At 35.7% G+C, this 288,358-nt stretch overlaps 1 pseudogene; it reads right to left on the reverse strand.

Moving 5' to 3' along the window:
- Positions 1-59,251: 59,251 nt before the first annotated feature.
- Positions 59,252-164,694, reverse strand: LOC122739438 (annotated as a pseudogene).
- Between the last annotated feature and the right edge of the window lie 123,664 nt (positions 164,695-288,358).

Raw genomic sequence — 288,358 nt, forward strand, 5'->3', positions numbered from 1 at the left:
AGTAGAGTTTGAATAGTCAGCAATTTAGCTTGAGAGAGGACCTCAGGGTCTGGTAACTTATGTTGTCAGGTGATCTTCACAATCTTCCCAGGACAATTCAAAATGGAAGCAATTCAGTTTACTGGCATGGCACTGGTAGACTGTCCAGGTTTCACAGGCATACAACAATGAGGTCAGCACAGTGGTTCTGTATGATTATACATGCACACATGTGTCATAAACATGTGTCATGTGTATCCATATGTATGGAGTTTTATACTTTTATACATGGAATATATATATAATATCTTAATATATACACAAAACCACAAACATCTATTTATCACATGTGTGTATGTATGTAAGATACACATCTGTTCAACTATAACAGAATATACTGAATATAAAATAAACACACATACATACATATATAATTCATTGATCTACCTATTCATTCATTTGTTCATCTAACTACCCATCCACCCATCCATCCATCCATCCATCCATCCATCCATCCATCCATCCATCCATCCATCCATCCATCTATCTATCTATCCCATCATTTATCTATGGACCTTCCAGGGAAGAAGCTATCTTTAAAATGAAGATTAGTACCTACTATGTAACTCATTATCTTAGAGTTGCATGGGAGATTAAATGACTTGTTCATGGTCATTTAACCAATACGTTTTAGAAGAGTGACAAACACACACACACACACACAGCACAACAAATTTGTCCTGACTTCATTGAGTCGGTAATACATACACTCTTTATAATTATACTAATTTGCACGCACATACATATATACTCACATGTGTGAACACACATATGCATGTGCATTATTGCAGAGAACTTAAAAGAAAAAGAAGCAAAACAGATTCATTCTTGGCTAAGGAAGAATGAATTCCTGGGTTCTGGTTCGGTCTCTAACATATATTGGCTATGTGATCCTAAGAAGATCATGTAAACCCTCTGAAAGCTCAATAATTACCCAGGACATCTCATTCCCAGGACACACATAATAAATAATAAAATGTCATTATCTACTTTGGCAGTGGGAGTCCCCCACCCTAAGGAAATTATAACTTCTTCATATATATATACCTATACATTTACATAGAAACACACATATAAACATAACCATACATACATACATATATATATATATATATATATATATATTTATATATATGTGTGTGTGTATGCATGCATGCACACACTTATTTAAGTATGTATTTATGCATGCATGTATCTATATGTGATTATATGTGTGTATTATGTGTGTGAAAATTTTTGTTACTGTCTGGGGAATTATCAAATCTGAGTTGTGGAAGGTACCTCCGAGATCATCTCATTCATCCTGGACCCATTTATAAAAATCCATACTAAGCAGTGGATCATCAGAAATTCAACTGACATTCTCTATGAAAGGGAACCGACCCTTTCCAAGAAAGTTTGCCTCACTTTTGGCCAGCTTTAATTAATGTCAAATCCCCTTCTGCAATTCTTTGAGCCTGTCTTAAATTTGTCTCTGCAACTTTCATCCACTGTTCTCCCTGTTTTCCACTATGGACCAATAGGAAAAGTAAAATTTTTATATATTATATATATATATTTTTTTCCACATGACAATGATTTATACATTTGATCACGTTTCTCATGCTCCTGAAATTCCATCAAATCTCTTCCCAGAGCAAAATATCTGTAGGTGTTTCAATTTATTTGCCATTTATAATTTCAATAGTTTTCATCATTGTGTTCATCTTCTCTTGGTGACTTTCATCTCTATCAGAATTTTTAAATTTAAAAAAATGATGGCAAATACATCTAAATGCAGTGTGCTGGTGCGGCTGACCCATGGCAGAGGATAGTGATACTGGGAACTCCCTATTCATGGACAATTTGTCTCTTGATGCAGCCAAAATGTAAATTAACTCTGCCTCCCCACTGTATGTACAATACTGACATCTTTAGTAAAATTACCAGATAAATTTCATTTGAACTGCTATCTAGCTATGTGTCCTTTATCTTGTACTTACTTGAAGAGTTTGTTTCAGAATATAAACTCCTGATGAGTAGGTATGGTTTTATTCATTGTATTTCCACCAACTAGCATTGTACTTGGCACATAGCAGACAATCAATAAAAGCTTGTTAAATTATTGATTGAATACATTTTCATCTTATCACTTTCAATCATTCAAACTTGTTAATTTCTATTCTCTAACACTTTCATCCAATATGATTAGCTATGTTATCATCCTCAGCTTTGTGTCTTTGGTGAATTTATTTAAAATGTCATCTATGTTTTCTTCAATATCAGTGATAAAAATGTTGAGCAGAAGAAGGCAAACTTACAATTGAGCATACTAAAATAAAGACTTATTTCCATGTTGATCCATTTCTTACTACTTTTGAGGTCCAACATTAATCCAATTTTGAACCCACACTGTCATTACACATGTCTCTTGTCCACAAGAGATATGAGAGACTTGGTTAAATGGTTTCATTTTTAAAAAGTAATGAAGTAGGGGCAGCTAGATGGTACAGTGGATAGAGCACCAGCCCTGGAGTCAGGAGGACCTGAGTTCAAATCCATCCTCCGACACTTACTAGCTGTGTGACCCTGGGCAAGTCATTTAACCCCAATTGCCTCACCAAAAAAAACAAACAAACAAACAAACAAAAGTAATGAAGTAGACACATTATAAGGACAAATACAAAACCTTCAGATTATCAAAGAGACATGTTTCCTACTATGCTAAAAAATTACTTTTATTTAAACTCCTTCAAGGTCCTTACAGTTTAATAAAGGACATAATTTAGATATACAAATATTACTAACTAAAGAATATTAGAAGATGAATAAGAGGAATACAAAGTTCTAGTGATAGAAATGAGAAGAGAGAAAGCTCTCCCAACTGTAAGGGGAACAATCAAGGAATGATTTATGGTTGTGGCAAGATTATTGGAATTTAGGCTGACTCATTGGGAGGGGCCACACCTGGTTTCCCCTGAAGTGACATAGGCTACTGATGTCAGAAGGAGAAAACCTCTCTCGATAGGCAGTTTTTTGAAGGACTTCCCCTTTTGCAGGAGGAAGATAAAACGCTCGCTGAGGGGAGTCTGAGTCTCTTATGGAATTTCCCTCTTTCTGGTGGTGTGAGCAGCAGGAGTGAGTTGACATAAAAGCTCTGCTTTTTTTTTAATTAAAATCTAGAAGCTAGTTGGGGATTGTATAGCCTTAGGTTAGAGCTAGGAGGATTATCCACATTTCTTTTTCCCTATTCCCTTATCTTTGATTTTTATTAATTTCACCTGTGCTTTTTATTTTATTCCCAATTAAGAAAATCTGATCCATTTGTGGAAAAGAGGCTGCAAGTCTCCTTTCTTATTGTCCTTGGAGAAGTACCTAAAAAGACAGTTCAGAGGGGAGGGAGCTTTGGAACTTGAGGTCCCTCATTATTTCCGGGACTCCAGTATTAGGGTGAGCCACTCAATTAACTCTCCAGATATTAAATTTGGCCCTTACAGTGTCGATCTAAATTTGGAGATTGGTTCTGGAGGAAAGACGAGTTTCCCAAACAGACTCGTCTAACACTCTTGCTCAGGTTCTATCTTCTCGTCTCATGTATTATAAATCAATACACCATGGCATTTCTCTCATCATACTTTATTTTGAACACTTTTGTTTGTTTGTTTAAGGTTTCTTTAAGTTTTGTACAAGTTTTATAGTTGACCTCTCTTCCTCCTTGACAATAAAATGTAAATTTCTTAAATATAAGTACTCACTTTTCCTTCCTTCCTTCCTTCTTTTCTTGTCCTTCTTGTAACTTTAGCACCTAGTATAGAAGCGTGTATATAGTAGACATAGAGCTATCCATTCAATCATTCCACAAGCCTTAGAATTTCAAAGCAAGGCAAACAAAAAATAGTTCCCATTCTCAAAGGAACTTAATTCAAATGAGAAGACTGTATTAAATAATTAAGTATGTGGAAGATACATTTAGCATAGATGAGCAAAAAAGGGACATTTTCTTTCTTTTCTAATGTTACATTAGGAACGACTCTTATCTTTTCAAGTCTTGAATGTTCCACTTCCCTCATAATTAGTTTCCTCATTTCTTAGTTTATCTTTTCTGCTATCACTTTCCACCCAGCTAATTTCCTGGGCTTCATCCATTCTACAGACTTATTGTTCTTCAAGATGAAGTCAACTAGGAAACCCCTCACCTCCACAGTTCATTTACCACCCTGGCTTCATGACTTTGTCATGATGCTGAACTGAACTGCTTAGCTTCCTTTCTCTCTTTTCAGCTTCTTTTTATGGGTCCCCCATCAGATTATGACTTCCTTAATGTCAGGGACTGTCATCTTCCTTTCTCTTTAACCCTAGTGCTTAACACAGTACCTGATACATACTAGACTCCTAATAAATATTTATTGACTCCCACACTGCAAATTTTCCAAAACACAGGTACCAAAAAATTGATATTCTTGGAGCACAAGTCTGACTATTTTATTTCCTTTCTTAGGTACTGGCCCAACAAAAACATGTAGATGCATATTTTCCTATGATAGTTTAGTCCAATTAATTTCATTTTCCATCATTCTCTACTGTCTTTAAGACAAAATATAAACTTGTCAATTTGTCACTTAAAGTTCTTCAAATTTACTTACCAATGTTTGTTACCCATCACTTTTTCATCAACTCTATGATTCTACCAAATTTGCTTCTCATAGTCTCTCATCTTCCACCTATGTGACTCTACATATGCTTATACCTGGAGTATACTCTGATATAATTACTTTTCAAAATTCCTAGCTTCATTTAATATTCAGGCATGTACTACATCATTTGAGAAAACTTTCCCAATCTTAACTGTTGGGGCTCTTTCTTTCCTCAACTTACTGTGAGTTTTTGTTTGTTTGTTTGTTTTTTTTGATATGTTATATCCTCTTAGTAGAATCAAAGCACTTTGAGGTCAGGATCTTTTTTTTTTAAGTTTTGTCTTTGCACATAGTGAATGCTTAATGATAAAAGATTTTAGATTTGATTAGGAGCAACTATAACAATTCTAGTATGTGTCAACCAACAAGCATTTATTAATGCTATGTGGTAGATAATATCATCAAAGGCTTGTGTAAGTACCAAAGAAACTTCACTTATTATCATGAGTAAAGTAAGGAATAACCAAATGATATCTCCTTTCCTAGTTTGTATCCTCGTAATATCAACAGAAATCAAGACATGTTCCCAGAACAGTTAGTGAACAAGGGAACAGGCATTTATTAAGTACTTACTATATTCCAGACAATGTGTTATGTTTTTTGGCAAATATTATCCCGTTGGATTCTCACAACAGCCCTAGGAGGGAAGTGCTAGTATTATCCCCATTTTTGACAGATTTGCTCAGTGTCACAGAGCCAGTAAATCTGAAGCTCAATTTGAACTCAAGTCTTTCTGGCTCTAGGACCAGTGTTCCAATGTGACACTTAAATTCCAGGGATAAGCATTCCAGATCATGGAGAGGTGATACATGTTACTGGTAGACATGGGTGGGTAGATATGTAAAGCACTAGAAATAATAGTCACATGAATGAGATCACAAATCTATTTTAATATTCATATTGTATTTGGCGAGGGATTACAAAGTTCATTTCTCACATCATTAGGAAGAGAATGTATTAGTGTCCACATTTTGTATATGAGAGAGCAATTTGCCCCAGGTTACACAGATACTAAATGGCAAGACCAGAACCTTGACTCCCAAGCAGCCAAAGACTGTCATCTGTCCCATTCTCTACCTTTATGAAAAACAGCAGTATGATCAAATGAAAGATGATGGGATAACTCTATGAAGTAGTGTATATAAAATGTTTACAATAAGAGAGAAATGTATATTTCAAAGAAATTACTTTTATAGGAGGTTTCTAATGAGGTAAATATGAATTTTATCACTCAAAGTTGAAATGATTGAAAATAATAGAGACACAGGATTTGGGTAATTTAATCATTTTATTAACATGCCAGCAGCTTATTAATTAAATGAGATCTATGGCAGTCTTCTCAGACCAAAACCCCATAGTGTTGGGCCACAGAGCTTATATATCCTTGAAACAGCAAGTGGTTAATGGGGCTAAGAATTGATCCTTGCACAGAGAAATTGTGTCCAGCCTTGGGCTATCAATTCAATGAATGTCCTCCTCTTCAACATGGGGATCCAAGTGACCCCTACCTGGATGGAGAAACCTTCAGCTGTCTAGATAAATGGACCTGTCTCCACCCATGATTCCTTATGAGCTTGGGTTGGGCCTGACCAAGATGTAGAGATCCGATGAAATCTCTCAAGTCAACCTGGCCTTTGAGTGAAGGGAAAAGAGGACAAAGAAAGAAAGCAAGATCTTTGTGTCCCTAAGGTATTGACTTTTTTTGTCTTTTTGCAGGGCAATGAGGGTTAAGTGATTTGCCCAGGGTCACACAGCTAGTAAGTATTAAGTGTCTGAGGCTGGATTTGAACTCAGGTACTCCTGAATCCAGGGCCAGTGCTCTATCCACTGTGCCACCTAGATGCCCCAGGTATTGATTTTTAATAATTATTTCTCACAAGGTCAAGGTCTTCCTCCAGCTTGTCTTACACACTAGCTTTGTGATCATCTTTTTCTCGTTCTTCATTTTGCCATTTTAACTTATTATATATTCTGTTTCTAAAGCAGTTCAGTGTCATAACCATAAATAATTTGAATGCAGAAATAAGGTATCCTTGTCTTATGAATATCTCTGTTCTATTTGTAAATGCTTTCAAATCAAATCATCAAGTTTTTATTGATTGCTTCTCTTCTTTAAGTGGGAAGTGACAGCAATGTATAGCAAAGAGACCAGGGTTAGAAGACAGAAGAACTCATTTCCACTTTCAACTCTATTATTGATTTGCTTTGGGATATTGCACAGTTCCATTACCCTCTGCATCCATTTCCATTTTTGTCAAATGAGTGAGCTTGGGGGCAGATAATGTCTAAAGGACCTTCCAATTCTAACATTCAAGGATTCTAGGCAATGCTCTTCTTGTATATACACCAAGAAATGAAGGAAACAATGTAAATAATATGCTGTAAAAATATCTATAAAAGCTTTCAATTAAGGATTTATAGAAAGATGTGAATGAGAAGCCCCTTAGATGAGATTCAATGGAGAAGTGGCTAGCTATCTGTATGGAGGTCACCAAAGAAATCACTGATGCATCCAAATATCTAAATATCAAATAAATGTGATGCCCAAATGGATGAACTTTTTTTTCCAAGTTTTGTTTTGGAAAAATTAAATGTAGAGGCAAGGAAAACAAATCCTCCTTTAAATGGAATGGGGCAATTCTCACCCAGACCATCTTTTCTTTAAAGTGGGAACTTCAAAATTTCTAATAAATCCTAATTATAAGCTATGATTTCTTATGTTATGAAGGTCCCTTCAGTAATCTTATCCAATTTGTTGCTTATGTAGCTATAGAAAATGACTTTCAAAAAGATAATTAGTTGTCTAAGGTTACATCACCAATAAGTGGCAGAGGTATGATTCATATTCATATTTTCTGACTCTAAGTTCAATAAATGTTCCATTGTGTTCAACTGGTTGTAAGAAATGTTTCCCGGTCCAAAACAGAATCATAATGCTCATGTTCAGCAGTCAGATGCATAGAACCAAACCCCTGGCTATTCAGCAGATTGCCAACTGGGGACTAATAGCTGGGGCTTTTTCCTAGGGAGCTGAATTTACTTGAAAGCTCTTTTAGTCTTTCAGCAAATAAAACGATTATGATTAGCTCCTAGTTAGCAAGAAGAGTAAGTTATAGTAGAAAACTACCAGATATCTTGATTCTTCCCCAAGGCAGTCTCAATCTATTCCTAGTATCCTTTCTACTCCCTGAGAAATCCTCAACATTTCTTGGGCAAACTTTATGTTGTCTGGTGGGAATGTTTCATGACATTTTTCGAGCCCTATTTCTCCTTCCTCAGGTATAAGAAAATGCTAGCGTTCTGTTAGTTCTGTTATTTAAGGTGATACAACACCATGTGGGGCTACTTAAAGCAGCATTCCCCATTCCTCCCCCACCCCATTTCTCTGGCAACATTTGTATTCATTTGCAGCTCATTTGAGTCATGTAGGACATTATGCATAAACTTACCTAACTTCATATCTCTTTGTTCTTTTTTAGAGAGAAATAAAGAAGCTTGTCTTCCCTTATTAACAAACACCATAGTAATGTGAACTGAGGCCAGCTGTGAGCTTCAGATTTCTTGTTACAAAAACAGGACAAAACTGCAAGCCATGTGACAGCAATATCAATGTACAGGGGATATATCAACATGAGTATCTCATTAAAACTAACAAAAACCCATTTTAACCTAGGTGTTCTCCCATTGAATTTGAAATGCAATGGTTCCTCAAATGAGAATAATTCACAACTAGGATATAGGTATAAAAATCTGGATATAGAGGTAGAAATATATAAATGTAAATACATGCATCCATATATATATAAATACACAGAAATTGATTTTCTCTAGATAAATAATCTATTTGCAAAAATATATAATATAGATGCATATAATATATGTAAATAACATATATCAGATATATGTGTGTATATGTGTGTATATATATATATATATATATATACATGTATGTATTTATACACATATTCCTGCTAAAGTCAATATGGAAACAATATTCCTTTGTGAAGAAATTTTAAATAATAAAATGGGAAATAGCATTTCAAGAGATAGTGTTGTGTCAGATGGTAGAATCAAATTACAGTAAAGGTGCCTGTTTGGTAATAATTTCTTTATATTCCTTTTTAAAATATACTATGATCTTGAACTGATTAACATAGTCAAAAGAACATGGCATAAATTATCATGTGACTGCAATACTGTTTCCCTAATGTCCCTTCAGCCAATAGTTCTCATTGAAGAATTCCTCTGAAAGAAGTGAGGCATGTCAGATAAATGCAAGGAACAGAACAGATGTAGATTAAGAGTGATGTAAATTCCGAGCCTGATCTTTTAATTTCGCTAAATATTATTTTCCTTCGTCATGATCACATTACATTGAAATGTTCCGATTTCAATTTCCTTTACCATTTCATTTAATAAAACCTTTGTTTCATCTGAGTTCTCTAGGAGATGTTAGCTTTAAATCACACTGACTTCACCCTTTCCAATTTACATATGTTGAAGAAATAAAAGTCTTTTCCAGAGTTGCCATGGGACCTCCAGAGGCTCAAAAGAGTATTAAGACCTTGAGCTTAATGTGAACTGCCTCCAACACAAAACACAAATTCTCCCCACTGAATACTAATGGCTTTGGAGGACAGTTACATTTTCCTAGTAAGTAGTGAAAGCAGAGAAACAGCCCATACATAAAATCGGGTTGGGGGTGGGGGGTGGGAGGCAACAATCAACCTTTGTTTTGGCGATGAGGAAGTGAAGCTTAGCACAGGGGAAAAATAATGCCTTCCATAGGTCATCATTACATTGTCAATTTTAAACCAATATAATTAGGTGAGGTTTTTTAAAGGCTGGAGAACAGGACAGATTAAAAGTGCAACTCATGGATTCTATTATTATGGGCTAGGGGATAGAAAAGTCTGAAAGGCTTTATGAAGATTTATTTAAAAGGAATTTTAAATGCCTGAAAATATAGTCATTAGTTTGGTCTTTGATCTATAAGTGCACATATATTACAGGAACACCCCCCCATGCCTCTTCTTGCACAAACTCTTTCATTTTATTTATCAAATAATAGAATGTCAGACTTGGAAGAGACCTCAGAGGTCATCTAGAACAACCCCCTCATTTTACAGATGGGGAAAATGAATGCCTACTGTATTTTCAAAGATCAACAGACTTCATTACAAGTCCTCAAACAGGAGGGAAAATGTTTTCCCAAAATGACCTCTACACTGCCCTTATAATGGCTTCTTATTAGAATAATTACATCCCATTAAAATGTCAGGGCTGGTTTCAAAGATAACAAAAAGGACAGCTCTTTTGACAAACGGCAAGGCAAGATCCTTGGTACTAATTTTCTCTGTAGTACTTGAGGGACATGGAGACCAAAAGGACCTGATACAAAATGTTCAATGAAGGGGGCTCAGTTTGGAATGATTAACCTTGTATAAAAAAATGTCTTTCATTTATTTTTTGCGTGGGTATTTAGACTAATGGGCAGAGTTGGAAGGAATCTTACAGATTATAGAATTACAGAGCTGGAAAGAATTTTATAACAGAATATCAAATCAAAGAAAATAGAATCCAAGTACTGAAAAGCATTTAAGAACATAGCATGTTAGAGGTGGAAGGGAACTCAGATGTCAATGTTTCTGGCAATCTAATCTGACATGAGGAAACTGAGATGCAAAATGAGTTAGTCATTTACTCATGGTTACATCTCCAGAATGTGGCAGATCTCAGCTTTGAACATGATTGTTCTACTTCAAAAGCCTCTTCTCTTTCCACTACACAATGCTTCCTCATTTTATCAATCTCCACACTTAAAGAAATGTGGAGGGGGGGGCAGCTAGGTGGCGCAGTGGATAAAGCACTGGCCCTGGATTCAAGAGTACCTGAGTTCAAATCTAGCCTCAGACATTTGACACTTACTAGCTGTGTGACCCTGGGTAAGTCACTTAACCCCCATTGCCCTGAAAAAAAAAACCCACAAAGAAATGTGGGTGGCACAGTGGATAGAACACCAGCCCTGGAGCCAGGAGTACCTGAGTTCAAATCTGGCCTCAGACACTTAACACTTACTGGCTGTGTGACCCTGGGCAAGTCACTTAACCCCAATTGCCTCACTAAAAAATAAAAATAAAAAAAAAGAAATGTGGAAACCGAGGCACTGTTTTCATAGCATCACAGATTTGAGAGTTGGAAGGGACTTGAGTGACCATCTCTTTCCAATTGTATATAAAATGAATTCCAGCTCTTCATCCTCAGCAAATGATTGTTCATTCACCCTCTGCTTGAAGACCTCCAAAGGAAAGAGAACATGACACCTCGCCAATTATCTCATTTCAATTTATTATTATTAGGCAGTATTTTTATTAGATCTCTTATTAAACAGTTTTTCCTGAACATCAAACAAATTTTCCCATCTTTGAACCTAAAGATAACAAGTTTCATAATGACAGCTAGCATTTGTATAATGCTTTCAGGTTTATGTGACTAATTTCATCCTCACAATAACCCTTTGAGTTAAATCATTTTATAATCTCTAGTTTACACTTTAGAACACTGAATCTGAGAGAAGTTAAGGGACTTCTTCAGAGTCACAAAGCTATTAAATGTCTGGAGGTACAATTTGGTCCTAAGCCTTGCTAACTCAAAATCCCAAACTCTCCAGTGCCAATTAGATTCACTCTTTCAAATAGTTGAAGAAAACCATCTGATCCCCTCTCACTATTCCCCACGTTAAACATGCCCAATTCCTTTGACTAATCCTCATATGATAGGGATTCATGGACCTTTGGAAGAAGGTAAAATCATTTTTATTCATTCAACAAATGAAATGTTTGCCATAATAAAGAGTACTGTTCTTTATCTTGAAGGAGATAGAAAATTTAAATACCACCCAGACCAGCACTCATGGATCTCACAGCCCCACAGGAAAATATGACAAGATCAAAGCTAATAATAACAAACAGTTATGCTTGAATATTTGATGAAGTTTCAAAACAAGGTCAATCTGTGTTGAGAGGAAGGGGTCCTCAATGATAGGAATTTGAAAGAAGATTTAGGGTAAGTAGATGGTAAATGAGTTGGTTTTAAATGATGGGTAAGGATTTAAGGAAAAGAAAGGAAGGAAAGAATTTCCTGGTTTATGATTATTGTTGTGTGTTGTTTTTTTTGTTTTTTTTTGTCCTTCATTCTGAAAGAGGACCATGGTATCAGGGTGATGTCATTACTTACACTGAATTGGATTTAAGTGAGGGAAGGCTGTATAAGGTCACCAACATCACTCTCTCCTCCAGCACCATCTGATTCCAGTGGCAAGATATTCATGAGGATGACTGGAGATGGCCCTGGATGTTTAAGACAACTGGGGTTAAATGACTTGTCCAGCATCACACAGATAGTAAGTGTCTGAGGAGAGATTTGATTTCAGGTCTTCTTGACTCCAGGGCTCTATCCACTGTACTACATAGCTGCCCGGGGTTATAAAATAGCATGATCAAAATGATGGTGCTGAATGAGCTCAGGGTATACTCTTGGGATTGGAAATAGCCCAGTTTGGCAAAAAATTAAGGAAGAGATGTTATATGAGATACTGTTGGAGATATAACACCAGACTGTTATGGGTAATGAACACTAGGGAAAACTGTTTTATAGAATATTGCTAAAGAGTTTTGATAAAATAGACATAATGAGAACTAAGCATAAGATTTACCTATTTGTACAATATAAAATGCCTAAATATCTTATCTCTCCCTCTAATTGTTCTATTCCATTGTATACAGATTTCAAGAGGATGGGACCTTCTTTGCAGAGCCTTTGAGATAGGAATTATTTTTTCTCCCTCTGTCTGTCTCTCTGTCCATCTCCCTAAGTCTCTGTCTTTCTGTGTCTGTCTCTTCTCTCCCTTCCTCCACCCCCCTTTCTCTGTCTCTCTGTTACTGTCTCACTATCTCTCCATTGCCGTCTGTCTGTCTCTCTGTGTCTCTGTCTCTCTCTTTCCCTGTCTCTCTATCTATGTTTCTGTCTGTCTCTTCCTCTCTATGTCTCCCTGTTTCTGTCTCTCACACACAAATATGGGACAATATAATCTAAGCAGCTTCTGTGGGGTCTGGTGTATTAATGAACTTGAATGAATGCTCTGGCCTCTTCCACAATATTTGGACCACATATGCCCTTGGTCCAGGAAGAATCTAGGAGAATAGATGAACAAAATCTTTCTTTATCTCCTCAAGAAAGCATTCCCATTTTTCTTGAAGGTTTTTTTCTTTTCTTTTCTTTTTTTGTGAGGCAATTGGGGTTAAGTGACTTGCCCAGGGTCACACAGCTAGTAAGTGTTAAGTGTCTGAGGCCAGATTTGAACTCAGGTCCTCCTAACTCTAGGGCTGGTGCTCTATCCACTGCACCATCTAACTGCCCCAGCATTCCCATTTTTCAAGGCAGGTGGAGGTAAGTCTCTGAGCACACTGGTAAACACATAGCAACTTCTATGTCTGAAATGTTGTGACAGAATATTTTGTGAAAGAGGGCGATAGTTGTGCTTGATGATTTCAAAACTCCACTAGAAATAATCTGCCATTCCTTTGACCTCATTATCATTCACATTAAATGTAGTCTAATGTCTACAATACGTTGAATTGTAGAAGCATTTGACTTTGAAATCAAAAGACCAGAATGTGATTTCTAGTTTTATGTCTGCATAGCTGTGCAATACATGGGTAATCTCTCTGAGCCTCAGTTTCTCCATCTGGAATAGGCAATAATAATGCTTGCACTAACTTCATCCTTGATTTATTATATTATTATAATGAAAGTTATACCTCAATATATACGTACATACACATGCATGCATGCATATATGTTTATAAGCCATTAGCTATGCCATAAACTTTTTTTTTCTTTCCCTGCTACGTCCCCATAGTATGGAATGGACCTTAAGTTTTTCAGTGTTTTACCAACAAAGAATAATCCCAGAAATGTCCTAGGAACCTGAAAAGTCTTCAAGAAGGGACCCAATATTGGACAAGGTACCTATTATCCAAGAGTCAGTCCCTAGATAAATGTGGAGGATTGTCACTACATGTTTAGCCACAAGGAGGTGTGATTTATTTTGGTTATAGCCAACCATAAAATTCCAAGACAAGAATGAAATCTAAATCTATGGAGGAAAAGACTATGCTAATGAAACTATAGATCTTTTGAATTATGGAAGTAAATTATCTGTGTACTTTGCTGATGCTGCTTATTACATCAGAAGATGGTTGAGGTCAATGTTTTATTATGTCTTCTTCTAAATTCCTAAGTACCTTATGCAGTCTATGATACAAAATAGGAACTTAATAAAAGCATCCTGAATGAATGAATGAATGAATGAAATTAGGATATGCTTATGGAACTGAATTACTAAATAGCAATGAAGGAGGCAGTTAAGAAAGTAGAGGAATACATGAAAAACAAAATGCCAATAAAGACAAAAACTCAAAATAAGGTTAGATATAAGGGAGAGCTTCCTAAGAATGGGAACTCCACAAAAGGGTAAGAGGATTCCTTGGGAGATGGTAGGTTCCATTCACTAGACATCTTCAAAGCAAAAACTGGATATCTAGTTGCCAGATGTGAAAAACTGAAATAGAAATAGAGCCACTATGACTCACATTAGGATATCTGCTGGCAGCATATTGACTTAGAAAACCATATCTTAACATTATATGTGTTCTGTTGTATTTTATCTATTTATTTATTTATTTAAATTCCCCAGTTCCATTTTCAAATGGTTCTGCTGCACTCTTGGCTGATGAACCCAATGCTTCTGTTGTAGAGTATTGTTCTTATTTAGCATCTGTTTGGATGATATTTGAGGTCCCTCCTATCTCTGAAATATTATGATCCAATAGGTTATATACACAAAATAATAATAGCTAACACGAATAAACCAAAGATGTTGGATTTCATTAGTGTAAGACAAATACACAATTTATCTGTCTAATGACATAGTAGATAAGTCTAAAGAGCATTGCCTGAGGATCAAATTCCTTCCTGATTTGTTTATCAACATACATTTATTAAGTGTCAGAGTGTGGATATGAACTGAACAACAGAGATCATATGAAGTACTGCATGTAAAATGTGTTGCACATCTTAAAGTACAATATATATGAGAAAGATGATGATAATGAGAAAAGAATTCAAAGATGAGCTTCCAAGAGGGTTTTCTTGAGACCTGGCCTAACAGTTTATACCAGGTAGTAATAGTAGGAATAGTAGTAATATTAGTAGCAGTAGCAGCAGCAGCAGGAGTAGTAATGATGATAATGAAATGGCATTTATATAGCATTAAGGATTTTTTAAAATATATTTAAATAAATTTTATATAATTAAATGAAATAAATTTTAAGTAAATTGAATATTTTAAATATTTTATCTCATTTGACCCCATAATACATTTAGTAGATAGGTGGCATTAAAATATCCAGTTTACCTATAAGGAAACTGAGGTACAAATATATTAAGGGATTTAGCTAGGGCCACATAGCTAGTAAGTATCTGATGGAGGATAGGAACTTAGGTCTTCTTGACTCCAGAACTCTATATACTGTACAACCTAATATATCACATATATCAATATGGGAACTCCTGAATAAATACTACATAACTAAAAATTAAGGATATCATGGTTAAGGATCTTGAGTTTTAAAGAGAGTGATTGATTTTTACTTAGGAATACCTTTTTGGTGACCCATTTCTGTTGTCACTGCAAAGGAAATGCGAGAGATTGGCCAGCGAGACCTAGTTGAGTAAAATTTAGGGCTGTAAGCTTTAAGGGAATGATATCCCATTTATGAAAATTTTCAGAAAAAAGTATAACATGTATAACAATGGCAAGATAAGTCATGTTTATAACAGAAGCAAGCTATCTTCAATATTCCTTACATATATTTAAAATGATTATAAAACCAGAAGCTTTTTTGTTTGTTTGTTTCTAAGGATCATTATAATTTATTTTAGTTGTTTCTCACAATAACCCCGTAAGGCAAGTAGTACTAAAATATTATTTAATAAAGGGAAAACTAAGGCTCAGGAAGGTTGTGATTTGCTCATGGTCATACAGCCAGAGGGGAGATTTGAACTCATATATTCATGATTCAAAACCTGTCATTCTTTTCACTGTGTCATGCTTTTTCCTTGATATTGCATCCAATCAAAAATGAAATCTCCTTGAAAGAAGCAACACAGACAAGTGGACAGAAAGTTTGCCTCAGAGTTAGGAAGACCCAGAATCAAATTCCATCTCTGATATGTAGTGGCTATATGACCTACACCTTTAATTTCTCTGGATCCCAGGGGAATCTTAAAGACCATATATTGTGGAGATGTCAATTTCCATTGGTAGGAAGATTCCCCCTCACGAGGAACTCTCTATATGGATGAGTGACTAGTTTACCACTCACCTCGAATACAAACATATGGATGCACTTAAAACAAAACAAATAACAATTATATGCCATATTCCTTTCATGGAAAAAAGAAAACACTACCACCATTACCACTACCACCATTGCCAATACCATCACCACCACCAAAAACAAGAAAAAACTTGCTCTCATGCTTCAGTGTAGCAAGGAGGGAAACCTGAGTTAATATGTGCTAGGCCAGTAGATCTCATGATCTTACAAGTTTTCCATTCTGATATAACTTTAAATAAAGTCCAGAGGAAGACTGTGCCTTGTTTCCAAAAGGAAATATAAGTACAGACCAAAACATCACTAACATTATGGTGAATAAATAATTTATTAAAAGCCAGAAATGACATAATACAGTAATACATCATGGTCCTCAGTCCTGTGTGACCCCCTTCTGTTTATGCTGTTATGGTGGTAAAGTGTTTGAAAAGGCCAGAGGGTACACACATAACACTGTCATTAGATCATTTAAAACATCAAGTTAACGGTTGTTACTCTTAATAGGCAAACTTGGAATCAATTAACTACAGTAACAAATGAGGAAAGAGATGATTTTCTTTTCTTTTTTTTTTGGCAGGGCAATGAGGGTTAAGTAATTTTCCCAGGGTGACACAGCTAGTAAGTATTATGTGTCTGAGGCCGGATTTGAACTCAGATCTTCCTGAATCCAGAGCCAGTGCTTTATCAACTGCTCTACTTAGCTGCCCCCAAAATGATTTCAAAGAAACATGGAAAGATGTATATGAATGTATTCATAGTGAAGTAAGCAGAATCAGAAAAACAATACTAAAATATCACATCATAAAAGGTTTGGAAACAAAGTAAAAATTAAGAGATCCAAATGAGAATGCACTTTAAAATAACTATAATGAAAAAAATCATTTAAAGTTCTAAGTGCTGTGATCAAAACAATGACAATCCACAATTTCAGAAGACCCCTGAGGCACACTGCCCAGCTCCTGGTAGTTAATCAGTCATCAAATATTTATTAAACACCTACTATATCTCAAGCATGCTTCTAAGTAAACACTAAAGAGACAAAGAAAGGCAAAAGACAGTGTGATAGCAGTAAGGGAGACACAGTGAAAAAAAAACGGAATAAATTATATATAAAAATTTGACATAACCTATAGAGGGAAAGGATTAGTGTAAAGGGAGTTGAGAAAGCCTTTTTGTAGACAGTAGAACGTTAGCCAAGATTTGAGCAATGCCAAGGTATCTAGTAGGTAGAGATAAGAAGGGAGAGAATTCTAGGCATGAGGTATCCTAGTGAAAATGCTAAGGGAAGAGATGGAATGTCTTGTGCAAGGAACAGCATGAAGGGCAGTACCATTCTATCATAGAATATAAGGTATAAAAAGAGAAAAAAGTAGTTCAGGATATGAAGTGCTTTGAATGTGAAAATTCCCCTTTTGAACGTTAAGGTGATGGGAAGACAAATGGGGAGTGACATGGTCAGAACTGTGCTTTATCAATTTTAGAGAACATCAAGGATGGACTGGTGTGAGGGAGACCTAAAATACACTCAAAAATTTGAGGGAAGTGAAAAAGCTTTTATAAGTGTAAAACACTGTACTAAGTGATTTACCCATCTTATTTAATTCCCCATGAGGTAGGTAATATTATTATCCATATTTCACAGATGAGAAAACTATGGTAGACAGAGGCTAAGTGACTTTTATAGGGTCACGGAGCTATAGTTGTCAAATATAGGATAGAAATGTATGTTTTCCTGACTCCAAGTCCAGTATTCTATTTACTCAACTACCTTACTTTTCTCATAACCTTTGGTTCAGAACTGTGTCCCGTAAATATTCTATAATTACTATCTAAGTATGGAAAAGGATACATCGGGGAAAGTCAGCTGAGGATATGCCCTGGTTGAGTTCCACAATCTACGTAATGGAATTGAGAAATATCCACCTTTGATTATCTCCATTTGAAGGATGTAGAATGCTGATTACGAAGGTGATGAAGTATAAGGGCAAGCCTCATTCAAATTTTGATTGGTTTCATTTGTGGATTGCTGGTGGCAGGTGGGAGGGAAGTAATAATCTTTTTTAAGCATTATTAGTCAGGCATTATGCTAAGTCCAAGGATAAAAAGATAAATTATAAAAAGTCCTTAAGAAATTCTTAATAATTGAAGACACTACATAAAAGTTGGGGTGGAGGAGTCAGAAATACATATACAGGGGTATGGTGGTAAAATCTTTAGAATCATAAATACAACCATGACTGAAAGAAACCATGGTCAGTAACAGCACATTCCCAAAACACAGCCCACAAAAGGAACTCATCAATGGGAGATAGGAGCCTGCATAATAAAAGGATATTGCAGGGGCAGCTAGGTAGTGCAGTAGATAAAGCACCAGCCCTGGATTCAGGAGGATCTGAGTTCAAATCCATCTCAGACACTTGACACTTAGTAGCTCTGTGACCCTGGCCAAATCACTTGACCCACACTGGCCCCTAAAAAAAAAAGAATAAAAAGAATAAAAAAGAAAAAGAAAGAAAAAAGGGAAAAAAAAGAAAGAAAAAGGATCTTGCAAGGCCAGAGGATTACAGATGCTAACTAACTTCCAGGGGGAGAGAACAGCTGAATCATTGTCATAAAGTCCTTGTAGTCATAAGCACAGTGAAAATGGTAGCAGAGAATTAGCTCTTTCAAATGGTGAATGGTACTCAAAAGTGGAGAAATTATAGGTTCCAAAATAGATTTAATTATCTCTATACACACATGTATATTTTGGATATATATTTCACACACACATGTGCATTTATGTATGTCTATGTGTACATCACACACATATGAATACATGTATCTATACATACATACACATCTACACAGAGATACATGTACACACATATACACATACACACATATATACATAAAGCACAGTGGATCAGAAATAGGAAAAAAAACAGATTAGGGTAAAAATAAATAATAAACTTATGACAGTAACAAAAATGATAGAGACACTAGCTGCCCAATGGCAGCTATCAAGGAAATTATGTTGATGTCAGGCCTCCTGGTTCCTAATCAGGTTAATTTGTTCCCTCAATCACTCTGCCTCTCTACCTAGTGATACTACCATTCATTCCTTATGTTCTAAGTAAGGTTGATAAATGGAACCGAGCAGTTAATCAAGGATAATTATCCGAGTAACTAAGATTCAGATGTCAACAGGAAAAGTTAAAATATTGTTTTACTGGTGAGTTTCAGAAGAGGCACTCATTCAGCAAAAATAATTCCGTTCCAATAGAATCATCTTTGCTCAATTAAGAATCACCTACCAGCCAGAGAAATGCTGGTGTTTCACCTTGATACAGGCATTTCAGTTTCCTTGGGAGCTACTCCTCAATTAATGGTTTTAAATTGCAAGTTTCTGACTCATGGTGTTTCCTATTAACTCTTCCCTGTTGTGTTTGCTCATCTAATTATCTCATTCTGCCTCCTGTGTTCCAGTTTTTAATCGGTTTCCTTTTCAGAGCTAATGGGATAACCAATAGGTGTTGGCAGCAGAAGAGGTGCACTTTGAATCACATAAGAGTAGAACTGGAAGGGATTTTAAAACGTTAAAACATACTATCTTAGAGATGGAAAACACACCCATATACACTTACATCATTGTATGGAATAACAGAAATTAGATAAAAGTTATAATTCATAAGTGGTAACTGAGGTTTTGGGGCATGGGGGGGGCACAGACAGAGGAAAACAGAGAGAAAAAGACAGAGATACAAAGAGATAGAGACAGAGAGAGAAAGAGACACATGGAGACAGAAAGACAGAGAGACCACAAGTCCATGCATGTCCATTCTCAAGGAAGTAACAACCTGGTTAAATAGTCCTCTTGCTCTTTCTTGACCACACCCTGCAACTACCAACATTTTCTGGCATTCTGTGAAAGTAATATTCTTCTCACAAGCCCCACCTTCCCACCAGATAAATTGCTCTTAAAAGGCCACCTGGTTTAGGGATTCATCTGCAGAGTGCACAATATCTATGGCAAGGATAGCACTCCCAGCATGAAGATCCTCTCTACCTCATAACCAATATATTTAATGACACAATCTCTGTATCACTTTTCTTCCAGTCTCCCTAACATTGGGCATAATTCCCTGCACAGAGAAAGCAGTCTTATCAGTGTTTATTTATGATTCTGATAATTTAATGTTTCCTGTAAAACAAATTATCAACCCCCACCTCCACCTTCCCCATTATAAATAAGAGAGGGAGCTTCATGTCACAGCCAGCTTCTACAAAGGAACTTGCAGACCATACTAGTTAGACCTGGGGAGCCTATTTAGCTTCTCTGGGCTTGTAACTACATTAACAATGGCTAGCAAATCCCTACCTCCTGCTCCTCTAAACCCTTGGATTCAAAATGACTTTTACTTGGAGAAACTGCCACCACCAACAACCACTACCACCACATTTTTCCCCTTACCATATTCATATTTTTAAATAGATAGACAGATATAGATGTTGATATTTACACACACCCCAAAATGAAGATTCTGCCTCCATAAGAAATCATATATAACATCCTTGTTTTTCAGATGAGAATGAGTTCTATTATTTAGTCCCATTACTTATAAATGGGAAGCTAGGTGGTTCAGTGGATACAGTGCTGGGCCTGGAGTCAAGAAGACTCATTTTCCTGAGTTTAAATCTGGTCTCAGACATTTACTAGCTGTGTGACCCTGGGCAGATCACTTAACCCTGTTGCCTCAGTTTCTTCATCTATAAAATGAGCTGGAGAAAGAAATGGCAAACTGCTCCAGTATCTTTGCCAAGAAAACTACAAAGAAGTCACAGAAAGTCAGACATGACTGAAAAATAATTGAACAACAACAATTTATTAATACACCAAACCTAGCCCTGTCTCCTGTAGAAACCTTCATAAACCACTTCATAACATAGTGAACTTCAGAGTCACAGCTAGGCCTGGAAAAATGGAACTTTTTTGTAGGGTACTTATATTTAAAATGTTTCAATAGAATCACCCCATAAAACAATTCCTTTCCCACCTATGACATGCAGCAGCCCATGAAATGTGAATGCTCACAGCTCTACTATACCATGTCTAAGCCAGACAAATTCATTTATGACTGGTGATCTTTCTCCCCTTTGAACTCCAGCAGCAATTTCCTGCTTATAAGACTTATATAACAACTTTTTACTTATAATGTTCAGTTCCATTATTGCATTTTTTATTTTATATAGAAAATAAGATTCAAATTGTTTGCCCCAGTTCTATAAGCAAAGGCTAACAGTGAAATGGAAATGATTTACCCAAACTCACAGTGACTTGTTTAATCCAGACAAGATTGCTGTTCTCCTAACTCTCAACCATCTTTGTTTTTACAACTAGAGAATAAGTTATTTGAGGTTTGGTACCATATTTTTTTTATCTCCCATACTACCTAGCTATAAAATAATTAACAATACCAAAGTAATATGCTTTCAGCTTTACAAAGCACTTTCAAAATAAAATCTTGAAAGGTACGGTAGGTTAGTTAACTATTATAATATCTATTTTGCAAATCAAGGATGTTAGAATAGATGAGAAGACAGCTCAGAATGATTTGCCCATGGCATCAAAGCTAAAAGGGTCTGCACAATGCTTCTGACCTAAGTCTTTATAACCTAAAGGTTGTGTTATTTCCAGTATACCATACACTGGTTCCAAAATATTTATCAATTAAACATAATTTTCAAGATTTATATATTTATGTAGTGTTTATAAAGTACAACTCTTACAAAAATTCATGAGGCACCTGTAGTAAATGTTACTTTATCTATTTTATGCCTTGTGAAATAGAGCATTGGTGAGTTAAAGAATCACATAATCTCAAGAGTTAAGGGAATTCAAATAGTGTCTAAACTAATCAATAGTTTAAAAAAGAATTCTCTTTCTAATGCATCCCCCAATCAAAAAATGTTTATCCTCTGTTTCAAAGATCTCCATTGACTGAATACTTACTAAATCAGAGGTACCCCATTCCACTTTGGACATCTCTCAATTTTAGGAACTCTTTCCTTCTGTTGATACAAATTCTGTCTTTCTGCAGCTTCTTCAAACTGCTAGTAAGATGGTGGGTCTTTATGGGCTACTGAGCTGTCTCACTGGATAAAGACTGGACTTTAAGATAGGAAGATAGGAAGAACTAAGTTCAAATCAAGCCTCAGATATTTATGATATGTGTGTTCCTGGACAAGTCACTTTCTCTCTGTTTGCCTCAGTTTTATTATTTATAAAATTGGGATACAACTCTCACCTATTAACAACATTGGTGTTGTTTTGAGAATAAAATGAAATATTTATAAAGCTCATTGTAAACCTTAAAACACTATATAAATATTAGTTATTATTATATCACCCTCTTAAAATAATTACCTGTCAGTTAAGAAAACTTGATTTAGTAAATCCATCAGAGCAAAACGTGAATAGAGCTGTATGCCTCCTTAAATCAATCATATGCTTGTGTGAAAAATTGGATTACATTCTAAAGACACTATAGCAAAGGAAAGATCTATTTCTGAACCAGTTAAAAGTTCTGATGGTATAGAAGCAGAGATGATGGAAAACAACACAGAGGTAAGGCAAAAAACAAGCATGGGGCATCCAATGAAAGGAGAAAAAAAAAAGGAGTGAATTGTGGCCAAGAATACAGTTAATGAAGAGGGTCACAGGCATGACAGGAATATCAACCTTCAAATTCATGGCAGCACTCTGTCCTAAAGAGGCCAGAGGCGAACTAAAGATAGATATCAAGTCATATGTGACCAGAAAGTTCAACATCTGCTTAAATGCTAGAACTTTCTTAACTTTGAGTTTTAGAAAGATTGTGATAAATATCAAACTTTTATTTGTCTATAACGAAATATTTAAATCCATAAGGAGGTAACCATGTTGTCCTTAAAAAAGAAAAAAAATCCATCTAGACTTAAAATTTGCTGTGTAAAATTTTCCTTAAGAATTGCTTTGGCTGCATCCCTTAAGTTTTGGTCTATTTGTATCATTGTTGTCATTCTCTCAGATGAAGTTACTGTTTCTATGTTTTGTTGTTTGATCCACTCATTCAAAAAAAAACAAAAGCAAACAAAAACTCTGGCATCTTTTACCAAGGAAAGCCCAAATAGGCTCATCAAGAATCTGACACAACTGAGCAACAAAGGCAAAAGTTCTGAACTGAGAATAGTAATGGAATATTTTCTTAGAATCTCTGGCTTTCTTCAAATCTGTTCAAAACCAGAAGGTCAACAGTGACCTTCTGGAGGCTTTCTCAACACCTCTAAGGTACTAGGGCCTTTTCCTCTAAGATTATCTTCCATCTGCTCATGAATCCTTTTTTTTTTTTTAATTTTAATTTTTTATTTATTTAGTGGGGCAATGGGGGTTAAGTTACTTGCCCAGGGTCACACAGCTAGCAAGTGTCAAGTGTCTGAGCCCGGATTTGAACTCAGGTCCTCCTGAATCTGGGGCCTGTGCTTTATCCACTGCACCACCTAGCTTCCCCTGCTAATGTATCTTGAATGTATTTATCTTTTAATGTATTAAATTTTTCTTTGAATTCCAGGCACTTAGCAGGATGCTTGGCATATATGTTGTGGTTGAGTTGTTTCAGTTATTTCTGACTCTTTATGACCCTCTTTGGGGTTTTCTTGGCAAAGATACTGGAGTGGTTTATCATTTCCTTTTACAACTCATTTTACAGATGAGGCAAACAGGGTTGCGTTGCCCAGGGTCTCACAGCTAGTAAGTGTCTGAAGTCGGATTTGAACTCATGTATTTCTGACTCAGGACTGGTACCTTCTTTACTTCCCCACCTAAATGCCTTCAGCATGTAATAAATGCTTCATAAATATATCTTATTTGATAGATGGTTGATGTGGTTTGATCAGGGCAGAGGAAAATAATACTCTTGTCTCTTTTTTTTCTGATACAGTTCATCTCTTTATGCTCCTAAGACTGTTTACACACACACACACACACACACACACACACACACACACACACACACACACACATACACACACAGAGTTAGTTATTTTATTTCCATGTTAAATAGTGTTGACTGGTCTTGAACTTGAAATGTAGAAAATAAATTTCCATTAGCTGTGGCTTTATATAAATACATACATATGTACATGTATACATACATATACGCATGTGTGAATCTGAACACATATACATGTGTGTGGGGGTTGAGATTTTTAGCATATTATAAATATGAGTTTATTTTATAATCATTCCTTAAAATTAAAATCCTAACTATCAGCTTGGCTTATAACATTATAATTATACTGGATTTAATTATCAGTGTGCATATTGTATCCGCAACATAGATTATAAACTCCCTAAGAGAAAGCCTTTTTTTTAAAGTAGTTGTTAGTATTTTTTATTTATTTTTCATAGTCCTACCCTGTACCTAGCACATTGTCTTGGACAAAATAGAGGTTTTTTTAAAAGCTTGTTGAACTATATGGAATCCTATACCTTTTCCTTCTGCATTTTTAATCCTAAATTTTCCATTTAATACTCATTATTCCCTCATGGATTTTTGCATCTTAAAACTCCATTGCATGCCTTAGCTATCTCTCAAACCTGTGTGCCCTTTATTTATGGCATTGCTAAAATTTTATAAAAATAGTAAGGCTAAGCACAAGTCTCTTAGGTACCTACGAAGACCTCCTTTCACATTGCATCAGTTCCTCTAGCACCCCACTTTTAGTCCTGTTTTTGGGCCAAACTAATATGATGCAGCTTATACCTCTTCATTTTGAGAACAAGAACTCATTGCTGTTTCTCTATTTTCTTATCCCCTCTCATATTTCCTCAAAATGTGACTTCCCATTAATGTCAGAACTTATTTTCAGAGTTATGCTTTATGGTAGCAGAAACAAGTATCATTCCTTATTAAATAAACTATTTATTATTGTGTCTACAAAACCTCATTGTTACAACAGATCTGATTAAACAAGGTGATTTGTATGTTGAAACTTAAAAATGTCTCTGAGTCCTCCATTTTTCCCCATTTCCCATATTGAATCACTGTATCACTGCAATGTTACTTAAATTCAAAAGAGAAAAAAACAACATGGAAAAACATCCTGAAAATGAACCTGTCATGAACAAAGAAGTCAAGATTACCTGGTGGAAAAGTTTGGAGTAAGAAAAAAAAATAAAGTCTATTGCCACAGGCTATTTCTTTTATAGCTTCATTTTATTTTCTAATTTACACAAACTGTCCATTCACCACTAAATTCTGAAGTTATTTATAGTTTAAGGGTTAAAGCTCCTTTTTATTAACTGCATTTTATAGTTAAATCCATTTTCCAGATTTTAAAATACATTAGAGAAAATGTATTTATCTGTAGTATATACTTTAGGCACCAAATTCAGACCTGCCCACCTTCCTTTTTCATGAGTCCACATGATTTACTGGAGGCAGCACTGAAATAATTTATCTGAACTTAAATTAGAATCAAAGCTCCCTTATTGGGTATATAACTACTATTTGGGGTTCAATAAAAAAGGCATACCAAACAAACCATTTCTTTTTAACTGACATGCTTAGTTAACTAATCTTGATAAATCAAGAGAATAATATGTGCTCAACTATGCTGATTCCAGGAATACCTTGGCAGAGACTTTCAAAAAATATGTGCAAACAAAAGAGTAAGCATTATTTAGTTATTAGAGAGAGTATGAAGTAGTAGAAAGAGGGAGCCACTCTGGAATTTTGATAAAACCTGGGTTAAAGCATCACCTCTTTCAAATACTGACCATGTGACCTGGGACAAATCATTTGATCTCTCAGTGCTCTAGGCAAACGTATAAGACTGCAAGTTACAGAAACGGTGCTAATGTGCATTTGCAGGAGTTTATTCATGCCTTTTATGAACTAGAAACTATGCTAACCTCTTATAACAAACCTTTACTTGTTTCACCCTGACACTTTTCTTTAAAATTATTAATACTTAATTATCTATGTATATATTACATCAGAGGTCATTCTGATATAAGCTCTTTACAAATAAAATGAACCTCAAATTGGAGAGAGATGGAAAAAACAAATTCACATGGGTGAAACTGAAGAATTGAAAAAAAAAAGAAAAAGGATTCAGATATTTGAGTTCATCTTCAAACCCAAACTCTCATATAGTATCAATATTCTAATTCCATCTTCTTCCAAGGGACCTTTATTTTCTGACTTAGTTACTAGTGAATTGTGTAACTCTAGTCCTATGGGTCCTCATTTATTAAAAGAGGTGGCTGAACTAGATGAACTTAAGGTTTCTTCTGGATAAAATACTATGGTCCTATTTAATGAATATTCTCTTCATTAATTCTCCTTTAGTCCTTTTCGCTCTTGCTGAAACCTACTGGTTAGTTTCTTCTTTAGATTTATCTTTCCTTTTTTTAAAATTTTTATTCCACAGTTTTGTTCCAACTGTTAGAGATTATATAGGTCTTCTCTTTCTGCTGTTTCCTACATGTCCCAAGAGTATAACAAGCTCTGACTAAACTCCTTCTTGTCTACTTGTCAATTTGCTTATAAAATTTATTATAGTCTTCACTCCTCTAAGCAGGAGGGATCATGTTTCCTTCCCAGCTTACAGTATTTCAAGAGTCTTGATGACCAAGAAATCATGCTGTTCTTAGTTGTCAGCAGCATCATCATTGTCATCTTCCTCCTCCTCCTCCTCTTTATCATCAACTTGAGAACAACTGAGTCAGAGGTTGAGCTAGAAATTAATTCCAAATTTCTCAAATCTCAGAAATGGATATTTTCTTCTATCTATACTATGTAGCCTACATAGGAATTCCTATACCAAGTATAGGAATTAATAGATACAAAGCATGAGAATCACAGGGGCAGCTAGGTTGTACAGTGGATAGTGTCAAGCCTGGAATCAAGAAAACTTTTGTTCCTGAATGGAAATCAGCACCTATGATACTTACTAGTTGTGTGACCCTGGACAAGTCACTTAAATCACAGTTTGCCTCAGTTTCCCCATATTTCAAATGAGCTAGAGAAGGAAATGGCAAAACACATCAGTATCTTTAACAAGAAAACCCCAAATGGGGTCAGACACAACTGAAATGACTGAATAAGGAGAATCCCAAAATCACAAAGTCAGAATGGACTTCAGAGATCTTCAGAGGAAGGCAAGTGGTACAGTAGATGAAACACTGGACTTGGAGTAAGGAGGAAGAAGACCCGAGTTCACATATATCTTCACATACTTAATAGTTGTGACCCTAGGCAAGTCATTTATCCTCTACCTCAGTTTCTTCATCTGTAAAATGATGATGTTAATAGCACTTATCTCCGAGGGTTGTTGGAAGATCAAATGAGATAACTGTAAAGCATTTGGCACAGTTTCAGACACAGAGTGTTAGTTATCTGTAATTATTTGTACAACTATACTTGAATTAAAAACACTGCTGTAAATATCCTCAGCAGGTCATGATCTCGTTGTGTAGTCTTAATGAATCCAGCCCAAATTTTCTTTCTCTCTCTCTCTCTCTCTTTTTTTTTTTTTGGTGGGGAAATGAGGGTTAAATGACTTCCCCAGTATCACATAGCTAGTACCTGTCAAGTGTCTGATACCGGATTTGAACTCAGGTCCTCCTGAATCCAGGGCAGGTGCCTTATCCACTGTGCCACCTAGCTGCCCCCCAAATTTTCAATGTAAGCATTTATACATTAGAAATTGTCAGACAACTCAATCTTTCTAATAAGGTCAAAATAAAATGGAAACCATCTCCAGCATTAAAAAAAAAAAAATTGTCAAACACTATAAACTCAGACTTGTATTGTTTTGTCAATTGCCTAGGTTTAAGAAAGTGGTGGAGGGGGGCAGCTAGGTAGCACAGTAGATAAAGAACAGGCCCTGGATTCAGGAGGACCTGAGTTCAAATCCAGCTTCAGACACTTGACATTTACTAGCTGTGTGACATTTAACCTTTATTGCCTGGAAAAAAAAAAGAAGTAGTGGAGAAATTTTAATACTAAAAATAACATGCAAAAGTGTGTGATATATACTTTTTTCAGAGACCCAGGTATTAAATATTTACCAGCCTACTGCTATCACTTAAAAATCTAAATCAGAGAAACACAAGTTACAAATGATTAAAGCATCTATTAAGAACTTAGTATGTTCTAAGTTACTGGACTAAGTTATAGGGATACAAATACAAGCAAATAAGACAGTATCTGCCCTCAACGAGCTTACACTCTAATTTATTGTTATTGAGTCATTCATTCAGTCATGTCTGGCTCTTCGTGACATCGTGGACCATAACACACCAGGCTCTTCTATTCTCACTAATTCTCAAAGTCTGTCCAAGTTCATGTTCTTTGTTTCCATGGCACTATCTACCTACCACATTCTATGTCATCCCCTTTTCCTTTTGCCTTCACTCCCCCCACCACAACATCATGGATTTTTCCAATAAGTCCCATCTTCACATTATTTGGCATAAGTATTTAAACTTCAGATTCAATATTTGACCTGCTAGTGAATAACCTGAAATAATTTCTTTTAGTATTGACTAAGTTGACCTCCTTGCTTTCCTTGCTTTCCAAGGGACCGTCAAAAGTCCCTTAAACACCACAGTTTGAAACTATCAATTCCATTGCACTCAGCTTTTTTTATACTCCAACTATTTTTTTTCTGTTTGTTTTTTTTTTTTTTTAGTGAGGCAATTGGGGATAAGTGACTTGCCCAAGGTCACACAGCTCGTAAGTGTTAAGTGTCTGAGGCCGGATTTGAACTCAGGAACTCCTGACTCCAGGGCCGGTGCTCTATCCACTGCGCCATCTAGCTGCCCCTTATACTCCAACTCTTACAGCTATACATTGTTATTGGAAAAGAAATGTGTCTGTCTATCTATCTATCTATCTATCTATCTATCTATCTATCTATCTATCTATCTATCTATCTATCTATCTATCTTTGAGTATATGGACCTTTAATTGCAAGATGATGTCTTTGTCTTTTAGTAGGTTGTCCAGATTTGCCATAGGTTTCCTTCCATGGAGCTATTCTCTTTTAACTTCATGACTGTGATATACATATGCAATAACCTTTGAGCCCCAAAAATATCAAATCTGATACTGTTTCTATTTCATCTCCCTGTATTTGCTAGGAAGTTAAATGATAAGTTGCCAAGATCTTGGTTTTTTGGGTGTTAAGTTTCAAATCAGCTTTTACACCCTCCCATTTCACTCTTATCAAGACGCTTCTTAATTCCTCTTTACTTTCTGCCATCACAGAGGTATCATTTACATTTCTGAGATTGTTGATATTTCTCCAGGTAACCTTAATTATAACTTGTGAGTCATCCAGCCTGGAACTTTGCATGAACTACTCATCACATAAATTAAATAATTAAGATAACAATATATGTTCTTATTGTATTCTTTTCCCTATCTTAAACCAATCAGTTGTCTCATATTTGGTTCTAACTGTTGCTTCTTGGGTCACATGGAAGTTCCTCAGGAGACAAGTATAATGAGCTGGCTCTCTCATAACTTTCAGTACTTTCCACATTTTGTTATGATCCACACTGACAAAGTCTTTAGTGGGATCAATGAAGCAGAAGCAGACTTTTTTGTTTGTTTTTGTTTTGTTTTCTGGAAGTCCTTTGCTTTCTCCATAATCTAGTGGTAATTTGGTCTCTAGTTCCTCTGCCTCTTCAAAAGCTAGCTCTTTCTGGTAATTTTTGGTTCACATATTTCTGAAGCCTAGCTTGCAGAATCTTGCCAGTGTGTAAAATGAATACACTCGTTTGGTACTTTGAACATTCCTTGGCATTACCCTTCTTTAAGACTGGGACATAATCTGATCTTTTCTAATCCAGTGGCCACTGATGAGTTTTCCAAATTTGCTAGCATACTGAGTACTTTACTTTAATAGCATCATCTTTTGAAATTTGGAATAGCTCAGCTGGAATTCTATCACTTACACTAGTTTTACTGTTAGAAATGCCTCCTAAGGATTGTGAACAATTCACTTTGTTCTCTAGGATTTTTAGCTCTAGATCAGTAACCGTGGCATTGTGGTTATTGGTGATGTTAAGATCTTTCTTATATAGTTCTTTGATTTGTTCTTGCCATCTTTTCTTAATCTATTCCACTTCTGTTAAGTCCCTTCCATTTTTGCGTTTTATTATGTCTTTTATCATCTTTTTATTATTTTTTTGCAAAGTCCCATTGATATCTCTAATTTTCTTGAAGATATCTCCCATATTTCCAATTCTATTATTTATTTATATTTCTTTATTTTGTGCATTTCCAAAAAGATTCTTATCTCCCCTTGCTATTTTCTGGAATTCTGCATTCATTTGGGTATATATTCCCCTTTATCCTTCCTCTTTTCTGCTTCCCTTCATTGCTCAGCTCTCTGTAAAGCCTAATTAGACAGCCACTTTTTTTCTTTCTTCCTCTTCTTTTTCTTTGAGATGTTGTTATTGCTACTTTCTGCACAATAATGGAAGCTTTTTCCATATTTATTCTTTGTTTATTTTTTATTTAGAATTTTCCCCAAGTTACATGTAAAAATCAAAAGAAAAAGAAAAGAAAACAATTTTTTTTTTCACACTGATTTTCTTTTTTATTTTTGCAGGACAAAGGGGGTTAAGTGACTTGCCCAGGGTCACATAGCTAGTAAGTGTCACGTGTCTGAGGCCGGATTTGAACTCAGGTACTCCTGAATCCAGGGCCTGTGCTTTATCCACTGCGCCACCTAGCTGCCCCCCACACTGATTTTTTAAAACTTAGTGTTCTAAATTTTCTTCCTCCCTCCCTGCTTCACCCTCCCTATGGAATCAAGCAATTCAATATAAGTCATACATGTGCAGTTATGCCAAACATCTTCACAGTAGTCAAGTTGTGAAAGAAAATAGAATAACTTTAGAAAGAGGAACTAACACATAAAATTATACTTCAATCTGTATTCAAATGCCATCAATTCTTCCTCTGTTGATGGTTTGCATTTTCATGTCCTTCTGATAGCATCATACTCATTATTTCTTTCAGTTACTATTGCTAACTGTATTACTCTCCATCCTATTCCTTTCCCCTTGATATTTACTCTATTTTATATCTTCTTTCACCCTATCCCTCCTCAAAAGTGTTTTGCTTTTTACTGTCCCTCCCCCAACCTGTCCTCTCTTCCTTCACCTCCCCCCCCCTTTTCCCCTTCCCCTCCCACTTTCCCTCAGGGCAAAATATATTACTATACCCACTTGGGTGTTTGTGTCATTCCCTCTTTCAGGAAATTCTAATGAGACTAAGGCTCACTCACTCCCCCACTCCTTCCCCATTTTTCCCTCCACTCCTTAAGCTTTTTCTTGCTTCTTTTATGTGAGCTACTTTATACCCTTCCACCTCTTACATTCCCTTTCTTCCAGTGCATTCCTCTTACTCCTTAACTTTATTTTAAAGATGGCCTCATGGGTCAGTTACGTGACACAATGGAAAAAGCACCAGCCCTGGACCCAGGAGGCCCCAAGACCAAATCCAGCCCCAGACATATGCCACCCCACCCTACCTGCTCCACAAAAACAAGTATAAATGTTGGACAGATATCATCCCTTCATATTAAATTCACACGTGTGCCCTCTGTCTAAGTATATTTTTTTCAGCTGACCTAATACTGAGAAAGTTCTTAAGAGTTGGAAGTATTATCTTCCTATTTAAGAATGTAAACAATTTAACCTTTTAATGTCCCTCATGATTTCTTTTTCCTGTTTACATTTTTATGCTTCTCTAGAGTCTTGTATTTGAAAGTCAAATTTTCTATTCAGTTCAGGCCTTTTCACCAAAAAAGGCTTAAAATCCTCTTTTCCACTGTAGTCCCTTTTTTTCCCCTGAAATATTATACAAGTTTTGCTGGGTAGGAGGTTTTGGGTTGTAGTCCCCATTGTTTTGCCCTCTGGAATATCATATTCCATGTCCTGCAGTCCATTAATGTAGAAGGTGCTATATTTTTTTGTTATCATGAATGTGGCTCCACAGTATTTGAATTCCTTTTTTCTAGCTGCTTGCAATATTTTCTTCATGACCAGGGATCTCTGGAACTTGGCTATAAGAATCCTGGAAGTTTTCCTTTTGGGATCTCTTTTAAGGGGTGATTGGTAGATTCTTTCAATTTCTATTTTGCCTTCTGCATTTAGAATATCAGAACTCTTATTTTGGTCATGGTTTTCATGTAGTCCAATGATTTTCAAATTATATCTCCTGAATCTATTTTCCAGGTCAGTTCTTTTGTTCAAGGAGATATTTCATATTGCCCTCTACTTTTTTATTCATTTGGATTTACTCTATTGTGTCTTGGTTTTTCATAAAGTCACTAGCTTCCATTTGTTCAATTCTAATTCTTAGGCAATTGTTTTCTTCAGAGACCTTTTGTATATCCTTTTCCATTTGGCTTTTCAAGATGTTGACTTTTTTCTCATGACTTTCCAATATCACTCTCATTTCTCTTTCCATTTTTCCTCTACCTCTCTAAATTTTCCCTCTATCTCTCTTAATTTATCATCAAAGTTGTTTTTGAGTGCTTCCATGGCCTGAGACTAATTCATAATTTTTGGAAGCTTTGGATGTAGGAACTTTAACTTTGTTATTATCTTCTTCTGAGGGTGTATTCTGGTCTACCTTGCTCCCAAAGAAGCTTTTGACCCCCTATTTCTTGGCTTTTAATTCCTTCTTAAAGTGTAGCATTGCTTTCAGGACATACTGTTCTGAACGACAGCATGGCCCAGGGGGTGATTGGGCTTATTCTCAGCCTGCTTGGCCTGTGAGTAACCATGGCCTGCTTTCTCTTTGACACAAATACAGACGTCTAATTGAAATCTGATTCTCTATGGTCAGAAGCTTGCTGTGCCTGTGCCTCTCCCCCACTGGGTGGCTATCACTGAAGTTTGCTTGCTGCTTCAGAATGTGAGCACCCTGCCCTAGTTCCAGCAGAGACCACAGCTATTCCCCCCAACTGTGGGATCCCCTCACAAGTCTGTGAGCCGAGCTTCAGAAGAAGCAGCTGAAGATTCCGAGGCTCTGGAGGCACTCACTGCCTGCCCAAGCCTGGTCCTGCTTCATGCAGAGAGAGGAACTGGGGCTCCTCTCCCAGTCTGAACAGCAGGTGATCCCAATCACCTCTCTTTCCATAGTTATTCAAGCACTTCATCTACCAGATACAGTCTCTTAAATCTATTCATCACCTCCACTTTTTATTCACAAGGCATGTTATTTAGGTTGTATCTATATGGTGTGAGGGCCAAAATTTGATATACAGAGTGTTATTTGGGTGACTCACCTTAATATTGGGGTCCTGGAAATATGAGGGACCTTTTAGGTTTAACCCTCCCCTCTGAACTGCCCTTTTTAGATATTTCTCCCAGGCCAATAAGAAAGGAGCACCTAAGCTTTAGTTCACAAAAGGATCAGATTTTATTACTTGGGAATTAATTAAACAACAAAAGTAAAACTAATACAAATCAAAGATAAGGAAATAGGAAAATAGAAATACAGATAGATAATCTTAATTCTAAATTTAGCCAATGCAATCCCCAAACCATTTTCTATTAAGCTAATTCACAGTAATTTAGGGTTTTCTGTAACTCACCCAACACCTGAAGAGCCCACTAGTCTAAGTTTGCTCACGTGACACCAGGACTGCAGTCTCCACACCAAAAGTGCGACCTAGCTTTCCGTAAGTGACTCGAGAGCTAGAGTTCCAGAAGTGCCCTTTAACCTCCTTTCTGGGAGTGTTCAATCTTTTCTCCCCCAAAAGGGGAGGTCCTTCAAAAGCTGCCTATACCACAAATAATTCCACAATGGTCTGAAGATTTCCCCTAATTTCTTCAATTTAACATTCTAATGGGGGAGGACAGTGTGAAAAGGGGAGGAGGTTGGGTGATAAGTGTAACAAGATGATTCATAAGTGGCCTAGAAGTGACATGGAAGGATGGTTCCATGCAAGATAGCACCAGTGCTCTCTAATTAGATGCCAGTATCCCAGGAGCAGAATATAGGGCTTACTTAGAGGGAACTGAGCACAATTAAAAGGAAAACTATCATGGTCATCAATACACTTGAGTGTTCTCTTTGGGAAAAACAGATATTTACCCTGTGCCTCTGTATACTTGTTTGGATCATGAGAATTCCTGAAGCATTATGTAGCACAAAGGAGCCCTGTACGATCAGGTACAGAAAAACTGAGTCTATATTCTAACTCTGATGTTTACAATATGTGTGACCAGGAATGATGCATTATATTTCTTTGATCTTTCTCTTTCTCATATATAAAATGAAGATCCTGAGTTAATTGAAATCTAAAATCCTTTCCAGCCCTAACATTCTGTGGTCTTAAATTGTATGTTCTAAGGTCTCTTCTACCCTTAACATTCCATGATTCCAAAATTCTCTGACTGTATTATCTGTGAAGCTCATTCGTGTCTTCACCTTTATTACCTGTATAATTTTAGGGTATACTATTAAGTAAGAACAAAGGATTTTAGATTTAGAGCTCTGAAGGACCTTATAAATAACCTGATACAACTCCCATTTTTAGATGAGGAAACCAAGACCTAGAGATAATAAATATCTTACTAAAATCAAAGATTGCTGGCTCTGAGATTTGACCCTCAGTCCTCCAACTCCAAACCAAGTTCTCATTCCCCATTACCACAAATATTTAACTATAGTCATTGCTCTTTGTGTGTGTGTGTATTCCCCTTAGCATGAGAGGTTATGCCTCCATTTTCAAAGCATACATAATTTGTAAACATCTCTTCAATTAAAAACTACAGAGATTGATGTTGTAGCGTGGGTTCCTGGCAGTTGCCCTATTCCTAACATATTCAAGAGCAATATTCTTTCTGGCTTGTGGAATGTTAATACATCATTGCAGCAATAATTCTGTTAGCCATTACTATGTTAATGCTTCACTTAGTGTCCCTTACTTGATTCATTAAAATAGCAACAGCTACCAGGAATCTATTATGGAATGTCAATGTGCCTGGTTTTGTTCCATGGGATGTGACTTTCTTTTTTAAAGAATTATTTGTAGGTAAAGCAGAGGAGAAATCCAAATCATGGATGAATTAAAGGACATTTAAAAATACATAGTTCTAGTGGGATTGCCACTAAAAAAATCATACACATATGCTAGAAGCCCTAGCTACCTGTCATGATGTCCATGCCAGACAGACAATGATAACATTTTTTTTAATGGTATAGGTTAAAAGAATGCATTTTCATGGTATTTATATAGACATAGATGAAATCATGGGTACACATAGAAACATAGACATGGCTACTTTTATTCAGACAACAATGATTTGTGATTTTTTGTATCCTTCCATTGACAAAATTCATATCCCCTTCAATTAATTTACTAAGTATTTCTTTCTTTCTTTTTTATTTTGCAGGGCAATGGGGGTTAAGTGAATTGCCCAGGGTCACACAGCTAGTAAGTGTCAAGTGTCTGAGGCTAGATTTGCATTCAGGTCCTCCTGAATCCAGGGCCAGTGCTTTATCCACTGCACCACCTATCCGCCCCATAAGTAAGTATTTCTTAAGCAATCATTATGTGCTAGAATTTCTTTTTTTTCTGTGCATTGGGATCATTTAGCTAAATGTGAAACTGTCCCTGCCATGGCTGAGGCATTTTTATCTGACTCTTAGTTGAAAGTTTTTCTATCAGTATGAGCTTCTAGAAGAGGAGATTGTCTAGGTTTGGGTATTTCTTTCTTTTACATACATTTCTATCTTCTTTGCTTAACATGGTATTTTATTTTGTTCTTTACTATAACAAGAACATAATTAATCCTCATCCATTCCATTCAATGTCCATATAAGAATATGGATATATACAATGGATATATATATATGGATATATATATGGATATATATAAGTGTATGTAATATATACAAATATATTTCCATATATATCACATACTATAATACATAATAATATATATTATATCATATAATATAATATCCATGTACACAAAAAGGAACTCCAAGGCAGGTTTGGGAGAGAGAAAGTTTCTGTGGCCAAAACAATACACACAAACACACATATACACTCTAGTGTACAACCTTTTATGATGAGCCTGTCCAGATTTGGCTAGGTTAGTGTTTATGTCACAGAAGCATCTACAAATGGGGCCTGCCTTGCACCATCTCCAACTTGGTAGAAATTCCAAATATTACTGGTCAATACAAGGAGGACCCATGACTCCAGAGGACTGAAGATAGGGCATCTTATCTATTATCTCAGATAAAGGTGATGAAATCAGGGTACAGAATAAAACATATTTTTGACATGATAAATGAGGAAAATTGTTTTGCTTAACGATGCATTATTTTTCCCTTTTAAATGGTGAATGGGTAGAGGAGATGGAGTAAGCAAAAATCAATACTTGGTTTGAAAAAAAAGAATTTAAAAAATTTCCAGAATTGGAACTCTGCTAGCATAGCCTTTGATACTTCAATGACACTACCATAACATAAGTCCATAAAGGAGAGTAAACCAGGAAACAAACAAGGAAGGTTTATTAACAGGAAACTGAGGAGGGTCACACAACTGATAAGTGTCTGTGGCAGGATTTGAATTCTGAACTTCCTAACTTCAGACTGAAGAAGCTATCCATTGAATCACTTATGGTATAGTAAATAGAGAATTGTCATCAAAGTCAAGAAGAGTTATTTTCACCTTTCACCTCCAATATATATTGGTTGTGTGACTCTGAACAAGCAATTTAACATTACAATGCTCCAGACAATCATTTAAAACAGAAAATGGGAAGGGCTTGAATTTCTGCCTAATCACCCATGCTTTCTTATTCATGCCTCATAGAATTTCTAACTTCCTCCCAAACTCAATCCAAGTGGAACTTTCTGATAGGAAATGTGTCTTGATCATTTCCTTTGTTGATGTGCTTGCCATCATAATGATTTTATGGTTATGGTGTGTTTTCATTTCCTATGTGCATTGTGTCTTCCTGACATTACTACTACTACTACTACTATTACAGTTGCTACTGCTGCTGCTGTTGTAGCTGCTGCTACTGTCATTTTTAGTACTACTATTGGTGGTGGTGTTATTTTCATTATTATTTTATCTTTAAATTATATTATTGAGGGCAAGGATTTTTTTTCCTCTTTTTGTCTTGATTTTCTTGGTGTCTAAAATAATGCTAGCCACATAGTTTATTGTAATTTTTAAACATATTTGACTTTTCATGACCCGTTTTTTGGTTTTCTTGGCAAAGACAGAGTGGTTTGCTATTTTTTCCCCCAGCTCATTCGATAGATCAGAAAACTGAAACAAATGAAATTAAGTGACTTGCCCAGAATTACTCAGGTAGCAAGTGTGTGATGCTACATTTGAACTCAGGTCTTCCTGATTCCAGGGTGGACACTCTATTCACTGTGCCACCCAAATGTCCCTTGGAACATAACAGGGATATAATAAATGTTTATTTAATTGAATACACTTCAGGAACATCATCAATAGAGGGGTCTTCTCAATTGGCATTCTAGGCAAAAATGAATGTACAGCTTATTCTTGCACCAAAAAGAAAGGAAAAAAAAAGAAACAAAGAAAAAGAAAGAAACAAAGAAAGAATTGTCTCCATTTAAATAGGGAGACAAAGACATATGTATCAGTCATCATTTGTCCAAAACAGTACACATATATACAGGAAGATAACTATGTATTAATATAAATTTAGCTGTGTATATAGAAATTGCTAATATTCATGTTTTTCCTCTAAAACATTTTTGTGTTCTAATTCTAATATATGGGGTGAGGGGACTGTTAGACACCTTATAAAATTTTGAAATTATTTATCTTAATTTGCTTTACAAGTTGTGACATGCAATTAAAATATACTATTATGTGAGTCATGATGGTTACAATAATTATATAGCATTAAGAAAATTCAAAACAACTCTTACTCAAATATTTGGCACTTTACCATCCTTCAGGATTGTTTCCTCGGAATTATCCTTGCTCTTCTAAATTCTTTACATTCTATATTCAAATCATGTGAAAAATCTTGTCACTTCTGCCACAGCTCTCATATTCTCCCTCTTCTTCTCCAGGAACCCAGACACCCAGATCCTTATTAGTTCTAATCTACCTTCAAACCCTAATCCATTTAGCTATCAAAATAATCTGCCCTTGTCATTTCCATGCTCCAAAAAATATTCTTCTTCCTGTGCCAAGATGGTTGAGTGAGGAAGCAACCTACTGTAGCTCTCCCAGATTTCCCTTCCAAACCAACATGAAACCGCCTATGAAAAATCCTAGGAGCAGGGAAACAGCCTACCAGTAATATGGGAAAATACGGCGGATGAAACTGAGGCCCAAGCTGAGACCCCAAAGTGAAAATAGAACATACTGTTTGTTCCTCTGAAGTCTGTGGTTTAGTACCAACTTCCTGACATATGCCTCTGTTTACTGAAATATGCCTTCCTGTCTGCCAAGTAGCTCACCACAATGTACCTGTGAAAATTTTCATGTATTTCACACCTAAGAGATATAAAAACTGCAGCTTGGGTACTTGTTTGGGGCCCAAAGAACCAGAGGCTACTTTGCTTTGGGCCGGTGAGTCAATAAACTTCTCTTCCTTGTTCCTGAGTGCCATTTGGGTTTCTCCATCAGAATTTCCCACAACACCAGCCCAGTAGGAAAGTTCTGTCTTACCTGGTTGGGAGGGAAGTGAGGTCCAGGAGGAGCAGCAGAAGCAGCAGTAAGTAGCAGCTTCTGGCCTCATAGCATAAGATCTGAAGGAGGGCTCTGAGCCTGTGAAGCTCCACCGGCCTGCAAACCAGCAGATCTCTGGGAAGGAGAGGAATCTGGGCAGCATAGCAGGGACCCTTACCAGGTACCACAAAGCTAGCACACAACACCAGGAAGCATTCGACACCACTGCTGACCAGAAGTGAAGCCCTGCCCCAGACTGGTCAACAAGAAATTCCCACCCCTTCAACCTTCTAGCAGAGAAACTATTTCCAGGGCAAAACAACAACAGGGACTCAGCCAATTGCAACAAAATTACCCTTCCAAGGTCTGCTAGTAGAGTGACTGGTTACCATAGCAACCCAGCAGCAGAACCTTCCCCCAATACACATGCAGTCAAATGAGTGCGTGTGCACACGCGCGCACACACACACACACACACACACACACACAAACACACACTTGAGCAGATTGGAAACAGAATTACTCCCCCAGGGCCTGCTAACAGAGAGGCTCTGCTAACAGAGTAACCTAGCGGCAAGGCACCACCTCCCTGGGGTCAGACCAACAAGATAACTCCTCAGGGCCAGCCATCAGCCACCATTGAAAGACTTTGTTAACTTTAGCACCCCAGCAAAAGCAAAGCAGCTAAGCCCTGAAGCCGAGTGAAAACAACTAATAAGACCCAGAACCTCAGCACAAACCCTGGGACAGTTTAAGAAGAGACCTCAAATCCATAAAAATTTCAAAGCACAAAAATGAGAAAAAAAATAACAACAAAAAGCTTGACTATTGACAATTACTATAGTGATAGGGAAAAATCAAGGCATAAACATAGAGGAGGATAATAGTAACAAAATGGCTACAGGAGAAGCTTCAAAGAAAAATGCAAATTGGTCTCACACCTAAAAAGAATTAATGGAAGACCTTAAAAAGGACTTTAAAAATGAAATTAGATAAATAGAAGAAAAATTGGGTAAGGAAACAAAACTAATGCAAGAGAACCATGAAAAAGAAATCCAAAAATTTACTGAGGAAAACAACTCCCTAAAAAATAGATTTAGCCAAATGGAAAAAGAAGTACAAAAGGTCACTGAAGAGAATAATTCTTTATAAATTAATATTGAAGAAATGGAAATAAATGATGCTATGAGACACCAAGATACAATAAAACAAAATCAAAAAAGTAAAAAAAAAATAGAAAAAAATGTGAAATTTTTCACTGGAAAAACAACTGACCTAGAAAATAGATCCAGGAAAGATAATACAAGAATTACCAGACTACCTGAAAGTCATGACCAAAAAAAAAGAAAAAAAAAGCATGGACAATATTGTTCAAGAAATATTAAAGAAAACTTCCCTGAAATATTAGAACCAGAGGGCAAAGTAGAAATTGAAAGAATCCACCAATCACCACCTGAAAGAAGTCCCAAAATTGAAAATCCCTAGAACACCACAGTCAAACTTCAAAGATCACATATCAAAGAAAAATTATTGAAAGAAGCCAAAAAGAATCAATTAAAATACTATGGAGCTACAGTCAAAATAACACAGGATTTGGCACCTTCCCCATTAAAGAATTACAAGACTTAGAATATAATATACAGGAAGGAAAAGGAGTTAGGTTTAAAACCAAGAATCACCTACCAAACAAAATTGAATATATTCTTTCAGTGGGAAAATGGACATTTAATGAAATAGAGGACTTTCAAGCATTTCTGATTAAATATAATTTCTGATTGAATAAAAAATTTGACCTCCAAATACAAAACTCAAGAGAAACATAAAAAGATAAAAATGGGGCAGCTAGGTGGCTCAGTGGATAAAGCACCGGCCCTGGATTCAGGAGTACCTGAGTTCAAATCCGGCCTCAGACACTTATTAGCTGTGTGACCCTGGGCAAGTCACTTAACCCCCATTGCCCTGCTAAAATTAAAAAAAAAAAAAGATAAAAATGAAAGAAGAAAGAAAAACTGTAAGAAATTTAATAAGGTTAAATTGTTTCTAGTTCTATATGAAAAGATAATATTTGTAAGTCTTAATAACTTTATCATGACTAATTGTTAGAAGAATTAAGAGGATATGGAAAGAGGAAGTTTTTGTAAGATAATATTGAAGGGATGATAATATTTGTAAGTATTAACAATTTTACTATAAGAATAATTAGAAGGTGTATATGTAGACAGAGGGTGTGGTCATAAGGTGACTGATAAAATGGCACCACAGAAAACAAAATAAAGGGGAAAAAAGAAATTGCATGGAAGAAAGAGGGGGAAATTGAATGAGGTGAATTGTCACACACACACGCACGCAAAAAAAAAGAGGCATAAAAGAATTATCATAATGGAGGGGAGGATGGGTAGCATGGACAAAGATTAAAACTTACTCTCATTAAAATTGCCTCAAAGAGGGAATAACAAACACACTCAGTTGGATATAGATATCTATCTTACCTTATAAGGAAGTTTAAAAAGAGACAGTCATAATAGAAGGAAAAAGGGTACTGATACAAGGGAGGGGCTATTGGGAAAGGCAATGATCATAAGTAAAACACTTGTGAGAAGGAAGAGGGTGGGAGGTCAGAATAGGAGCGATAAACAAGTGAAAAAAAGCATGGAGAGAAATAAGCACTTAATCGTCATAACTATAAATGTGAATGGGATGAACTCACCCATTAAACAGAAGTAGATAGCAGAATGGATTAAAAACCCAAATCCTGCAATATTTTATATACAATAAACATATTTAAAGAAGAGAAATATACACAGTATATATTTAAGGGACTGGAACAGAATCTACTACACTTCAGCTAAAAGCAGGCGTAGCAATTATGATTTCAGATCTAATTAAAGAGATAAAGAAGGAAACTATAGCTTGCTGAAAGATACCATAGACAATGAAGTCATATCAATACTTAACATGTATGCACCAAATGCATCTAAATTTTTTCTAGCTAAATGCATCTAATTTTTTTTATTTTTTTATTTTTTTTTTTTTGCGGGGCAATGGGGGTTAAGTGACCTGCCCAGGGTCACACAGCTAGTAAATGTCAAGTGTCTGAGGCCGGATTTGAACCCAGGTACTCCTGAATCCAAGGCCAGTGCTTTATCCACTGCACCACCTAGCTGCCCCCAGCATCTAAATTTTTGAAGGAGACATTGAATTAGTTACAGGAGGAAATAGAAGAAAAACAAAACAAAACTATCCTAGTAGTGGACCTTAACATGCTCCTCTCGGGACTGGATAAATCTAACAAAAACATAAACAAGAAAGAAATTCAAGAAATTAAGAAAATTCTTGAAAAGTTAGATATAATAGATATTTGGAGAAAATTTAATGGGAATAGAAAGGAATATGCCTACTTCCAAACAATACATGTGACCTACATAAAAACTGTGTATATATATATATATATATTTATATTTATATTTATATTTATATTTATATTTATATATATATAAGGGCATAAAAACTTTACAAACTGATGGGGAAAAGCAGAAATAGTAAACACATCCATTAAAGATCACACTGAGGGGCAGCTGGGTGGCACAGCAGATAAAGCACTGGTCCTGGATTCAGGAGGACGTGAGTTCAAATCCAGCCTCAGACACTTGACCTTTACAAGCTGTGTAACCCTGGGCAAGTTACTTAGCACCCATTGCCCCACAAACAAACAAAAAAAAAACTAACCCAGCAACAACAACAACAACAAAAACAAAAGTTAGATATAAACAACTGGAAAAATATTAATTGCTTATGGGTAAGCAGAGTCAAAATAAAAATGACAATCCTACCTAAGTTAATTTATTTATGCTATATCAATCAAACTGCCAAAAACTTTTTGTAGAGCTAGAAAAAAATAACAAAATTCATCTGGATAAACAAAAGTTGAAAAATATCATGGCAATCAATGAAGAAAATATGAATAAAGGCAGTCTAGCAGTACCAGATCTCAAACTGAATTATAAAGCAGTAATTATCAAAACCATCTGGTACTGGCTAAGAAATAGAGAGGTAGATCAATGGAACAGACTAGATAGAATTTACACTATAGTAAATAATTATAGTAATCTAGTATATGATAAACCCAAATATACAAACTTTCAGAACAAATACTCATTATTTGACAAAAACTGCTCAGAAAATTGGAAAACAGTATGGCAGAAACTAAGTATAGACCAACATCTCACACCCTATACTAAAATAAGGTTAAAATGGCTACATGATTTAAACATAAATAATGATATCATAAACATATTAAGGGAATATGGAATCATTTATCTTTCTGATTTATGGGCAGGGGAAAAATTATGACCAAAGATGATATAGAGAAAAAAATCAAATGTAAAATAGATCAATTGGATTATAGAAAATTAAAAAGCTTTTGCACAAACAAAACTAATGTAAACAAGATTACAAGGAAAGTAGAAAACTGGGAAAGAATTTCTGAAACAAATATCTTTGATAAAGGCCTCATAGACAGCTGAGTCAAATTTATAAAAATATGAGTCATTGCCCAATTGATAAATAGGCAAAGGATATGAACAGGCAGTTTTCAGACAAAGAAGTCAAAACTATTTATAATCATATGAAAAATGCTCTAGATCTCTTGATCAGAGAAATGCAAATTTAAACAACCCTGAGGTATCACCTCACACCTATCTGAATGGCAAATATAACAAAAATAAAAAAGATTGGGTGTTGGAGGGGATGTGGGAAAGCTGGTATGCTAATTGACTGTTGGTAGAGTTGTGAAAAGATCCAAACATTCAGGAGAGCAATTTGGAACTATGCCCAAAGGGCTATAGAAGTATGCATACCCTTTGATCCAATAATACCACTGCTAGGTTTATATCCCAAAGATGCCCCCCAAAAGAGAAAAAGACATATTTGTTCAAAAATATTTATAGCAGCTCTTTTTTGGTGACTAAGGATTGGAAATCAAAGAAATGCCCATCGATTGGGGAATGGCTAAACAAACTGTGGCATAAGATAGTGATGCAATATTATTGTGCTATAAGAAATGACAAGCAGGATGACTTCAGAAAGGCCGGGAAATACATCTATGAAATGGTGTGTTCTGAAGTAAGCAGAACCAAAAGAACATTGTGCACAGAGACAAGGATAGTTTGTTGAAGAACTATGAATGACGACTATTCTCAACAATGTAATGATCCAAGATGATCCCAAAGGACTATTGATGAAACATACTATTCCCTTCCAAAGAAAGAACTGATATTGATAGAACAGACTGAAGCATGCTATTTTTCACTTTCACTTTTTTTCTTTTATTCAAGTTTTCTTATACAAAATTACCTATATGGTAATGTTTTACATAATCATATATGGATGAATGTTTGCCACCTCAGGGAGAGGGGAGAGGAGGGAGGGAAAGAGGGATAAAAATTGGAATACCAAACAATAAATTAAAAAGTTATTAAAAGTATTCAGTGGTTCCCCAATGGTTAAAAGATAAAATGTTAATGTCTTATTCTGTCCTTCAGACTCTCTTCAATGTGGCTATACCCTACCATTCCAGCTTTACTTCATACAATCTTATATTGTGGATTCTTTGTGAGCTGTTCTTTAAATTTGACATTCCATAACCTACCTATGTGCATTTGCATACACCATGACTCATGTCTTGAATGCCTTCACTCTTCATCTCTACCTCTCAGCACCATTGGTATCCATTAAATCTCTTTTCAGTTGCAACATCTTCAAAAATAATTCCCTGTTTTCCAATTTTTTAGTGATCTCTCCTTATACGATTTTCTTTGTCTTATACATATTTGTGGACATGCTGTATTCCTCCAAGCGGGATGTGAACTCTTCGAGGAGCTAAGCCCTTTTGTTTGTATCTTTGAGACTAAAGATAATTCCTAGTAAACATTAGTCACTTAATAAATTTTTGTTGAATTGAAATGGAATTAATTGCCTGCTATGTACTGAGTTCTCTCTGATAAAAACTGATTAGTGAGAGGATTGTGGGAAGATGGCATAGTAGGTCAGAAAATTCCATGCTTTATAGATTTCTGCCACAAACAAGATAGATCATAGCCTCTGGGCAAACTTAGAGTGGCAAAAAAAGAGAAAGGGAAAGGAAAGAAAGGAAAGGAATAGGGAAAGACAAATAAGAGTTAGGATACAGCAATTGTCCTCCTGGGACAACTTAATAAGACCTCAGGAAAGACTCTAAAAGAAGAGATTTGACCAGAACAAATCACCCCTAGGCTGACTCTGCAGAATGAACAAACAATTCCTGGGACCAGCAGCTTAGGCCTCAGGAACTTTCATCTCAAGCACAGTGTGGGGGGTTGGTCTGCTGAGTATGGTGGGTTTAAAGGAGCCTCCTTTGCTTCACTGCTTCACGGTGCCAGGTCCAGTTATGTTTACCAGACTTGGTCCAGGCTATGGCTGTAGGTAAGAAGAAACTAGCACATGCCTGGTGAGTTCAGTGACCCTGCTGGCTGTGGGCAATTACAGGAGAGTGAAGTCTCTGGTTTCAGTTCCAGAGCAAAGGGGAGTGCTGACATTTGTAGCCACCAAAGGGACCACAGGGAGCAATAGCATTTGTGGGATAGTGAGCCTTGGGGTCCTAGTTATGGCTTAGGGAAATTGAAGAGTAGGCCAGGTTGGGCCTCAAGAAAGAATTCAGAAAATAAATAATGAGAAAGACTTTAGGCCTGAGGCACCATTCCCCTAACTTTGGACTAGAATTTCATTATAATAAAAAGCTGTTAAAAATAAAATTAAACAAAATAAAAGTAATAATATTCAGAGAAAGATAGTGAAGTACAAACAGCCACTCCTACTACCTCAAAAAGCAATGTCAAATACTCATGGTCCCAAAAACAGTTTTTTGTAAGAACTTATAAAGGTCTTCAAAAAATCAAGTAAGGGGGATCAAGGAAAAACTAGTGGAAAACAATAAGAAATTTCTAAGAAAATCAAGAATATTATGGAAAGAAATTTGTATGGTGCTAAAATTCTAGCTAGTCTGCCTACAATATCTGAGTGGTCGCAATAAATTATAAGCTTTAGCAAGAGTTAGACTTTTAAATATCTATTAAGGAGATTAAGTATTTGTTGAAAAGAGAAAGGCCTAGATTGAGCTATCTATCTCAGGGAGCCAATGTCTCCAGCTCCTCTCCCCCCTGAGGTCCTCCAGAAAGAGCCCAAGAGAGCAAGCCTCACCTCTTTTATAGATAGTACCCAGAAGCAAACCTCACTTCCTGATGCCAAGGAAAACCACATAGCTTGCCCTCATACACCTTCTCCTCATGGTGGAGCTTTCCTACAGTAGCTCTCCAGCAGGTAGCATCATTCCAGTCATTACAAAGTCAACCAGTTGGACAAAGAGATCTAAAATCTTAAAAAAAAAAAAAAAGAAAGAAAAGAAAAGAAAAAAGACAAACTCCTTGAAAACTAGAAATGGAGAAGTAGAAGCTAATGACATTATAAGACACAAAGAAATAGAACAAAATTTTTAAAAAATGAAGAAAATATGAAACACCTCAGAAAAATAACTAATCTGGAGAACAGATCAAGGAAAGAAAATAGAAGAATTGTTGGACTACCTGAATGTTATTTAAAAAAAAAACACTTGATACAATAGTATAAGAAATTATTAAGGACAATTGTCTTGAACTTCTAGAACAAGAGAGTAAAGTAGAAATAGGGGGAAAATCATCACCTGGAAAAGATCCCAGGAGGAAAACTTACAGAAATAGCAGAGTTAAGTTTCAAAGCTCCTTGGTTAAGGAGAAAAATATTGTAAGCAATAAGAATTAAAAAAAAAAACATGAAAACTACAGAACTACAAATAGGTTCACACAAGACCTAGCAACTATTATGTTGAAGGACCATCGGTCTCTTAACAATATATTTCAAAGAGCAAAAGAGCTGGCATTGGAACCAAGGAAAACTTACCCCCAAAATAACAAATAAATAAATATTATCTTGAATGGAAACAAAAGGACATTTAATGAACCAAAAGCCTTTTAGGGATCTGTTATAAAAAAGACCCACAAATTAATGAAAATTCAGTGGTGGCAGCTAGGTGATGCATTGGATAGAGCACTGGCCCTAGATTCAGGAGGACCTGAGTTTAAATTCGGACTCAGACACTTGACACTTACTAGCTGTGTGTCCCTGGGCAAGTCACTTAACCCTCATTGCCACCCCCCCCCGAAAAAAAAGAAAGAAAGAAAGAAAATTCAACTCATATTCAACTCATAAGAATCAGGAGTAACGACCAATTATAAGGTTCTCTATAAGGTCAAACTATTTCCTTTTTTTGGGCGGGGGGAAGGGCAATGAGGGTTAAGTGACTTGTCCCGGGTCACACAGCTAGTGTCAAGTGTCTGAGGCTGGATTTGAACTCAGGCCCTCCTGAATCCAAGGCCAGTGCTTTATCCACTGCGTCACCTAGCTGCTTCCTATTTATTTTTTTATATGTGAAAGTATTACCAGTACTCTTATTACTGTCATCATTACTTGGGTAGTTTGAAAGAAAGGCTTAAACTGATCTGAGTTTGATGAGGTGATTCTAAAAAAGAAAACTGGGCAAATGTCTCATATAAATGAGATATAAAAGGAAGAACTGGCAGAGAAGAAATAAGTAGAGATAGAGAGTTGGTAGTGCTGAAACCCCGGTCTTAGTGAAGTGTGTTAAAAACAAAAAAGAACAACTTATATATCTAGAAAAAAAAGGGCAAGGGAAGAGCATAAAGGTGGGTGTGTAGATTAAAACCTGGGGAGGGGGGCAGCTAGGTGGCACAGTGGATAAAGCACCAGCCCTGGATTCAGGAGGACCCAAGTTCGAATCCAGCCTCAGACACTTGACACTTATTACCTGTGTGGCCCTGGGCAAGTCACTTAACCCTCACTGCCCCACAAAATAAATAAATAAATAAATAAATAATTTTTTTTTAATTAGGAGGTGGGGTATCAGTGTGAGTATAAGTGATTTGGAAATCATTTAAGATTTTTCCTTTATACATTGGCCCACAGGACACAACCCTGATATTTGAGATTTGATTGCAAAAAAAAAAAAAGACAAGACATCAAATGATAAAAGAAAAAAAAATTGTGGTTCACTTATCCCTAAAAACACAAATATAGGAAACAAGAATTCAGTAGAACTGAGGTTATATAGTGTGGCTCTCCAAATATATTGAAAAAATTCTAGTCATCAAGGCTGGGAGTAGTGGCTTACATAATCTTCAGGAAGCTGTCAATTTGGAGAAGCTCTGTTGCAACATCACTGGGTGTTTGTTTTGTTTTGTTTTGTTTGTTTGTTTTGTTTTTTCATCTTATTTGACCAGGAAGTTTAGTTAGTCCAGGGAGGCAGAGATAAATTAGGCTCCAGGGAAAACTTTTTCACCTTTTAGGGAAAAAATAACCCCTTTATTGGGGGGTTTAGAGAAATCTTGTGGTTATTGGTCTTGTCACAAGGTTTGATCCAGTATAAACATTTAAGCCATTGGCACTATCCACTGGGCAGGTAATTTTAAATGTGCATGGATTTGGGAGAAAACTTTCAAAAAGGTATAAATTATTGTTGCCCAAGAGGCATTTTACCCATCGTATTCATCTTTCAGTATTATTAGAAGTGGCCAACTCTCCCTGAGGCCTACCCATGAATGTCCACACTTTTCAAATTTTCGACTTCAAAGATTTTAGCTTTCATAAAATAAAGATATAGAAATGTAAACCATCAGAAATGGAAGGATCCTTTGAGCATACAATGTTAGTCCATAATCCATAAACTGTTTGAACTGGAAGACACATTACAATTTCCAGTGTTAGAGCTGGAATAACACTCACCCAACACCACCAGCCCCATGTAAAGTTTAAAAAAAAGAGTTAGAACCTAGATCTGGAAAGAATCTCATAAACCAGATTATTATTGGATACAACATAAAAATTACAAGAGGAAATATTTTTATAACCCAGCATATTAAAGTATATAATCTAGAATGTTAGAGCCAGAAAAGACATCAGAGACTATTATTCAACTTATTCATTTTACAGAAGGCAGAGTGGATATTTTTATGGGCTTAGACTTACATAATAAATAAACCTACCTTCCCTCTACCTGAGGAGGGAATATTTTCCCACTGTTATTTACTTGAATAACTTTATATTCCTTTCAACTTCCAAGTGCTTTAAATATCAAAATAAAGTTACAGTAAGAAAATAAAAGCCCCAAATGACTCCAGATTATCTACATTTAGACTTCCATGATACTTAATTCTGCAACAACTGAGACTCATAAGTGATTAAATGACTGACAAGAGTCTCCTGTTGGGCTATTTGTTTTGTCTTTGTCATTGAGTAGAAGAGAAAAAAGTAGGCTCTCTCCTTCCTATGAAACATTCCATATTCTAGGTAATGTCTCAAGTAATTCTAACCATGTATGCAGCTTGATATAGGGCTTGTAATCTGGATTTGAATTTTGATTCTTTATTAAGTCTTGGCCAACCACTTCAGTTCAATCCAGCAAATATTAAACACCTACTCTATGAAATAACTATAGATTAGTTCTGGGGATAAAATAATTATAAACATCCTGTACTTATCTTCAAACACCTTATAAACTAACCTTCCCTTTCTGTGTCTCAATTTCATCAACTCCCATTTAATCTGTTCTTACCTGTTAATTTGGGGTAATAGTCCTTGTCTAGCTGATTGTATAAAGTTATGATGAGACATACAAAAGAGATAGATTTTATATTTTTTTATAATTTGTTAATCTTCTGTGATAATCTGAGTGTGTGCCATAATTGGTATCCTATTCAAGTACACATGAATATTATATTTTTCTTTAAATGCAATGGACATAAAATGTATAATGTGAGAGGCAGTGGATTAAATTCTTTTCTAGATATAACACCTATGATCCTATAATCTTATTTTGTGGGATAACAGGGACATGAGCAGGAGTTTTCATACCTTCATCAGATAATAAGAAAAAAGATCAGGGGGTGCAGTGTATAAAGCACTTGACACTTACTAACTGTGTGACCCTGTGCAAGTCACTTAACCCTCATTGCCCCACCAAAAAAATAAAATAAAATAAGAAAAAAGAAAGATCTGGTGGCAGGGGCTAGGAGGGAGTGGGTTGAGGTGGGCTTATGCAGCACACAGCGGTTTATTGGTTCACATGAGTGGTACCTATTAAGATAGCATGAGTCAACTGTTAGGCAGCTAACACACAAGGAGAGGGAGTGAGGCAAATGATAGTTCACTACAAGAAATAAGTGTTATATGGGACCTATAAACTTTAATTACAGGGGCAAATTTCCTACTTATAATAAAGGTCCCGTCATAGCTCAAGTTTGTAAGCATTTAGACAAATGTGGAGACCCATTATGGTATTGTAACATCTGGAGTTTGAAGATTGTTGGTGTTTGTTTCCCTCTGAAAAGGAATTTATAGTGAATTCTTCAGAACATAATTTTAATGCCAAATATCTCCAAGGCATAACAAAATAAAGCTAAAAATCATGGGCTACCCAAATTTCAATTTAAAATAAAATGTGGTGGACCCGAAGAGTGATAGAGAAACATCTGAGGTCTTAAATAGTCTCAAGGATAGATAGATAGATAGATAGATAGATAGATAGATAGATAGATAGATAGATAGATAGATAGATAGATAGAAGGGTTATGTAGGAAACACTTTTCAAGGCTTATAGAGCTCTAGGGATAAATGGCATTTTATGATTTTTATTATTGTTATCATCTTCCTAATGTCTTATTGTGGGGCTTCATCGGGACATGAAGGTGACTCTCACCAACAGAACATGACATCTGGAAAGTACTATTAAGTTGAAAAGACTTTTGAGTCTTTTGGCCCTGCTAACAAACTGCCTTAATATCCATTATTTGAGGACTAGCTTGGCAAAGTTCAAAGAGATCCTCTCTAGATTGGCTGCAGAGTTATGATTTTGTTTCTTCCAGCATTTCTAAAAAATCATCTACTAAGATGTCAAGAGGTTGCATTTTATGTCAGTTCCAGAGGAAGGTCGAAATGGATTTATTTGCATATTCTTGAACCTCATTGGTATTTTCCTTATGCCCATGAAAAGCCCATTCTACTGTTGGAAAGCTTTAATGGTTAGAATCTGCATTCTCTTTGTATTTTCCTCCCCAACCCCTGCTGCCACGCCTTTGGCAGCTATATGGTACGATGGAAAGAATGCTGTGCCGGAGTTAAGAAGACCTGAGTTCACATCTCTTCTCAGAAATTCAATAGTGGTGTGACCCTGGATAACTCTCTTAGCCTCTGACTACCTCACTTTCCTTATCAGCAGAAGAGGGGTAATGATAGCATCTATCTCCTAGGATTGTTGTGAGGATCAAATGAGTTAATTTATGTACATGATTACTACAGTGCATAGCACATAGAGGGTGCTTAATAAGTGCTAACTCCTTTTCCCCAATGAGTTGAAATTTACCTCCCCTTTATTCTTTATCCTTCTTTTAAATTCATTTTCAGGCTCAAAAGCTTTCTAGCAAAGGATATTTATGTCATGGAAATGAACCCAAATTTGAGGTTGGGTAAGCCAAAGTGATGGAAAATCAGTCTTTAGTTCTTGGAGAAAACAATATTTAGGAGAGAGGGAGGCAAACTAGCAGGATGTAAAAGAATAAAAGCATATTGGGATAAACATGGGGGGTAGTGAGACTTGATCAAAGACTGAAATACAGAAGTGTGATCAAAGAAAACCTCATAAAGGACCAACTACTTGCTATTCTGCCAACAGACTTCGAAGGAGATTATATTCACAAATGTAGTCATGTTACTGTACCACATCTATATTTTATGAATATGCTATTCTTACTATAAATATTCCTTTTTATTTCTTACAAAATTGAAAGTGGAGTGGTCGATAAATAACTTTGTTTTGCCTACTTATGGAAAGCAAAGACAAAAAAATGCTGCTTGGTTTTTACTTAAGCTTATAAATAATACAACTCAAAACTAGTTGGAGGTTAACACAGGAGAAAGAGAACTGGAAGCCATAATTGGGAGTCAGGCTGTACGCATTAGGCCTAAGTAGTTTTAACGGTTTTCAAACTTTCAAATTATCTGCAAATTATTCCACTTGAGAATTATCCTAAAAAATCAGTATTTCTCTTAAATGTGCTTTGCAGCAAGGAACATTAGCCTGTTTTTTCCTTTCCTTTTATTATCTTTCCTTTTTTCTTTTCTTTTTCTATTTTTAGACATATTGCCAATATATCATGAATGTATCTACCTCATAGGGTCCTTGTGAGAAAAGTGCTTTGCAAATTGTAAAGCATTATTGAAATGGGAGTTATTTTATCTTATTCTTATTGTGTAAGCCTAATGTATGGGTTAATATATTTGGGTATGTCAGCTTTTTCAAATCTATTGCATTCCTGTGGGTACCTATTTCTGCACCCAGACATTAGGTTTGGAAACTATGTTATGCATTTCTATTACCTTTCCTCCAAAGGGGCTTATTGTACATTTAATTCTCTTGATAATGATAATATTGTGAATTTATACAATGCTTTCCTTTAAGGGAGCTAAAGCACTATGTGTATAATCTCATTTATCCTCTAAAATCGTCCATTAAAAAGGAAAATGGTATGTCATATGAAATGTAAAAGACCATGAAAGTCGTTTCCTTCTACAATTGCTGTCACCATCACTTTCCATTTTCTTGATTCATAAGGCATCTTTCCACCCAATCTCTGCATTAATCCAAATTGTACAAAGACAACAATTAGAACACAAATAGAAATTAAGAAGTAATTAAGCTTCTTAACTATGCATGCCTGCTTTTCCCATTCTGGGTTCAGATTTTCATCCTGCAACATTGAGTTCCCAAATCCCACTTAAGAAATGTTTTAACTGGTTCACTTTTTACTAAACTAAATCATGCAAACTAATCATGCACTCCAAGAACTGAGAATGTGGAATCAATTCAATTCAATTCAGAGATATTCATTAATTACATAGCATATGACCACTTGTGTTTCTCAATAGAGTTATAAAGAGGACAATGGTTGAAGCCTTGAATATTCAGTGTTTGAAAAGTGTACTTGTCCTCTATTAGGAGAGGGAAATTTGAATCCCTGGAGGCAACCAGGATCTGCTGGATTGGGAGAGCATGCATGCAGGGTGTTGATTTTATGTTAAATTTGGGAGGAAAAAAGCAAAAGAGCTTCTAGATTAGTAATGAACTCCACAATCAGAGATATGACAGAAGGAACCAGCCATCATGGGTCAATGTCCTCTCTGACACATTAATTAGCATTGTTCTGGGAGGGAGACACAATGGGAAAAGGGAAATCTGTGTGGCAAGTACTACAAAGCAGTGGTAAAAATCCACTCCAGGGGAGAGAATAAAAGGGATATCTTGGAAGCTTTGATTTTTCATGAGGAACACACAAAAAAAGGAGGAATAAGAAAATGAATGCCTAGCTTAGACAGATAGATAATGGATAATGAAGAGAATAAGAGAAATTATTTTTCAAATGGGGTCCAAAAATGAAATTAAAAAAATAATGAATAGGAGACTAGTTGAAGGGGAGGATAGGAAAAGGCAATTGTCTTGATTACCTGAAATGAAAAAGGATGAGGATTATATAACCAGATAAAACAAGTAGAAAGAAAGGAAGAATGAGAAGAGATAATTGGAAGCGAGGAGAAAAGAGCCAGTGGGAAAAGGGCTGCATTAAAATCATCATCAGGGGCAGCTAGATGGCACAGTGGATAGAGCACCCACCCTGGTTTCAGGAAGACCTGAGTTCAAATCCGGCCTCAGACACTTGACACTTACTAGCTATATGACCTTAGGCAAGTCATTAACCCCAATTGTCTGACCCAAATGAAAAAACAAAAAATCATCATCAACCACAATAACAACAATAATGTAACTGAAATAACAATATGGTGTTTACAGCAGAAGACTAAAAAAGTTATAACAAAAAATTTTGAATATTAGACACAGATGGAGAATATAAAACTAAATCTTTATCTTTACATGTGAAGGGATTTAATAATCTAATAAAACAAACAAAAAAAGTGACAGATTGGATAAGAAAAGAGAACCCCACATTCTGTTGCTTACAAGAAACACATTTTACAAAAGACATATACAAAACAAAACTGAGGGGATGAAAAAATGAACTATACCTCAAGTGAATCCAAAATAAGTAGAAGTTGCAACCTTGCTATCTGACAAATCACAACCAAATATTAAGAAAATAGGGGAGATTAAATCCAAATTTTCACCTCACAGAAACTTTTTTATCGGTTATCTATTAGCTATTCCTCTTAGCTCTGTGCCATAAACAAATCTGATCAGTATACTATCAGAGGGGCCTCTATTCCTGCCCTTCAGTCCAGTCTGGAGATGTGGGGCCCTCATCTTCACCTAAGAAAATGACTATATCATGTATTCTTGTTTCTCTCTCCCTATTTTTTTTTTCAGCTGATTAATCAGGAAACTCATCATCTTGAAGATTGCATTACATTTGGTACCTAGACTTCACATCACATCTGTACCCTCAATAGACTGTACTCTCTGATTGGTGTGGAGCAGAGAGCAAAAATCTGTTCCTAAAGCCTCCATTTAAAGAAGCCTCACAGCCTAGCCATTCCCCACCAGGCTCACTCCTTGGACTTGATTCTACCATCATCATACCCTTTCCCAAACCTCCTTTTAAGCTTCTTTTTTTGTGTTGTTTCTCTCACTACATTGTAGGTTCTTTTAGGGTAGGAACTGTCATTATTTTTCTTATTTGTATTCCCAGAACTTAGAACAGCGTCTATCACAAAGTTGGTGTTTAAGAAATGTTTGTTGAATTGCAATTCCCATAATTATTTCCTGTCTTTCTATGTCTCATTCTGTCTCCATCTCTTTCTCTATCTCCATTTCCATCTCTGTGTCTCTTTGTGTGTTTTTTGATTCTGCCTTTCTTTCTTATCTTCAGTCTCTATCAATAACTTCCCAGATGCCTACAAACATATTCAAGTCTTTCCAATCCTAAAACAAACACATTTTAATAGACTCTATATCATTCTTTCTAATTAACATCATATTTTTTCCTTTCTCTGTTAACCTTCCAGGAAAAACTGTATATAAACATATACATAAATGCATCTTTACACACACACACACACACACACACATATGTACACGTGCTGATGCATATTTTTATGTACATATACTTTGCTATGTATACTTTCTTCTCACTAATATCTCCTCTTGTTTGGCATCTGATCTCATCACTAAACAGAAACTGCTCTTCTTCAGCTACCAACAGTTTCCTAATCACCAAATTTGTTGCCCTTTCATTATCCTCCTTCCCTGTTTTACACATTTGCAAAATTTTAGCATTTGTTAAAATGAGGTAATTATGTAAAAACTTTTTTTTTTATCAACCTTTAAGTCCTATACAAACCTTAATAACCCTCTCTCCATAGATTCATCTCAGTGGGATTTTATGATGCCGATTTTTCTTGTTCTGTTCCTATCCAGCTGACCATTTCTCTATATTCTTTGCTCTATCATTATCTATATCAAGCCTGCCAACTGTGGATACATACTACAACTCTGTCCTGCATCCTATTGTCTATATTCTCACTTTCTGCTCTCATCAGTACTCAGATTCAATCTCTCTATGGTTAAGTCCTAGATCTTTACATCCAGACCAAATCTCTTTCAATAGTTTAATTCTATGTTACCAACTGCCTAGTGGACTTGTCAAACTGGATATCCTGCAGGCAGATTGAAATCAAAAGAACAAAACATGTTTCATTTCCCCCCCTTTCACATCATGACTATACCCACCTATTTTTTTTTTCCTAGGGAAACATTATTTCTTCAACACACCACCTGAACTCTCTATTCTCCCTCAAGAACCAGGTCAAGGGGGCAGCTAGGTGATGCAGTGGATAGAACACTGGTCCTGGAGTCAGGAGTACCTGAGTTCAAATCTGGCCTCAGACACTTAACACTTATTAGCTGTGTGACCTTGGGCAAGTCACTTAACCCTAATTGCCTCACTAAAAAAACAAACAAACAAAAAAGAACCAGCTCAAGCACTATGAGTCCTTCCCTGATTCACCCAGAAGATAGAGCCCTCTTCTCCCAGTAAATCTGTTTTATGTATATATGTATGTATTCCTATGCACATGTGTACATATGCACACACATATGTACATATACACATACACATGTGTGTATACATATACGTGAATACATATATATACATGAATACATATATATACATATATACATATACATATATATATATATATATATATATATATATATATATATATATATATATATATATATATATATATATATATATATATATATATATATATGCATATGAACATATTCTCATGTGTCTGGAGCAGTCAGTTGCCCCAGTAGATAGAGCTCTCTGGGTCTGCTGTAAGGAAAACATTTACTAGCTGCTTAACCTTGATTAAGCACTTTAACCTTGGTTGCCTCAGTTCCTTCATTTGAAAATTAGCTGAAGGAAATAGAATACCATTCTGTTGACCTTGCCAAGAAAACTCCAAAATGGGTCATGAAGAGTCTGACACAACACAAACAATTGAACAACAGCAATGTGTGTGCATTTTATGTACACATTGTTGTTGTTGTTGTCGTTGTTGTTATTTGTCCTTCATTCTTGAAGAGTACCACGACATTGGGGTGATATCATGACTTGCACGGAATTGGATTTAAGTGAGGGAGGGCTGTGTAAGGTCACCAACCTCCTTTTCTCCTCCAAAGGACATCTGGGTCCAGTGGCAAGATATATATCAGGATGACTGTTGATAGCACCAGATGTTTTAAGGCAATTGGGGTTAAGTGACTTGCTCAGGGTCACATATCTAGTAAGTGTCTGAGATTAGATTTGAACTCAGGTCCCCTTGAATCCAGGGCCAGTACTCTATCCACTGTACCACCTAACTGCCCCTATGTACCACTTATATCTTCCACTAAATGTTAAGCTTTTAAGGGTACAGGGAGTTTCAGTTCTATCTTTGTGTAGCCAGAACTTTCTTTGTGTATGCCCAGATCACATAAAATGGAGGCCATCACTTAGGAAATGTCAAGGATCTGCTTACTGGGAGAAGACATACTGTTCTCTTAAATAAGAGTGGGAGAAGCTTCCACTGACTGGCTACATAGACAGGACAGGCTGTGTTTTTTAAACTAGCAGACTGGGAAAGCCTCACGCTCTTCCCTGCCAGGCTTTCTGGCTGAAATGAATTCTGGCTCCAAGGACCACCGTGGCTTTAGTCCAGATCCAGTGGGGTTTCTACCTCCATCTCAAACTGAGACAAATAAACAAAGCAGAACAAGATAAACATTCTAGGCCCACTTATGGCCATCAAGCCTAAAAGGCTAGATTAGGAAGAAGCCCTTTTCCCTCACTGATTCAGTTCACCTTGTCTGCACTGAGGGTTCAAGTTTACTCATTCTGAGCATGAAGGAGAGCTAGGCTATAGCAGTCTGCCAGGTTTAAAGACACAACCTGACCTAGCTATGCAGCCAGTGAAAGGATGCTACTCTCATATAAATTATAGGGGAGCCATGAATGTCTTTTCTCAACAGAAAATCCCTAGCATTTCCAAGGCGGCTGCCTCATTTTTAGGTGACATGGGCATGTGTAAAGCAAGCCTCAATTACACTCAGTACCCTCAGTACCTATCACCATGTCTAACATATAATCGGTGCTTAAAAGTGTTTATTGATTAATTGATTTATACTGACCTGCACATTTTCTGTCCAAATCAAACTTTTATCTTTTGCTATTTCTGTCGATGGCATGACTATCCTTCTTGTCTCCCAAATTTGCTACCTCACTGTTAATCTTCAATTCCTCACTCAGTCCATATTTTTAATCATTTCCAGAACTTATCATTTCTATCTCCACAATGTCTTACAATCTGACCCTTATTTGTACTTACATATAGCACCGAACTTACTTTATACTCACCTCCATTAAACCATGAGATCCTTGAAAGTAGGAATTATTTTGTTCTTTTTATTAATTTTTCTAATCATTATTTGTTTTCTTTTCTCTTTCTTTGCATCCCAAGTGCTTAGGACAGTCCCTTTGCCCATGCATAGTAGGGGCATGATAAATGTTTGTTTCTTATTGATCTGACCTATATATGATTTTCCCTAGTTTGAAAACACTTTTATTCGTGTCAAAATATCAGGAAATGGGGCGGCTAGGTGGTGCAGTGGATAAAGCACCAGAGCTGGATTCAGGAAGACCTGAGTTCAAATCTAGCCTCAGACACTTGATACTTAGTAGCTGTGTGACCCTGGACAAATCACTTAACCCTCATTGCCCCACCAAAAATAAATAAATAAATATATAAATATATAAATCAGGAAACAAAAAAGTATCCACTGCAGAGACATTAAAGAAATAGAATCTTGATCCCTTCCTTTGCCTTTAGTATTATGAACATTTAAGAACAATTTTTCACATTGTGATACATAACATTTAAAAAGGCACTTATAATTATGGTCCCCCGCAAAATTCTATACATCACTAGCGGACATTGTGCCGCTTCTCTACAGTCAGTCCCAACCACATACTGTAACATCATTAGAAATCTATTTTCCCAATTTAACAAAATAGTTTAAGACTGTATTCTGCTTCTCTGTTATCTTCTGGAAAGATAAAAATTTCCAAGGTCACCCTCCCCCCATGGTTAGAACACTCAACATTTGAAGGGAAAAAAATAGTATCTGAAACACCTAAATTATTACAATTTTCTCGTTATAAACTTAGTGAGGTAAAGCTCAAAACTAGACATGTTAAATTATCACAGCCCTCAAGTGAATAATTACAAAAAGAGAGCCTTTGTCTATTAAGCTGGTTAACGAAGCGCTACTTCTGCAATGCTCTTAAGTAGTAGCTTTCCCAAATTCCAATGGTACTAGTTAGATGGCTACTGAGATTGCAACAGATCTCACGAGAATTTAAGGCTCGAACAATGCCCTCCCAGAGATAGCAGAATTTCAAGGGGATTCACTGACCTAAATGAAATGATGGTAAAGGTGCAAAGAGAGGAATCATAGGTGACTTGTAATATCATTTTAATTTAACAAGCCATTAGTAGAGCCACACAAAGACTCCCGACTTTCCTCACCCCAAGATATTTAAATCAATTATTGTAGGAAGACATGATTGGCAGGCTAGCATCCCTGCCAGTAGAGATCTTCAAGGGATCCCTACCTACAGCTGTGCGTGATCTTTCTGGACTAATCTATGTGGTATACTGTAGATATTTCTTGTGCGAGGAAACTCTTTGGGTGAAGACACCTTTAGGAAAGTTATTTTGTCATCCACTTCAGAGATAGTTGTTAGAACCATGACATTATTTTCACATTTCTAGTAAACAGAACTAACAACCTTTTTGTATGCTGTCAATTGAAGAGAATCCACCACGTTAAGCATCTCATCAAAGTTCTTGCCAGTTGTTGAAGGGTAGAGGATAGATAGCTTCATCATCTTCCCTGTGCCAAAAATCAGTACATGAGCTGTCATAGGCAACTCCTGCCCATGCTGTTCATCTGTGTCTAACATGCCTAAATTGATGTCACGTTCCTGTTTGTGATCATCAATGATGGGGAAAGGAAGTTTCTCTGCAGTCTTATCTCTATTGTATGCATTGATATCCCTATACCAGGCATGATGATCTTGCACAGAGTCAGTAGAAAGGATGATCATCTTACCATTCTGCTTGGAAAATTCTGGGGCTTTCCAGAATGCTACCCCCCTCTGTTGTGTACACTGTGGTAAAGTCCTGAGAGAAGGAGAAGAGACTATTCCATGAGTATTTGAGGAAGTTGTAGAAACAGATGCAGCTGACTTTAATGTTCCCCTCAAAGTTGGGGAGCTTGTCTCCTAACAGTAGACCTCTGTCTATGTCAGAGGTGGTGGTGAGAGGCAATAGGAACACTGGGAGGAGGATTGGGGTAAACAGAACGAAAAGTAGGAGAAGCCACAGTCAATGCGGGTCCTCATTCAAACAGGCAACTGCTCTCTCTCAAGGCTGTAGAAAAAGGTACCTAGATGTTTTTACTGGTTTAACATTTAGTCTTTCCATCTCAAGTATCTCCCCACTCCAATCTATTGACCTCAAAGTTAAAAAGAAATTTGCAGTAGGATGAAATTTACTGTTATGATGAATTTCACCATTCATGTCTGATTGGCAATATGTACTCACACTTTCCATAGTCCTAACTTCAAACCTTCTGTTCTCTCCTCATATCTTTCACTACCCTTACCCACATTAGCTCAGGAACTGAATTTTATTTCTTATTGAAAAGATTGATAATATTACCATAAGTTCTCTCATCTTCCTCCCATCTCCACATTGAAATATTCATGTCTTCCCTGAAGATCTCTTACAGAGAACGAGGTGATTCTCTCCCTTGACAACTATAAACTATCTACTGGCCCTTACATTTGTACCCATGTCTGTTGACTAGGAACTTTTTTCCATTGATCATTCAATCATCTTCTTCTCATGCTCAATCTTTCTGTCACTTTGTCTCTGTGTCTAAATCTGTGTTTCTGTTTGTGCCTGTGCATCTGTGTCTGTCTCTCTGTCTCTGTCTTTCTGTCTATTTGTCTAATGGGAATAATGTTATTGTGATGATCAAATTATTTTTTCTCCTGAGACCTTTGATAATTTCACCCCCCCCCCGCCATTTTTCCCAATTGCTAACTTTCTGACTCCCTCCACTCTGGTTGCAGGTTTTCTTGCAGGCTGGATCTCAAAGCATCATATCCTCCTCTGAATAATTCACTGTTCACAAGAATAGGTCTCTGCTTCAAGTAACATTTGGGGTTCCAGACTGGCCTCAGCTGATTGCTGGGCTCTTTTCTTAAGGTTTAGTGGAATGGCACACAGCTTCCCCATTTTACCACCACCACTCCAATGGGATTTTGTCCCATTCAATTTGTTGCTCAGTTGTTTTTTTAACCTGGCAGTTCATAATAATGCTATAGTGCTGCTATTGCAGTCAGAGATTATTTCTGTCACTCAGAATTTGGATCTTTGTGACTCTGAGAGGAGGGGTGTGTGTAGGAGGGACTGAAACTCCATTTCAACTCCAGACATATGGCTTGTCCCTTTCTCTCTGTTGCTTTACTCCTCTGCAAATTGTCACAGCACAGAATTCAGCCACAGTACTGAATACTGAGGGAGGAAAACTTCAATTTGGAATTTGGAAAGAGGGAGTACGTGCCATGGTGTGGGGTTACATTTTGTTGCAAACCCATAGATCTAGTTATTAGTGTTACCTTCCTGGCCCTAGTATGGTGAGTAGAGGGCAAGGGGGAACTAAATGAGCCTAACTAAGACATTATCTGTGGAATTTTTATGTTTACCTTATTTTGGATTTCTGGTGTTTGAGATCATGAAGACATTTGAAGTTGTTTTACATTTGGTAAATGACTTCTGTTTTAGAGACATTTAAGAGTTGCTGATTAGAAAAAATCAATGTGTACTCCTCCATTTTGATGGTCTTATGACTCAGGAGTCTTGAGGATAAAATAAGATAATATCTGTAAAGTGATTTCCATAGTGCCTGGCACACAATGGATGCTTAATAAATTCTTAGGACAGCCAGGTGGCACTGTGGATAGAACTCTGAACCTGGAGTCAGGAATACCTGAGCTCAAATTTGCCCATATACACTTACTAATCTATCTGTACCTGGGCAAATCATTTACTTATAAATGGTTATCTCAGTTTCCTTATCTACAAAATGAGCTGGAATAGGAAATGTCAAAGCATTCCAAGAATCTTTGCCAAGAAAACCCAAAATGGGGTCATGAAGAAACAGAAATGACTGAACAACAACAGAAATGAATTTTGATCCCTTTCCTTATCTCTTCCTGTCAATCTCTGCCTCTGTGTTTCTTTCTCTCTTTTTCTGTATGTCTCTCAGTTTCTGTCTCTTCTTTTTGTGCTCCTCTTTGGGTCACTGTCTCTCTTTTTCAGTGTTTATGTCTCTGACTATCTGTCCCTTCTTTGGTCACTGTCTATCCCTATCTCTTTGTCTCCATCTCTTTCTCTCTCTTACCCTCAGCAAATCACTTAACCTCTTTCTGCCTCAGTTACCTAAGGATCAAATTAATTCTCTTCCTTCTGAAATCTTTGGTATTTTCAATCTTCTTTTTTCTTCTTTTCCCCACTATTTTCATTTTCTAACTCCCTTTCTAATGATGGCAATGTTCCTGGGGCAAGGATCTCAAAGTTTCTCAGTCTTTTCTCATACTGATCAATTCATACTTCAGCAAAATAAGCCACTCCCTAAAGAAACTGCTCCTAGCTAACCCTGTTTTTGCCTTTACCTTTACTTACAATCATTCTCAATTTTCTCTTATTGCAGGACAAACAAACCAAAACCCCTTTCCTTTATACCTGTTACTACTCAAATGATCATTTTAATATTTTAACTTTATTTTTCCCTTCTACCTCAATACAAGTCTTTTAGAAGTAATATCCCCTCTACTTCCCACCTACTCATTCCTCTGACATTACCAACCTTAATTATGTCCCTATAATTCTACTAATTAGACTGTATCTGAGATTGCTAATTACATCTCAATTACTAAATCCAAGAATCCCATCCACCCTTATAGCTTTAATTTGTCACCTACAAAAAGCTATCAAATCTATAGACCCATATTCTCTAAATCTATACATATCTTCCATGAACTATAAGTTCATATTGCATTTCCAAATAATGAGTGCCCTATCAGCAACACCAATACAAAATATCCAAAGCAATATCTCCCTTTCCAATCCTATCCCTCCCTGCAACTGATTCCACCTTATTTCCATTAATGGAACCACTGCCAACAAATACTTTCAGTTTCATACCTTCAAAATCATCGCTCTTTCCTCTCCCTTATTCCCAGTGGTTTGTCAACTGGGCATTTTTCCTCCACCACATCCTTGAATGCATGCCTTCCTTTACAGTTGCATTGCTCCCACAATAACGTCATGATTTCATTTTGTCTAGACATTCTTTCCCAACTACCTTCCTTTCATCATGTCTGTCCCAGAACCTCCCTCCAGCCCATCCACTAAGTTACCAAATGCTTCCTTTAGTGCAAGTGTGATAATTTCACTCAATTGCTCAAAAATATTTGCTTCCCAGGTATTTTTAGTGCCCACTTCCCATTCTAATCCTTTCTGCTCTATTCCTCTTCATAGATTCTTCATTCTTATCAATGACTGCTTACTATTTCCCAATCTCCACCTAACTGTTTGTTTTATTTCAAGTCATAAAACCTTAGTTCAAAGCATTTAACATCCCTCAGTCTTAGTTTCCTCATTTATAAAAGAACTGTTATGCTGGATGACATTTCAGTTTCCTTCCAGTTCTAGGTCTATGTTCTTATGGTCTATGAATGTGTGTAGACCACTTGCTATGCATTGAATAGAGTACCTCTTCATCTATGTATGTTGCCATTCTCTTCAAGAAGTAGCTCAGGTGTCACTTCCCTTGTCAAATTTACCTTAAACCACTCTAGCTAAAAGTGAGCTCATTATCCTTAGATTGATGAAATAACTTGATCTAGGTTTTCCCTTTCTCCTCACAATACTTTGTCTTTATCATGAATATCTGTACTCTTGAAATACATCCCTACTACTAGTTTATGATTTCTCAGAGGAAAGGCAATTCTTTTCATTTATTTCTTTAGCATTTTTCTTTGTTTCACCAGTCACAAGTGTGAGATCTTGAAAGTAGAGGTAAATTTATGCAGTGGTATAAACACTGAATTTGAAATCCTGGGATAATGGGTTTGAATTTGGACTCTTTTTTATGTATATGTGATGGTGGGTAAATCATTTCCTATCTCTTTAACATATACATAAAAACTATAAATAAAAATTTAACGCTGAATGTCCCTTCCTACTCTGGTATTTTATATATGTATGCCTCCCTCTGATAAATATTTTGAAGTAGTGAGCAGGTGACTCTTAGGTATTATTAAGAAATGGTGGGGAGGGATTGTTTCTAAGAATCATGTATGTCTCTACTCTGATTCAAGGATCATTATAGGTGTCTGGTCACCATGGAAAAGTTATATCATGGGACGTACTGATTTCTATGACCATCATTCAACAGATGATTCATATTGGTAGAACTTAGCCTATTTGAGGAGGACAAGGAAATTGAATCTCTTTTTTCTTCTTTAAAAAAATGCCAACTGTGCACAGATTCTACACTTCCAAAATGATCTTTTCAAATACCCAAATTGGCAATGGTTCAATATGTCAGGCCTTTTCAAGTTGTTTGTAAGTTTCAGACTTTATAAAAACCCATCTGGGGACACCAGTGGGTGGCTAATAGAAACATAATTCTAATAAACATTTTTTTCCTTAACCCTGCTGTTCATGTAACATTTTGTGATTGAAAACACAGAGCCCATTACTCTTGTGATCATATCCAGGGTTTATTCTACCTTGATGTAGTGAAATGCCAGCAACCACATTGTTTCCTCAAATATCTTACCAGATGGATAAATTGGTACATTAATGTCAGTGTCCCATTGGACCAGATAACCAAATGAAAATAAACTTTCATAGGCAGTTGGGTAGAATGAGAATTTTTAATTCACATTAAGAAAAAAAAGTCATAAATGTCTTGTCTACTCTGTTAGTGTTAATAAAATATGCAAAAGGTATTTTCAGATGGAAAGAACTAACTAAAAAGTTTCTTATATAGATTTGCTCATGTTCAGTATTCAACCATTATCCAAACCTCCTCAATTCTATAATTGCCATACCCTCATCTGTTCACAATGTTACTGCCTTAGATCAAATCAACTTTAACTCATAAGCTCTAGAATTCAAAGAAATTCTTTAGAGATCATCTAATGAAATACTTTCAATAAACATATGAAATATGGTCTGCAGATCAATGATTTATGCAAGATTATATATGTGTGTGTATGTATGTATGTATATATACACACACATATATATACATATACATACATATATACATATATACATACATACATACATATATATATATATATATATATATATATATATATATAAAGTTATAGAACCTGATGCAAACCTATCAGTTGACACCAAGGCTAGTTCTTCTAGCATATTAAACATCCTTATACTCCTTTGTGAATCAATAATGGCCTTCATATGCTACACACTTAATAAATGTCTTCTGAAATAAATATAGTACAACCATCCATTAAACACATACCCTCTGTAGAATACTATTCTCTGAACTGTGGGAGATGGAGAGTTTAGCTAAGATACTATAATTTAAAATGCAAGATCCTTAGTTTTACACTTAGATAAATTTAGGTAAGCCTAGTTGGGAAAAAAAATGGCCCCTGATTTCACAAAGTTTATTTTATGATAGGTGGACAAAACATATCCAGGATATATAAAATTTTTAATCATAACTGCATTAGCGAGAAATGAAATAAAGTTACAATGCATATAGGGGACTAAAGTTGATATGGAGACAAGAGGATATAACATTCATAATCATCTTGGACTTAGAAATAAATTATATTTTTCATTTTAATATCTGACCACATGATATATCAAGTTTAAAAACAATAAGAACAACAGCAAGGAACACAAAATACAATAAATAAGGAAATGTACATGCACAAAAAAACTACCAATAGCAATGTTTCTTCATGTTTAATTAACTCTAATTAAAGTTGCATATGTCTGATTCTTATATTTACTTGCTACATTTCCCTATTTGCCTTATTACAATTCAATGAATTTTTATATAGTTATAATTTGTATAAATTAAGAATATCATTTTCAACAATACTAAAGTAAGGCACATAATTACTCTGATAAAAACAATGACATTCGAATTAACAATTGATATAAACCCTAGACTCACCTGGGTCTTTATGTAGTATGCAACATCTCTTAGAATGAGACTTTGCTAATCCCCTTCCTTCCCCCTCGCTATTAAATTCTTCTTCTTAAATATGTTTTGCATAGTTTGTTTTTATTTACGTAGCCAAGTGTGGTTTGTTACATTAAGTATAATTGCCTAAGCAATCTTACCAGATTCCACCTCTCACAGTTACTGGCTTATTTCAGTGTTATTTTTTTTTCCTCTGGGTTCCAAAGCAATCTGTTGTGCCTGTATTGGCAAAGGTTATTAAAATTGCAGAGATTCTCTTTTGAATCACCCTTCTCCAACCTCTGACAAAACTGGTTAATCCTTTAAGGTTAGATTTCCCTTTCTCAATCTTAAAACGTGCTTATTGGATGCAGATTTAAATAATTTTCATTGATTTTCTTGTCTAATTTTGGCTTCAAATAGAAGAGAAAAACAAGTAAGCATTTAAAGTGATGGCTATAAACAAAAGGTGGGGTGCCTATAAACCTGAGAAGTGATGGTGGTTATAAATTTCTTCCCTACTACCCCCCCTCCAACTTGTTAAACAGCTAATACTTAGTAGTTACATGGGTAAAATAAGACTATGTTTCCCCTCAAATATTATTCTAGATAAGAGTGTAGGGTGGTGATGAGAAACAGGTGCTATTGCCTATATTCTAGTAGTCTTATCCATCACTGCAGGAGCTGTTTCCCGAACACTACACTGCTCTAGTTTATCCATTCTGAACTACACAATCGCATATTTCTGACCTTTTGTGCACACTTCACTATGTCACAGAGTCACATTTCAATTTATCCCCACCACCACCCCAATTCTGTCACAGGTGCAGCATCCAAACCTGTAGCTTCGTGTCAAATCTTTTTCAGGAAAAGTCTTTTGGTAAAAAGGTCAGGGAACTAGGCTGGGGAGGGGGATGTGGAACATGGGCACAAGTCACCTTTTCCTCTGTCTTTCTCAGTAGCATGTCTGTATGTCAGCCTCATGTTTGTTTGTTTTTTATTATTTATATATTCATTCATTTGTTTATTTATCTACATATTCATTCATTCATTTGTTTATTTATTTATCTATATATTCATTCATTCATTTGTTTATTTATTTGTTTTTTGAATTTATTATTATCATTATTATTTTTTGTGGGGCAATGAGGGTTAAGTGACTTGCCCAAGGTCACATATCTACTAAATGTCAAGTGTCTGAGGCCAGATTTGAATTCACGTCCTCCTGAATCCAGGGCTGGTGCTTTATCCACTGTACCACCTAGCTGCCTCCTGCTTCTTTGTTTTTTGATGGAAGAGATTTCTGAAGTCAAAAGCTTTAGAATCTTTGACAATTATAGGAACAATCATACGTGTCCATATGTATAAAATTCCCTCATCCTTCCAAGGATGAATATGCTTCCCCCTACCAAACACAAGAAAGTGAATTCCTTGGTATAAAGGATTTTTCACTTTTTATCTTTTAATTTATAGATATAATCTAGAGATACTACTACCTTGTGGTAGGTGTTTTGTAAATGATTATGGAACTTAATTACTGAGTTCTGTTTTTCCCCTTTTTTCTTTGTGGGGCAATGAGGGTGAAGTGACTTGTCCAGGGTCTCACAACAAGTGTCAAGTGCCTGAGGCTGGATTTAAGCTCAGGTCCTCCTGAATTCATAACCAGTGCTTTATCCACTATACCACCTAGCTGCCCGGAATTTAATTAATGAAACATAGTCACCAGAGAGTAGCTAAGGGGAGGAAAAACAGAGCTACTATCATTCTGATTATAGAAGAAAACAAAGAAATTGATGAGAGAATAAGCCTCAAACCCCAAAGACATATGATTTCTTTAAAAAATAAAAAAAGTTACTGTTTAGTAGTTTGTATAATTATTTTTTTCTTCTTACTAGAGTCTATACTTGTTATTCAACATCGTCATGGCTTGTTCCATGTTCCATGACAAATATCAGGGAAAATAGAAATATTATTCCCATTAAGTATATAAATCAGTTTTGCATCATATGTATGGTGTATGATTCAATTAATTCATGGGTAGCAACTTGCATAAGGCCAATTGTTCTAGCTACATCTGAGAATGGGAAGGTCCAGTTTTACTACCTTATTACAAGTATTTAGAAGGGAAGTAGAGTGCATGAAATAAACATTTTTATAGCATCTGTTAGGTGACAGGCACTATACTAAATGCTTTATAAATATTATCTTATTTAATCCGCACAACAACCCTTTGAGATGGGTGCTATTATTATCCACATTTTATAGTTGAAGAAACTGAGTCAAAAGAAGTTTAAATTATTTCATTTGCGTCACACAACAAGTAACTGTTTTATTTTAACCCATCTTCCTAACACCAGAAAAAGAGCTCTATCCAATGTGCCACCCAGCTGCTATCTAAAAGTCAAGGAAATATCAGTTAAATGTAAGATATTTCAAAGTATATCTAAAGACATGGTTTCCTAACAAATATCATCATTTTGTAAATGTGGTCACTCCATCCAACTAAAATTTTTGTCCATTCATATCTTAGTAGATAATCTTTGTCAGTTGCTGTTGACAAATTCTATCATTACCTGAAGGTTCACCTCCTACAAAATTCTAGACGTGGTTATACTTAGTGATGATGATGATGATTGTGGTGGTGGTGGTAATGACAATGACTTTTATATAGCGCTTATATATGTTCCAGAAACTGTCATATTTTATACATATTTTTTCATCTTATAATGATCCTAGAAAATAAGTCTTATTTTGTTCCCATTTTTACAGTGTATAAAACTGAGGGAAACATAAGTAACTTGGGCAAGGTTATACAGAATATGTGAAACATGACCCTATACATATACATATACATATACATATACACATACATATACACATACATACACATACATATACACATACATATATGTAATTTTTTTGTAAAATATTACAGTATTCCCCAAGAACATTTTAAAAATTAAATTTATCTTTTACAAATTGAGTTCCAAATACTCTTGTCTCTTGACCCCTCTCACCCACCACTTGAGAAGGCAAGAAGCATGATATCAATTTTACATGTATAGACATGTAAATAATATTTCAATATTAGCAATGTTGCAAACAAAACACGAATAAAGCCTCATTGTTGAATGCCTGTTAAATATGGACAATATACCAGAAGCATTCCAAGAAACTGAATTGCTTGCATTTGAATCATCTAAGGAAGATTCTGAAGATCATCTGACAATATAAGGGACCAGACACTAAGGTACTTTCTTGAGCTAAACTGATAAGCATTTAAACTCTACTGCAGAGAATGTAATTCTGATGGGCTGGCTGCATTGCTCAAATGCCATTTTTTTCCTTAAAAGACTATTTTGTGGAGAATTCACACAAGCAAGTGTTCACATTGTGATCAGAAGTGATACAAGGATAGTCTCAAGGTCTCTGAAGAACTTTGAAACTAATTATATGACATGGAAGATGTTGCCAAACTACCACATAGCATAGCATGCTCACATCCAAATAAAGGGGGGGGGCACTGTGTTCTAAGAATAAAGCAGAATTTCAATAGGTTAAAATAAATATGAAGTGCATAAATTTAGAGCCATTTTCACTTCTAATGTTCATGTGGATTATTTGTGCCCAACCTGCAATACAACATTTCAAGCTCATATTGGTTTGATCAACCAGAGTCAGACACACTGTACCTTGATTCCAACATAGTGATGTCATTTTGGACCTGCTTGAGGAAAAAGAAAAGAATGAAGAACAGAAATCACATGCAATTTTATGGCACTTTGGTGTAGTTTTAAATTGTTCTCCAAAATTGCTGTACAAGTTCACAAATCCACCAACAGTGTATTAGTGTCCCAATTTTTCCATGCCCCTTCCAGTATTTTTAATTTTCCTTTGGTGTAATATTAGTCAATTTGGTAGATGTAAGATGGTATTTCAGAATTGCAGTAATTTATATTTATGTAATCAATAGTGATATAGAAGAATTTTTTCATATGATTAATGAGAGTTTTGATCTTCTCCTGAAAAATGACTGTTCACATCTTTTGACCACTTATCTATTCAGGGAATGGCTGATTAAAAAAAATAAATTTGGCTTAGTTCCCTGTATATTGGAGAAATGAGGACTTTATCAGATAAACATATTGTAAAAGTGTCCCCCCCCATTTCCCTGTTTCCTTCAAATTTTGGTCATATGAGTTTTGTTTGGGCAAAATAAAATCTTATTAATTTAATGTAATCAAGATTATGCATTTAACTTCCCATGATCCTCTCTATTTCTTGTTTGGTCATAAACTCTTCCTTTATCCATACATCTAACATATACATTTTAACATACTGCCTTAATTTATGGGTTTTCTGATTTATTTTTTCTAAAATAAGTTAATTTAATTATTTTTAATTATTTTTTAAATTATCAATTGTTCCTAAAACTTCATATTTTGCCTATTAATTCTTTAGGACTAGATTATTTAATTTCCAATTAATTTTAATCTATGCTTCTACGCCCTTTTATTGTATATCATTTTATTGCATTATGGTATAAAAAGAGTAAATTAAATATTTCTGCTTTTCCACATTAGGTTATGCCCTAATACATGGGCAATTTTTGTGAAAGTGTGATATACAGCTGAGTACAAGGTATATACCTTTCTATTACCATTAATCCCCCCCCCCCTGCCCTGAGGTCTATCATGTCTAGCTTTGCTAAAATGCTTTTCATCTCCTTAACTTCTTTCTTATTAATTTTGTGGTTACATTTACCTGCCTCTGAGAGGGGAAAATTAAGAACACCTACTAGTATAGATTTGATGTCTATTTCTTCTTATAATTCATTTAACTTTTATTTTAAGAATTTGGATGCTTTGGCATTTGGTCCGTATATGTTTAATATTGATATCACTTCATTTGGGAGCAGATAGATGGCACAGTGGATGGAGGGCCAGGTCTGAAATCAGAAAGACTCATCTTCCCAGCTTCAAATATGGTTTCAGACACTTAGTATCTATGTGACTCTGTTCAAGTCATTTAACAATGTTTGCCTCAGTATCATCTTCTGTCAAATGAACTGCAGAAGGAAATAGCAAACCACTACAGTATCTTTGCCCCCCCCACCCCCTGAAAAAAAATCATCATCATGAAGAGTTATATATGACTGAAATGAATGAACAAAAATTTATATTGCTTTATTGTATCTGGTGTTTTTAGCAAAATGTAGTTTCTCTGCTGATCTCTTTTATTTAGGATTATTTTTATTGTTTTATCTACTTAAAAAAAAAAATCCAACTGAACCACAACAGATTTTGTTCCTCACCCTTATTTTAATACTATGTGTACATCTTTCTTTTTTCAGATATTTCTAGTAAATAAAATGTTGCTTAATTTTGGTTTCTGATGCATTCTGCTATCTTCTTATTTTACAAGTGCTCTCACATTCAAAGTTATAATTTCTAATTGTGTATTTCCCTCTTCCCAATCTTTTATCTTTATTCTTTGGTCTCTCTTTTTGTCCTGCCCCCCCCAGTCTATTTTGCATATGTATGTATGGATGTATGTATGGATGGATGGATAGATGCATGTATGCATGCATGTATGCATGTATGGATGTGTATGCATATACATGTGTATACAATCCACTTTAAAAGCCTTTCTTTTTGTGCCTTTTTTTGTAAGATAATTTTCCTTGAAACTATTTTCTCTTCCCTCTTCTCCCAATGCATATCTTTTGTGCCCATCTCTTTTTTTCTTAGATCATTCCAATATAATCAACTCATTGTCTACATCGAATACTCTGATAAGATTGACAAAAGTCTGAGTTACAATTTTTGGCTTCCTATATAAGAATGTAAACAATTTAACCTTATTGATTCCCTTATGATTTTTCTTTCACTTTTACCTTTTATTGCTTTATTTAAGTTTATATCTGAAAGTCACATTTTTCTATTTCTATTTTCTGGTATTTTTCATCAGGAATGCTTGAGAATTCTCTATTTTAATTATATCAAATGCCCATTTCCCCCCTGAAGGATTGTACTCAGTTTCTCTGGGGAGATAATTCTTGATAATTCAGTGTAAGGTGATTTAAGTATAATACAAGGTAGGACATAGGGGCTCCTAACCACTGTCTTTAGAGGATAGGTTCCCCAGTATTGAACCCAATCTAGATGACCAGAATGAGTCCAGAGTTGAGAGTGGCCCCTGAACAACAAAGCACATAAACCTCGTCCCTAGGACCAAGCCATTCTAATTGATATACTCACAACAATCCTTTGACTTATGCTGGACAAGAGAGAGAGATCGTGTTGCATTGATTTAAGAAGATACCAGTTAAAATGAGGCCTTAAGCATTTACTGGCTTTGTGATTTTGGGTAATCCACTTAACTTCTAAGTGTCCTATATAACTATCTTGAATGAATGTAATGATTAATTGCTGATTTCTATGACAAGAACACATTTCTGCTCTGGGAGCATCCTACACCAAAGAAATGCCATGACAAGTACATTTCATCCAGTATTATACACACACGCACACATGCACACACATATATATACATATACATACATACATACATAATACATATATACCTATACATATATATGTATTATGTATGTATATGTGCATCTATATAATACTATATTATATTTATAATATATTATATATACCCAAAACATACTATATTATATGTGACATTGTGAGAATATAATGGGTTTTGGGATGCCTAGAGGCCCCTACTCAAGAGGATAATATTAAAATTGATTGGATTCACTTAGTTGATTAACTCTCTTAAAGTTAACTTAATTAAAACCACACCTCCCTGAAAGCCTGGACTTCAAGAGGATGTGTTCTCTGAACTCTGACTTCAGCACATTCTGCTCATGGACCATCCTTGTGTCCAGTAAACCAACAGATTTGAAGGATTCTAGCCAATTATCTTGGAGCTGGATAGAAGGCCTGGCTCTCCTTGAGAGCAGGAGGGGGAGAGGCTCTCAGACATGGAGAAAGAAGGAAACCAGGCTGAGTTCTATCTCTCTTCTAAGCTGGATAGGTCTTCTTAACTTTCTGAACCACATCTTCTCTCTTTACTAATATTTGATGTGCTTTAATAAATGCTTAATGCCAAAAACTGGTGGTAAAGCTTCTAATTTATAAGTAGCAATATGTTAGAAACCCAGGCTAATTTTCCCCAAACTTGGGACAGAAATAAGGTGACCACATATAATTTTAAACACCACAATTTTATATATATATATATATACATACATACACATACACATATACATATATATATACATATACATATTTATTATTATTATTATAAAGGAAGAAAATTAGATTCAATTCTCACCTCAGATAGACAACAAGGGACTTTGTTATCATCATTGAGGCATCTAGATGGCACAACAGCGTGCTGGTCCTGAAATCAGGATAGACAAGTCCAAATACAGCCACAACACTTTCTAGGTATGAGACTCTAGGTATGACACATCACTTAATTTTTATATGCCTTAGTTTCCTCAATTGTAAGATGGGGATCTTGATAGTATTTATTTCATAAGATTGTTACGAGTATCATGTGAGATAAAACTTGTAAAGTGCCAAGCAATATACTTGTCACATAGTAGGTGATTAATAAATGATTATGCCCATCTTCCTTCCTTTTATTGTGTAGATGGGTGAATTGATCAATTACAGAATGTTAATATACATCCTATCTCTGCTTCTTTACCTGTCTGTCATTGAGCAAATTACTTCATTATTCAGGATATTAATTTTCTCCTGTACAAAATAAGGGGCAAAGATAAATCTCTTAAATCTCTTAGGTCCCTTTCAGTTCTTAAATACTATACATTTCTGTTCCAGAATTTATTTGAACCCATATTTCCTAACTCTATACCCCATATATCTCCACTTTGTCATGCTTATTATACATTAATAAAATATTTTTCTATTAATTTGGTGTGTCACTTTTCAGAAACTACTTCTTTCTACACAGCTTTTTCTTTGATTGGTAAAATGAAGGGCTGGGATCTAATTGACTTTTTTTAAATTTTTTTGTGGAGCAATGAGAATTAAGTGACTTGCCCAGGGTCACATAGCTAGGACATTTCAAGTGTCTGAGGCCAGATTTGAACTCAGGTCCTCCTGAATCCAGGGCTGGTGCTTTATCCACTGTGCCACCTAGCTGCCCCAGACATAATTGATTTCTAAGGTTTATTCCTCCTGTAATATTATGTGATTTGATTTTTAAGTAATTAAATTAGCAATTTCTACCAACCCCTGGATATAAGCTAATCTTATTACATTCATGTTACCAAAAGTCACAGCTTCTAAAAAGTCATATTTTCCCACGATTGTTTCACTAGGATATTTCGTACCATCCGTTTACCATTTGAAAATAAAATTGTTTTATGTTTTTTCTCATTGAGTAAAATAATCCCCCAGTATATTCATCCAAACAGTTGGACATATTTCATATTCAAATTTATCTCTAATCAGGTATTTCTCCAGCAATTCCAAGGAGCTACAGAAAGAATAGCTCATCATATAGCTGAAATGTCCTTGCTATCTTCCCTCTAGTTGATCTAGATCAGATGACAGACCAGTTAGGGATTTCCCCCCTCTTTAAAAGACTTCAATGGAAGTGGTTTTCACTATATACTAGCCAGTGACAACTTAATTACCAAATACTCAGGAGAAAATGCAGGAACATTAATGCAACTTGACACATAATTATCATTTTTCCAATAGAATTACCATGTAGTTACAACACAGTCCTTATGATAGGAAGTTTTATGAAATGTATTTATCACTATGCTGAAACGCCAAGTTTTTTCTACCCCTTTACTCTTTTTCCCCAGTGAAAGTTTGCTCTTTTCTAACAAAGAGATTTGATGATAAGACAAAAATTGATTGACTTAACATCTTTCAAGGGGGAAATTAAGCATCTTTATGATGTAAGAGGCATCTCTGATTTGTTGAAAAGATTACTGGAATGAGAAGAAGTACAGGGTGCTACCCATGGTTATCCCAGTAATTTTTGTGATATCAGGAAAACCACTATATATTTCTGAGATGTATTTTCCTCATATGGTAGCAAATTAGATTGGACAACCTGTAAGGTATCATTAGCTCTAATAATTTTTTTTTTCTTTTCTAACATTCTATTTTTAAGATTGCTACTAATTTTAACATTCTATGGATGCTGTCATCTTTCAAAGTTCCTTTTATCTGTCTCCTTGTAGTACTATTGTTATAGAAGACTATATGAATAATAGAGCACATGAGCAATTCTTGAGTCCCAATGTTTATCTTATAACATGTGTCAGGCCATTCCTAAGTATTCATTCACTTCTTCCTCATGATGTGGAGATGGCCCTCATATTCTCCAATATGTCACAGCTGAGACTAACTTAAAAGAGTAAAAAGATTTTATAAGTTCAAGCAGAATCTAGGAAGGCAAAAATCACAAGTGAAAAAAATAATCCTTTCTATCAAATAGATTACATTTCAAATGGAGAGAAAGTTTGTACATATATATGCATATTCAAAACTCTTATACAATTGATACAAGGAAGCCTTGAAGAAAAAGAATTGCTTACTGTGGTGACAAGCAATACCTAATGCAAAAGGTGATGCTTTATCTGAATCTTAAAGGAAATGAGAGATTCCAAGAGGTAGAGAGAAGGAAGGAGAACATTTAGCTACATGGTACAGGAGAGTGCTAGGTCCAAGAGGTCATGAAGACTTAAGTTCTAAATACATCCTCAGACACTTAAAAGCATATGACACTTGGCAATTCACATAATCTCTATTTACCTCAGTTTCCTTAACTTTAAAATAGGGATTATAATAATGCCTATTCCCCAGGGTGTTGTGAGGATTGAATGAAATAACTGTAAAGTGCTTAGCACAGTGCCTGGAACATGGTAAGAGGTTTAAAAATGTTAACTGTATTTGTAGTAGTTGTAGTAGTAGTAGTAGTAGTAGTAGTAGTAGTAGTAGTAGTAGTAGTAGTAGTAGTAGTAGAAGAAGAAGAAGAAGAAGAAGAAGAAGAAGAAGAAGAAGAAAAAGAAAAAGAAAAAGAAGAAGAAGGAGAAGAATGATAATGGTGATGATAACAACAACACTTGGATTTTGTTGTTATTATTCTAGACAAGATAGAGATAGAAAATGGATTGCTATATGTAAGTAAAAGAAATAGGTCAGTTTGGCAGGAGTATAGAGTACAGAAATCGGGGGTGGGGAGTATAAAAAAAAATTTTAAATTTGAAGAATAAATTTGGGTCAAGTTTTGAAAAGGATTAAATAATAGAGGAGTATATGTTTGGTAATAGAGAGTGACTGGAGTTTTTAAATATGATTATCACATGATTATTTATTAACTTTTTAAATCTTAATAGAATTTTATTGTTTTCCAGTTACATGTAAAGATAATTTTAAGACTTGTTTTCATAATATTTTGAATCCTGAATTGTTTTCCCTCCCTCCTTTTCCTCCCCCATCACCAAGACAGAAACCAATCTGATATAGATTGTATATGTACAATCATGTTAAACATTTCGACATTAGTTATGTTCTGAAAGAAGATCCAGAACAAAAGGGAAAAATCTCAAGAAAGAAAACAAACAAACAAAAAAACAAGCAATAACAAAAGTGAAAATACTTTTCTTCTTTCTGCATTCATATTCCACTGTTCTTTTTCTGGATGTGGAGGGCATTCTCCTTCATGAGTCTTTCGGAATTATCTTGGATCATTGTATTGTTAAGAAGAGCTAAGTCTATCATAGTTGATCATTAAACAATGTTGCTGTTATTGTGTACAATGTTCTATTTTTGCTCACTTCACTCAACATCAGTTTATATAAGTCTTTCCATGTATTTTTATTTTCTGAAATCTGCCTGCTCATCATTTCTTATAGAACAATAATATTCCATTATATTCATATGGCACAAATTGTTTAACCATTCCCCAATTGATGGACATCCTCTCAATTTCCAATCCCTACTATGTATTAACTTGATTAATATCATTATGCATCAACTGTAATTCAGCTTGTTAGAAGGAAGACTCACATGGAAAAATCTTTCAAGAATTTTATTCATTAAGAAATTTTTGAAATATGAATAATAAAAGATCACTTATAGGGGATTCTCCTCAGAATTGCTCTTTGTGATGCATCATAAAAGCATTAGCCTAATTATACGTATTAGGAAACTCAGGCTTGAACAGTAAAATGAATTGGTCATAGGTGACCAGTTACTATATATGAGAACCTGGATTTAAAACATGTCTTTTTTACTTCAAGTTCAAGAGCAAATTCCTATACTATAATAAATTCCCAGAAGAGTCAGAGGCGATCTAAATATTTTTTATAGCAACTGCAGTAAGGTGAATTTATCTAATATAAGCAATAACTTTGTGAAAAGAAATAGATGAAAGCAGAATGGGTTGTCTTATTAGAGTTTTAATCACTTAGAGGCATTTCTGAAGGTGTTGGATGGCTATTTCTTGCTGCAAAAGGATTCTTGTATCAGAGAGTAGCTGTAGAAATGGGTTTGAAAAGTACCATTAGTTTTAAGTCTATGTCACAACTATATTGGGTAAAAATTGTGAACCCAAGCCTTATTATCTTTTTCTCTGTGAATACTTTTCATTTACACTGTATCTAGTTTGTATCTATTTTGTCATTTACATGTTGTCTCCCTCATTAGAATATTTGCTTCTGATAGCAAGAACCGGGTTTTATTTATTTAATTAATGCCTATAACTTTATGCAAGACCAACATGTAGTGATTAACAAATGCTTATTTATTGACCAAACAAAAGGCTTTTCTATTTATATTACCTTTCCTTAATAAAGTCATTAGACCCAGGGACAATATGGTTTGAACCATGGTTGCATTTGCCATATTGAACTGGATGCTTCTCTTAAACTCAAAATGTCAAAAAATGAAATCATTATTTTTCCCCAAAATCATCCCTTCTTCCCACCTTCTTTCTTTATTCCTGCTAAGTATACTAGCATCCTCTAAGTCCCCCAGGATCAAAACCTAAGATCTCATTTTAATTTCTTCACTCTCTCACCCCTACTGCTGAATCCATCTGTCATGAAGGCCTTTTGATTTTACCTTCATAATGTCTTCCTTTTATCCTTCTTCCTTTTCTCTCTTCTGTCATTTGTTACCAGACTATTGCTCACCTTCATCACCTGGACTATTGAAATAGTCTGTTTCTCCTCAGTTTCTCCTCATTCCAAGCCATCCTACACTCAGCTGACAAAGTGATCTTTCTAAAGTAAATACCTGAACATGTCATTCTTTACATAATAAATTCGACTTACTCCCTATCTTTTGCAAAATCAAATATAAAGTATTTTTGGGTGGGGCAATGAGGGTTAAGTGACTTGCCCAGGGTCACACAGCTAGTAAATGTCAAGTGTCTGAGGTCAAATTTGAACACAGGTCCTCCTGAATCCAGGGCCAGTGCTTTATTCACTGCACTACCTAGATGCTCCCAAGTATTTTCTTTTGCATTCAAAGTCCTTCAAAACATACCCCCTTCTAGTCTCTTATACTTTATGTCTACCACATATTCTCCAGTCCAATTACACTGTATTTCTTTCTCATACACACACAAGAAAATGCATCTCTAGATTGGGGATTTTCACCAACTTTCCACTATGCCTAGAATACTCTCCTTCATTTTGGTGTCCTAACTTTATTTTCAAGTCCCAGCTAAAATCCAGCCTTCTATGGTAAGTCTTTCTTGTTGCCCCTTAATTCTGATACCTTCCTTCTCTAAATCATCTTCAACTACTCATATATATATATATATATATATATATATATATATATATATATATATATATATATATATATATATATATATGTAATTTATTTGTGCATAATTGTTGGTGTTATTTTTTCTGCCCATTACTCTTTAAGTTCCTTGAAACTAAAGATTATTATTCTCGTTTAACTTGTTTAACTTTCTTTTTGTCCCCAGCAATTAGCACAGTCTCATTCAGTTGTTTCAGTTCGTTTGACTCTTTGTGACCCCTTTTGTGGTTTTCTTGGCAAAAATACTATAGTGGTTTTGCCATTACCTTTTCACATTCATGATATAGGTGAGGAAACTGAGGGAAATAAGGACAAATGACTTGCCCAGAGTGACACAACTAGTAAGTGTCTAAGGCTGGATTTCAACTCATGAAGATTAGTCTACCTGACTTGAGGCCCAGTACTCTATCCACTGTGCCACATAGCTTCCCTGTATAGCAAATAATAGCACTTAAAATTACATAATTGCTGATCGGCACATGCTAAACTTTTAATAAGTTATTCTTCAGTAATTCATTTATCTTTGCTTCTCAATGTAGATTAAAATATGAATTCTTCTTCTGTTTCCCCACCCTCTTTTTTCAGAACCTCATCAGCTCCCATCAGTTCCTTGATCATCTCAATATAGAAGACTCCAAGATGTATATATGCTACCCTCAACTCTCTTCAGCAGCAATTCTGCATCACCAACTATTTCTGTTTTTAATCCTCTCAAAGTGAACCAGTGACATCAGGAGAGTAGTGTCTTCTCTTACAAGTGAATTTATGTGAAATAGAACTGTGTGAAGTCATCAGCCTCATTCTCTCCTCAAGAGTCATCTGAATCCAGTAGCAAGACATAGGCCAAGAGTACTGGCAATGATCCTGTTGTAGTGGGAGCCCTAGGTCTTTTTTACTTCAGGTCTGTTTTTTGAGGCAATGTACATTCAGTAAAGAAAAACAAAGTACAAATTAAAAAAAAAATCAATTTGGGGGATGGAGCCAAGATGGTGGAGGAAAGACATTAAATTCACAGACCTCTTGACACAATTACCCCCAAAACAGCAATAAAAAACCGCTGGAGCAGAAAAACTCACAAAAAGATGGACCAAGATTATTTTCCAGGCAAAGACAGCTTATAAGGGGCTCTGCTAGGTTGTAAGAAGAGTCCAACCTAATGATTGTGCTGACACAGTCCCCAGGCAGACTGCCCCAAGTACCTTACCCCCAAGCTTCTGAATCAGCTGCAGCACCAGTGTCATCTGGAACTAAGCTTATGGTCGGGCGAGAGGAGTGAACAGCTGGTGGGAGAGCTGGGGGAGTGTAGGGGCGGTGGATACAGGGATGTCTGTGAGACCTAAGAAGGAATTTGGCTATCCCAGCCCAGCAGGACCCCAAGAAGAAATCTTGAGTGGTAGGAGGCCCAGATGGGGGAGGGATGTAGGCTTGTTGGAGCTAAGAACCACAGCCCACAAAGTTCTGCTGGCTGGTTAATTAGCAAGTTGTATTGAGGTTATCTTCAGACCAGAGAACAAGCCAGGTAAGAAAAAAAACCTGCCCTCCCTCAAACCAAAACACCTGGGACCCTCTGAAGCTTGGGGCAATGTAGCTTGGAAGTAGGGCCACACTGTAAGGGGAAGTTAAAAGTCAAACATAAGATAACAAGATGAGCAAGCAAAGAAAGTAGAGAATTATAGAAAATTTCTTTAGCAACAAGGAAGATAGAGGTGTACCCTCAGAAGAGGTTAGCAACTTCAGGGCCCCTACATCCAAAGATTCCAAGAAAAATATGAATTGGTCTCAGGCCATGAAAGTACTCAAAAGGGACTTTGAAGAGAAGGTAGGAGAGATAGAAGGAAGATTTAGAGAGATGGAGGAAAGAATGGAAAGAGAAATTAGAACAATGCAGGAGAGTCATAAGAAAAAAAGTGAACAGCTTGAAAAGCCAAATGGAAAAGGAGGTACAAAAGCTCTCAGAAGAAAATAATTGTCTAAGAATTAGGATTGAACAAATGGAAGCTGGTGACTTTATGAGAAACCAAGCCACAGTAAAACAAATCCTAGTGAATAAAATAATAAAGGGCAATATGAAATATCTTCTTGGCAAAACAGCTGACCTGGAAAATAGATCCAGGAGAGATAATTTGAAAATCATTGTACTATCTGAAAACCATGACCAAAATTAGAGTTTAGAAAACGTCTTCCAAGAAATTGTCAGGGAAAATTGCCCTGATATTCTAGAATCAGAAGGCAAAATAGAAATTGAAAGAATTCACCAAACACCTCCTGTAAGAGATCCCAAAAGGACAACCTCCAGGAATAATATAGCCAAATTCCAGAGCTCCCTGGCCAAGGAGAAATATTGAAAGCAGCTATAAAAAAGAAATTCAAATACTGTGGAGCTACAGTAAGTATAATACAAGATCTATCAACATCTACATTAAAGGACCCTCGGGCATGGAATATGATATTCCAGAGGGCAAAGGAACTGGGACTATAGCCAAGAATCATTTATCCAGCAAAACACTGTATAATCTTTCAAAGGAAAAAAATGGGCCTTCAATGAAAAAGAGGATGTTCAGGCATTTGTGATGAAAAGACCTGAACTGAATGACAAATTTGACTTTCAAATACGAGACCCTAAAGAAGCATAAAAAGGTAAACAGGAAAAAGAAAACATGAGGAATATTAAAAGATTAAAATGTTTACATTCCTATATGGGAAGATAATATTTCTAACTCATAAGAAGTTTCTCAGTATAAGGGCAGCTAGAAGGAATACACTTACAGGTCACAGGACTGAACTGAATATGAAGTGATGATATCTGTAAAGCATTTAGTTTTCTTTTTTATTCTTGTTTTTTTGTAGGACAGGCATGGTGGTGTGGCTTATGTCTGGGACTGGATTTGGGCTCAGGGCCTGCTGAGTCCAGAGCTGGTGCTTTGCCCACTGTGCCACTTAGCTAACCCATGATAACATTTTAAAAATAATTTTTTAATCATAAAAGTATATTATTATTTTCTAGTTCCATGTAGAAATAGTTTTCAACATTTGTGTTTATAAGATTTATAGTTTCAAATTTTTATCCCTCCCTCCCCTTCCTCCCCCCTCTCCAAGACAGCAAGCAATCTGATATAGGTTATATATGTACAATCAAAATAAACATATTTCTTCATTAGTCATGTTCTGCAATAAGAATTAGAGCAAAAGGGAAAAACCTCAAAAAAGAAAAACAAAACAAAACAAAATAAATAGTATGGTTCAATCCGCCACAGTTCTTTTTTATCTAGATTTGGGGAGCATTTTCCATCATGAGTCCTTTGGAACTATCTTGGACCATTGTATTGCTGAGAAGAGACAAGTCTATCACAGGTGATCAACACACAATGTTGTTGATACTATGTACAATGTTATCCTGGGTCTGCTTATCTCATTCCACATCAGTTTATGTAAGTCCTTCCAGGTTACTTTGAAATCTGCCTGCTCATTGTTTCTTATATACATTCATATACCACAACTTGTTCAGTCATTCCCCAATTGATGGGCATCTCTTCAATTTCTAATTCCTTGCCACCACAAAAAGAGCAGCTATAAATATTTTTGCACATGTGGGTCCTTTTCCCTTTTCTATGGTCTCTTTGGGACACAGACCTAGAAGTGGTACCACTGGGTCAAAGAGTATGAAAAGTGCCATAGCCCTTTGGGCATACTTCCAAATTATTCTCCAGAATGGTTGGATCAGTTTACAGCTCCACCAACAATGTATTAGTTTTCCAATTTTTCCACAGCTTCTCCAACATTTATTATTTTCCTTTTTTGACATATTAGCCAATCTGATAGGTGTCAAGTGGTACCTCAGAGTTGTTTTACTTTGCATTTCTCTAATCAATAGTGGTTTAGAGAATTTTTTCATATGGCAATAGATAAGCTTGGATTTCTTAATCTGAAAACTTCCTGTTCATATCCTTTGACCATTGAGGAGAAGGTTTCTAAGCCATCTCTTCCCCTTGAGGCTAAGTCTTCTAGTTCCCTCTTGGTCACTTTCTCTAGTGCCCAATAAAGGACCAATTTAATTCCAATTGAACTGTGTGCAAAAGTGTAATTCTTTACAGAGGAATACCTAAGGACCCCCACCATCCTCTTCCCCCATGACAAGGAATATGGAATTTTGGGGGCAGGTATCCTGATATCAGAATAATCTTTTGAAGAATATTTTAGGGATCATGCCAGTTGTGACATTAATGAGATACTATGAAAACCCTGGCAATATAAGAAATAACAATTATATCACTATATTATCCCCCAAAATAAATATAAACAATTGCTTGGAAGGGTGGGAAAAGATGAAGAAGAATTTGATAGAAGGTTAACTACATACCTAATATTTTGACCTATAAGTTGCATATAACTTGTTTATATGGATATATGGATCACTTGGATTTGATAGAGGTACCTTACTATACTCTTTCTTGGGAGTGACTCCAAAATTCCACATGCCCTACCATCCACAAAGTTCAGGCCAAGTTGAACGTATGAATAAAGAGCTTAAGAGCATGATTGGCAAATTATGTACTGAAACCCATTTGAAATGGCCTGATGTTCTACCATTGGCATTATTCTATCTACGAGGTAGACCAAGGGGAGAACTTCATATATCTCCTTATGAAATGCTTTTTGGTCACCCTCCTATCCAAGCTAAAACTCTTTCCCCAGTTTATACATCACTGGTGGGAGGTGATACTTCTGTTGCCTCCTATATACAGGAATTACAGACCAGGATACGTGAACTCCATGAGGCAGGAGCTGTGGTCCAGGCAGGCCCATTAGACTTTTCATTGCATAACTTCAACCCAGGAGATAAAATATATGTAAAGAATTTTCAGAGAACCAGTGGAACCCAACCTGCCTGGGAAGGACCTTTTCAGGTATTATTGACAACTCCTACTGCCATTAAAATTGGTGAAAAAGACTCATGGATTCATTGCTCTCATGTAAAGGCTGCACCATTCATAGGTGAAGAGATTTCAGATAGTCCTGAGGTAGACGCTAAAGAGCTAAAAACCCTAACGATAGCAACTGTTAAAGAGTAAAGAGAGTTCAGAGGAAATAGGCAGTTCCCATTTGATAATCCCACTGATCAGTTAAATGCTTTGGGACTCAGTCTTCCTAAAGTATCAGGAGACGGAAATTGCCTTTTTAGGGCTTTAGCAGACCAGCTAGAAGGTCACTGTAGAAATCATCTCAGACACAGACAAGAAGCTGCTTCTTATATGATTAACCATAGACAAGAGTTTGAGTCTTTTAGAGTAAATGACTCCCCTTTTGAAGAATATGTTGACGAACTAAAGAAATTTGGAAAGTGGGGAGGAAATGATACAATTGTAGCATTTGCTAAGCAGCATCAGCTGAATGTTGTGGTTCATCAGTTAAATCAGCCCTTATTGAAAATCAGTGGCACAGACAAAACTGATGCTAGAGAACTCCACATTCTCTACCATAAAGAACATGACAGCATTAGAAAGATCAATGACAATTCAGAAACCCCTGCCACTTTGGCATGCAGAGAATTGGGGAGCCAGTTAAAACAATGTGGCATACCCCAAACTCTAGCAGCTTAAATACCTTAAAATTGAACAAGCATTTCCTTCCACAGGCAAAAGCACTGAAGCACATGGCCTAGTTTTCTGGCCCACCTCAATTTCTCCCACCCTTTCCCTACCCTATACCTATTTTTTTTAATCCTTTTTGTTTTTGTTTTTGTTTTGTTTTGACTTTTGAAAGGCACTGAAAACACCTGGAATTCACCACACCTTTAAGTTCTTTAAGAGCACAAAAGGGTGCTTAGGAAATCTTTTGCTTTTTATTTTTGGTTTTTTTTTTTGACTTTTGTTTCTTTTGCTTTTCTTTAAAACTAAATTTTGTAAACTAAGTGATTATTCAGAGACATTTTAAGTATATGCTGTGGGTGAGGCCATCGGGCCTCAGAAACTACCAGAATTCTTTTTTTTTTTTTTACTCTTTCTTTTTGAGAGAACCATGAGTTCTAATGAGTTTTTTTTTTTCTACTTTCTCTTTTATGTTGTTCTGTTTAACTAAAAAAGACCAGAAAGGGTTATTGAACCCTATTGCTTGATACCTCACTGAAAACATTGAATATTGAAATCTTATTTCTTTTTGATAAATTAATCACCACTTTAAGTATCTGCTACTGTTATACTAGAGAATTCATGTATAAGATGATGTGGTTTACTTGCTAAAAGAAGATTATGTAATAATGTCTAATATAATCAGCTATTTATATTCATTTATTATTTATATGTCACTATACTCTGGGTATGGTTTGGAATTATTGTATATATCACTAATATATTCTCAGTTATGCAGCATAGCACACATTTTTACCATCATACTGTTTTTGGTGAAATTAATGAGATTTTGGAAGTATGGAAACTTATCATTTCAGAGACTAACTTGCTGTGAACTCTGATGCAGGCCCTGGAGAGAATATATGTGCAACAAAAGGAGAGACAGGTATACATAAGTCCATGGTTTGCTTATTATGATGGTGACTATGTAGAGCACAATTACTAGGCACAGTCCAGTACTCATCCTCTCTCCCTCCTAATTTAACCTAATTTAACCTAATTTAACTGAACTTATTTATCTTTTTATCTCACTCAGTTGAACTCACCTGTGGCCTAGCACAATCACTGGCTGTCTCAGAACCATGAGATATGGTATGATAACCTTTCTATAACATTTTCAGGTGTCATCAACACATTACTAAATTTGGCTTTGATCCAGACACATAGTGGTAAAAAATGTTACAGATTGCATAACTACCTCAACCCTCTAATTAGAAGTCTAAGGATATAAAGGAGGGAATGTAATGGAATTTATTGATTTGATCATTGACAATGCTACGCTAAGGTTTAATAAAAATACAGCAATTCAAACAGTTAAAGAAGATAATCCAGCTTTCCAGACCAGAGTCCAGAATCCAGTTTTTCCAGACCAGAATCCAGACCAGAGTCCAGAATCCAGTTTTCCAGACCAGAATCCAGTTTCCTCCTGATGACATCTTACCACTTCAAGAAGACAAGAGAAATCAGAGACTCTATATGAACTGTTTTGTTTTGCTAGTTTTTACTATCTCCTTTCTGTTATAATATACATCATCTGTAACATGTACCCTATGAAGAGGCCCTCCCTTTGCAAGACTAATGTCAAAGCGTCGGTTCATGAGGACAAAAAAAAAAATCGCCCCTCTGGACAAAACTTTCCTCTCTTCCTTTTCTATATTGTTGTTCACATATTATTAGTTAGCAATAGTTATTATATTCTTTTTACTGTTCCGTCAAGGAAACATTTTGTTTCTTGAGGAACAAAAGGGGGGGACTGTAATGATTGGAATGACGCCACCTACTGGAGAATTGCTGTGGAAAAGCTCCGCCATAAGAAAAATGCCTCAGAGGCATTGTGGCTTTTCCTTGGTGTCAGGAAATGACGTTTGCTCATGGGTGCTGTCTATCAAGGCTACCAGCCAATCAACTTGAAGAGCCTCCTATGGTCTGGGAGGAGACAGGAAGGAAGAAAGGGAGCCTGCGCAGAGAGCGCTGGGGCTTTTTGGCTTCCTGACTTGATGGTGGTGGTGGCAGAGGACTTCACAGGAAATTTGAGGAAAGATAGGAATGCCATGCTGTTAGAATTCTGTTCTCAATCTTTTTCTTTCTATTTTCCAATAAACCCTTAAAAACCTAAACTTGTTTTATCAGTGATTTTTAGTCAGTTTCCCCCAAAACTGGAGGAACAGATTAGTATCCACATTTAGAATCTTAAATTACACACTATCAAAAATAGATTTTTTGAGACGCTGGAAAATGCCCTTTGGTTAAAACTTCAGACTGAACCCACACAGCTAGCAGATAAGTCTCTATTACTAACTTCTCTCCCCAAGAGAGTAAACAAATCAAAATGCTCCTTTTGACTAATCTTCAACTGAGATCCCATTCACTATGTTCTTTCCCTAAAGAGTAAATAGATGTTATTGTTCAATTTAGCAAATATCTAGACTTCCTTGTCCTTGGTTAACCCTTCCTGTGTCTTTAAGCTGCCTGTTGTAATATTTGCTTTAGGTCAGTTTGTATCATGTTAATAATTCTCACATCATCTTGTAACCAGTGAGCAAGAAACCTTAAAAACCCTTAGAAAAAAGGGGAGCTTTGAGCTTCTCTCATAGGAGGGAGGACTCCACACATGATCACGTGTTATGTCTTTCTTCTTGGGACAAAAATATTAAATTGGTATTATGTTTTTTTTTCTGTCTGTTTCTGATCTAGTTTTGTGCTGTAGAAGACATATCTCTGATCTGATTTTATTTTTTTTGGTAGGAGATATAGGATACAATTTCTTTGATCTGTTTATTGATTCTGTTTGTAGGAGACAGGCAGATACAGAAGTTATATTTTAATATTCAACAAACAAAAACAAAACAAATTTGCAAAATGATTAAAAATCGAGTTCAATTCTTGAGTTGCATCTCTAGTCATATTACATCAAAGCTATTTGAACTCTAACTACAAAGGTCCAAGCATTTTTGCAGAAGTGATGCGAGGAAATGCCACTTTGAGATACTTCTACTGACAATTGATTAACTTCAATTTGGACAAAGTCCAAATTTTCATACCCCCTCCCCACCCCCTTAAGAAACTATAAGCTGGGGGCAGCTAGGTAGCACAGTGGATAAAGCACCGGCCCTGGATTCAGGAGTACCTGAGTTCAAATCCGGCCTCAGACACTTACTAGCTGTGTGACCTTGGGCAAATCACTTGACCCCCACTGCCCCGCAAAAAAAAAAAAACAACAACAAAAAAACAACAAAAAAAACAAAAAACAAAAAACAAAAGAAACTATAAGCTTCTGTAATATAGGGACAATGGCATACCCACCCTTGTAGGTTCACTATCTCCTAATCAATTGCATGATCACAAAAGGTAGGGTTTTTTGTTTGTTTTTTTTTTTTTTTAAATCTGGTCCACACCTTCTAAAACTTACATATGCTAGATTTGGGTCCCCAGAATCCCTGCTTATACCTTCAAGCATTTGTGCTAATCTGCCTACAAAACTCAGCATAGAATCAGTTCCTTTATTCTTAGACACCTGGGTGGCTCATTTTCCTGATATTTACAAACTCAAAAGATTGTATCTACCAACTTGCTTTGATCAACTAAAATGAAAGGATAAACTGTGAAGAGGCCCATATTCATGAGGTCATATACTAGACTCAGAGAAAGCAAAAGTCCTTCCAATCTGTATTTATAACATTGTCTCTTATCAGATATCAAGTCCCACCAAACGAGAAAGAGAAATGCTGGCATTGATATTGCTTTTGATGTCCTCCTCTGCCACACTGTGCAAAGAAAAACTCCATTACATCAAAACATCCATCTTCTGTTTGCTCCAATGCCTCCTCACCGAAGAGGACAGATAGCATTCTTCCAGACACCAGACTTCGCCCTTACAGAGAAAAAGAGAAAGCTACTCCATTGTTTCGACTCTGGTTTCCTGCCTTAGGTAAAGGAGAGTATCACTATTAGACGCACGTACTTTCTAGATGCCTGGACAGCAACCCCCTCATATTTGCTTAGAAAGAATAGGGACAGAAAGGGTTACTAAACTTGTTTTTTCCTTAGTATAGAAAGCTGCTGAGAAGAAACTCCTACCAATGGAGGCTTGGCACCTTTTCTGAAAATTACATTATTAGAGAGTTACCTATTACTAAAATGACCTTCCCAGGTTCACACAACCACTATCTGTCTGAAGTAGTTCTTGACCTAAAGTCTATCTTGGTTTGGACACTATATCTCTATACAGTATATCACATTGTCTCTGATTGTTGACAAACACGATTTACTTAGAACTGATTGGCTTAATTTAGTTTCTTTTTCCAGACCAATGAATGACCTGAGGCTGACCAAACTTGGTCAAATTCCAGGTTCTGGTTACTTAGTAGATCTCCCAAAGATAATCTCATTACACTCATCTTATTTATGTACAAGAATTTTAACAGGTGAAACAAAAGGTAATCAACACCAAAGGCAGCCCTTTCACCTCTGTTTTTTGTTGTTGTTATTATTTGTATCCTATATAAATTGTTTTCAGTCCCACCTTTGGATACTCCTAGCTTTCTAGCTGTGGTAGTGTCACAAGTAATAGTTTCTCTGCCTGGATTAAAGAACTTAATTTTCTTTTATTGATTGTTTTAATTTTCACTTTGACATTGTTGAAAATCTACATTTACCCATGTCAGTCCTTGGAACAATCTACCTGTTATCCTCATTTTAAAATTGAACATGTGAAATATAATCATGGGTCCCAAATTATATCGTTACAGGGTAACAAAGTAGGAATTTGAAGCCTAGGATTCTGTTCCCAAACTCAGTGAACTCTTCGTTATACTGTGCAGTGTGTTCATAAGAAGGCTCTCATTCTATTGAATACAGAAAACAATAAAAGCACCACCAGAATATATTAACTATTTGTGTAGCCCTTTCTTTACAATAACCATGTTAGTAGATAGGGAATATATATTCCCAATTTACAAATGAAATAAATGAAGTTTAGAGATATTAATTATTTTTCCCCTGGTTACATAGCAAGCAAATACTGGAATCAGTTCTTCAAAGCCACAACCCATGTCTCCAAGTCCAGAATTATCTCCACAATACCAAATCACCTTCTCTTCCCTGCTCCCTGCCCACTCAACCATCAGTCAGGATTTTTCTTCCTATTCTTTCCTCTTGGATAGCAAGCTAAATTGATAGGCCATTCCCAAGCTTAAGAGATAGTAATGAGGACAGCTAGGTGGTACAGTGGATAGAGCACTGGCCCTGGATTCAGGAGTGCCTGAGTTCAAATCCGGCCTCAGACACTTAACACTTAATAGCTGTGTGACCCTGGGCAAGTCACTTAACCCCAATTGCCTCACTAATAAATAAATAAATAAACTTAAAAAAAAGAGATAGTAATGACACACTTAGAATTTACTTCCTCACCTCTTTCTTTTACTCCACCTAAATTTTAAAGTCCACTCTTCTGCTCAGAAATAAAAGCACAATAAGTTCAGAAGTATAACTTTACATCAGGAAAGCATTCTATGAAGTAAAATTTTACTTCATAGAATGCTTTCCTGATGCCTTTACAAAATGCAAATATAATATAGGACACTAAATGTAAAGTTATACTTCTGGGATTTGAACCCACCCAAAAAAAATTAAAAAAAGAAAGGCCTTTTGCTCACACTTTTATATACCTTTCTGACCCTTTCTAAAATATTTGATTTGCTTCCTGCAAAACACTTGCTATTCATTTGTAATGCTTATATGTATATTTTTCTCATTAACTTTTTAGACTTTATGTTGTCTGAGGATGTGATAGATATAGATATATCTACGTATTTGTATATATATGTGTGTGTGTATACACACACCCACCCACACCCACACCCACATATATATATATATACACACACACACACACACACATACACATATATGCATTACGAATGTATAGCAAGTGTTTTATAGAAAGCAAATCAAATATTTTAGAAAGGGACATGTTCTTTAGGTTCTACTCACTTCACTCTGCATCAATTCAAGTAAATATTCCCATATTTTTCTGAAATCATACTCTTTTAGCACAAAAAATATTCCTTCATGATTACATACTGTGCTTTGTTTAGTAATAAATCAAGTGATTGGCATCCCCTCAGTTTTTAGTTCCTTGCCACCATAAAAAATAGTTTCTGTAAATATATATTTTTTACATTTGTTTATTTTTATTTTTACTGCTTCTTTTTCTCTTTGGGTTATAAAAGTATTAATGGTATTGCTGGATCAAATAGTATGCACAAATATATAGCCTTTTGGTCATATTTCTAAATTATTCTCCAGAGTGGTTTAACCATTCATTGAACTAATAATACATTCAGTACACCTATTTTCTATATCTCTTGCAGCATTTGTCATTTTCCCTTTTATCATGCTTACCAATATGATGGGTGGGAGGTGGTATCTTTGAAGTGTTTTAATTTATATTTCTCTATTAGTTATTTAGAAAATTTTATATGATTATTTATAGTTTTGATTTCATCTCATAAAAACTTCCTGTTCACATCCTTTGACTATTTTTCAATTGGGGTATGTTTTATAAAGATAAATTTGATCCACTGCCTTATGTATTTGTGAAATGAGAATTTTATCATAGAAATTTGATGTAAATTATTTTTCCAGTTTCCTACTTTTCTTCCAATTTTACTTCATTGGTTTTGTTTGGGCAATTAAAAAAATAATCAAAATTATTCATTTTACATCATGTGATCCTTTCTCTTTCTAGATTATTCACCTATTCTTCCTTTTTTCCAGATATCTGACAGTTATTTTTTTTTTTACCATTCACCCACAATTTACTTTTGATATGATCTTTTATATCTAAATCATATACCTGTTTTGAACTTATCGTGATATATCATATACAATTTTGTTCTATGCCCACTTCTGCTAGACTGCTTTACAATTTTCCAAGGAATTTTTTATGTGTGGAATAGTGAGTTCTTGCCCTCAAATCTTAGTTCTTTGGTTTTGTCAAAAACTAGCTTGCTGTTTCATATATTTATGTATGACATATGCTTAATCTATTCAATTGATCAACTGCTTAATTTCATATCTACTACAAGATTATTTTGATGTTTATTACTTTGTATGCTGATTCTGTTGTTGAAGAATCCATTTATGATATATGTGCCTAAAAAGTTCTGAATAGTCTACAAGTCATTCCTCTGTTTTATTAGATTTTGTTCCTGAAGCCTTTTACATTGATTGCCATCCTCCCATTTAGCTGAATGGGCATGAATTGAAGATCACCAGCATCAAAATATGTGTTAATATTGTATAGATACCTCATTGAGATAGTGTTAGAATTTCTCGATTTTCTCATTTTTTCAGATATTGATTCATAACCTGAATTTAATTTTCATAATAGACTTTTTTCTTATGTTCAACATGATAGACACATCCCAACATTACCAATTGTTCCATGTAATTATTTTTTCTTGCATTTGTATGAAAAGAATGGCTATAATGACTCTTAAAAATTATTTGCACCTCCAAGAAGAAACTATGACATCTTTTCATCCTCTTGTTATAGCACAGAAAAGTGGTAAAAGTTTAGAATATAAAGAAATACACAAGATCTAAGGAAGGAAAATGGTGGATTGCTGTGAGTATTATAGCTCAAAACCAAAAAAAAAAAAAATTCCTCATTAAGATTATAAGAACACTTATTTTCTTTATTATTTTACAATTTTATTTTTTTTATACAGGATAGCTTTTTGGGTTGGGGGTTAGGGAGGTGTCCTGCTAGACATTTATACAATGTAATTTTTTTTAATCAATAAAAAATATTTTAAAATACATGGTGTTTGATAGATTCAACCAGAGAAATGGCTTCATTAAAGACATTATCTGATTATTACTATAAAGTGAAGCACAAAATAAGGATATGAATGCTAATGATAGTTATTCACCACTGGTTTCTTGAAAGACATTCTGTGCTAACCCCAAATGAAGATAAATTCCCAGGTGATAGTGATATCCACCAGCTGTACCTCATTAGAAGTTATATTGTACAAAATAAGGACACTGCAGAATATTTCAGGAATTCCTCAATAGAATTTATAAATAGTCAAAAGAGATTGCTCTAATAATTAAAATGGAGAAGAAAACAAATGATTTCAGAATAACTATTATTCCCAACTATGACATTCATTTGGAAGAGCATTTTATTGAGTTTTTGAGAAAAAGATAAAACACTATGGATGAATAATGAATTGGTCATAGACATAAGTAGGGTAGGTTGAATTACTTTTAGGATGATTGAATAGAAAAGGCAAAGAACTTTGCAAGACTTGGAACCTCTCATCAATCCAATGACCAATCACCATTCCAAAGAACTCATGGTAAAACATATTGTCCATCCTACATGTTTATAACACAAGTTTTAGCTTCTTACTTTCTCAGTAGGGGAAGAGAATACTTGTAGATATTTGATGGAAGGGAGAAAACGGTGATTCTTTGAAAATAAAATTTGATTAAAATACAATAACTTGGAAGTAAAAAATATACTATGTATATTAAGGGTTTTCAATGATGATGATCTACTTCATAATAGAAACAAACCTTTTTTATCACCCCTATTCTGCTATTGTTACAATAGGAATAATGAGCATAATAAAACACCATTTTCAATGAATCTCCATGCCTTCAGAAGGGCGATGGAGAAAGATGTGGTTAACATAAGGAGGTTAATTGAAACACATTCTTTAGGATGACCTATGTATAGTAGTAGTAGTAGTAGGCTTCTACTAGTCGCGGATGACCATGAATCAGTGCCTTGAAGAGCCACAGGCCACAGTGCGGCTGTGTGGTCCCATACGGGAGCCGCAGCTCCTGCCGCAATGAGGACATCAGAAAACTGTGCTCTCTGTTGCCCATCGGTTCTTGCTTCTCATTCAATTTTCTTCCTCCTTAGCTTGAAAGCCCATCTCAGCTGCACGCAAGCTGCTCCTGAGTACTGAACTCTATCGGGCCCGGTCCTTGGCCGTCTCCTCCCAGCTGTAGATGTCTATTCCCAGAGCCCTCAAGTCTCACTTGCATACATCTCTGTAGCGAAGCTGGGGGCATCCAGCAGGTCTTTGGCCTGAGGCTAACTCACCATAGAGTAGGTCTTTAGGAATGTGCCCGTCTTGCATGAGGTGTACAAGACTGAGCCAGTGCAGCCATCTTTGTTTCAGTAGCATGTAGATGCTCGGAAGTTGCGTATAAGTTGCGTGTATAAGAAGGGCAATAAAATAAATCATCCAAGAATTACATGACTAAAAAGGAAGTTGACAGCTAATTGGCTCAGTAGATAGAGCATTGAACCTGGAGTCACAAAGGCCTGAACTCAGATCCATCTTCAAATACTTTCTATCTGTGCGACCCTGGGCAAGTCACTTAATTTCTGTTTGCCTTAATCCATTGGAGAAGGAAATGGCTAACCATTCCAGCATCTTTGCCAAGAAGACCCCATGGCTAGTATGATACCTGGGGTCATGAAGAATATGACACAACTGAATAATAACAACAGCAACTTGTGTACAGATACAAATGCCAATAAATAAACATTTTTTTAAGCATTTACTATGTGCCTGGCACTGTGCTAAGTCTTAGGGATATAGGAAAAGCAAAACATCAAAATATAACACTGGGGATGAAAGAAAGACACAGATATGGTCTGTACCCTGTAAAGAATTAATTGTTATTTGAGGTTTTTATGCCTCAGCCAGCACTGGCCTGGGGCTCCGCAAACGACACAGTGCTCCACCCACTGGTTGTAGACGTTGCCAGGGCTCTGGCACCTCACGTCATCACCGCTCCAGAGGCCTACATGGGCCTGGCAAAATTATAATTATTGGAAGCCTAGGGAGGGTAGTCCTGTGACTGTCAGAGCGGCCATCCCATTGGCTGGGACTGTGTGGGGTGTTTTCTAGGTTTGGGGGAGAAGAATTGGGCATTCTAGGTGGAAGCTGGGGAGTGACAGGCATTCTGCTGCATATTTTCAGCTGATTTCTGGGCGGTGATATTTTTCAGGTATTATAATTTCCCTTTCCCCATTTTTATTTCCTTTCCCTTGATCCTACTGATCCTGTTTGTGTTTTTTTTAAAGTTCGTTCTTGTTAAAATAAATCTTGTTCTGTTTTGAGGGAGGCTGCTGGTTTCCTTCCTTGCCCCAGTATTGTGGCAAGCAGCTTAGCTAGCACTCCCCAATTAAAAATTGGTCCCCACAACCCTAGAAGAGAATAATATATAATCTAATGTGGAAAACAGAATATCCCCATCTTTATAAAATGTAAATAAATGATAAATTGGAAGTAACCTCAGAGGAGATGATGATATAGGGTCTATTTCCATAAAAAGGTTGCTTGGCATAGTGGATAGGGCATTTCATTTAGAGTTAGGAAGATCTGGTTTTAATTCCTACTTCAGACACATTAACATATACGTCATTAGAAATATTGGGGGGAAGCCTGTCGCTGTTCTAAGTTTTTGGGGAACTTAGCTGAGGTTTCCAATATATTAGAGGCTATTATACCAGTTTTTGGCATTAAGCATTTATTAATCATATTAAATGTTGGTAAAGAGAGAGCACATGGCTCTAAATTAGAATTCAGAAGCCCTAGAAAGGCTTCTTGTAAAAGTTGGGGTTTTAGCTGAGACTTGAAGAAAGCATGAGAATTAGAAAGAGGAGAGAAAGAATAAAAGCATTCAGTGCATGGGGGGTGGAAGGTGACAATTCCCATACTCAAAAGATAGAGTCTCTTGGAGGAATAGCAAGGAAGCCAGAATCACTGAAATTCAATGAAGGAAATAAGACATAAGAAGCATATAAAGCCAGTAAGGGTCCAGGTTATAAAGGACTTTAAATGTCAGAGGATTTTATATTTGATCCTGAGGAAAAGAGAAAGTCATTGGAGTTTATTTAATAGGGTGGTAATATTATCAGACCTGTGCATAAGGTAGATCATGTTTGTTGTTGTTGTTTGTTTGTTTTTTCTGAGTTGAGGATGAATTGAGGAGAGGAGAGATCGAGGAAAGGAAACTGAGCGGCATTTTCTTGCAATGGTACAGGGATGAAGTGATGAAGGCCTGAAATGAGGTACTACTTTCAAAGGTTAAGTAAATCAAAATCAATTTCTGGAGGGGGAGAATAGCAACAAGGAGGATGTTCAGGTATTACAAAACATCGCATATAGGAGTTGGTACAAGAACTAAAGCCTGATGAGTGTTAGGGATTCTAAGAGATAAGAAGCAAAAAAAAAAAAAAAGAAAAAGAAAAAGAAAAGAAAAGAAAAGAAAACATTACATCCATTGGAAAAACTTGTAAAGAATTGATACAGCCTTGGAGTTCACAGAACTGCTTATAGTTATTAATCTAAAACACAGACTATCTAAATTTAAAACTCTAAGTTTAATGGATGAGGAAAAGAAGGAACAGAACATTTAAGGGACTTGTCTAAGTTCATATGTTTGAGAAAATAATTATTAATAATGGAGTTCTGGGGGGAACCAGGGACCCCCACTCTGGGGCTCTGGCTTGTTTCTCAGAGCCAGCCCAGATTCCTTAGAAATGGAAATTAGATTCTCAGTACACAATAGAAACCATATCTATCTGAAAACCTCTACCCTCAAAGGGTCTATCTTTCACATGACCCTGAGTTCAGCACAACACTGACCTTAGCACATACAGCTAAAATTGATATGGACTACCCTCAGATTCTGTAAACCAATGGATTCGAATGATACTAGTCAATTAGCTTTGAACAGTGTGTAAGGGCCACCTCTCATTTGGTCCACAAGGAGCTTGCACTTTCTCCCAGCTTTCTTAGGCTGGGATGCTAGAGGAGGCAGCCAGGCATTTCCCCTCACTCTCCTCTCTATCTAGGTAATGTAGGGCTTCTGAATTCTAATTTAGAGCCATGTGCTCTCTCTTTACCAACATTTAGTATCATTAATAAATGCTTAATGTCCAAAACTGTTATAATAGCCTCTAATATATTGGAAACCCCAGCTAAGTTCCCCAAAAACTTATAACAGGGACAGGCTTTCCCCCCCAATATTTTTATGACATATATGTTAATGTGTCTGAAGCAGGAATTAAAACCAGATCTTCCTAACTCTAAATGAAATGCCCTATCCACTATGCCAAGCAACCTTTTTACAGATATAGTATAGAATAAGTATGAAAATTTAGGTGGCAGGGAGTCAATTGTATACCTAGTGTTATATTTTGATGTTTTTTTTTTCAATGTAGTCAGAGGTATGGCTTATGAATGTGAAGGATGAGTGGGCAAGGGGAGAGATTGGTGTCATGAAATGGCAGAGAGTTCTAAACATGAGTCTACTTCAAAGTATATTTCTTTTTACCTTTTTATCTAGAATATTTCCTCAAACTGATTATCTTCACAATGTTGTCTAGTCTCCTTTCCAAAGGTCTCCAGGAAGAAAGACTGGAGAGCTTATGTTAGAAACCCATCAGATTTCACATCTCCCAGCATTCTGTCTATCTTTAAAATCTCTCCATCTGTTCCTAATAGGAAAAAGCATTTGGGATAACATTTGAAGAGAATGTGAATTAGTCTCCATATGATTTCAAATATTTCCTATTGCCTTTCTTTTTCTCAAAGAAAAAGAAAGATTCAACTTTGAGGCAGTCTTCTTTTAATATAGCAGGACACTACATTGTTGTTCATTGTTGTTGTTGTTTATCTTTCATTCTCAAAGAGGACTATGACATCAAGATGATGTAATGACTTACAATGAATTGGATTGAAGTGAGGGAGGGCTCTTCAAGGTCACCAACCTCAATCTCTCCTCCAGAGCCTTCTGGGTCTAGTGGCAAGATATACAACAGTATGATTGGAGATGGCCCCGGATGTTTAAGGCAATTGGGGTTAAGTGACTTGCCCAGGGTCACACAGCTATTAAGTGTCTGAGGTGTATTTGAACTCAGGTCCTCTTGACTACAGGACCAGTGCTCTATCCACTGTGCAACCTAATTGCAAGAATTCTACCAATATATACTCACACTTTTACAGAATATTAATGCTTTAGAAATATTTCCTGCACCATGTTTCTGTAATGTTCACATTATAAAAGATAGGGATAGGGAACTGATCTGTGATTTCACTGAATTTTGGTAAATCCCAGGTGAAGATACTCTACACCAATGCAAATTGGCACATATTCTGCAAATTAATAGTCTTAGCCAGTTGCTAATGGGTTAAGTGACTTGCCATTGGCTGAGACCCAGAACCAAGCTATATCATACACAGACCTTGGAATTGCTTTGATGCAGGCTTCACTCTACCACACTTCCTTCCTTTTATGTCTTATTTTACCTCCACATTTTATGGAGGAAGAAAATAAGAGTCATTATGGGTATAGAAGTACAACTTAACTACAAATCTGAAATAAAGGAGTCATGTTATTTTCATTACACAAAGCTGGCTCCTGCCTCCACATAAAGGCATCACAAGTCTCTTCAGTGAATGAGAAGCAGTTTTTATATGGTGGAAAGAATTCTGGATTGCAAGTCTGAGCACTTAAATGTGAATCCCTGATTTGATATTCAACCTGAACGACTTTGGACAGGTACCTCTTTCTCTTTGGGTTTCAGTGTTTTCATCTGTAAAATAGAAGAATTGGGCAAGATTTAATATAAGCTCACTTAAAACTCCAAATTTGTCATCAAATGTAAAAAACACTAATTAAACCAGTTACATGTCCTCCCATGGGTTGCTGGCCATTTGATATAATTCAAAAATGAGAATTTTCTTCTCACAAATTTCTATATTTTGAGCAAAATCCTTTTTTATCATTCTTCCATTTTTCTCCACTGATAGATTCTATTTTGAAAACAATAAAATCGTAGTATCAAATATTTAGACCAAAAAGGCACTTCAGAGGACAGAGAAACCAACTCCTCATTTTACAGATGAGGAAACTATGGTACAGAAAAGTAAATTGACTTGCCTAATGTCACATATGTAGGACAATCTAGGTGGGCCAGTGGATAGACCACTGGGCCTGGAGTCAGGAAGACTTATCTTCTTTAGTTTTAATCTACCATCAGACTCCTACTAGCTGTGTGACCCTAGGCAAGTCATTTCATCTTCTTTGCCTCAATTCCTCCTCTGTAAAATGAGCTGGAGAAGGTAAAGACAAATCACTCCTATACCTTCACCAAAGAAACTCCAAAAGAGGTCCACAAAGAGTTAGAGAAACTGAAACAACTAAACAACAATATCACACATATGGTAAATGAGAGAAATGGAATTCAAATCCAGGTTGCCTCACTCTAAACTCAGAATCTACCCCCAACTATGCTACCTCAGAACATAAAGATTGAAAGTTACACTAATGAATTGTTGGTGGAGTTGTGAACTGATCCAACTATTTTGGAGAGCAAATTGGAACTATGCCCAAAGGGCTATGTTCATACCCTTTGACCCACTGGTACCACGGGTAGGTATATATCCCAAAGAGATCATAGAAGAGGGAAAAGGACCCACATGTACAAAAATATTTATAGCAGCTCTCTTTGTGGTGGCAAAGTATTGGAAATTGATAGAATGCCCATCAATTGGGGAATGGCTGAACAAGTTATGATATATTATCGCAATGGAATACTATTGTGCTATAAGAAACGATGAGCAGGAGAAGTTCAGAGAAACCTGGAATGACTTACATGAACTAATGCTGACTGAGAGGAGCAGAACCAGAATAACACTGTACACAGTAACAGCAACATTGTGTGATGAACAATGGTGATAGACTTGGCTCCTCTTAGCAGTGCAATTTAAAAGAACTCATGATAGAGATTGCTCTCAACATCCAGAAAAAAGGAACTGGACTATGATTGCAGATTGAACCATACTGTTTCTCCTTTTGGGCTGTTTTTTCCTTCTTTTTTGAGTTTTTTTTTTTTCCCGTGGTGCTTTGATTCTTCTTTCACAAGATGACTAATGCAGAAATGTGTTTGATGTGATTGCACATATATAATCTATATCAGATTGCTTTCTGTCTTGGGGAGGGGGGAGGGAAGAGAGGGTGGGAGAAAAATTTGAAACTAAAAATCCTATGAAAACAAATGTTGAAAACTATCCTTATATGTAACTGAAAAGAATAAAATACTTTTATTTATTAAAAAAGGAAAGAAAGTTAGGTTTGGAAGGGAATAAAATAATTCATTCCAGCCTTTCTTTTTACAGGTGAGAAAAGCAGGGTCCAGAGAGTGTGGTTGAAGAATTTCTTTGTGTGACACAGCTAGTGAGTGGCAAAGAAGCAACTCCAACCAAGTGCTGTGTACCCTGGGACTCATGATTTTACAAACCTGCCATATAAATGCAACTCAATTGAAAATCATACTGTTTATTTAGAAACATCTCTTTTTCCCATTGTAGAAGTCCTTAAATATGCAATTTGTGATTTATTTAATGCTGCCATTGTAAAATGACTAATAAATCATTTATCTGGGAAATTGTATTCATCTAAAGCAATGACCTTTCTTAACAAAGATAGCTGCAGTCACCTCCAGCTACAGGAATCACTTGGGTTTCTTTTGTGGGCAAGGGGTTCATTAGTAAGAATGTTTTTTGGCAACTTCATTTTTGAAATGAGATGTCAACCAAATGCTCAAATATTTACGAATTGACATTTTGTGGCTTTTAAATATTCAGTCTCTTTAGGTGCATCAGCCTTCCCCTATGTAGCATTCTGAACAAAACTGATGAGGGGGAAAAAAGCCATAGGAATAAAAAAAGCAAGTTGAATCATGTGACTGGGAATTTTAATTTGACAGTCTGGATCAATCAGATGAGGAGCACCAAAGTTCAATGTCATCATCCGTATCTTTGCTCTCTGTTTCCTCATTCCCCATGCTCACCCTGCTGTTTTTCATAGGGTCAGGTTCTATCAGGCTGCAGGTAATGTTTACATTGTAAAATTGAGGCCAGTAATTTAATCCCCCTATAAAATTCAGTCACAATTACAATAGCATTGAAATTATACATAAATTCACTCTTCATAAAACAGAGAAGAAAAATGGTGCCACAGTTAAGCTTTTTAATGATGGGCACTAAAGCAATGCTGCTGATTAGATTCTTTCCTAATTACCTTCTGTTCTTTCTATTGGATGTATTTCAGCTGAACAGAAACATCTATTCATATGTAGTTGTTTTCTTGGTTGTTCCATGATAATGGAAACCAAATAGTTCTAATAGAATCATAGAATGAAATGTCTAAAAAGAACTGTGTATCAGGGAATAGTAAAACTGGAAAGCCCCTCAGAAAACTAAAGATAAAAAATTAAAATGTTAGAACTTAGATTTTAGATTATAGGATGTTGGAGTTGATAGGTATCTTAATCCATAGAATAAAATAAGAAAGGATATAAGGTTGGTAAGGGAGCTTAATAGATATTTACAGCCTAGAACATAAGCTATAATTACTGATAGATTCTTTATCATATTGAGGAAGCAGGTGATTTTATGAGTATTCTCAGATTGCATAGCTCTTAGTTTCTTTAAACAGAGATCCTGAAAATGATTTAATTTTTCCCCTTTATTATATAATTTTTTTTAACTTTGAGTCTTTATTATAGTGTGCTAACAAATCATCATACATTCAGACACTGTTGGGGTACATTGGAATGGTTACATTAGTGCTAAAGGTTCCTGGTTAAGCTAATAGAGTTTTCTAATTTTTTTATATCTTCTTCCTTCTGACACTAGTTTCTTCTTTATGAAGCTGTTCTCTATCCTTCTAAATCCATTGCCTTAATTTATAAACAGACATTTTGGTTAGGACCAGAGGGCAGATCCATTTTTCATACAGAACAAATTTTATGACAGCTTGCCCATCTTGTTTGTATACTTGTTTCCTTCTGAGGTCTTCATTGTGTCATGGGTCACTGAGGACTTTGAAAGATCAAGGTGGAAAGACATCTTTTTTTCTGACATAGCCAGAATCCCAGAATCCTTCCTATGTTTTTTATTTTCCCTAAGTATCACTTCATTTGAATAAATTATAGGGTGACTTTGGTAGTCTTTCCTAAAATATTTCTTCACTCCAATTGAATTAAAGAAACATATGTGCAGAGTTTTGTGCCCAGCACTAGGGGAGATAAAAAGCTTAGATAGGGTGGCATCCCTGCTCCCATGGAATGAAAATTCAAATGCAGTGACCCAACATCATCACAATAATTGATATGGCTATGGATAGTGCTTTTTCACATATTTCCTTTAATTATCAAGATGTTCCTCTGAGGAAGGTTAATAATAGGAATAAGAATTTTTAAAATGCATGTTTCTATGCTATTTTGAGGCTTACACCATAAAAATTCTATGATACAATCAAAAAAAATATCACCCCATTTTAATGATGGATCAAGTGATTGAAATCTAGAGAAATAATTTGCCCATAGGCTCACAGTTCAGAAGTATTTAAATTAGTGCTTAAACTCAAATCTAACAATCTTTTGACTATGCCAATTATGGTGTAAGTCTTACTATGCCCATTGTAAGGTAATGAAATTGAGGTCCAGAGCAATGAAGCAACATACCAATAGTAATAATACCATGGAGTAACAGAACAAAACTGCAATTGTTTGTTTAATTGAATTATTAGGGGTAGAAATGCCCTTAAAGACCACTTAGTACAATCTTTCCACATTACAGATCAGTTTTCTGTTTCTATATCCAGACATTTATCCATGATGTCACAGCTGACTGCATAAATAGAATACCACATGTACAGATGAACAGTGAAACAAAGGGCTTTGTGAATTCTGAAAAGAAAACAAAACTTCTGGCAAGGAATGGGGGTGGCAGTGATGAAGCAAAGCTACCCAGAGGACACTGGTATTATAAGCTCTCTATTTTTCTCTCCCTATATAACTAATATTTATATGATACTACAATTATACAAAGAATGTCACATGTATACTATATTAATTGATCTCAATTATCATTTGTGGTAGGTGATTATTATTATTATTATTATTATAAGAAGATTAAGCTGAGATAGGTTATGTAATTTATGTGGTCACATAGATGGTGATATTTGAACCAATAATCAATTTTATAACTTAAATAATTGTTCCAATTTCTATTGTGATATAAGGTTTATAAGTCATCTATCATGCAACAACTCTGTAAGAAAGGCAGTATAAATATTTATCACTGCTCTTTTACAGATGAAGAAACTGAACCTTAGACAAGTTAAACATTTTGGCCATCAGGTATTTACAGTTATCATCTATCCAATAAATACCTTTCATAGACATTTGTATAAGAAGTGCAGTATTTCCTTTACACAACAGTGTCTTTCCTTCCTGGAATGGTTATAGCCAACAAGATAGTAAGGTCAATAGGAACTATTGAAATATATTTACAAGGAGATGCCCAAGGTCACCAAAATGCTAATGGATTAAAGGAATCTTCTCTTTGCTGAACTGTTGTTAATTCATAAGCATAAAAGGTTGTTCCTATATCTTGGTAATTTGTGGTTTCTAATGTAATTTTAAAGAGGCACTCAAAATTAAATAATTTCACTTAACCTAATCTGGTCCCCTGATATATATGTAGTAATGGTCATGAGAAAGTACTTTGTAAATCAATCTATTGATCAAGCAAGGATTTATTAAGTTCCTACTATGCTCTAAGCACTGCAGATACAAAGACAACATACCATCCTGCCATGCAATGCAGTGGTAAAAGTAAGCACCTTGATTTAGAATATTTGCATCATTCAGTTAAATTTTAGCCAGGGCCAGCATAGTAAAGGAAAGTAAATGCTAATTTAAAATAAAAAGCAACACACAGACATTGATAGAATGTCTAGGTGATTCTTCTAATGTAACAGTATTTCCTGAAGGTTTCTTAACAGTGATTCCCACTGTCTTAATGTGGATAAAAATAAACATTCCAAGAACAAGAAAGATAGAAACTCTCTAGTCTCATATGTGATTCTAGAGAGTATAAGGGAGAAGTTGGGAGAAATAGAAGGATAACAAACACATATTTTTATTACCATTTCCTAACTGAAATTTATTGGTCCAGGCCATTATGGTTGGGAAGACAAATTATGAATAATGTATACTTTTACACATACATATATACATACATATTTTAATATATACTTATGTAATTGCATACACACATACATATTCATATACAACATACTTACATATGTATATATGTGCATATGCATATGTTTATATGTGTGCATATTAATACCATGAGAAGTAATATAAAAGAAAAAATGAGAAAAATCTGAAATAAAATTTAAAAGATAACCCTGAATTATCTAAATAAGTCATATAGGGCAACTATGTGGCACAATAGATAGAGGGCTGAGCCTGGAGTCAAAAAGAACCTATTTAAAATTGAGCATTAGATACTTTCTAGCTGTGTGACCCTGGGTAAGTCACCTAATCTTTGTTTGATTCAGTTTCCTCTACTATAAAGTGATAATAACAGTGCCTATCTCATAGTTTAGTTGTGAAAATAAAATTAGATATTTGTAAAGCACTTGACACAGTGCCTGGCACATAGTTGGCACTTATTCTTTTGCTTTCTCTCCTATTGAATTTTTTCAAAATGGAAAATGGACACACAGATGGCAAGGCAATGGGTCATGGTAGGGATGAAACAGTCATAACAAATATTTAATCCAAAATTCTGAAGAAACTGAGTGAAGGATTTCATCAAAACAATTAAAGACAGAAAAAGAAGATGGTATAAACAAAGAGAAGATAATTGCACTGCCAAGGTGATCCATGATATGATGCTATTGATAGATAGTGAAGAATGACTCCAAAACTATATGTGTACTCCTGTGGAAAACTTTCGTATGATTTGGATAAGAATTACATAGGTTGAGTAGCCATGAATAGAATGTTATGTGCATGCTTAGAAAAAAAACTACTGAATTGATGAGATTATGGATACATTTAGCACAGATAAGAATAAAGCAAAAATATTGTGATAGCATAATCTTGCAAACTAATTGAACTAGTTGTAGGAAATATGGGGACATAAAATAATTATTATATTAATATTGTCATACTAATATTTATTTTGTATTTATTATATACCAGGCACTGTGCTAAGTACTGTGAGAATCAGGGTGCCACCCCCTGCTGAGAAAGACATTGTGAGAACCATGTTGATGCCCTCCCTGAAAAGAAAGCATGTGACTAGCATCTGGAAGCTGCCTGGCATCAGGAAGTTACATCTATTCGTAGACTGCCTGTAAGTCATGTAAATCAATGGACAAGCTAATTAGCTTGGAGCTGTGTGTGGGGACCGTCCCTCTTCTGGTCCCGCAGGAAGCTTCCAATGGAACAGACTGAGGATCGCTCTTTTTCTTCGGGAACTAGCAGGTGGTGGTAGAAGCAGGCAGGGTAGGCATATCTCCTAACTTTCAGAACTTCACATGTTCTCTTTGGAAGTGTGGATAGCTAGGTGAAGGTGGCTTTCTCTCTTTGCTAATCCCTAATATACTTTAATAAATGCTTTGAAGTATAAATTGTTGCTGAATTTATCAGTAAACTTAGCTAGTTGTACCCTCCCCCCCACACACACACACACACTGGGGAGGCAGATAAGGTGATCACATACTAGATTTTAAACATCACAGTTTTTTATAATTATTATCTCATTTGATCTTCAGAACAATCTTGAGAGTTAGGTATTATCATTTCCCCCATTTTACAGATGCTAAAAGTTAGACAAACAGAGGTAAAATGATGTGCCTAGGTCCATGTGGATAACAAGTGTTTGAAGCTCAATTTAAACCCAGTTCTTCCTGATTCCTAGCCCCGGGACACACTCTATCTTTGTGTTTCTCTGTCACTGTCTCTTTCTGTGAATATCTCTTTATCTCTGTCTTTGTCTCTGGCTGTTTCTTTCTTTGTTTCTATCTCTCTGTCTTTACCTCACTGTATCTGCCTCTTCCCCCCCCTCCCTCTCATGTGTGTGTGTGTGTGTGTGTGTGTGTGTGTGTGTCTGCATGTATTATAGAATGAATTCTTGTTTCACATAAGGGTTGAACTAGAAAATCAACTCTGGGGAACCTCCTACCTCTGAGAATATATGAATCCCCCTGAGCCTTTGTTTACAGGTGTAATATGAGCAAAACTTGCTTCTCCCCTTAAGGGATGTTGATCAGTGAACCTCCAGTTAGCCCACAATACTGAGATGGAGAAGGTCCACTGGAGAAAGTTCCTGGAGATAAGATGACTAGGACACCTAGCACTTTAAGGAATCAGGCCAGAAGGGCATCAAATTGAAAGGAGATAGCAGGCATGTGGTGAGAGAACAGGTAGCTTGGATTTGTAATATGGGGTGAAAAGTTACATTGATCTCCTTAGTAAGGAGCATGAGAGTAACAGACTCCAGGGAATGAACAGAGCCAGCAATTTGAGAGTCACAGTAAACATGGGGAGGGGCTTTAAGCAGGACAAATTGTCCATGGAGTGATGATTCCAGAGATACTGAAAGAGTTTTATGAAATCATCAGCTAGACCTAAGACATCTGTCATCTCTAATTTGGACTCTTGAGAGTGCAGAAAAAGGAAATTCAAAATAAGATTGAAGTGCTGTGAATTTGAACTGAATGTATACTTTTCTTGCATAAGCATGGTTATAAAGGGGGAAGGTTGATTGTAACATTGCTCCCTGGGAGGTTGGGAGATGGGAGCCAGATGTCACACAGGAGAAGAAATCTTTTGATACTTTGTTTCAATGCATTCTTATTTTCCAAATCTATTGTTTTTAACATTTTTGTTTAAATGCATTTTTATGAAAAAAAATTTAAATACATTTTTATGGTCTGCCATTGAGATATATTTCTGCAGCCTTAGGCTGTTGATTTAAATTGGTAATGATACCAAATGATAGCAGAAGTTGCATCAAAAGATAGGGTTCCCAGAATCACATGGGGAATAAGTAGATTCCCAAAGTGCTACACACATCATAGACATTCAATAAATGTTTGAAAAATATGTGAATGAATGAGTGAATTGATGGATAAATGAATGAATTCATAGATGCATAAATATGACAGTGGAAAAAGAAAGAGGAAGTAGTAGAAACATGCACAACAATTTCAGATGATAATATATTGAACCACATTTTACTATGTCACAAGGTTGACTTCAGTAGGAACAAAAAAATATTTGGAGAAGGAGGTAGTTTTCAGCTTCAATCAAAAAAAACAAACAACAACCACCTTGTGAATTCATGAATTTGAGAGAGTCTCCAGCATACATGGGTTATTAATATCAAACCCCCTGGAAATGCTCCTTATGAAAGTTATTCCAATTGTAAGCATTGTGATCAAAGGTAAATACTTTTATCATTCACACAGAGGGAGGAAATACTGCATCTATTAAAAGAACAAATTAGTTGTGAAAAGAAATTATGTATCATATGATTAAATATCCATATGGAGTCAATTACATTGGAACATGAACAGGGCTTTTAAACATGGGAATGATAGAAGATAAAAGTGAACCAATCATCAGGCGCAAACCCTTTCAGTGAGCTGGGGATTCAGCAGTAATCTGTGGATGTATAATTTCTCTAGATAGTAAAGAATGGAAAGTATTTTAAAAGAAATAAAGAAAACAAAGTACAAGAAGGTATATTTACATGTGAATACAGTATAATAGCCTATCTCCCACACCTCTAAAAACAACATCAAGAACAAAAACTAATACCACAAATTGGATATTTGTTATAAGATCAAGGAGTCATGTCTGCCTCTGGGATGATTTTTGAATGAAAATATCTTCCTGGCTTCCACACAGGAGTTGCCTAATGCATGAATTTAACCGAGTTAAATTACTAAAAGAGCAATGGGTATCGGTACACCAGATCTAAGGACAAGTCAATGAAGGGGAAACAAATCTAATTTCATCCTATGGAAGTGTTGGAATGAAGAGAGACATTATGCTGCACTGCAATTGAAGAATAGTGCTTAAGTTCCCCAAACGGTAATATTGGAATGACTAACCTCTGGACACATCCATTCATTAATTCATTCATATATTCATTTATCTATTCACACATTCAATACGTATCTGTTAAGTCATTCAGAAGATTATATAATTAGAATTGAAGGAACCTTCAGACTCATTGAGACTAATTCTTAAGCCAGGGTTGGGAGGGAACAAAGACATTAATTTACTTGACCTGGGTCACTTGGTTAATAAGCTTCTGAATCAGGATTTGAACTCATATCTTCCTGATGTTATAGCATTAAAAAAAAGATGAGAATTAATCTGATATAAAGGGGTGAAGATAAGTAATCAAAGGTGATTCAAAGTTTGTAAACCTGAATGTAGGAAAATAGTTGGCTTTCTTCACAAAAACTGGGGAGTGAAGACTGGTCAGGTGGGGTTTGAAGGAGGAAGGATAATGAGTTCTGATTTCAAGCTTGTTGATTTTGAGATGGCCACTGCATTAGAAATACACACTAGGAAATTGGTGATGTGAAACTAGGTCCAGATATATAGATCTGGATTAAACCCACAGGAGCTGATCATATCATTGACAAAGAGAGGTTGTACAGAGAGGAGCATCCGTAAGAGATACCTTTGGTTGATAGTTACAGTTGGGTGACAGAACATGTACAAATATATGTGTGTGTGTGTGTGTGTGTGTGTGTGTGTTTATGCATATAGTGGCTGTGGAATGAGCAGATGGATAAGATGGAATAAAAGAGAAAGTAAAAGCAATCATACACACAAAACAAATAAAAAATAAGCAAACATAAATACATTGGATAGCATATGGGAAAATATTGGAGGAATAGCTGACTCAGATGGTCAAGTTGGGATGCAAAAATATTTTGACAATATAAAACAAATCTAATTTAAATAAGATGAAATTTAATAGAGATGAATGTAAAACTATATAACTGATATTAACAAAAAATCTTCCTAAATGCTGAAAGAACTTAGCTGTAACACTTGGGAATACAACAGATTCGTGTCATCTAATCTTAACTGGACCTTTGTTGTTGTGCATCAGTCTTTTCCTTCTTCTTTGACTGACTTTCTTCCAATATATGTTGCATTAACTTTTTTTTTTCATAACTTCACTTCGTTGTTCAAGTCTGAAACACTTTTTGGAGCTCCTTCCAAATCAACAGACTTTGTCTTCTGCTTTACTGAGAAAAAGGATTACATTTATAATGAATTTCTGTATCTTTAATCAACATCAACACAAACTATAATATAAAGCATCGATTATCAAAAACATCTTTTACAAGTACAAATAGAGATATAGACCAGTGGAAGAGAATAAACAAGGGAGAATAAAAAACAAAAACCTTTTTAATCAAATGTTTAATAAAATGGAAAGTAAAAGCATTCTGGAAGAAACTAGGCTTAGACCAACATCTTACACCATCTTTGACAATACATTCTAAATGAATAAATAAACTTAATATTAAACATCATATTATATTAAATTTTTTGAAAAGTAATATCATTTACTTCTCACAGCTATGAGTAGAAGATATATTCTTAGTGAAATAAGATTGAGGCAATTACAAACTAAAAGAAAATTAATAACTAATTACATGAAACTGCAGAGTTTCTTTACAGTCAACATTAATTTACCTAGTATAACAGGGGAAGCAGTAGAATTCTCTTTTTAATGGTTTATTAATTTGACTTCCTGTCCTTTTCTTTTAAATCAAATAAGATAATAGATTATCAGTAATATTTGTCTTTTCAAAAAAAAGCTGTTTGTAGTTTTTCTTTATTACTTCTATGTTTATTTTATCTCCAACTTATCTATTTCTCCTCTGATTTTTAATATCTCCTCTCAGTCAAGTAGATTCCTTGTCCCTCTTACCCCTTCAAATAGTTAAATCAATTATTTTTTTAATTTAAATTTATTTTTCATACTTGTACCACTTTCTTATTATTTACATTAATCATCTTTCCTCTTTGTTTTCTTTATATATTTATTCTCTGGTTTTTTATCCCTGTAATTATCTAGTCCCCATTTCCCTTCACTGGAATATTCATTAATGCAACTTCTTTGCCCTACCGAAGCAAGATCTTCCTCATCCCCTCTCTTAAAAAATAATTTCCATCTCAGGGCATCTGGATGGCACAGTGGATAAAGCACCAGCCTTGGATTCAGGAGGACCTGAGTTCAAATCCAGCCTCAGACACTTGACACTAGCTGTATGACCCTGGGTAAATCACTTAACCCTCATTGCCCCACTCCAAAAAAAAAGTCTAAAAAAAAATTTTCCTTCTCATTCCCATCTACTCTGCTACATATTCTTCTTTTCCTGAGAGCACAAGATCCACCTTCAACTCCTTGTTAGCCCTTGATTTGACCATGTATATTACATATTCCTATATCCTTGCCCCCTTTTTGATTACCTTCCAAGATCTTTGCTGAGGTTTGCAGTCAAATAAACAAAACACAATATAAAGAAACAAAACAAATACCCTGATCTCTAGTCAGAGGGAAGTCTCAAGTCTTGCCCTTCAGTGTTATACCCATGTGACTTTTACCTTCAGTCCAAACTCTGTGTACATTTAGAATGATCTTTCTCACTGGTTTGTATGCTCTCTGTGACTGTTTAATTTGCTATATTCATTGACTCTTCCTAAAATACTGTTGTCTAGAGTGTTCAATCAAGTAGCATATGATCTTTTCAAATTTGGTTTTCTCTATAATAATTATTCAAATACCTCTTTTTATTGAATTTCTTTTAATGGTTCAGCTCAGATTCAAGGGTAGTTCACCTTAGCCTATTTTTTTTTAAGTCAGTGTAGAATAGGTTCGTGTTATTTAATTTTTTTTCTTTCTTTTTGATTCTGCTGAGTCCTTGGTAGAACTTGTGCTTTCTTAATTGAATTGTTAAATTTATTCATTCTGGGTCTTATAATTTGTAGCCTTGTTTTTGTTGCTTTGTTTGTTTGTTTGTTTTTTTCTTTCCTGGAGTTAATCTACTGATTCTTTCAATTGTTGTTTCATATTCTAGGTAAGTTCTATACACTTGTCTTGTACTACTTCCTGCATGATGGTATTGACATTTTCTGTGTGTATGTGTTGGGAGACATAAGCTAATTATGTTTTGTTTGCAAGGTGGGCATATTGTCTTTTTATGCTATTTCCTTTTTGTTTTTCTTCTTCTAGATTATCCTTCTCTTCTATGTATTCATATTTCCAATCTATCATTCTCTCTTTCATTATTTGACTGAAACAGCATTGCAAATTATAGTTCTTTCTACTATGCCCTTTATTTTTACTGCATGGGTTCAATACAACTACCCCAAAACAAGTATAGTCTTTTCCTTTCTTTTATTGTTCTCCTGTCTCTAAGATGTTTGAAAAAAATCCTTTTTGGGGGAGGGGGCAAAGGATATTTGTTGTTTTTAGTCTTTTACTTTGCTTTTGTCTTAGAGATTATTGCTAGCACTAACTCAATTTGATCTTTAACAATTAGGGCATTATTTTTTTTTTTTTTTTTTTTTTAGTGAGGCAATTGGGGTTAAGTGACTTGCCCAGGGTCACACAGCTAGTAAGTGTTAAGTGTCTGAGGCCAGATTTGAACTCAGGTACTACTGAATCCAGGGCCGGTGCTCTATCCACTGCGCCATCTAGCTGCCCCATAGGGCATTATTCTTACAAAATCATTTATGAATTTTATTCATGGTATTCAAAACTTTAAGTTAGTTGATGACTTCCCCGAGTAATCATATTACTCTATTTAGGAAGTTTCCCCCCCTTCTTATCCATTAGAATAATTTGTATTAGTGCTTTCAGAATTTCAGTGCTTTGGACTTCAAATCTTTCTTGAACTGACTCTGTCTCTTGAATTTTAGGTCCTAGATAAATAAGTTAGAACATATAATTAAGTGTCTGCTATGTGAGAGACCCTATTGGGCATGCTCAGATACTAAAATGGATCTGTGATGTCACAGATAATAGAATAACAAGTAATTCATACCTGCCCATTCTATGTAACTATGATTTACATTTAAATGTGAACTATTTGAAAATATGTTCGTGTTATTCTTCATACATCCCCGCTTCCTAACACAGTGCCTAGAACCTGGTAGACAGTCCTTCAAATACTTGTTTATTGTTTTTCTGATTCAACAGGAAAACTTCATATGTGTCACTTTGCTCAGTGTTCAGTTTTCCTCTTCTTTCCCGTTATGGCTAGAACTTGTCCATTTGAATAACAAATATCCCAAAATGGTCATATTTTTCAAATGTACACTATTTATTTCAATTGGCTGAAATTGATTGTCTTATTTTATATAATTATAACTTCAAAGAGTTATATATTTACTTGCTTCTTGGGGAGACCCACCTTCTTTGTTCAATATTTGTTTATTTTTTTCAGTTGTTTCTTTGCACTGGAAAAAAACCAACAACATAGCTCACCCCTTTAAGGAGATTATTGAACTATAACTACTCTCTATAATTCCTAGAAGTCAGATTCTAAATGTTCTTTCATTCCTGTTTGTAGCTAACTCTCAATTCAAACTAATAGGGTCAAAAAAGGGTTTTTCCTCTTCTGTGAATACTTGGAAGTTCATTTTATGCATGAGCAGAGTGCTATCTTTTCTTATTCTGGCACAAACTTCTTTTAAGGAGCAATTCTTAAGAAATCTCAATGCAAGCCAAAGTTTCTTCTACTTTTGTCTATTCAAGAGTAATGATAAAAAATACTACATCTACATCTGTATGTATGTATAATTATTAGCCAGGTTTTTTTTCTAATTAGTCTAATTTTCCTGGTATTCCCTCCAACTATATTATTAATTAGTTAGCTATGTATTTGCCTTTTCATGTCTATAATGTTTTCTGAGACATCTGGGGTCAGGTTCCAGTTCTGCAACTAACTTCTTTTGTGTCATAGCCATCATATCAATGCATATTAAGGGAACTTCCCTCAAGAAAATTATACTGTTTTATAAACAAGACAGTATATAATATAGAATGTTAGCATTTTTATGCATCTTATATTCTGTGCAATTCAACTACATTGCCTTCTTTGATGTGTAATGTGGTATAATAGATAATGTGATTAGAGCTGAAGTCAGGTGGTTCCATGTCATTCCATGTTCCTCAGATATTTACTACTTGTATGATCATGGATAAATCACAATATCTCAGAGTATCAGTTTTCGTATTCCTTATTTGATGATGATGATGATGATGATACCTCATAGGGCTGTTGTGATAAAGAACTTTTCAAATATTAAAAAAGTTATAGGGGGCAGCTAGTTGGCACAGTGGATAAAGCACCGGCCCTAGATTCAAGAGGACCTGAGTTCAAATACATCATCAGACACTTGACACTTACTAGCTGTGTGACCCTGGGCAAGTCACTTAACCCTCATTGCCCTGCCCCACCAAAATGCTATATAAATGTGAGATGTTGTGGTTTTTTATATATGTCTCTCCTACCAAATGCATTTATATAGTCTACATTAACTGAAACCTGAGGCAATTGCCTTTTTTATATTCAATATCATTAGAGTAGAGAAAAGAATTCTGGATTTTGAGTGAGGAGACCTGTGGTAAATGCCCAGGCTTTCCATTTATTAAGTATATAACTTGGGTCATATCATTTAGGTCCACCTGCTTTTGTCATTTTTAAAATAGTGAATGTGTGTGTGTATGTGTGTATCAATACTTATATTTCTTATATGCAGATGGGGAAGGTACCCTAAAATAGTCCAATCTGACCTCTTATATCAAGGAGTTACTATGAAGAAGGTTGGTATACATGAGGGTTTTTTTTTTAATTTCATATGAAGGATATGTTGATCAATTATGCATAAAAGTAAAATTAAGTGTAAATCAGCTAATACCTCTGGGGTGAATACTCACTTCACTAGGCACTAATTATCTTTTCTGTCACTGAAATTCAATGATCAGAGCATTGCCACTGCTGGTCACAGAACAAGATGGCCATGGGGGTACTTATTGGCAGACAATGGTAAGGTTAATTTATTTTAACCCCCTAAGCAAGTTTCAAATACCAAGGCAAAAGCCATTATCTCACACATGGCCTCCCTCGATGAGATATTAATCTTTCAATAATTTAGGTTTATTAGTACATATGTGTCAAATCAACTCTTTGAGAAATGCCAGCAATCTAAAATCAACAGGCAACATCCCAGCGGTGTGACAGTTTTAGAAAAACAACCAAATGAGAGCATGTGGATGTGCAAAGGAAGCTAGATATAAATTAACTATGACTTTATCAAGATTCTACAATCAAAACAGGTTTAATAATCACCTTCAACCATTTCCCTCTGTACTTAAATTCTATCTCTTCCTGGGATCTATTTAATTAAATCGTCCTTACACAAAATCAATAATTAGTCACTATGAAGATAGTTGAGGGATTTTAAGGTCATTATGAGTCATAAGAACTCAGCCCAACCAAATTTCTGAGTATATTAAATGGTAAACTCACATTTAATAAGTTTTCCTTATGGTATTATTCACAGCATCATAAAATTGAAAGGTATAGAACAATAGAATGTTAGAATTAGAAAGACCATTTGAAGATGGACCATAGAATGTCAGACACTAAAGAGAAATCTGAAATAATAGAGTTAGATAGAATCTTAGTCATTATCAAATCTAATCAGTTTCATGTTACAGAAAAGGATTCTGAAGATCAAAAGGGGAAGGGGCTTTTCCAATGTCATAGACAAAGCTAGTGGCAAAACACAGAATTTATATTTTCTGGAAGTCAACCAAATGTTCTTTGCACCATTACTGGCTGGCATTCTATTTTAATTGGAATATGGAATAATTTTGTGACATTCTGCAAAAGAGGTTATCTGTCTTACTCATGAAGACTTTTGGTGACAGAGAATGTACCTCAGGAATAACATTTTCTTTATTTTGAGGAGCACTGAAGAATCCATCCTTTTCATTTATCACCAAACTGATGTTCTATAACATCCACCCATTTGCCTTATTTTCACCCTTTGGGACCAATCATAATGTCCAATACCTCTCCCATATGAGACATGTCTCCATGACTAAACCTAGACAAAAAATAGATTTATTAAAAAGCATTATTATTATTATTATTTACTGGAAAAATGGCATGCAATAATTTTTCAATTTCAAATTTTATATGGCACCATGCTTTCATTCCTTGTTGTTTAGTCATTCCAGTTGTGTCTAACTCTTCATGACCCCATTTGGGGTTTTCTTGACAAAGATACTGGAGTTTTTTGCCATTTCCTCTCCAGTTAATTTTATAGGGGAAGAAACTGGGGTGAAAAGGGTTAAATGACCTGCCCAGGGTCACCCAGCTAGTAAGTATCTGAGGCTGGATTTAAACTTAGATCTTCCTAACTCCATACTGAGTTCTTGATCCACTGTACCATGCAACTGCCTCCTTTTTATTCCTTACAAATATCCTTAAGGGTTTTAAAATCAAGTTAGTATAAATATACTTCTGGAAATCTGATATTTGTCTCCTCTTTTGTTTCTCAAGAAACAAGAGAAAAGTACCAGTATGTATGTTATGGTGTAGTTGAGTTAGAGGAAGAAGTGTCTGAAGTGGCTCATTTGCTTTTGGGTCATGTGTACATAACTTTCCCCTCCATAAGTACAGAACCAAGTGTTATTCTCATTTATAGAAAAGGCCCAGCAAAGGAGGAAAAGGTCAGACAGATCACAAGTTGAAAAACAATTGGGATCTTACTACCTACTTGGATAGAAATTTATGGCAGGCCCAAGACCACTAATATAAATCATTTCACCTTTCCTTTCATCAGCAGAGGTGAAAATATTCTGGGAGTACTTTATTCCTTCCTTGACTTATGATATAAAACCTTCACTTCCACCTAGGAATTGAGGGATTTATGTGACAGTGGGATAGATGACCGCCATGCAATAGGCCCAGGATGAACCACAGTGGGTACCTGCAACATAGATTTCTTCTGACATTGAAGCTTAACAAGGAGGTCTCCCCACTTAGCCCACTTGAGGCTTGATCAAACATATTGACAGATGATTAAGGCCACATTGGAGACAACTGTCTGTAATTAGAACTGCCTTATTCCACATTTTGCTTATCTAGTATAGGTTTAATGATTGGAGAAAGTTTGTCATTCCCCCTTTTTCCACAAATTCAAAAAGATGAGGTGTGGACTCTTAGGAGTTTGGTGCTATGGCAAGAAGTAATCAATATGTTCTGGCTTCCACGGACTTTTTTTTTTATTGGTCTGGTAAATGAACTGGGTTTGTTGGAAGAGCTAGGAATGTTAGATGGATTCTACTTCTCTTACTTGTATCTTCACAGGTCATAGCCACTACTCCTAGCTTCTGTTCCCCACAACTCTGAAGTCAAATTGTTGGCCTCTATATATAATGAATCCCTGCAGAACTCCTGACTGCATGACCCAAAATTTATCATTTTGTCCTGCTGTACCTTGACTTCATCTATAAAATGGAAATAATAGTTGTGTTTAGGGAAAAGTTTTGAAAATATATTATCAATTGCAAATATTATTATTACTATAACAATAATGATTATTATTACTAATCATAGGTAAATACATTAACCCACCTGATTCACTCTAAGAACTTCAGATTTCAATCATTCAATAATCTTCAACTGGTATACAGAAAACAACAGAGGGAAAACTCAGAGAATTACAAGCTTCAGGAATGGAACACGATTTTAAATCCTTATTCTGGTACTTAATAAGTCCATGTCCTCAGACAATTCATTTCTTCTCCCTGGGCCTCAATTTCATTATCTGTATGACGAAGAAAATGGAAAATGAGATTTCTTCATGTTGACAGGATCAAGATTCTATGATCCTATAAAGTACCAATCCCATAAGCAAGGAAAATTGTCCCTGTGTCCAGGGAGCTAGAAATGTAAGTAAACTGTGATTATTTGTCCCCAGGCAAGCAACAGTACATAACAGCCAACCAAAAAATAGCATTAATGCATGCTACCTGTGGAACAAATTAGTAAATGTTATGAGCATCTGTGAAAGGCACCAGGGCCACATAAGACATGGAATTATTTAATGTGTTAAATCCATTTAAAATGTTTGTATCCTGTTCATTCTAACATAATTACTATGTTAATTCTGGTGTGCTTTGCATATTAAATGAAGTACACTCTGGGATGTTAATGGCTGCAATGTCAGCTTTTTTATTAAATTGCAAAATAAACATGCAATAGCCCTCCTCCAGAAGATCATTGGTTTATCGTTCTTGTCAGGGAATTTAAAAAATAATATTATAACAACACGTATTATACTACTACTTGTTTTCATACTGATACTTAAGTCCATCAGTAGTTTCATGTGCTCATCAATGGAAATACTTCTTCCACATTTACAGATTATAATCTCACCATACCTTGTCATTCTATATACTTTGATATTATACCCCAAATTGCCCATATGTGGAAGTTTCCAGGTAACAAACTATATACTTCTTTGAAAATTAGTAACTCTGTATCATTTGGCAGATCTTTCTTTAACCCATTGACAGGAGGATCCCATGCTATTTTTGCCTTGCACCCCCAATTCCTAGTTTAGTACTTGGAAGCCAAGTGTCAAGCATTAAAGATTCGATTCACTATGTGCCAGGGACTGTGATAAGCACAGGAGGCACATAATATATTCTTTTTGTTTTGTTTTGTTTTGTTTTTGCAGGGCAATAAGGATTAAGTGACTTGCCCAGGGTCACACAGCTAGTAAGTGTCAAGTGTCTGAGGTTGGATTTGAACTCAGGTACTCCTGAATCCAGGGCCAGTGCTTTACCACTCCGCCATCTAGCTGCCCCCACATAATATATTCTTAATAAATTAACATTTGATCCTATTTGATCTTATTATATGTTTGATTGCTTAAGATTTTTTTTTTACCTCATCTTCTATCCAAGCTATTCTTGGTAACACACTGAAATCTAATTGTATGCATCATGGGTCTTTCCTTTGGACAACTCCTTTGGGCTACATTCAACCTTAATTCTTAGGAGTCAAGGGTATTGTGTGAATTATGGTCATATGGTATACTGTGAACATATTGATCTTCTTAGAAAAGGTTTTGGTGCCATTTTAGGTGTTAATGGTGGCAGTGATGGTGGTGGTAATAGGTGGTATTTGTATGGTAGTTTAAGATTTACAGGTACTTTTATTTTCCAATAAGCCAAAAGTAGCTGGGAGTAGAGCCAAGATGTCAGAGGAAAGGCAGTGACTTGCCTGAGCTCTACCCACGACCCCCCCAGATACCTTGAGATTATACCATGAGACAATTCCTGGGGCAGCAAACCCCACAAAAAGACAGAGTGAAATCATTTTCCAGCCAAATACAGCTTAGCAGGTTAGCAGGAAAGGTCTGTTATACAGGAGTGATAGTGGAGCACAGCCCAGTGCAGGCCTCACCAGTGCAGACCCAGACACATCACAGCAAACCAGGAACAGAACTTGGGAGCCTCTGAATCAGCAGTTGCAGCAACTGCTTCTGGAACTCAGTCCACAGACTGTAAGGGGGTAAAACCATTGGCCAGAAGAAGATTACAAGGTTCTCTTTGCTAGCACTGAAGCAGGACTCTGTTGTTTTGCCCATATTCTGATCCAGGTCACAATCTTGGGTGGTGGTTACCGGCCAGGGAGGAGCACAAACACACAAGAGATTGAAACCACAGTAGAACAGAATTCTGTTCATAATTACAGAGCAGAAAAGCAGGTCTGTGGTTGCTTGCAAACCATAACACATGCCAGGAGAGTACTAAATATACCTCTCTTTAAATCATACCACCATTGAAGAACGAAAAACTTACAAATTCCTATAAGTATCTCTGAAAGCAGCTGCACAAACCCCTTGAAGCTTGGGGCAGTGCACCCTCTACCTGGGAAGCAATGCACCACTTTAACAAAGAGTTAAAAGTCAAGAAATAGGTTGGGGAAATGAGCAAACAGAAAAAAATGCTGACTAGAAAGTTTCTCTGTTGACAAGGAAGATCAAAATACACCCTCAGAAGAAGATAACTAAATCAAAGCTCCTACATCCAAAGCTTCCAAGCCTAAGTAGTCAAATGATGTTATCTGTATTTTATGGATATGAACGATATGTATTTTTCATTATTCAAAGACAGCACAAATTGCCTTAATTCCAACAACTTACTTGAAGTCAAGTTGCATCTCTTAGAGTTATGGCCTTCAATTCAATGTGCTGTGTGTTAGAGTATTTGGGGATAGATGATTGAAAGATGAATCAAGTCCCTTATCCTGTCATCAATGATTATGTAATATAATAGGGAGAACAAGCTACATTCATAAATGAATATGCTATGTATATAGTATGGTAATAACAAAGAGAAAATTCCAAGCAACATGCTAATATATTTTGAGCGGGGTTACTTTCATCTGGATTTTCAATGATTTCTCACTCAGGGTCAGTTCAGTAATCTATAAAATAACTATTAATTGTTTCTGTTATGGGCTTTGTAGAATTCACTGAGGGTAGTACTCACTGTGAAGAAAATACCCATTTTCCTAGCCACCACCAAAAAAATAGTGACACCAATCACAAAGATAAGCCTGCGTGTTGCAAATAGCAGTGCACTGTAGACTACAGGCCCAGTTTCAAGATCAGCCTTCACAGCTATAATCCTAGAATTAATTTATATAGAGATGTAACCTGACAATTATTTCTTGTCAATTCAGTACTCCCAGATATTGAAACCTTAAAAAAGAAATTTCTCACCACCAGAGACCTTTGAACTGCCAAATAGTTCAGACTCAGAAATAAGTATGATTATCCTGGCTATTTCTCACACAAGTCATTCTATTTCCACAAGGTACAGTTTTCATTTGTTGTTCCCCAAGTCTAGAATTCTCTCCTTCCTCAACTTTGCCTCATTCCATTCAACTTTCAGCTAAAACACAACTTTCTTCATGAATATTTTTCCTAAGCCTCTTTAATGCTGGTTCCTTCCCTTTTTAAAGTATCTCCAATTTACCCAGCTATATGGTAAAGTAGATAGAGTCTTGGACCTGAAGTTAGAAAGACCTGATTTCAAATTCTGCTTAAAATACTTATGAACGGTAAGACCCTGGGCAAGTCACTGAGCCATATTGAGGGATTCACTGGGGGTAATTATGCCTTTTGACAAAGAATCTGATACATAAGGGGCTAAAGTAAAATATATAATGTCATGCAATATTCAGGTGGAAAAGCTAGCATTAAACCTTATTCTTTTGATTCCTAGAACTATATGTTCCCTATTGTGTGAGGGAAGAAAGGATGTAATTTACAAAGCATGGGTGAGTTTTTACATAACCTATCATATTTATGATTTATTGTCCTTCCTTAAATTCTCTAAAAGTATTTGTGTGTGTGTGTGTGTGTGTGTGTGTGTGTGTGTGTGTGAATAAAGGGAAGTTTTCCAATTCAGTGGTAGTTTTAGCACCTGTCATGGACCTCAAGCATTCCAAAGTTTTACATAAAATTATTATAACTCCTTCAAGACTAAACATCACTGAGTTCACCCCAGTGGAAATTATTTCATTAAAATGTTAGTTGACTGTGATGTTTGACGGATGATCCTTACTGACAAACAAGAGCTAACACCTGAACTGTGGAACAGAGCAGAAAAGTTAGACATTGGAATAAGTTAAATTGTCAAACATTCAAACTCTACTGAAGAGAGTGCAACTTCAATGGACTGGCCAAGTTGTTCAAATGTCCAATGCATGTTTGCCTAAAAGACTATTTTATGGAGAATGCACACTCTAACACACAGGTGATCTTCAAAATCTTCTTAAGATAATTCAAATAGAAGTGATGCAATTTCTTTGTATGGGACTGGTAAATTGTCCAAGTTTAACAGGTATACAGTAATGAGGTCAGCACATTGCCTCTATAGACCTTCTGAAATGAATCAAGGATTTCCATAATATAGCAGAATAGAAAAAAAAATTCTATTTCTGATATAACTTGGCTCAATATTTAATTATAATTTATTGTTTCAAACTGATAAGATTGTTCCCTTCAACCAAAAAAAGGTTTCTCATTCCTCGTGCCTTAGTACATGATCTTCACAAATTGTTTTTAACATTTCCTAAAAATGAGATAAATGAATAAACCAAAAACAACAGTATGTCATAACCTAGTAGTGATCTTTCTCAATATTCTATAAGATTAGGTAGGTAGATCCTCAGATGAAAGTGCACAGTTGCCCCTGTACCATTACTTGAAACCTTTCCCCCAATGTAAGACCTTTCAGAATTTGTCTCTCAGTGAACACAGACTTTCACAGGGTAATCAGAGGTCAATGGCATACTACAAAGAAGCATTTGGCACAACAGGGGTGGGTTTGCTCTTTAAATAACAAAAAATAAAACAAGTTAGGATTGAAGTTCCGTTTAAAAAAATAAATCAATCCTATTTAAGTTTGCTTTGGAGACTCAGTCAATTGAATGGGCTTTGTGATACTTTGTAATTTGTAGTTCAGTTAGATTCAAGTCCTTGGTAGCAAATAGAGAATATCAATCTTACCCTGTCAGGAAAAGCATATTTTTAGTATTTCTTAACCTTGCCAAATCCATCCTCCAGCTATGTTGGGAAAGAGGAATAAGCTGATTGCAGCAGAATTTTAATTCACTGGTAATTGATACTGCAATTTTGTTTCCAGCCAAGATCAAATTTACTTAGTATAAGAAAACATACTATGTTTGGGAAGCTGGGGTTTCTAAGAAATTATAGAATGCAGGAAAGATTTGACAAGTAGAGACAACAGGGAATAGAAAATGGAGGATCCAGAGGTAGTTATGTTACCCTGTGTAAAACCAAATCACTTTAATTAATTATCTCACTTAATTATTATATATTGGGAATGGAGTTGAAAACTATAGAATTAATGTCCATTTTGGGATGCATGTATTTTTTTTTTAATACTGCTGAAGCTTCTGTGTGCACCAGGAGTTTAAATCATTTATTTACACATTATTTAGTCTGAAAATGGTGTTTTTATATAGAACCAAAAGTAATATAATCATCACAGATGAAAATCACATGCAGGGTTCTTTTGTGACATAAACTGGACCTACACATAATAAATGCAAGAGTTATACAACTGTATAAAGTTCTAAATTTACAGTGTTAAATGACAATTCTACCACAGAAGTCTTAAGGGAAAGTGTTCATTTTTTCAAGGTTTTCCAAAGCAATGACTTTAAGGTTGCCTAGATGACACTATATAATCAGAGAATTTTATAAGATAAAGAGAAAGGAAGAAAGAGAGGGAGGGAAGGGGAGAGAGAGACAGAGACACAGAGACACAGAGAAAGAGACACAAAGAGACAGAGAGAAAGTGAGAGACAGAGTGAGAGAAACAGAAAGAGAGAGAGAATTATTTAACTGCACTATGTATCACATAGACCATCACGAGAAATTTAAGATCACTATAAACATACAAATCATGGGAATATGATATAAAATGTCAAAGCATGTTAAGTGCACTTTTTTTCAATGCAACAAACATTTATTTTATTTTTTCCAGTTACATGTAAAAGTAGTTTTAAATATTCATTTTCATAAGATTTAGATTTCCAAATTTTTCTCCCTCCCTCCCTTTCCTCCCCCCTCCACAAGACAACAATCAATCTGATATAGGTTATATAAGTACAATCCAGAAGTGCTCTTTTTATCAATTCTTTCTATGGGAGTGGATAGTATGCTTCATTATTAGTCCTTAGGATTGTCTCGGACCATTGTATTGCTGAGAGTAGTTAAGCCATTCACAATTGCGCATAGAACAATACTTCTGTCACTTGCACAATGTCCTCCCAGTTCTGCTCATTTCACTATATATATATCAGTTCATATTAGTCTTTCCAGATTTTTCTGGGATTATCCTGTTTGTCATTTCCTATAGCACAATACCATTCCACTAGTCATATACCATAGCTTCTTCAGCCATTCCTTAATTGATGGACATTGCCCAATTCTTAGGCAATACAAAGAATTGCTATAAATATTTTTGTACAATTTTCCCCCTTTTCTCTTTTTCATGATTACTATTGATAACTGTTTCCCTCCCTCCTATTCCCTTCCCCATGATATTTACTCTATTATCTATCTTCTTTCACCCTATCCCTCTTTAAAAGGGATTTACTTCTGTTTGTCCCCTTCCCCAATCTGCCCTCCCTTCTTTTGGCCCTTTCTCTTTATCCCCTTCCCCTCCTATTTTCCTTCAGGGTTATAGATGTTACTCCACCCAATTGAATGTATATGTTATTCTCTCCAATTCTGATGAGATTAAGGTCTTTGAGCCAATTCTGATGAGTGTTAGGCTCATTTACTGCTTAAATTAAATAGATTACTCCATTCAATTGGGTGTTATTCTGATGAGTATAAAGTTAATTTACTGCCTTGCTCCTCCCCCATCTCTTCCCCCACTCCATAAGCCATTTCCTGTTTCTTTCATTTGAGATTTCACCCCATGCTACCTCTGCCCTCCACCTTCCCCCAGTACAATCCTCTCAGATGGGTGACACAGTGGACAAAGTATCCACCCTGGACCCAGCGGGACCCCAGCCAAAACCCAGCCTTAGACACAAAACAGTCACCCACTGCACAACCCCAGGTATGTCCCCCATCTCCAATTTTTTGTGGTTCTCTAAACTCTTGTATTTGAAAGTCACATTTCTGATTCAGTTGCGGTCTTTTCATCATGACTACCTGAAAATCCTCTTTTTTTATTGAAATGCCATTTTTTCCTCTGAAAGCTTTTATTAAGTTTTTCTGGAAATGTGATACTTGGTTGTAATTCCAATTCCTTTGCCCTCTGGAATATCATATTCCATGCCCTCCAGTGATCTTGTGCTATCCTGACTGGGGATGCACAGTACTTGAATTCTTTCTTTTTGGCAGCATGCAATATTTTCTCCTTAACCTGGGAGCTTTGGAATTTGGCTATAATATTTCTGGGAGTTTTCCTTTTGGGATCTCTTTCAGAAGGTGATTGGAGGATTCTTTCAATTTCTATTTTTACCTTCTGCTTCTAGAATATCAGGGCAATTTTCCCTGACAATTTCTTGGAAGATGATGTGTAAGTTGTTTCCTGGATCATGGCTTTCAGGTAGACCAATGATTTTCAAATTATCTCTCCTGGATCTATTTTCCATGTTAGCAGTTTTCACAAGAAGATATTTCACATTGCCTTCTTTTTTTTTTCATTTGAATTTGCTTTATTATGTCTTGATAAAGTCACTAGCTTCCATTTTTTCAATCCTAATTCTTAGGCAATTATTTTCATCAGAGAGATTTTGTACCTTCTTTTCTATTTGGCCAATTTGGCTTTTCAAGGTATTGACTTTTTTCTCATGTCTTTTTCCTGCATCACCCTCATTTCTCTTTCCACTTTTTCTCCTACCTATCTAACTTTATTTTCCAAGTACTTTTTGAGCACCTCTATGGCCTGAGACCAATTCATATTTTTCTTGGAAGTTTTAGATATAAGGGCCCTGACATTGATATCTTCCTCTGAGGGTGCACCTCAATCTTCCTTGTCACTTAAGAAACTTTCTTTGGTCTTCACCTTCCTCTGCTCATCTTGCCTTTCTTTTACTTGACTTTTAGCTCCTTAAAGTGGGGCACTGTTTTCAGGTTGCACTATCCCAAGCTTCAGGTGGTAACAGGTGGCATGATTTAAAGAGGACCAGGTTGAGGGCAGGTAGGTGGCACAGTGGATAAAGCATCAGTCATGGATTCAGGAGGATTTGAGTTTAAATCTGACCTCAGACACTTGACACTTACTAGCTGTGTGACCCTGGGCAAGTTACTTAACCCTCATTGCCCTGAAAAAAAAAAGAAAAAATAAACAGGAGCAGTTTCTTCACTTGCCTGGCCTATTTCCTGGTCTGTAGATGATCCCAACTTGCTAATGAAACAGCTTTGTGTGCTGTGGTTGTCTGTGCCCCTCCCTGACCTGAGCCACTGCTTCTCAAGCCTACCTCCTGTTTCCCAGCAGGAGTTCCACCTTAGGGCCAACAGAGGCCCCTGTAACCTCCCCTCTGCCAGGGCTCAGCCCTCTCACCAGACTCTGAGCTTAGTTCCAGATGACACTGGTGCTGCAACTGATTTAGAGTCTCTGAGGTCTTCCTGGGACTGGATCTGTGTCAGCATGACTGTGGGATTGGACTTCACTCCTGTCTCAGCATAGCAGCTCCCTCCTTCCGACCTTTCATGCCATCCTTGGTTGCAAAATGATCTCAGCACATTCTTCTGTGCATTTTGCTGCTCCCGAAATTGTCCTATGGAATTAATTGGATGTTTATTTTGATCGATCATGTCATGAGTTCAAGAGCTCACTGCCTTCCCTCCAGCATCTTGGCTCTGCCCCAGAAGTCTTAAGTACACTTTTTAAAATGTGACAAACTTCTTTCTGAAGGGACAATGGAAAAAGATACTTCTCCTGTTCCTTATTGGATTTATCTTGACAAGACCATATGTACTTTGAAAGTCTTAACAGAAATTAAAAAAAAAATTGATGACTGTTCCTCTGTCCTCAAAAAGTGTGGATTTCTGTTTATCACTGCCCACAGAAAAGGTGAGAAACCACAATGCTACTTTTTATATCATTTACCAGACAAGAAAAGAGATATAACAGAGCAGACAGGAGACTTCTGTAATTATGGCTAACCAGAAGTAAACAGAACATAGTCAAGAGGATGAGGGAAGATGGTCTCGTGCATAAAGTCCTAAAAATATATTCTTAGTCAAGTAAAGTTACATGTTTGAATTCAATTCTGTATAATAGTATTATAGATAGAAAGATGATAGAAAAATGTCTACAGATCTAGATATAAATACAGAAATAAATGTAGAAGATGATAGAGATAGAAATACATATAGATACATATTAGATAGATATAGGTATATGTGTGGATATTGGTATAGATATGAATATGGATGATATAGAAGATATATAGATGATTATATTATGTAGACACAGATAAAGAGATAGATGTAGAAGATAGATTTATAGGTATAAAGAAATACTGTATATTCAGTAATGAGAATATGTCACCACTTGAGAAATTTGCATTTTTCTAAGAAGTATATCTATGGATAAGTAAATATAAGATAAATTCAAGTAAACAACAAAGTGATTTAAAGGTCTTTAGGATTAATAATCAAGGGAATCCATAAAGCCCCTTTGAGGGAAGTAACATTTGAGTTAACAATTGAGAGAAGCTAGGGTTTCCAAAAAGCTCAGTCAAGGGTAGAGCACATTCCAGGAAGGGGGATTGAAATCTTTTCAATGAGACAGAGACATCATGGGATTGATAGGGGATATCAGTTAGGATAGTTTGGTTGGAAGTAGAGAGGGTAAGATAGAATAATGCCTGATAAGCCTGAAAAGATAAACCTGGGGGAAGCTAGGTGGCCCAGTGGATAAAGCACTGGCCTTGGATTCAGGAGGACCTCAGTTCAAATCCAGCCTCAGACATTTGACAATTACTAGCTGTGTGACCCTAGGCAAGTCACTTAACCTCCATTACCTGGCAAAAAAATCAAACCAAAACAAACAAACAAAAAAGAATAAACCTAACACTGATGTTGAAAGGCTTTAAATGCCAAATCAAAAAGATTACATTTTCTCTTAGAGGCTGAGTGATGTGGCCAGAGTGCCTAAGGAGCTGTGTGGAGGATTGATTTAAGAGTAGAGAGGATGAATTCAGGAACACTAATCTGGAAGCTACTCTAATAATGTAGGCATGCTGTTATGAGGGTCTGGAAAAAAGTGTTTGTGAATATAAATACACAAGTTAAGCATTCCCACTCTTAAAGACCTCACATTCACTTACTGATTTTACTATTTTACATTTTCTTAAGATCCTTGCTCCAACAACAAGAAATGCTATCTTTTCCATTATATTCCAAGGCCTTTTGTATTTGAAGATGTTTCAGTAGAAGTATTCTCTTCTCTCCCTTTCTAAGGAAAGTATTGTTTTTGTAGAAAGAGGGTCCAACTCTCTTCACAATAGGAAGCTTCTTCCTTAATGTTATCTACATGGTCTATCATTTGGTACAGAGTTATTCTGGATCCCCACTATTTTGGATGGGATTAAGTGAGGAAGAAGGCCTGCTATTCCACAGAGGATATTCATAAGATAACAAAACAAATAAGGGATATGTCTTCTGGATACAAATCTAATGTTCTTTCCACTGTGCTGCAATGGACCCAGTGTTGTTATGTTATTCACATCACTTAATTCATTCCTAAAATGCTAAAGGTTGATCACATGGTATAAATGACAGACAGCCTAAATCCTCCATTCATCAAGAGAAAATAAGAAAAGGCCTCAATATTTTCATGGAATTATGGAACAAGTATAATTAAGAATTACAAATATGGTGGCAACATATGTGTTATGACCTACATCCATGGAGAGTTTGGGATCTGCATTCATGGAGGAAACAACAACATCAATGAGATTACAGATTCCCTTTTGCAATATATTGGATTTGTTTCAGTTCCTCTTGTATCAGATCAACTCTCTTTCTTAACATTTCTATTTTTAAATGTAAGTCATAATCTGTCAAAATATTTGCAGCCAACTATAGTCACCATTAATTTTCCAATTGTATTTTTGTTAGTTTTCACTTTAATTCTTCCAATGTAGTAGTGTTTTATTATTCACAGCTACATAGACTCAGCAGGAAATCATTGGCATTAAAGTGATGGCCTTTTGCAGGGATAAGCATTTAGGGATCACTGAAAGGCCTGTGCAATGTTCTAATTCTCACCCAGTGTGATTTCTGCTGCTTATTTAATTAAAAAGTGAAATAATTGCATTTGGATAGCATTTTGTTATTTCCAAAACATGTTCCTCAGGACAATATAATGAGATAATGAAAGTACAAGTGTTCCCATTTTCAATAGGAGAAAACTGAGCTTCAAAGGATGATGATTTGACTGAAGTAAAGCAAGGACTCTGGTCACCTAGTTCTAAGGCCTAGGATATTTCCACCAAAAGTCCCTTCATCACAATATCCAATAAGATATACTTAGAAAGGTTTAGAATGTTATGCTGGATCTGAGGAAGTAATAATAATTTCCCATCAGTGAAGTCATAGAAAGCTTTTTGTAGGACATGGCATCTGATTTGAGGCTTGAAGGGGAAATTGGATTTCAATAGACAGAGATGGAGACAGGGTACATTGAAAAGAAAGGGTCAAAATGAAGAAATAGGAGAAAGAAATACAGGGATAAGATCTTTCCTAAATCCTCCAAATAGATAGAGAATCCTTATTGGACTGGACACTGACTGGTAAGCCAAATTTTAAAATGACAGTCATTTTTGTTTTCTTTGTTTCCAGTCCAGGTCAGACAGAGAAGTCTCTGGGCATTGCAGATGAGATAGAAGCAGGACCACATGTGAAAATCAACCACTTCTATAGATATATGAACAATAAACGTAGACATTCATATTGCACTTTGTTTTTGTAGTCAGGTGTCCCAGTGGATGGAGGACAGAACTTGAAACCAGGAAGAACTGAGTTCAAATTCTGCCTCATATTATCTGTTTCCCTGGATAAGTCATGGAACTTCTGTGTGCACCAGTTGTTTGTTTGTTTATTTCATAATTAAAACAGGAATAATAATAGCACTTAGTTCTAGGCTATTTTCAGGATCAAAAGAGTTATCACTCATAATGTGTTTTACAATGTAAAATTATTTATGTAAATGCTTGCCACATTAAAACACTGTGAAGTAGGTATTATACAAGCATTATTATCTTTATATTTTACTTGTGCATGAGAAAACTAAAGGCAAAACAAGGTAAACTGATGATCCAATTGTCTGTCTTTGTCTATGCAACTACCTCTTCCTCTAGTTGATGCTTTAGAGGTAGGTTCTGGTTCACAGAGGGTGGTTAATTTTTTCTCCTTTCAAGGGTGCAAGAATAACCGTGAGGTGTTGGTGTTATAAAAATTAAATAGTATGATGATTTTGGAGTAATGAAGATCTGAGTTACAGTGCTTCCTCAAACACCTAAAAGAAGTGTGACCCTGAATAAATCACATAATCTCTCTCAGACTCAGTTTCCTCATCTGTAAAACATTGGTGAATGGAACCTACTGTTAAGGCTAAAATTCTAGCTAAACTGTCTAAAATATCTAATGAGTGGTCGCCAATAAATTATAAGCTTTAGCAAGAGTTAGACTTTTAAGCATTTATTAAGGAGAATAAGAATTTGGTAAAGAGAGAGAGAAAGGCCTAGATTCCTATCTATTAAAGGGAGAGCACATTTCTAGCTCCCCTCTCCACTAGCGTCCTCCGGCAAGAGCCCCAGAGTCAGCGCCAGTCTCTTCCTTCCTCCTCCCACTAGTCCGCGTCACTTCCTGATGCCAAAGAAAAGACTCCTGGTCTTGCCCTCAAAGACCTTCGCTTCATGGGCAGAACTCTTCTACAGTAAGTATCCAGCAGGTGGCGTTATTCCAATCGTTACAGTCCCCCCTGTTGTTCCTCAAGAAACAAAATGTTTCCTTGATGGAACAGTAAAAAGAATATAATAACTATTGCTAACTAATAATATGTGAACAACAATATAGAAAAGGAAGAGAGGAAAGTTTTGTCCAGAGGGGTGATTTTTTGTCCTCATGAACCGACGCTTTGACATTGGTCTTGCAAAGGGAGGGCCTCTGCAGAGAGTACATATTACAGATGGTGTATATTATAACCGAAAAAGAAAAGAGAAAAAAAAACAAAACAAAACTGTTCATTTAAAGTCTCTGAAAGTCTTTTCTCAGATGTCCTCTAGGTGTAGTCGTGGAATGGAAGTCTTTTCAGGGGTTGATGTGTGGATACTGGTAATCAGCCAGGAAATTTCCTACAAAATTGAGCTTAACACAACTTTAAAATAGCTTTGTCAATAATCAAATCAAACAATGAAAGTTCTCAAAAACTTGTCTAAGGGAATTCATAATCTTAGTTGTTACACATGAAACATATAATAAAACAAAAATTGAAACATTCTTTAAAATTATAATATTACTATAGTCCCCCTTATGGAGGGTAATTGAGAAGATAATTGCTGCAATATTAATTTTTAAAAATAATTTTTGTCTTTGTTTCATCACTTTTTGCATCATCTGCCTAATTATCCTCATGCCATTATGAGAAATTTTAAAATCTTATATAATTGGTAACAGATGTCAAGGCCAAATTCAACAGTGTATTTATCATGACACCTGAGATAATTATGGGGATTACCATAAAAGAACAGAGAAATGATGGGATATGAGCATGCCCACACTTGAGCAATATATACTGCCCATTAAAATAGGTGGATGGAATATATGTCCATGCCACCGAATATATTGGATGAAACTGAGTCAGACTTAATCAGATGCATGGGATTGAGATGGTCCATGGCATCAGGCATATAGGAGGGAGCGTAGAAGCCAGGTGTAGAAGTGAGATGGGTGGGATCAATACTTCCAGCCATCTGTACAATATTGTGGGGAAAAATAAAATAAAATATTAAACCAAGAGAATCCAACTTCAACATTTGTCAAAAGCCGTTCCCTCGGCCATACCTTGACTTCATGCATGTCTCCCCTCATGTGACAGTTCAGTGTCTGCTCTTGCATGTATTCCTCTTGTGATTGGATGGCATCTTGGCCAACTGGCATCTGATAACTCAGAATAAAGGCAATTAATGTCTTAAATGATAAGTTCCCATAATCCAAGTCTCATATGGATTTAAAAATTGAGGATAATAAATGATTGCAAAAAATGTGAATACATCTTGACTCAGAACACAATATATAATTATGCAACATTTTCAAATAATACCCCTTTTTTTACTTAGTATACAATTTCTTTTTTGAAAAATCATAACATTTAAATATAAGTTAAATCACAACACAATCTCAAAGAAAACTTCTTTTTTGAAAAAAGAAAACTTTTACAAATGTTCCCCTCTTTTTTTTTTTTTTTTTGGAATATGCTTATCAAAAATAATACTTCTAGAATCAATTTACACTTGCCATGGCAACCAATTTGCCAGGGAAATGCTTTAAAGAATTTGATCAAATAATCAGTTGAGAAAAAATAACAAAAACAAACAACTCAGAATATGGGAGCACAATACTCCTAGAATTAACATTGTATAATAAAATCAAAACCATCTTGCAATGTTTCAAAATTAGATAGACAAATGAATAGAAGAAAATACACATGGAACAATAAAAGACAGTGAAATTCAAACTAAGGAAATCTAAATGAATATGAACTTAATATCAATAAGAGTATTATAAAATATAAACTTGATCACATGACTATAAAAAGCTTTTACAAATATTCTCCTTGTTTTAGAAACTAAGTATAAGACACAATCTCAAAAGCATGAAAATCTCTATGAAAATAAACCCATACCATTAATTTCAAAATGTATATGTAATAGCATAGAAATCCTATGTAACCTCTGAACTGACATTAATACTCTGAGTGAATTCAGAACACTCTTGATTCCGGTATCTAAAATCCCCAATACTCATATCAATACCTTGCTGCTTACTTCTACATTTCTGTAAAATATATACCCTTCCATGGCAAAAGAAGCAGAGTCTTGAACTATGTTGATGATTGTCATTCTTATTCAGCTTAAGTTTTTCTTCTTTAACCCCTCTATATTGTCTGTCAGTCTTTTCACCATACAAATGCTTTATAAGATTACTAATTAAAGACAAAAGCAGGTTAGCAAAATTATGAACAAAACAGGCATATGTGGAATTTAAAGGGTTTTCTAAAGTTGTCTCAGAAGCACAGCCAGGCTGGGGAAGGGCTGAGCCTGAAGCTGCAAATGTAGTTAGAGAAAGTTGCACATGAGCATTAGATCTCTGGACTTCCCAGGCAGGGGAAGCAATGGGCTTAGCCATGGGAGGAGTAGAGGGTGGGGTCTGGAGAGGAGGGGAGGGACCAGAGCAATTTGAATCAGACTTGATTTTGAACTCAGGCCTGGATTCCTCTTCCCCCACTTTGCCTCCAGGTGCTAGGGGATTAAAAGCTTCTAGAGGGTGGGTCATTGCCTCCAGGCATGCAAAATTAGAGCAACAATTAAAGTTAGAATTGGGAAAAGCTGCAGGAATCTCTTCAGGTTTCTCTGAAAAAGCATGGTTGGGAGAGGGAGAGATATTTCCTTGTGTGAGTAAGTTGCTGGCTCTTTTAACAAAAATAAAAATAAAAATAGAAAATCCACAAAAACAAAGCATTAGCATGATCTTATCTCCCATTTGTCTGGTTAAACAGACTAAAATCAAAAATAGGGTAATTAGGGAGTTTAAAAGGTCCATTCGAAAAAATGTAAAGGGAAAACACAGCCAGTACGCCAGTACGCCAGTACTTAGCAGTTAAAGGGAGAGCGTAGGGGAAATTTCTTACCCAACCAGAAGATCAGAAGACTGAGGTTTAGCTTTCCTCTTCGTGGTCAGCCATCTGTTAAGGCTAAAATTCTAGCTAAACTGTCTAAAATATCTAATGAGTGGTCGCCAATAAATTATAAGCTTTAGCAAGAGTTAGACTTTTAAGCATTTATTAAGGAGAATAAGAATTTGGTAAAGAGAGAGAGAAAGGCCTAGATTCCTATCTATTAAAGGGAGAGCACATTTCTAGCTCCCCTCTCCACTAGCATCCTCCGGCAAGAGCCCCAGAGTCAGCGCCAATCTCTTCCTTCCTCCTCCCACTAGTCCGTGTCACTTCCTGATGCCAAAGAAAAGACTCCTGGTCTTGCCCTCAAAGACCTTCGCTTCATGGGCAGAACTCTTCTACAGTAAGTATCCAGCAGGTGGCGTTATTCCAATCGTTACACTACCCTACAGAGTAATACATAGAGCACCTTGCTAGCAAATGCTACTACTGACAACTACCACAACTACCACCACTACTCCTATCACTACTACTACCGTTGCTACTATCACTGATGAAAAATTGCCTGAGTGATTCATATTCATGATCTAATATCAATTAAGCAGTCACAGGTAATAAACTTTCTGAAATGAGTGTTTACTAAGGAGTTATGGTAAGAATATTCTGTCCCAAAGCCTGGGATGAAGTTCTCTCTCACATACATAGGGTCCAAGAGAAAACATACTTGAGTTTAGGGAGCATATTTAACAAATGGGCACCCTATATTTTCTCTCTCTTCAGGAAGACCTTATAAATTTCCCTTGAAGTGTCTTCTCAGTCTTATGCTTATGGGGTATTTTATGAGGACTCTTGGAAGGGAGAAATGATGTTCAGTAACCAGGAGTTATGAGTTTATCATTTAGCCATACTTTCTTTTCCATTTAAGAGTATTATTCCCTGGTACCTTCTGGATTCAATGAGAAAGTAAGCATCCAGTTTGAGGAGATGCCCTTGTTTTAAATGCTTACTAAATGTCCTTTCTAAAATCTAATTAACTATGATAATCAATGGAAAAACTTCTGGAGGATAGTGAGCAATGATACTTTGATCCCTATTTATTTAAGGTTACTTTCAAAACTTAGAATGGAAAAAAAAATAATTAGCTACCATGAGAAGCATCACCTAATAATTTGACTGGGAGTTGGGAAAATACCCCCAAAGGTAGTGATACAGTAAGAACCCATCACTGAAGGTTTTCAACCAGAGTTTAGATAAATACTGGTGTAATGTCAGATCCAACACCCTTTCACAAATACAAACTACTCTTCTAATTTCTCTGTTTCTTATAAGGATAACATCATCTTTTCATTGCTCAGGTTCACAATTTCAGAGTCCTCCTCCAAGTTCTCACCTTCCTTCACCACTTTCTTGATTTTACTTCTGGCCAGTTCTGCTTTCACAATATCTCACCCATCCTCTTTTCTTTCATATTTTCTATAATCACTACAAATAGGTCTTACTGGTTTTTATGTTTAACACTCCTCCCATCTCCATATTTTTGCATAGGTTGTCCCTCATACCTAGAAGTCACTCTCTTGTTATTTACACCTCATTAAATCCCTAACTTCTTTCAGAGTTAACCCCAATTCTCACTTAATGTGTGAAAATCTCCCTTTTGTGAGTGACCTATGGTTCCCTCAAAAATATACTTCATGTATATATTTTTTTCATATATGGGTATATGTATCATAGTTTCTCAAATACATTATAAACTCCTAGAGACCATGAATGATTTCATTTTCTCCTTGTATTCCCAGAGAATCCCACAAGGCCAGGCAGATAGGGTACATAATGTATAAAGATTGATTAATTGAATTTGTTCAAGGATGTGTTGAACTACTTGCCATTTGTGGTACTTTCTTTCCATTTCTATAGCTCTGTGAGAAGCAAATGAATTCAGAGTAGTTTAGGTAGCATGGAGGATGCAAATATCTAATAATGATGATAATAATACTGGCTGACATGTATATAACACTTTATGATTTATAAAATGCCTAGGGGGAAAATGATTGACAAGATCAGTGTGACAACATTCTGTTGCCTTTAATAAAATATTCCTTAAGATAAAATTGTCTTTGAGCATGTTTCAATAATATTTAACTGACAGTACAATCATGCCTTACTTATTGAGCATCACTTGGAAAAAAAACCAGATATTTCATGTAAGCCAGTTTCCTAGATAATTATAGTGTATTATTTTGCATGTTCCAACTTTTAAGACTATTTTAAATAGAATGCTATGTTAAATAGTATAAAATATTTGCACATTTCAATGCCTTTGTAGAATTTACAAAACACAATTAAAACAATAGGGAAAAGATCAACCAGAGGCATTATCATATAATGGACAAATAAAATAGATTTATTAAGAATTCAATTTAGTTCCATTCAACAAGCATGCTGTAAGTAGATGTTATGGCCCAACAACTTGGATATAAAAATAAAAATAAATGAATTAATAAGCCAAAAAAGTGCATTCTTATTGAAGAATACACTATATGTATATGTGTATGTGTATACATGTATTCATGTATGTGTTTGTATGGATATGTATATACATGCGTGTGATTAAACGCAAAGTAAATCTAACGTATTTGTTGGGGGTGGGAGGAAAATGAACAATTACAATTAAGGAAATGAGAAAATGTCTCATGGGAGAGGTGTCATCTGAATTAAATATTAAGTGGAAGTAATAATCCTAAGAGATAAGACTGAGGAAAAAAAGATCATTCTGGATATTATGGAAAGGCAGAAAGGCATAAAATAGTAATTGGTCAATTTGAACCATATTGTAGAAGTGAGTAAGAATTATGAGTAGTCAGCTTGGCAGCCAGATGCAAGAATAATTAATTTGATCTCACAAGGAAAGCATGTTAAGCTTATTGGGGGTTTCAAATTTCTCTGGTGTTTCTTCTTTTAAAGAGGTGGGGAAACTACTGAAGTTCTTAACAAGGATGAAATGTATGGACTTCATGATGAATATGAAGTGAGTGAAGCCGAAGGAAAAAAAAGAGAAAGCTAAGAGATTAATTTTGGAGGAGATTTTTAGATGTTTAGATAATGGAAGTGAAATAGTTATTCATTACAGTATAACCAAGGCTATAAACTTTTTAGTTTCTCATCAAGGTGATAGCAGAGGAAGGTACTTTTAGCATGAGCAGAGCAATCTTAGATCCTGAAATATGTGTATTTAAAAGGAAGGAGGTAAGTTTTTGGTAGAATGTCTATGTAATCTCCCTGAGTGAGACCTCTGATGGATGTCCTGTTTTAGGGCCCTATTAATCCTTTTTTTTCTGATAAAAGTATTTTATTTTTTTCCAGGTACATGTACAGATAGTTCTCAACATTTGTTTATGCAAGCTTTCCAATTTCAGATTTTTCTCCCTCCCACCTCCCCTAGACAGCAGGTAATCTGATAAAGGTTATATCTATTATTCCTTATTAACAAATGTCAGCTGGAGGCATGATATGGGCTTAAGACTTTCCAAGGGATGAAATGACATTTACTCGTCTTAGATATATGGAATGGAATATGGAAGGCTTGCCAAATAGTCAATGATGTGATGTTTAGTTCAACTGAGTAGAATGCATTTTTGTAAACAATAAACAGAAGGCAAAAGTGTATCTTATTTTTTCAATATTCTACTATTACATAACTAGTTAAATAAATTTTTTAGGATGTGAACACATTGTCTATAATCTCACTGAAAGCTGCCTAAATGTATCTTTGGGGAGCTGACAGGAAAACGGTGATGATGCATTCCTCATATTGTTCCTAAATTATTTTAATTTTCTCTTCTATGTTTCTACATTTTGAAAGTTTTTGTTCAATGTAGTTTAGAACTTATCAGTATTTGCTATGTTGACACCTGTTAAGTGTCACCCATTAATGTTTTTATTATTATTTTAAAAAATAGAATGAAGGTTCCTATAAACATGGGATAGTATTAATAGTTTTGAATATGGAGAATGATTTTATCCAAGAAATAGAAGTTTTGAGGCACATACTGCACACATGGTTGCTGAAATACAGGCATCTTTTTTTTTCCATTTAGTCCCTAAATCAATAAATTTAAGGGATGTGAGAGACACTTTGTGGGAGAAAGTCTATAGCAGAATAAAAAACAATGGATAAAGAAGTTTTTTGCAGGCTGTCCCCAGTTTTATTTCTTGTACAAACTGATTTTGGAAAATGTTCTTAAGGCCTTTGAATTATGGGCATCTACCTTTGCATTTTTCATCAGTTTATCTTGTCTCACTCAACAGGCTCTGACTAGGAGCCAGACTTGTAAATCAAAGCATCTTACCATGAATAAGAAAGTTTCTTACAAAGAAACATGCAGAGAATCTCAGAGAAGTTATATCAATTTAATTTCACAAATGTTTATTGAGGACCTGCAGCATATGGAACCCTGTGCTACCTCCTATAGAGATTCAAAACTTAGATAAGATATGATTCTTGCCCTCATGGATATTTCATTTTAGTATTCAAAAATAAAAAAATGTTTTCTAATATTTATAAGAATTTCAAATGCTGTCCTCACAGAAACAATATCAGGTATAAATGCAAGGTTTATTATTCCCATTTTAGCAAGACCTTCACATAATCCTTCATTGATGCCTCAGAATGGCATTCAGAAGACCCCAGGATTTTGAAGGCCATTGGAGCTAAATATACATTCTATCAGATTCTGTAATATTGGGCAGGTTTTGAATATGACCATAACAACAGACCATGTCTGCATTATTAGAGCAAATAATTTAAAATTGAGAAGCTCTTCATCAGTAGTTTGGTCAATGAGTGATTATTTTGTCATATCAATCCAGTAAACAAAGTAAAATTCAAAATGGACCTGAGGACTGTGTAGCTACATTTCATATTTGCAGTGATAGTGGCTCTATGACAGAAATAAGAATTGCCAAAAATGACATAGTTTTGTTTTGATGTGGTGTGTAAACATTTACCAAGTTGCAAATATTTTGATAGTGTAATCCTTGTCCACTCAGAAATTGATGTATTTCTAGAGTAACAAAATCATATATGTCTTTGATTTTTTTTCTTTAAATGAAAATGATGGCAAAAATCATTTACAGCAAGATAAAGACAATTCTCCTCTGAGGGTAGAGTTGGTCAATTTGGTTTTATGACATATCCAAAGACACAAGCAATTACTATTCCATATGACATTTGAGAATTTCTTATTGCAGAAAACATGGTTAGCATTTGCAAAAAAGATCCATGAAAATAAATTCGGTTTATATGTCAGTAGTACATTGGAAGGAGAAGAGAAATTCAAAGCAACCATCTAGCACTATGAAGAAAAATCATTAGATTTAGAGATGGGTTCAAAACCTGATTGCATAACTTACAAGTCGGATAACCTTATAAAAGTTGCTTCCTAGGGACGGCTAGATGGCACAGTGGATAAAGCACCGGCCCTGGATTTAGGAGGACCTGAGTTCAAATCTGGCCTCAGACACTTGACACTTACTAGCTGTGTGACCCTGGGAAAGTCACTTAACCCCCATTGCTCCACCAAAAAAAAAAAAAAAGTTACTTCCTTATCCTCAAAATGAGGCAGTTGACTAGATAATTTCTTCAAGCCCTAAGTCTATGATCCTGTGATTCTATAAAATTCTATGAAGAACTTGAGTATATGTTCCAATTTAAACCAAGAAATATTTTGATACTTGGTGACTTCAATGAAAGTTGGACATAAACAAAGATAGTGAAAATATACATAAAAATGATTCAGTAACAAGTGAGAGCAAAGTCAAAAGCTCTTAGTCTACAACAAAAGACTCATACCTACTTAAAATGAATGCTTTCTTATTCCCAAAAAAGTATAGCTGTTCTAGGCATGCATGGTAATTAATGAATAACTTCAAAAAGTAAATTTGAATATATATTTTAAAAGCAAGGGGAAAAAAGACTTGTTCCTGATGTCAAACTAGTTCCTTTTGCATCTGCCTCTTGATATTTTTTCAGTCATTTTCATTTCTGGGCAAGTCTTTGTGAATTCATTTCGGTTTTTCTTGGCAAAGAGAATGGAGGGCTTTGACTTTTCCTTCTCCAGTGAATTTTATGGATGGTTAACTGAAGTAAAGATGGTTAAGTTATTTATTCAGGGTCACACATCTAATAAGTGTCTGAGGATAGATATGAATTGAAGAAGATGAGTCTTACTGACTCCACATCCAGGACTCTATCCACTGTGCCACCTAGATGCCCTATGGCAAACTTCTGTCGACAGCTAGATCAAAAACTTGACAAGATCAAATTTAATTCAAAGCTTGGTCAAAATCTCCAAACCCTTTCAGTGTAATATTTGAGTAAAAGAGTCACTACATTAGACAAAAGTCATCGAAGAGGAGGAAACTAAAGTAACAGGATTTATATATGTCTCTGAAGCTAAAAGGAAAGACTTTATTCACCATGTAGTTAGCCCGCCAGATCCAGTTACAGCATGTCAATGCTTGTTCCATGACCTAAGATACTTCACTTTCACATCCACATGATTCTCCTGGAAGTCATTGTTCATATGGAAAGATTGTATCAGCTGAAGAAACTTATGGGGTGTGCACCTAAGAACCATAAGAATATCAAGAATAAGAGACAAAAAAAATCAATGATCCTCATCCTCCACCAGTATTTTGGTAATGTGAGGTGAATTTGAGAAAGTTCCAAAGCATATTTGTATAGATTCCTGACCCTGAACTTGTCACAGTGCAAGGAAAAAACTAAGATTGTGATGGGCTAACACTGAAAGGATGTAAATTGCATAGTTAGAGGAAATACATATGTTGAGCAATTGATGAGAAATCGTTAAGTGACTTTTGTTTTTGTGTGAGGCACTGTACTAATTGTTGGATATTCAGAGAAAAAATAGTTCCTCACATGAAATATATTTTATTTCAAAAGACTGAAGTATAACAAAATATGAACAAAACATATTAAGATTATATGTGTTTTGGGAAGAGATTAGCACCTGGTATCATCAGGACGGCATGATGTAGAAAGCAACATGAATTATTCCTTAAAAGATACTAGGAATATTAAGAGGCAAGGATGTAGAAGAAGTGCATTTCAGGCATAGTGAAGAGTCCAAACAAAGGCATAGATATGAAAAATGGAATATCATGTGTGAAGAAGATCCAACTATTTTGGCAAGCAATTCAGAACTATGTCCAAATGGCTATAAAATGTGCATATTCTTCGAACCAGCAATACTACTGCTAGGCCTATTTCCCAAAGTCATAAAAAGAGGGGGGGAAGGATCTATTTGTACAAAAACAAATTATAGCAGCTCGCTTTGAGGTGGCTAAGAATTGGAAACCAAAGTGATGTCCATTAATTGTGAAATTGATAAGCAAGCTGTGGTATATGATTGTGATAGCATATTATTGTGCTATAAGAAATGGCAGCCAAGATGATTTAAGGAAAAAAAAAAACCTGGAAAGACTCACATAGAATGATGGAATGTGAAGTGAACAGAACCAGAAGAACAATACACACAGCATCAGCATTATTGTACAATGAAGAACTGTGTATGACAGCTATTTCCAGTAATACAATGATACAAGACAATCCCAAAGGACTAATGATGAAGTATACTATTGACCTCCTTAGAAAGAACTGATATTGTTTGAATATAGATTGTAACATGGTATTTTTTCACTTTCATTCTTTTTTTATTCAAGTATTCTTATACAAAAAGACTAATATGGAAATGCTTTACATGATTGCACATGTATAACCTATATCTGATTGCTTGCCATCTCAGGAATGGGTAGGAGGTATAGAATTTTGAATTTAAAACTTTTTTTAAATGTTAAAAATTTGATTTAATGTGTACTTGTTGAAATACATATGTATTTCTGTATATGTGTGTATATACACATGAACATTCACATACACATGTTTGTATATTAACTTAAAAAAAACAAACAAACAACAAGAAAGCAAACTTGGTTGGGCCAGAGAGTTCATTGAGGATAGTATGGTGTAGCCATGTTGGAAAGGCAAGTTGATTTCAAGCTGCAAAGAAATTTGAATGCTATACAAAGTTTTTGTAGAACCCAAGCAATAGGAATTTATTTCATAGGAGCGAAAACCTATAGACAAGAAGATACAGTAGTTAATTGATCAAAGTAGAGGTGGGACTACATTACTAAAACTACAGATCCTTAGGATAACAAACATGAAATTACACGTTTTAAGTGAAATAGTAAGTTTTAGAATCAGTATTTGAACCTATTTATATGATTACATGTGTATAACCCACATCTGATTGCTTACTAAATTAGGGAGGGGGGAGGGGAAGGAGAGAAGGAGGCATAAAATTTGGAACTCAAAACTAGAAATAAAAAAGGTTATTATTAAAAAAAACATATTTGAACCCAGACATGGAGTAATGGAAGGACCTAGAGGCAGAGTACATTATGTTGAATTCTAATTCAGTACTTCCTATATGATATTAGAAAAACAAACAAACAAAAAAACCCAAAATATTGAATTTAATCCTCTGAATCCCAGTCACATCAACTATATGGAAGTATCATTTAAACAACATACAGAAATACATGCATACATGTTGCATCTACTACATATATTTAAGTATGAATATACATAAACATCTATTTATATAAATATATTGGTTTTGTTTCATATCCATTTTTATATTATTATTTGACACACTTTATTCTTCCCCCGCTACCACAAATTCCAAAGAACAATAGTTTTCCCCAACATATCCTCTCAACTACAAGATTTTTCTTTTATTTTACAGAATTAACTATAAAGTAATATTTTTTCTTTATCACTAATTTTCCCTTTAGGAGTGTGAAATTGTCATTAAAGAACATCAATAAGTTGTTATTCATTCTGATATTGATCAATGAAGAGTATCATCAGCTGATGTCCAAATCATTAAAGTTCCCTACTGTAACTATATCATGGCTTTAGGCCAGTCTTGAATATACAAACTCCTGTTCTATTACCAATTATTTTTGACTAACATATACAATATGCTTAAATAGGAGTCTAACTTCTTTTTCTTCTTCCATTAATCTTCACTAAAATGCCCTTTATCATGCTTTCCACATCTGGTTCTGACGTTTGTCCTATCTAAATATCTTCTGAATGCAGTTAAACTCTACTTCATTCACATTTGTTAACTATTTCATTCCACAGTCATATTCTGTTTATAGTTATGAACCCACCACATCTCAGTGGTAGCTTTGGCAGATAGCTTAGCTTGCCCCTCTTATTAATCATATTTTATACATGGGTGCACAGACATGGAGCCAAACATGTTATCTCTGGTTCACTAAAGGCAACTTAGTAGTACATTAGATAAGGTGCTAAGCGTGGATCCATGAAGATTTGGGTTTACATTGACCTCAGATATTTAGTAGTTGTGTGATCCTGGGCAAGTTATTTAACTTTTGTAAAATGGAGATCATAATAGCATTAACCTATCAACTGAGGTATCAACTGAGGATCAATGGAGATAATATTTGTACAGCACCTAGAACAGTGCCTGGTAAATAGGCATTTAACATTTTTTTTCCTTCCTCTTTGAATAACTAGACAACTAAATAGATATTTCCTCATTTGATAACTTTTCATTTCACCATAGGCAGTTTTCTTCCTCACCAACATTAATTTATTTTAATTCTCATAGCAAAAATATGGGCAAATTTGTGTTTAAAAGTCTTCATTAGCTATATGTCATCTCTGACCAAGGTACCATAATTTATCCATTTTTAGTTCTGGTCCAGAATTCTAAATCTCATTCTTATTAGCTGTCTATTCATTTACCAAAACATCTCTCCCTTCTGGGGTTCTTGCCTGGAGTTGTTAGCAACAGTGATGAAAAATCATTTGTGCTCCTAAAATATTCCCCTTTTGCCCATGATTTGATAACATATCATAATTCTTTAGAGATTATTATGGTAGTATTTATTTATCCTCACCTGAAATGAACACTAGATGCTAGTTTTTATATATAATATGTCTTGAAAGATTCACTCTTACGTAGCATGTCTAGGGCAGTTAACAGGTTTTGCTTCCTCCTATGAGGTCATTTTGAGACCTCTTATTTTAAACCACATTGATAGATTAAGACAGTTTTAAATTTCTTGAGAAGTATGTTTGATCTACATAAAAACTTTCTAACAGTGTTCATTGTAAGCAGGTACAGGGCATGGAATCATGATGTAACTGTGGGATTAAAATTATATCAGATCGGGGCAGCTAGGTGGCACAGTGGATAGAGCACTGGCCCTGGATTCAGGAGGACTTGAGTTCAAATCTGGCCTCAGACACTTTACACACTTACTAGCTGTGTGACCCTGGGCAAGTCACTTAACTCCAATTGCCTCACCAAAAAATAAAATAAAATAAAATGAAATTATATCGGATCAGCCTATATACTGTCTCAAGTTTAGGGAACTTAGAAATTAGAGTCTACTGCACCAGTTTGAGGCATTAAGCATTTATTAAAGTACATTAAATATGAGTAAAGAGAGCACATGGCTCAGAAAGTTAAGAAAGAGAGATAGTGGTGAACCATAGTGGGCTGTATCTGCTCTCTCCAAGTTCTAGGGACAAAAGAGCATGTGATTATAGGCCAGAGGAGAGCCCAGCTTGACACAATGTTCAAAGCTAATTGGCTAGCATCATTCAAATCTATTGGTTTACTGGAATTGAGGGTGGTTCAGCTCAGTGTGTGCTAATGTCACAGTACAGACCCTCAGAGAGGAAAAAGTCTTCAGGTATGTGTGGGATTGAATGAGGTAACTTCTATTGGCTGTATTCATAGTCAAAAGTGTAAGGTTGTGCATGGAAGGTGATTGATAAGTTTAGTAGAATTTAATTATATTTGATTATAAAATGTGAGAAATGAAAAAGAGAATGTCTACAACAAAAAATCTTCTATAGATGATAAAAATGAGGAGTTGAGATGTGACTTTGTCAAAGACACATGCTTATTTTAAATTGAATACATTATTTTTCCAAATATTAAGGGTTTTGCTATAATTTTTGTGTAGAATAATGTGCTTTGTCAAATCTGTAAAATAAGGCTTTATAAAACAAATGCAAAAAGTCAAGAAGAGGGATTGATTTCACATCTTTGCCTTATAGATATGAGTAGGTAGCACCTCAAAAGACATCTAATCCAACTGGTACCAGAGCAAGAATCTCCTCTTCAACATCCCTGACAATCATTCATCTAGCCTTTATTTAATGAGGGTTAGGGTTAGCATAGTATTTTAGTGAATAGATTTTTATGCTGGGATTCAGGAAGACCTGAATTCAAATTCTTCCCCATTCATGATCTGAATGACCCTGGACATTTCATTTTACCATTTGCAAATAAACATGCCCATATTTATAAGAATATGTACATTTATTAGTGTAAATATGCATATGTATTTGTATATACATTTGTAAGAGGGGAGGACCAAGGGAGTTCCATCCTCAAAGTGGGTATATTACAGTCTTCCTCTTTCTATACCAAAATGAAGAACGTGGGACATCTATTTATACAATGTCTGGGTGACATGTCACAAATAGTCTCTACTAACCAATTTAAATGTTAAATGCTTATTCTGCAAGTGGTTCAAGTTGATTACCTACATAGTGAAGAGATGGGCTCTTGATCCAGTGCTCCGCTTTAATTGGAGTGTATTGAAAAGCCAAAGTGACACTCTTCTACTACAGTCTTGCTCCTCCTGCCATCTGCTTAGCTATTTCCAAGGGTGGAACCAAGGATTGTTGTTAAGCTTGCGAGTGAAGAGAGGCTTCAGACCTTTATTTTTCCACCTGGGCAACCACCATGTTTCCTATGAGGCCATGGGACTTGCTGTTGCTTCTAAATCTATTTTCCATTTTGTTTTGTTTTCTTTTTTTTTTTTCTTTTTTTTTTTTTGCCGGGCAATGGAGTTAAGTGACTTCCCCAGGGTTACACAGCTAGTAAGTGTCAAGTGTCTGAGACTGGATTTGAACTCAGGAACTCCTGAAACCAGAGCCAGTGCTTTATCCACTGTACCACCTAGCTGTCCCCGTCTATTGTTCATTTTTAATAGAATATTATCAAAGGTTACCTTTTAAGCTTCAAAAGGTTAGAATGGGGATCCATCAGAAATCTGGGAGATATATATTGTGAGACTCAAAATTGGAAATACGAGCATTAAACTTCCCCTTTTAACTTTTCCCATGTATATATATATATATATATATCAGACCACTAAGAAAAAGAAGCCTTTGAACTTTAATCTGTGAGGGATTAGTTTTTTATTGCTTGGGAATTAATTAGACAACAAAAGGTGATATCAATTAGGGAAATAGGGAAGTAGAAATACAAATGAATAATCTTAGATCTGAGCTTAGTCTATTTTCCTTTATAAAACTCACTGAATCCCAAACTGCCCGCCAGGCCTAGAACCAGCACACCCAAAGCCAAACACCAACCACATGTTTCCTCTCACCTGTGTGCACCACCACAGCTAAGTTTATAAGCCAGAGAGAGCAAACTTCCGTTCCTCCCTCACTTTTAAGTTGGCATTCCGGAAGTTCGTGTCGGTCTCCTCCCCAAAAGGGAGGACCTTCAAAAGTCACTTCAGTAGCATGCAAAGTCTCTCAAATGATTCAGCTAAAACTTCTGATATATATCTTTACCACAAATAATTTTTTACCACAATATCATGCCAGCTTCTCCAGCCAGTCTATTTCATGAGGAACAAAGTTCTGAGCTACTTCTTTGATCTAGCATAAACTGAAGGCAACAAAGAGGGAACAATTAATCCATTGGTTATGCTGGAAATGTAAGTAAACATGATAAGGACAGTTCTATGTAGAGACTAATTTATATTTGAGCCCAGTCTCCCCAAGGATCAAGAGGGTATAGGGAACATTTGGAACCAAGTGTTGTAGAGAAATCTTGTACTTCTTTTCTTGCTATACATTTATAGTAAATATCTCTTTATAAAATAAATCATGTTATTGTTAAAATAAAACCAAAATGCTAATCTCTAGAGTTTAACCATGAGAACAACCTACTAAAAGAGAAAGAGACAGAAACAGAGACAGAGAGAGAGACACAGAGAGACAGAGGGAGAGAGATAGTGACAAAGAGACAGAGACATATATAGGCAGAAAATACAGAGACAGAGAGAAAGGTCTTATTTCAGAATAATTATATTTTGTATGTGTACATCATCATATTGTTTGTCACAAAAGTTTATTGTGGTTTTAAGGCTTAATAACTTAACTGTGTTAAGATTTTTGGACACATTATATATGAGAGACAGCATGAAGTAAAAAGTATAAAATTGGTCTCACAGTCAGAAAAACCTGGATTTAAGTCTTACCTCTGACAAATAATGGCTATGTGACCAGAGGCAAAATACCTCTCTGTGCCCCTATCTAATTGCTTAAGCCTATAAGGAACAGTACAATTATGAATCTGCATTTGTAGAAAGACTTTGCTTGCTTGGGGTTCTTCAGACCAATAAAATCACATTTTTAGGACACACAGATAAAATCATAATTCATTATTCATGTTCTTAAAATTCATGGCCCACCTCTCTGATGCCAAGGCAAGGTGGTAAAGAGAAATGATCACCGGAGTTGGAATCCAAAGACCTCAATTTGAGTTGTATCTGTCTCCATCCTTGTGTGTCTCTAAGGAAAACAGTCCATCTTTCCAAACCTTACATTCCTCCCTCATAAAATATGGAGAAAAATATTTCAACTATTTAATTCATGGAGCTTTTGAGATAATGTATATAAAGCACTTTGTAAATCTTAAAGTAATATTCAGATATCAGATATTATTACTGTATTTTAAATTTATATAAAATTTTCAAGTTTAAAAACCTTGACAGCAAATGTTTCAGGCAGAACAAAAAGTCAATTCTCTTTTTTAATATATTCTACTTTGAGTTCTAAGAGGTAGCTGCAAACAAGATAGGACTTACTTATTTTCAGATGCTATCTTTGGGACAATTTTTCTTTTTCTTTTTTGTTATGCTGAACATGACAAAAACCAACAAATATGAAAATTTCCATATTCAAAAGAAGAACAAAAAGTAGGAATGTGTTTGAAACTGCAAATTTCTATTATGTGCAACTGGTTTATTTTTCCAAGTATGTAATAAATTCAGCATGTTAGTTTTAAAACTGTCCTGCTTTTTTATGTCTCCCTCTGAAATTCCTTTTGTGCTCATCTATTCACATAAAAATTGTTCAACACATTTTTTTCTTTTCATCTTCTTTTAAAGTGGCTTAACTATAAATATTCTTCTGCCTATCGATTCTCCGAAAAAAAATTTTAAAAAACCAAATGATTGAATGATAATAATTAACATTAATATAGCATTTATTTTGTGACAGGCACTCTGCTAAGTGCTTACAATTATTATCACTTACATTTGATCCTCCCGATAACTTTGGGAGGTAGGTACTATTATCCTCACCATTATACATGTAAGGAAACCAAAACAGAGGTTAGTTAATTTGCCCAGAGTCACGCAACTAGTAAGTGTCTGAGGTGAGATTTGAACTCACATCTTTGTGACTCCAGGGCTAGCACTCTACCCACTGTGCTACTTAGATGCCTGATTAAAAATAGGTAGCTAGATAGTTAGATAGATGATAGCTAGATAGATACCTATCTAACTAGATAGGTAGGTTGAAAGATAGACTGATAGATGGATAGAAATATAGATAGATAGAAATATAGATAGAGAGAGAGAGATGATAGAGACATAGATAGATAGATAGATAGATAGATAGATAGATAGATAGATAGATAGATAGATAGATAGATAGATAGATAGATAGATAGAGACAGAGACACAGGGAGACAGACATACACACAGAGAAAAAGAGGCTCTCCTTATACGAAGAAAACATAATCAAGTATTAAAAATTTTCATACATTATTCATGATCTTCACCTGAAATCCCACCTCTCTGGCAGAATTCAGGTTGCTTGATCTATATTAATTCCAAAAAAGAAAATGTTCTTTGTATTTGTCAGACTTCTTAAATCATTCAAACATTGTTTGCTTTATAATGCTATAGTTTATTATTATTATTATTATTTTTAATGAGGCAATTGGGGTCAAGTGACTTGCCCAGGGTCACACAGCTAGTAAGTGTTAAGGGTCTGAGGCCGGATTTGAACTCAGGTACTCCTGACTCCAGGGCCAGTGCTCTAACCACTGCACCACCTAGCTGCCCTAATGCTATAGTTATTTTAAATAATGCTCTCCTAGTTATGCACACTGCTCTTTGCATCATTTTATAAAAGTCTTTCAATAATCTTTAGGTTGTCATTCTTGGATACCACAAAAAGTACTACTATAAATATCTTGGTTCTTATGGATCCTTTCTCCTTTTTTGATATCTTTGGGTCATGTAATGAAGAGTTAATATCACTGGGTCAAAGATTATACACAATTTCTTTATTTTTTAAATGTAAAGTAGAAATGGCACAAGTAAAGAGTTCCTCAGGAGGCATCTCCTGAAACACATCAGCATAAAGGGCAAAAGGAAACTGGAGAAGGCAGACACTTGAGGTGAGGAGAGCAATCAGGAGACACCAGTATTAAATTTCTAAAATTTGAATATTAAAGATCATTTTTCCACTCCACAATTTGACAGATAAACTGAGTCCTCAATTTATGAAGTAACACCCAGGGTTATGCAGATGGTCAGTGGCAACTGCAAAATTCAAATTCAAGTCCCTTGACATTTTTAGCTTTCATTATACTTTATTACACTGTGTAGGGCAGCTAGGTGGTGCAGTGGGTAGAGCAATGGTTCACCTCAGACACCAAGTATTTTACCCTGGACAAGTGACAACTCCAATTGCTTTAAACATCCAGGGCCATCTCCAGTCAACCCGATGTATGTCTTGCTACTGGACCCAGATGTCTCTGCAGGAGAGAGTGAGGCTGATGATTTTGCACAGTCTTCCCACACTTAAATGCAATTCAGTGCAAGTCTCGATATCACCCTGATATCATGGTCTTCTTCAAGAGTGAAAGACAAACAACAACATACTGTCTATATGATAATACAGATTTTTTGTGGCATGTATATGTTACATATATTTAAAAACCTTACATTACATATACATCTATGGTAACTATTTGTTCTACAAATTCAATAGGAATATGACATAATATCAATCAATCATAAACATTTATTAAATACCTACCATGTGCCAGGCACTGTGTGGAGCACTAGAAAATAAAGTGGGAAAAACATATACCCATACCTATTTTTACCAAACAAGTTCCCTAAAGATAATTTTTTTAAATTATTAGTACCCCACCTACCCCATAGTACTGCTCAAGTACTTAGGACACTGAGCATTGTAAGGCCCTAGAATTCTAGCTGTGATAACTAATGAGTGATCTCCTTAAATTACAAAACATATAGCACCAATCTTTGGGCATTAAGTATTTATTAAACTATATTAGAGGTTAGTAAAGAGACACACATGGATAAAGTATCCCTATTCTGCCCGTCCCCTGCTGCTTCTGCTGCCAAGCCCAAGTCCATACACCAAAAAGGCCTCACTCCTCCCGGAACCCTCCTGTGAAACAGGAAACAGGGCAGTCCACACACACACACACACACACACACACACACACACACACACACAGCTCCAAGCTAATTAGTTGGCAGCTCTGATTATGGCAGCTACTGATTATGGCAGCTACTGAATATAAGTTAAAGAATTTGAAACAGGATGTCTAATTCTACATTCAGGGCTTTTTTTTGGAGGGGGGGGAGGGAAATGAGGGTTAAGTGACTTGCCCAGGGTCACACAGCTAGTAAGTGTCAAGTGTCTGGGGCCTGACTTGAACTCAGGTCCTCCTGAATTCAGGGCTGGTGTTTTATCCACTGCACCACCTACCTGCCCCCATAAGGGGTTTTAAAATTTTATTATCCTATATTCATACCCCATAACCTGAACCCATATTTTTCAGTCACTAGGTAGCAGATGCAGAATTGGACAGAGTCCAAAGCCTATGACCATCTCTTGGATTTTTGTACCCTAAATGGCATAACCCATGGTTTTCCAGATGCATCTTTATCACTAATGTCAGAGAACAGTGGATACAGTGCTTATAACCCAAGAAACTACATAATGTGACAGTGTTAATGAGAAAATGTATTTTCCAAGTTTAAAGGCATTCATCATCAGAGATGCTCAAGTGTTGCACCCAAATCAAGCTTTTTCAGTTCTGTTTAATGCTAAATGCAACTTTCTCATCTCCTAACCAAAGGCTTCAAAAGGCATCTCTGACATCGCTTAACACTTAATAACATTTTGATGAGTTAAGTGTAAATGAATCAGGGATGTGCTGATTGAATTTCCCATTGAAGTGCATAGGGGTTTTAAAACATGAAGGTTACCAAGTGCTTGGTAAAATGCATTCTGGATTTCATTTAACACAGAATGCTTGGAAATTAGCCTGACCTCTTATTTTTATTTATTGAAATTTATAGCAGCCATAGTCTTTGCCATCTGGTCTCCAGGCGCACAGATCTAATTTTAAAAGAATGTAAAATTAGAACTCATAAAATATCATTTTAAATGTCTTAAATAATTCAACTGAAGTAACATTCCAAATAAGCAATGCTTATTTTGGCAAAGCTGAAATGATCATGCCCTAACATTCAATGTCTTTGGCTTGAACCAGAGAAGAAATGGATAGAACACACTAAAATCACTCTATTCACTGAAACTGAGCAGAGGCAACTAGATCCCAGAACTTTTTTTTAGTGAGGCAATTGGGGTTAAGTGACTTGCCTAGGGTCACACAGCTAGTAAATGTTAAGTGTCTGAGGAACTCAGGTACTCCTGACTCCAGGGACAGTGCTCTATCCACTGTGCCACCTAGCTGCCCCTCCCAGAACAATTTTTAACACTTGTAAAGGATGACACAAATCTTGGTCCAACTAGGTAGTCAGAGATTTAACAAGAAACTGAGATGGATCCAGTAGTCCACAAGTGGCCATTGTAAAGAAATAACATCTATGCAAAATTAATCTACACCACAGCAGATTCTCATGGAAAATGTACTTCTTCCCGTCAGTTTAGACAGGGAAAACTCTAGTGACAAATTATATATTCTCACAGATATAGCTGGTTAGGTTTTTTTTCTGAATTTAATTTTTTCATTCATTGAAACAGTATAAAGATGGTATACTGGGTAGGGAAAGTAGGTAGAATGTATATTTGTGTGTATGTGTGTATATATATATATATATATATATATATATATATATATATGTGTGTGTGTGTGTGTATACAGTTCTTTTGATACATATAATTATTCTGTTATTTTTGTATCACATATTTGTGAATATGTATTTGTGTATATATATACATAAATATATATGTATATGTTCAATAACAAAAATAATTCTCTTTATCTGTTACTGCATCTATGGAGGCAGGACATTTTATATGTGAAGGTGGAAGACAGAAGTAGCTTCCAATTATAATAATATAAGTTAAGCCTCTTTTAATTTGAGATAACAGACCGACTGTTTTTGAAAGTTGAGAGACATGTAAATCCTGTCCCCAAACCAATTGGTTTGGTATTCTCATTTTCCTGGTAGAGATGAGGGCTCTGCCTTACATCAGCATAGGGGCATTGTAGAAGGGAAGGCTCAATTTGCTGAGAGGGGAAGCTTAAGTTCTCATCCTATTCCCCTCTGGAGACACTTTGAGTGGAAGTCCCCCTTTAGGACTCTTCAAGTTGATTCTGCTTCCAAATTTGAGAAAGAAGCTATTAAAGTCCAACCCCACTTATTTTGCTGAAGGAAGGAATCTAGAAAACATGAGAGGAGTTGGAAGTCCCTTTCTTGTCCCTATTTCCAGCTTGCTACTCCAGAGATTTTGGGGAGTTTCCCCTTAGATGAGATCTGGGACAATATTTCATGGTTGTGTTGTTATCTTGCTCCCAATGGGAGAACTCCTTCATTTTGTATTGTCTGGTATATATTTCCTGATGTATAACTTTTTTTTTTGGCAGGGTAATGGGGTGTTAAGTGACTTGCCCAGGGTGACACAGCAAGCAAGTGTCAAGTGTCTGAGGCTGGATTTGAACGAAAGTCCTCCTGAATCCAAGGCTGGTGCTTTATCTACTGCACCACCTGGCTACCCCTAACATGTATTACTTTTTATGATTTTTGTTTTGCTATAATTTGTATAAATTGATTTCTTTGCTATTTATTATGCATGTATGCCATTGTGTAATGTGTATTAGGTGGGGAAGGGATCAAACCTTGGATACTGAGTTTGGGGTCCCTTTTGTGAAAAATCAGTCAAAAGTCAGATGGAACTCAGTCATATCCGCTGGATAAACAATATTTAAGGGAGCAGATAAATATAATTCTAGCCCAGTAGCCCCTCTTTCTGTAGAGACTAGAATGGTGGCTTCCAGATCAAACCTCCTGCTTCCCCTCCTGACAAGAATGGATGTCTTTTTCAGAAAAGGGTAAGGGATGGGCTGGTATGGAGAGACTATAGATGTCTATTCTGCATCCTTTGAACCACACTTTAACACAGCCCCTTCTCCTTAAACATAGAGAGCTCTGTGCATTTGTTGGGCCCAATTAAGTCCATATAGGTACAACTATAATATAGATATTGGTGCTATTATTATTATGCATGAGAATAAGGGAGCTAATAGAGATTTTTCTGAGGAAGAATTGAGCACACTTGGGAAGAAGTCTAGTTACCTATTTGGCTTGTGTTTCCTTTCGTGTGTGTGTGTGTGTGTGTGTGTGTGTGTGTGTGTGTGTGTGTGTGTGTGCAGAAATCATCTGTTTAAACTATGCTAAAAATGGCCAGAAGTCTTGGGAGCAAAGGATGCCTGCAGTCTCACAGTTACTATAAGAACACAAATACAAACCTAGAACTCCTGATTTTAGTTGCACCCCTGCTTTTCTTATTAGATCATAGCCCCTCTCCTAAATCAACATGGTTGCACATAGCAACCTGGGCATGCAGCAAGTCAAAGAACCAGCACACTCTATTGAATTACTCTTTGTATGCTAGGTCATTGGAAGTTTTTAATTTAGTTTGAAATTTCTTGGTGACCTCTTAGAAGGTGAAGTACAAAAGAACAATTTTAATAAGTCGTCTCCTTCTTTTCTGGGGACTCACTTATTTTTGGCAGTGTGAGAATATTGCATTCTGCCATGTGCTCCAAACAGAATTTTGATTTTTGTTCAGGGTCAGTTAAAATGTGCTTAAAACCCAAATGTGTAGCTAGGTTTTGATTCTTGCTCTAAAGTCTTATTATATGTTGTTTAGTATTTAAAGAGATGGCACTGAAATCCCTCTCTCTCATGTAGTTGACATATTGGGCTAATAAAGTTTAAAATAAATTTGCCTCCATTGTGGTTGGTGTCTCTGTTTTTTATAGGAATGTAAATCTGGTGGCTCTGCTTTCAGTGGCTATTGATCAAATGTCTTCAGAAAACAGGAGTCATTTCAGATCTAGGAAATGATGTTTGTGAGAAGGGCCCCATACAAGACCTTTTCTAAGGCCCCACAACTGGAGTCTGACCCAGTGGTAAATGAGATTTTCTGAGGGAGGATAGACTAAGTGAAAGTCATTATACAGGTCCTGCCAATCAAACATTGATCAGTCAGTAAAAAAGAAAAAATACTTATTGAGCATCTACTCTAGGTGGAGGCACTGTGCTAAGCTATGAATAGAATGAAATGATTCATGTCCTTAAGGATCTTACATTCTATCAGAGATAGCATATATATGCATAGCTTTATATAAGGTAATGTGTGTGGAGGCATTAGTAATTGTCAAAGGATTGGGGAGAACTTGAAAAGCTTCTAGTAGAAGTTGCTGCTTGAGGTAAGCATTGAAGGAAGATAGGGATTCTAAGTGATGGAATTTAAGAGAGATTGAATTATAGATATGGGAGGTAGTAAAGGCAAAGGTATAAACAGGGAAGATGAGGTGCTATGAATAAAACAATAGTCCCTACTCATAACATTAAGATGAACTTAGTTCAGAACACAGTTTATAGACTTTCTGTCTTCCACTATTTCATCCCCCTAATTCTTCAGACATACAAATCTAAATTTATTTTGTTGGGTTTAGGTTAGGGATATCAGTGATGACTCAAAATATCATTAGTGTCTCTTTGTTGCATATAGAATCAAGTTCCATCTTTTCAATATAGTCTAGCATCTCTCACCACCCATTATGTCTTATAAATCTTATCTGACATAGGGAGGTATGTTGTGGAATGCACAGAATGTAGGACCTGTAGTCAGAAAGATGTGTGTTGAAATCCATCCTCCTAGTTTTGTTGACTATGTGACCCAGGGCAAGTCACTTAACTTCTTTCTGCTCAGTTTCCTCATCTATAAAATGAAGGTAACAAATAGCACCTACTTCCCGGAGTGGTTATGTGGGTCATATGAAATAATATTTGTACATTGCTTTGTAAACATTAAATGCCAGGTATCATAATCATTAGCATCACCACTACCACCACCATCATCATCAATTATAAATATTTCTTCCATAACTTTTATACCCCAAAGAAAAATGTTTCTGTCTCTAGGTATGCCTGCCATGGAGTAGCAAGGTGTAATAAAAAGATTACTGCACTTTTAGTTAGGAGACCTCAGGTAAAATTCTTGCTTTTCCTTCACATATGTGACCTTTTGAATGCCATTTCCTTTTCTTTGGTGTTTAGTTTCTCCATTTATAAAATGAGTTGGTCACACTCAATGATCTCTAAAATCCCTACTGGTTCGAACCGTTCTTTGGAAATAATGTAGCCCCAAACACCTTTTTTGCTTCCTGTGAATATTTCTATATATTATTCAAAGCCAAATTTCAAAATAATTTCCTTCATGAAGTCTTCCATGAAATCCTCTATCAATTATAATCTTAACTCATGTCAATATATTGAACTCTCTTTTGTACCTCTTTATTAAACTTATCCTGTAGTGTTGCATATTATAATTATTTCATTTTGCATCTTATTTTTGTACTAAGTGCCATTCTTCATGATGCCTTCACTGATCTTCAAGGTCAGAGACAAGATTCAGGAATTGATTAGATATTTGTGTTGAGTTAGAATGAGGAGTCAAGGAAAACACTGTGATTGTGATTGTAGGTAACAAGGAAGATACTGATGACCTTGCCCATGATGGGGAAATATACAAGAGGATAAAGATTATGGTTGAAATAATAAGCTCTATTTGGGAAACTGCGAGATTTTTTAAATTTTTTGTGGGGCAATGAGGGTTAAGTGACTTGCCCAGGGTCATATAGCTAGTAGGTATCAATTGTCTGAGGCCAGATTTCAAATGAGGTCCTCCTGAATCCAGGGCCACTGCTTTTTCCACTGTGCCACATAGTTGCACCTGAAACATTGAGTTTTTAATACCTCCAGTTTACCTAGTTCTATACGTCCAAAAACAACTAGTGATGTGGAATTATAGATTAGGAGAGAGTTGAGGACTATCTATATGAATCTGGGAATAATCGGCAAAGTGATGATAACTGAGCCCAGCAGAGCTCGTGAAATCACCACTTTGGATAGCATATGGGTAAAAGAGGAGAGAGAAAGAGAGAGAGAGAGAGAGAGAGAGAGAGAGAGAGAGAGAGAGAGAGAGAGAGAGAGAGAGAGAAAACTAGAGCCTTTCAGGAAACCTGTTATTAGTAGGTGTTTCATTGATGAAGAATAGGTAGTGGCACAGTGCTGAACTTGGACTAAGGAGGAACTGAGTCAAAATACAGCTTAAATCACTTACTCAATTTGTAACCCTGGTCATCACTTTACCTTTTTCTGTTTCAGTTTCCTCATCTGCGAAATTGTTATATGAGAGCATCTGTCTCCCACTGTTAGTGTTAAGATAATAAAAAGTCTTTATAAAGTACTTTGAAAACCTTATAAAATATATAAAGCACCATATAAAGTCTACTTATTTTAATGTCATTAATAATAATAGTTTAATGGCTAGAAAAGAAGGCTGAAAAGAAACAGACAAGTAGAAGGAAAACAAAGAGGGGGAAGTGTCATGATAACCTAAAGAGTCAGTCAGTGGGGACAACTAGGTGGTGCAGTGGATAAAGCACCAGCCCTGAGTTCAAATCCGGCCTCAGACACTTAACACTTACTAGCTGTATGATCCTGGCCAAGTCACTTGACCCCAATTGCCTCACCAAAAAAAAAAAAAAAAAGGAGTCAGTCAGTGATTATGTATTTAAGATCCTCCTATGTATCAAATATTGCATTGAGCACTAAGTATACCAAAAAATGGCAAAAAAAAAAAATCATCCTTATCCTGAAGGTTTTCATATTCTAATGTGGGGATTGGGAATCATGTAAGTCCCTCTGTACCTTCAAGATATATACAATGTATAAGTAGAGAGCATGAAGGAGGAAGAGAAAATTAATAGTGGCTAATTACATGATACATGAGGATTGAGAAAATACCATTAGATTGGGCAATACAAGAGATCATTGGTAATTTTGGACCAGGCATTGAATGATGAGAACAGAAAGCAAATTTTGAGTATTTAGAAGACAGAGAAGAGGAACTGGAGGTATCTAGCATAGATACCAAAGGGCTTAGTTAAAAATGAAAGGAGAGTTCAGATGATAGGATCAAGTGAGGGCTTATAGTAGGCTTTTCCTTGGCTCCCTTGGAAGCCACTTTATTAGTAACTATATAGCATGTCTTCCTTAGATATTTGAGAGTTCACAAGATCACAACAATTTAGAGATATAAACTTTTTTTTTGGTCTTAGGCATAATTTAACACTTCCCTTTTACATATGTGGGAACTGGGGACCAAATGGGTTAAATGACTGCCAAAACTTGACTACTAAATAGTTTGCCAACATTTAACCCCAAGCCTTCCACCTCCATATTTAGTGTTCTTCTCACTACAACATAGGTTATCTGGAAATGATTCTAATGGAGAGGAGAATAAAGATTAAGGGGGGGGGGCAGAGCCAAGGTGGCAGAGAGGAAGCAGCAAACTGCCTGAGCTCTCCTTCTGTTCCCACAAAAAGAACATTAAATCAAGCCTCTGGACAGATTCTGAAACTACAGAACCTGCAAAGGGACAGAGAGACACAGTCCTCCAACCAGAGATAATTTAGAAGACTTCAGGAAAAGGTCGGTCTTACTCTGGCAAAAGGGAGGCCCAGCGCAGGGCAGCAACCCAGCGCCGAGGGGGTCAGGGCAAGTCAGCAGGAGCTGCGGGTCACAGCCAAACAACTGAGGCCCCTGGAACCTGGTTCAAAAATCTGGTGGCCAAGAAGGACAGTGGAAAAACCTACCTGCACTGCTCGGGAGGGCCACAAACGGGTCAGGTGGGAATGGATGCCAGGAGTGGGCACCTGGCTGGCCGAGCGCACCCAGACAGGAAGTGCAGGGCGGGGGATCTCCACACACCATAAAGGCCTCAGAGTAAAAAGCCGGTCTCACAGCACCTATACCCATGTACAAGAAGCCCTAAACAGGGACCCTGGTGCCCCCAGAGCAGACCTCAACTTAAAAAATAAATAAAGAAGCTGCAATAATGAGTAAGAAGCAAAAAAGAGCCCTCTCCAGTGAGAGCTTCTGTATCAATAGGGAAGAAGCCAACGCAAACTCAGATGAGGACAATACCTTCAAATTGCCTACATGTGAAGCCTCACAAGGGAAGGTGAATTGGTCTCAGGAACAACAAGCCTTCCTGGAAGATCTCAGAAAGGATTTTAAAAATCAATTGAGAGAGGTAGAAGAAAAAATGGGGAGAGAAATGAAAGCAAAACAAGAAAACTATGAAAAAAGAATCAGCAGCTTGGAAAAGGAAGCACAAAGATTGACTGGCCAAATGGAAAAAAATGTGCATAATTTCACTGAAGAAAACAATGCCCTAAAAAATTCAGTTGACCAAATGGAAAAATAGGTGCATAATCTCATTGAAGAAAACAATGCCTTAAAAAATTCATCTGGCCAAATGGAAAAAAAGGTACATAATCTCATTGAAGAAAACATTGTCTTAAAAAATTCACTTGGCCAAATGGAAAAAAAGGTGCATAATCTTACTGAAGAAAACAATGCTTTAAAAATTAAAATTGGACAGTTGGAAGATAAGGAATCCATGAGACACTGGGAATCAGTCAAGCAGAATCAAAAGAATGAAAAAATAGAAGAAAATGTGAAATACCTCATTGGAAAGACAACTGATCTGGAAAACAGATCGAGGAGAGACAATTTGAGAATCATTGGACTGCCTGAAAGCCATGACCAGAAAAAGAATCTAGACACCATATTCCAGGAAATTATTAAGGAGAACTGTCCTGATATCATAGAATCAGAGGATAAAATCATCATTGAAAGAATCCACCAATCACCTCCTGAACGAAACCCCAAAAGGAAAACTCCAAGGAATATTGTAGCCAAATTCCAGAATTATCAGGTGAAGGAGAAAATACCCTAAGCAGCCAGAAAAAAGCAATTTAAATATCATGGAGCCATAGTCAGGATTGCTCAGGACCTGGCAGCTTCAACATTAAAGGACGGCAAGGCTTGGAATATGATATTCCATAAGGCAAAGGAACTTGGATTGCAGCCAAGAATCTATTACCCATCAAAAATGTGCATTTTCTTTCAGGGGAAAAGATGGACATTTAATGACATTGGGGACTTTCAATCTTTCCTGGTGAAATGACCAGAACTGAATAGAAAATTTGATCTCAACATACAAAACTCAAGAGAAGTTTAAAAAGGTAAACAGAGGGGGAAAAAAAAAAGGTTACCCTATTAGGTTAAACTGTTTATATCCCTACATGGGAAGATAATACTCATAACTCTTAAGAACTGTAAAGGTATTTGGGCAGAGAGAAGGACTTTACACAGAGGGTATAAATATAAATTGTCTTTGATGTGATGATACAAAAAAAAAATTTAAGGGGTTCAAAAGGGAGTCTATGGGGAGGAGAGGAAAGGGGAGGGGGAAGGGGATGAATTATATCATATGAAGAGGTGAAAAAAAACCTATTACAATGGAGGGAAAGAAAGGAGGGGTGAACATTGTTTCAACCCTATTCTCATTAGATTTGATTCAAAGAGGGAAGAACATATATGTTCATTGGGATAAAGAAACTTAACTCATTCTTTAGGGAAGCAAAAGGGGAAGGGAAAGGGGGGGACTGATAGAAGGGAGGACAAAAGCAAGGGAGAAAAGGGTAAAGAAAAGAGAGGTGGGTGATAAAAAGGGAGGGCAGATTGGAGGAGGCAGGGGTAAGAAGTAAAACATCGGTGAGGAGGAATAGGGTGAAAGAAGGGGGGGAAGTACAAAGGGGGTAAAAATAATGGAGGGGAATAGACAGTCAGTAATAATAACTGTGAATGTGAATGTGATGAACTCTGCTATAAAACGGAAGCGAATTGCAGAGTGGATTAAAAACCAGAATCCTACAATATGCTGTTTACAAGAAACACATTTCAAGCAGAGAGATAGACACAGAGTAAAGGTAAAAGGCTGGAGTAGAATATATTATGCTTCAGCTAAAGTAAAAAAAGCAGGGGTAGCAATCCTTATCTCAGACAACGTGCAGGCAAAAATAGATCTCATTAAAAGTGAAATTACATCTTGCTTAAAGGTACTATAGATAATGAAGTAATATCAATATTGAATATGTATGCGCCAAGTGGTATAGCATCCAAGTTCTTAAAGGAGAAGTTAAATGAGTTACAAGAGGAATTAGACAGTAATACTATACTAGTGGGGGATCTGAATCTCCCCCTCTCAGAATTAGATAAATCTAGCCAAAAAATAAATGAGAAAGAAGTAAAAGAGGTGAATAGATTACTAGAAAAGTTAGACATGATAGATGTCTGGAGAAAATTGAATGGAGATATAAAGGAATATACCTTTTTCTCAGCAGTACCTGGCACATTTTCAAAAAATGATCATGTATTAGGGCACAAAAACATCATAGTTAAAGGAAGAAAGGCAGAAATAGTAAATGCATCCTTTTCAGATCATGATGCAATAAAAATTACATGTAAGAAAGAGCCAGGGAAAAGCAGAATGAAAATCAATTGGAAACTAAATAATTTCATTCTAAAGAATGAATGGGCCAAACAAGAAATCATAGAAACAATCAATAACTATATCCAAGAAAATGACAATAATGAGACAATATACCAAAATCTATGGGATGCAGCCAAAGCAGTGCTTAGGGGAAAATTTATAGCTCTAAATGCTTACATGAATAAAAAAAAGAGGTGATTAATGAATTGGGCATGCAACTAAAAAAGCTAGAAAAAGAACAAATTAGAAATCCCCAATTAGATACTAAATTAGAGATCCTGAAAATCAAAGGAGAAATTAATAAGATTGAAAGCAAAAAAACTATAGAATTAATCAATAAAACTAAGAGCTGGTTTGATGAAAAAAACAATAAAATAGATAAAATATTGGTTAATTTGATTAAAAAAAAGAAAGAAGAAAACCAAATTACCAGTATCAAAAATGAAAAACGGGATGTTACCACCAATGAAGTGGAAATTAAATCAATAATTAGGAATTATTTTGCCCAACTGTATGCCAATAAATTTGACAATCTAAATGAAATGGATGAATATTTACAAAAATACAAACTGTCCAGGTTAACTGAAGAGGAAATAAAATCCTTAAATAAACCCATATTAGAAAAAGAAATTGAACAAGCCATTAATGAACTCCCTAAGAAAAAATCCCCAGGGCCAGAGGGGTTTACAGGTGAATTTTACCTAACATTTAAAGAACAATTAATTCCAATATTATACAAATTATTTGGAAAAATAGCTGAAGAAGGAGTTCTACCAAATTCGTTTTATGACACAAATATGGGGGTGATACCAAAACTAGGCAAAGTAAAAACAGAGAAAGAAAATTATAGACCAATTTCCCTAATGAATATTGATGCTAAAATCTTAAATAAGATAGTAGCAAGGAGATTACAGCAAGTGATCACCAGGATAATACACTATGACCAGGTGGGATTTATACCAGGAATGCAGGGCTGGTTCAACATTAGGAAAACTATTAACATAATCAACCACATCAATAAGAAAACCAACCAAAATCATATGATTATCTCAATAGATGCAGAGAAAGCTTTTGACGAAATACAACATCCATTCCTAATAAAAACATTGGAGAGTTTAGGAATAGGGGGATCTTTCCTTAAAATAATAAACAGTATCTACCTAAAGCCATCAGCAAGTATTATATGCAATGGAGATAAATTAGAGGCCTTCCCAATAAGATCAGCCATGAAACAGGGATGTCCATTATCACCCCTATTATTTAATATTGTCCTAGAAATGTTAGTTTTAGCAATCAGAGAAGAGAAAGGAATTAAAGGAATTAGAATAGGCAAGGAGGAAACAAAACTATCACTCTTTGCAGATGATATGATGGTATACTTAAGGAATCCTCGAGAATCAACTCAAAAATGACTTGAAACAATTAACAACTTTAGCAAAGTCGCAGGATATAAAATAAATCCACATAAATCATCAGCATTTCTATACATGACCAACAAAGTCCAGCAGCAAGAGATAGAAAAAGAAATTCCATTTAAAGTAACGGTAGATAATATAAAATACTTGGGAGTCTACTTGCCAAGACAAACCCAGGAACTCTATGAACACAACTACCAAACACTCTTCACACAAATCAAATCAGATCTAAATAATTGGAAAGATATCAATTGCTCATGGATAAGCAGAGCTAATATAGTAAAATTGACAATACTGCCTAAATTAATTTACTTATTCAGTGCCATACCAATCAGACTACCTAAAATTTATTTTATAGAGCTAGAAAAAATAATAACAAAATTAATCTGGAAAAACAAAAAATCAAGAATATCCAGGGAAATAATGGAAAAAAATTCACAGGAAGGTGGGTTAGCGGTACCAAACCTGGAGCTTTACTATAAAGCAGCAGTCATCAAAACTATCTGTTACTGGCTAAAAAATAGAGTGGTGGATCAATGGAATAGGCTAGGCTCAGGAAATGCAGTAGTAAATGACACTAGTAATGTAGTGTTTGATAAACCCAAAGACTCCAGCTTCTGGGATAGGAACTCAGTATTTGACAAAAACTGCTGGGAAAACTGGAAGAGAGTATGGCAGAAATTAGGCATAGACCAACATCTGACACCTTATACTAAAATAAGGTCAAAATGGATACACGATTTAGACATAAGAGGTGATACTATAGGTAAATTAGGAGAGAAAGGAATAGTCTACCTATCAGATCTTTGGAAAGGAAAACAGTTTTTGACCAAACAAGAGATAGAGTATATTATAAAATGCAAAATGGATGATTTTGATTACATTAAATTAAAAAATTTTTGTACAAACAGGAGCAATGCATCCAAAATTAGAAGGGAGGCAGAAAGCTGGGAAACAATTTTTGAGGCCAGTACTTCTGATAAAGGCCTTATCTCTAAAATATATAGGGAACTAAATCAAATTTATAAGAATCCAAGTCATTCCCCAATTGAGAAATGGTCAAAGGATATGAACAGGCAGTTTTCTGATGAAGAACCCAAAGTTATCTATTCCCATAAGAAAAAATGCTCTAAATCTCTAATGATTAGAGAGATGCAAATAAAAACAAATCTGAGGTACCACCTGACACCTATCAGATTGGCTAAAATGACAAAAAAGGAAAATAATAAATGTTGGAGAAGCTGTGGGAAAATTGGAACACTAATGCATTGTTGGTGGAGCTGTGAACTGATCCAACCATTCTGGAGAGCAATTTGGAATTATGCCCAAAGGGCAATAAAGCTGTGCATACCCTTTAACCCAGCAATACCACTTTTGGGTCTTTTTCCGAAAGAGTTCATGGAAGGGGGAAAGGGACCCACATGTACAAAAATATTTTAGCTGCTCTTTATGTGGTGGCAAGGAATTGGAAGTTGAGGGGGTGCCCATCAATTGGGGAATGGCTGGACAAGTTGTGGTATATGAATACAATGGAATACTATTGTGCTATAAGAAACGATGAGCAGGAGGAGTTCAGAGAAACCTGGAGGGTCTTGTGTGGGCTGATGATGAGTGAGATGAGCAGAACTAGAAGAACATTGTACACAGTAACATCAACATTGAGTGTTGATCTACTATTATGGACTATATTCTTCTCACCAATGCAATGGCACAGAAGAGTTCCAGGGAACTCATGATGGAAGAGGATCTCCAAATCCAGGGGAAAAAAAAAAGAACTGTGGAGTATAGATGCTGAATGAACCATACTATTTCTTTTGTTTTTGATGCTGTTTTTTTTTTTCTATTTTGAGGCTTTCCATCATTGCTCTGATTTTTTTCTCTTATAACATGACTAATGCAGAAATAGGATTAATGTTATTATGTACATATATATATATATATATATATATATATATATATATATATATATATATATATATATATATATATATATATATATATAACCTATATCAGATTACCTGCTGTCTAGGGGAGGGGGGAGGGAGGGGAGGGAGGGAGAAAAATCTAAAATTGTAAAGCTTGTATAAACAAAAGTTGAGAACTATCTTTACATCTAACAGAAAAAAATAAAATACTTTATTAATTAAAAAAAAAGATTAAGTGGGCCTTTTTCTTTAAACTGAAATGAATAGGCTTCTTGGTTGGGACAAAAGTGTTGGATGGCAGATGATATCTATTTTTCCTTCATATGCCCTAGCTTTTTAATCATAATATCACCTTGTGATTCTTAGGGTATCAAATTTTATCATGTGCTGCTACAACTTCTTTCATCCCAGTGCCCAAATTTGGGCAATATTTTAAGGAAATTTTAAGAACCTTTTTTTATCAAGTTCACACTGAAGTTTTATGACATAGAGAAATTAATTCTCTGCCTCATTACCATAGCAACAGCACATACTACTACATAAGTTTTTATGCATCAGAAATTTTAAAGTGAGGTGCTGATCTGCCTTCTCAGAGAAGATTTGGAGGATGATCTTAATTCAGCGAGGGGGGCACACAGACATTGCTGGTGTGCATACTTAGTTTGGAGAAGAGGGCAGATAATTGGTTAGCTAGCCTGGCAAAACCTTCAGAAAATAGAATGGAAGAGCTGGAAGCAATTCTTAGGAAATTTAGATTGATTTCTTTATTTTATAGAGGATGAAACAAGTATATCAACATCCAGTTGTTTATTGAACATTTCATAGGTAAAGGAACAAATTGTTCTTATATACCCATTCCATTGGTGGAATCTGCCAAGGTAAGTATTCACATGCTGGCGTAGCCATCCCCATAACTCACTGAGGGGTTGAAACTTTCCATTTACTCTCAGCTTGGTGGATCCTGTTTGCTAAGACAATTTTATAAGGGTATAGTCACGAATCATGCTACAGTTTAGACACACAGGTGAGAGTTGGGTGAGAATTGGATAGTAAAGATGGCAGAAAAGACCTAAAAAAGACTGGGCAGGAATACAAACATGCCTAAAAATACAATGCATATATTTTATCTCTGCATATATGCAAGCCCATACATACAGATGTGTACATGTGTATATACATATGTGTATGCATGTGAATATGCATGCTCATATATAGATATATGCATATGTGTGTGTATATATCATCTTCCACAGGTGTGCTGAAACCATCTGGAATAGGAATTTTGACTAGAAATTGTTAGATTTTCAATATTAGCCTTTACACCTCAGAAATTTGCAATCATTACAAATTAGGGCTTAATGCATTGCTATTTTGATTATCTAGACTTAAGAAAGTAATTGATAAAAATTTAATAATGCAAATTAAACTTAAAATTTTTCATGCATAGTTTCTTTTCCAGAGAACTGGACATATTTACCAGCATACTTCTGCTTTTCCCCAATTTAGTTATCAAATGTCTACCAAATCTGCTTTGCCAATATTTCTCATATTCATCCTCTCTTTTCCTCTTGTCAGCACTTTGGTTTGAGAATATATTATGTCTTTCTTAGACTTTTTAGTATCCCCCATCTGGCCTTTCTATCTCTAGCATCCCCCTCTCTCCAATAATCTTTGTCATGGCTTACCTTTAGGTACCCATATTCCTGTCCTTGGATGCAGGTCTCCAGACACTTTGTGTTCTGGATAAAGAGAGTTAGGGAGGAAATTGAGAAATAGGGTGGTCAAGGGTAGGGAGGGACATGAAAGACTTTTCACTCCCAAATACCACAATCAGATTCTCTCCTTACCTCCATCATTTAGTCACTTTGTCTCCTTTAAGGTTCATATAATTATTAGTATTAATAACTGATTAGTGAATCTAAAGCTAGAAAAAGGGTACTTAGGAAGTTTAAAAGATCCATTTGAAAATTTAAAGTAAAAACTGCCGATACTTAGCAGTACTTTCCAATTTAAGGGGATACGGGAGGGGAAATATTACCCAACCAGAAGATAAGAAGATGGAGGTTCAGTTTGTCACTTCATTGTCACCAAACTGTGTAATTTAAAATTCTAAATATGGGTTCTACTCTGTCCCCCCAGTTTTTTGGGGAAACTGACTAAAATCACTGATAAATGAGTTTAAGTTTTTTAAAGGTTTATTGAAAGGTAGTAAAAGAAAGAAAAAGATTGAGAACAGATTTCCTATAACATGACAATCCTAACCTTCCTAAGTTCCCACTTCTGAAGTCCTCAGCAACCACACTGATCTCTCGTACCAAAAGAGGAAGCACTCTCTCGCCAGTGTCCGCTTCCTCCTTCATGTTCCCCTACCAGAAATGGGAGGTTCTTCAAGCTGATTGGCTAGTGTCATTCAAATTCATTGGTTCACTGCCCCCTAAGGTGGTCTCAATGTAAAGTATAAAGTTTTTAGCTTCTGAGAACAATACCTTCTTAAGTACCAGCCAGATGTGCTTACTATCTAGTAAGCAGTCAACAGTCACCTTATCCAATTCAATCAGTCTCCAGGTGGGCCCCTAAGTATCTGCTAAATCTCATATATCACATTCCATTATCTTGACACACCACCAAAATACCACCTCCACATTAACGTTCATGTTCAAGAATTCCGAAATCCTCTCACCCATACCTAATTTATTGGCTTTCCATTTCTTCCTCTGCCTTCCCATACCAAACTCTACTTTTCCTTTTTTTTTTTTTTTTTTTGGTGAGGCACTTGGGGTTAAGTGACTTGCCCAGGGTCACACAGCTAGTAAGTGTGTAAAGTATCTGAGGCCAGATTTGAACTCAGGTCCTCCTGAATCTAGGGCCAGTGCTCTATCCACTATGCTACCCAGCTGCCCCTCTACTCTTCTTTTTGAACATCATGACCTTTAGGTCTTCCTCTCCCATGCCCCCACCCTAGGCCATTTCCCCTGCTGTAGCCTCTCTCTGATGTTCTTCATCTTGCCCTGTTGGTGAATTGATTCATCTCTATACTGTCCTCTTCTATTGAGTCCCTACATCCCTTTTCACTTTTCCCCTGCCAAGCCTCAGCCTTGGATCACTCCCACACACCCATCACTTTAGCTGCTACATACATGCTGCTGAACAAAGTTGAAAAAAATCTTACTACCATTCTGAGTAGGTCCAAAGCAACTTTATGTTTACATAACCTCAAACGGGCCCTCACTGCTGCTAGGCTATCCTATCATACTTTCCTATAAACTCACTACCATACTCTCCACAGCAGATCTTTCAAATCTTTTCATTCCTCCCCAAACATTCTATGCCCCTCTCTATAACCCTACCTTCTTAGCTGAGAAATTGTTTTATATTCTACAAAAAATAAGACATTTCCTCACTAGTTCCCTCTTTTCTCTCTTTCTCATATCATATAACTTATATATATATATATATAGAGAGAGAGAGAGAGAGAGAGTATATATATATATATTCCCAATATTCATTTGCCATATTCTTTCGCCCCTGTCTCATAAGATAGAGTTGATTTACCCCCTTACCAAGGTTAAAGCCTCTATATGATCAAGTGATCTTATTCCATCCTATCTCCTCAAATAGAATACCTTTTCTATCACCCTCACTCCATAACTTATTTTCCATCTGTCCTTGTCTACTGGCCTATTCTTTGTTTTCTAAAACTGTATCCATTTTTCTCCCATCTTCAAACAACTATGATTTGATGCTTCCACCTCCACTATCATGCTATATATCTTCTGCTCTTTGTGGCTAAAGTCCTTGAAAAGGCAATTTATAACAAGTGTCTTCACTTTCTCTACTGTCATTTTCTTTAGCCCCTAATCCAGACTTCTGATGTCATCATTCTACTTAAACTGCTTTCTCCAAAGTCAATAATGATCTCTTATTAATTATCAGTTATCAAATCCTTATTCTATTTGATCACCCTATACTCTTGATACTCTTTTTTTTTTCTAAGTGTTCAGAACATAATTCTCTCCTGGTTCTCCTCTTACTTATGTGAATGTTCCTAATTGGTTTTCTTTGCTAAATCCTTATTCAGGCCATGCCCTCAAATAATAGGTCTCCAAACAGTACTATTATCAGCCCTCTTCTCCATCTATATAGTTTCCCATGAAGATATCTCCAGCTCCTATTGATTTAATTACTATTTTGATGTAGACAATTCTCAAATCTACCTAAACTGCCCTAACTAGTTAATTACCAATCTCACTTCTCTAACTGCCTTTCCTAAATTGCAATATGTATGTCCAATAGACATCTTCAACTATACATCTCCAAAATAGAGCTCATTATCTTTCCTATCAAATCTTCCCTATTACTGTGGAGGGCAAAATCATCCTCCTAGTTCCTCAGACTTACAACCTATGTGTTACCATCAAATTATCATTATCTTCCTGATCCCATATCTAATCTGCTAAAGGAAATGGATTTGATCTCTTCAACAATTCTCAAATGTATCTCCTTCTCTTCTCTGACACTGCCATAAATATGGTGCAGGCCATCATCACTTCATGCCTAAACTATTATAATATACTGCTGATTGTTTTTTCTCTCACAAGTCCCTCCCCATTCCAATTCATCTTTCATTCAGCCATCAACGTAATATTACTATAGTGCACGTACATCCATGCAAATTCAATTCAATAAATATTTAGTAAATGCCTACTATGCATTGGGCACTGACTCCCTATCACCTCCAAGATCATGATGAAGAAAGAGTAACTTGTTTTTCTGCTTCTTGTTCTTCCTATTCTTGTTTTCTTCTATTTGTTGTGCTTGTGCTTGTTCTTGTTCTTGTTCTTGTTCTTGTTCTCCTTCTCCTTCTCCTTCTTCTTCTCCTCCTCATTCTTGTTCTTGTTGTTCTTTTCATCATCTCCTTGTCCTTGTCCTTGTCCTTCTCCTCCTCCTCCTCCCCTTCCTCCTCCTCCTCTTCCTCTCCCTCCTCCCCCTCCTCCTCCTCCTCCTCCTCTTTTTCATATGTTTTCCTCTTCTTCCTGACTCTTCTTTTTCCTCTTTCTCCTCCTCCTCTTCCTCCTCATTCTCCTCCTCCTCCTCTTCTCTTTCTGTCCAGGTGGGGAGTCATACTCTTATAAGTGGGAACTCTGTCCAAAGTAATAATAAATTTTGAATGTTTATACTTCCCAAGGTATCTTGGAGTTTGGAGCTAGATTTTTTCTTCCGTATTTATTCTATCATTAGAAAAATAGGACAAATAACTCATTTGTTTCATATGATTTTCATTTATGATTCCTTGAACTATAGCTCTGGAAAAAAAGGCTTTGATAAAGCCTATTATGATTCAAATGCAGCTGCTTGGCCATGCCTTTAAACCCAAATCACTCTGTCTTTCACAAATTGGAATATAATACATCCCAGTCCAGTCCTGACTTGCTCATTGTTTTGTTTTGATGGATCAGAGTGAGTATTAATATCAATTGTTTCTATTCTGGCCAGAAACTCTGAGGGTCTTCCCCTCCGAGGCTGAGGATTTTATGAAGAAAAATTAGGCCCTTATTTTGTCCTTAATTCTTAGTCAGCATTTAATTTATTCTCTATAGTTTGTTTGTACATATGTATTTATTTATTGTCTACCCCACCCATTAAATTGTGGGATCCTTTAGGGCAAAGACTGCCTTATGCTTCTCTTTGTATCCTAAGCACTTACTATAGTGCATGGTACATAGTAGGTACTCAATAAAATTTATTGATTGATGGATAAGGATATAGGCTATTATACCATTTAAACTACCTCTTTGCTCAGCAACTTGTCTAGGAATTATTTGAGGTGTGAAATAATTTAGCTTAATAAAATAAACTCTTTATAATGTTATAAACACTCAGTAGAAACAAAAACAACACAATGTAAATAGATATTTTAGGTGGCATAGATCATTTCCCTTTCCCATGCCTATGAGAGAGAAAAAGAGATATTTATTTTGAGAAATCTATCTATCTATATCATCCATATCTACATCTACATCTACATCTACATCATCTATATTTATATCTATGTCTATGTCTATGTCTATGCCTATGTCTGTCTATGTCTATATCTACATCTACATCTACCTATATCTACATCTATCTATATGTCTATCTCTATCTCTACCTCTTTCTCTTTCTCTATCTGTATCTCTACTTCTTTCTCACCTATATCTATCTATCTGTGTGTATATATGTGGGTGAACACATATATATGTGTAGTATATATACACACACATATAAACATTAGACACATGCACACATATATGTATATATGTATATATGTATATATATATGTGTATATGTGTATATATATATATATATATATATATATATATATATATAGGCACTTACACATTTATAGACACACAAAGATATAAAGATATCCATAGTTATGCCTGTGGATAGCTATATTTATATACTATACCTATAAAGTTGGTTAATTTTTTTTCCAGTTTATGCAAGATGGCTGAGGATGATGTTCACAAGAGCCTGAATCTCCTAAATTATCTAAAACTGAGAATAAATAAAATTTCCCAATGTAGACCTACACAGTAGAGCTTTTAAGTAAAAATGAAATATATTTTCTTAGAATTTATGAATATGTAAAATATAAACATACATTTAATATATATATATATATATATATACATAGATATGTGCAGAAAAATAAAAATATAAATAATTTCATTCATTTCTGTACCCTATCCCATATGTCCATCTATATAAACATTAGAGGGTTCTGTGGAATATGTTGTTTTTTTAATGTACTTTGTGTTATGAGTCAGTATAGTTTAGATTGAAGTGATTTACAGTTGGATTTTGTAGTAATAAAGCTCATTCATATAAGAGACCACAGTCTTATGATACATTTGCCCTCTGTCTATTACACCCATGGAGCTAACAGCATTATCTTCATGCCTAGACCCATTTGTGGTAAAAGGAGTTTCTTTATTTTTAACCAGCTATCCTGAATCAGAGAAAGCAAGTACACCTGTCAAATCAACCCTTACAAACAAGGAAATTTAATCTCCAGGGATATATTAAAAGACACAAAACCTAGGGAGTCAGCACAGTTTCTGCTCACTGTGAATACAAGATCAAAACAAGGTACACAGCTGGTCAAAAAGAATGGATTCTCTGACTTCATGTATCCAATTTTCTGTCAAAAGTTTACTTGTCATTAACGTACTTTCTGTTTCTGTGAATTTATTTTTTCTTTTTTTTTAAAAAATAGAGTAAAACTGAGATTCAAAAAAAGATATAGTGAGTTCCTGAAACCTAAAATGTTATATGGTGGAAATAGCAGTAAACCTATTGGTATAGTATCTCACTTTGCTACTTAGGTAAACTATAGTTTCCTTTCTCTAGGACTTTGTTTTAATATCTATAAAATAAAAGGGTTAGATGATATAATCTTTGGAGTTTTTTAAATCAATACATATTGATTACTTTCTGTAATCCACAGAGGTGATTCGCTCCCCTAAGATTTTCACCTCCTCAGTTTCCCTAAAGTTTCCCAAGCATTAGTAATTCACTACATGACATTTTCATTCCAAAATATTTTTCAAGTTATTGGCATCTTGGCAGAAAGAATGTATTTCCATAATAGATATGTATCACTTGTGCTACTTAACTGAAGTTTATATCAATTTTTTTAAAAATATGGTTAATAGGGGCAGCTAGGTGGCATAGTGGATAGAGCACTTGTCCTGTATTCAGGAGGACCTGAGTTCAAATCTGGCCTCAGACACTTATCACTTACTAGCTCTGTGACCCTGAGCAAGTCACTTAACCCCAACTGACCTGCAAAAAAAAATTAAATATGGTTAATAACCAATAATTCCAATAAAATTCATATTTCTCAAAAAAGTAGATGTTTAATAGGTGTGTGACATTGGGCAAATTACAATGTTTCTCAGACTGTTTTCTTATTTGTAGAATAAAGAAAATGTCACCTGCCACATGATTTGTAAATATATAATGAAATAACTTTTCTAAAACACTGTGTAAACATTATAAATCTATATAAATCTTACCATTACTGTTGGAATGATGAAATATCAATAAATAAGCATTCATTAAGGTCTTGCCATTTGCTAGGCACTGTGATAAGAAAGGGGGGATTACAAAGATAAAATATATCTCTTGACTTCAAGGAACTTGCAACTTAATAGGAGAGGGACATGCAAATAAATATATGCAGATAAATATAGGCTATGTACAGGGAAATTCAAACTAATTTAGAAAGTAAAGTCAATAGAATTGAGAGGGATTGGGAAAGGCCCCCTGTGAAAGATTGGATTTTTGTTGCAACTTAAAGAAAGTCAGTAGGTGGAGATAGAGAGGGAGATTATTACTGGCATGGGGAATAGACAAAGAAAATGCTTACATTTGAGAGATGAAATGCCTTGTTCCTGGAAGAAGGTTGCCAGTGTCAGTGGATCAATGAGTACACAGTGGGGAGTAAGGTATAAGAAGACTGAAATCATAGGAGGGGTATAGGTTTTGGAGGACTCTGAACATTGAACAGAACAATTTGCATTTGAAAAAAAATTGTAATAGGGAACTGAAGTTAGTGGAGGGTGTATGTGTATTTGTGTGTGTGTGTGTGTGTGTGTGTGTGTGTGTGTGTATGTGAGACATGGCAGTGCCTATACTTTTGGAAAATAACTTTGGCAGATGAATGGAGAATGGATTGGAGTAGGGAAAAACTTTAGGCAGGCCAATCTACTAGCAAGCTATTATAGTAGTCCAGATATAAGGTAATAAGGGCCTGGACTAGTGATCACAGTGTCAGAGAGGAGAAGTGAGTGTATTTGAAAGATGTTACAAAGGTGATATCAACAGATGCCTTGGCAAAATTTCGGATATGAAGGGAGAGAGATAATGTATTGTTTATCTTAATTTCTAAATTTTGAGCCTGAGAGACTGAGGATAATGGTGTTTTCCTCTATAGTCATAATAAAGGTAGGAAAGGGGAAGAATTTGGGGTAAAGGGTATTGAGTTCAGTTTTGGACATATTTTGTTTATAATGTCTACTCCATATCCAGTTTGCCCAAGAGAGTTGAAAATGTGAGGTTGGATGTCAGCAGAGTTTGAGTCAGCATAACTGATATTATAACTCTGATTTGAGAGTTATCATTAGATGTGGTAATTAAATCTATCTCTGTGAATGAGATTGCCAAGTGATATACTTTAAAGGGAGAAGAGAAGAGTGATAAGGGTAGAGTCCTGAGGGACACTTATGGTTTAGAAGGTGTCATCTGCATGAGGATCCAATAAAAGAGGCTGAGAAGGAGTGATTAGGAAAAAATATAAGAGAACCAAGAAGTGTTCTCCCATAAACCTAAAGAGAAATTAGTAACAAGGAGGCAAGGGTGATCAACAGTGACAAAGGCTGCATAGATGTCAGAAGAATATAGAGAAAGGTCCATTGAATTTGGCAATTAAGAGTTCACTGTAAAGTATATATGAATCAAATAATTTTCACTTTTATGTATATAGTGAAATCAAATCAATTCTGAGTATATCTCTCCTACTTAGGGGAAAGTTCTCTTCTACTTTGAGGAAAGTTTTTCATTTGCTTTAGCAAAGCCTTTTCTTCCTCTAATGAAACATTCAGATCCCTCTTTTCCTTGAGTGTTTCTTTGTGCTAATACAACATTTATCTTAATCAAGCCCATTGCATATGTTGCATGTGCACACTCAGAAATGAGAAGAGGGAAAGGAAACATATTAAAGAAAGATTAAGGAGAAAGTTCGGGAAAACCAAACAGTAAAGTTTTTTTTTTCTAAAAAGGAACCTTTTTCTAGAATTCTTTAAATTTTATAATGAGTAGCAAAGGCTTTTTAAGACTCTATAAACTGTAGAATTGATTGTATTAATGGCAGTTTTATTTGGCTTAGTAAACACATTTATAATATTCTGTCCTTGGGGACAAGATGAAAAGATGTAGGCTAAATAAAGTTTAAATGGATTTGGAACTGTCCAAAAAATGATGTCTACCTCTCTAAAATGTTTTTATTTCCTTTGTTTCCTAGATTTTTCTATAGAATACGCCTTGGACAACATTTGGTTTAACACCTCATTAAGTTAAAGAAACAGAGACCCACGGAGAATAAGTCACTTTTTCCAAGTCACATAAATATGTGCTTTAAAAATAATTGATATATAAATAGATATGTTTGGGGTAAACATAATATTATTATTTATTTTTGTTTGTTTTTGTTTTTGTTTTTGTTTTTGCGAGGCAGTGGGGGTTAAGTGACTTGCCCAGGGTCACATGGCTAGTAAGTGTCATGTGTCTGAGGCTGGATTTGAACTCAGGTACTCCTGAATCAAGGGCCGGTGCTTTAGCATTATTTTCTCACAAGTATCAAGTAGTTAATTCAAGATTTAGACACATTTTAATTATCTCTAAAGTCATCCCTTCCTCTATTATGCCATGCTTTTTCATTTTTCATTTTTATTTTCTTCCTAGACACAGAAATATCAGGAATATACATTTGTTTCATAGTTTGATGCGAAGAGAACTACTCATATTATCAGGAGGTTGAGTAATAGATAAGAAGTGAAAGGACATGTATTAAGATGCCATTTGGGGGGGCAGCTAGTTGGCACAGTGGATAAAGCACTAGCCCTGGATTCAAGAGGACCAGAGTTAAAATCTGATCTCAGACATTTGACACTTACCAGCCGTGGGACCCTGGGCAAGTCACTTAACCCTCACTGCCCCACCCCCCCGCAAAAAATGCCATTTGGACATTTTAACTTATATGACTTAGACAAATCATTTCAATTCATTGGGCTTCAGTTTTATCATCTGTAAAATGATAGGATTTAAGTAAATCCCTTCTGAGATTAATTCTAGTTCTATGATCCTATTCCTAGAACTGGTGGGCAGTTATGCTGTTTCCTCCTTGTGTGTTCATGCTACATCTTTGAAATAGATCTGTTAATTCATTATGGTGAATAAAATTTGACAGTGATAGCTTCAATTTAAATGAAATAAAGCTTTCTTATGTTTATAATAAATATGCAAAATTTTACTAAAATTCAGGCACAGCACCAGCAAATAGATCAGAAGATACATAGTCCCATCAAATAGATCAATACACTACTTAGAATATGTCAAAAAACATGTTGGTTATTCCATGGTGCTGGAAATAACATCAAACTAGTAGTCAGAAAATCTCAGTTCTTTGGTACTTGCTAACTATGTGGCTTTGGTTAAGTCAATTCATCTAAGTCAACATTAGTTTTCCTATGTGTAAAATGATCAAATAGTGCTGTAATCATATTTACCATTACTTAACTTACAGTTTTCATAACAGTGTGGATATATTGACTCATTTGATTATCAAAACAGCCTGGTGAGCCTATTAAATCATTATAACCATTCTACACACACACACACACACACACACACACACACACACACACACACACACACACACACACACATACACACACACACACAGAAAGAGAGAGAGAGAGAGAGAGAGAGAGAGAGAGAGAAAGTGCACCAAGAGGGCAGACAGAACATAGCAAGTTGCCTGAGCTATCCTTCCATTCTCTCAAAAAGAACATTAAACCAAGCCTCTAAACAGATTCTGAAACTACAGAACCTACACAAAGACAGAGAGACACAATCTTCCAACCTGAGATAATTTAAAAGACTTCCAGAAAGGTCAGTCTCACTCAGGCAGGGGGGCAGTGCAGTGCACCTCAGCATAGCCCATCATGGATGGGTTTGGGGCAACTCAGAGGGAAGCAATAGGTCACAGGGGAGCAATTGAGTCCCCTTGATCTTGGCTAGGCAGGCTGGTAGCACAGCAGGCTAGTGTTGATATCCAACAGCACCAGCTGAGAGGGCAGGCTGCCAGTTAGGGGGCTACTCACAGGACAAGTGACCAGGCATGACCATCCCAGCATGCCGAGTGCAAGCACAGGGAGCAAGCCCAAGGGGGTGAGAAATCTGCAAGCCATAGAGGCCTCAGAGTAGAACACCAGAGAAACAGCCCTTATAGCCCAGCACAAGAAGCTTGAAACAGTGACCCTGGTGCCCAAGGAGTGGACCTCAATTAAAATATATATATATACATATATATATATATATATATACACATATATATATATATATATATATATATATATATATATATATATACGATAAACTGCAATGTAAGTAAGAAACAAAAAAGAGTTCTCAGCATTGAGAGCTTGTGTGTAGACAGGGAAGAGGCAAACACAAACTCAGATGAGGACAATACTCACAAATTTCCTAAATGTGAAGCCTCAAGAGGGAAGATGAATTAGTCTCAAGACCAAAAAGCCTTCTTGGAAGAGCTTAGAAAGATGGATATTCAATGAAATAAGGGACTTTTAAGATTTCCTGATGAAAGGAGCAGATGTGAATAGAAAATTTGATCTTAACATACAAGGCTCATGAGAAGTTTAAAAAGGTAAACAGGGAGGGAAAATTTATTCAAGAAGGTTAAACTGTTTACATTCCTACATAGGAAAAATACTTATAACTCCTGAGAATATATATATATATATATATATATATATATATATGTGTGTGTGTGTGTGTGTGTGTGTGTGTGTGTGATGAAATAATGGGATTTAGCAGATACTAAAAGACCCACCGGGAGATTAATCTAAACTGATTGAATCAAGTGAGAGTGATTGACTGCTGATTAGCCTACTTCAAAGTTAACTAGATTGTAATCACACTTGGCTAGCCCTTAATGGATTTGGAGGATGCCAACCAATCAGCTTGAAGCAGTGTGTAAGGACTGCCTCTGTTCCAGACCTATAAAAAGCTTCCACAATCAATTTGCTGGAGAGTTCCTGATTAAAGCAGGCTCGTGGAGGAGGACTTCAGGAAGAAACCCACCAGACTGAAACTCTAGGCTAGGTAGGACTTCTTTTTTCTTAATTTTCTGAACTCCTTGTGAATACCTCTATGCTTTAATAAATGTTTAATGCCCAAAGACTGGTGCTGAAGCTTCTAATTTAAGGTGACCACAATTTAGATTTTAAATATCACAATAATATTTATATATAATAATATGTATTTGAGCAGAGAGAAGGATTATAGAGGGTATAAATATAAATTGTCTTTGATGTGATGATATAAAGAAAACTAAGGGGTTAAAAAGTAGTTTATGTGGAGAAGAGGAAAGGGGAACTGGAATGGGGTGAATTAAATCATATGAAGAGGTGAAAAAAACCTATTACAATAGAGGGAAAGAAGGGAGGGGGTGAACATTGTTTCAACCTTACTCTCATTAGAATTGATTTAAAGAGGTAATAACATATACATTCATTTGGATAAATAAAACTAGCATATTCTTTAGTGAAATAAAAGGGAAAAGGGGGAAAGGGGAGGCTGATAGAAGGGAGGGCAGAGGCAAGGGACAAAAGGGCAAACAAAGAGAGGGGGGTGATAAAAGGGAGGGCACATTGGGGGAGGCAGGGGTAAGAAGAAAAAGGTTGATGAGAAGGAATAGAGTGAAAGAAGCAGGGGGGAATGTACAAAGGGGATAAATAGTTTGGAGGGAAATAGATAGCTAGTAATAACTGTGAATGTGAATGGGATGAACTCTTGCATTAAACGGAAGTGAATAGCAGAGTGGATTAAAACCCAGAATCCTACAATATGCTGTTTACAAAAAACACATTTGAAGCAGAAAGATATACAGAGAGTAAAGGTCAAAGTTTGGAGCAAAATATATTATGCTTCAGCTAAAATTTAAAAAAAAAAGCAGGGGTAGCAATCCTTATCTCACACAAAGCAAAGGAAAAAATAGATCTAATTAAAGGAGATAAGGGAGGAAACTACATCTTGCTAAAAGTTACCATAGAATAATACAAAGTAATATCAATACTAAACATGTATGCGCCAATTGGTATAGCATCCAAATTCTTAGAGGAGAAGTTAAATGAGTTACAAATGGAAATAGCAAAACTATACTAGTGGGGGATCTGAATCCTCCCTTCTCAGAATTAGATAAATCTAGCCGCAAAATAAATAAGAAAGAAGTCAAAGAGATGAATAGTATGTTAGAAAAGTTAGATATGATAGATATCTGGAGAAAACTGAATGCAATAGAAAGTAATATACCTTTTTCTCAGCAGTACATGGCACATATTAAAAAAAAAACTGACTAGGTATTAGGGCACAAAAACCTCATAGTCAAATGTAGAAAAGCAGAAATAGTAAAGTCATCCTTTTCAGATCATGATGGAATAAAAATTACATGTAATAACAAGTCATGGAAAGGTAGACTGAAACTTCATTGGAAACTAAAAAAAAAAACATTCTAAAGAATGAGTGAGTCAAACAACAAATCATAGAAACAATCAATAACTTCATCTAAGAGAATGACAATAATGAGACAACATGCCAAAATCTATGGGATCCAGCCAAACAGTGCTTGGGGGAAAATTTATATCTCTAAATGCTTACATCAATAAAAAGAGAAAGAGGAGATCGATTAATTGGACATGCAACTTAAAAAGCTAGAAAAAGAACAAATTAGAAATTCCCAATTAAATACTAAATTAGAAATCCTGAAAATTAAAGGAGAAATTAATAAAATTGAAAGCCAGGTAACTCTAGAATTAATCAATATAACTAAGAGCTGCTTTTATGAAAAAAAAATAGATAAACCGTTGGTTTATTTGATTTAAAAAAAAAAGAAAGAAGAAAACCAAATTACCAGTATCAAAAATGAAAGGAGTAATTTGACCAACAATGAAGTGGAAATTAAAGCAATAATTAGGAACTATTTTGTCCAACTGTATGCCAATAAATTTAACAATCTAAATGAAAGTAAATCTGAAGATTTACTATAAAACAGCTGTCATCGAAACTATCTGGTACTGGCTAAGAAATAGAGTGGAGGATCAGTGGAATATGTTAGGCACAGGAGACACAGTAGTAAATGACTTTAGTGATGTACTGTTTGATAAACCCAAAGACTCCAGCTTCTGGCATAGGAACTCAGTATTTGACAAAAACTGCTTGGAAAACTGGAAGAGAGTATGGCAGAAACTAGGCATAGACAAACATCTTACACATTATACTAAAATATGGTCAAGATGGGTACATTATTTAGAAATAAAAGGTGATACCATAGGTAAATTAGGAGGGGAAAGAATAGTTTACCTCTCAGATCTTTGGAAAGGAGAACAGTTTATGACCAAAAAAGACAATAGGAATATTATGAAATGCAAAATGGATGATTTTGTTTACATTTCATTAAAAGGTTTTTGTACAATCAGAAGCAATGCATCCAAATTTAGAAGGGAGAGAGGAAACTAGGAAACAATTTTTATAGCCAGTACTTCTGATAAAGACCTCATTTCTAAACTATTTAGGGAACTAAATAAAATTTCTAAGAACCCAAGTCATTCCCCAATTGAGAAATGGTCACTGGATATGAACAGGAAGTTTTCTGATGAAGAAATCAAAGCTATCTATTCCCATATGAAAAAAATGCTCTAAATCACTATTGATTAGAGAGATGCAAATTAAAACAACTCTGAGGTACCACCTGACACCTATCAGATTAGCTAATATGAGAAAAAAGGAAAATAATAAATGTTGGAGAATCTGTGGAAAAACTGGAACACTAAGGTATTGTTGGTGGAGCTGTGAACTGATCCAACCATTCTGGAGAGCAATTTTGGAAGTATGCCCAAAGGGCTATAAAGCTGTGTATATACTCTCCAAATCAAGGGGAAAAAAAAGGACTATTGAATCTGGATGCAGATCGAACCATGCTATTTCTACTGTTGTTGTTGTTTTGCTTTTTTGAGTTTCTTTCTTTTTAATGATATTCTTCTCTCATTATGTGACTATTGCTGAAATATGTTTGATGTGATTGTACATATGTGACCTATATCAGATTACTTGCTGTCTTGGGGAGGCAGGAGTGAGGAAAGGGATGGAGAAAAATTTGAAACTAGAAATCTTATAAAAACAATTTTGAAAAGTACCTCTAAATGTAACTGGAAAATAATAACATATTTATATGGAGGGGGAGAGAGAGAGAGAGAGAGAGAGAGAGAGAGAGAGAGTCAGCAAAATGGCTTCTCTATGATTGCACTGCCATTTCTGGAGAACAAATGATATCCAAGTCCAAATCTATGGTAGCCACAAGACCAATACATTTTCCATTATACCACACTCTAACTCACATACAGGTTTATTTAAAATTTTGTGAGTCATTTACTATCAAAATCTTATTTTCCTTTAAAGCCTTGTTAGTAGGATTACACATACACCTAAACAATGAGAAAACAGTTGGCATAATAGGATTTGGAGGGTTATAATAAGTCTCTGACATGAGCTTGAGATTCCTGGATTATGATAATCATTAAGGTTCTTACCAGCTGTAAAATTATGTGGTCTACTTACAATGACATTTTGGACAAGTAATTTAAATACTTTGGGCCCAATCATCCTCATTTCCAAAATGATGTCAGAATATATGATCTCTAATTATTTTTGCAGCTCTAATTCTCTAATTCTTGCATGATGAAGAAATCATCAATGTTCTATGTTCTAAGATTGATTACCTAAAGTCCCTTTCTTTTCAAACATTTTATGATATTGGAAAATTTTTGAAAGTGCCATGCAAATTTTGTAAATCTATAGGAATTATTATTAGCAATATTTTATTTTTTATTAGTGTTTTAATTTTCCCTTACAGTGCTAAGATATTAACTCCCTTGGAACAATATTTTCCTCATGTCCCTTTATTGCACTCAATGATTCAAACAAATTATCCCCCTTCCACTTCTATTCCTGACATATGGTGCTCCATCTGCCTTCTTTGACCTGGACATCCCAATTGTCTCGAATGCACTTCCTTCTTACGTTTACCTCACAGAATTCCTTCTTTACATTACAATTTGACCAACACCTTCTATAGGAATTCTTTATTCTACCAACTGCTAATACTTTCCTATTATCTTTTTTAAATCTTGTATTTATTTTCATTTTTCTTGTTTATTCTGTATTATATGTATTTATGTACTTGTATCCCCGGTCAAAAATATAAGTACTTAGAGAGGAGGGATAGTTTCCTTCTTTTCATATGTATCCCCAAATATGAAGTTTCTAGAACATACACTTTTAATAAATATTTGATAAATTCCTAAAATGGAGATTGTAATAGCTATTTACCTTAAAGTTTGTTTGAAAATCATTTGAGGTTATGATCTCTAAAGTATTCTCTGAACTCTAATATTATACATAAATGTAAAGATTGCTACTGTTATTATAGATTTAATATGCAAAAAGGTGAGAGCCTATTTTTCTTAAACTTTGTATTTCACAGAGCCCTAGCACAGCATATACTATTCAAAGTAAACACTTGATAAATGTGTCTTGAATTGAATTGACTTTTTGAATAATGACTTTGGGTCAGGGACAGGAGTACACATCTAGAAATGTAAGATAGCAGAAAGGACAACTGGTTCAAAATCTCACTTTACAAATAAGAAACAGAGTACGAGGAGGATTAAATGAATTCCCCAAAATCACAAAGTAAACATAAGACTTAGGATTTGTACATTGATTTTCTGAAACCACTATACAATGAAGTCTCATATAATATCATTGGACCATATGTCAGTTTTCCAACATCAGCCCCATTACAGGAGGAGATGCTTATAACTAGAAAATTTACCAAAGGTTGAGTCATTTTTTTTTTTGGTAAGGCAATTGGGGTTAAGTGACTTACCCAGGGTCACATAGCTAGTAAGTGTCAAATGTCTGAGGCCGGATTTGAACTCAGGTCCTCCTGAATCCAGGGCCAGTGCTCTATCCACTGTGCCACCTAGCTGCCCCAAGTAATTTTTTTTTTTAATGCTGCAACTCATAAATATTGTCTAGTAAGAATGAGAAAGTTTGAAATCTACATCAGTGGAGAGAGTTTCCACATTGGTGGAATCAAAGATCGTAAAGTAAATACTATTATGACTAAAATGTTGATGTCTCAAAGTCAAAACGAAGATAAATTAAACACATAGTTGTTTCCATCCACTCTGTACAAGGCCTTACAAAGCAAGAAAGGGAGGCATAACCATATTTTTGGCCACCCTCAGTGACATTCAGAACAGCTGTAATGAATGAGAGCTACAACATTTTTGAAATTTCTAATTCGACTGCATATGTGTAGATATGACTTACTTAAATTACTGGTTTCAGGAACTTAAAATGCTATGGGGAGAGAGATGAGCAGACCCATTTGAGAGCACATTTACCTTAAATGTTTTTAGGATTTCTTTAGAAGGTGTAGTGCAGGAATAACTCCTGTCACAGTTATTCCCCATTCTCTGGTGTAAATATTTTGCATAAGAGTAATTTATTGATATACATTATACTGAAAATGTTAACCCTTGGTACTGGTTGAATTAAACATGGAGAGCCTGAGGTTGGAGAATTGGTATTAGATGAAAAAATCCTTTTCTAACAGAAAAAAGTAAAGGACAACTTTTTTTAATGCTTAAATGATATATACAACTTGCAAAGTAAGACAATCCAGCTGTTAAGGCTGGCCCTCATTAGGATGTACTGCAAAGCCATTCATCACTTTATGTTAATCAGATTAGACTGAGCCTGGGTGGTGATAAACTGAGTCCCAAACATAATGAAAATGAATGAAGTGTAATCCAAAACAAATATTTCCCACAGCAGATAGAAAATAATAGAATGTGTGCTGTGAAAGAAGAAAATGTCTGCAAAGTAGGTTCAAAGCAAAGTTCAATGTTATTTGATTTTACTTCATCTTAAAGGTAAGTCTACCTAGTAATACATTGCCACAAATAATGATATTACTAATCCATTAGAAACAAATCCAAATGTCATATAGGGATGACCCCTCCTTGATCTATAGGGCAAACCCATATTTATAACCATCTTCCTATGAGATTCTACACACCTGCAAAACAGTTAAAAATGAGGAAATCCTTGTTAAACAATGCCATATTTCCATGGAACCAATTAATATCATTAAGTGGGAGGGTTTAGAGCAAATTGCAACCATAGATTTATCTAATTTCAAAGCCATTGCTTTTATTTGCACACAAAAAATTGAAATGTATACATAGATATTACTGTGAGGCTAAAAGAGGGTGGGGTATTAGGACAGAGGAGAGATTTCCTGGAAGTAAAGCTACCCACATCTTGCCTGGCATAATATCTTATTTCAGCTAACCATTATTTCTAAGTACTAAGCTTTTTTTTCTGGTTAGCCAAAGATCTAAAAATATGCTGTCTGATGCCCCTACAATATTGGTGTTCTGGAGAAAAGACTTGGTCATCTCATCTTAGTTAAGGCTATGGATTTTATAACAAAATCAACTCAGGTGAACCATCTATACATAAACAATCTTTATTTGATTCTCAGAAATATTTGCCATTATGCACCAAACAGAGTATTATATGTACACAAAACCTTTTGACATGGAGAATACAGTATGAATAAAGGTGTAGTCAAGGAAAGGAATATGAAGTAGAAAGGCCTGATATAGAATGAATTTTGTCATTTCTACAATAAAATATTTCTATAGTTTGTCACTGAAGGCCCTACACAGTATGTTTCCAATTTGTATCTCCAACCATATCTTTATAACCTGGTTTTATGTATTCTATGCTTTACCCAAACTGGACTACTTGTAACTTAACATTCCAACTCTATTTACTCCCTGCCTTCTTGTAAGTCATTCCTTTTCTTTTAAAAATCCTTATTTATCAGAATTATTTTTCCTGGGGCAGCTAGGTGGCACAGTGGATAGAGCACCAGCCCTGGAGTCAGGAGGACCTGAGTTCAAATCTGGCCTCAGACACTTAACACTTACTAGCTGTGTGACCCTGGGCAAGTCACTTAACCCCAATTGCCTCACTTAAAAAAAAAAGAATTATTTTTCCTGAATTCTCATCTTTTTAAAGGCTAAACTCAGGTGATAACATGTTTATGATTTTTGCCTGGATTGCCCAAAGATTAGTTACTATGGATGTGTATACCTTACCATTAAAATGTTAGCACTTTGAGAACTTGGAGTTTTACATTGTTGTCCTTTTTTGCCAAGCATCTAACACATCACCTGATACAAAGTAAGCATCTAAAATGTCTCCCTAGGTATGTAATCATGTACATGTAGATGTATATGTATGCATACATACAAACACACAATATGTATATGCATATATGTATTTATATATGCATGTAGGTGTGTATATATGTATGTACACATTTTAAATGCCTACTTTATTAAAGACACTATGATTTGAGATCTTGGACTCTTTCATTATACACACATATTTATATTTTAAGTTATCAGCTTTGTAATGGATATACATACACATCCATCTCACTATAAAAATGTATGCATATGTTTGTATAAATGTCTGTGTGACCGTGTAAGTCTCAGTGTGCCAAAATGAAGATAAATGAAATATGTATTTTCTATTATTAGCCTAACAAAGCAAAAGGTAGAGGCATTACTACATTTTTGGGCAACATTGATGCCACTCAAAATAGCTGCAATGAATCAGAACAACAACATTTTGGGCATTTTAATTCCACTGCATCTGTGTAAACATGGCCTGCATTTGTTACTGATTTTAGGCAATCAAAAATGCCATAAGGAGAGAGATGAGCTAATCTGTGCAAGAAGTTTTGTACATTAAATGAGCTTATTATTATTTTTATTTCTTTGGATGTGATAATAGAAAAATAAGTCCATAATTTCATATAAATATATATATATATATATATATATATGTTGACCGATGAAATGTATTTCTTCCATCCATCCATCATTTATCTATCTATCATCTATCTTATCTATTTATCTATCATATATCTGATAGAAAAACAAATCCAGATAATTCATATGTATTTCTGGACTTATTTTTCTATCTGTTATGTCCTCCAAAGTAATCATAAATATCATAAAAGAATTTAACATACTTGAGTACAGATAAAGAAATATATATTATACATATTTGAATATATATATATATATAACTATATTGCATATATCTATGGATTATGTATATATATGCACATGTCAATATATGTGTATGTATATATGTATTGAGGGTCTCTCAAACAAATAATATATTAAATCTGTTTTGTCATAATGAGCTGAATATCTGCATTGTGCGAATCCTGGGGAAAGAGACATTGCTTCTCTAAGAATGGACTTGTTTGAAATGTAGTGCGTATAGCATGAGTATACATTTTAGACATCCATTAAGTCTTTAGTCCATAATTCTATTTCTAATACTTCAACCAAAAAATGAAAGCAAACATTCTATTGATCAGGTTCCATGCCTCAAAAATGATAAAATTGAACTGAATAATAAACAATGTAATAGTTTTTGCTTCCCTTTTATTGTGCTCTTTGGTTACAAAGTACTTCCTTTTATTTTTATTTTTTTATTTTTTGCAGGGCAATGAGGATTAAGTGACTTGCCCAGGGTCACACAGCTAGTGAGTGTTGAGTGTCTGAGGCTGTATTTGAACTCAGGTCTTTCTGAATCCAGGGCTGGTGCTTTATCCACTGCACCACCTAGCTGCCCCCAGCACTTCATTTTAGAGAAGAGAAAACTGAAGTTCGGAGAGGGGGAAATGGCTAGTTACAAAGAAGGGATTTGAACATAGATTTTCTCGTTTCAAGTCCACTACCTCTTCCGTTCTATCATGTAGCCTTTCTAGTAATCATAAGTCAGGTATCTGGAATGAGCAGCCACATCCACGAGCTAAATTATCAGATCACTGGCATGTTTGGTGAATAAGAAAAATATAATTGAGCCAACAATGGGAAATGTTTATATCGGAAAAAATGTGAAAACAAACTTTATTTAATTTATTTAAGGTTTATTAACCTTAAATTTTTCAATATTTCATTTTTTTCCTTCACTACAATCATGCTGGTTTCCCCAGTTGTTCCATTTTAGATTTGGAATTTAACAAATTGCTGTAGCCTGTTTGTGATGTATGTTTACAGGAAACATCCACTGCCACATTACAAGTGGCTCTCACCCACTCAAATAAGTTATCTATGCTTCCAAGACTAGTGAGAAAAAGGTATGGAAACCAATAAGGTAAGAGCAAGGAGATAAGTAAGAATATAAAACAATATAATATATAATATAATTACAATACAGACCATAAGATTTCAAAACTTCAATGGTCTTTATCCCAAATACACTTAAATACAGAACAAAGAATGTTAAAGTTGAATGATGTATACACAATATTGGAACATAAAGTTGAAATGTTAGATCAGAAAGGGAATTTATAATTTATAATATGAAAACACAAGCCACATAAATTGAGAGCTATTGAGATTTTATAGATGAAATTTTAGACGATAAGTAAGCCCATCAGAAAATACAAAATGTGAAACTTGATGGGGACCTTAACATGTAGAATGGTAAAATACAGAACATAGGAAATCAGATATGGAAGGAATTGTTTCAATGTTTTCATTCACCCCCATGTTACAGATGAGGAAACTGAGATGGAGAGTGTTGAAATTATCCACAACAAAGGTAATTCAAATAAGGGAAGAGATCACACTAAGGCACAGCTGTTATGACTGGAATTCTATACTTCCTCAAATATTTATATCACAGTTTGTATTCATTTTTTCTATTTTAATTGAAAAAATATTGTTAAAAATTGTGTTTAGTTAGGAAAATTTTCTCCATTGTGATTATGTGCCAAAAATCAATTCATCAATATCATATAAAATGAGGGGGATAAGAAAAAAATAAGAAAAAATCATTCCTGGTTACAATAAATGTAGCATTTCTATCTCAGAAATTCAGTATCTAAACACTTATCTGATATCATGAATTAAGATGTCATTCATAAAATTAATTTGTTTATTTTATGATTGAAATAATAAAACATTTTCCTAGGAAAAATAGCACTGATATCAAGTTACAAGAGGGATTATTTTCAAGCAACAGGTAATATCTTTTCATGCCTTTCTTTGTATCCCTAGTGCTTACCATCTTGTGTCACAAAGTAAGCAGTCAATAAATGTTTATTGTCTGACTTATGAATTCAAAGAAATCAGAATATGCAAGTGCTAGAGGTTAATGCGATGAGGTGATACAGATCAGGATCAAGGTTTGTGACAAGTAACTCATAAAAAAGACCACATGATTTTCTCTGTTTCTTATCATTATGTTGTATCTGTGACTCCCATTTAAGAATGTACTTTAGGGAAGTCCTTACTCTCTACCCTCCCTCCTCCCCCTACACTTTGGATCAGGTTCAGATGTCCTTTTACTATTTCCTGTCTGTCATGATAAAATTCTTTATTAGCTGTTGAGTCAGAAATCCCTCGTTATATTTGAAAGACAAAACTTGAAGCTTCTGCCTTTCTTCTCACTTTTATTTTGAAGGACTACTCTGAGTTCTAGACAGACACTGAGTACATAGCCTCCTAAGCAAGCCTCTGTTTGGGATGAGGTTGCTTCCTATTTGCGTCTTCTTTGCTTTATTACCAGGCCTTCAGAGATGTCCAAAGACTGTTTGAATGTTCCTTCTTCCTGGTTACCTGAGTTGCAGCATGTGGGCTCAGAAGACCAGAAAACAGAAAAAAAGATTCTCCACAAAAAGTGCAACTCACAAAGAGTGCACTTGGGACTGATCGGGCTTTATTTACTGATAGTGATGTATAAAGAGTTAATGAAGAGCCGCTAGGTGTCACAGTAGATAGAGCACTGGCCCTGGATTCAGGAGCACCTGAGTTCAAATCTATCCTCAGAGACTTGACACTTACTAGCTGTGTGACCCTGGGCAAGTCAATTAATCCCAATCGCCTCACCAAAACAAAACAAAACAAAACAAAACAAAAACACCAAAGAGTTAATGAACACCCAATCCTCTTACAAAGGTACCAAAGGGGACTATATACCTTCAATTAATCAATAATTATTAGTAATCCCCTCCCCTTATAGGAAATATTCATTCAAGAGTAGCATGGTTGTCACCTTATAAAAAGGTACCAAACTTATGTGTGCTCTTTTTTCATCATCTGCCTCATAGATGGTCCTGTATGAGAATATGACTGCCTGTTCCATTACCTTATTAATGTAATACACTTGGTATCATTTTCCCTTGCTCCTCAACTCTCTTACCCTTCATGGTTTAAACACCTTAGTCTTTAATTTAAAAAGAGAATTGTTCCTCAGACATCTGTCATGGAATAGAATGAGATCAGTAGAACCCTACATTCCCTAATGAGGTCATATACTTTACACAATTAATAAATCCAGGACAAACCAAGACAGCAGGTGATGTATAGGTATTTGTGAAAGTTGCCAGCTCTTGGGGTAATTAACTAGCTAAATGACAAATTTATTTCCCATTAAAATGGAACTCAAACTAGAGGGAATTAAGATGAAGTCAGAAACAAAGAATCAAGAATCAATTAAATAAAAGCTGGCTGAAATTCTTCTAATGCTTGCAGTTCAGGGATTCATAGTATGTCAGTTCTGTTCAGAAAACATAACTATCACTACCATATCCGTCCATACTCTCTAAAGTCTTTCCATGCTATTATGCCATGAAACTAAATACTTATTTTGTGACATTTGACAATTTAACTTTCCTGAGCTTCATTTTTTTTTATTTCTAGGATACTTATAGTTCCACCTTAAAATTGTGTTTCTGAGCAACAAATGAGATAATGTAAGTAAAATGCTTTACAACCATAAATTGCTATAGGAATGCAAGTTTCCTTTGCATTTTATATTATTTGGAAACAGCACAATCAGCTTTTTTTAAATCACTTCATGAAAATACTACTTTCCCACTCTGCAGGGTTCTAGGTGGATAGAAAATGAAAATAATATGAAGACTGAGAGATTTTTGTAGCATGCAAATTCACACTTTACAAACTGCTACAAAGTGATAATTAACAATGTGATAAGTACTAGGTGATAATGCTCAATAGAATAAGGTGAAAATTAATTGTCTGAGCTGAAATTAGGTGGGATGGTTTATCTTTTATCTCACTTTAAGCCAACTAAAATTTGATAAAGCTATGGATTTCAATTGAACTACTGCCAGTAATCATAAACACATCAGTAAAAAAAAAATAAATTTAGAAGTGTTCTTAGGAGGAAAATATTAAAACATAGAGCACTGCAACTAGAAGCGAACTTAGAACAGAATGTTACACATATTGTTTCAGAACTAAAAGGGATTCCACATGTCATTTAGTACAACCCAATCACTTTGCAGTTGAATCAATAGTCTCAGTAGAACATGGGATAAGTATGATTTAGACTCAGGTTGGCTGACTAAATAGCTAGTGAGTGCCCCGTATACTTCATTATGATGTTTCTCTCTGCGTTAGACTGCATTTGTCATTTGTATAGTCTTAGGATCTATATATCTTGTAGATATGTTATATTTCTCTAGTTCAGAGAAAGGAACATTAAAATCTTCTATGATTTGTGTGTATATATGTATAAGTGTGTCTATGCATAGACATACACACATATATGTGTATATACAGATATATATATAAATATATATATATATATATATATATATATATATATATATATATATATATATATATATATATATATATGGATATAGTAATATAGTTAACAATTGTTCCCCTTATAAATTTAGATGCTATCCCATTTAGTACATATATTATTTATTTCATCCTACTTATCCTTCCATCCTGTGGCTTTCCTTAGGTCATTATGCTAAATATTGGAGATGTCAAAATGTTATGCTCTATATTGATATTTGATATTGATATTTCTATGTATAGTACCTTTCACTTGTGTCATTTTGTTACTTACTTAGAAGCTATCACAGTCTCCTCAAACATATTTATTATTCTTTTAAGCTTCACCTCTTTTTGTTCAGATCTTTTGCTGATTTTTGCTATTCTGCTACTTCACAGCTCATGTTATTTGTCTTCTTTCCCAGGGGACAAACTCTTTAGTAATTGACCTGTTTAAAGAGATGATTATGCCAGCTTAAATGAATATGTTAACATCTCAAAAACATGTTTCCTGTCATAATGACTCCATTCCTTTGAAACTTTCTATTTTTTTTTATATGTCTAGATCCCACAGTCCATTGTCTACAATGCTTAAGGAGCTTATGATATGCTATAGCGGTGATTACATATAAATTACTTGACTAGGTCTTTATTTCACCCCCAGCCAGCTTAGGTTGAATCAATCATGTTTATTTCCGTGTTCTTCAAAGTCTGGATTGCATGCACCTCAATCATTTCAACACTTAAATTAAAAGGCATCCTTCAGTGTTTTCCTGCTCGTCTTTTAATCCTAAAAGATTAAAATTTCTCTTGGGTAGCTCAATCCTTGCCTCCCAGAAATAACTATAAAAACAAAACAAAACAAAACAAAACAAAACAAAACAAACAAACAAAAAACCAGAGACACAAGAGATAGAGCTAAATAGCCTCAGCCCAGATACCTACACTACGACAGAATGACATGTATTGAGGGGAAAAGAGTTGGCTTTTTTTTCCTGATACATCTGTCTGTCTGTCTACCTACCTATCTCCATATATGTGTATGTCTGCGTATGTATCTGTGTGATTTGTTCCCTTATCTATTTTTCCTTTAATTTTGAATAGGTTATTCAATTATTATAAATTAAAATTAAGTATAAAAAAGTAAACTTTAAAAGACATTTGAAAACTAAAGATGATAGGATTGCAGGAATAAGAAGTGAAGGTAACCTTTGATATCATCTAGTCCTACCATTGTGGCTTGGGCAATTAAAAATATCTATGTTAGTAATGGAAGTAGCATATTATGTATGCAATAGTTATTTTTTTTTCTTCATCCTTCCCTCCCCTTCACTCTTCCTATTTATATCCCACATATTTCTTCTGCAAAAAACAATTTATTTCATTTGCTAAATCGTTTGGAATAAATATGGATAGTGAGCATTATACCCAGGATATAAGAAAGTCTTGTTTCAGATAAAACTCAACAATATTACAAGTCTTGAGCATTCAAAAAGTAATTGAAAGAACTAGTAAACATGCAAACTTGATATTTTTAAATCTATTTCCTAAATTATCTTTCAGTATTCCAATTCGGTATACAATTTCAAAGTTTGGAAAATCAAGTGAAATAAGATCTTTCCTCCAAATGGCTTCATTTTGCGGTACCTATAAAGATAAAAGTGAAAAAGAACTGGGATCAAGATAATATTAAAGTGAAGGAATAGCATATCTATCTGTATTTCAATTTACTTTATCTATGTGAATATGTTTAAAGAATGTTTTCTTTCTCACCAAGTCCAAATATACTAGAAACTAACTAGGGCAATACACATTTTGTTCAAAAACCCAAACTAGTTTCTGCCTCATCCTCTCTTTGAGAAGGAATTGGAAGATTCAGAGTTCAGTAAGTCTGGAGAAGAGTTATAAGTGAGAAAGTTATTTTGTTTAAAATATTTGAAGTTCAGATTGTGTAGACATATTAGGTTTCTTCTATTTGAATCCAGAGTGCAAAGGTAGGGATTGTGACTGAAAATTACAGAGGCAGAATTTAAATTTATATGGATGAAGCCTTTCTAATAATTAGAGTTGTATTAAAGTAGAATAAGCTATGTTAATAAACAATGTCCAAAACCAGATCTCATTATCTGTCTCTTCTTTCCATCATTTTAACACTCTCGTGAGCATTAGCCATTTTCAGTCTTCTTGTGCAGTTATTTTCAGTCATATCCAACGTCATGACTCCTTCTGTGGTTTTCTTGGCAAAGATACTAGAGTGGTTTCCTTCTCCAGCTTCTTTTACAGATAAGGAAATTGATGCAAACAGGGTTAACTGACTTGCCTAGGGTCATTTAGCTAGTAAGCACTAGAGACTCGATTTGAACTCAGGAAGATTAGTCTTGCTGACTCCAGGTACATCACTCTCAAAAATTCATTTCCTTTATAATATTAATTCTGTAAGGGTATGTGTTCCTGAAGATTGTCTACTATGGTATGGAGTCAATTATCATCCCAATGCAGATGATTTCTAGATCTATTTTCAAATGTTTTTACCACGACCTTTATCACCATCACCAGATGTCTAACAGACATCATGAATTTAATGTTTTATACACTTCTCAATCTCAGTATATCCAAAATAGAGTTATTTATCTTTTCCCCAAAATACTCTCCTTTTCCCAATTTCCTTATTACTGTCAGTGATAACACCATCCTCCTACTAATATAAGCAACTCAATCTTGATGCCATTTGTGATGTATCACTTGTACTTACTCCTTACATCCAAAGTTTTCAAGTGTTGTTATACTGACCTTCACAACACCTCTCTTGTACTTCCCATACTCTACTCATAGAGCCACAATCCTGGTTTAGGACACCACCACCTTATACCTAAATTATTTCAGTAGGCTTGCAGTTGCTCACTCTGACTCAAATCTATCCCCAGTCTATGCCATCCTCTATTCAGCTGGCAAAGTGATCTCCCTAAAGCAATCACTTTACATATCCCTGAACTCCATAAATTCTGGTAGCTCCCTATTTTCTCCAGAATCACATATAAAACCATCTATTTAGCAATAAAAGCCCTTCACAACCTGCCCTTTTCCTTCCTTCACAGAATTCTTTGTGATTATTGGCTTTTATCTATAATATAATTCAAACACAAAAGCTTCTTTGATTTTCCTCACATTTGATTCTAACAACATACTCCGTGAATTTGCACTGACCATTGCTATGCCCAATGTGTTCTTCCTTCTCATATCTTTCTCCATGATTTGCTAATTTCCTTTGACTTACCTAGAATCTCACCTTCTAATAGAAGACTACTCTCTATTCCTAACCCCTCTCCCATATTACATGTGCCTTTCTACTGAGATTACATCCAATTTACTCTTTATATATCTTGTATATAAGTAGTTGTTTCCATCATATATTCCCCATGAGAATATTACCTCCTTGTGTATAAGGTCAAAATTTTGCAATTTTTTTTTGTCTTAAACACTTAACAGCTTTCCTGAAATATGGCAAGTGCTTAATAAATGTTAATAAATCAAGAGTTTCTTGATGACTATGAAATGGTGGATATCTGTGTAAGTGGAGGAAGTACCCACACTGAGATTATAGATATTTGAAAGTATTGATATAATATTTTTGCATTTTTAATATTTCTAATTTAATCTCTTTATACTTTAAGTCAGATATACATCTAGCTTTCTCTAACTCCAACAACTAAAATTACTCTGGGTAATTGTTTTTAGGAAAGCACTGGCTGAGCCCTGGAAAAAGAGTTGCAAAAAGAAAGACTCTCCCATCAAACTGCAGTACAAGTCCCTAGGATATGGTGATTACATGGACAAATTGATTCATATATTTTTTATTCTTATTCAATTTTAATCTCCAAAAAGGATTTACTGAGTTATTAAGTCAAAATTAATTAGGATAATGTTCCTTAAGCATTTTGAGTAATTTCTTACAATTTAAAAGTTTAAACATTTTTTTTATCATTTTGGCTTCAGTCAAACCAGACTGCTCACTTTGAAAATGTATTAGGAAAGGGGGTAGATAGGTGGCACAGTGTATAAAACACCGGCCCTGGATTCGGGAGGACCTGAGTTCAAATCCAGACTCAGACACTTAACCCACAAGCAAGTCATTTAACCCTCATTGCCCTACAAAAGCAAAACAAAACAAAAAAAGGAAAGAAAATGTATTAGGATAAATCTGCCTAGGCAATGCTGGGTCTGTCATAAAATGACTTGGATGGCTACAGTATCTTTTGAAGGGTTGAAATCACATATAAAGAACTGTCCTTAAGAGAAATAATGAGGGAAATGTCTCTTGGAAGTGGGAGAAGGATACTATATCTGAGGCCATCAAGGCTTTTATATCTTACTTTACTGGGATAATAAAGGCTATCTTTCATGAGATCTCTTTTATACCTTACTGTACAATACCCTTTTTCATCAATCTCTAATGTCCTCTTTCTTTGCTCCAGTTTCTGATGAAGGGATAGGCTTTCTTCTTTAAAAAAAAAAGGATAATTATTCTACTTGTGCTTTTGATTACCTCCTATCCCATCTCGTCTAGGAGCTTGACCCCAAGATTATCTCCTTTCTTTTTCTTATACTCAGTTACTATGTATGCACTGATTTATTCTCTGTTGCCAATCTGATACAGCTATTTCTTCAAACTATCATCATAGATTTTCTCTCCTTTCCACACTGAAATTCTTAGAAAGAGTTGTTTATGGGGACGGCTAGGTGGTGCAGTGGATAAAGCACCAGCCCTGGATTCAGGAGTACCTGAGTTCAAATCCGGCCTCAGATACTTGACACTTACCAGCTGTGTGACCCTAGGCAAGTCACTTAACCCCCATTGCCCCGCAAAAAAAAAAAAGAAAAAAAAAGAAAGAGTTGTTTATATACATTGTACCATTTTCTCACCTCCCATTCACCTCTCAATTTCTTATCATCTGATTTCCTATTCCACCTTATAATTGCAAATATTCTCTCCAAGATTATTGGTCTCTCTAGGCAGATGATTCCTATATCTCTATATTTTACCCAAATTTCTCTCCTTTACTACTATCCTAAATCATCAACTACCTGACATACCATCTGTGTATCACATAGTTATATCACCTCACATTCAACATGTCAAAAATAACTAATCATATTTTCTAAAAAACATATATATGTACATATGTACATATATACATATATATATACTCATACCTATAATTTATCATAAATTACTGATTTATGTTGATGGCAAATCCATTCTTCCAGTCACCTTGGTTATTGTCTCTGGAAAGACACTTGAATCTCCATCCAACTCCCCAACAGAAATACTTGTCAAGCCATGTCAACACTACCTACACAATCTTGTTTGCACCTATGTCCTTTTCTCCATTGACACAGCTTCTGTCCTCCTTCATGTATTAATCATCTGTACTCTGGACTATTTCAATAGATCCTAGATTTGTCTTTCTAGCTTTAGTATTACACTTTTACAGCAATCATTTAGGTACCTTCCAAATTGACATTGCTAAAACACATATGTCATTTCTACTCCAAAATCATCATTGGTACCCCTTTAATTTTATAATAATATTCAAAATCTTCAATCCATGCTTTAAATCCCTTTACAATCTGGCTTTCACATACCTTTCTAGTTTTATTTTATATATCTCCATTTCATACACTCTTTTCTAGTCAAACCGGCTTGTTAGATGTTCCTCATAAACTATAATATACCTTCTGCCTCTGTAGCTTTCTCTGAGTGATCACACATGCCTACAAAGCATTCCCTTATCACATTTATTTTACAGAATCTCTAGCTTCTTACAAAGAATAACTTATGTGTCACATCCTTCATAGAGTCTCTCTTGATCAGCCCATTTAATAACACTCTCTCCCTTTACAAATATTTTGTATGAATTTATTAACTGATTTGTATTCATATTGTCCCCTTCATCTACTAAAATTTAATCCCTTTTGGGCAGGAAATTTTTTCTTTTGTCCTTGCTTCTACTCATTTAATACAGTGCCTGGACCAAAGTAAATCATTAAATATTTATTTAATTTAGTTGGATTGAATTCAGAGTTGCAGAAGATGGGGTGACAGCCCCATCTCTATTATTCACTACCTGTGCTTTAGTTGGGAAATTTCACTTCTTTAGTTTCAATGTCATCATGATTATAAGGAAGATGTTGGGAAAAAGTGAATTCCAAGTTTTTTGTTTTTGTTTTTGTTTTTTTAGCTATGAATCCTATGATCATAGAACTCATCATCATAGTTTTTGAATCATTGAAATATGAGAGAGCTTTTAGATTTGATGAGGCAATCAATATGTTCTGATTGTTCACAGAGAACAGAACTAGACCCATTAGTCAAAGAGGAAGAGAAACACACTGGATAAGTGTGTGTGAGTGTGTGCATGTGTATTTGTGTATGTGCATTATGGAAAGGAGAGGAATTAGAGGTAACTAAAACCTTGTGACCTTTGAAAGATTTTGAGGACAAGGCATTAAATTCTGGGAGTAGAGTACATGACAGGATTTGTCAGAAGGCAGATGATAAGTGAAATACAGAATGATAAGTCTAGCCAAGTCTAACAATAACAGAGATTAAGACTCATCTGCTCTGGCCATTTTGTATTTAGAAGTGAACTTGTTGGGTGAATACTTTGAGGAAACTATATAATACAAGTTCCCTATCCATAGTGGTAAAAGAGATACAGAAAGAAGATAGAGTGGCCCCAGGTATTGTAGAAGAATATTTATATTTCTCTTAGTTCTGTATATTTAAAAAAAAGTATCCTCCCCTTCTAGAAGAGAGACAAAAATTTATCCCTTTCTAAAAACTGATTGATTTTCAGTGATTAAGTTGAACTGAGTCACGAATCACTAGGGGCTAAGAGTAGGGATGCCTATGCATCCAGAATGAAGGCATGAGTGAATAATATTTGAGGAAGTTAATCCCTATGCTTTCAGTAGTCCTATTGAAGTTTGTGAGGAAGATGATGCTGGATTTTAATCTGGAAGAACAAGGCCTGAGTCATTGCCACAGTTCTCACAAACTTTCGTATCAATTTTCAACCATATTATCACTAGATCATAATCTCCAAAGTTGACAGCTATCTTAGAGATTAATCTAACTCTTTCATTTGTAGGTGAAGAAACAGTCTAAGAGAAAAATAACTACTTGCCCAGGATCACATAGATAGTAAGAAAAAGAGCCAGGATTTAAGTCCAGGCCTTTTTACTTTCAGCGTAATGCTCATTCCCCTTTTGCGGGGGTGATTATTTGCATATATATATATTGTAGTTCTCTAGTAGAATAGAACCAGGATTTTGTCTTTATGTGTTTCCAAAAACCAAACATGAGTAGGCACAGATAATAGATGCTTAATAAATGATCATGAACTGTTTTTACACTGATCTGGGAAAAATATTAATATCATAGACTGGCCTTTTTGTAGTAAAGGACTTTTTTAAAATAGGAAATTGCCCCTCTTTCCCTACAACTACAATTATGGACCTCATGGTATAGTAAATGGAAATAGACAAATGTCTATAATTAATTCTTTAAATTACAGGCATTAGGAGTAGTGTAGTAAAATCTAAAATTTGCAAGTAAACTGAAGATAAAAACATATACACATATTTGCACACATATATTTTGATAATTATCATTTTTATAGGTAAGTAAAAATTAATCTCTGAAAGGCAATTCTCCCAAGGTCATAAGGAAAATAGTGGATCTGAGACTTGGAACCTATGTCTTCCACTTCAAGTCTTTAACTTCTACAAAAAGAATGTTAATTAACCTTAAAATGGGATACTAAAATAGTTTTCACTTGTTAAATATAGTTGATATTAAAAAGGGTTTATTCTCAAAAGTAAAAGTTTTATCCCCTCTGTTCAAGAAAACTCAGCTTTTATATAGATGTAGAGGTATTTGAATATTGAGAGACCTAAGATTTATATTAGGCAAAGAACTTGACAACTTCAAGTAAACGTAATCTTATTTTTTCAGAACTGGTCAATAATAAATGAGTTTTAGAGTTTAAATCAAAACAATGGATTTCTCACAGTGCATTATTGATAGAGCACACTTATTCTAACAACATTTTCAAGGGAAAATGTATTATTTACTGCCTCTGTTAATACAAACTCCAACATAAATGAATGTATTAAACCAGAAAAAACAAAACAAACATAGGCAACAACAATTTAAAAATTCTTTAGAGCATTGCTCATTTATTTCAGTGGGGGCAGGATGAAGGGGAGGTGGTTAGAAAGGGATTGTTGTGTAGACAAGTATTTTAATCTGATTTGTTGCTCAAGTTGCTGAAATACTATGTCTGGTATTCAGGAAAATATATTTTCTTTATAAAGCCACAAGGTCTATATAATAATACATAAATTTAAAATTATATTCCAGGGCATTTTGATGTTTGGCATAACCGAATAATAGAATGTGAGTGTCTAGGGGGTCTATCTTGAAGTCCTACTTGTCACAGTTAATAAAATTAAAAAAGACCAATAGCACTCCTTAAAACATGGTTATTTCATATCCTCATGAATATGCTACACTTTTTTGTCATTTTTCTTAAGTGTTTTATTTCTCTAAAATTAATGATTTGTTAAGTTCATAAAAATATACCCACTGGAGGAACACATATATAATGGAGTCCAGAACACAAGTTAGAATGGAAGTCACACCTTGTCACATAGCTTCATTTCCTCCTCATAGAAACCCCAAAGAAAACCAATTAATAGTGATCTGGCATCCTTCCTGGTGTGGTAGCATTGCCACTGACTAATGGTTTGACTATGAGGAAATTAATTTAACATCTCTGTGCATTAGTTTCCTCATTCATAAAATGAGAGGTTTGGACTAGATTTCTATGTCTCTACCAAACTTTATTGTCATGTATTCTGCATCTTAACATTCTGTACTCTAATATTTTTCCAAATTTAATATTCTATAATATGTTGTAAGTCTCTAATAACTCAGCAGTTACTGTCATATAAGTTCGGATATTCTAAGATCTCTTTCAACACTGGTATTCTAATGTCCAAAGTCTTTTCCAGCTTTATGATCTAATAATTTTCAGTTGGACAAAGAGAAATTTCAGGTATTGATAATAATGATAATTAAAATTTATACAACTTCATTCTACATCACTGATCATTTCATTATCTTACTTGATCATCACAAAATCAATAAGCATGTCAGAGAAAACATTATCCCCATTTTATCAATGAAGAACCTGAACTGAAACAGATCAGATGTTATTAATTAAAGTTCATAAACTTATGGAATCTTAGAGTTGCAAGAAATGACAAAGGTCGTCTAATACATTCCATTACTCCAACATCTAGCAAGGGGGTAAGAACTTAACTGTTAGTCTTGTGAGAACAAATTCAATATTCTTTCCATTCTACCATTCTCTCTCTTAATGTTTCAGAAAGTATTACTGTGCTGCATTATCCTTCATGATGTAACGCATTGATTAATTTTAACTAACAAGTGAGAAGGTAGACACATTAAAGAGAACAGGGAGAAAACTAAGAAAAGATATTTATTTTTTGAAGTGTCAGGGAAACCACTTGAATACATTATGTTTTGAGTAATTTGTTTTAGCAAATGAATGGTCTAAATTCTGCTATGGAATACTTAACTTATCCCCCTTGCAAGCCCCTACCTCACATTCAACTGTCTAAATGAGACACAGAGAGCATGTGAAGACCCAGTTTGGCCTTGGGGATGACCTGAGAGCAATGACATTCTGTTTTACTGGCAAAATAATGATAAGTTATTCTCTATTTTCTCTAAGAGAGATTTCAGACTCAGGCAGTGAGTGGAGAATAATAATGAAAACAACAGTAATTACTGAGGAAACACACCAAAAGCAACTCCATTGTTTTCCTTCTGTTGTCTTCAAATACCTAAGGCAAATATTGAAGTGTTTATAAGGAAGGGATGGATCATGGGCTCATTTGCTTTTATATTGTTAAATTCAGCATCAACAAAAGACCTAATTTAAGCCATTGAATAAATAGTGGATTGTTTCAAAGGGTAGATTCTTGAGAAAATTGGGGGGGGGGGTTGCTGGTGGAGAAGGGGGAAAAGGATATAAAAGACAGGACAGAAGAGCTTACATACCAGATAATAGAATTGCTGTGATTGAAATGGAAGACTAATTGTTTCATTTTAAAGGAAAAGATAAAGAAATTATATGGAAGCTTTGTTGGATATGTAGGGATAGCTGCCAAAAGTACCAAAAGTATAGAAAGTGATATCAGGGGGTAGCTAGGTGGTGCAGCGGATAGAGCACTAGCCCTGGAGTCAGGAGGACCTGAGTTCAAATTCGGCTTCAGACACTTAACACTTACTAGCTGTGTGACCCTGGGCAAGTCACTTAACCCCAATTGCCTCACCAAAAAAAAAAAAGTGATTAGCAAATATTTCACTCAAAACTCTATGGTTTGATAGCAGCTGTACTAATACTGGGCTATTGAATCTCAACCTTGCTGTCATCTGACCCTAAGAAACTTTCCCCATCCTTCCTTCTCCATCTTTGACAGCCCTCTCTTTCATTGTTTATCAGGGAGCAAGTGATTAGCTGTGGTTTGCTATAGATATACTAATACAGAAATATACCTTGTAATGTGTTTGGTCATTGTCTACTATTCTCCTCATAAATGAATAGCATTTTCCTAGGAAGTGTTGTCAGTGCCCATTTTGAACACCTGGTCCCATCCTGAAACACTTTCCTATTATCAATTTCATTACATTCAAAGACCATTTGATCACAAAGAGGGGAAATAAATTCATTACCACTAAGGGCAGATGTGACTCAGAGTTTGGAGTGTGACATCTAGTTACTCAATCAGTCACTCAGTCAACTAGCATTTATTAAGCACTTACTATGTACTAGGCACTTTGATAAACACTGTGGATACAAATAAAAGCAGAAATGAAGATGATGCCTGCCCTCAAGGAGCTTACATTCTTGCATACATAAAAGGAATGCAACACATAAAAGCTAGAAGAATGGGAAAGTAATTGGTGGGGTGCTTGGTAAGGAAGTAATAAATGTTGTTGTTGTTGTTTGTCCCTCATTCTCAAAGAGGCCCATGACATCAAGACATGATGTCTTGACTATTGGTGAATTGAATTTAAGTGAGGGAGGGCTACTCAAAGTCATCAACCACCCTCTTCTAGAGCCACCTAGATCCAGCTGCAAGGTATACACCAATATGACTGGTGATGGCTCCAGAGTACTGAAGCAATTGGAGTTAAGACTTGTCGAGGGTCACATAGTTAGTAAGTTTCAAGTATCTGAAGCTGGATTTGAACTCATGTACTCCTGACTCCACAGCAAGTGCTCTATCCACTGTGCTACCTAGCTGCCCCTGGTAAACTTGGAGAATCTGTGGCTGGACTGGGCTCCCTCTTTAAATGAGGGTTTGGGGAGGAGTTTTTCAAATAGAGGAAGAGGCCTGAGAGTACTTTCAATGTGTGAATTCCAGGACTGGAGTGAGGGTTTAGGATAAATAGCTGGGGCATGATGAGAGATTTTAATACAGCTTGTGAAGGAATAAGAATACCTATAGTAGCTAAAGTGCTGTGCTCTAAGGTCAAACTATTCCAACTCAATTTTTCTTCACTCACATATACAAGGACACCACCTACATGTGGCCAAGCCAAAAAAAGTAGTCTTAATTCTTGATTTATCAGTTCAAGTAACTTGTTGTGTATGGACAGGACCCTCTTGGTCCTTCCCTGCCTAGCTTTTCTCTTTCAGAGGAAATAAATGTGTTTGTTTGGCCTCGCATTGCAGAACCAGGAACAATCAATGAAAATTATGAAGAGTCGAATGCAAGTCTAATGTTAGGAATAACTTCCTAACACTGGAAGCTGTTTCAAAGTGGACTAATTTAAAGTGATCTTCAAGCAGATGCTGGACAACACTTTGTGAGATATGTCAGAAAAAAGGAAGCTGTCATCAGTGAATTGGAGTATATAGCCACTCAGGTGTCATATTTCTGGATGGCTATCTATTCTAGAGGCATGTATATTTCTAATAATATTTCACAATCTCTTAAAAGTCTCTAATCCCTATTTCCACTAGATCTCAATCTCTTTTCTTGACCTTATATAGCTCTAAAATGATAACTCAATCATATATCTATTAAAATACATTTATCAAAATGGGACGCCTTTGGAGAACAGCAAATAGAGCACTGGCCATGGAGCATGGAAGAACTAAGTTTAAATCTAGCCTCAGACACTTACTAGCTGTGTGACCCTGAGAAAGCCACTTTTCAAGTATGTTTTCCTTGGTTTTCTCCACTCTAAAATGAGGATAATAGCAGCACCTATACCATAGGTTTATTGTGAGGATCAAATTACATAATACTTGTAAATCACATAGCACATTGCTGGGCACATAAAAGGTACTATATAACGTTTACTCCATTCCTATCCCTCCCCCAAAACAGAAGGAAAATGAAAAAATCTATAAAGAGCTTAAAATGCATGAAATCTTATGAAAAATAGTACATATATTTTTCCTAAGACTTGCCTACTTGCTCTTTTTTTTTTTTCCAAGGATTGGTGAGGCATCACAACCAGTGACTTTACTGGAGTTTTGCTTCCAATTATTTCACCCATATAAAATGTAGATAAGGACATCGGAAATCACCTCACTTTTTTTTTTTTATTACCAAACATCAAACCAAGTGAAAGTTCTCTGCTTCTGATCCTTAGAGTAAATGTTATCAACTCCTAGTCACCTGTTAGGCCATTCTGCTACAGAATACCTCAGACACCTGCACCTTTCATCATATCCAGCCTCTATCTCAATGTCCGCTCAAGTGATATTATAGACTTGAGTTCTTGTCTGCAATTCCTGCTACTAGGAAGACTGAAGATGGTGGAACACTTTATCTCATGAGTTTATAGCTGCTGTATTGCTAAAACCAACCAAGTGTCCTTAGTGTCTCTTACCAATATAGTGAGCCGCATGAAGGAAGGAACTACCAGACTGCCTAGGGACGAGAAAGGTCTATTATTAGAAAAGACACAGGGGAGGTAGAGCCAAGATGGCGGAGAGGAAGCAGCAAGCTGCCTGAGGTCTCCTTCTGTTCCCTCAAAAAAAACCACTAAATCAAGCCTCTGGACATATTCTGAAACTACAGAACCTGCAAAGAGACAGAGAGACACAGTCTTCCAACCAGAAATAATTTAGAAGACTTCAGGCAAAGGTCAGTCTGACTCTGGCAAAAGGGAGGCCCAGCACAGGGCAGCAGCCCAGTGCCGAGGGGGTCAGGGCAAGTCAGCAGGAGCTGCGGGTCACAGCCAAACAACTGAGGGCCCTGGAACCTGACTCAAAAATCTGGCGGCCAAGAAGGACAGTGGAAAAACCTACCTGCACCAGCCAAGCGGGCAAGCTGCCAGCTGTAGGGCCACAAACAGGAGAGGTGGGATTAGGCGCCTGACCAACTGCACTCTGACAGGAAGTGTAGGGGGGCCAACTGCACACACTATAAAGGCCTCAGAGTAAAAAGTCGGTCACACAGCACCTATACCCCTGCACTAGAAGCCCAAAACAGGGACCATGGTGCCCCCAGAGCAGACCTCAACTTAAAAAATAAATAAATAAGCTGCAATATTGAGTAAGAAGCAAAAAAGAGCCCTCTCCAGTGAGAACTTCTATATCAATAGGGAAGAAGCCAACACAAACTCAGATGAGGACAATACCCTAAAATTGCCTACATGTGAAGCCTCAGAAGGGAAGGTGAATTGGTCTCAAGAACAAAAAGCCTTCCTGGAAGAGCACAAAAAGGATTTCAAAAATCAATTGAGATAGGTAGAAGAAAAAATGGGGAGAGAAATGAAAGCAAAACAAGAAAATTATGAAAAAAGAATCAGCAGCTTGGAAAAGGAAGCACAAAGATTGACTGCAGAAGACAATGCCTTAAAAAATTCATCTGGCCAAATGGAAAAAAGGTGCATAATCTCACTGAAGAAAACAATGCCTTAAAAAATTCATCTGGCCAAATGAAAAAAAAACGTGCACAACCTCACTGAAAAAAACAATGCCATAAAAATTAAAATTGGACAGTTGGAAGATAAGGAATTCATGAGAAACCAGCAATCAGTCAAACAGAATCAAAAGAATGAAAAAATAGAAGAAAATGTGAAATACTTCATTGGAAAGACAACTATTCTGGAAAACAGATCGAGGAGAGACAATTTGAGAATCACTGGACTGCCTGAAAGCCATGACCAGAAAAAGAATCTAGACACCATATTCCAGGAAATTATTAAGGAGAACTGTCCTGATATCATAGAATCAGAGGATAAAATCATCATTGAAAGAATCCACCAATCACCTCCTGAATGAAACCCCAAAAGGAAAACTCCAAGGAATATTGTAGCCAAATTCCAGAATTATCAGGTGAAGGAGAAAATACTCCAAGCAGCCAGTAAGAAGCAATTTAAATATCATGGAGCCACAGTCAGGATTGCTTAGGACCTGGCAGCTTCAACATTAAAGGACGGCAAGGCTTGGAATATGATATTCCAGAGGGCAAAGGAGCTTGGACTGCAGGCAAGAATCTATTACCCAGCAAAATTGATCATTCTCTTTCAGGGGAAAAGATGGACATTTAATGACATTGGGGACTTTCATTCTTTCCTGGTGAAACAACCAGAACTGAATAGAAAATTTGATCTTAACATACAAGACTCAAGAGAAGTTTAAAAAGGTAAATAGAGGGGGGAAAACGGTTACTCAATTAGGTTAAACTGTTTATATCCCTACATGGGAAGATAATACTCATAACTCTTAAGAATTGTAAATGTATTTGGGCAGAGAGAAGGACTTTACACAGAGGGTATAAATATAAATTGTCTTTGATGTGATGATACAAAAAAAATTTAGGGGTTAACAATGGAGTCTAAGGGGAGGAGAGGAAAGGGGAGGTGGAATGGGTGAATTATATCATATGAAGAGGTGAAAAAATATTACAATAAAGGGAAAGAAAGGAGGGGTGAACATTGTTTCAACTCTACTCTCATTAGATTTGATTCAAAGAGGGAATAACATATACATTCATTGGGATAAAGAAACTTAACTCATTCTTTAGGGAAGCAAAAGGGGAAGGGAAAGGGGGGACTGATAGAAGGGAGGACAAAAGCAAGGGAGAAAAGGGTAAAAAAAAGAGGGGGTGATAAAAAAAGAGGGCACATTGGGGGAGGCAGGGGTAAGAAGTAAAACATCGGTGAGGAAGAATAGGGTGAAAGAAGGGGGGAAAAGTACAAAGGGGGTAAATAGAATGGAGGGGAATAAACAGTGATAATAACTGTGAATGTGAATGGGATGAACTCTTCTATAAAACAGAAGCAAATTGCAGAGTGGATTAAAAACCAGAATCCTACAATATGCTGTTTACAAGAAACACATTTCAAGCAGAGAGATACACACAGAGTAAAGGTAAAAGGCTGGAGCAGAATATATTATGTCTCAGCTAAAGTAAAAAAGGCAGGGGTAGCAATCCTTATCTCAGACAAAGTGCAGGCAAAAATAGATCTCATTAAAAGTGATAATGAAGGAAATTACATCTTGCTAAAAAGTACTATAGATAATGAAGTAATATCAATATTAAATATGTATGCGCCAAGTGGTATAGCATCCAAGTTCTTAGAGGAGAAGTTAAATGAGTTACAAGAGTAATTAGACAGTAATACTATACTAGTGGGAGATCTGAATCTCCCCTTCTCAGAATTAGATAAAGGTAGCCAAAAATAAATAAGAAAGAAGTGAAAGAGGTGAATAGATTACTAGAAAAGTTAGACATGATAGATGTCTGTAAAAAATTGAATGCGGATAGAAAGGAATATATATTTTTCTCAGCAGTACATGCCACATTTTCAAAAATTGACCATGTATTAGGGCACAAAAACACCATAGTCAAATGTAGAAAGGCAGAAATAGTAAATGCATCCTTCTCAGATCATGATGCAATAAAAATTACATGTAAGAACGAGCCAGGGAAAAGTAGAATGAAAATCAATTGGAAACTAAATAATTTAATTCTGAAGAATGAATGGGCCAAACAAGAAATCATAGAAACAATCAATAATTATATCCAAGAGAATTACAATAATGAGACAACATACCAAAATCTATGGGATGCAGCCAAAGCAGTGCTTAGGGGGAAATTTATAACTCTAGATGCTTACATGAATAAAAAAGAGAAAGAGGAGATTAATGAATTGGGCATGCAACTTAAAAAGCTAGAAAAAGAACAAATTAAAAATCCCCAATTAGATACTAAACTAGAGATCCTGAAAATTAAAGGAGAAATTAATAAGTTCAAAAGCAAAAAACTTTAGAAATAATCAATAAAACTAAGATCTGGTTTTATGAAAAACCCAATAAAATAGATAAAATATTGGTTAATTTGGTTTAAAAAAAAGAAAGAAGAAAACCAAATTACCAGTAGCAAAAATGAAAAGGGTGATGTTAGCACCAATGAAGTGGAAATTAAATCAATAATTAGGAATTATTTTGCCCAAATGTATGCCAATAAATTTGACAATCTAAATGAAATGGATGAATATTTACAAAAATACAAACTGCCCAGGTTAACTGAAGAGGAAATAAAATCCTTAAATAAACCCATATTAGAAAAAGAAATTGAACAAGCCATTAATGAACTCCCTAAGAAAAAATCCCCAGGGCCAGATGGGTTTACAGCTGAATGTTACCAAACATCTGAAGAACAATTTATTCCAATATTATACAAATTATTTGGAAAAATAGGTGAAGAACGGGTTCTATCAAATTCGTTTTATGAGACAAATATAGTGGTGATACCAAAACCAGGCAAAGCAAAAAGAGAGAAAGAAAATTATAGATCAATTTCCCTAATGAATATTGATGCTAAAATCTTAAATAAGATATTAGCAAGGAGATTGCAGCAAGTGATCACCAGGATAATACACTATGACCAGGTGGGATTTATACCAGGAATGCAGGACCGGTTCAACATTAGGAAAACTATTAACATAATCAACCACATCAATAGATGCAGAGAAAGCTTTTGACAAAATACAGCACCCATTCCCAATAAAAACACTAGCTAGTTTAGGAATAGGTGGAGCTTTCTTTAAAATAATAAACAGTATCTACCTAAAACCATCAGTAAGCATTATATGCAATGGAGATAAATTAGAGGCCTTCCCAATAAGATCAGCCGTGAAACAGGGATGTCCATTATCAACCCTATTATTTAATATTGTCCTAGAAATGGTAGCTTTAGCAATCAGAGAGGGAAAAAGGCATTAAAGGAATTAGATAGGCAAGGAGGAAACAAAACTATCACTCTTTGCAGATGATATGATGGTATACTTAAAGAATCCTAGAGAATCAACAACTTTAGCAAAGTAGCAGGATATAAAATTAATCCACATAAATTATCAGATTTTCTATACATGACCAACAAAGTCCAGCAGCATGAGATAGAAAGAGAAATTCCATTTAAAGTAACAGTAGATAATATAAATTATTTTTGAGTCTACTTGCCAAGACAAACCCAGGAACTCTATGAACACAACTACCAAACACTTTCTCACACAAATCAAATCAGATCTAAATAATTGGAAAGATATCAATTGCTCATGGACAGGCAGAGCTAATATAATAAAAATGACAACACTACCTGAATTAATTTACTTATTCAGTGTCATACCAATCATAGTACCTAAAAATTATTTTATAGAGCTAGAAAAAATAATAACAAAATTCATCTGGAAAAACAAAAAATCAAGAATATCCAGGGAAATAATGGAAAATAATTCACAGGAAGGTGGGTTAGCGGTACCAAACCTGGAGCTTTACTATAAAGCAGCAGTCATAAAAAAAACAAAAATCATGTACTGGCTAAGAAATAGAGTGGAGGATCAATGGAATAGGCTAGGCACAGGAAATGCAGTAGTAAATGACACTAGTAATGTAGTGTTTGATAAACCCAAAGACTCCAGCTTCTAGGATAGGAAATCAGTATTTGACAAAAACTGCTGGGAAAACTGGAAGATAGTATGGCAGAAATTAGGCATGGACCAACATCTTATACCTTATACTGAAATAAGGTCAAAATGGATACATGATTTAGACATAAGAGGTAATACCATAGATAAATTAGGAGAGAAAGGAATAGTCTACCTATCAGATCTTTGGAAAGGAAAACAGTTTTTGACCAAACAAGAGATAGAGTATATTATAAAATGCAAAATGGATGATTTTGATTACATTAAATTAAAAATTTTTTTGTACAAACAGAAGCAATTCATCCAAAATTAGAAGGGAGGCAGAAAGCTGGGAAACAATTTTTATGGCCAGTACTTCTGATAAAGGCCTCATCTCTAAAATATATAGGGAACTAAATCAAATTTATAAGAATCTAAGACATTCCCCAATTGAGAAATGGTCAAAGGATATGAATAGGCAGTTTTCTGATGAAGAAACCAAAGTTATCTATTCCCATATGAAAAAATGCTCTAAATCTCTAATGATTAGAGAGATGCAAATAAAAACATCTCTGAGGTACCACCTGACACCTATCAGATTGGCTAAAATGACAAAAAAGGAAAATAATAAATGTTGGAGAAGCTGTGGGAAAATTGCAACACTAATGCATTGTTGGTGGAGCTATGAACTAATCCAACCATTCTGGAGAGCAATTTGGAATTACGCCCAATGGGCGATAAAGCTGTGCATACCCTTTTTGCCCAGAAATACAACGTTTGGTCTTCTTCCCAAAGAGATAACCTATATCAGATTACCTGCTGTCTAGGGGTGGGGGGAGGGAGGGGAGGGAGGGAGAAAAATCTGAAATTGGAAAGCTTCTATAAACAGAAGTTGAGAACTATCTTTACATGTAATGGGAAAAAAATAAAATATTTTATTAATTAAACAAACAAAAAACAAAAAAGAAATGACAGACCAAAGATCCCAGTGCACATCATTGGTGAGGTTAGGGTTCTGAGTAGTTGCTGCAATTCTAGTCTGGGAAAGATAGGAGCACACAGGCTAAACACATAACAGAAACCAAAATGAAGTGTTATAATAATCCCTTTCTCTCTCTTGGCCCCCAGAAATCCCAGTAAACAAGCATAGATAATTGAAGAGTGATCAACATTTCATATTGCCATGGGATAGTCAGATTCTTGCACCTTATCTCACTCCAGAGTGCCAGCCTATCAAGTCAAAAGAGTGACCACTCTCCAAACATATTATTATCTTGAATCTACCCCAAAGAGTGAAAGACCAAGTCTACCGAGAAAGGTAGGGAACTTCCTGATAGAGAGAGGTGCAAAATGCCTCCTCTGTCCCTTTTAAAAATCTTTCTATCATATAACATCTCTCACACAAGCACTATAATTCCTTCAAGCCTAATTGGACACTTGCCTCCTAATGCTTTGGTACCTTTAAGATGTGTACAGTGTAGGAGACATGAATCCTATCTGTGCAGCAGCAGGCTATCACTGAAGTCAGTGCACCAAAAGAAATATTTATGGGATAATTATAAGACTGTTCTAAGCACAGTCCCTGTAAACAAGAAATCTACTCATAAAAGAGAACATGTATGTTTTATTGTTTTGCTACTTCTCACTATCTATGAGACTTGAGTAAGTGCTCTCACATTTCAGAATTTCAGTTTCTTAATCTTCAATAAAAATAGCTGTCATTTGTATAACTTTTTTTAATGCATTTGTATAACTTTTAAAGTCTTCAAGACATTTTACATACCTGACCATATTTGAGTTCTAGAACAACTTTATGAGGTAGGTGTACTCTAGATGTCAATATTCCAATTTGACAGATGAAGAATCTGAGGCCCCGAGAGATAAATGACTTGCTCATGTTCACAGAGCTCCCAAACTTCAGAAAAAGGATGTTAATCCATGGCTTAAAGACCAACATTTTCACTCTTATTTCTGTGACTTTTATGTTGCCAGGATAATACTGTCATTGGACATTATTAATTTCATCTAATCATAACTGAATGAAGCTCTTTGGGTAATTTCTTTGATTTCCTGCATTAGGCAAGAGTTTGAATGCCAAGATTAGGGAAATTCAGGAATGAGAAGTGAAAGTTGAATAATGGTCCTGATGTGTTCACTTTCACATCTATTGATAGTAGATAAAACAAGCAAACTGATAAGGTATTAAATCCCAGAGGTAGCTTGATATTAGGGAAAGAACAATGGAATTAGATAAGCTCACTTGTTTTGGATGAGGATACTAGATGAAATGGTGGATAGAGTACTATAATCGGATTTCAGAAGACCAGAGTTAAAATGCTACCTCAGATACTACTTGACTGAAAATATTACATTACCCAAATATTATTCAGTTTATTCATCCTTGAAATGAGTTTAATAATCCTCATCTCAGTGATCTCATATTTTTTTGTTTGTTTAGGTATGGAATGTGCTTTATACATATCAAGATATTACATAGAAGTGTTATACTTGTTAATAATTATAATTAATAAAGGTAATAATGGCTATTATTATTGTTGTTGTTATTATAATACATTCTTTAGGAGTTTTAAAGAATAGGAGAGCTGCTTGTATATGAGAGGACTGGTGTTAGACCAATCCATAACTAATGGAGAGAGTTTATTCCTCAGCATAAGGAAACAGTGCTTTATGAGAGTTAATAGATATCAGGGGGACTCTATATTGAAAAGGGAGGTGGTGGAGAAAATAGCCTACATATATATGTTAAATCAGGTAGCATGATCATTAGCATATATGGAAAATAATAAGACTATGGTGGTTTGCAATTCACATAATATAATATCATATGAAAACTATTAGGAGAAAAACATGCTTTTAGACACAAATTTAAACTAATACAATAAACATTGATTAGGTATGTATAATTTGTTTGTTTGTTTGTTTGCAGGGCAATGGAGGCTAAGTGACTTGCCCAGCTAGTAAGTGTCAAGTGTCTGAAGCCGGATTTGAACTCAGGTACTCTTGAATCCAGGGCTGGTGCTTTATCCACTAAGCCACCTAGCTGCCCCAGGTATGTATAATTTGTAATTCACATTGTAATTCATCTGAAATACTCAAATGGATCTGTGATCTCACTAATTTTAATACTCCCTTCAGTGATCCTGAACTCATGTGAAGTCGAGCCTATGAAATGTGTCCTTTTTCTCTCAGAAATTCACTAGAGGCCATTCCCAAAGTTTCCAGGCTCTCTCTGAATAACATAACCATTACTTTGTGGCATTTGGGCTATCCATCTACAATCCCCCACATTCACAGAGTCCATCTTATTTTCTTGTCAAACATTACCTTGATGATATGATTTCCTCATATTCTCCTTAAAATTTCCTCAGTACTTTAATATTACAGTTGCTCACATCCACCATGCTTCTCTCCCTACATTTTTAATCTGATGCATTATATGTTGAAGTAATAAAACAATATTTGTAGAATAATATTACTTAAAAAATGAGCCTTTGCTTCCAGGAGAATTTGGGCATCATTAAAAAAGGCTTTGTAATTTCCTTTTTTGACTTCAGCTGAAGCATAATATATTTTGTTTCAAACTTTGACCTTTATTCTGTGCATATCTCTCTGCTTCAAATGTGTTTCTTGTAAACAACATATTGTAGGATTCTTTTTTTGAATCCATTCTGCTATTCACTTTCATTTTATGGGATAGTCCATCCCATTAACATTCACAGTTATGATTACTGTGCATTTCCCTCCATCCTATTTTCCCCTTTGTACATTTTTTTCCTGTTCTTTCACTCTATTCATCCTCACCAGTGTTTTGCTTTTGAGGCCTGCCTCCCTCAAACTGCCCTCTCTTTTATCAGTAACCCATGCCTTTTCTTTCCCCTTTCTTCCCTTGCTTCTGCCATCCCTTCTATCAGTGCCCCCCACCCTTACCCTTTCCCTTTTACTTTCCTAAAGGGTAAGATGTTTCTTTATCCAAATGAGTGTATATGTTATTCCCTCTTTGAGCCAAATATGATTGGAATAAGGTTGAAACAATGTTCACCCTCCCTTCTTTCCTACCACTGCAATAGATTTTTTGTGCCTTTTCATATGATATAATTAACCCCATTCTAACTCCCCCTTCTTCTTCTCCCTGTATACCCCTTTTCCCACCTCTTAATTTTCTTTATATTATCACATCAAAGTCAGTTTATATCTATACCCTCTATGTATACTCCTATCTGCCCAAATAGAGATACAGTTCTCAAGAGTTATAAGTATTTTCTTCCCATGTAGGCATGTCAACTGTTTAAATTATTTTTTTTTGCATGTTTACCTTTTTATACTTGAGTCTTGTATTTGAAAATCAGATTTCTGTACAGTTCTGGTCTTTTCATCAGGAAACCCTGAAAAGTCTCCTGTTTCATTGAATGTCCATCTTTCCCCCTGAAAGATAATGCTCAGTTTTGCTGGCTAATTAATTCTTGGTTGAAATCCAAGCACCTTTGCCTTCTGGAATATCACACCCCAAGTCTTCTGATCCTTTAATGTTGAAACTGCCAGGTCCTGTGTAATCCTGACTATGGCTCCATGATTTTTAAATTATTTCTTTCTGGCTGCTTGGAGTATTTTCTCCATCACCTGATAATTCTGGAATTTGGCTAAAATATTTCTTTTGGGTGTCTTTCAGGTGATCAGTGGATTCTTTCAATGACTATCTTATACTCTGATTATACAATATCAAGGTAGTTCTCCTTGATAATTTCCTGGAATATGATGTCTAGACTTTTTTTTTTTTGATCATGGCTTTCATGTAGTCCAATAATTCTTAAATTATCTCTCCTGGATCTTTTTTCAAAGTCAGTTGTCTTGCTGATGAAGTATTTCATATTTTCTTCTATTTTTGCCATTATTTTAATTGTGTTTAACTGATTCTTGGTGTCCCATGAGGCATTAGCTTCCATCTGGCCAATTCTAATTTTTAAGGCATTATTTTCTTTACTAAGCTTTTTGCACCTCCTTTTCCATTTGAAGGTTTTGATTTTGTTAGTGGATTCCCCCCCACCCCCATTTTGTCAATTGTATTTTTAAAGGAATTGTTTTCTTAAGTCAATTTCTATGCTTCCTTTTCCAAGATGTTGACATTTTTTTTCAACTTTACTGTGTAACTCTTATTTCTCCCATTTCTTTTCCATTTTTTCTTTTACTTCTCTCCTTTGATTTTTAAAATTCTTTTTGAGCTCTTCCAAGATGGCTTAATTTTCTTGAGGCTTCACATATACACATATTGACAGTATTGCCCTCATCTGAATTTGAGTTTTGGTCTTCCCCCTCGCCATAGAAGTTCTCCATGGTGAGGGTCCTTTTCGGTTTCTTACTCATATTGTAGTCTTTTTTTTTTTTTTTACTTTTAAAATCAAGGTATGCTCCTGGGGCACAGAGGCCACTGTTGTAAGCTTCTTGTGCAGGATAGGGGCTTGATCACTGGCTTTCTGCTCTGAATCCTCTGTGGCTTGTGGATTCTTCACTGTCCTGGGCTTGCTCCTTGTGCTGGGATGGTTTGGGCAAGGTGCGCCTGTCCTATGGGTGGTTCTCTTCCTGGCAGTTTGCTCTTTCAGCAGGGGCTGATGGGTCTCACAACTGTCTTGCTTCACCACCAGCTGAGCCAGGACCAAGGGGCCTCAGCTATTTATCTGCACTGTGTCCAAGAACCTTCTGCTGACTTTCTCAGAAACCCTCTGTGCTGCACTGTGCTCCCCTTTCACAATAGTGAAACAGACCTTTTCTGAATTCTTCTAAATTATCTCAAGTTGGAAGATCGTGTCTCTCTGTCTTTTTGTATGTTCTGTAGTTCCAGAATCCATTTAGAGGCGTAATTTAATGTTGTTTCTGAGGAAAACTCTGGAGAGCTCAGGCAACTTCCTGGCTTATCTCCACTATCTTGGCTCTGCCTCCAGCTTTGTAATTTCCTGTAGGTAATTCAGACGACTTTTATTTTTGATTATTTCTGTGAACTATTTGGCCATTTGTTCTTTTTCCTAGATATATATTCTGTCAATCCCATTAAACTATATCATGATCTGGGCAATAATTTTTCTTCATCCACTTGATTTTTCTGGTATGGATGGTCAAGCCAAAATGTTTTGAGTAATTAGAAATTTCTTCCAGGATGCTCTTCAATTTTCTATGCTTTATATAATCATTATAATAACCTTCCATCAGAGGGTTGCTGGTAAATGTTTAATGATTTGATTTCTTGGGATAAGTGCTTGCAAAAATATTTAAAATGTAATATAGTTAATTAAGATTAACTACATTATTTTATTAAATTTAGAAAATTGATAAAGGTAAGTAAGCCTTGATTAGCTGTATTTTTGACATGTAAATGAACACTGAAAATTTAACAATTGCCTCATGCATGTCAATTTGAGACTGAATCCAGTACACCACTTTCTTTAATAAACAATGAACACTTAGTTCACTTTCCTATCTACAGGGAATGCTTCTTCAAGTTGAACTCTGTGCTCAATTCTTCTATCACAGCGATAAACATTTGATAATGATCCAACCATCAGACACAATCTGACATTTGGGATTATGGGCTTGTTGAATAAAGTTATTTCTGTTATATAATGAAATAAATTTTATTTTTATATGTTGAATAAACATTTTGTTAAAAGAGCACCTTTGAGGCATCATTTTTTTCTACTAAATCAAATAATTTAAATAATCAAAATGGTATCTTTAATGATCTCTATCTTTCAGTAAACAATGGTAAAACATGGTAGAACATTTCTTGTGTAAGACTTCATGTTTCATAGTAACACACTTGTCAAGGATACCCTCAAGGTACATGTATATATAGAAACTGGGAACTAAAAAGCAAGAATGTAACATTCCTGTCAACAAAGATATTACAAACATGAATAAAAACACAGTGACCTCATTATCCAATTGCAATGAAGGGAATTTGATTTTATATTGCCAAATAGTGTGATTGAGAATGGGTATAAAGGGATTCATAAATGGAATATATTTTTAAAAAGGAAATGCCTTGTTATAGAAATAGAATATGGGAATGACATTTCATATTACAAAGATATATTTAAGAAATTGAAGAACAAAAGGGAACAATCATGGTGGAGAAAAAATTCTGGTGAATATTACTATAGATAACAATGAAAAAAATACTTTTATGGGAGTGTATTATAGCTCACTTTTACTGAAAGAACATACTTGCAGAAATAAAGAAAACATCACTAACCTGACACAGAGATATTATATCATGGTGGTGGGACATATCAATGATTCAGAGACCTATTGTAATTCTTCCTCTGTAAAAAGGACAACTAATAAATTCTTGGTTATCCTTGATAATTTTATTCAGCAAAAAATGGAGGAATCAAAAGGCAAATTTGCCTTCTGTCCAATAAGTAGGAAATGTTTACTGAAGTAGAAATAATGGTGCCCTGGGAAGAAGTGACTTAGACTCAGAGCAGATTAAGATCCCAAACTGTTTAATAGACAGCATACATTTCAGAGGATTCAAAGGATTCTCATAGCTTAAGATGTAACAATCAATGGGAACCTAAGGTGGATAGGATGATCTTGGGAATACAATTTTGAAGAAGAAAATAAAGTGCATACTTTTATGGGAAAAGAAGAAGTAGTTAAGTTGATTACTGTCAATGAATAGGGAAGTTGAGAATCATTTTAGGCTTAAAAATTTTAGAATTCATTATTAAAAATATGGTATATACCTATCATAAGATTATGCTTGATGGTCTTGAGACCACCATGAAGATCTCCCTTTAAGGGAGGCTATAAGCTTAAAGACCATAATTATGGAAAACTATTGACAATAACATTTTTCAAAGGTTAGTACAGCTATGTCTTCCAAATAAGACTTTTTCTACCACTAGCTTGTTTTTTCTCCCTGATATGCAACACTCTCACAAAATAACATTTTCTTTACTGGTGCTTTGTTTTGTTTGCCTGAGAAACCCCACAAATAATATTTTGACCTGATCCCTGATATGTGACTCAGCCAGCTCCAGAGAAACTGTTTAAAATAATCATATGAGTACCCCACTCTCTGTAAGGCATTTTGGATCACACCCTCCTCTCCAATGGGAGTACATCTTCCTTTTCAAACACACCCTCTCCTTTATCAAGAGCATATCTTCCAGCTGTGGAACCTCCTCCACTTCATGCTCAATAGATTCATGTCTCTGTGCTCCCCAACATAGTGAAGCCCTTACATGATTTACAGTATATATTAGTATGCATGCCTAACTTGAATGTTGGGTCCCCTTTTCCTTTCTCCTCACTCCTTTTCCTTATTGCTTACAAGAAAACTTTACATTAAACTGACTGCTATTGTTTAAAAAAATATTTTATTCTTAAGGAATAAAAAAGTCCAAAATGTAGTAGATAAGAAAATAAAAGATTACTCATGAAGTTGCATATCTGTTATCTCACAACTTGCTATTCTTTTTGAATATGTATTGAAGTTATCATGTATCTTTCTTCCCCCACACACGCATTTTTTTTCTTCCTTCCACCCTACCCCCGTCCTACAAATGGCTTCAAATGTTATGTTCAGTATTCAAGCTCATTAAGGGGTTATCTTCTCTGACTTCTCTGGCTAACCCCTGAGCCTTTCCTTAGACATAACATGGGTATCCAGACAAGGATTTTACCAATTGACAACCTCATTTTCACTTGGGAAGTAAGGGCTATGAGCCCAGTTATAGAAAGAAGGGGTCTGGGGCAGCTAGGTGGCTCAGTGGATAGAGCACCGGCCCTGGAGTCAGGAGCACCTGAGTTCAAATCTGGCCTCAGACTCTTAACACTTACCAGATGTGTGACCCTGGGCAAGACACTTAACCCCAATTGCCTCACTAAAAAAACAAAAGACAGTTACAAAATGAGAACTTTATAGACCATATGAATTCCCTTTAGAAAAAGAAATTATATTTTCTAAGGGGCAGTATGCTTTCATAAAAATATTCTCATCTCTGCAATTCTGCAAATTTCCCAGTGAATAGTTCAAACCATGACATTCTTTTTTTCCCAATCTTCCAACTGATCTGATGCTATTAAAATAAAGAGCATTCATTAGAGACACATTTGATTGCATCCAGAATAGAGAGTCAAACTATTTCTCCATGATTATTTGCCATTACTTTCATTCACACAATCTATGAGTCCAATGAAGTAAACTACTAACTAATCCCTAAATTCAGCATTTACTTTTCCACCCCTATATATTTGCATGAGCTATCCCCCATACCTAAGATGAACTCCTTCCTCACTTCTGCTTTTCAGAATTCTTATCTTCCTTCAAGGCTTAGCTTAGATATTACCTTACCTGGTAAGTTTTCACTCACCCCACCCCAATGTGTTTGTACTATCTCCCCCAACAAATTCCCTCAAATTTATTAATCTGTACATGTTGTATTCCCTAGCAGTCTATAAGCTTCAAAGTCAAGATTTGTTTTTTTTTTTTTATTCTGTGTTTTTATCTCCATTGCGTAAAGAAGAGAATACAGCACATACTAATATCTGTTGAATTAAAAGCAAGAAAAAGACCATACCATTATTGTTTTCTTTATTAATGGAGTTACTTGATCAGTTGATCAGAGAAACACTATAAAGATATTGCATCTGAATTAAATTTAATATTTAAGGTGGACAAATATAAAGACATATTTGGCATTCAGAAAAGCAATTTAAGAAGTACAAGACAGGAGAGGTGGCATGTTAGAAGTTTCTCTGAACTTGATTTTGGTGTTCTTAGTGAATTTCAGCTTAATATTGCTCAGAAGTAGCAACATATTTAATACCAGAAAAGAAAGATAGAAATAAAGACACCTGAATCCAAGTGGTAAGTATGAAAAAAGAATACTATGTAATCTTAGTTAAGCAACTGCTATCTGTCCTCAGTCTTCTCATCCATAACATGAGCAGTTTGAATTTTCTAAGTTATCATTTATCATTGAAATCTGTTGAGTAGTAAAGAACATTGCTCTATAGAAGCCTATACTACTAACTCCTACTCACTCAGTTTTCTCCATTTGTACAGCCAAACAGTGACTGAATTCTAACTTTGTAGAATTTTTTCCCAGTAAAACACAAGTGAATTAGTGGCTCTTCTCTAACCATCATGAGTCTAAATAGGCCACTTCCAGAGCACTTGCCATTTGACACTACATGAACCACACCTGCTTGTACCTGTTTGGAGCCACTTAACAGGGCTATTCCCAGTATGGTATGTGTCAGCATGCTCTTCCTGCTTCTCTTCATATGTATGATATTCATTTGATATGCTAAGTTCCTGAAACAATGGAGAATGGGTGTTGGAATTGACTGAAGTCTGTATGACTTAGCTTAGTGACTTTACAGGTACTTAATATATATGATGAGAGTGGAAAAATAGATCACCTTGGATAGAAAATTAGGTCAGGAGAAGGCAAAGAGTGGAGCAAACCACTGAATAACAGAAATGAGAAAAGAATTCACAAATCTTTGAGTCTGATTTCTACCTGAACAGAAATCTCTACTATATCATGACATACAAGCAATTGTTCAGTCCTTCCTGTAACCAGAAGTATGGGGAACAATTGTACAATAGTTTTATAGATAGGAAGGTGGAATTTTAACCCAGATCTTCTGACTCAAAAGCAGCATTATTTATATTAAAATTCAGTAAAGTGAGCATAGTAATATGAGTGTCATCCCTAATTTATAGTTGAAGAACGGCCTCAAAGATAAGGAATTTGTGTGATATTCAGTTTGTGGCAGAAGCCGGCTTACATTTCACATCTCCTGGTTTAAAGTACAATTCTCACACCTACATTTCAGGATTGTTAAAAAGATTAATGAGATGACATACATAAAGTGCTTTTCAAAACATAAAGCACTATATAAAGTTTAACTATAAATGAGGCAGTTAAGTAATGGAAAGGATAGAGTATTTGATGTGGAACCAATAAGAACTGAGTTCAAATGCAGTCTCAAAATTACTAGTGGAATGACCCTGGACAAGTAACGTAACTTCGGCTTCATTTTATTTAACTGTAAAATTGGAAAAATAGTAGTACTTACCTCCCTGGGTTGCTTTGGGAATAAAATTAAATAATATTTGTATAGCACTTTGCAAATTGTAAAATATTATTATAACATTTATATTTATCATTAATAATTACAAATACTACATATAATCATATAATCAATAAATACATTTAATCATATTTGTTATTAATAAAGGTGAGAAAAATTAACATTATTGCCCCTCATAGTAAAAGGGAGGGACATAGCATCTATAACTTGTACTTTAGTTCTCACAGATGTGAAAAAAGTTATCCAATAAGCCTCCTTATTGCTGAGAAAACTCAAATGGAAGGATAATAATGAGGATATTATGATAACAGACTTGATCATTGCTGGTATCCTGAGAAAACTGAGATTTATCACATTAAATACCAGAAGGAAAAAAAGGCCTTCACTCTCTGAACTTCTCATACTTCCATTCTCTTCACCAGACATCATCATAAACATATTGTTTAATACTAGAGAATGTACATCATGTAGATTATTTATAAATAGTACAACATATTATCACTGAAGTTTATCTAACTTTATAATATCTGAAACATATCATTGGGTAAAAATCCAATTATTGTTCCCCAATGGCTTCTAAATAAAGTCCAAACTCCTTTCATTAAAAGCCTTCCACTCTCTGGTTCATCCTCTTTTTAAAGCCTTATTAACCTCTTCCAGGTCCAGCTACATTCTCACATTTTTCTATTTCTCTGCCTTCACTCACATCAGACTATACTCCTGGAATGTCTACTTGGTGGCACTCCCTCTTCATTTCTGACATATGTCTTATACCACTGAGTTCAAATGTCACTTTTTCCATAAAGGCTTCCTGGATATTCACAATTGGAAACAAATGTAAATAATAAAACAAAACATTCAACATCAAAAAACATTTACTTTATGAGGTTTCAAATAACCCACTTGAACAGTATGGCCTATTTACGCAGATATCTAAATGTAGGTTGTATTTTTTCTCTAACTATAAAGCAGGGGGCAGCTAGGTGGCACAGTGGATAAAGCACCAGCCCTGGATTCAGGAGGACCTGAGTTTAAATCCTGTCTCAGACACTTGACACTAAATGTGTGACCCTGGGCAAGTCACTTAACCCTCATTGCCCCACAACAAATAAACAAATAAATACATTAATGAATTAAAAAATAAAAATAAATAGAAAGCAACTTGAAGAAAAGGGAATTTTCATATTCATCTTTATGTTTTTCCTCAACATATACCACAGTTCTGTGCATGTGGTAGACACTTAAATGCTTTTTTATTATTATTATTTTATGTCTCTGTAAAAAATAAAAAAGCAAACAAAAAAATAAAAACAAATATGTCTCTTGTTAGAGTTAACCACCTAACTATGGTGCACTACCAACACCTTAACTCAGTATAAGAGATAAGATCTTGAAAAAATGTTATAATGGTGGCAGGGGTCAGGGGAAGAGGACTGGTAACAATTGTGGTATTGGAGATTAACATTACTTTATTTAGGATATATCAACCAGCTTACAGAGACTAATCCTTTCTTCCACAAATATAAATTCACTTTAGTTTTCCCACCTCTTTAGCAGTAGCATTTTCCCTTGGAAAAGCATGAAAGGAGAAGAGGCTAAAGAGGTCTATTTTGTCTCCCTTCTAGCCACACAATGACACCCTTTCCAATTATCAGTTTTATAAAATGAATATGAATAAGAAATAAGAAAGAAACTAAATATCCAATTTGTCTAAAAGCAAACAACAATCAGAGATAATATACATATCATATTATAATATCAAAAAAAGATAAGTGGAAAGAACTCACTCATTGGGAGGAAGGTAACTAAGCTCAACTGACAGAAAAAAATCTAGACTCTCACTAGAATGCTTCTAGTGTGGCAACTTGGGGATAAGGAAAAGATGAAAACTACTATCTCCTCTCATTTTACCTTCTTCCTGGAGTTTATTCTCCCCACCAGATGAACTCAAAGAGAATGAAGAACCCAAAGATACTCCAGAGATCCAAGGACACTAAAGAGACTCAAACAAAAAAACAAATAAAAAAGAGGCTAGATCTCTCTTCCTCTCCAACTCCTCCTGACCATCATGCTGATTTGGGACATTTATTTCTACCAATGAGGAGAGAATCCCATACCAATAGGCTTATGAATCTGGGTTGCAGAAGAAAGATGAAATTGAGAAGCATCTAAAGATACCATGAGAAAGATAAGTTTTAATGACCTCTCCTTGTATATGGATTTTTATAAAAGGTTTAGTTTGTTTAATCAAAAAAACACACATCTGAAATATTTTTTGTTTGTTTTTTTCTATAGAAATTTTCTCTCTGAGAGTAGATTTTCATGAATCCATTTATGGCTTCTGTTAATTCTTTTATTTTCTTTTTGGTGTTTTAAAAAATAAATTTAATATTAATTTTTATCATTTTTTCATTTATTATCAGTTCTGAATTCACCTTCTCCTTCCCACCTCTTGCCCACACATTAAAAAGGCAGGTAATGTGATATCAATTATATGTGTAAAGTTATCCAAAGTATATTTCCATATAAGTCATGTTGCAAAAAAGCAAGAAAAATGATGAAAATATTAAATATATATATATTCACACCCATATATATATATATATATATATATATATATACACACACACACACATACATACACCATGTACACATACATACACATTCACATCCACATCCACAAACCTATATCTGTATATATACATTTATACACATATACATGTATGTTCCTATGTATACACACATACTTGTGCATATATACATGTGCATTTTTTCTATGTATATACACATATATGTGGAGGCATACACACATACTATGTATTATGTATATGTCTTTCTGTATATATCATGAAATATATATGAAATCTCTCTGTCTCTGTCTTTGTCTCTGTCTCTGTCTCTCTCATATATATATATATAAACTTGTAGTCAGATTCCATCAATGTTCTCTCTTTCTGGATAACATTTTTCATCATAAGACCTTCATAATTGTCTTGGATTTTTTATTGATCAGAGTAGCTAAGGCATTTACAATTGATCATAATACAAAATAACTGCTACTATATACAATGTTCTTCTGGTAACTCACTTTACACTGTTTCAGTTCATATAAACATTCCCAGATTTTCTGAAACAATACAGCATGTCTTTTCTTATAGAATAATCTGTAATATTAATCCAACCTCCTCGATAAAGTTGTCCTTTATCCAAGTCAAATCACATCTAGTGATCTGTGAACAGTGCTAGGTACTTCATTTTAAGTGGTATGCTACTGAATCTGAATACATCAAGACATCATTGAACAAGATGTTGAGGAGTCTCAAATTATTGGTTATAAAAGCAAAATTAAAAGCTATGCTTCCTGGAGAAGAGAAGGTTTGCAGGGGACATATTAAATGCCTTCATGTATTTAAAATGTTATGTTGAATTTTTTTCTTGGATGAAGAGGTCAGAATCATGACCACTTGCTGAAACTATAGAGGAAGATATTTTAGATCAAAGAAAGACTAATAAGTGTTTCTCACAATGGCTTTTTTTCCCCCCAACAATAGAATGGGTTGTATTGGCATGTATGAATTTCCTATCCCTAGCCCTGGAATTAAGCAAAGTGAATAATATTGCATTATGCATTAGGAATTCCTTTTTTCTTTGGGAGCTTAGACTATATGTCCTCTGTGTTACCCTCTATCTCTATGGACTTTTGAATTTTCTTTCAACTCTAAAAATCTATTAATTTCTCCTCAATGGACTTTAATTAGTCTTTCCTGATAGAAAATGAAAAAAAAATATGCCAACATTCTTATGTTTGCAATGGTTTTAAAAACCATTTTTTTACACTTTGCAAAAAAAATAGTTGGGTCCTTAATCTTTTTTTTATTTTTAAATTTTTGTGAATGACTAACTCATGTCATAAGTACATCCTCTCCTATTAGCACCAACTTTTTCTAATTACATGAAAATATGTAGCACTCCTGAATCCAAGGCCGGTGCTTTATCCACTGCGTCACCTAGCCGCCCCAATATAATTGTACATTTTAAAATTTTTCTGCTGAAATATTATTACCATGCTTTTATCATCATTTTATACTGACCCTTGAAAAAATAAGCGAATGAATCAATTAATCAATCAATCAATATGTACCAGTAGGGATTAAACTCTTACAAGTCAGGGGCAGCTATGTGGCACAGTGGATAAAGTAGCAGTCCTGGATTCAGGAGTACCTGAGTTCAAATCCAGCCTCAGACACTTGACACTTACTAGCTGTGTGACCCTGCGCAAGTCACTTAACCCCCATTGCCCTGCAAAAAACTCAAAACAAAACAAAGAAAAAGAACTCTTACAAGTCAAGTATTCAGAGTCACAAAATCAACGTTCTAGAAGAGAACTCAAGTACAATCTAACCCATCAATATTATTCAAAGTTTCTTCTTTTAAAAAATAACTAGTGGTAGGGATGGGGATAGAAGGTTGAAAGTATTTTTCTGATAATATTTAATGATATAGAATTTATGGTCTTCAAAGTCAGTCACTTTTAGAGAGCTCTAGTATGATAAAAGTTTATTTGTTTTCCCATCCACCCTGCAATCAGCCTCTGTGTAGCATTCATGCACTATATTCTCAAATCCACTTACCTTAATCTATGTGCATTCCTCACACACAACACACCATTTTAGTTTACCATGTGTTTGCGATGATCATCCCTCATGCCTTTGAAAGCTTTCCCTCTTCACATCTACTTATTAGTTTCCATTGGTTTCTACATATCTTCACTTAAATTCTGCTTTCTTTAGGACTATTTTCTCAATTCCCATAGCTGCTAGTGATTGATTCTCTGAGATCAATTATCATTTGATTTGCATTATATTTCATATGTGCCTAGTATTTTAAATCATATGTCCCCATTAGACTGATGCTCTCAGCACTTAGCACTGTGCATTTTACTATACCTGATCAATTAATGTCTTTATATTTATTTTTATTGATTAAATGATTGGTAAACATTCTACCCTCTGGTAAAAGAAAAAGTCAAATCACTCTTCTCCATAATAGCCCTTTTAGAGCTTGAATATTGTTTCTTACCACCCTCACCAATCTTTCTCTTCTTCAGCTAGATATCCTCGGTTCTTTCCAAAGATGTTCATATGGAATGATTTCAGGGCTCCTCATCACCCACGTTGCCCTTGTTTTAATATTATCCAACTATTTATTATTGTTTAGTCATTTCACTCAGGTCTGACTATCTTTGATCCCATTTGAAGTATCTTGGCAAACATACGACTAGAGTGATTTGTCATTTCATTCTCTAGTTCATTTTACACATAAGGATCTGAGGCAGACAGGGTTAAGCAACTAGCTCAGGGTCACATAGCTCTTAATTGTGTAAGGCAAGTTTTGAATTCAGGATGACAAGTTTTACTCACTTCAGGCCCATAAATCTCTATCCACTATACCACATAGATGCCTATTCATTGAACATTCTAAAAGGTATCTCAGAGAACTGAACACAGCACCAGAAACATGAATGTTTTCTTCCTGTAGAAATAAAACTGGTTGGTGAACTATATCTGTTGGTAAAAACAAACAAACAAACAAAAAAAGCAAAACAAAACAAGAAAAAAACCTAGCTTTGCTAAAAGACAAAAAAATTCATCACAGGAGGGTACCTACTAGGTTTGTTTGTTTGATTTTGTGTTTTTTTGTGGCCTAAAGAAGTCTCTAAAATTTTTATTAATGCATCTTTGTTGGTGGCAGTGGGTTCAATCTCTATCAGTGGATGGACCAACCATTTGGGAGAACCTTTAAAAATTGATGTCCATTTCACAGATGAGAAAACTGAAATTAAAAGAATTTAAATCCATAGTTCATCTTCTCAAGCTAATATGTATTTGAATCAGGATTTGAATATATATATATATATATGCATATATATAGAGGCAGTTAGGTGGTGCAAGGGATAGAGCACTGGGCTTGGAATCAACTTCATGAGTTCAAATCCATCTTCAAGCACTTACTAACTGTGGAACTGGGAGCCAATCACCCTGTTTTCCTCAGTTTCTCATCTATAAAATGACCTGGAGAAGGAAATGGCAAACCACTCCAGTATTCCTTCCAAGAAGACACAAAAAGAATAACAAAGGGTAGGACATAACTTCAACAGCTGACCTTTTACATAGATATATGTTTTTATGTGTGTTTGCATGTACGTGTAAATAAAAATATACCTACCATTGTGGACAATTGGTATATACAATTATAAATACAAATACAAAGAGGCATGAACATATAGATAAACATAACCTAGATATAATATTGGATACTATTTATATTGATGGAAGGGCTCTCTAAATGGACAAATTTGTCTGCATTAATATCAAATCACGTCATATTTTATTTACAAGGATAATAGGACATGGATGGATGCCTACTACAGTGAGAATCACATTATATTTCAACATGGTTATTGGTGGTGAAAATGTTAATGAATAGCATTACTAAGGATATTTTACAGTACAAAGGAAATATACATGACATGAGGAAAAGTTAATTTCAGCCCTTGCCTCATTAATCAGATCTTCCTACAGCTAAAAAAAAAAAAAAAAAGTCACAAGTATGTTTTGCTTTCTGCTGTGTGGTGCTGATGAAGATACTGACATCCAAAAACCAAGTAATTGGGTTTTTGCCAGTAGGAGGGTAAAAATAAAAACAGTGAGCTGGAATGTGTTTGTGGATGACCTTTTAAAGTATTGCCTGTGGCACCTCCATGTGGTTGCTGTCATTATTAATGGTGACTATCGATTCTAGTTTGTTTAAGCCATCCTACACATGAACAGCAGTTTGTCAACAATGGAGTCTACATGCAACCCTTTTATAAAAGCCTCAAATGTTTCCCTTGAAATTTAGGGGGATTCAAGTAGAATGTTGAGTTTTTAAGGTGCAGTGGGGATAAAGGGGGTGATATGGGAAAACTTTATGTTTTGCAGGCTAGCTAATTTCCTTATAATTATAAGCAAAATGTGTTTTTATTATCAAGGGCACGGAAGCTATGTAGTATAATGGATAGAACGCTGGGATTGGAATCAGGAGTCAGGAGGACTCATCTTCATGAGTTCAAATCCAACCTCAAACACTTACTAGTTATGTGACCCTGGGCAAGTCATTTAACCCCCATTGCCCTGCAAAAAAAAAAAAATAGCTGGACAAGGAAAGGAAAACCACTCCAGTATTTTTGCCAAGACCCAAAAAGAGTCAGAAAAAGTCAGACAATACTGACATGACTCAAGAGCATTATCCAGGGCATATGATCAGAAAACTGGTGGAAAGGTATATAGTTTCATAACCCATGGTAAGCAAGAGATAAAGATTACAAAAATAAATCAGGTCAATAAGTGGGAAAGAAGCCTTGGGTGGGTTGTGATAACAAGTACAAATTTACAATGATCTGGCAAGACAATTTTTGAAAAAAGACCTAGGTACCTTAATGAAAATCCGAATATGATTCAGTAATATAGCAGGACATTGAAAGTAAATATGATCTTAGGCTTGACATATAGTGTGTCCAGAATGAAGTGGAAAAGATAAACATATTCTTCTCTGTACTAGTCAGAACACAGCATCCTGTGTTTAATTCTAGTTACTACTTTTCAGAAGTCTATTAAACAGGTGAATTTCCAGAATAATGCAGATATGGTGATGATGAGAAGAGTAGAAACTATATCATAACTGTATGACATGAAGGAATAGGCGACTTTAACCAACAGATAAGATTTGGATGAGAGAGTTTCAGGGAAGGAAAATATGATTGCTTTCAAATATCTCAGGTGTTTTGATGAAGAAGAATTAAAGTTGTTTTGTTTCTAGCCTGGATGTGATAGGGAATTCCAGTCTCAAGAACAGAAATAAAAAAGATAAACCAATAATAAAAGAGATAGGGATTTGTGGAGTAATTAATATGGAAAGAATAGATTAGCAAAAAGGTCCCTCTCACTTTAAGTTGCAGTGATTGATATTTGAAACTGACCCACAAAATATACATACATACACACATACATACACATATTTATATCTCTAACAACATATATATATACACATAGATCTATATATAAATCTATCATCTCTCTCTCGCGTGCTCGCTCTATTTATGAATCTATCCATCTGTGACCTGCTCACTCAGATAGTGACCAATTCAATCCCTTATCTTTTAAAATTGCTTAGAGACCTCCATACCCACATACTATGAAGTGGCCTGAATTAAACAAGGGAGTTAATTGGGTTGTTGAAGCCTCCACTCTATCTAACCTCTGATGCCTAATGGCGCCCATAGTCAGTCTTTTCATAGGGATTTTTCCTATTGTTTCACCCTGCAGCTAGAAACATGAACTTATTCCTACAAATACAAATTAATTTAGCCACCGTATCATTGTTTTCCTTGCCCTAGTGCTTCCCCATATTAAGGAGAAAAATAATGGAATGGTATGGTTAATAAGGATAATGAATGTATCTTAATACAAGCATGTCTAAGCAAAGGTTGAATAATTGTCTGAAATGGCATCAAAAAGATTCCTATACTTAGGGGGCAGCTAGGTGGCACAGTGGATAAAGCACCGGCCCTGGATTCAGGAGTACCTGAGTTCAAATCCGGCCTCAGACACTTGATACTTACTAGCTGTGTGACCCTGGGCAAGTCACTTAACCCCCATTGCCCCGAAAAAAAAAAAAAAAAAAAAAAAAAAAAGATTCCTATACTTGATATGAGGGTAGACTAGATCAGAAGCTGTCAGACCCATGGGTTGCACATGGACCACAATACTCCCTTGTGTACCCTGAATTAAAGGATAATTGGGAAATATTATCACAATAAATAAAAATGCAATAAACATAGATATAAGATTTTAAAACTAATTTAATATGTGCCTCCACAGGGATACTTATGTATAATTTAGTGGTTCCTATTTTTATTTTAATTTGATGACATTGTAGGAGGCTTTCTTTAAGGTCACTTTGAGCTGGGAAATTTTATGTAATGTGGAAATATTTGCCTCCTAATGTCATTAAATCTCAGTATTATCCACACAGTGGAATGGTATATAACATAAATCCCAGCAACTGGATAGTTAGATAGATAAATGGATAGATAGATGGATAGATTAGATAGATGAGATAGATAGATAGATAGATAGATAGATAGATAGATAGATAGATAGATAGATAGATAGATAGATAGATAAATAGATAGATAGATAGATTAGATTGGTAGGAAAGTAGATAGATAGATAGGTAGGTGGATAGATAGGTAGATAGATTATATAGCTAAGAAGGTTGATAGGTAGATAATTAAAAAAAAAATCATTAAGCATCTATTATGTATAAAAGTATGATTACTGGTTATTCATTACCAACTCCTTGTGACCCCATATGGGTTTTATTGATAAAGACACCTGAGTGGTTTGTCATTTCCTTCTCCAGTGGATTAAGTCAAACAAAAGTTAAGTGGCTTACCCAGGGTCACACGGGTATTTAGTGTCTGAAGTTGGGTTTGAACTCAGGTTTTCCTGACTCTCAGCCCAGTTCTTTATCCACTGAATCACCTAACTGCTTCCATGCTAGCCTTGTGCTTACTGCTAATTGTTTCCAGAACCTTTTGTTCATTACCATTTCAGAATTTATCTACTCCATTTTGCATTAAATTATACAGCTCTTCTTGATGGGATTTCTAATCCATGGACCAGATGTGGTAGCAGCTTCATTGTCTGTTATTAATTATTTGAGCTCAAACCCTTCACCAGAAACACACTTCAAAGCTGTATTGGAGTTTTGTTAGATCAGGTGGCCCAACAGATGCTGATATCTTTCAACTAAGAATATGCTGCCCTCACCAAAACAAGTTGGGTTTAACTTCCCATCTGGTCAAAGAATCAAAGGATTGAAGAATTTTCTACCTGAAAAGGACTGCGGTGATCATCTAGTCCATCCCATACATGAAAGGAATCCCTACTATAATACACCTAAAAATGGATTTTCCAGACTCTGCTTGAAGATTTCCAAGGAGAGAAATCTGCCTATTCTTAAAGCAGTGCATTGCACTTTTGGTCATTTCTAATTTTAAGAAAGTCCCTGACATCAAATCTAAATTTACTTCATTGTGATTTCTGCCAATTATTCCTGTTTCTGATCTCTGTGGCCAAAAGGAACAAGTGTAAGCCATCCTTCATATAACAGACCATCACATACTTGAAGGTAGCATTAGTATCCCTTCTGAACCTTCTATTCATGGAGGAAATCGTACCAACTAGGTTTTACTAGTTGCCCACCCCAAATATGGAGACTCTCTAACTTATCAATATTCTTCTTAAACTGTGGTGCTCAGGACTGAAAATGATACTGTAGGTGAAATCTAAGAGGAGTAGAGGATAGTAGCACTGTCAACCCACTATTCCTGAAAATAGTGCCCCTTTTAATGTAACCCAAGGTTGCTATAGCTTCTTTGCTTGCCACATCATTCTACTGACTCATATTGACATTGTAATAAAATTAAGCTTCTCAATTTTTTTCAGTGTATCAGTTCATTCATGCCTCTAATGTTCATGAAACCGATTTTTTACTCAATTTCAAGATTTTGCATCATTTTCTATTTTGAATTTTATCTTATATTCAGCTTGAAGCTGAATGCCAAGATTATTTTGAATATTAACTCTCACATCTGCTGTGTTAGCTAGCCCTCCCAGTTTTGCATCATCTTCAAATCTGAAGAGCAAGACTTACCCAAGTCTTTGATAAACATGTATAACAACATAAGGTCAGGCATAGATTCTCTTAGTACTCTATTGGTGATTTTCTTCCATGTTGACATTAAGCCATTATCAACTATTCTTTCAGTATAGTCATTGAACAAATTTTGAATCTCTTTGAGTGAATTGTCTAGACTATTTTGCCTTCTCCACAACAATAAGATGATATTTTATCAAATGCCTTCCTGAAATGTAGATAAAATATAGAAACAATATTTCTTAGTATCCTTTTAAATTTTAAAGTGTTTTTTTGTAAATTTTATTATTTTCTCTTCTTTGTTCATGAATCTTCCCTTTGAGAAATAATCCTACATTGATATGCTTATAGTCACATACAGATTTTGATGAGTTAAGAAAGAGATATGGTGCATTCAATTTGGATTTGGAGTCACACAATTACACTCAATATTTAGTTTAGTTTAGTTTTGTTTTGTTTTTCAATTTACTGCCTGTGTGATCTTGGACAAGATTTACAACCTATCTAATTCTATTTTCTTCATCTACAGAATTAGGTGGTTAGACTAGTTACTTCCTAGGCAAGGTTCTTAATCTTTGTTTGTCTCAGTTTCCTCCTCTTTCAGCAGTAGTGATTAGTGTTTTAGGCTGATGCACAGAATTGCTAAAATGGGGATAATAAAAAAGACCTACATCCAAGAGTTGTTGTGAGAATCAAATGAATCAATAATTGTAAAGTGTTTGTTATGGTATCTTGTTTATACTAAGCAATATCAATTTTAGCTATTAGATCAGTTCCAAGGTTACATTCAATTATACTACTTTTTATCACAGATGATCACATTAGTACTTAAAAGTTGGATCATTGATTGATTGACAGAAGTATTTTGCTATATAGAAAAACAATGAAGGATTGGGAATCAAAAGTCAGGAGATATCAACTGAAATTCGAGCTCAGAATCTTGCTACTTTTCTGGTCTTCAGTTACATCACATTTAAAATAAGTTGGTTGGGGCAGCTAGGTGGCACCGTGGATAAAACACCAGCCATGGATTCTGGAGGACCTGAGTTCAAATCCTTTCTCAGACACTTGACACTTACTAGCTGTGTGACCCTGAGCAAGTCACTTAACCCCAATTGCCTCACCAAAGCAAATAAAATAAAATAAAATCAGTTGGTTGTCTGAGATTTTCCCAAGACCTTCTTATGGCTTCAAATCAATTACAAGAAGTACTGGGAGTTGTGCTCATCAACATTTTAAAGAGCATACTCCTGACTCCCTGATTTATTAACTTTCAGGATATACATAATTCTGAACTCCCCGTGCTTCCTAGAATGTTACCAGAAATACTTCATAGGAGTCACACACTTGGTTTATTCCTGGTCACCTTTTTCTTCCATGTTTTTGATGAGTTTTGTGCACAGTTGCTATGGAGAAGAAAGAGCACTTATTGTCCTTACAGTCAGAAGTTCTCACTAAAACTAAGGAGTACTTTACTAAGTTGTGTCTAACTTACCTGTCCAAATCTCAGTCTTTTTAAAATATTAAGGGATTTATACCAGATGATTTCCTAATCTAGTCTGTATCATAATGTGCCCTCCTAACCACATTCTTCTATCTTTTCTTTATACTTTCCCTTGGTGATCTTAAACTCTCCCATGGCTGTGATCATCACTTCTCTGTGTGAATGATTCCTTTTTCTATATATTTAGTCCTAAACACTCTGTTGAACTCTAGTTCTTATTCTTCAACCACTTCAGCTCCTTCAATCCATTAATTTTGTTTGATCTTTATATTCCCTGTATCTAGCAAAGTGCACTGCAAATATTGAGTAATTACAGATGTTTGTTACATTGACTTAATTTAATTACCTAAAACTCTACAGTATTAAATTCTGTGTTCACCATATTTTCAGAGGGTTGTTGATTGATAAACTGGAATACTAAAAGATAGGCAGAGTGATGAGAAGCCTGGAAAGTGCAATTGAGGATTAAATGAAATCATTAGAGATATTCAGCCTGGAGAAAGTAAGACTTAGGGAACACACAACTGCTATGTTTAAGAATTTGAAAAAATAATCTTTCAATTGGAAAAGAGGAGATTGGATAAGCATCCCAGGTTCCCTCTAGGTCTAAAGATCACTTTCAGTCATGCAATGTCCTGTTATAAGTGTTGTTGTTGTTGTTTTTTTTTTTTTTTTCCCAGCCTTGGCTTCCCTCTTTCACCAAGATTGGAAATGCATCAATTACTCATATGCCCAATCTTTTTTTTGTTTTGTTTTGTTTTGTTTTCTTTGTTTGTTTGTTTTTTGTTTGTTCTTTTAGCGAGGCAATTGGGGTTAAGCGACTTGCCCAGGGTCACACAGCTAGGAAGTATTAAGTGTCTGAGGCCAGATTTGAACTCAGGTACTCCTGACTCCAGGGTCCATGCTCTATCCACTGCGCCACCTAGCTGCCCCTATGCCCAATCTTACAAATGATAATACCAAGAGTTTGATCTGCTTTGTTTTACCAACATGAACCTGATTTACCAATATTTAGGCAACCTGATGCTCTCCATTCCTGTGAGGCTTATCATACTCATAGCAGATTTATTGTGGATATCTTTTTGTCTTTAGCACTGCTGTAGTTCAAAATTCCCAAATCCAAACAACCCACTATGATCAGATTTCCCAACAGCTGGTAATATAGAAATGTACCATAAGCAAGAGTTGTTATGACTATTTACAAAAAATAACCCTATTAGACTTTTAGTCACTTTGTCACCTTAATCAAGTTACTTGGCTTCTCTCATTATACATTTCTTCATCCTTAAAAATGAAGATAATGCAGTCCTCAGTGAAAAAGTTGTTGTGAAAATAAAAAGACAAAATGTATATAGATTGTTAGATAAACTTTAAATTTTCTCACCACATCCTATTATAATATCAATGTAATTGGTGTTGAAAACAATAAAATATCTTAGACATAAGTGAGTGGTACATGACATTCAAAAGGATAAGCTGCAGCAGGAATAAAGAAAATTTGTGGGCAGATCTAAGTGTGCTTTATCCAAGTAATTACCCAGCAACCCCACATGAACCAACACAACCAGCTGGATTTTTCTAGAGCAGAAATCATTCTCCTTCCTAGGGATATAGGCCATCACTGAACTGTATTAATTATTTCAGGCCACTAGGTGAAGCACTGAATTAACACTTTGCTAATTGGCTTCCTAGTGGCTTGAGAATGTCTTATAAATACAGGAAAATCTTTCGGCATTCATAAGAATTTTCAGTGTGGCTTACTTCAAAAGACCCCTGAGGATCAATACAAGTTATGTGGACAGAGATTTCATCATTGTTTATATTATGCACCTTGGTTCTTTTAAGTGATTGCTGAGTTATCTTGGTCTGACATTTGGGACTGAGGACAAAGACAAGGTCAAATAACAAGAGGTAAAAATCTAGACCAAAGTAACATTAACTATTCTTCTGAGAAAGTTTCCCAAATCCCTGAAACAGAAAAATGTTATTCAGTGATTCGTTCAATTCTACTACTTTTTAGAAAGGAGAGAGGACGATGATAGAGCAAATCCAAGTTTCTAAAGACCAGGTCTTTTTGATTTTTTAGAAATTAAATAGTGCATTCATAATCTGATTAGGTAAATTCAGAGTAGTTATAAAATTCCTAACATTACTCATTCAATACTTTTAAGTTAATGTAGGATCAGAGAGCTGTGGTGGCACACACCTCAAATCCTTGCTACAAAGGAGGCTGAGGTTTTTAACATTGATTTCAGGATTTCTGAGCTGAATTAGGACTAAGCTAATCAAGGGTCCAAATTAATTTTGACACCAGTACAGTGAGTTCCAGGAAATAGGAGGCAATCAGGTTGCTTGTGAACAGGTCCAGGTCAGAAATATAAAAGGTAAAATCTTCCATTTTATTCACAGTGGGGTCATGCTCCTGAGTGGTCACTGCATTTCCATTCCTGGTGAAATAGTATCAAAATGAACAAACTAATCAATTAATTAGAATAAGAAATTAAGTTTTAAAAGATATGGGAAGAAACCAATCGCTTTACTTAAAAAAGAAAAGTGAGGGGAAGGACATCAAAGAAAGAAAAATAATGAACGTAAAGTGTGTTGGAGGAAATTATAACATTCTGCAAGATAATTGAAGAAGGAATGGTCTACAGTAGGATACAGAAGAACAGGAGTTGCTACTTTCTAACTATAAGATGATGGGCAAGTCAATATCTATCTCTGAATTTTATTTCAGGAGTTGGAGTAGGTGCCCTCCAAGGTCTCTTGCAGCTTGTATGATAGACATTCCCTTTACTTACAACTTCCATAGATCTCCAGTGTCATCAATACTGCGATTCCCTCCCAGAATATAAATTGTAATTCATCTATGTGTGTTTTTTCATCCTATGTGACTTTTGCCCATGTACTGCCATAAATCTTTCCATAGTTGATTCACTCAATATTCCAATTTTTTTTTGCAAAGGTCTCTTAATATTTTGAAGGGAAAAAAAGTGAAAAAAGTACAGCACTCAGACCATCCATCTTATATAACTGGCTGGAGCTACATGATCATCCCAATGCCTTCTCTGTTTATGCATCTTTCAATACTTGCTGTGATAAGTTTTTTTTGGCAATATGACACAAGCTGGTTATATCCACCTTTCCCTTACTCTATGGGTAATCATGATTTTTGATTCTTCTGAGATTGTAGCATTCCATAATTCACTGAGATATAGGATAATTACATAAATATTAGAATTCAAAGGAAGGGTTTGGGTCCAAAGAGAAAATTCACATAATTGAAAGCACTGAACATTTCCAAAAAGGGAAATGCCTACTCTCTTCTTCCTATTTACTCATAGGATTCTATTATTGTTCATCTACAATGTCTTTCCAAGATAAATATATTTTGACTAAATCTATTGGTGATACATTCAATTTCACATTCATGGTCTGTATGTATTCTTTATTTAGGGATAGCTAGGTGGTACAGTGGATAGATAGAACACTGGCACTGGAGTCAGGAGGACTTTAGTTCAAATCTGACCTCAGACACTTAACTAGTTGTGGGATCCTAGGTAAATTACTTAATCCCAATTGCCTTAAACTTTCAGGGCCATTTCCAGTCATCCTGATATATATCTTGCCACTTGGCCCAGATAGCTCTGAAGGAGAGAGTACAATTGGTGACTTTGCACAGCCTTCCCTCACTTAAATTCTATTCACTGCAAATCATGACAAACTCAATGTTATTGTCTTCTTCAAGAACAAATTGAAAACAACAATAATGGCATTCTTTGTTCATTTGTGTGTGTGTGTGTGTGTCTGTGTGTGTTTATTCAGACCATATTAAGGGATATAGGAAAGTATTTGGGATAGTGATGTAATCAATTCAATTTCTTCTTCAAAAAGTTTTGGCTAAGAGTCAGATCATGTGATTTTATCTGACACTATTCTTTGGAACTGCTTTGAAGTTACTTCACCTATCTGAAATAATTTTAAAATCCTTAAAATGGAAATGACATTGTCTGCCCTTTCTACACTATAGTGTTGCCATGATGAACAAAAAAGATAATGTATATAGAAATGATTTTGAAACTAAGACACTGAGTATAAGGGATTCTTATTATATTATTATTTTGATAATCATTATTTTGATTCTCCTGATCACCATCATCTTAGATGTATGATAGAATAATGTTTAAAATACTAGACTTGAAATCAGGATGAATTGGATTCATTTGCAAATTACAAGTGCCATAACCACAGAAATTAAATTAAACTATCTGAGTCTCAGGCTCATTTACTCTATTATAGATGGTTACAATCTCCATTGTTTTAAAGACTTCCCATATCAAAGAAACCCAATATTTTTATCTTATTGATATTATGCATGTTATTAACTGACTTTTAGAGAACTTAAAAGTTTTTAAGGTATTTAAGAGCTATTGTTTAATTTTATTTAATTTTCATTTTGTTTTAATAAAAATTATAATAAGCATAGTAGTCAATCTCAACCTAAGTTTAGATGAATTTTCATTTGATTTGTGGGGACCAATTTTTAATTGGGGAGTGCTAGCTAAGCAGCTCGCTGCAATATTGGGGCAAGGAAGGAGACCAGCAGCCTCCCTCAAAACAGAACAAGATTTATTTTAACAAGAATGAACTTGAAAACAAAACAACACAAATAGGATCAGTAGGATCAAGGGAAAGAAAATAAAATGGGGAAAGGGAAATTATAATACCTAAAAAAAATCCCACCACCCAGGAATCAGCTGAAAATACTCAGCAGAATGAATGCCTGTTGCTTTCCAGCTTGCACCTAGAATGCCCAATTCTCCTCCTCCAAATCTAGAAACACCCCACACAGCCCCAGCCAATGGGATGGCCACTCTGACAGTCACATGACTGCCCTCACTAGGCTTCCAATCATTATAATTTTTCCAGGCCCTTGTAAGCGTCTTCAAGTGGTGATGATGTGAGGTGCCAGAGCCCTGGAAATGGCTACAACCAATGGGTGGAGCACCATGTGGTTTGCAGAGCCCCAGGCCAGTGCGCCCGAGGCATAAAAACCTCAAATTACAATTCTTTACAGATATGCATTGTAATTTTAGTGTTCACATTCTATGTACTTTTCAATTATGAGGGTGTACTAGAAAAAGCAAGATAGTACTCAAGTATTCTGTATTCAACATTTACCTAATATATATAGGATGTCACAGTGGGGAAAAAACCTAAATATAATTTTAGAACATAAAATATAACTTCTTAAGAAACCTATTAAATTAAAAGTTTATTGAGTTCAAAATGCTCATTAGCAGATTAGGAAACAAGCTCATGGAGGGGGAATGATTTGCCCTAGGTTCTGCAACTAATAAATGGCAGGACTGGAGCTAAACCTCATATCTACTGAATCCTGGTGCCATGATTGTTCTAAAATGTCAGATTACCTCTCATAAGATAAAGGGGTGTTAAGGGCTAAAATTCTAGCTAGTCTATCTAAAATATCTAATGAGTAATCACCAATAAATTATAAGCTTTAGCAAGAGTTAGACTTTTAAGCATTTATTAAGGAGAATAAGAATTTGGTAAATAGAGAAAGACCTACATTCATCTATCTATCAAAGGGAGAGCACATTTCTCCCTCCCTTCTCCACAAGCGTCCTCAGGAAAAAGCCTCAGTCAGAGCGCCAGGCTCCCCCCTTCTTCCTACCACAAGCAAACATCACTTCCTGTCGCCAAAGAAAAGACTACCGGTCTTGCCCTCAAAGACCTTCGCTTCATGGTGGAGGTTTTCTACAGTAAGTCTCCAGCAGGTGGCATCATTCCAATCATTACAGTGGCATCATTCAAATAGCTTTTAATAGCAAAATGTATCTATCTACTAGCAAAGGAAGGCCATACAGTAAATACTGAAGAGGCTGATCAATGAACTGAGAGGAAAGAAGAATTTGAATAAGAGGCAACAGAAGCTTCATTTGCATACCCAGTAAGTTACTACTGAGCTAAATGAAATGAATGACCTAGAAAGAGAAAAAAAAGTTTATCAACATATCTTTCCAAATACTAACAATTCTCCAATAAAGCCTATACCCCTAAAATGAAGTCGAATAGAAATTTATGTACATATGTATATACATATGCACAATTCATACATACATATATGTACATTTTGCATGTGTGATATATAAATATATTGATATTGTATGTGTATATAAACACACACATATATATGCAGGTAGATAGATAGAGAAAGACAAAGATAGTGAGGAGAGAGCAAAAGGAGGGAAAAGGAAGGAAAAGAGAAAAAAAGTTTCATAAGAAGGAAAGGGAAGGAAGGCAAGCAGGCTGGAAGGGAGGCAGGAAGGAAGGAAGGAAGGAAGGAAGGAAGGAAGGAAGGAAGGAAGGAAGGAAGGAAGGAAGGAAGGAAGGAAGGAAGGAAGGAAGGAAGGAAGGAAGGAAAGAAGGAAGGAAGGAAGGAAGGAAGGAAGGAGGGAGGGAAGGAAGAAAAGAAGGAAGTGTGAGAACCAGGGTGCCCGTCCCCTGCTGAGAAAGCATTTGTCCTTTCTGAATTTTCTAAGGTCGAATTGATGTTCTGGAAGTTGCTTCTCTATTCATGAACCACCTATAAGTCATGTTAATCAATGGACTTGAATGCTACCAGCCAATTAGTTTGGAGTTGTATGTGGGTACTGCCCCTCTTCTGGCTCCACAGAGGGTTTCTGGTTGAAGGGACTGAGTCTCTCACTCTCTCTTGTGAAGCATGAGCAATTAGGTGAAGGAGCTCTTTTCTCACTCTCTCTCTAGTGTAGATCTGAGCTAGGGTTTTCCATTCTTTCAGAGACATGTGTTCTCTCTTGCTCTCTCTCTCTCTCTTTACTAACTTCTAATATACTTTAATAAATTCTTAAAAGCCTAAACTGTTGCTGAATTTATAAGTAAACCCTAGCTAGTTTCACACACACACACACACACACACACACACACACACACACACAGGGGGGCAGGGGGGCAGGTAAGGTGATTTAATTCTACTTGTCACAGAAGGAAGGAAGGAAGGAAGGAAGGAAGGAAGGAAGGAAGGAAGGAAGGAAGGAAGGAAGGAAGGAAGGAAGGAAGGAAGGAAGGAAGGAAGGAAGGAAGGAAGGAAGGAAGGAAGGGAACATGCATTTATTAAGTGTTTTCTATGTGTTAGTCACTATGCCAAGTGATGAAGATAAAAATTCAAGGGAAAAAAAAGACAGTTCATACTTTCATGGATCTTCTTTCTAGGTGGTGGTGTGTAAAGCTTTCTAATCCAAGGACTTTATTTTTATATTTAAAAGCCAAGACAATGTCAGGAAAAGAATAATGTCCAGCCTGACCCCTCAATATAATGGAGGCCTTTGGAGGAACTCAACAATAAAAGGAGGTACTATGAAGAGAGATATTATAAGTTGAGGAATCTTTAGGTGTGGGTGGATATTTTAGGATGAAGAAGCTCCACATGTTGAGGGAACTTCCAGGAAGAAATATAAAAAAGTATTCAAGAGTCTGTAGAGAGTCAGAAATCCCTCAGATAATGTCACAGCTGGATTTCATAAAATCTACATGGCATAGATGGAATGAAATATAACACTTTATATGTAGGGGCAGTTTGGTGGCACAGTGAATAGAGCACTGGCCCTGGATTCAGGAGGACCTGAGTTCAAATCCAGCTTCAGACACTTAACACTTCCTAGCTGTCTGACCCTGAGCAAGTCATTTAAGCCCAATTGCCTCACCAAAAAAAAAAAAAAAAAAGATTTATAATACTTTATACAACTTATTTGTGAAAAATTGCCTCTATTCTCTGATTCAGTGTGCCCCTATCCTTGGTTAATATCCTTGCAAATGTTTAGAATGTTATAATTATCTGTAAATACTTAACCCCACAAATCTTTCTTTTAAAATTATATATGATTTTATAACATTTAGTCAAGAGAGGGATCCTGGCCCACAGTTCTAAACTGAAGACATATGGTTTTCTGAAAAGAAAAAAAACAAACAGAAGTAGTATTGCTTTGACAAACACCATCCTGCCTATGACTGGATAATGACTGATTCCTTTATTATGAAAGGTCAAACTTCATTCCTTTTTTCTTTTTTTTCTGTGTGTGTGTGTGTGTGTGTGTGTGTGTGTGTGTGTGTGGCAATTGGAGTTAAGTGACTTGCCCAGGGTCATACAGCTATTAAATATTAAGTTTCTAAGGCTGGATTTTAACTCAGGTTCTCCTGACTCCAGGGTTGTTGCTCTCTCCACTGCACCACTTAGCTGCCCCCATTGCTTTTCTATAACTGGTCATTGTATAGCCTATTAATTAATCAATTCCCATGTACACATTGACTTGCTTTATGTGATTTCATTTATACAACTAATTTTAAACTAATAAAAGTTTGTACCCACAGTCTTTCTCTGGATCTCTTCAGTCTAGATATTGGCTCCAACTTTTTTTTTTTGGCAGGGCAATGGGGGTTAATTGACTTGCCCAGGGTCACATAGTTAGTAAATGTCAAGTGTCTGAGACTGGATTTGAATTCAGTTCCTCTTGAATCCAGGGCCAGTGCTTTAGCTTTAACAAGAGTTTAGACTTTTAAGCATTTATTAAGGAGAATCAGAATTTGGTAAAGAGAGAAAGAAAGGCCTAGATTCAGCTGTCTATCTTGGGGAGCTAGTGTCTCCTGCTCTGCTCTCCACTAGAGTCTTCACGAAAGAGAATGAGCCACACCTCCTTCATCCAACAAGCCTCCTGTGAAACTGGGAACATCCCATCCACTTGCACACACATCTTCAAGCTAATTGGCTGGTAGCCTTGATTGACAGTACCCATGAGCAAATGTCACTTCCTGATGCCAAGGAAAGCCACATGGCTTGTCCTCAGATGCCTTCTCCTCATGGTGGAGCTTTCCTACAGTAACTCTCCAGCAGGCGGTGTCATTCCAATCATTACATGTTGCATAGATTCTTTCTTTGTGCTCTTTGTTTAATAAATGACTTCTTACAATATCCAGCGTTTAAGATGGCAATACTTCCATAGGTCCAAACCACAGCACGTGAAATTGGCTGTTCTGGTACTAACAAGATGAGTCAGACACTTAATAAACATCTATTGAGTACCTATTATCTTTCAGTATCTTTTTTTTTTTTTAGGCAATGGGGGTTAAGTGACTTGCCCACAGTCACACAACTAGTAAGTGTCAAGTGTCTGAGGCCGGATTGAACTCAGGTACTCCTGAATCCAGGGCCGGTGCTTTAACCACTGCGCCATCTAGCTGCCCCCTCAGTATCTTTTTGTTTCTAGGGATACAAATAAAATAAAATAAAAGACAGTTCCCACCTTTAATGAACTCACACTCTAACACTGGCTACAATGAACACATTAATATGTAAAAACAAGCTATGTACAGGCATAAAAGAAATTAACTAAATGAGAGAAACAATTAGAATGATGAGGGTTGCAGAAAGGGTTCCTATAGAAGATGAAATTTTAGTTATGACTTGAAGGAAACTTGTAGGCAGAGATAAGAAGAGAAATTAATCGAGACATGTGAGAGATAAGTATTAAATTCCTAGGTTAGAAAGGTGGTGTGTCTTATTCATAGAATAGTAAGGAATGGTAGAGGTGGTTTTCTATAAGTTACTTTAAGAAAAAATCTGCCCCAAGTAATATCATGGAAAAATATGCCTATCAAGATGACAGGTTGTTTAATGGTAATCTTCAATTATTTTCATAGTGGTCCAGACCTAAAATATCCTGACCTATAACTTCTCTCTTTCTACCATGTCTGAGCTAGAGTACAAATGGTGGGCTAGAACTGCTCTTCCTATAGAAATTTCAGTTATGGAACCCAAAATAGCAGATTTGGGTCAAAGAATCTAGGTTTGAATCTTTGCTATATTACAACCTATTTAAGCCTAAACAAGTCACTCAATGGGACTTGAATTCATTTCCTTCGTGTATATTTTATTTATTCTGAGACTTTTATGTGGATGTGTCACACTATATAAAATGCTATATTTAAAATCAGGAAGATAAAAATTCAAAAATGCCTGAGTGATGTACTAGCTGTGGGATCCTGGATAAGTCATTGAATGTCACTCTGCTTCAGTTTCTTCATCTGTAAAAGGAAGATAATAACACTCCCTACCTAACAAGGTTGAGGTGAGGATCAAATGAGATAACAATGTAAAATGCTTTGCAAATTTTAAAATATTATATTAACACTATCATTATCATGTGTATAATTAGGTGATTGAATTAGATGGCATTCATGGATGATATCCTTCCAGGTTTAAATTTCTATGTTTATGATCCTAAGTAGAAGAAACAAATTTACTTTTTTTTCTTTTTTTAATTTTTTTTTCTTTTCTTTTCTTTTTTTAAGTGAGGCAATTGGGGTTAAGTGACTTGCCCAGGGTCACACAGCTGGTAAGTGTCTGAGGTCGGATTTGAACTCAGGTCCTCCTGACTCCAGGGCCGGTGCTCTATCCACTGTGCCACTGAGCTGCCCCACAATTTTTTATTAAATCATGATATAGCATTTTAGAAAAAACAAAAATTAGAGTTACAACAGTGGACATTTAGAGTAAATTTTCACTTCTCCCTCTGTCATTTATATTTACCAGTTGCAATATTAACAAGTCATTGAATCTTCTGCAAAATTGACGTTGAACTGGTGGCCCTCGAAGGTCCTTACCAGTTTAAATCAGTAAATCTGTTTCCATAATTCTTATGGAAGTGGAAATGAAAATCCTGGAAGATGTTAAATAGAATAAGAATGCCCAAAAGTGCCTTCTTTTTTTTTTTTTTTGAAGCATCAGGGTATAAATATTGGTTAGTTCCATTTACTTACCTAATTTCTAGAAAGTAAGGAACAAAAACAAAAATAAAAATCCTAACTTAAAATATCATCCTTCTGTTGTCCTCCAAATCATCTGTTTCCAATAAGAAAAAGAAAATGGAGGGTATGTGGCCTAAATACAGAATAGTGTGATTGAGGGGACATTATCCTTGGGAAAACAACACATAACTTTTAGTTTGGAGTTTGCCATCTGACAGACTCTAAATTTTATAGGATAAGTGCTGTGTCTTTTTCAATCATCAGATACTCAGAGCAAGGCTAAAGCCATGCATATAATTAGTACTCAAATGGTTGTTGAATTGAATTGTTGAATTAGGAGCTCTGTTACCACCAAGTAACTTTACACTCTATTCTCTCAATTGTAAAATTGGGGGGGGGGTGTGATGGTGAAATATTCTACAACCTAACTCATAATCAAGGTTCAAAATTTTATACAAATGGAAAGCATCATTATTAAAATTCAAGATCTCATATATCTGGAGCTCAAAAGGCCCTCAAATTTCATCAGATCTGATCTTTATTTTAGAGTTGAGCAAACTGAGGCTCAGTGAGGCTAAGTAACTTAATCAGAGTCAAGGAAGTAGTTAGTGTCTGAGGTAAGATTTGAACAGAGGCCTTCCCTATTCCTCATCTAACATTCTATGCACTATGCCACCAAGTTGCTTAGCCTTTGTCGAGTCTACTGTTAATAGAGAAAGGGGATTTTTTTTTTCAAAGATTTTATTAGGGCATCTAGGTGGCACAGTGGATAAAGCACTGGCTATGGACTCAGAAATACCTGAGTTCAAATCTGGCCTCAGACACTTGACACTAACTGTGTGACCTTGGGAAAGTCGCTTAACCCTCATTGCACAGCAAAAAACCCCCAAAAAACAAAAACAAAAACAAAAAAGATTTCATTAAGTATTCATCAAGCAGCTAGACTGGATTATCAATGATTTTTTGACACTGATTTTTTTTAACCTTAGCAATAATACTAACCCAGGTCCATACCTCTCAGTTTAGGATAGGCCGGACTATCACAAACTGCTCCTATCTTCTTTAAAATATTCTATAATTCACATCCCCTTTCAATATACTTCTTATCATCATGTTGACATAAAAGGAGCACACATATAAGTACTGAAGAAAGAGCATTAGGTTTTGAGTCAAAACACCCAGATTCAGAGGTGTGATAATGAATGTTTAACAACTGTCTTTTGAAATGACACTTTTAAATTGAGTTTGCATCATTAATTATTGCATTATTAATAATTTAATGAATACTTTAATATAATTAATAATTTTCATTTAATTATTAATAAATTACATTAACATCTCCATCACTTCCTTAAATCTAAGAAATCCACAAAAAACTAAATCAATCTCTGATTTATAATATTTAATATTCACTTAAAAAATTCAGCAACTGGCTCTAGAACCAGTACTAGCTAGCTCCCAGGCACTATTCCTGCATTTCCATTGTTAGCTCTATTGACTCACCACAAAACTGTAGAAAATTATCTTATCTCTTGGCCTCACTTTCTACATATATACAATGATGAGACTGAATGATCTTCTAAAGTTCTTTGCAGTTCTAACATTCTACTTTAAGTTCTATTATTCTGTTACCCAAACCTCTAACCCTGGCATTCTATTCTAAGTTGCTTTTCATTTCTTGAGCTTATGTTTTTGTGACCTATGAGAATTTCTAAAAACAATTAATGAAGCAAAAAGAAAGATGCTCAAACCATAGCTTTGCCACTTACTAATGGTGTGTCATTGAACAACTTATTTAAGCTCTATGAGCTTCAAATAGCTTAAAATGAGGGGGTTAAACTACATAATCAGCAAAGCCTATTTCAATTCCAAATTCCATGGTGCTTAAGCAAAAACTGGCATTACGTATTATAAAGTAATTTCTAAGTCAAACTTCAGTCATCCAGTTACTTTTTAAGGCCTATGAAATTGACACAGGGATGAAAACTACATACTGTAATTTGCAAAACAGTCATTTAAATAAAGAAAATGCTTTTTATGTCTCAGACCCAGTGAAGTTGTGAACAAACAAGTCAATAACATCATTTTCATTTAAAGTTAGAGAAGATAAGGCTATAGGAGGCTTGCCAGAGGTCAATCATGGAGTGAATCATGGAGCGACATAGAAATATTGCTTCGTGCCTCCTGTATTAACACCTTTCCATTGCTCATTTGAAAGTCAAGTAGGCATGGTAATTAGAGCTCCTACAACTTCTTACAGTCTTTGGAGTGGGGAGTTTGTCCCTTTAGGACCAGACCTAGTCATTTGAACAGTCAGAAAAGTAATGGATTTCTCCTAGTTAAGATTACTGGATGAAGACAAGAGACTAGCTGAGCTGGCTTTAATTTGGAGGCCAGGAAATTAACCTAGATACACAAGGATGGATTGAACTCTTCATAGGGAAAATGATCCCAAAGCTCCCCTACTGAAGTTAAAAGCTCCCTCCTCAAACCTTAAACTTTAAAGCAATTACACAGATTTAATGAGAGGAAATGGTAGATGGGGAGCGTTCTAATTACCTTATAGAAACAAAACAAACAAAATGTCACTTATTTTAATAATATTGGAAGGAAACATTTAAACATACTTAAAAATATAGGCTGTGATAAATTACATTCTGATTGTGACTCAATACATAAAAAAATTAATTCTTTGCTTAATTTCTGATGGACAAAATACAACCACAATTCCCAGACTGAAATTGCTGGCTTTCATGATACTACTAGTTGAATCCTAATTGTTTGACTAAACAAACTGTGAAGGGCACTCAGTATTTAGAAAACTGAAAAGTCATGTATCAACCTCAGAATTCATTTTTTCTTCCCATTATTATGAAAGCTTTGTTAAAAAAAAAAATTGCACGTGCCCTAAACCCTGAAACAAACTAGGTATTTGAAGGGGTAGGGTAGAAGTGAGGAAGGTATGATATCTAATCATAGGAGGCACCCTAGGCAAACTCAGGGGACACAACATCATTTTACTGCAACAATATCATTTTTAATACCTCATTCAACACACATTTAATGATCATCCATTTTGTAGCAGTTATGCAAGGCAAACATAACTTTTACTTAAGGAACTTATATTTTAGAGGTAAAGAAAAAATGAGTGTATGAACAATACTAAAACAAATTGATAATGAATAAATAAAGGGGTATTAAATTAGGTATTGCTCAGTTCTATCAAATGATCAAATATTTATAAAATCCTTAGCACAAGGTCTGGCACATAGTGTATCAATGTTAAAATCACTATCATCATCATCAGCTTCACCATTCTTCTTCATCAGAATGTTGTTTCCTGACTTTAAGGTTGGGTTAGGACATTTAAACATAACAATTTATTTTTTTTTAACTTGTAAATGTTCTTCATGGATATTCTAATAAGACAGTTCTGTAGTTTATCCTCTTTTCATAGAGGCCAGTCTGGATAAATTGATCAAAGCTAATTGGTTAACGTCATTCAATTCTTTAGGTTGACATGACTTGAGGGTGGTCTAAATTAAAATGAACTCTAAAGATGGCATCAGGGAGGACCCTCACTCAGGATCCTTAAGGCAAATTCCATTATCTGGGTGTGGTTTGATCCCATCAGTCCACTAATCTAGACAAAATAATCAACCTCCATTTCTTTTGTTTCCTTGTGTTTGTCCCAGGCAAATCTGCTTTCTGGAGTGGGGGAGGGGAGGGAAGAATGGCAGAAGTGGGATGGGGGGGAGAACTGAAGCTAATCTCTGGGTGCCCCACCAAGAAATCCATTATTAATAATTATTTTCTCACAATATGAACTCTTGGGTGAGGAACCAAGATGCCAGAGGAAAGGCAGTGAGCTCCCGAACTCATGACATGATCACTCCAAAAAACATCCAAATAAGGTCATAGGAAAATGCCCAGAGCAGCAAAACTCACAGAAGAATGTGCTGTGATGCAGGAAAGACATGAGAAAAAAGTCAACAGTTGGAAAAGTCAAATGGCAAAGGAGGTACAAAAGCTCTCTTATGAAAATAATTGCCTAAGAATTAGGTTTGAACAAATGGAAGCCAGTGACTTTATGAGAAACCAAGACACAATAAAGCAAATCTAAATGAATAAAAAACTAGAGGGCAATGTGAAATATCTTCTGGGAAAAACTCCTGACCTGGAAAATAGGTCCAGGAGAGATAATTTGAAAATTATTGGTCTACCTGAAAACCATGATCAAGGAAAGAGCTTAGACACCATCTTCAAAGATATTCTTAGGGAAAATTGTGCTGAAATTCTAGAAGAAGAAGCTAAAATAGAAATTGAAAGAATCCACTGATCACCTCCAGAAAGAGATCCCAAAAGGAAACTCCTAGGAATATTATAGCCAAATTCCAGAGCTCTCAGGTCAACAAGAAAATATTGCAGGCTGCCAAAAAGAAAGAATTCAAGTGCTGTGGAGCCCAAGTCAGGATAGCACAAGATCGAGGAGCTTCTACATTAAAGGACCAGAGGGCATGGAATATGATATTCCAAAGGGCAATGGAAATGGAATTACAACCAAGAATCACCTACCCAGCAAAACTTAGCATTATCTTTCAGTGGAAAAACATGGGACTTCAATGAAAAAGAAGACTTTTAGATATTTGTGATGAAAAGACCTGAACTGAATGGAAAATTTGACTTTCAAATACAAAACCCTAGAGAAGCATAAAAAAAAAATAATGGAGCTGGGGGACATACCTGGGGTCATACAGTGGGTGACTGTCTTGTGTCTGAGGCCAGGTTTTGGCTGGGATCTCCCTGGGTCCAGGGGTGATGATTGGTCCACTGTATTACTTAGCTAGATGATATCTTTAGGGTTAAATTGAGGGGTGAAGGGAATTCACTGGGGGAGGGGGAGGGACAGAAGCAAAATCCTACATGAAAGTAACAGGAGTAGGGAAAGAGATGGGAGAGGAGCAGGGCAGGAAATTAATTTTACACTCATCAGAAAAGGCTCAAAGATCTTAAACTCATCAGAGCTGCCTCAAGGAGGGACTAATAGACACACCCAACTGGGTGGAGTAATCTATTTAATCTGGGCAGCAAATGAGCCTAACACTCATTAGAATTGGCTCAAAGACCTCAATCTCATTAGAATTGGCTCAAGGAGGGAATAATGTACACACTCAATAGGGTGGAGTAATCTCTATAACCCTGCAGGAAAATAGGAGGGGAAAGGGATAAAGAGAGAGGGGCAAAAGAAGGAAGGGCAGAGTTGGGGAGGGACAGACAGAAGCAAATCCCTTTTGAAGAGTGATAGGATGAAAGAAGATGGATAATAGAATAAATATCATGGGGAAAGGAATAGGATGGAAAGGAAACAGTTAACAATAGTAATCATGAAAAAGAGAAAAGAGGGAAAAATGTACAAAAATATTTATAGCAACTCTTGGTGGACGCTAAAAATTGAGAATCAAGGGAATGTCCATCAATTGAGGAATGATGGAAAAAGCTGTGTTATATGATTGTAGTGGAATGGACTTGTGCTACAGGAAATGACAAATACGTTGATCCCTGAAAAACATTGAAAGACTAATGAACATGATATATAGTGAAGTGATCAGAGCTGAGAGGACATTGTGCGTAGTGACAGCAATATTGTTCAATGAGTAATTGTGAATGACTTAACTATTCTCAGCAGTGCAATGATCCAATACAATCCCAAGAAACTAATGAGGAAGCTTACTAGGCACCCCTATAGAAAGAACTGATAAAAAGAACACTTGTGGATTGTACATATATAACCTGATTGTGATCTTGTGGAGGGGGGAGGAAATGGAGGGAGGGAGGGAGAAAAATTTAGAACTCTAAATATTATGAAAATGAATGTTGAAAACTACCCTTACATGTAAATGGAAAATAAGATATATGTTTGTTGAAAGAATCAAAAACAAACAAACAAGCAAACAAACAAAACAATATGAACTCTTTCTCTGAAAGTGGATAGCATTTTTCATCATGAGTACTTTGAGGTTGTCTTAGATGATTGCATTGCTGACAATAGCCAAGTCGATCACAGATCATCATACAATATTGCTATTACTGTATACAATGTTCTCCTGGTTCTACTCACTTTGTATCAATTCATGTACATCTTTCCAGGTTGTTTTTTTTTTTCCTGAAATTATCCTGCATGTCATTTTTAGCACAATAATATTCAATTACAATCATAGAGCATTTATCTTGTAGATATATTGCTGTAATCTCCTTCATAGATTTTTTTAAAATTTATTTAATATATTTGCATTGATGTGAAAAAATGGTCAATAATATTCTTTCTCTGTTTTGGCTCTTTCTGGTATAGTTAACAGCATCAAATTCATGTCATACAACATATTTGATAGGATTCTTTCTTCTCCTTTTTCAAATAGTTTATGTAGTGTTATGATTAGTTGTTCCTTAAATGTTTGGTAGAATCCATTTGTGAATCAGTTTGGACATTGGGATTTTTTTCTTAGGCAGTTGAATGAAAGCTTCCTAAATTTATTTCTCTAAGATTGGATTATTCAAGTCTTTTCTTTCCTCTTCTGTTCATATGAGCAATTTATATTTTTTTGTATTTTCCACTTCATTTAGATTTTAAGAATTTTTGGCATATCATTGAGAAAATTGCTCCTAATAATTGTTTTCATTTCCTTTTCATTGATGGCAAATGCACCATCATCATCATCATCATCATCATCATCATCATCATCATCATCATCATCATCATCATCATTATTATTATTATTATTATTATTATTATTATTATTATTATTATTTGCACAGGAAATGGGGGTGAAGTGACTTGCCCAGGGTCCACACAACTAGTAAGTGTCAAGTGTCTGAGGGCCAGATTTATACTCAGGTACTCCTGAATCCAGGGCCAGTGCTTTATCCACTGTGCCACTTAGCTGACCCAAACCATTTTCATTTTTGATCCTGGTAATTTTGTTTTCTATCATTTTAAAATCAAATTAATCAATGCCTTATATGTTTTATTATCTTCTTACTTTTAATTTTATTTACCTCTCCTTTGATTTTCAGAATTTCCAATTTGGTGTTTCAGGATTTTTAATTTGTTCTTATTCTAGCTTCTTTATTTCCCCAGTTACATGCCCAATTCATTGATCTGTTCTTTCTCTAATTTATTGATGTAAGTATTTAGAGATATGAATATTTTCTGAAGTATTGCTTTGGCTACATGTCATAAATTTTGGTATGTTGTCTTCTTGTAATTCTCTTTAATGAAATTATTTATTATTTTCTATGAATTCTTCTTTTACTTATTTGTTCTTTAGGATAAAATTATTTATTTTCCAATTATTTTTCATCTATATTTCCATTGCCCTTTATTGAACATAATTTTTGATTGTGAGGTTTTTATGTCCTAATACATGGTGTTAGGAGCAATGTACTGCTGAGCAAAAAGTGATTTTTTATTGCCATTTATTTTCCTCCAGAGTTCTATCATATTTAACTTTTCTAAAATTTTATTCATTTTCTTAACTTCTATCTTATTTTTTATTTATTTTTGGTTAGATTTATCTAGTTATTATGAGAGAAAGTTGAAGTCCCCCACTAGAATAGTTTTAGTCCTTGTTCCCTCCTGTAGCTCATCTAATGTCTTTTAAAATTTAGGTGTTAATTTATTTCATATATGTTTAATATCTATATTGCTTCTTTGCCTATGGTACATTTTAGTAAATATCATTTCCTTCCTTATCTTTTTAGATTTTCATTTGGTTTGGTTTTGTTTGTTTTTGTTTGTTTTTTTTCAAGGCAATGAGATTTAAGTGACTTGCCCAGGGTCATACAGCTGATAAGTGTCAGGTATCTGAGGCCAGATTTGAACTCAGGTCCTCCTGAATCCAAGGCCTGTGTTTTTTCCACTGTACCACTTAGCTGCCCCCTTATTTGTTAAAAAAAAAGTCCCTTCTTTATCTTTCTAAATTAGATCTACTTTTGTTTTTCCTTTTTCTGAGATCATAAATGTTACCCTTGCTTTTTATTTTTTACTTCAGCTTCAGAATAATATATTCTCTATTCTGTGTTTGTGCTTAAAATATGTTTCTTGTAAATGGCACATAAAAACATTCTGTTTTTTAATCCATTCTGCTATCCCATTCATTTTATGAGTGAGTTCATCCTATTCAAATTTAGCATTATGATAACTATTTCCTTGCATCATTCCACCTACCTCCAAAGCTCTTCACTGGTGCTCTTGGTAAACTTCAGGCCTGTGCCAACCACAGTGTTACAGACCTTTTCTGTGGACCCTCTAAGTTGTCTTGGGTTGGTTATCTGTCTCTCTCCAAACTTTTATTGGTTCTACTATTCCAACATTTGATTTGGGGCATTATTTAAAAGATTTTTTAAAAGAGAGGAATTCTAAGTGTATTAAAAGAGAGAAACTGAAGATGCAACAAATACCAGCTGCTTCTCCAGTTTTGTTACTGTTAATATAGGCTTACTGATTCATCACCCTTTTTGAAAGTTAGTTTCCTCTCTTACAAAACTGGAAGAACTATCAATCCTTGGCTCTTTTTTAGCCAGGAAATGTCTTTCCAGGAGTTGGTACATGCATATATAAATGCATATAATTTACACATGAGTATGTTTATGTAATTGTGTATACATTTGTTAAAATATATGAATACACACATGTGTGCATGTGTGGGTATGTATACTTTGATGTGTCCAGATGTATCAAGCATTTACCTCCAAAAAAAGGTTCTTTTTATTGATATTACTTAATAATATAATAGTTCTCAGATCTGTGAAAATAGACAAAATTTGTGTGAGGAGGTTCTGATGATTAATGGCAAGTGTTATTATGATGCAGTCATATAAACTTTCAAAGCAAAGTATGAATGGAAATTATTTATAGATGTTAAGTTGATCCAGATGTTTCTGTTTGTGCATACCACTTTGCTGACTGCATCAAATCTCAGAACATTACATCATTAGCAAATTATTAGGTTCTGGTATGATAAATTAATAATCACTCAAAAGAAAACATAGTTTGGAATAACTATCTACACATGTATAAAGCTCTCCCTCTGTGTGTGTGTGCCTGCGTGTGTATAGCACATCACTAGGAAAATCAATCAGCAACCATTAAGTGACTGTTATTTGCCAATAGTGTGCCAAGTAATGGGGATATAAGTACAAAGAATGAAACAATCCCTACTTATACAGAGAAATGAGTTTGGTCTGGTGCTTCATAATAGGAACAGAGCAGAATACAATGAATTTAGAAAATCAAGTAGTGTAGCAGTTTTAATTATCTCAAGATTCTCTTGGAAAAAAAATTAACAGCAATGACAGTGATAGTTTTTTGTCATGGAATACTACTCTCCAAATAGTTAAACTTTCAGATCAACCACTGGACAATGGTAAGGCTTATAATAGTCACAAGTAGAATGAAACAATGCATGATGAACTGATTAGAAAACATGACTTGAGGTGTCACCAGCCAGATGTGTGAACAGAAAAGGCACTGGACTAGTCAGCAATTGAGAAAGTGGGAGAATTTATGGCTACTTTCATTCCCACACCATGTCAAAAGATAGCTGGACAGGCTTCCAGAATATTGAGGGGAATCCCTTAGAGGAGGTTATGGGAGGATGTGGACAAAGTGATACAGGATGGATCAGCATGGATTATTTCCTAGCTATACATTTGTAGTATACCTAATAAATAGAATTTCTTCATGAGTGAGACCACAGAGTCTTTCAAAAAGTAAAGTATTAAGATAAGAATAGGAGTGATGGAAATAATTATAGAAAATAGAAATGTTACCAACTATTGCATACTATATTGGCACTGGTAGGGGTGATAAGCATACAATCCAATCTTTAAATGAAGAAATTACAGCCAAAACTCTATCCTGAGTCTTTTCCCTCCTCTCTTTACACCCTCTTTAGGTCATTTAATGAACTGCTTTGGTTAATACCAATTAGGAGGAGATTACTTCCAAATCTATATAGCCAAATACATTTTTTTTTCTTGAATTCTAATCCTACATCTTCTTTTGCTCATTGGCAAGATTGAGTGAATATTCTATAGGTATCTAAATGTCAACATGTCCCAAAATAAAAAAAAAACATATATTTCCCCAAAAAGTCACCCCTCTTTTGAATCTCTGGTAAATGGAACACAGATCTAATTACCCAACTTTCCATCTCAGGATCATCCTGAATTTTTCTTATATAGAGACAGAAAGATAGATATCAATATTGGCATCGATAGAGATATATATAAGAGAGATATAGATATAAACATATCATCAATCATATATAAGCAATTTGCTCATATACCTATATATCTATATACCTACATAGATATAGATATAGCTATAGATATAGATATGGATATGGGTATGGATATGGATAGATGATATAGAGGTAGAGATATAGGTATAGATATAGATATAAAATCATGCACCCTGTGGCAAGAAGCTCCAAATCCCCCCTGGAGTAAAATACAAAATTCTCTTTGGTTTATCAAGTCTTTCACAATTGTCAGTGCATCTTTATAGTCTTATTATATATCACTACATTCTAAATTCTCTATAATACAACCAAAGTGTTCCAGTTGCTGTTTCTCACATATAGTTACCCACATCCCATCTCTGTGTTGTGTAATTTAAGATTCTAAATGTGGATTCTAATGTGTTCCCCCAGTTTGGGGGAAACTGACTAAAAATCACTGATAAAATGAGTTTAGGTTTTTAAGGGTTTATTGGAAAATAGAAAGAAAAAGATTGAGAACAGAATTCTAACAGCCTGGCATTCCTATCTTTCCTCAAATTTCCTGTGAAGTCCTCTGCTGCCACCACCATCAAGTCCGGAAGCCAAAAAGGCCAGCGCTCTCTGCGCAGTCTCCCTTTCCTCCTTCCTCTCTCCTCCCAGACCATAGGAGGCTCCTCCAGTTGATTGGCTGGTAGACTTGATAGACAGCACCCATGAGCAAACGTCATTTCCTGACGCCAAGGAAAAGCCACAATGCCTCTGAGGCATTTTCCTCATGGTGGAGCTCTCCACAGCAAGTCTCCAGTAGGTGGCATCATTCCAATCATTACAGTGCCTTTCGATAGTGAGCCTGGATGCCTGGCCTGCACACTTTTGTCATTTCTCTTAGAATCTCTAGTTTCCTTGAAAGTTCAGTCCAAGTGCCACCTCTTATAGGAAGTATATCCTAGATACTCTCAGTTGATAGATTGCTCCCAACCCCAAAGTTCTTCGTAGTTTATATTTAGTTTTCTAAATGCACACTGTTCTTCCAAAATAGCTCATAAGCTCCTTGAAGGCAAGAAATGTTTCTTTTCTGTCTCTGTCTTTCATTTATCTTTTGTCTTTCATTTTATTCTTTGACCTAGGCATCTTTTCAAGGACTTTGCACTTAGTAGGTATTTAATAAATACCTGTTCAGCTAAATTAAATTGAACTTCCTCCACAGTGTTCACTCAAGTGAAATGACCATTTTTCTTTACTTTTAAATTCAGTTTTATCTTTGCTTCTTTACTGCTACAGTTCAAGTAATAATCTCTTTCCACTTTCCTGATCTCTTCCTAATAATGTATGGATGCACAGGTTTTTGTGTATTTATTTTTATTTTGTATGTGGGGGTAGCTGGCAGAAGATGGCAATTATTTTTTTAATTTTTTTAACACAATTCATTCAGTTCCCCCAAGGAATTTGTTCATTCATTCCACAGATATTTTACCGTCTCCTAAGTCAGTTAAAAACATATGTTCAAAATATTTTAAATGTCTACTATGTGCAAGTCATTGTGCTAAACACTAAGGATGCAAGAAAACTAAAACAATATTTTCCCTCAGAAAAGTTATATTCAATTGGGAAGAGATAGACAATGGAAGGAATACCACCATTAGGAGTGAGATAAATTATATACTATAAAAATCAGTTTAATGAGACAGAGACAGGGAGAGAAACACTAGATGGACAAATGGAGGATCCAGGAACACTTGACAGAAGTATCTGTACATCAAAAGATAGCTATATGTACTTATGTGTGGGGGTCATGTCCACTCATCCTGACCTATGTTTTGCCACTGGAATCTGAATGGCTAGAAAAGAGAGCGAAGCTGATAGTTTTGCATAATCCTGCCTAATTTAAATCCAGTTTGCTTGCAAGTCAAGACATCCCCCTCAAGATATCATTGATCCTCTTCAAGAACAAAGTGTGAGCAACAACAATATGGATTTATGTGTAATCCCAGTGGTTCTGGAAAGGTATAGGACTCTCTTCTCATTGGTTGAGATGAGTGCCCTGTCCTGGGTAAGGGTGGGGTGGAGTTGGTAACAGTGGCAGGGATCTTCAGCCTCTTCAGTCTTCTCCAAATTCGAATTGAGTCACTTTAACTTCTCTTCAAACCTCAAGTTACTTCAGGCCCTGTAGTTGCTTGTGCCCTCCTGACTTCCAGCTTTGACAAAGAAGATGGATGATGAAAACTGTGCTTCAGGCTGCTGAAAGAAAAGACTCTGAGAAGACATGAGAGCAGTGGGTAAGCTTGATCATATCCCTCTTCCCAGCTTACTACTCTAGAGACTTTGAGGAACTTCCCCCTGGGTAAAATCTGTGACTCTCTCTCTCTCTCTCAGTTGAGCTGTTACCTCACTACCAATGGATGAACTCCTTCACTCTGTAATTACCACATATACCTTCTTTGATTTCTGTTTTGCTGTTGTTTAGTCACATCAGTCATGTCTGATTTTGTGACCTCATTTGGTTATTTTGTTGTTGTTGTTGTTGCTGTTTGTTTCTTTTTAAAATGCTAGAATGGTTTGCCATTTCCTTTTCCAGTGCATTTTACAGATGAGGAAACTGAGGCACATATGGCAAAATGACTTGCTCGGGGTCACAAAGCTTATAAGTGTCTGAGGGTGGATTTTGACTACATGTCTAGCATTCTATACACTGTGTCACTACTAATTCAGATAAAGGTATTTTCTTTGATAATTGTAAAAAAATAATGGTGAAACTGACATAGGGAGAGGTTTAATTGATCAAATTGATTGTGAGGCATCCCAAAGAATTACAAGACTCAGTGACTCAGATCCCCAAGTTTTATTAAAAGACTGTGAGGCCACAGGGAAAATCACCCACAGGAGAAAGCTATCTCAGATAGAGAGAAGGAAGTGGTTATATTTATAGGGAGAAAAGTAGGTTATCTCCTTATTATCTTAATCTCCTCCTTAGGGAAGCTCCTATCCTAATTTAGACTTCCTGTGGTCCTAAGATGTCCTCCAAGGTGGGTACCTTTTTCCCTAGGGGTGTGGTTTGGGGGTTTAAATATCATATGGCAAACCTAAGGACACTTGGTCTTTCCTGTGCATGTTCATAAAGACATGCTTAGACTTGTTAGAGCCAGAGGGTCTGTCTCTTTATCTGGTTTCTAGGTGTCCTGTCATCTAAGTATATTAATTAATTAAGAATCTTAAGGGCTATTAATGGTTAATGGTCCCTGGTTACTGTCTCCTTAGGCTTCTGTTGATAGTGTTGATTGATAGTAACCCTCTGGTTACTCAGGTCTTAGTTTCTCTGTTAACCCTTTTAGCTACTATTAATCAAGTCTTAGGTTATCTATTAATCCCTTTTTAGCTACAGTTGATAGGTGATCTGTTAACCATTTTAGCCTCCTCCATCAAAACTGGCATTTGGAGAAAAAGGAGTCAAGCCATGTATATAAAGCTTGGGGTTCTATTTTCCCCAGTCATGCAACAGTGATCAGAAGTTAGTTTGAACATGATCATATCCCTTAAAGCAATAATATTTAAAGGAGCAGATAGATATAATACTACCCAATTAAACTCTCTCCTTCTCTGAGCAGAGCACAGTGGCCATGTTTTTTGGCCCCAGACTCAAACTTCTGCTCCTGGCAAGAAGTTAAAGCCTCCCTGGGGGAAAGGCAGGGAGAAAGGATGCTAGAGATACTTATTGTTCTTTTCTTTGAGCCAAACAATGACACTCCCATGATGCATGTAGGGAAAAGGTCCTAGAAATGGATGGAGTCTCAATTACATAAGTACATATAAGTGAATTCATATCCATGTAAGCATGTATATACACACATATGTATATGTGTGCATATATATATATAGTTACATAGACATACATATATTATTATAATTATAGATCTCTATCTCTATCTCTTTTTTTTTTCAGGGCCATGGGGGTTAAGTGACTTGCCCAGGGTCACACAGCTAGTAAGTGTCAAGTGTCGGAGGCCAGATTTGAACTCGGGTACTCCTGAATCCAGGGCTGGTGCTTTATCCACTGTGCCACCTAGTTGCCCCCTCTATCTCTCTTAAACACATTTCTCTAGCAGGACAATACTGTGACATAGTTAAATGACTTTATTCCTGTTCAGTCACACAGGGCTTGTTAACCCATGGACACATATTAAACATATATACATAGTGTTCCAGAGGGGTTAATGAAGTTTCAAAGCTTAAAACTGCATTAGAAATTTTAGGACACTGTATTTCTTAATTCTACGGGTTTAGGGGAAGAAGATACAATAGTCCATTGCATCTTGCATAAGATACATTGTATAAGTGGTATGATGTAAGAAGAAAGCCCTGCATTGGGGAATAGAGACCTTAATTTCAAAAAGATGATCATAACTTATCAATGTTGTGCCCTTGTACAAATCACTGCCCATCTGGGCTTCAGTTTCCCCATCTCTAATTTGATGGTTTCCAGCTAGATGATTTCTAAGGTCCCTTCTTTCCATCTCTAAATGAATTATTTCTGTCTTCATCTTTGTTTCTGTCTATTTCTAGGTCTTTGTGTCTTTCTGTCTTTCTGTCCTGGTATCCCTCTGATATCTCTATATGTATATTTGTTTCTACCTCTTTTTCTGACTATCTCTGCCTCCATCTCTCTCTCTATCTCTTTCTCTTTGTATACCTATATCTTTCTATATCATTATATATATATATATGTGTGTGTATATATACATACACATGTATGTAGTTGTCTCAAGATATGCCTTTATATATGTAAACATAAACAACTATATGCATGTATGCATGTTTATGCACATGCACGTATATGTGTATGTGTGTGTGTATTTGTTCATCTTACCCCACCATCACTTCAGTTTGGAATTAAAAAAAAAAGAATACAGAAGTTTTGGTTTTGCCACCAAGTCAGTATGAGTACTTGATCAAGTCACTTCTTTTTTTCTATGCTAAACTTTGTCCTCCTGTTGGTCTCCTTGATCTTTTATCCTCTTTCTTCTTCTAACATTTTTGGAATATACTTTTTTTTAAATGTCCTAAAGATATAGATTAATGTTTAAGGGACAAGTGAAATTGATGAGGAGGAGACTTCTTTGGTGAATGGAGACCAAAGTCATGAATGCCATTTTCAGCACTGGCCAACATGCTAGAAGGCTGCTTTCTTAATTCTGGACTGTATGCTTAAAGAAAACAGCACCAATTGCTGGATTTCATCAGTGAACCCAGCCTTACTAGCAGCATTCTCAGGAGAATTACAATGACAACAGCTCACACGGCATGATTGACAGCAGGCATACAGTCTTTTTTGACAAAGCTTTCACCTGTCATTAATTCTCCATCTTTTCTCCCATTGACATGCTGCTAGATTCCATCCTGATGCCCAACTGCCAATCAGCCATGAGTTGTTTTTAATTAAGACTGCTCCACAATTTCCTCACATCACTTGCATGCGAAGAAGGGAAGCCCTTCTACTCATAATCGAATTTCATGTGTAAATTGCCTTAATCACACTAGTCTGGCAGGCCCATAATGTGCCACAGTCAAATGGCTCTTCATTCCTGTTCAGTCATGTACAGAAGCTTACACCTTTGCTCTCAGAAATGTAGCTGTAGAGTCAAAATTATCTGTTTTTATTTGTGTCTCATTAAATCAGGAACTTTTTGCCATAATTGGTTCATCTTTTGACCTTGATAACACAGGGAAACATGGGGCACTGGCCACATACCCAAAATAGGCCTCATACCTTGGATCAATGAGGCCACACAACCAAATTGATTTTTTTTTTCCCTGTAGGATGTGCCAAAATGAGTCATCTGACAGTTTGCTAACTTTATTTTGTTACAACAGGAATTCATCGAACCACGTTCAAAGCTTGTGAGCATGAAAGGAGAGAGATCAAATGGGAAGAAGAGAATAGTACCACCTTACATTATGGAGAGAAGCACTTGATATAGAAAAAATACTTTTGAAGTCCATAAACCTTTAGTTAATCAACAAGCACTAATTAAGGGCTTACTATTTGCCAGGAACTATGCTAAGTACAAACGATTAAAAAACAAAAAGTAAAAACAGTCTTAAGAATTGAGGCTAAATCTGACTTTAGTGGTTACTTGTTAGATGAATCTAGGCCACTCTTTTCACCTCATTATCCTTCTGTTTCGTTATTTATAAAATGAGGACAATGAATACTCAGATCACCTACCTTAATGGCTATTATGGGGGGGGGGAGAAGGGAATGAAAGCTTTTGTAAATTCAGAAGAACTACATGTGAATGGTTATTATAGCCATGAATATCAATATTACAAAGGGTATTTACATTCATTATCTCAGATTATCTTCACCAAAGTTATGTGTGATAAGCACAATAAAGATTACTATTGTTTTGCAAATAGGCAGAGTCATAGAGAAGTAAAGTGCTTAGGTAGTTAGAGAAAGACCCAAAATGAGAATCCTAAGACTACTGATATCCTGCCCACTACTATTTTCCATTATTCCATTAGTATTTAATGCCAGCACATCTTTTCTATTATTTGTTTTATTTTTATGTAATAAAACAAGCATTCTCACAATAATATAATAAAAAGATGAAATTATTGATTGTTTCTATGTTTTGTTCTTTAACCCACTCATTCTTTAGGATTTGTTTGTTTAGTATTCTATTAGTTTTTAATCTATGTTTTGTGGTCCCTTATTAAATATAATTTTTATTGCATTGTGATCTGAATAGGATCTTTTAATATTGCTGCTTTTCTGCTTTTAATTATAAAATTTTACTTACCAATACGTGATCAATCTTTGTAAAGGTAACATGAACCACTGAGAAAAAGGTGTATTCCTTTCTATTTTTATTCAATTCCCTCTAGATATCATATCTAGCTTATTCAAAATTCTTTTTACTTCCTTGACTACTTCCTTATTGCTGTTGTTGTTGTTGTTGTTAGATTTATATAGTTCTGAAAGGGGAAGATGAAAATCCTCCACAATTTTGACATTGCTTCATTGTCTATGGTACCTTTTATCAAAATGTACTCTAATTATCTGTTTCATATATTTTAATGAATTTTATTTTAATTAAATAAACATTCATTATCTTTTACGGGAATTACCCTCTTTAAGTACTAGAGATGCAAAGATAGAAATAATTGACTGCTGCTCTCAATGAGTTAAAAACTGTGAATCCTTAATTCCCTTTCAAAACAACAGGTAAGTGGACTAAACAATTTGTTTACAAGTATTTCAGTTTGTTTTAATGAATTTTTAAATTTAATTTTACTTTTTTAGCATATGCAAAACCACGTACCTAGATATTGCTTATGATTCCATTTTTATTGGCAAAATGCAATGCATCATGTTCAGTCAGTGGGTTAAATCAGTGTTTTGGCCTTAGGCTCTTCTATGTAATGTAACTTCCACATAGCTTGTTTGATCAGGAGCTTGCTGGCCTTGAAATCCATGGTGACTTCCAAGATGGTGGTATTCTCAATAATTTTTAAAGTTGATTCAGTGGTAGGAAAGTACCTGATGACAACATAATGATTGATATTTTTGCTCCTACTTGTTTCCTTTTTCAACCATATTTTGGCTACCTTATCAAACAGCTATTGCTTCAAAGGAAAGAGGGAATGTTCAAATTTTCTTCTTTTTCTGTTTATGTATGCCTTTTGATGGTGGCCTTCTGGCAGCAAAGTGGACTAGTAGATAGAATGTTCGTTTTGAAACCACAAAGGTTTGAGTTCCAGTCTAGCCTGTTGTGAGATCCTGGACAAGTAAGTTACAACTCTCTGCAAGTAATTGAGTGGAAGAGGAGTACCAACTCAAATCAGTAGGGGAATTTCCTCACCTGGAAATCCCTATTCTACTGAAATCAAAGATTCAATCAAAATCATAATTGACACTGGTCTTACAATCAATTGACTTGGCTTCTGTTTTAATTGGATATAATTTTAGAGATGTAGCCTTCAGTAGGAGAATAGAATGCTAAATCTGGATTTTGAGAAGAGTTAGATCCAAATCCCTTCTCAGATAAATTTCACCATGGGTAAATCACTTAATCTTTCTTTATAAAAGTTTCCATCATCTATAGAAGGTAGGCATTGTACTTTCTGTGCCCTAAGATCTCTGATAGTTATAAATCCATGAACCTATGCACTTCCTTTTGAACCAACCTAGGAAAAGGGAACACAGACAGACTTTCAGGAACATATCTGTGATTGGGGTCTTGGGGCAAAAGGGAAAAAAATAAACCATTGTTCATCATGATTTTGTGTTGGGTTATATTTGATTAGAAGCAACTATAAGAACATCGAATGATTTCTTATATGAATGTCATTGTTATAGATATTCTACCTATTGTAGTATTGCATGCTTTTATATTATACTAATGTACATATCATCAAAGGTATTCTAGCTATTGAGTCAGTTGTTGGTGTAGCGGATACAGAGTTAGGCCTAGAGGGAGTTAAATTTATTTATTATTATTTTTTTCCCCTGGACCCAACTCTTTATTCTGCTCAGTACTGTTTAACGCCAAAATGTAGCAGAGGAAAAAAAATTGTACAATTTCATTAAAAATGATAAGAAGAATCCCAGAACTATAAGGAGAAAATGCTACGTGGCTGGCAGCCAGTTCTCCTTGGACAGCCTGTATCAGAAATAATACTCAAACTACATGATTCAACACGGAAGGGAAAAAAATGCAGCATCAAAGAAGTACTAACATCAGAGAGCCTTTAAGAAAAAAGGGGCAGCACCAATTGGGGAATGGATGACCAAATTGTGGGATGAGATTAGGATGGAACACTATTGTGCTATAAGAAATGATGAGCTGGATGCCACCAGAAGGACCCACAAAAAATGCAATACATCCACAGAGAAAGAACTGATGGCATATGAATATAGACCAAAGTACATCTTGCCTTGTTAGTTCTAATGGGGAAATGTTTTGCATGAGTGCACGTGCATAACCCACATTGAACTGCCTGAGTTCCTAAGGATGGGTGAGGAGGGAGGGCAGAAGAGAACTTGGAACACAAAGTTCCAAATAATCAATGTGAGAGGGGCAGTTAGGTGGTACAGTAGACAAAGCACTGGCCCTGGATTTAGGAGGACAAGAGCTCAAATGTGGCCTTGGACGCTTGACACTCACCAGCTATGTGACCCTAACCCTCACTGCCTCACCCCCCCAAAAAATTAAATTAAATTAAAAAAAAATCAATGTGAACTTTTTTTTAACATGAAACTTTGGGGAAAATTCCAAATCAATAACCCTCCCCCCCAAAAAAAAAAATAACAAAAAAGAGGCGGGATTGGTTGGGGGAAGAACCTGTGACTTCCCTGATGAGAACATAGGCCTTCCCTACAACTGGTTTAGCTTCCCAGGGCACTGAGCCCTGTCAGGGACTTTCCTAGAGCCTGTCTGTGCCCTGAGCCCACAGTGTCTCTGAATAAGGAAACTAAGAATAAACACACTGGCCATGGCTCAGACTCCCCCAAGTTCCCTACCCCTTTAGCAGACACATCTCTGCCCCTTCCACCAGCATTCCAAATTTCTGGCCTCTGTTAGAATTTCTGGAGCTATTACCTTTCCCACACAATAGCTTAGGCTGCAAGCCATAGAGGGAAAAGACAATTAGACACGTCACAAAATGAGAATGGTTAGAAAACACTGAGACAAATTTTATCTTGCAGGTTGTGGCAGAATGATTGCTCATGATTTCAGCTGGTGTCTGACTCTAACTCTCTGCCAAGTCACAGCACAAGAACTCTGAATCCCATAGTCAGTATTTGGTAACCCATTACCATGGGGAGTGGAAAATAAAGGAGAAAAATCCATCAACCTTTATGGATTATCTCTTGGAGAGTTTGAAATTAATGTCCATAACAAAGAAGTTACATTTATAAGGGATAAATTGTGGTGAATTCACCATACTCCCAACACTTTCTCTCTCTCTCTCTCTCTCTCTCTCTCTCTCTCTCTCTCTCTCTCTCTCTCTCTCTCTCTCTCTTTCCCTCTCCCCTTTAAAATATGCAGTAGGATAAAAACAAATACAAAAGCATTTATTCTGGTAGAAAAATCACAGAAGATGGTTAAAAATCATGCTTTGTGAAATATGATGGCATAAATGAATATATCATATATATGTATATGTATATGTATATGTATATGTATATGTGTATGTATATGTGTATGTGTATGTGTATGTGTATGTGTATGTATATGTATATGTATATGTATATGTATATGTGTATGTGTATGTGTATGTGTATGTGTATGTGTATGTATATGTATATGTGTATGTGTATGTATATGTGTATGTATATGTATATATCAGATCTGAGGTTACAGAAGATCACACAGGGCGGCTGCCAGCTTTTCACTGAGCACAACCCCCAGCGTCTCGGTGCCGTCCTGCCAGGAGAGGCTCCTGGGGCATCCTCTTGTCCCACATGATTCAGCCAGATGGATGTTTAAATCCAACCTGAGACACTGATTTGTCATGTAATCCTTGGCAAGTTATTTAACCTCTGTTTGCTTCACTTTCTTTATCTGTAAAATGGGTACGATAATAGTAAATAAATCCCAGAATTGCTATGAAGAACAAAAGAGAAAGTTTGCTGAGCAGTGAGCACAAAGCTTGGAATATAGGTGCTAGATAAGTACTAAATATTTCTTCTTCCTCTCCTCCTCCTTCTCCTCCTCCTCCTCTTCTTTCTCCTCTCTGTCTCCTTCTTTTCTTCATTGTGGTGTGAGATTTAAAATTGGATATTAGATCATAAATCTCCCCTACTTAACCTTTCCCTTAATTTATCTCCCAGACTAGTAAATGGAAGAAGCTTTTTGGTTTTCTAGATAGACCTTTATTGTTATGGTAGTCACAAGGTGATGTTGATTAGAAGGATAGGAAAGTAGAAACACAATACAAATCATCTTAAGTCTAAGCTTAGTCTATATTCCTTTTAAAAACTCACCAAACCGAAAAGGCCACCTTTGGAGAGAGACCGTCTGCACCGTCAGGAGCCCAGCCAAGCAGGAAAAAGCCCCACTTCCTTTCTCTCCACCCCGGAAGTCGAGTCCCCGCAGGCAGTCTGACGTGCGCAGCAGGTGGACTGTTTGTCTCCTCCCCAAAAGGGTGGTCCTTCAAAAACTGGTGTCTTTCAGTTATCGTAACCGACTGTTAAAAAAACTTTCATTTTTTTTTACCACAGTGGTCTCAGATACCTAATATTTATATGAATTTGAGCAAGTAACTTAACCTCTATTTTCCTTAGTTTCTTAAGCTGTAAAACTGGGATAATAACAGGAACTATCTTCTAGAGTTGTTTCGAGCATCAAATGAGATGTTTGTAAAAAGGGCTTACCACAATTCTTGGCACATAGTAATGGTATGTATATTCCCTCTAAAGTCTCAGAATTGGCATTCCAGAAAGAGTGGACAAATTGGATATTGAGGTAATTTTTAGTTGTTGATTAATACAATATTTGTTAGAAATCTCAAAGCTACAGAGTGATTTCTATGATGTCCTTTAAACTAGGCAGAACAAAGGGTCATTTTTATACTAGAGAACGTGGGCTGTGTTGTAATTGAATTTCAATTACTGCAGCAGAAATTCAAGATCATCCCTTTTTTCTTTCAAGATTTTGCTCCTGTCACCTTCTTCTTCTTCTTTTTTTTTTTTTTTTTTTTTTTTTTTTTTTTGTGAGGCAATTGGGGTTAAGTGATTTGCCCAGGGTCACACAGCTAGAATGTGTCAAGTGTCTGAGGCCGGATTTGAACTGAGGTCCTCTTGAATCCAGGGCTGATGCTCTATCCACTGTGCCACCTAGCTACACCAGTCACCTTCTTTTTGAAATCATTTCAGATTCCCCCTCCCCTTGTTCCCAAAGACCACCTCTCACAAAAACAAACATTACTTTGTACATTATAACATCTGTAAATTTTTGTCCCCCAAATAATGTAAGCTCTTTGAGAATGATAATTTTATTTGTGTGTGTTGTATCTCCAGCATCTATCACAGTGCCTGACACATAGTAGACATTTAAAAATGCTTATTGAATCATTGATTGATGTGGTCCATGTTGTTAATTTTATAGAAGAGGAAACCAAGAAAGCTAAACTGACTTGTCCAAGGACACAAATAGTAAATGGAAGAGATGAGATGGAACACAAATCAGCTGATGCTGAATTCTGTATTCTCTCCACTATATCAAGAAATAGAGAGGCAGCTAGATGGCACAGTGGATAAAGTACTGGCCCTGGATTCAGGAGGACCTGAGTTCAAATCTGGCCTCAGGCATGTGACACTTACTAGCTGTGTGACCCTGGGCAAGTCACTTAACCCTCATTGCCCCACCAAAAAAAAAATATAGGGACTTGGGCAACCTGAGATCTAACCTTAGTTTTGACCGTTATTATTTGTGTGCCCAGAAGTTAGTTACTTCCCTTCTCTGGGTCTCCTTAGTTCTGTTTGAAAATAAGGGAGACTCATGATGGCATTTAATATTCTTTATTACTAAGTTTTCTAATGTTTCTTCCTAGCTATAAAATCTGTGTCTGGCATATACTCAGCACTTAACATATGCTTGTTGACTGACCCAAATGTCCCTTGTGTCTGTAACAAATATCTCTCTATGGCTTGAATTCTGAGATTTTAAGAAATAATTCCCCTCCTGGGAAACCTATCATCTCCTTCCCCAACTTAATTTTCCTTCATTTAAGCAAATCTTCCCTTCTCACTCCCCCTACCTCAAAACAGGCACAAATTGTTGGATTGATTGCTTCCTCAAAATATTTTTCACTATTTTGGTATTCTTTTAGTCTTTTTTACATTTTCATGTCCCTCCCATCCTCATTCCTTGACCTGAATTGAATATTCAGCTCTTTTGTAAAGAATATTAGGATTTTCAAGCTATAGAGGAACTTAAAGATCACCTAGCCCAACCCCCTCATTTCAGAGATTTCAGGAAACTGAAGCCCACTGAGGTTGTGGGAATTGCCCAAGGCTGCAGGGCTAGTTAGTAACTGAGTCTTCCTTGATTAATCTTATCCAGTTGTAATCAATCCATTCTATCCAAGATCCCCTCAACACTTACTGTATTTATTAAAGTTTTTCCCCCTTTCAACATTCCCATACCCCCCATTTTGAGATGATAATGAGGAAAATTATCTCCCTATGAAATTCTTCCCCAACCTACGTACACATTTCATTTCTTATTTATTTGTTCTTTGAAACAGTAAATGCAAGTGTAGATGCAAAGAGAAGCTAAAGAGAACCCACTTTTACCTTGTCAGAGAAACCTAAAGATTTGATTAAAGAAATAGAAACAGACAAGGACTTGGAGAAGTAAATCTCACTTTTACACTGCTTTTCTTCACTGCAGAAAGAACTGATCTCATTTCCTTGCATTAATAAATTGAAATGAAGATGTGCTAGCCAAAATATGGGTGTTTCCATTCTGCTCTGTGCTTCTTAACCATGTGGTCTTTGCTAAATCACTTTGCTTCTCTGGATCTCAATTTCCTCATATGTGAAGTTAGGAAATCCTTTGTTGTCTCTAAATCCTTTTGAATTAAAATGATTGGGAAAAATTCTCTCATAAACATTAATAGATCATATGTCTGAATACTAAGGTGGGACCAATAGCCAGGTAGCCACTTATTTTGTACTTATTTTGCCCAAAGTAAAGTCTCAAATCAAGGATTTCCCAAAGAGTAGTGTATCAAAACCTTCTTAGGCCAGAAAAGAGAATTCCCTGGGAGGTATATTAAAGCATGTAGAGTTTAGGAAATATTAAGAGAAATATGGTAGATCCATCAAAAGAGAACAATAGGTAAAGATGGAAAGGGTATACAGAGTGAAGATAGTAATACATGGGAATTTAGAGCAGAAGAGAACCTTAAAGACAGGGGTGTGCTAGAGTCAGCTCATAGAACTTGAAAAGGTGACTGTTACTTAATTTTCTGTGTGAGCATTTACCCCTCGGAAATAGACAATTGTTACAAATTTGGAATTGATTTATTGTTTTGTGGATTGTGTAAACTTAACAGTGGGGCAGCTAGATTGTGCAGTGGACAAAGCACTGGCCCTGAAGTTGAGAAGACCTGAGTTCAAATTTGACCTTAGACACTAACTAGCAGTGGGACCCTGATCAAGTTGCTTAAAGCCAATTGCCTTAACACATGGGGCCATCTCCCATCATCCTGATGTAGTGGGACAAAAGAGCCAAAGAAACCTAAAGACCCTGTTGAATATTAAAATATAGCTTTTGTATATGCTTTTCTCCTACAAAAAAGAGTCAATAAACAGATCAGAGAAATCGTAACATTTTTTTTTTTTTTAGTGAGGCAATTGGGGTTAAGTTTCTTGCCCAGGGTCACACAGCTAGTAAGTGTTAAGTGTCTGAGGTCGGATTTGAACTCAGATACTCCTGACTCCAGGGCCGGTGCTCTATCCACTGTGCCATCTAGCTGCCCTGAAATCATAATATCTTATAATATTTCCTACAATTTGTTCACATACTTGTCCTCCTACAAATATAACCAGATCAAATAACATGGTTAAGAATTAGATCAGAGAATTTAATATCTTCTACAATAGAAAATAGATTAGAGAAAGACAGAAAAAATATAATATCAATTTAATATTTTGTCCCAAGAAGAAATATAACACATTGTCATGGGGCCCAGAGTACCCCAGAAGTTCTCTGGGGTACATCATGGAATCTTCTCCTCGAGAAACTAAACCAGAGGACAGATATTCCTAGAGAGATAAGCAGAACCAGATCATACTGAGCTAGCTCCCTGACTTCCACCCTTCATTCTGGTCTCCCTTACCCCTGGGGAGATAAGATTAGGTGTGGCTGCTTCTTTTGTGTTTGGAGGAGATGGCTTGAGATTGGCAGCCACCCCTCACCCAACTCCTCTAGCCACCACCAGTGGGGGATGGTCTTCCCTCACTAAAGGAACTTTCCACAGGCAGATGGTCACTCCCATTAGTGCCCTATAAAAGTACCTACCAGCCTCCTGCTCGAGGATATTGGTATCTCAGAGCCACTGCTTTGTTCCATACCTATCTCCCCATGAGAAGTTCAAGGATTTCTTTCATGGTTTCCCTCCCCCCGCCTTCCCTTCCCTTGCCCCTAAATAAACTACCATCTTATTCTGACTGCTTTTGTGTGCAAGAGGGTGTAATTCTTTAAAGAGGAATTCCTAAGAACCCCAACCCCTAACCCAAACCCTGTACCCCATTTTTACCCCATAACAACATAATGATGTGGAGACTTTCCTCCTAAGAGGGGAAGCTCAGAGCTCCCCTTCTTTCTAAGGGATTTTAAGGTTTTAAGATGCTATTCTCTATGTATTCACACTTTGTATTATGAGTAATTATTATTATTTTTTTAATTTTTATTTTTTTCAGTGAGGCAATTGGGGTTAAGTGACTTGCCCAGGGTCACACAGCTAGTAAGTGTTACATGTCTGAGGCCGGATTTGAACTCAGGTACTCCTGACTCTAGGGCCGGTGCTCTATCTACTGCACCACCTAGCTGCCCCAAAAGGCTCTTTCTTTTCTTTTTTTTTTTTTTTTTTAGTGAGGCAATTGGGGAGTTATTATCATTAATGTCATATCTTGGGGAGATTCAGAGCTTCTTTCCTTTTTTCCAAAAGCCCTTCAGTTTTTCCTGAAAACTTCACTGATAATATTGCAATTAACTCTCTTCATCTTGTTCAGTTCCCACATAACCAATCAAATAATTTAATCTAGAGTGGAGAAGTTAATTTGTGCTCTGCTCAAGCTTGGGTAGAGATAGATCCATTTGCCTAGAAAGTGAAGGAAGGCTTCTCTATTGAGGGGTCACTGAGCCTACCAATTGAAAATCGTATACATTCTTTGAATTGATAGTCTAAATTTATAGGTGGTCTTATGTAGCTATTCATTTTAATATAGTCCACTTCCAATTATGTTAAGCAATGACATTTGATTTCTGTTTGATGAACCACTTACTGTTTATATATATATAGTTTGCTCCACCTCCATGATTGCCTTTGGTCTGAGAGAATGGCCAAATGTGCATAACCTGTTGGAAATATTAATAAAATAATTAAATTACCCAGAAATTATGCTTCTAATTTTTAATTGTTGCAGTTTTTTAACTTTACTTTTTGTTGTTAATTTTCTAATGTCTTTCAAATTTTGACCATAGGGAATGGATCCATGGGAAGCAGTTTCCTGATATCTGGTGGGAAAATTGTGGGAAATTTCCCTCTTAGGTCTTGATTAAGCTGGTATAAGAAAATATGAAGAAACATTGTGGGCAGAGGAGGCTCTTGGGTTCAATGAGAATTTTCAGCTTTTGTAAGGAGTGATATGGGGCTGAAATGTCCACATCCTAAAAAAGAATCAAGCACATCCAGTACTAGGAGGAAAATCACTTTCATTAATAACTCATATTTATATGGCACTTTAAGGTTTGTAAAGGGCTTTACAAATATTATCTCATTTTATCCTTATAAGAATAAAGGATTTCATCTTTATCCTAGAAGGCAGGTGTGATTATTAAGTTCAACTTGAAGATAAGAAAACCAACAAAGACAGAAATGACTTTATCACCTTAACATAGCTAATAACTATGTTTAAAGCAGGTCTTAAGTCTTCTTGACTCCAGGTACCTATTCATGGTACCATGAATACTACTCTTAAAAAAATACAAACTATTGTCATTCAGTTTTTGATTGTTGCCCTCCAATAAGGGCAGACTCTCAGTGTCTCTTGTGGTATTCCATTACCTTTTTGGCTCATTCTAAATATTAAAATTTTAAATTAAATTAAGTTAAATTAATTAAATATTAAATTTTTTCTTTTCCTTGCAATAGAGCATAAAATAAAAAACAAAAAAAAATTACTCTCCTATGTGCTGTGGATACAACTATAAAAAGCAAGACAACCTTTGCCCTTAAGTACCTTACGTTCTACCGGTTGAAGACAATAATACAAAGGATTGATGTGTAGTCATGGATGTTTTGATCTAAAAAGTAAAAATGACTTGAGAATATAATCAAAGAGGAGTTAATTGCCGCAACCATTTGGGGAGTAATAGAGTTCATTCAATTATTTTTAGAGCTACAGGTAGAAGGGATCTCCATAGCATGGTCAAGGCACCTTGGTATAACCTTTAGACTTTTCAGATATCTTTAAAAATTCACATTTGAAGGAAATTAATAAATTTCAGTTAGGAGTTAGCAAAAGAAATATTTTTCCATCAAAGTTGATGGACTGCTCTCTTCAAAATCAATAGATGGACCCATTTCATAGACCCGCATGTTCAATTCCCTTGATCTCACTGAATCTTCTTACAAAGACAAAGAAAAATAACTACAAAGCTATAACTACTTTTTAAGAGTCTTTCAGGTAACTATTAGCAATCTTCACAGAATATCTGCATCTTTCTACTTAGTGAATATCTCAGACCAAGTGATTGAGGATCATCTCTCTGACTTTTAGGTTCTTTGGAATAAGCATTCCTCTTCTGTCATGCCACAGGAAGGTCAAAAACTAATCAATGGCTAAAGGCATTGTCCCATAAGAGGAACTTTGGTGTGATGGTGAAAAATTTATCTATTTAAATTCAATTAATTGGAATAAACTCTTTCCAATGAGAAAAATCATATGTACAATATTATACACTAATTCAGCTCCCTCTTGTCTACACCTATTTCCCCCAAAATTTAATTTGTTGCTAATTATTGTTTGGAGTTTAAGGAGGGCTGTTATTTCTCCATTGAAGAACCCTACGTGCTGCTTTCTTTCAAAACTGCCTGACATACAACATAGATACATAATCTTTAAAATACACTGCTCACTAGCAAGTCCCAAGTTTGGTGAAGAAAGGGAAGGAAGAAGGAGATTCTGACACATCCCAAAGATACTGAATTCTTAGCTCATTACTAAGTGGGACTTAACATATAGTTCATCCAAAATATTGAAGTACTCTTAGACAGGGTGCACAAACAAAAACTAATAGTAATAGTACATATTCCTTAACATTTTACAGGTACCCTTTCTCACAAAAATTCTGTTAGGTATGAAAATTTAGGTACAATTTTTACCATATTATGAATGAGGAAATAGTAGGTAAAGGAGAAAATAGCTTGTTTAAAGTCATAAAACTTATAAATATGAGTGTAGAATAATGTTAATACAAAAAAATAATCAGTGAACCTAGGCTTCCTTTTCTATGCTGTTATTCATTTCGTCTCTGTTTCGGGGAGGGGGGGAGGCAGAGAGAGACAGAAAGACAGAGAGATCACACACATATATACTTAAAGCAGTGGCTTAGAGTATTGGCAGTGCTAAAAGTAGTGGCTAGGGAGAATAGCAGACTCTATGTGTGTTGGTGTATATGTCTTTCCGTCTGTCTCTGCCTCTGCTGCTGTCTGTCTGTGCATGTGTCTCTCTCAGTTTCTCTCTGTCTCTCTTTCTCTCCTCCCTACTCTGGTGCGTGGACACGTTTATTATTATTACTACTTCCCTTTTCAAAAACCTTTGTAAGTATCAGCTTCTTTAATCTTTTCAGTTTTACAGTCATCATTTTCCCTCTTCAGGATGTTTTGCATATGGGTTATGGATTTTTTCCCCCTCTGTTAAAGTGATGAGGAAAAAAGCAAAGGGTAATGTCATTTTCACTTCTCATTATTTCAGGCATGAACTTTGGCAATAGCTATCATATATATCTTCTCTATATCCTAATACATAAATGTAATATTGAACATGGTATAAGAGGATCTAGAATCCAATCCTAGCATATCACATCAAATGATGATGATTTAGATTGAAAATAATACATATATAGCCCCAAATACCTGTAGCTATGCCCCCAAATAGATAAAAATACAGTTCCTATCAGACCCTAATATGCTGACATACTCACAATATTTTAATAACTTTTTGAAAATTATTTTTAATTTTTTGGCCATTGATAAGTTTTTACTTGTAATGTAAATTAATTTACTATATATACTGCACATGATGCTATGGTATTGTAAATTAAAAGCAAAACAAATAAAGGAGTTATTAAATACTGAAACCCCATTATGACTTTTGACCCACTCTGTATGTATGAACACATGAGTGTGCTTGTATGTATATATGTTCTTGTATGTGTATATTCCCATGTGTGGCTATGTGTATATGCAATTTTGCACATGCAAGCATATACACAAATGTATGTGTATATATATATATGCACACACTATATATACACATATATACATATATACACTTACACAAACATACACAGATGTTGGAGGGACTTGCTGCTTGGATGGAAGGCTAGCTCACCCAAAGAACTGGAGGCTCATCATGAATCTTGTAAAAGAAAACGAGACTTATTGGGAGAGAGGAATATATGGTAGGGAGACTGATCACTATGGAAAGTGTCTCAGTGGAGTAAGAGAAGACCTGGTCTTTTGTATGTTTATAAAACAGAGGAAGGGGAGGGAAGAATTACAAAGCACTGGAAGGGAAATACAAACAATAGGCAGGGTATTTTGGAATAATGGGGCATGAGTAAGATATGCAACACCCATTCATATTTTGCATATCATCCAGTGTACCTGGGTCATTTGTGCTAGGCAATACCTATTCCTGAGGTGGGAGATGGCTGCTTTTGCCTTGGGTAAGTTTTAAGGATTCTTTGGGGGTTGGGATCTTTAGGTTTTGGGGGTCCTATTCCATTTGCACAACAGTTATAGATTAGATAGAGATAGAGATAGATATAGATATTCTAGGTTTTCTAAATCGACATGCAGCCAGCAGGGATTATTATGTATGGTTTTAATGGCCAACATTTCTCTTTGATTTTTACACAACTGCCTTAGATTAGCTCTACTCTGTTTCAACTTTCAGATTCTATATAAGTCAATGCTTACCCCCAAGGATTCCTACTGATCTCAGCTGGGCCTGACTCAAGTCAGTCTCCAGATAGCTTAAGTTCAATGATGGAAAAAAAATGTGATACTCACACAGTTAACAGAGGCATTTACTTAGTCACACCAGAAAGGTATTGAACAATGATAGGCACTGAGGACATCTCCACTTTATTTAGCTGTGCTAATTTCATTTGACTGAATTACCTGTTATGATCCACCAGCCAAGCATCAGAGCTCTTCACCCCTAGAGTTCCTCATGATTGCTTTTTACTTACCATATAAAGTTATATCAATAGCCTAAATTTTGAGTTCCCTGAGGCAAATAAGTCTTTAGCAAGGTCATAAGACCTTTTAATGAAAAAAAACACCCTGTCCTGTAAGAGGGAAGCACAGGATATTTTCCTACTACAGCTAACCACTCCAGATTTCCATTTCATTTCATAACAAACATTGTAGTGTAGAGAGGGAAGAGCAGAAAAAAAAAAAGATATGGGAAATCAGAGTTCCTATGCTGCCTGTACTGATTGATTGGTCAATAAATATATATATATATATTTTTAACGTTCCTACCTGTGTGTCAAGTACTATGCTAAGTACTGTGCTAAAAAAGGTAAAAGACAGTCCCTAACCTCAAGGAGTCTAATGGAAGAGACAGAATAACAAACACCTATGTGCAAATAAGCTGATTATAGAATAAATTGGAAATAATCAAACCAAGTAAAACACTAGAATTAAGGGAGATTGGGAAAGGCATCCTGTTTAAGGGAGGGTTTTCCCTTGTATTGGAAGAAAGCTAGAAGGCAGAGATTAGGAGGAAGAGTATTCTCGACTTGGTCAGCAGACAGTGAAAAGGTCAAGAGGGTAGGTTATGAAGGCCATTGAATGACAGAGGATTTTAGATCTACCATTTACCTCCTTTTGACCTTAACCAAGTTATTTAAGTTCTCTGTGCCTTGATTTCTTCATCTGTAGAATTAAATTAAGGGCATTATATTAAGTGATTCCCAAGTTCTCTTCTAGGTGTTATGCTATACTCATGTGACTGCAATTCTAAATCCATGATGACTCCACTTACTGATCGCTAGGACTGTAGCCAAATTGGAATAATCTCCATCTTCTTAACCCTGTGTGAGTGAGATTTTCCCCACCCCTTAGTTATAAGAGATTTAATATAGTTTAAAGTGATTTAATTATGATAATAATCAGCATATTAACTGAAAAATTGTGATTTATTACATTTAGATATCTTATTTTAATTGTATTAGTAGATTAAGTCTCTCTTCTTACTACTTAATAATGTCAGATGATGCTTTCCAGTGTCAAGTATTAAGTAATATCAGAAGATACAATAGTCAGCAATAATATCTCTTAGAAACCACAAGTGTTATTCTTGACTCAGGGGGGTCATGCAGCTCACTAGTTATATACTTCACTATTAGAATGGGTCATGCAGCATCATTATGACCCTGTTGCCTCAAGAAGACTGATAAGAGTATTGGAAAATGCTGACATTTGTCACATAGGAAGTTTCAATATTTCCTAAGAATATGCTATAATTTTAGATCCTTTTCATTAGTATTGTAGAGAAGCATTCAAGCTTTGGAGAGGTATAAAAACCATTTGATTTTGTAATTCAGTGTCTTTCAGGCCCAAACCCTGAGTTTTATTGTGAGGCCTTCTCTCAATAAACCCATTTTCTATGGCTTGGAGACTTTGTTGTTTCTGTTCCTCTGTTGGACTTAGAAATTTCCCCGACACCTGTTCTTGGCTTTTACAATTCCATGACTTTCCCTAAGAGTTCTTTGGAATGCCTTTTCCCCCTGACATACTTCCTTTGAATGCCTTTTTCCCACACAAATCAAATGACTCATAAAATATCCTCTGATTTCTTTCATGGTACTTGCCCCATCCATTAATATGGCTGTCTAATGAACTTTAAACAACAATTTATCATGTAATATTTTGTTATGCTTAAATATATGCTATAACATTCTCCTTCCCTTCTCCCCTTAATAACACATGTATATGTGTGTATATGTGTGTATATATATGTATATGTGTAGATATGTATATGTGTAGATAGTTATTCACCCATCAGGGCAGTGATAATGCTTTATCACAATTTTGGACTTTCTCTATATCCTGGCATAGGGTCTTTTTTTTTTTAAATTAAAAAAGAGACTTATCAAGTCCAACCCCCTCATTTTCGACCTGAGGAAATTGAGTTAGACAAAGGATAATTGCCCCCCCCCCCCCAAGCCTCATAAACCTAGTAAATGTATAAAGTAGGATACAAACATGATACAAACTTCCTGGTTCCAAGTTGATCAATCTATGAATTATAACATACTCCTCTGAATTTAATGGGCACAAATACTGAAATGAATTGCATCAAATAGAGTTACTTTTAACTATACGTTCTAAGTTGAAATATATCAGTTGACTGCATAGGAGTTTAGAGGCTGAGCCATACTTAATTCAGTATCCTGGGGATTAAAAAAAAAACACAAAACACAAAACAACCCAATTCTCACCCAGACCACATCGGGCTGTTTGGGAAACCTCATGCCTCCTCTGTCTCCTTATGCACTGGAAAGAAGAACATAGCTAGAGAACCATCATTCAAATACCCGACCTTGAGAGAAGAGATGGAGAGAGAGAGAGAGAGAGAGAGAGAGAGAGAGAGAGAGAGAGAGAAACACAATGAAAAAGTCTCCTTGATCAGTCTAAGTTCAGAGGGAAAAAAGTTTCTGGGAAGTGGGTTTTAAATATTTATTCATATTTTAATGAGGTTATTATCATGTGGAGGCAATGTACTTCACCTGGTCCATGGCAGGAGACACACATTCTAAACAATGAAAAATCAGAGAAAACACTGAACATAGCTATTATTTTTGGCAGGAGGCATCTCTCCCCCTTGTCCTTTTTTTTTTTTTTTTAATAAAAAGAATCTCTTTTCTGCTAACAAAAGGGAAAAGTTTAAATGTGAAGAGATCTGTACCAGAGTTGGGTATTAGCATATTTAATTTGCATAATGTCAGGGCTTTAAAGACTATGTAGGTGCTTGTAGTATAAAATATTCTTAGTTAAAAAGCAGCCCCCAAAATAGGTATCTCTTTTATTGTGCTTGGCTCTCCAAGTTCATTGTGCGGCTAAGTTAAAAAGGAACACCATTTATCTGTGTTGAGGTATAATTATTTCAGAAGAGGAGTTCTTTATCTGTCTTTTTTCCCAGATGATGTACGGGAATCTTTGCTGAGGGTAGAACTTGACCCTCCAGCCCCATTTAAATGTTGTAGCGATTAGATTTTTTTTTCAAAAGAAGAAAACAGTTGTTATGGGAAACTTGGATTTTTTTCTTAACCAGAACAATCATCAACTCTTTCTGTCCAAACACTCAGCAGGATATCTTGTAACATTTCTTTTTGGAAGCTATGAATATGCTGACAGCTTAGGTTCAGAAAATCTTTTGTGGAAAGAGCTCTGTACTCTTAAAATTCCTATATAATGATAACAATATAATAATGATATTAATGATGACGATAATGGAACAACCAATATTTACATATCACTTTGATGTTTATTAGGTATAGTGGATACAGGACTGGATTCAGACCTGAGCTCTAATGCTAGCAATAATACCTACTAAGTGGGAACTTGACTAAGTTACTTTCCCTCTAGAGACCTATTAATCTGAGCTTAAATAAAATGATCCCTAAAGTCATTTCACACTCAAAATTGATGATCCTCAAATATTTCCCTAAGGCAGTATTTCACAGGAGAGAAACCTGAGAATCAAAGAAGAAGAAGAAGAAGATGAAAGAATAACCTTTTTGAGCACCTACATGTCCCAGGCACAGTGCTAAGTACTTTACAAATAAGATTTCACTTGATCTTCACAATAACCCTGTGTGGTGGGTGATATTGTGATTTCCATTTTAAGGTTGAGGGAATCAAGCTATGTGGTGTATTGGAATAGAATGTGATATCATAGGATTTGGGTTCTTATCCGTGATCTGGCCTCAGTTTTATTATATGGATATGGAATCAGAAAGACCTGAATATGTATCTTCTATCACATAGCCTTTTGATTGTAAAAAAAACTTTGTTTGCCTCAGTTTCAGTCACTCTATAATTAGGATAATAATAGCACCTATTTCCTGTCATTTTTGTAAAAATCAGAGATAAAATTTGTAAAGCATTTAACACAGTGTCTAGCACATAGTCGGCACTATATAAATGCTGGCTATTTTTATTAATAATAATGATACTGTGGTAAAATATGAAAGTTTTTAACAGTCGGTTAGGATAACTGAAGGACGCCAGTTTTTCAAGGACCACCCTTTTGGGGAGGAGATGAACAGTCCGCCTGCTGCGCATGTCAGACTGCCTGCCGGGTGCAGTCCGCCTGCTGCGCATGTCAGACTGCCTGCCGGGTTTTTTTTTTGGACTTCCGGGGTGGAGAGAACGGAAGAGGCCTTTTTGCCTGCTTGGCGGGACTCCTGGCGGCGCAGCACAGACGGTCTCCCTCACTCCAAAGGTGGCCTTTTTTGGTTTGGTGAGTTTTTATAAGAAATATAGACTAAGCCTAGATTTAAGACGATTTCTACTGTATTTCTACTTTCCTATCCTTCTAATCAACAACACCTTATATACAATAAAGGCTCTATCTAGAAAACCAGAAGCTTCTTCCATTTACTAGTCTGGGAGATAAATTAAGGGAAAAGTTAAGTAGGGGAGATTTATGATCTAATATCCAATTTTAAATTTCACAGTTTGGCGACCCCGAAGGGACCTTAAGGACCCTCCCACCCTCCCTAGTTTGGCCATAAGCCGGCTAATTCGGTGGATTTTCCGAATACCCCCCCCCCCCCCCCCCCCCCGCCACGGACTTTCCCTTTGTCTAATCTCCCTTAAAGACTTTAAGCCTCTAAAAGTCTTGCTTTAAACAGAAAAGCCAGCCCAGTTTAAAGGGCAAGATGCTCGAATATTCTACTATCCCTTTGATTTTTCTCATCGGAATGTATTGGGACAGCATAACGTCCCGACTTAGAGGAATAGTTTACTCAATGGTCCTTCAAAACATTATTGGTTTTTTCCTCATTCAGGCAGCAAAAAGTTTTTTGTATAATAGTATAAGTGAGAATCTTTGGGAAAATACGTTTAATATAAGTAGAAATTTTATGCCTGCAATTGAAATACCTTTTAATACCACATCCATAGTTCATACGACTAAGGATTTTATTTTTTTTGGGTTTTTTTTGTCTTGTTTTGTTTTTGTTATTATCATTGTTATGATATGGGGGAAATTCTCACATATGGAGAGAGTCCTCAAAATGAAATACTCACATATGGAGAGAGACCTCAAAATGAAATTCTCACATATGGAGAGAGACCTCAAAATGGCTGTTTCTACTAGAGATGATCCAAGTTTAGAATCAGATCAACAGAAACTACTCCCTCTGCAGGAAGCTATAGAACATAGTAAAAAGGGAGTGCCAATTCAAGTCAGAAAATATAGCCCCTTTAGACCAAGTGACTTGAGCGCATGGAAATCTTTCATCCCTAGTTTTGAGAAAAATCCAAACACTGTAATTTCACAGTTAAGGACTATATTTAATGCATATCAACCCAGTTGGGCTGATGTTACTTGCCTTTTGGAAACTTTACTGTCCCCAACTGAGATTACAGATATTATCTCAGCAGGAAATGCCCTTGTTGCGAAAGGTAAGGCCAATGTGGAATGGCCTCTAAAGGATCCAGAGTGGAATTATAATGATGATAGGGATTTCCAAAGATTAAAAGATGCTAGAGAAACACTTCTGAAGGGAATGGAATCTTGCTCTAGAAAACCGGAAAACTGGCAGAAATTTTTAAGCCTACCTCAGGAGGCTAATGAAAGACCAAACAGATTTTATGATAGACTTTGTGAGGCCGCTAGACAGTACACCAGATTGGATCCAGTAGATTTAAGAGATTCCTATATCGTTCTCAACACATTTGTTTATAATTCACTGCCAGAAATACGCAGATACTTTCTGAAACAATGTCCAGACTGGAGAAATCTCACAGTAGATAGAATTAAGGAACTTGCAAATTATGTCTTTGACTCACGTGAGGAAGATCCAGATCACCCTAAACAGAGCATTCTGGCACCAGCGATTCCTAGTCAGCCATGTGAACACCGGAGCAAGGACACTAAGGTGTGTTGTTACTGTCGTAAGGAGGGGCATGAATTGAGAGAATGTAGGACTTGGAGAAGAAATTCTAATTCTAATTACAGGCGAAATCAAAATAGAAATAGATCTTTTCGGAGGAATACAGAAAGGCAGTACCAGAATAATGGTAACCAAGGTCCCCCTCAGAAGAGGACACAGGAATGACGGTGTCTTGGGGAGGAATGGAACATAGATAATGAAAGCCATATATTCCCAGATCCGGATTTTTTGAATGCACTTGTGCCAGTCCATTCACCTCCCAGAGTAATGAACCACATGTCACCTTAAAAGTGGGGGAGACTTATTATGATTGTCTGCTAGACACAGGAGCCTCTAAATCAGTATTAGTAAGCAAACCAGATGCTGGGTGTAGACCTGTAGGATATTTAAATGTAGTGGGAGTCTCAGGAAAGAGCCAGAGAGTGGCAAAATTGAATCCTCGCATGGTATCTATGGGGCCCTTAACAGTAGAACATTCATTTTTACTCATGCCTGATGCCCCTGTAAATTTATTAGGTCGTGATCTCCTTTGCAAGCTTAGAGCAACCATATCTTGTGCTCCAGATGGGGCTGTCTCCTTACAATTGCCAGAGGATACTGTTCATTTATTACCAATTTTACTTACAGAAGCTCAAGGAACAGCAGGGGAGGTATCCAAAATCCCCTCTGACATTCCTGAGTCTTTATGGGCCTCATCCCCTAATGAGGTGGGGCTCCTTAAGTCTGCCATGCCTGTTACCTTTAAAGTTAAGGGGGGACCACCCCCCTCCATTCCACAGTATCCATTGTCTAGGGAAGCAATAGAAGGGATCACCCCTATAATTGAGGCTTTGAAAAGCCAGGGTATTATTATTCCATGTCATCACTCTCCATGCAATACTCCCATTTTGCCAGTTAAAAAACCCAAGCCTGGGCCAGATGGTAAACCTGTTTATCGCTTTGTGCAAGATCTTAGAGCGATTAATAATTATGTTATTCCTAGACATTCTATAGTCGCAAATCCGGCTATGATAATTTCCTCAATTCCCTATGAATCTACATGTTTCACAGTGGTAGACCTTTGCTCTGCCTTTTTCTCCATACCAGTACATGAGGACTTCCAATATTTATTTGCTTTTACCTGGAAAAATAGACAGTGGACCTGGACTAGACTCCCACAGGGATTTGTAGACAGTCCCACATTATTTTCCCAAATTTTACAGCAGGATCTGGCCTCTATTACCTTTAAAGCCTCCACACTAGTACAATATGTTGATGACTTACTTTTGGCCTCTCCTAATGCTGAAATTTGTCAGGAAGATAGCCGTCACTTACTGCTGGAGCTGCACAAGAGAGGACACAAGGTTTCCAAGACAAAGGTACAATGGTGTTTGCCCCAGGTAGAATATTTAGGATTTATTTTGGCTGCTGGAACTCGCTCTGTCTCTTCTAAGCGAGTCCAGGCCATTCAACAACTCTCTGCCCCCACTACTAAGAGGCAGTTGAGAGCCATTCTAGGAGCAGCCGGGTACTGTAGACAATGGATACCCTCTTTTGGTGAAATTACTAAACCCCTCATAGCTCTTACAAAAAGTTCTGTTCCAGACAGTTTACAGTTGGATCCCCAGCATCTCTCAGCCATAAAAGAATTAAAACGGGCCTTGTTATCAGCACCTGCCCTAGGACTGCCAGATTATAGTAAGCCTTTCACTCTCTTTGTGCATGAACAAAGGGGGGTGGCTTCTGGAGTCCTGACTCAGTCACTGGGGCCTAACCAGCGTCCTATAGCCTACTATTCAATTCAGCTGGACCCTGTAGCGGCTGGAGTGCCACCTTGCCTTAGAGCAGTGGCGGCCACAGCGCTTTTGGTAGAAAAAGCCTCTGATTTGGTCCTAGGTAACCCTCTAACTGTGCAATGCCCTCATGAAGTGGAGGCTCTCTTACTACGTCACAGGACACAAGCCTTTTCAGATCAAAGGCTGGCTAAGTATGAAATAACCCTGTTAGGTAATGAGAATATCACTTTAAAACGCTGCACAGTTCTTAATCCAGCAACACTACTCCCTAATTTACCATTCTCGGGGGAACCGTTGCATGACTGTGCTTCTTTAGTTGATATGGCTGAAAAACCCCGTGATGATCTTTTTGATACACCTTTAGAAAATCCTGATCTTGTCCTCTATACAGATGGTTCCTCATTTATGAGAGAGGGAACCCGTTTTACTGGAGCTGCTGTAGTTTCTGATTATGACACCCTCTGGGCAGCTTCTCTGCCTTGCCATTTTAGTGCACAGGCTGCTGAACTTGTGGCTCTTACACAGGCCTGTAATATAGCCAAAGGTAAGAGTGCCACTATTTTTACTGACTCGAAATATGGCTTTGGCATATGCCACTTTATTGGTATGATTTGGCGTCAACGAGGCTTTCTAACATCCTCGGGCAAGGCTATTGCCAATGGGGACCTTATCAAGGACCTCTTAGATGCCCTGAAACTGCCTTCTTCCCTAGCTGTTGTACATTGCCCTGCCCACACAGGGAATAGTGATCCTGTTTCAAAGGGAAATGCACGAGCCGATTCTGCAGCCAAGCTTGCTGCATTAGAAGCTCCTGAACATGTATTTAACCTTTCACCTTCTGAGGATATTCCTTCCAACCTAACCTATGACGATTCTGAAGTAGAAAAGTGGAAAAAGAAATTTAAGGCGAAACAGATCAATGGCATCTGGGTGTCTCCGGAAGGTAAGCCATTTCTTCCCCGGAAATTCTACCACCAGGTATGCCTCTCTGTTCACAGAAAAGGCCATTTTGGTACACAAGGCATTGTAGACTCTATTAAGAGAACCTGGATAGCACCAGGTGTGACTAATACAGCATCTCGAATCTGCTCGGGCTGCTCCACATGTCAGTCTTATAATCAGTATGCTTTTAAGGCCAAAGCTTATGGAGGGCGTCCTCTAGCATATACACCTTTTGAGCACTTACAAATTGATTATATTACTATGCCAAAAGCAGGACATTATAAATTTTGCCTTGTTATAGTTGATCAGCTCACTCGGTGGGTGGAGGCCTTTCCCAGCCCCCGAGCCACAGCTGCCTTTGTTGCCAAAATTCTCCTTAAAGAGATAGTACCTCGTTTTGGCCCACCAGCCCGCATTGATTCTGACAAAGGCACACATTTCACTGATTCGATTTTATCCCAAATCTACTCTTTCTTGGGAGTGACTCCAAAATTCCACACGCCCTACCATCCACAAAGTTCAGGCCAAGTTGAACGTATGAATAAAGAGCTTAAGAGTATGATTGGCAAATTATGTACTGAAACCCATTTGAAATGGCCTGATGTTCTACCATTGGCATTATTCTATCTACGAAGTAGACCAAGAGGAGAACTTCATATATCTCCTTATGAAATGCTTTTTGGTCACCCTCCTATCCAAGCTAAAACTTTTTCCCCAGTTTATACATCACTGGTGGGAGGTGATACTTCTGTTGCTTCCTATATACAGGAATTACAAACCAGGCTACGTGAACTCCATGAGGCAGGAGCTGTGGTCCAGGCAGGACCATTAGACTTTTCATTGCATAACTTCAACCCAGGAGATAAAATATATGTAAAGAATTTTCAGAGAACCAGTGGAACTCAACCTGCCTGGGAAGGACCTTTTCAGGTATTATTGACAACTCCTACTGCCATTAAAATTGGTGAAAAAGACTCATGGATTCATTGCTCTCATATAAAGCCTGCACCATTCATAGGTGAAGAGATTTCAGATAGACCTGAGGTAGACGCTAAAGAGGTAAAAACCCTAACGATAGCAACTGTTAAAGAGCAAAGAAAGTTCAGAGGAAACAGGCAGTTCCCATTTAAGAATCCCACTGATCAGTTAAATGCTTTGGGACTCAGTCTTCGTAAAGTATCAGGAGACGGAAATTGCCTTTTTAGGGCTTTAGCAGACCAGCTAGAAGGTCACTGTAGAAATCATCTCAGACACAGACAAGAAGCTGCTTCTTATATGATTAACCAAAGACAAGAGTTTGAGTCTTTTATAGTAAATGACTCCCCTTTTGAAGAATATGTTGATGAATTAAAGAAATTTGGAAAGTGGGGAGGAAATGATACAATTGTAGCATTTGCTAAGCAGCATCAGCTGAATGTTGTGGTTCATCAATTAAATCAGCCTTTATTGAGAATCAGTGGCACAGACAAAACTGATGCTAGAGAACTCCACATTTTCTACCATAAAGAACATTATGACAGCATTAGAAAGATCAATGACAATTCAGAAACCCCTGCCACTTTGGCATGCAGAGAATTGGGGAACCAGTTAAAACAATGTGGCATACCCCAAACTCTAGCAGCTTAAATACCTTAAAATTTAACAAGCATTTCCTTCCACAGGCAAAAGCACTGAAGCACATGGCCTAGTTTTCTGGCCCACCTCAATTTCTCCCACCCTTTTCCCTACCCTATACCTATTTTTTTTTTTAATCCTTTTTGCTTTTTGTTTTGTTTTGACTTTTGAAAGGCACTGAAAAGACCTGGAATTCACCACACCTTTAAATTCTTTAAGAGCACAAAAGGGTGCTTAGCGAATCTTTTGCCTTTTATTTTTGGTTTTTGGTTTTGCTTTGTTTTTTTTTTTTTTTTTACTTTTGTTTCTTTTGCTTTTCTTTAAAAACCCGATTTTGTAAACTAAGTGACTTTTCAAAGGCATTTTAAGTATATGCTATTGAATATTGAATCTTGCTAATTGAAGTCTTATTTCTTTTTGATGAATTAATCACCACTTTAAGTATCTGCTACTGTTATACTAGAGAATTCATGTATAAGATGATGTGGTCTACTTGCTAAAAGAAGATTATGTAATAATGTCTAAAAGAAGATTATGTAACAATGTCTAATATAATCAGCTATTTACATTCATTTATTATTTATATGTCATTATACTCTGGGTATGGTTTGGAATTATTGTATATATCACTAATATATTCTCAGTTATGCAGCATAGCACACATTTTTACCATCATATTGTCTTTGGTGAAATTAATGAGATTTCAGAAATATGGAAACTTATCATTTCAGAGACTAACTTGCTGTGAACTCTGATGCAGGCCCTGGAGAGAATATAAGGAGAGACAGGTATACATAAGTCCATGGTTTGCTTATGATGGTGACTATGTAGAGCACAATTACTAGGCACAGTCCAGTATTCATCCTCTCTCCCTCCTAATTTAACCTAATTTAACTGAACTTATTTATCTTTTTATCTCACTCAGTTGAACTCACCTGTGGCCTAGCACAATCACTGGCTGTCTCGGAACCATGAGATATGGTATGATAACCTTTCCATAACATTTTCAGGTGTCATGAACACATACTAAATTTGCTTTGATCCAGACACATGGTGGTAAAAAGTGTTACTGATTGCAAAATGCTATGCTAAGGTTTAGTTAAAAAAAAAAAAATACAGCAATTCAAACAGTTAAAGAAGAAATCCAGCTTTCCAGACCAGAGTCCAGAGTCCAGAATCCAGACCAGAGTCCAGAATCCAGTTTTCCAGACCAGAATCCAGTTTCCTCCTGATGACATCTTACCACTTCAAGAAGACAAGAGAACTCAGAGACTTTATATGAACTGTTTTGCTTTATTAGCTTTTACTATCTCCTTTCTGTTATATACTATCTGTAACATGTACTCTCTGCAGAGGCTCTCCCTTTGCAAGACTAATGTCAAAGCGTCGGTTCATGAGGAAAAAAAAAAATCGCCCCTCTGGACAAAACTTTCCTCTCTTCCTTTTCTGTATTGTTGTTCGCATATTATTAGTCAGCAAAAGTTATTATATTCTTTTTACTGTTCCATCAAGGAAACATTCCGTTTCTTGAGGAAGCAAAGGGGGGAAATGTGGTAAAATATGAAAGTTTTTAACAGTCGGTTAGGATAACTGAAGGACGCCAGTTTTTCAAGGACCACCCTTTTGGGGAGGAGATGAACAGTCCGCCTGCTGCGCATGTCAGACTGCCTGCCGGGTGCAGTCCGCCTGCTGCGCATGTCAGACTGCCTGCCGGGGTTTTTTTTTGACTTCCGGGGTGGAGAGAACGGAAGAGGCCTTTTTGCCTGCTTGGCGGGACTCCTGGCGGCGCAGCACAGACGGTCTCCCTCACTCCAAAGGTGGCCTTTTTTGGTTTGGTGAGTTTTTATAAGAAATATAGACTAAGCCTAGATTTAAGACGATTTCTACTGTATTTCTACTTTCCTATCCTTCTAATCAACAACACCTTATATACAATAAAGGCTCTATCTAGAAAACCAGAAGCTTCTTCCATTTACTAGTCTGGGAGATAAATTAAGGGAAAAGTTAAGTAGGGGAGATTTATGATCTAATATCCAATTTTAAATTTCACAATACTAATATTATTAGTAATAAAAATATTAGACATAATAAGGACAACAATATTACTATGATTATTTTGAAATTGTCCATTTTTGTTTTTATGCCTGTCTCCTAACAAAAAAAAAATAGATCAGAGAAATTATTTTCATAATGTCTCCTACAGGAAAAAACAGATCAGAGATGAACAGGAAAAAATAGTACCATTTGATTTGTCCCAAGAACAAGTAGGCATGAATCAAGTGGAGACCCCTTCCAAAGAAGGAGCTCAAAGACTCCCTCTTTTTATGAAAGTATATAAGGTTTCTTTGTTCACTGTTTACAGGGTGTTATCAGTTTCATTAACATGATAAAAATCAACCTAAAAGCAAATTCTATGACAAGAATGGATGTTTTAACAATTTCAGTTATAGTTCAATTTAACAGAAATACTGTGACAAAATTATATGATTCCCAAAAAGGGTTTGGCAAGGAGGAGGATGCCCAGATATTTGACAAAATAGGGGGGCAGCTAGGTATTGCAGTAGATAAAGCACTGGCCCTGGATTCAGGAGGACCTGAGTTCAAATCTGGCCTCAGACACTTGACACTTACCAGCTATGTGACCCTGAGCAAGTCACAACCCCCATTGCCCTGAAAAACAAAAACAACAACAACAACAAGAAAGCAAGATAGGGATTTACTATCTTGGGGAAAGAAGTCAGCAGATAGGGCCTATCTGGGTTCATTTTGAAGTTCAGTCAAAGGGCATTTTGCTCCTATTAATCCAGGGTTTCATAAAATCCTTTTTGGATACTAAGGCAACTGCATCAATTTCATCATACGATATAAAATTATCTTTAAGTCCCTTCCAACTCTAAATCTTTGGATTATAACTAAAGCCAACAAGCCTACTATGTGCCAGACACTGTATTGAGAAATAGGGATGCCCTAAAAGCTGTAGTGTAAAACAATAGTGCCTGTGCTCAAGAATGTCACAATCTAATAGGGGAGAAAATTGTGCAAACAGCTAAGTATTAAAAAGATATAGGCTAAATTGGAGCTAATCAATCAATAAAAGGTGCTCCTGTTCATCCTGTACATAGCTGTCAAAGTGATCTTAAAGCAGAGGTCTGACCATGTCACTCTTCCACTCAATATCTCCAGTGGCTCCCTATCACCTTGAGGATCAAATGTAAAAGTATCTGACATTCAAGACCTTTATAACTACGTTCCTTACCTTTCCAGTCTTCTTACACATTATATTACTCCTCAGCATACTCTGTGACCAATTGGCACTGGCTTCTTTGCTGTTCCTTTAATAAGATATTCAATTTCCTTACTGGGCATTTTCACTGGCTGTTTACCAAATGTCCTCCTTCCTCATCTCAGCCTCCTTGTTTCCCTGGCTTCTATTAAGTAATAGCTAAAATGTTACTTTCTAAAGGAAGCCTTTCCTGATCCCTCTTAATTCTAGTGCCTTCCCTCTATAATCTCCAGTTTATCCTATGAAGCATCTAGGTGGCAAAGTGGATACAGTGGACTTGTAATCAGGAAAATTCATCTTCATGAATTCAAATCCAGCCTCAGATATTCAATAATTATGTGACCATGGGCAAGTGACCAAACCCTATTTGCCTCAATTTCCTCATTTGTAGAATGAGCTGGAGAAGGAAATGGGAAACCATTACTGTATCTTTGCAAGAAAACTGGAGTGAAGAGGGCCTGAGTTAAATATCTGGCCTCAGATAGTTACTTTCTGTGTGACCCTGGGCAAATCACTGAAAGTCAATTGCTTCCAAAAACTAAAAATAAAACCCCATGAGGCATCACGAAGAGTTGAAAACTACTGAAACAACTCAAAAACAAATCTATCCTTAACATAGCTATGTTTTCTCCACAATTAGACTATGAGCTCTTCAAGAGCAGAGAAAGTATTTACCTTTCTTTATTTTCCCCACACTTAGTATTATGGGAATGTAGTGAAACCCCAAGAAACCTAGGGATCCCAAGCCCCAAGGAATCCTTGAAAGCCTCCAAGGAAAGAGCAGCTCTTCCCCCCACTTCAGGAATGGGTGTTATTCAAACATCCCTTCACAGTTATCTTGAACTTCCCAATTTTTGCATTTCCTCTTGCTTTGTAATAACCTCCCCTTTTTTGGCTTTGTAAACATACAAAAGACCAAGACCACTTCTCTCACTCAAGGGGGATGATCTCCATGATTCTGTCCCTCAGCCATATATTCCTCTCTCCTAATAAAGCTCTTTTGATTTCACAAGATTCATGAGGAGCCTTCATTTCTTTGGGCAAGGTATCTCGTGATCCAGGTTGCAAGTCCCACCAACTTTACTACAGTTTCTGATACATAGTAGGCAGTTAATTATTGTTTATTGAATAATAATGCTATATAAATGTGATATAATTGTGATAAATTAATTTACTGATGCTATATTTATTGAAATTAAGTCTTTTTTTTTTTTTTTTAGTGAGGCAATTGGGCTTAAGTGACTTGCCCAGAGTCACACAGCCAGTAAGTGTTAAGTGTCTGAGGCTAGATTTAAACTCAACTACTCCTGACTCCAGGGCCGGTGCTCTATCCACTGTGCAACCTAGCTGCCCCAAGTCCCTTTCTTGAAAAGGCTTTGAGTTCAGGTCCAGTGATTGGGTGTCTTGTGTGAATATCATTTTAGTTAAATTTAGAGAGGATTACCACCATTAGTTTGTCTTTCAGGGAATGAGTTCTTCTGTACACATAAAGGGGAACATCAATCTAGATATGGAGTCATTGGAAGGAGTCTATAGAGTGTGTGGTGTGTGGCCATAATGAGGAAATCAGGTATTAGTGGAAAATATAATTCCTTTACCCATACCTGGAGTGTTTGCATTGTGAACCATATTTTCTCTCATTGTCAATCAACTAGTCTTTATTGAAAAGTAATTATGTGTCAGGTACTGTGCAAAGTCATGGGGATCCAAAGAAAGGCAGAAAGGAAGAAAAAAACTAGTATCAGGTCTCAAGGAGCCCATAATCATTGTGCCCACTGGAACAGATTTTCAGAGAGCTGTTGGAGGAAATAGTTGGCTGGCTTCTAAAATTTGAAAAAGTAGGTGATCTACTATTCATCCTATGTGTTCCCACAATTGCCAAGCAAGTAAAATTTAAGCTCATAGAGTCTAGAACTGGAAGAAACTTTAGAAACCATCTGGTTCAAATACCTCATTTACTGAGAAAGAATTGAGGCCCTCAATTCTATATAATTATCCCTTCCACATCTCAGTGGTGTGGGGCATAGTCCCCCTCCCCCAATCTGAAAAAATTGGCATAATTTTTTTTTTTTGCTTTCCCTTTGTCCTAGAGAAGAAGTCTGAATTATCATGGTTTTAAAAGATGAAATATATTGACATCATACAATAAAATACATATATTTTATGCATATCTGGGTTTCTAAACTTTTTCTGTGTAATCTGCACCTTCCATAAAACTGCCACAAAATTCCCTTTTAATTTTTATTATGCTGACAAATGAAATATCAAGACCATGTTGGGGAAAGGTGAAATGCGGAAGCAATAAGGAATATCTGAACTAAGTTCTTCTGTCTCAAATCCAGTGTGTGTGTGTGTTTCCAATAAATATTTTCCAGGCATAAGTCAAGTTAATTTTCATAGCATTTGGTGGAGGGGAACCCAACAGTATCATACAATGGCAGCAGCCCAGAAAATGATATATAAATAAGAAATCACTTTGATCAAATGCTCCTAAAAAGCCAAATGCATAAAAATAAATATTAAAATGCAAAATCACTGCAAAAAGTCACCCTTTGAATTGTTTTTCCCTTCAGAAAATAAATAGAAAAAAAAATTCCTTGTATGCAATTAGCTAAGGTTAGGTATTAAGTAGCAACTAATTGCTCTTGTGTCTTTAGATATAATTTTTTAAAATTTCATAGGTTGCAGCCTACTTCCTAACACAAAAAGCCATTGTTTTAAACAACACTATTTTCTTAATGACCCTGTATGGTCATCAATCAGGAAACACAATTATCTCCAAAGATACTATTTTTTAAGCTGATGAGCCAGTGGGTAATAAAGAAATTCCACACACTTATACAAAGGTGTTACACCATTATCAACAGTGATTGTCCTGGGAGAAGAGGGTTAAAAAGGATGGCAAAGAAATGAAAGACGAGAAAAGGAGGTGGACTAGTTTTGTAGTAAGAGCAAGTGGCAATTGATGGACCAGTTGAATGTTGTGCCAGTGACCAAGGAATACTTAGGCTTTAATCACATAGGGTAGAGGACTTATGGGAAAACATAGACAAGAAATTTACAAAATTAAAGGCTGTTGATGGGTTCCCATTTAACTGAATGAAGGTATTATAACTATGACAACAATGCATCAAATCATATATGTATATTTTTTAAAGTTTGTCTGAGGCAACAACCATTCAGTAATTAATGCTAGGTAAGAAATGAGCTAAATAATGGCCTCTTATACGTCTCTCCTTACCCCCTTCTCTCGCTTCCTTCCTCACTCCTTCTCTCCCTCCCTTCTCTCTTTCCCTCTTCTCCCTTTGTCCACATAGGGAATCATACCCTTACCTGGAGTTGGTCTGCCCAAAGGAATATAAGAGTTTTTTTGTTTGGTTTTTGCTTTTGTTTGTTTTTTTGCAGGGCAATGAGGGTTAAGTGATTTGCCCAGGGTCACACAGCTAGTAAGTGCCAAGTGTCTGAGGCAGGATTTGAATTCAGGCCTTCCTGAATCCAGGGCTGGTGCTTTTTATCCACTTCACCACCTAACTGCCCCCAGGAATATAAGTTTTGATCACTGAAACCGCCCAAGATATCTTGGGGCTTGCAGGCTAGATTTCTTTATTAAGGACCATGCTTTAAATTTAAATACCTCTGGATCTCCTTGATTGGTCAAAAATAGAACCCTGCCCAAGCCTCTTTTGGTCATTGTTTAGGCTCAGATAGCTTTGGGTAAGTGTGAATAACAATTGTCTCTGTTTTTGCAAGAAACCCTGAAGGTGTTCACCTCCCAAATTGAAGTACTGGGGATATAAAAAGAGGCTGAGGTTCTTTCCTCAAAGAATTCACAGTCTGATGGGAGAGACAACAAGCAAATAAATTTTTACAAACAAGTTACATACAAGATACATAGAAAATAATTAAAAGAGGTGAGGCACTAGGATCAAGAGAGGCACAGAAAGGTTTGTTGCAGAAGACTATACTTTAGCTGAACCTTAAAGGTTCCAGTATAGACAGAAGAGGAAGCAAAGCATTAAAGGCTTGGGTCACAGACAGAGAATATACACAGCCAAGAGATGGAGTGTCTTGTTTCTAGAATAGCAAGAAGATCTGTGTCACTGGATCA

The sequence above is a fragment of the Dromiciops gliroides genome, chromosome 2 (genome assembly GCF_019393635.1).
Source record: "Dromiciops gliroides isolate mDroGli1 chromosome 2, mDroGli1.pri, whole genome shotgun sequence".
NCBI lineage: Eukaryota > Metazoa > Chordata > Mammalia > Microbiotheria > Microbiotheriidae > Dromiciops > Dromiciops gliroides.